Here is a 283,550-nt window from a genome sequence, read left to right as displayed (position 1 = left end):
CCTATAATAATTGCCAATCACGAGTCAATAAGTTGACAAATTAGGTTACATTTTCTATTCTTTTTTACCAAAAATGTGGCAAATTTTGATCCATTTGATCAAACAAAACTTTACCCACTAAATTGATCGTTAGTTCAATAAGCATATCAATGATCGAATGGCCTAGAATTGGAATTAGCATATACTTGCAATCATTCATATAATTAAATATGGGTAGTTGTTCAACAACTATCGTTACAAAATCAAAAAGTTATCTTATATGATGTAAAAGTTTCAAACCTCACCATAGAGATTATCCTCATAAAATATCAATCCAATTAAGAACTTCTAGTCTCATCAAAAGTGATTTATAACATTCTACAATTCTAAATCGCTTTTGACGGGGGTTAGAAATTTTAGATTGGATTGATTTTTTGTGAGGAGAAGAGATTATCCTAATAAAAAATTAGTTCAATTCGAAACTTTTAAGTCACATAAGACAAAGGCATTGGCTCTTTAACATTGATTGTCAGATGCCGCCTCTGACATACACTTCCTCATGTGGCATGGGTTAGAATCATAGATCTTTTCCTTGGGATACACAAATACAAATCCTCATAAATATGTATAGTTGTATATCCCGAGAAAAAAAATGATCTATGAACCTAGTACATACCATGTGTCGGGGCGTTAGAAATTATTATTTATTAAACATGATGCGTCTGTTATAAGTAAAAGTTGTTGTGTTGTGCCAATAGAATCTCTGTAGAGCTCAAATGTAAACACCTCATCAATCATCAAGGCTATTAAAATCATTTCAGCTTCCATTGATCCACACCCAAGTGTTTCTTCTCTCTATATATATTAGGATTCAAATCTCAGCAATCTATATCCGACTCTCTGTTTTTCTATAAATATTTAATTAAAAACATATTGAGAGATAGAGAGACAGAGAGAGACGGAGATCTATAATGGAATTAGATGAAGAAAGAGAAGAATTATTGACAAAAAAGAAGACTTTAAGTCGTAGCACCTCACACGCAACAGATGAATTACAGAGCTTCAGATCATGTCTAAGATGGATGTGTGTAGACCAATCAAATACATGGAGGGCTTGTCTCTCATGGTCTCTGTTCTTTCTTCTAGCAATCGCTGTTCCAATTATCTCTCATTTTGTTTTCTCTTGCCCTGATTGCGAAGCCAAACATCATCGTCCATACGATGGTGTTGTACAATTATCTCTGTCCAGCGTCGCTGCACTCTCGTTTCTCTGTCTCTCTCGTTTTGTTCATAAGTATGGGCTTCGAAGGTTTCTCTTCCTTGATAAACTTTGTGGTGAAAGCGAGAAGGTTCGGATGGGATACACACAACAACTCCATGTATGTTTCTTCTCTCTCTTACATTATTATAGATTTGGAATCCAAATCCAGCAAAAACTGAGACCAACCCAATATGTTAAAATTTGATCTGAGATATGGGTTGTGGAGATTTTTAATATATTTTCATAGATTTTGCTGAATTTTTAGATCTCTTTGGTTTAAAAAACTCCCACCATTGTTAAATTTCTTTTTTTTTTATTCGTTTTAATTCAATGGTTAAGAAGTCCAAATTCAAAAAAATTTGACCAACCCAATACATATAAGTTTCATTAGAGAAATGGGTTGTGGATATTTTTAATATATTTTCATAGATTTTGCTGAATTTTTGGATCTCTTTGGTTTCAAACACTACTACGATTGTTAATTTTTATTTTATTTTTTATAACTGTTTTAATTCAATGGTTAAGGAGTCCTAATTCACAAAATTTTGACCAACCCAATACATATAAGTTTCATTAGAGAAATGGCTTGGGGGTTTTGATTTATTATTGTTCATTTTTTTTTGGGTTAAATTTGTTATTATTATTCTTGTTTTTGTCATTATTTATATTTAACTTTTTTATTTTTGGACATTTGGACTCCAAACATCCAATGGACTAAAACTGTTTTTGTTTGCAAAATTGTTACTTTTTAAGATTTTCATAAATTGAGATTAGTTGTGGGTAAATTTGGGTCTCTTAGATTTCCAAAACTATGGTCCAGGGAGAGGGGGAGAGAGAGAGAGAGAGAGAGAGAGAGAATTGTGTATAATTGAGAACCTCAACCATTGGTTGAGCCTAAAAAAAGGCTTCTCCCTCTTTTAGGTTCCCATAGACACCACTAATAAAGATGGGCCCACTATTAGTGGAATAAATATGTGATGCTTCATAGGAGAATTAAGGATATGATGCTCCTTACTTTTCATGAACTTAAGGGATAAAATCTTGTGTCAAGTCAATGTTCCACGATTGATCGAATCATTTTAAGACATTCCAAAATATTTCCTGAACATGCTTGTAAATATCTACCTAATTTCGACTAAAATTAAAATAACCCCTAGAGGTTGGCTCAATAGCAATTTCGAATCCAATAAGTGGTGAGAGTTCGTAGGTTGTGTATTCAATACCCTATATGAGTAGTGGTTCCTCGAGGCCACTTGTGAGGATGTACTCTCACTTACCTGATGCATGTGATGTGCGGGCGTTACATGTGCCCAGGGGAGGGACCCATATCCCTTAGTCCAGGCCCTGGCTCACCTGATCCCACTAGTTGGACATAAGTTCAGATACCCCCATTAACAAATATATATATATATATCTCACAAAATATATTTCATATTTTGTGACACCACGAAACTTTAAACCATGAATGGACAAAGCTCTTTTTTGTTTTTTTCAAGATCCATATAAAAATGAGTCGTGATGATATGACTCACCAGGTGGAATAATCAATTGACTCCTTGATGTGACAAGTTTGAGAACAGCAGATTGTACGCCTCGAGATACACAATTGCAATTCCCCATAAAATGTATCCCAAGAGAGCCATGTATTTCGAGGCGTACAGATCTACGGTTCCCAAACTTGTCCATGTCAGGGAGTCGATTGAGTATGCCACCTGAAGAGTCATATTATCACGACTCATAAAAAATTGATACTTCTTTGCAAAATTCCTTGTGCCACTCTTATGGCACATTGATCCCATGATATTAGACTGATTTTTTGGTGTTGGATTTGAACATTTTTTTCCCCAAATTGGCCGCCTTTTGGATTCAAAGTAATTGATCTAAATCAATTTGATGAGATATCTAAACAATCCTGATTTTATTCAATGGTGTAGATCGATGTGAAGCATACCCTTTTTATAAGCAGCTCAAATGTCTTACTGTCAAATTCAATATTGCAGAGATCTTTGAAGATTTTGTTCATCTTTGTCCTCCCATGTTTTGCTGCTGAGGGGGCCTACAAAATATGGTGGTACACCTCTGGATCCACTCAAATTCCCTTCTTGGGAAACATTTATCTAAGCGATGCCTTCGCTTGCATCTTGGAACTATGTTCATGGCTGTATCGAACATCAATCTTTTTCCTGGTATGCGTTCTCTTCCGGCTGATCTGTTACCTCCAGATACTAAGGATGCAAGACTTTGCTCAAGTCTTCCAAGATGAAACCGATGTGGGATCAGTATTGAAGGAGCACCTTCGGATCAGGAGACAGCTTCGGATCATAAGCCATCGATATCGTGTGTTCATCATGTTTGCTCTTATCTTTGTCACAGCGAGTCAATTAACTTCGTTGCTCATCACCACCCGTCCCCATGCTGGTGTCAACGTGTTCACAACTGGAGAACTAGCTGTAATAAATAAGTCATATTAGAGTATTATTTATGTTGTAGTTATTAATGTTTATCGAGATGCAGCGAATCATGTTAAAAAGGATTAGATCATGCAGTTTGGATATATAGTTAAATTGTATTGTATTAAGTTGTATCGAGATGCATCAAATCATGTCAATACATTTTAATACAATACAACCTAAGTTCCTTGACTATATGATCAATCCTAATTAACATGATTTGTTGCATCTTGATACACATTAATAACGACAACATAAATAATACTCTAGATATCTCCTTTTCAATTTGTTTGATTTGATGATGGGCCCACCGCCTACGTACTCTTGGGGCGTCTGATCTGTTTGATCATTTTATGCAGCTATGTTCCATGACACTGGTAGCAGGACTCTTTTTACTGCTGCGTAGTGCGACGAAGATCACGCACAAGGTGCAATCTGTTACATGTCTTGCGGCCAAGTGGCATGTGTGTGCGACACTCCATTCTTTTGAGGATACTGATGGTGAGGCTCCAACGACTCAGATTGATCCAGATTTTAGGATTTTCCCAATCAATGGGCATGGAGAATCAGACGATGAAGAACCAGCTGATGGAGATGATGAGCTAGACAATACTAATATCTTGATCCCAGCTTATATCCACACGATCTCTTTTCAGAAGAGACAAGCTCTAGGTGAGACGCACTGAATCAAATCTCTTCCCAACTCTCCATTCTCTCAATAATGATTGTGATTTAAAGATTTAGATGTAACTTTCAATCTAAACATTGGTTTTGTTATTAGAGTCGAGATCCCATACAGTGTCCCGTTTCTATAGATATGAATGGTGTCTACGTGGCACAATTCGATTAGGAAATAAATACATTGCGCTGCGTAAATGTCTTGATCAGGAGCCCAAGGTGTTTTAAACACCAACTAAAGCATGCCACATGGACACCTAACTTATTTTATAGGAGTAGGACACTGTATTAGATCTTTGAGTCTTGGTATTATTATTTATGCATTTTGGATATTTTTTGAAGATCTATTCAGTGGTGAAATCATTGCTTTTGAAAAATGTTGAATTCATTGATTTACAAAGAAGTGAGCTCAATGCTTTAAACAAATAAAGTAATGAGCCCGCAATAAAGTATCAAGTTCGTTGTTTTTTAGTAGTGGCAAGATCCTTTTGATAAATCTTCGTGAAATACCCAAAATGTAATAATAACAAAACAGACAATCAGATAAAAAATTATATTCTAATTAAGATCAGAGTTGCATTTTGTTCATTTTAAACAAAATAGAAAAGAAAAGAAGAGATCACCACTTCGATGAAAAATAATTGGTACTTACCTAGACCCATATTTGTACCATTGAGATACCACACAATCAACCTAACATGGTGGAGAGCACTATTGGATATCCGTATGTTCGGACCCATGTGATTTCTAATGACTCAGCTTAGTTTGATCTTTTTTTTTTTTTTAATTTTTTTAATTTTTTTAATGTTTTAAATTAGCATGTATTGAATTTTAAGTTTATGAAATTTACATAATTATGTGACATTGATAAAGTATCTTATTTGAAAGTTATTTGTTATTTAATAAAAATAATGTGCAGTGACATATTTGGAGAATAATCGAGCGGGCATCACAGTGTTCGGGTTCATGCTGGACAGGACTTGGTTACACACCATTTTTGGGATCGAGCTGTCTCTTGTGCTCTGGTTGTTGGGGAAGACCATTAATTGGATTTCATAATCTGTTTCAGAAATAAAGGAAGAAGCTAGGGTAAGAGAGCTATGTGTTTTTGTGTGTAAATTTTCATCGAGTCTTTTGTTTTGTTTTTTCCTTCATATTTTCAAATTTTCATTCTTTCTTTATTAGACCTTATGTAAAAGTAAAGAATAATGCTGAAGTGACCTCAAGGTTGTACCTCACATGGCACTTTCTTGACATGAAAGTAGGTAGGTAATACACACTTTCATGTCAAGAAAGTGCGATGTGAGGTACAACCTTGAGGTCACTCCATCATGACTCGTAAAGTAAATCCATCTGTTTGGTGTTTGCGTTTAAGAGAGAGAGAGAGAGTGTGTGTTTTTTTCTTCAAGTCCATACTAGGGGACCATTTCGTGGTAACGTGAGTTTGAGCTTGAACAATGGGGCATTTGGTTGAGTAAATTATTTTACTTTTTTTTCTTCTTTTGGTAGGTTGGTAGGAAGGTCAGTGGTTATTATTTGGTATTAAATTGGTAACATTAGTCGATTACAAGTAATTGGAATTTATTATATATAATAATTTTATAACTATATTGAAAAATTAGAGATAAAAAAAGATTTTCTAACCTCAGCAAGATTTTTGGCTATGCGTAAAAAAATTCATAGTATAAATATGGACTCATAGGGAGGGTAAAATTAAATCCAACTCCCAATATTTGGAGTTTTTTATAAAACGTTAATGATTTTTTGACTCGAAAATTTTTACTCGGTTGATTTGGCAAGGGTACAGAACTATAGATCTTTTTCCTTATGTTTCCTGAAGAAAAAGATCTATGGTTTTGTGCCCTTGTCACGTCAGTTGTGTGCGGATTGAGTGAAAATTTTTGAGTTAGAAAATCATAACTCTTTATAAAATTTCATTAATTGATGTTCAATAATAATTTAAAAAGAAAGTGTGTGAAAATATAAGTTATCTATGGACAAGGGATTGATTAGTTTCAACTTTACATCTTTTGTTAATTTTTCTGAACAAATGATGAATCTAAACATTATTCATGCCTTCTCATCACAATCCGAAATTGCTATGATAATTTTTGTAAATCGAAAAAAAAAAAAAAAAAATTATTTCCAATAAGAATTTTCACTCTTTCTTTCGGAGAACCAATTAACACATCTAATTTGAAGTTTTAAAGACTTCTGATCACTAATTAAGCTGTCAAGAAACATAAAATAAGATAAATTTATTTCATTATATATCAAGTCCTTTCTTTTACATAAGCATCAGATCATCACTAGTATAACTAACTCCATATTTATTACATCTATCTATCCACTTCAATCTCGTGTTCTTGTAGGATCCCACCGCTCATTTAATACTGCATATCCCAAGAAAAAAAAAAGATTATAGTCAAAATAAATATTTCTTACCAAAAAATGTGTGTGTATGTGTGTGTGTGTGTGTGATAGAGGGGGAGAGGCTCACTTCTTGCAATCAACATTGGGGCTAATGGGTATGTTGACATTAAGCTTGCAAAGCGAAGGGAGCTGCTTAGCTCTATCAGGCTTCACTCCAAAAGAAGGCGCAGTCTGCTTCAAGCACTCACAAATAGCTTGACGTGCCGCGGTATCAGAGGCCATCTTGTTAAGTTCTTGTGCCCCGGTGCAACACTGTGTGCTAGGCATGGGTCCACTAGTACCCATCAAGTATGACCCACAAGGGATCAAAGCTGACACTGCATCACCACACGATAGTCCGTTCACTGAGCTCATGATGATCAAGCCCAGCATCACAAGACTCATCATCACCCTCATAGACCAACCCATCTTCTTCCCTACATCCATTCTTCAAATTTTGCTTAATTAAACTGATATTTCTTTGAATGTTTGAGTGAAGATACCTTTGTTTGCACCACCTTATAAAGATGTCCTGATTTCTAAGTATGAAACTTAGGTGCTTTTGGTTCATAAATGAATCCAACGCTCAGCTCGACCCTAGTTAAGATTATGTGAATGGGTGGTGAATATAGTGGGGTTGGGGTAGTTGAATAGGGTGGGATGGTACATTTGATATTGTGATAGCCACTAATTACATGGTGGGGTCTTTCATGATATTTCATATATGGAAAATCATTAAGTACCCTTAATTAAGAGGAAGCTATAGTAATATCATCTCAAATTCTAGACTATTAGATAGTCCTCGAGATTCATGTGATGAGAATCATTGTTAGTAACAGCAACCAAGATGTTGCTAAGACTGCAGATGTCTACCTTCCTTTTATGTCCATTTTTAGTATCATACCACAAATATTTATTTTGCTTTTAGGAACAACTATGTATTGGTGATATTAGTGTTGGAAATCAATGCTGGTCACTAAGAAAAAGTGACTTATATAAATGGTTGAGTCGTGAAGGAATGCACCGTCCTAAAGTGAAGATTCGTCCCAGTTACGGTATCACAATCTGCAGGAGTTTGCTCTACAAGATACCACCACCCGGGCCCCCCCCCCGGGCCCCCCCCCCCCCGGGCCCCCCTTCTCCCTCAAAGGGATATGTCGCAACGAATTTAACAAGATTCAGTGCTCTACAAAGAAATATAATAAATAAATAAAATCGATGAAATTGCCAGGATTGAGTCTGCGTGAGATGACATATCAAGAGACTTAAATTGGAGAGGAAGTGGCTATCCAAATGGGGCATTAGACCCAAATCCAACATGGAAACTTTGGGCTTCCTCACGGGCTAACATGTCTGCATGAACGCACCCATAACCTCTCTTAAACTTCTCAACTCTCTTCCTTTACCATGTGGGACTAAATCAAATAAGAGAAATGAGAGATGACAATACATTGGAGCAAAAGTGTTTTATATGTCACTTAAGAAATATATAATCTTCCATGTATCTTTCAAATATATATATAGGGAAATGTTCAGCACCCTAAGTTTTACCACACACTTTAACAAACGTTTTTTGTCCTACATGGGTTAAAAGTTTTGGAATGGGCTGATTTTTGGTGAGGATGATCTCTATGATTAGAAGATCATCCTCCCCAAAAATCAGCTCATTCCGAAATGTTTAGCCCCATGTTTACACGTTGAAAAATCGTGGACCGTCCATTTTTGTAAACCATTTTTGATGGGTTTAGAAGTTTTGGAATGAGCTGATTTTTGGTGAGGATGATCTCCTCACCATAGAGATCATCCTCACCAAAAATCAGCCCATTCCAAAACTTCTAACCCATGTAAGACAAAACACGTTTGTTAAAGTGTGTGGTAAAACTTAGGGTGCTGAACGGGACCCATATATATATATATATATGACAATACATTGGAGCAAAAGTGTTTTATATGTCACTTAAGAAATATATAATCTTCCATGTATCTTTCAAATATATATTTCCAACAATCAATTGGTCATTTTTTGTTGGGAAGAATAGTGATTCAAATTCAATTAAGTTTAGAAAAGATCATAAACTTTAGAAATTGCTTACATGTACCTTCCTTCTCCATCTTCTTATAGAGAATTTGTTGTGGTAGGTTTATTATCAACTTGAAGGTGCCACTTAGTTAAGTGGTGAGAATAATGATAATTAGATGCTCTTTTTTCAGACACCTTTCTTGCGCTCTTTGACCTGGTAGTTACATGATCATAATTTTTTTTCTTGTGTATCATGAAGCAAAGGATCTACGGTTCTATGATGGGGGCATCTGAAAAAAAGAGCGTCAAATTATCACGACTCAGGTGATAAAGGCTTCAGAGAGATGATCCCATGACCTAGGTTCAAATCCTGTTGAACCCACTATCACCCCCTTTAATCACTAACCCCTTAATTGCCTAACCAAAAAAAAAAAAAAAGAGATTTTTTCAACTCTCACTAACTCAATATGGAAGTCACGCATTGACTGTCAATTCTCACTAGTCAAGTTTAGAAGTTCTACTCTCTCTCATTCCAAAAAATATTCCATGGGCATATCTTTGTTAAAATTATGAATCTAAGCTTATGATCCTTCATCAACTGATTTATGACTTTATTATCAGATCAATATGCGCCGACTTGATATTCATCTCTAAATTAATGTACATTTATCTTAATAAAAATAATAGTATAATTTCTTCTTTCTTGACCTTTTTAAGTTGTTTATATGGTTTGTGTAGGAATCAAATTTAACATTCCTTAGGATTAACAAAATAATCTTAGAGTTGGAGAAAATTATTTTAAGATCGTAAAAATATCCAACCCTAAACCAACTCAATCCAAGTTGATTTGAACCAAACTCGTTCAAAGAAGAAGGAGCCAACCCTTTTATCCCTTGGGTAGGAGGCTTGGACCCTTTGAAGTAGTCGACCATCTTCTTTTTCAAGATAGGTGGTTCGGCCACAAGGTAGTAGTTGAACCCCCTATCTCCACGATAGGAGATTCAGCCCTCTTGGGTAACCGTCCTCTTCTCCCACTTCAATGCACAAGGCTCGGCCATTGAGTATCGCGGTCTTCTTCTTTCTCTCTTTCTTGAGCCAAGCTATCTCAATATCCTTCTTCTACAATCGCTAAGGTGACAACTCACTATTATTCTCTCATGAAATTTCTACTAGTTAGACACACAAAGAGAGACATATTCAAATATATCAAGCTATCCAAGAAGCAATGCACCACAGAAGGTGCAACTACCAATTCATCAATCATCATCCCAAGTAAAGCTACTCAAATAATAACATGATAACGAAGGTAATGTTTTTATGCTACCCAAGTAGTAACATAATCAGGCTACTCAAGTAACAACATGATAAATGAGGTACTACTAGTGCACTAACCACTAACAGCCTGACAGAAATCATATTCAAATGAATTACAGATAAATAACTTAACTGAATTAACTCGGAGAATTGAATAGTCATCGAGTTGGAATATTTATACAATAATGATCACTCCTCATACAAATTATAAGAACCATAAAGAATGAATCTTTAAAATTATTAATGCATTATAGATCTTTAAAGATATAAATGTAAGACAACATACGTGGTTACAATTGAGTTTAATGTCTTATATTAATGAATTTACTCTACAAATAATGAATTTACTATTATTTTTTGAATTTGAGTTTTTTAATGAAATTTAGACGGTCATGTTGTGTTGGATTGTTGCTTTGATAGTTGCCAAAAACCAACAAAATTTGAAACCCTCTGTAAGTTATATAATTAAGGAGGTTGGTTATTAAAATTACAAAAACATCTTTCTTTTTTGTTATATAATCGTCCAAATACCCTTTTTGAAGTTTTTTTTATCTGAGTTTTTCAATAAAATTTAGAGGGTCGTGCGTGGTTGGATTGCTAATTTGTTAGTTGTCAAAAACCAATAAAATTTAAATCCATGACTCTATAATCCCTATAACTAAGGTAGTGAGTTATCAAAACTAAAAAAATATCTTTTTGGACAATATAACAATTCAAATTCCATCTTATTAATGTTTTAAATTAGAAATAAACCCTTTTGATAGCGTTTGCACATTCCAACTTCTACTTTAATTATAAAAAATAAAAACAAAAACTAAACAAAGAAAAAAAATAAAGATAGTATTTTTTATATTATTATTTTAATTTAATTAAAAATAATAAAAATAATTTTATTTTAGATTTTTTTAAAAATATTGAAAAATTGCATTTGAATGGTAATTTTTCATGGTAATTTCAAAAATTAGAAGAAAAAAAATGATTACTTTTATTAAAAATAATATTTATTTAAAAAAATTAAATTTTTTTTTCTAATATTAATTAGTACAAATCTCAAGGAATAAGAGACCCGATTTTTTTTTCCTTCACTGTGGATTGACCTTGTTAGATATATTTAATGATGGTTGGAGGTTGGTGATATTTAAAGCAATATCACCAACTTCCAACAACCTGGTTCTCTTAAACTTGTGAGTTCTCATTACTCATGTTATGCCTAGAAGTTCTATACACACACACACACTCTCTCTCTCTCTCTCCTCTCTCTCTCACTCCAAAATTATTTCAACATATAAAATTATAAATAATGTGATCATTCATCAATAAATTCATGGATGAGTAGTGATAAAATGACTCCCCGTCATACTCATGAATCGACACCCCTAATGTGACATGTGCTAAAATCGTAGATCTATACTCCTTGAGATACACAATTGTAGTATAAATCTACAATTCTAGCACATGTCACATCAGGGGGTCGATTGAGTATGCCACGTGGGGGGAGTTATTTAATCATTATTCTTTATGAATTTATTATCAGATGAGCATGTACCGACTTGATATTCATCTCTAATTATATATATCATTTAATCATTATTCTTTATGAATTTATTATCAGATCAGCCTGTACCGACTTGATATTCATCTCTAATTCTCTATATATATATATATATATATATGGGAGCGGTTCAGCAGCCCTAAAGTTTGCCAAACATTGTGTCAAACATTTTTCAAAACATGGGTTAGAAGTTTTGAAATGAGCTGATTTTTTGTGAGGATGATCTCTATGATGAGGAGATCATCCTCACCAAAAATCAGTCTATTCCAAAACTTAACCCCATAAAAGTGATTAATAAAAATTGGATGGTCCACGATTCTCTAACTTGTAAATTAGGATTGGATGTTTCAAAATGAGCTGAGTTTTGGTGATGATGATCTCTTCACCATAGAGATCATCCTCACAAAAAATCAGCTTATTCCAAAACTTCTAACCCATCAAAAGTGATTTACAAAAAAATGTTTGGCAAACTTTAGGGCTGCCGAACTGCTCCCTATATATCTTAATAAAAACAATAGTATATACTTTTTTCTTTCTTGAGCATTTTACGTAGTTCATATGGTTTGATTTCTTCTTCAACATGGATTAACCTTGTTAGAGATATTTAATGATGGTGGGATGTTGGTGAAGATTTAAACCCACTTTCAACAACCCCTTTCACTTGTTAAGATTACTAATAAGTGGAATATAGGTTCATAGGAAGGATAGGCAACAAAATTGCAAATGTTACAGTAGAATATATATATGCCTGCTTTGGTAAAACTCCATAAATTTATGCAACCAAATATATCTATCTATATCATTGTTCATAAATATTAAAGTACATGGCTGGTAATCGGCCACTTTCATAAAACACCATACTAAAAATCATAAAAACTCAGCTAGGCTAGTTTTCACTGCATGATCGGCCATAATACGATTTGTCTTCTCCGTGGGATGGAAGGAATCCCAAAATACGTATTTGTTAGCGTCCATACATGTTAATGGGATAATTCTATTGCACAAATAACTCATCTCGAACCTTCCAGATGCACAACATGCTACTGCTGCCTCCTCGAATCCTGTTACAACCATGAAAAGTATATATGAATTTTGTTCAACTAATAAAAAAATTAGAGAGAAATGAAAATTGCCCGAAGATGATGGAACATCATAGATAAGTAAAATGTTTGGAAAACACAATATGTGTTTTGGAATGAAAATCGAAGTTTGACTTTTATTTTATTTTTCTAAGCAAGCAAACATTGATAAGATATTAGAATTTTAGAATGCTTTAAGCATAAGCCTAATAGAAACATTGCAAGAACTGTAGGAATGATTTGGAGAATAAATTAAGAATTAAAAAAATCAAAATGATTAGATTTAATGTATTCAAACTTAAGTAAAGATGAGGCATTTAAAATGACTCTAACGATTTCTTGAGGCAACTCTTAAACTTCATGCCAGTTGGAAGGTTCAAATGAGACCTTCTTGATCTATTCTTCTTAGACACTGGAGCAAATTTGGCTTCAAATCCCATTCATCTATCTCTTCCCTACAATTGATCTCCATTTACTTGAAACATAAATATACCGTAACCATCCAAAAAAAAAACATAAATATATTGAAATTCATGTGAAACTTGTACTTAAATAATAACTTCCATTGAAAATGAAGGACCTGCAAGTTGAAGGTTCTGTAAGGAAATAAAAAAGAAATCAAAATAATGTAAATTGAACTCTTAAAAGTTGGGATGTGCACATTTGAATTAGCAAAAATATATTAAATATAAATTTATATATTAAATTCCATTATGTACCATCATTTTACTATCGTTATTTTAAAAAATGAACCAATAATATTGTTTAAAATCTTAACTCTAATAACAAAAATGACATTAAATAAATACCATTATTTTTAAAATAATAATAAATAACTACAGTAATTTAAGTTTGTTAAACTTTTTTTTTATACAAAAAATATTGTATAAGATGGGCGCATTCCAACTACAAAGTTTGCTAACTTTGCACTGATATAAGATGGGCATGATACCTATCACAACCCCCTAAAACTACTCCCATCAACCAGGCACTAATCAAACCCCATCTACTAGCTAAACTTTCCATGATGAGTGCAACTAAAAAAGAGGTCCATTAATTTGCTCCTATTTAACAATTTAATTTAAAAATAAAATAAATGTACAAAAGTGATCTTGTAGCGCCAGTTAGTGCAAATTTGGATCCACCACCATAGCTAAAATGATGACACATGTCACCACAACAAGCCACCATGTGGCACTTTATACCATCATAAACTTATTTATGAAAATATGAAGATATGAGCCATGACTTACCATATTTTGATGGATTTTGAATAATATCAAGAAGGATATCATATGGGCTTGCAAACACTAGTTTGATCCCAATGAGCTCTTTGTTCAATTTCGCCACCATGACTTGTAATTTCCCATTAAAATCTCTAGCAACTTTGTTGTACTCCTCCTTACAAACACCCCCATGGAAGATATTTATGGTTCTCTCCAATGGCAAACATCCCATGGGGGGGAGCCCACCTAAAGCTATCTTCCTAGCTCCCAGACCATACAACTCTGTAATGAAATTCCTCGCGATCCCAATAAGAAAATTCTCGTAATTTTCCACGGTGAACTGGGATGACCGCCCGCCGTTGATGAGGTAGTAGTCCTCCAAGAAGTCATTTGTCCCTAAGCTCATCAAATACAATGCTTCACGCAACGTTTCACTAGCCTTCGCGACACCAAGATAGATCTTCAATTTCCTTTGGTAATCCTTATAGTACTCCAGTTCCTTCCATAGAGGTATCACAGACTGCAAATCGAATTTAATGGGAAAAATTAGATGTTGTATATATTGCCACACCAATTACTTTTATTTATAAGAAATCAATTAATAAAATGATACATAATACACAAAAAAATGATCAATGATACTCTCTTTCTGTCTCTAACTGTCTAATATGGATCTCCCCACTTCTTGTTCATCTTAATACCTATAACTATTTTATCTTATTGATTGAGGTGTTATAAATAAAAGTTGGTGTGGCAATATAAGTTTTCATGGTTAGTAGGGCACTTACTAACACATCGGAGGTGGCATTGTCATAGCCAGTTCCGGCAGAGGCGAAGCAAACTCCAGTGGCAAAATCTTTTATACTAGACATTGGATCCAAGTATGCTGGCACCGTAGGCTTACATCCAAAAGCCTCCGAGATGAAATCAGTTGGAATCCGGCCATTGGAAAATCGTCCCGTGGCCTTATGACCATCGAAATCACGTCCATAAGGTGCAAAATTGCTCTTGAGGATGGTTGAGATCTGATTGTTGTTACCAGAATCAACGGAGGAGTCTCCGAAGACAATAATGGCCGGGACTTTTGCTCTAATCTTGATGGCTATTACTAGTACATGAATTAAGAGTAACCATAGAGTGGGGGTCTTGTGTGCCATTTTTTATCTCACTTGCACGTAATGTGATGGGCCCGATATTTATAATATGGGTGGGGACTTTCCGTAAGAAGGAAAATATTCTTTTTTATTTTTGGTTGAGCTTTTAATTAGGGGTGGCCATCTTAACACGTCTAATGAACACGACTTGAAAACGACACGAAATTAGTGGGTTTGGATTAAGTCTAATTGGGTTTGGATGATAATAGTGTCAACCCGTCTAACACGATTATTAAATGGGTCGGGTCCGGGTTAGAGACGTCAACCTACTTAATCTGTTTTGACATGTTTAACTATTGAATTTTGATAATATGAAGTTATTTTTGGCACACGCCCCTAACATTCTTTTCTCTCTCTTGTCCATAGTGAAAAAAAGAAAATTTTCTGATCTGATCACCTCGTGACATTCAAAAGCATGATCCAATGCAATGGAGTTGTAGAGGAAAAAATCATACCAACTTTAAAAAAAAAAAAAAAATAGTTAACTTTCACTGTTGAATTTTATTTTTAAATTTGAGTGCTCGTGGCCATCCATTTTCAACACCTTGATCAAGCACGAAAAACAATATATTTTTAATATTATTATTTTGAATAAGAATATTTTCATGAAATCTAAATGCCTGTGTTGCTCTATTGTCAATGTGATAGACAATGTGGGCGACCCTTTTTAATATTTGAAATCTAAAAAAATAAAGTTGTGGGCAATGGGCGAGAGAGAGAGAGAGGAACTCTCTCTATTTGCTTATGTCATTCGCGCTACATGTCAAACATTTGTTGGGTGTGATCAAACACGTCCAGGACATCAAGGGTGTGCCAAAAACGATGTCATATCAACACTCTTAATTATTCTATATAATATTTAATATATCAATAATTATTTAAGGAATTTTTATACTACCCATTTTTTGTAATAAAACTTAGTGTATATTTTGTGATACTTAATTTATATTGGTAGATATTAGTTAATGATTGTGTGATTTTATTTTTAGTAGTGATATTTTATTTTTTGTGGTGGAAATAAAACTTTTTTTTTTTTCAATAAAGATTGGAATTTTATTAAACAAGTTATAAATGAGTCGGGTCAGATATACTTATTTATAAATTAGTTGGATTTGAGTTTAAGCTTTTGACATGATTATTAAATGGGTTAGGTTTGGGTTTGGTAAATTTTCATAATACCCTTCCCTCAATCCAATCCGATCCGGCCTGACCCATTGCCACCCCTACTTTTAATTGTTCCCAAAGAAGTTATATTTGGTATGGAATCTTTAGTCTCTAAGGAGTTGGTTTTGGTTAGCCACATAACTTGTTTGGCCAACCCATCATTGGACTTTTTTGTACCACATCATAAGCTTCATGAATCACCACTTGGAAGATTATATCTCCTTGATGAAAAATTGATCAAATCAAATGGCTGTAAATTGTCCATCTATTTGAAACTTGGCATGTAAGAGTGAGTCATGTGGTAGTAAATGGTAGTTGGGTTCCCATTTATTTTTAGGTAGCATGAAGGATCATATTTGAAAGGACTAATGATAAAATGATTCACTAAAACGTATGCAGTTGATGTGACAAATGCACAAAATCATATATCTTTTCCCTGTGTATTTCGAAGAAAAAAGATTTATGTTTTGTGCACTTATCACATCAATCTCGTATAGAGCACGTACGTTTTAGCCTGTCTCATTTGAAAAAGAAGAATAGTAAAGTATATTTTATGTTTTTAAAGAATACCAATAGATGGTATATGCCTTTACATGATTTACAAAATCTAGTGTTTCCGAAAGGTACAATTATCTTTGTAATTAATTTAAAAGATAGTCGTAAAATTTTTATATAGAAATTTTAATATTATGATATATGCCATTTCATTTGTAAGGAAATTTTCGTAACTAGAAAAAAAAATCGATACATTGGGTGCTCAATTAATTTTCTCTCAAATTTCAAATCACAATCACTCCCAACTTATTTTAATTGCATATCTAGATAGGATGGATAAGATGGTGAATGTAAATTCTAAATTTAAGTGTATAAAGTTTCTAGGCCGTCTTATATGAATCGAATATCCTTTTAGCACCCAAAAAACATGATCATCACCTGGATGTAGAGCATCAAATTTTAAAAACTTTAAAATAATAATAAATGGAAAATACATTTTATTTTTTCGTCATTGGATTTGAACTTTAAATTAGGAAATTCATTGGTCGTTCATTTTCAAAATTTTAAATCGGTACAATTTTATTTATTTATTTTAAATTATTTTTAAACCTAATGTAGACCACCAACTCTAGGTGGTTGAGGTGTCATTTGGACCCATACGACAATCCATGTGACCCTATTTAATGGGGTTATGATGTTGGTCCAAATGGGATTATGAAGCTTGGTGGGCCAACATTTAGCATATATGTAAAGAGACAATTTGGTAAGTGAAAATCAAAACAGGCATGGGAAAATTTTGTCAAATAAGGGATCAGCCAATTAAATTGACAATACCACGTTTTCAATCTTCATGCTTCTTTTCCATTCAAAATCTTATTAAATAAGAATCTTAATTTTTTCCTAAAACGCATCGCGTTCGACTTATGGGGTAAAATTCGTAACTTTTTACAAATTGTTAGTCCAAATTGCATACACCAATTGTTTGTCACTCGAGTATATGTATGGACAAAGGTTGCACAAACAAAAGGACCATGTAGAGTCTATACGGAGGTCCTTGGTTGGGTGCCACGGGGATTGCCACATTAGTTCAAATGTCAACTGAAACGCCTTCTATTCATTGTCTGGATTTGATTATTTTTGTATGTCATGAACCCCTTGGTGTCCTAGCCAATTCAAGTTAGAAGGTTGTTGAGAACGAGGAGTCGAACTAGAGCCATCTTATATGTTGGATGGAATACTAGGGAGAGTCATGAGTTTAGTCCCATATCGACTACGTACACGTTTGGAGCCTTGAGTTATAAGGACAAGCTTGATATTATTTTATATGACATGTTTTAAAGCTTGACATTGTGCTGGTGTGGATCAGAAACGCTACAACTTTGAAAAAAATTGACATGGCTTAAAACTTAAAAAACGAATGGACCAAAGAACTCGTAAATTTAAAATTCAAATCCAACCATGAAAAAATGCATGTTTTTTACATCTTGGGGAGATGTTGATTTATTCCCACCCTCCCCATCCAGAGTAGGTAAAGCAAAATGATAGTAAGCAAGAACAAAATACCCACTATTTTGCGTCTTGCTTATGGTTTTAAAATTTGGCATCTCCCTATGTCATTGATACCTAGTTGACTCACCAATGTCACCTCATTCTAGAATGAGATGAGCCGTGCATTTATTAACTCAGTCTATAATTATGATTTTGTTTTTATGAAATTAGATGGATTAGAAGATACTTGGTTACATGATCATATATGTAAACACCCAAATTTGACCTAACCCTCAATGCAAAATGTCCAAAATCTATCAAATTTGAAATGCGCTCAAACCTTCACAAAATTCTATTTCTTTTCAAATAAATGGTCCAAGGCCCTTCCCACGTGGCCCATGGGCCAAAGACTACCCACCACTCTACACTTCTCAACCTACCTCAACCCAAATCCAATTCAACTCAATTCATCTACCCAAGCCCAACTTACCACCTAAGTTCATTGGACTCAACCCCTCATCCATTACTATTTAACCCACAACCCATTACTATACCTAAGTCCAATCATTTTACCCAAACCAAAATCCACTAGACTCAACCAAACACTATACTTATTCAACCTACTATCCAACAATCCAACCCAAGCACGATCAATCTACCCAAACCGAATTCTCAACTCATGCCCAATCACTACTAGAAAAGAGACTTATACCGACGGTTAAATCCGCTGCTAAATCCACAAAAGTCCGTCACAGAATATTATACCGACGGATAGGTTTTTTGTCGGAGTTGGTTGCGTCGGTATTTATTTTAATGACGGCATAATAAAATTACCGTCGCTGTATCCCTTATTTTTAGAAAAAAATTTAGTGTAGAAATTTATTTTTCATCAGTTGTTTATATCTTTTTCGACAAGAGTATTTGCCGTCGCTATATGTTTTACTGACAGACTTTGTAAGTCCGTCTGACAGACTTTGTAAGTCCGTCGGTAAATACTATTTTGTGAAAAAAAAAAAAAAAAATTGAAATGCCAGCCCAGCCCTACTCCCACCCCACTATAAATTAAATTCACTCCTCAAATTCAAACGCCTTTAGGAGCTAATGCACTGCTGTCCCCAAACACAGCATTACCCACCAGTGACAAGCACTGTTGTCCCCAAACACAGCATTCCCCAAACATGACAAGTAGTGTTGTTCCAGGAACAGACTATCTCAATATAGAATATAGAAAAGCTGAATTGCAACATTAATGAACTGTAACAGAAGAAAATCATGAATCAAACACTAGCTAACAAGAGATAATATACTATTTCTTTCTATGAAGAGTCTGACCAAGATATTAATCCAAGGCGCCAAAGAATATCACAAAGGAAGACCTCTTTGGTGAGATCACTCCTAGCAGCCATGGGACCAAAAAAAAAAGGCTTAATAAAATAGATAAATTTCTTTCACTACAAAGCCGAGGATTAGGTTATTACAGTCCCCTATTCACCCCCTTACCATTATTGAAATCAATAGAAGGTAATAATTGGTCTAATGACTTTGACCACTATTCAAATCCGAATAGCAAATATAGACAACCTAAATATGGATTATCATGGAACTTAAATAAGCATTAAAACATCTTAGAAGAACAAATTATTATGAAGTTGATACTTTCCAAATAACATACTATTTTTTTTTTAAAGGAAACTTTTTTACAATGATTTTGAAATATTTTCTCATTTGATTCTTTGAAGCGGTGATATTTTGAAAGTTTCAATTCCACTTGGGGTTAAAGTTTCAATATATATTAGTCATAAAAATGGCATAATGATAACAAAACACATTTTTGTATTAAAACTCAAACTAGGAATGCTATTTTGGAACATTTGAAAAAGAAATGTGGAAGAGGATCCTAATAAAAGTTCCACTTTAAGTCTTGAATGTGAGAATTTCCAATGCATATGTGCTCGAGTGCATGCCACAAAATGAATTGAGCAAATACTGGGCTGAGACGCGGATAAGGGAACCCTATCAAAACTTAAATTGTAATGAGAATAGTCTATTAATTATCATAATTAACCTCTCACTACCAAACCCAATTCAACAATCACAATAAATTACCCACCCATGGGTTGCCTAAGTGGTATGAGCGAGCACGTGAAGTGTGGGTTAGGCGCACGTCACGAGTTCGATTCCCCTCTTGGGTTTTTCTCATGAATTAACTAGGGGACCATGGCAGTGGGTTGTTATGGTAGTCCTCCTCGAGATTAGTTGTGGTGCGCGCAAGCTAGCCCGAACACTCGGTTAGCAAAAAAAAAAAACAATCATAATAAATTCTACAGATTCAAGAGCACTAGTTGCCCTTTTCTTCGATAGAAAAATAAATTTCTCTAGAGAGGTACAGAATGAGACGGCATTCAACTTTGACCACAAGTAGGCCTAATCCAAATGAATAATATAAACAACCTAAATATGGTTCCCTCCACTTTCATCATTGATCACCTCATTAAAAGCACTAAGATTTCAAAACTTTTCTCGTCGAAACAATCAATTAATTTACCAATTATGCTTAATCTCATAGGTAATCCCTTCAAATCTATTTAAAGCAATCGATCAGCAATACTAAATTTCAAATTTTTTTCAACAAAATTGAATAAGGATTCATATAAAGCTAGAATTATTTATAATAATAAAATAAATAAATAAATAAAAAAAGCTAAAATAGATTTAGATAAAACTCACATTAACAAAAATCTCAAACCAACAAATAAGAAAAATAAAAAAAAGTGAATAATTAGAGGTAATCGATCTATACCTGAAGATCAAAATAGAAAACCCTTGTTTCGATCTCTTTTTTATTTACCCCAAAATAACCTCCTGATTCAGCTCGATTTCTAATGATTTTGTTGAATGAATCGACTATCACGAACTAATCGATTACAAATATATTCTCCTTTCGATCTACCCTAAAACAAACCTTCTGATTCAACTCGATCTCTTCGGTCTCTAACGATTTTGCTGAATGAATCGACTGCAACGAATTATTCGACTATAACTCTATTCGATCTACCCCAAAACAACCTAGAATTGAAGAAGATCGACTGCAACTCTATGCAATTTGGAGAAAATCTACCCCAAAAAAACTCGATTTATTTCAAAAGAAGAGTTTTCGTTGTCTGGTGAGGTGTCGAAGGAAAGATAAAAATGAGTAAACACGGTGATGGAGAAAAAATAGAAGAGGAGGAAAAAAAAGGGACAAACTAACTCTACATCGATGAAACCCCTTTTTGTCCGTCGCTATAGTGCTCTACTACCGATGGATGAAATTTTTTCGTCACTAAATCTTGTCACTAAATATCAATTTTCCTGTAGTGAATATCACAACCAATCACTAAGATCATCAATGTGGGACACATGTCACCACCTCAACTCACCTCCCTCGTCCAACTACCTACCCCTATTACATTTTCTCTAAAAACAACATTTACACACATCTCAACCCATACCTCTATCTAACCTAACGTCATAATTCCCCACAAATCCATCTTTACAATCTAAACCTGCCCCCTCCTCTCAAATCAAATAATCATTCTCTCCAATCAATTTATCTAAACCTCTAATCTCCACATGTCACCATCTCCCTCACATTCCCAAAACCTAATTAACCACAATCTTACACCCCCATTCTCTTAAATCAAACATTATTCCCCTTCACCTTACTAAACACTTAACCAATCAATCATCCTCTTACACTCCCATTTTCTCAATCAAACACCACCATTCCCATTTTACCTAACATTCAACCCAAATGTGTTGAAAGATCCAACACATCTTTGTTACAAATAAGTTATTTAACTTCCCTTACACAAATACTCTTCTATCACCCTCAATTTACACACCCCATCTCACAAATCCCAAACCATTTTACTCCTTTTTACCATTTCACCCATCCATATCCTTAAAAATAACTCCCAAAACCCTATAAAACTCCCATTATTATCAACTCACACCACCTAATGAAAATTTAAGAAAAAAAATATTTTCTCAATCATCAACTCTTTCTTAACCCTTTACTCATTCTCAATTTCCCTAACTTACCAACTCAACTCAACTCTCAAGAAAATCAAGACAAGTTAAAAAAGAAGTACATCTTTGAAGATAAAAGAAGATTAAGACTAGATCAAGGTAAGTCTTTGGACAAAAAGGAAATAAATAATTCTCATTCTCACCCTTTCAACTTTCCCTTCTTTTACTTCTCCCATTTCTTTACACCTATGCACACACCACAAAAGGTTTGAGTCATCGAATGACCTTTTTTTTTTTAATAAGGGTGTCTCAATGGTTTAAACTAACATTAAAGTCCCCCGCACTCAAGGGCACATATCACATCTTTCTGATTTTCTTTTCTTTTTGTTTTATTTTTAAAACGATTAAATCTAAGGTTACCACCAACGGTGAAGGGAGTAAGGTGCCTAACACCTTTTCTACTCCCTAACATGGACTCTCTTACCTAGATCCAAGGTTGGACCAATGAGCCCTATCCGTACAAGAGTTACTAAATACCAAAAAAATTAATTTTTCAAAATGCAACCCGGGTGACCATTCACAATATTTTCCAAAAAGAATGAGGCGACTCCAAACCCAAAGTGGTAGAGATATTCGAAAACGAAAATCTTATATCCACAATATATATATATATATATATAGGGTTAGGTTCTGTTGACTTAAGATATGATATAAGATCTTGACTTTGTAAACACAAAATCCAATGGTTGAAAATTATTCTTAAGATAGGTATCATCGAGATATTTATTGTTGAAATATGCATAAAATCTTAACTATTGGATTTTGTGTTTACACAGTCAAGATCTTATGTCATAACTTGAGTCAACGAAATCCCTCCTATATATATATATATATATATATAGGGTTCCGTTTAACACCAAACATTTTGGCCAACATTTTAGGCAACCATTTTTGTCCTACATGGGTTAGAAGTTTTGGAAATGGGCTGATTTTGGGTGAGGATGATCATCCTCACCAAAAATCAGCCCATTCCAAAACTTCTAGCCCCATGTTTACAAGTTGAAAAATCGTGGACCGTCCATTTTTTATAAACCATTTTTGATGGGGTTAGAAGTTTTGGAATTGGCTGATTTTTGGTGATGATGATCCCCTCACCATAGAGATCATCCTCACCAAAAATCAGCCCATTCCAAAACTTCTAACCCATGTTTTGAAAAATGTTTGGTGCTGAACATTTCCCATATATATATATAAATATAATTGATAATCGAATTATAAATAATTATGTCTATAAAAACCTAGTTGCCTCAGTTGAAATTTTCAAAGTATTTGATGAATCATATCAGATCTCGGACGAACCAATATGAATGGCGATTCACATTGAAAATCTGCTTGTTTAAGAAAGATACGAGATGACTCCATGATTTTCAAATCGGCCCAGACTACGACGTATCACTCAAGTTGTCTCGATATCACCCAACAACGAAACACGGATGCGTATTTTGGGTTTTGCGAAATCTCGCAAGACAAACGATGCGTCTTAGACATGATATTGAAAATCTCATCCAAGATATCTTAGATGAATAAGATATATTAGTTTTCATCTCCAAACTCTATTATTTTCACTCTCAAATCGATTTTTTCTCATCTTCTCAACTAAGTAAATCAGAGAATAAAGGAGTTTGATAATAAAAAATTCATCTTCCTCCTCAAAATCAAGACGAAATCAAAGAAGATTTTCACAAATTTTAAATGGTCTAAAAACCATAGACGAACGAGACAAGATGACTCGTCCGAGACAACTCGGTATGGGCATGGACAAGATGATACGTGCAACCGAAAGTTTTAAAACCATTGACGGCTCGGGTAAGCACGTGCGTGCTTTCTTCTATTTGTGTTTTAACGTAAGCGTGTGCGTCATGGTTCACTTTAGCAAATCACATTGGGGTAATACTAAAATACACCATTCGCCAATATTCCTCAGTTTTCCCACGCTCTATAAAAGCTCGACCACCAACACAGATTCCTTGTTTCGTACTTTAGTCATATTTCCTTGATCATCATCAACTGAGGTAAGTTTTTCTAATCTCAATTAGGGTTTCTCAAGAAATTTATTTCTCCCCATAATCCTTTTCAATTTCTGTTTGATTTAGTACAATTTTGTTAAATTTGAGATAATCGTTGAATATATCGTATCCTGTTATGGTCAAATTTCAAATAATTCAGGGTTGTAGTTAGGACATTTAAAGCGTGGAAATCAATCGTCTTCTCTAATTGAATTTCGGGCGTGTTATTTCGTTGATCGGATTGTATGTTTGATATTGGGGGTTTAAAGTTTTAATTTTTTTTTTTTGTCTGCGAATTTTGATTAATCGGTTATAATGTTACTCTCTAAAAACCTTATCTTGTTCTAGACATTTGAAAATTGAAGGGGATAAAATTCTGAGGTGGATGCATAAAAATGTTAACCTGTTCGGAGATTAATTGATAAGTAATTAATTAATTGATTGATTCACCAATTTAATCGAATGGTCCCTTATTTGGTGAATTTTACAAGTTTTTGGAAAAATTTGGAGATTGTGCCTGTTTTTGTTTCTTGGACGTTGGATTCTCTTTGTAGAGTTTGTGGGTTCTATCGATTTAATAAAATGTTATGTGTTGAAGAACAAAAAATTGTTGGTTTCATTAGAAAATTTTGGTTGGTGATCAATAAAAGAGGCCAAAGCTGTAATACTATCTGGTAAACTATGTAAGAATGATTAGAGAATTGCATGCCCCATATGTCCGACAATATGTTCAATTTGTAATTAGTATATTTGCGCTTTAATTTATCCATAGAGATTTTATTGTCACACCAACTATTAGTAATGTCACACCAATTCATATGATATCATTAAAGAGTTAGCACACATTTAGGGGTGCTCTTAGTAAAAGTTGGTGTGGCAATAGAAGCTCTCGTTATTTAAGCAAGTGGATAACATATAGTTGATGCTCATGGTTTTAAAACTCGTTTTGACATCTCATCTCGTCCATGAACAAGATCAAGTTGTCTCGGACTAGATATCTGATTTATTAGTGTTGTCTTGGGCGCGATTTAAAAAAAAAAATCCTTAGAATTAGAACAAACCATGTCTTTGAGACAGACTTGTCAACTAATCTCGTTGGTGGATGATACCGAGACAACTCAGTCTTGGAAGAGATTTAAAACCATGCTGACACTTGCTGATAATAATAAAAAAAAACATACGGTTGCCTCTTATAAGCAATTGAAATGGAGTAATGGGTTAGGATCCCTTGACTCCGAAGAATGACTTGTGAAAAAACACATGATCTCAACCCTTTAAACACAAAATCCAATGGTTGAGATTTATGAGTATCTAGATAACACAAATCTCAGAGATACTTATCCTGAGGATAAATCTCAACCATTGGATTTTGCTTTTAAAGGGTTGGGATCATGTATTTTTTTCATGATTCATTCTTAGGAGTCAAGGGATCCTGACCCTAGACTAATATACTGTCAAACTTGTGTTCATTCTCATATTAGGTCTCAGTTTTCTAGTGAGCTCGAAAAAATGATAACTTTTGGTTAACCTTCCGAAAGGTGCTTTTGGGTTTTATATGCTGTCTTTCCTAAAGAAAACTTCCCTTATAGGGTCATAGTTTTGCCGAGTGGGTTTTTATATCAATAAATTCTGTAGTTCAAGCAGAGATGGAAACTCATTTCTCGAACTCCATTCATTACTGTCTTACTGTTACTTGATCACTTTTTGCAGTACAATATGGAGGAAGAACATAACACAATCACTATATTAGTTATATGGAGAGGGAAGAAGTTGAATGTGGAGATTAGTTCAGATGCTACTGTTGGAGAGTTGGGGCACAAACTACAGAATTTAACTAATGTCAAATCTGATACTATGCGGCTATTTGTACCAATATCCTCTGTTAATGGCTCAAAACTGCTAATTCCTTTCTCTGATGAATACTCAAGTTTAAGTTTGCAGAAGACTTCCATTCTTGAGGTATGGATCTATATTCCTTTACCTTGCTTGTCCAGCTTGATCATTTATGTGGGAACCCTTCTCACTGTCCACTGGAATGCAACACAATTGATTTCTCTTTTTATATGTGCCAGGGAAAGTCTATTAGAATGATGGGAGTGTTTGATGAAGAAATTGAAGAGGTTTCACGAAATGGTACAAAAGCAGAACAAAGGATAGCTGGATTTGATGAAGAAGAGAGGAGATCAAGGCAGAGAATGTTGGGTAGGACGCAGACTTCACTGAAACTTCCACAGGGAACCTACATTTTTTGTGATTTCCGCACGCTTCACATTCCGGGAATAGAGGTATAGTTTATATTGATTATGGTTTCGAACACACATGTATCGGAAGGGTTTATTTGTAAGTTAAACTATTAATTAAAGGGTGGTTTGAAGATTACATGTTAAAAAGGATATTTTTGTAATTTTTAAACTAACCAAGGTGATTTTAGGGACGTGCAATGGAGCGATTGCAATTATATTTGTTTTTTACGAAAATGACCTTGATTATATTAAATTTAAATGTCAAGGTGGGGGCATTTTTGGACTCCAAATTTTGGTGTTGAATCACTTCTACTCCACCTTCTCTCATTATAATAGTAAAGATAAGAGGAAACTGTGACCTGAAGTTATGAGGATTGAGTGGCTGATTTTGGAAAATATCACATGATTGAAACAACTAGCATGTTTACTCAAGAATTGCATGATCTCTTAAAGTAAAAAAAATCTTTTAATAATTCTTTTTTTTTTTTTCCATTTCAAAATATCTAATATTGGATAGATTCTAAGTTTCTTACTAATCAATCACTAAGTACGTTAACTTACATGCAAATTATTTGTTTTCTATTCGTATGTATATCCTTAATATTATTTTAGTTAAAACACTCCTATATGCTGCTGCCGTGTTAATTTTTTGAAAATATCCATTCCTGGTCACACGCTTGATACGGTTTTTCTTTGTTCATCGAAGTTCATTACATTAACCAATTAACCAAATAATTAAATAATTTCATTATTGGGCTTGCTATCCAACCTTTTTCTTTCATACAGTTGAACCCTCCAGCTTCAGAGGCTTTAAAAAGAATGCATATGCTTGCTGCTGATCCAGGAATTGTTGCCATAATGAACAAGGTATTACTTGATACTCATTTTTCAGTAGTAACCATTCAACCTTCAGATGCCATTATTTTGCTTAGCTGGAAATTGCTAACAAAGTGTATTTGTTTGTGCTTCTTTGAAGCATCGTTGGCGAGTAGGAATTATGACGGAGATGGCACCTGTGGGATATGTTGGTGTCAGCCCCAAATGTATTCTTGGGTTCAACAAGGTAAGAATCTGGTTACGCTGGTTCATGCTAAATAAAGGAACTGGATGTGTGTCTCATGCAAAAATGAAGAAGAGAACTATGAAAATTGTCTTATGTTTTGATGATCATATGGTACAGAATCATGGAGAGGAGATATCTCTACGCCTTCGGACTGATGACTTGAAGGGCTTCAGGAAATATGAGAGCATCAAGAAAACTCTGTTGCATGAACTTGTAAGCATTATTCTAAAGTTTAGCTTTTATGAGAGATTCTATTGCTACACCAACTTTTGCTAATGCCACCCGATTTCATATGTAAATTAGCTTGAATTAGCATGCATCTTGGGGTGGTGTTGGCAAAAGTTGGTGTAGCAATAGCAATTCTCGCATTTTTATATAGATTTATGGTCACAATAGGTGATTTAGTTCCATGGGTTTGTTGTTATTGGTTAACAAATGGTTATTGAATTCACTTTAATATCATTTTATTCTTTTCAGGCTCACATGGTATATTCCGAACATGATACCAACTTTTACGCTCTAGACAGACAGGTAGATAAAATGCCATAAATTCTTGGTTGAACCTATATAACTTTGGACTTTGTTTCCATGGAGTTGTCTTGATTTATAATGTTGTGTTGCTCAGCTTAACCAAGAAGCTTCTAGTTTAGATTGGACAAGGTCAACAAGCCATACCTTGAGTGGCTTCAGGCATTCCGATAATTATGAAGAGTACTATGTTGGAACAGTTAGCAATAGTTCTCAAAAGCTCGGAGGCAAAACATCAGACCAGCTTGCCACTGCTCGTGCATCTTCTGTTGCTGCGGCTTACCACCGTTTCACAATTGCATCCCTTAGCAGTTCAGAAGGATATGTAGAACCCGATCCTGATGATTCTTTACTGAAAGAAACTATGCAAGTTGAGAATCCAAGGGTTGGCATAGATTCTAATTGCGAGCCCTGTCGTGATTATGAGTTGAGAGATACAAACAAGTTTGAATCAGATTTTAGTGATTCTCAAGGTGGTGTTGAAGACATGGAGGTAGAACCCTATTCAGGAATTAATGGAAATGGAGGGGTTGTTGATCCTAAGACCCGTGATGATTCTGAGGTAAGCAAGGTTGCTCTAAAGAATGGAGTTATGGCTGAACCAGACTCCAATGATTCTTTAGCAATTGAAACCATGCACAATGAAACATGGCCAAGGATGGCAGATCAGGAACCTGATCCCGATGACTCCGAAACAAATGGAGCCATTTTGGAATATAAGAACAATTCTGAACCTGATCCTGATGATTCTCAAGCAATCGAGTCCGGAGAAGATTCAACCAAGGCTGAACCTGATCCTGATGATTCCTTAGCCAATGGAATTATGCACGCTGAGCCTGACCCTGATGAGAATAATGAGGTTCCAATGGGAACTATCGGTAAGCAAGCTGATGAACCTGATCCCGATGATTCCTTAGCCAATGGAATTATGCATGCTGAGCCTGACCCTGATGAGGGTAATGAATTTCCAATGGGAACTAGCGGTAAGCAAACTGATGAACCAGATCCGGATGATCAAGAAATACAGAGAATCCAAGATCCAGTTACCCTTGTTTGCACTCGTCTTCAGAAGGCTATTGAGACGTTGAAATCTGAAGTTAATCCCAAAGAGGCCACTTCTGTCCTTCAGACTCTTTTCAAGATCATCAGGTATATGAGTTTTTTCTTATATTTTCTTCATCTTCTCTTCTATTTTGTGTTATAAGCCATTGTAATGACTTGGTCCTGTTGACTTGTATTTTCCACTAGGAACGTGATTGAACACCCAGATGAGATAAAATTCAGAAAGCTACGGAAGGTATTTGATTTTTATTTTACTTCTATTCTATCCAATCATATAGGTTGATGTCGCCCTCTCAATTATTGCCTTTTTTGAGAAGGTTACTAACTGATTTCGAACGACAGGCTAATGCTCTATTCCAAAGGAATGTGGCAAATTATAAAGGTTCGTTTCTTTTCTTCTTGATTGGTTTTACATTCAAATTTGATGGATTTATCTTTTCGGCTAATTTGAAAATATCGAATTTATTAGTTAAACTTAAAAAATTAAAGAAAAAGGTAGGTAGATATTTCTATTTGGTATGAGTGTGTGATTTATCCGAGAAAGTGATTGACTGAACAACGGTCTAAATCCACATTTATGCTATTATGGGAGTGTTGGTCATACTTGTATTTGATAGAGAGCTATAACTGATGATCCTTTTGTTTTTTGGTTTTTTTTGTGAAAACAGCTGCAATGGAAGTACTACTTCTGGTTGGTTTCTATGAAGAAGTCGTACATGATGAAATCGGGAGGATGGAAACGTATGTGGTGTTGAAGAGGAATGACCCTGGTTTACTGTGGCTTGCTAAGTCCTCTTTGGAGACTTGCATTGCTTATTAGCTTTGCAAGAAGATTGGAAGAGTTAAGCTTGCTTGGATTTGGTTGTGACTTTTGTATTAAGTGAACCTTAATATTCTGTAAATGAAGTGGATTTGATTGTACTTGGTGGGTTAGTAATGTTGTTGTCCATTTGAAGAGAATGTTCGTACTGGAGTCTTGACTGTTTTCAGACTGTTGGAAGATATTCGGGTAACATGAATTTGCATTACTACTTATTTATAGATTGTTCCAGTTCTTGGATGTAAATAGTAGGATCATTCCATTTTTTGGAAATATTTTATTCAATAAATTGGGTACCCGTTTCGTCTGGGTTTGTGTTTGGAAAGTGTTTTTTCTGAGAAGTACTTAAAGTGCTTCTCGCTTTCGTGAGGCACAAAATGGCAAGATCTAAAAAGTGATTTAGCTCCATTTTTTTTTAGTGGTGGAGTTACCTCAAGATTGTACCTCATATTGCACATCTTGACATGAAAATGAATAGGAACCATGAGGTAGTGTGTTAATGCCCTTACTAATTTGAAATTCAGATTTGTTTTTAGCTTTTTTATTGTCTTTTAAAGAATTCTAGCTCTTCCATCCTAGAGTAGTATCTCATTGATCATTTGAGGCCCTTTCGAAGAAGGTCTTCGTTTGCCCGTCACCTGAGCTTCACAGGAAAGGTCCTAAGCCAATTCTAGGGAACAATAAAGCTTTATAGGGTCTTCTTGTTTACGTGCAAGTAGTTTGCAAGTAGGCAATCCTTACGAATGAATTTCAACCCCATCAAGGAGTCCTTCCTACCATGCCATTGAACCCATTTCTTTGGATTCTTCAAGTCATTTTCTCATAACACTCTTCCATTCAAAAAGTAGAGAAGATAAAAAGAGAAGGAATTCAAAATGTAGTGCTCAAAATTTATCTTCTTTTATCACCACATTCAATAAAAGGGGACCTTAATTGGTTCTAGCCCATTAAGATAATCATTGAAGAATTTGTCCATTTTTAAGAGTGAAACATATGATTCAAGTTTTATACTATCTTATCCTCTACCTATATAAAAAGCAAATTGATTTCATTTGTCTTTTTATCGTTTAGTGTTGTCACACCATGTATTGCATCACCTATCTTTTACTTTTACTACTATAACAAGAAAAATCAGGGATAGGATGGTGTCCCGTTGCTATATAATAGAATAAGAATGGTATTTATGTGACACGTTTTAGTAGGAGTTTAAAACACCGGTCACTAATCAAACTGTTTTCTTCATTGCACGTGGTGGATGTGTTTAATCTCTAACAAAAATGTGAGAACGACGAATAGAAGTGGTTGGACACCAAAAATACCTTCACCCTTATGTTTAAACTTTGTTATGTAGTCGTTTTTGTTAATAATCAATAAAATTACAATTTCATTATAAATAAAATATTCGTATATTATCCGTTTTATTTCAAAAATTCGAAAATAAAAAATTCAGCCATATGATGGTGATGTTAATAGCGATGGTGATGATGAAATTAGTGATGGTGAAGGTGATCGTAATGATGATGGTGGTGATAATGAGGACATTGAGGTTATTGTTCTATTGATTTTTAAAAAAAGAACAAAGGCAAGGGACAAATCATCAATTTTAAAAATTTAGGTATAATCTCAAATAAATGCAGAGGGTCATGTCATTATTTTTTTAAAGATAAAATGGATATTTGTCACGTAAAAATGTAGATTCGGCCGCTTCAAAGTTAACTTATGTTACACGTCACAACTTACAAGTTTACACTATGCGACATACAACAAGTTATAATAGTATTTTTTTCCACCAAATTTTATAAAAATTCATAAAAATCGTGATTTATTCTTTTCAAACTTAAAATCCATGAATTATTTAAAATAATTCAATAATCCCAAGAATGATATTTTCATTGAAAAAAAAAAAAAATTCATGAATTTTTTAAGAATAAAACGGGAGATTGCTTAAAGGCTCCCACCCTCGCAAACCTTAGTTATTTCTTCCCCCCTTTTTTTAAGGGAAAAAGAAAACAGAGTTCAATTGGATCGACTTTGAGTTGAGTAATATCATACTAGGATTGGATTCGGTTCAAAGTTTCATTGATCAGATCGAATATGAATCATAGATAATGATTTCAGATCGCAAGGGTAGCAGTTTGGTACTAATCTGGTATCGAACCGATCCATTGCCAGCCCTCAATAAAAATCTAAAGCGTTGTCTTCTTTCTCCAACTCTCTGTGTACTCGTTAACGTTTCTCTTCTAAACTTTTTTTTGTTGTTTTAAGCTATTGAGGCAGTGTTTGTTTGCGTTAATTTTTAGTGCTTATTATTTAAAAAAATTATTTTCAGCACTTTTTAAAATTTAACGTGTTTGTTTATCAGAAAAATTCAGCACGGAGTGCTAAAAATTTGATTGAAATTTTTAGCACAAAAAAGACGCTGAATGCTTATAGTTATTTACGCTCACCCCATTTATTTATTTAGTGGACAAATATACCCTTAAAAATATTTTAAATTACCGCGTATATCGTCTTCTACTTCATCCAAATCGACAGAACGCTCTCTTCTCGTCTCTCTCAATCAGATCTCTCACGTCTCTCTCTGTCTCAGATCTCTCTCGTCTCTCTCTGTCTCTGTCTCTCAGATCTCTGTTGTCTCTCGCCAGATATCTCTCTCGTCTCTCAATCCAACACAGAGGAAGAATATTGAGTTCAGCAGGTATCTCTCTCTCTCTCTCTATCTCTCTCTCTCCGTATCTGTTTCTGTGGTTTAATGGAATGGGGTTTTTTTATTTTAGGGTCTGAAACACCCAAAATTTCGTGGGGATGTTAAGAAATTAAACACTAATTGGTGAAATAGGTTCTTTTAATCAATTTCAGACCATCTGCTAGAGGTTGTAACAATCCGAACGATCCCAATACATCAAGATCCTTTTGATATCGATGAAATATCAAGTAAAAAAATCAAAAGAAGAATTTTTTTTACTAAAAGAGATCGAAAAATTACTACAGCTGGTTTGTGTTGATTGTTTCAGACCTGTTATGGTTCTTGACTGTTACTGCAATTATCTAATTTTATTGCTTAGATTTTGTCTGATTGTTTTGTTTATGTACACTCCCGAATGTCTTCCATTAACTAGTTAAATTGGCTTGCTATTTTCTCGCTGCTCCTACCTGGACTTATGTGTGCCTGCATATACAGCATTGCAGTTTGTGTTTCTTCATATTTTATATTCTTCTGCTTGTGGAATGAACTGTAAATTAAAAAGGAAAAAAGCTCATTTATCTTTTTTGTGCTTTGATAATATTTTCCAACGTTATATTTTTTGTTCAAGTGCCTTAATAAAGAGAACTTCTATTACCATACCAACTTGTACTTATAACACAGCAATATTCCAACTCAATTCCCTATTTTTACAACCACACCTCCATTTCTTTTCCTTCCACTCTCAAAAGATGAGTGCCAAACCCCATTTCCCTTTATATTCTTCTCTAAGAAGATAATCTGACCGAACCCCATTTCTTCTTTTCCAAAGAACTTGTTAGAGAGAGGCAGCCATCAAAGCATCAATGACATGCAAACTCGCCTCCAACGCCATTGCCCTCGCTCATGAGACTGCCCAAGGCTTTGTGAAAAGTGAATACCAATTTTTCCTTCAAATGGAAGTTAGAATCGCTCTCACTGCCTCCCTCTTTGCCATCGCGTTTTCTCCCACAACATCTCCCTCCCTTTTGCTCCATTAGAGATTTCTTCTTTTTTGGGTTTTCTTAGACGAGTTTATGAGATATAGTAGGTGGCTCTTGGTGTGGTACACGTAAAAGTTGGTGGGGGTAATAAACATTCTCTAATAAAACTGATATAACTGTTTGGATTAGATCTAATAATGAAATTCCATCGCATTAAGAGAACAAGACCCTCAATGTTTGTCTAGACTCCAAGCATCAAGGCTTGGGATCCTACAAATTTTGGGTTTCTCCGACTTTGGTTCAAGCAAATATTGTTTCTTATCATCTTTTTGTGTAGAAATATTAAGCTCATCGTTGACACATAGGCTGAAGCAGTAACAAGTTGAGTACTGTAGTCCATTGCAAATGTATATATTTGTCTGATATCTGTGTACCAATTCTAAACTTCTAGACTATGATCTTTTCCTCTTATTGATCTTGGTTCTATCTCCTTATCACTTAAAGTATGCAATGTTCGAATGATCAAGTTGAATTGATCCTCTAATTATTTACATTGTTAACCATTTAATTAGATTATAACACAACCTATCAAAATAATTAGACTGTAACACAGCAAATTTAGTCTCCTTCCAGCATTTTCAGAACTAATTTGAGCAACATTCACTAATCCCCTTGGTATTTAACTTGCCATCAATTTGCTTAAAATTATTTGAACGTTTTTCATTTTTTTCCCCTTGATGTTGAACATACTTCCTATTTCTCAAGTCTATTTTTAAGAGTGCATACTACATGGCCTTATTTTATACAATGTCTATTTTATTTACCATTTTTTATTGCATTAAAAAATTATCAATCTCATAATCTTTCTCCTTTTCCTTGACATCTTGATGGAGAGAACACTTTGTCTGATTAATTTGTTGTTTGAATAGTTCTAGGAGTGGCCTATGCTTAATCAAAATCCATGAATCAAAATTATATGAACTCAAATGTGCATATATTTTTTTTCTTATAATGGCATGTCATTGAATGCCCTTAATTTTACAATCTAAACTTAAGAGGTTGGCTAGATTGGGGACTGTTACAATAGGTTACAAGGACTGCATAGCAAGTTAAGGTTGATCATATGGCGACTTGAAGTGATGTGCCAACCTTTAAACTAAGAAATGATTGACAGTCATTAGATCCTTATTAGAGCAAGTGAGGTCCTTATCAGAATCCCAATCCTTGATTTGTTTAGGTCCTTATAGGATCAGAACGGATCCAATTTGAGGTCTGAATTAATTCACCGACATTCCTAATGAAATTCAATTTGCTAGTAATGAAATTCACAATATGTTATCTTAAGTTTTTGTGCCTTGATATACCATGTTTGGAGAGAAAGGTATAGAATAAATTTTCAAATTCGTGTATGCCAAAAGAAGTAATCTTGAAAGTCATAGCAGAAGATGTCTGAAACCTTTTTGATAGGCTGACTTTTGAAGATAATTCATCTGGTTCTAGTCACCAAATCTTGGATAACCAGGGCTGCTCCTCTATTTCTAATCCCCGCTCTATATCCATTTTTTGGAAGTGCTGAATGAGGACATTATCCAAATAAACACCGATGAGTCCATTGCTTCTTCGGGAAGTGGCTATGGTTTTCTTGGTTGATGCTGCTTACACGCACACACGAGGTTTTATGGCACCATATCGTAATATGCGTTATTGGTTATCTAATTTTCGTCGTGGACATCCTAAATGTAAGGAGGAAATATTCAACCATACACATGCCAGACTGAGAAATGTAATTGAGAGGGCTTTTGAAGTTTTAAAGGCGTGGTTCCCAATTTTAAAAAAGATGGCACCATACTCTTTTCTTACTTAGAGAAATATAGTGATTGCATGCATGGCAATTCACAATTTTCTTCGTAAAATTTCGATAACTGATGAGTTTTTTCATCAATACGATGATGAAGATATTCTTCTCGAAGTAACTAATGGTGGATATACTCATCTTGGCGTGGAAGAGTTGTTTGGACAATCTGAACAAACATTTATGATTACCTTACGAGATCAGATTGCAAATCATCTTAGTAGTGCAAATATATGAAATGATGTTATTTTATTGAGTATGACAATGTTGTATTTCAAGTTTAATGGATTATGTGACAATGCTGATCTCAAAATTTTAATGGATGTGTTGATTTTAAATTTTGGTGACTTGTATGACATTCTTATTTTTTATTTGAAAATTTTGGGATTTTATAAATACAAATTATTATTTAAAAATTGAAAAGTATTAGTTTTTTATTTAAAAATGAATTGCATTTTAATTTTATAATAAATAATATATTTTATTATGTTTAATAAGAAATGGGCATTTGAAACATGCAAACAATGTATATTATGATTGTAAGGGTAAAACAGACAATTTACCAGTTTTCAGCAATATGTAACAAACATGATTCTGCAAATTCAGCGCTTAATTTTAATGAATTCAGCACTATTTTGACATCTAAACAAACGACTTTTTCAACACTTAAATCAGCGCTTATAAGTTTCAGCACTTATTTTTTTCAGTTTAACAAACAACACCTAAGAGAGAAATGTTCGTTTCTGGAATTATTTCTCGGATCTCGAGGAATGCAATGGATCAATGCCGAGTTCTCGTCTCTTCTCGACCACAAAAGTCATCCATTTTCGCTTATTATTTTCAATCTCTGCGTGATACCTCCAACAAGGTAAGCCTCGTTAAAGTTCGACTTTTTTTATTGTTAATTTCGTTGGGTTTAGGTTTTTTGGATTTTAATTTGTAAAATTCAATCATTTTTTTTTTTTTTGTGGGTAAAATTCAATCTTTTTTATATCTACACGGTGTTGTGGTTCAAGGTTTTTGATTATGGAACTTCTAGTATTATTGCTTGAGATTTGATATTTTGTGTGGCTAAGAGATTAGGGTTCGTGGTTTTGGAAATTAAAAATTGTAGAGCTGGTCAAGGGATTCCTGAACTAGGCTCAAATTCTCATTAGTTATCATAAATTCCTAACTATGTTATTGTATAAGATCAAATTTGGGAAATTTATAATCTTTTTGATGATCAGGTTTTGGTTCAAAGATTGGTGTCTTAGTGAGCCTGAAGGATCCGATAGCAGCAAATTAACATTTGATAGATCGAGATCGAGTTCAATAAGTTTTCTTTCCTTTAGTTTTTTTTTTATAAACAAAATTCTCTTTTTTTACTGATTAAGAAAAAAATGCAAGATGAACTTTTCTTTGTGGAGCTGAATGTTGGGTAGTGAATAAATATCACGTTTGTCATCAATAATGAAAATGGGCTTAGACCCATAGCTCATTTGGTTTGACACATTGCAAAGCAACTTCGAGGTCGTGGGTTCAAGTTCAGCTTACCCATAAAGAAAAAAAAAACGTCACGTTTGTTTAATGATTGTAATAAAGATGAGGATGTTGAGATGGCTAGTGGGAGGATTTAGAGTATCCCCAATAGGAGATATACAATAAAGAAAAGCTAAGTAAGATGGTTTTGGACAAGTTCAACAAAGACCAATAAGGGGCAACACACCAATGGAAGGAGTTCTTTGGTTCAAGATGACAGCTCTAAAAAGGTGATAGGAAGATCTAAAATGATGTGGTGCAGATATGGCTCATGACTTTAAATATCAAAATAGGATTCATGTTGCTAACCCAAGATTTTGTTTATGAATAATGATTTTTTGACTCCCCTTCTAACGTATGCCCCCATCACAGAATCGTAGATCCTTTGCCTCGGGATATGCATAACCATAAATCTGTTCTTGTGCATCCCAAGGCAAATGATCTACGGTTCTGTGATGGGGGCGTAGGAGGGCGTCAAATTATCACGACTCTTTGTTTATTAGTAGTAGATGATGATAATGATGACGATTTTAGCGTTGCTTGCTACCATCCACTACTACACTAAATTACATGGGTTATGAAATTGATTTTTGATTTTTGAGTTTTGAGTTGTTAATTGTTTCTCAAGTATTGAACCAAAATTAGTTCTTAAGTTATATATGCATATCTTTTATGCCAATGGGTTCCCTGCCAGATGACTTCTATACATTATTCAATACTCAATGGTTCACAAGGATGTGGGTTTTCATCGTCTGCATCTCCTCGACCTGCTGAGAAGGAAGAGTTTTTGAAGTACGGAGGAATGGAAAATGTTAGGGATAGAATAACACAAGAAGCAGAGAACCCAAAAAAGTTTGCTGTACGGGTGAGTGTAGTACAGACTTACATTCATCTTTAACTACTTATTAGTGACCTTCACATTTCATGTCTAGATTCCTTAATCAAATGTCTGATACCATCTTGATGTGTTACAGGGTAATTTTATTGATGCATTCCTGTTGAGAATGAAGAAGAAAAGAGATCTGATTAATAACAGGAAAATTTGGTCACGTAGATCTTCTATTTCGCCGGAATTCGTTGATTGCTCCGTACGAATTTACAATGGAAAAACTCCTGTTCGTTGTAAGATCACTGAAGGAAAGGTTGGTCTACAATTTGGAGAGTTTGCTTCTACACGGAAACGAAGACCTATGAAAGCTAAAAGTAATACTCCACCGGCGAAAAAGGGGAAAAAGTAATCTTACTGATCAACCGTGATATAGATCAATCCAGCCCTTTAAAGTTTACAAGCCTAAACCTTGATTCGGTAGGATGAAAATGAAGTAGGTTCTACATGGGAGCTTCTTTAGTTGGAGGAGGATCCAAATGGATATTTAGGCATTGCAAATAATAGTGGAAAATGGTGTTACTTGAGAGATCTAACTATTATTTTCTGTTTTATTTGTTCTTTCCTTTTTTATGCATTTGGGCTATAGTTTAGTTATTTCTGCTTTATTACATGACAACAACTAAGATTGGGTTATGGAACAATATTTAAGTCGTATTTTATGTTTTTGGTAGATTTGAGGAATTAAATTTACAGAATTTTGAGTTCTCCTAAGAATGGATGGTGCATAGTAACAATGTATTGCAGGGGACACTAGATACTGAGTAGGAATCTATAGAATGGAGCTTCTGAGTATTGTGCCTAATTGTCAATAGGTGGAAGGTTTTTCTTCCACTAAAGTGCTTAACTACCAATTTTAATCTTTCTAGATCTTGTAGATTTCTATTTGGCTAAGGCGTGGAGTTTTCATAGTGTCAAAATTCGATCACATGACGAGTTTGTTACGAAAGTTCAGCACTTCTCATCAAATTGAGGGATGCATTCAGCTGTAAGAGGAAGTCTTTACTAGGGAAAAAAATTGTGGTGTTTTAACACAGAAAATTGTATTTGCATCTAATGCCTGACCAAGCTAAGAGGACACACTATACAAGCCTGCTCGACAGAACTTTCAACTGATAAAGTTATCTTGGCTGAAAAACAGGCCTGCAAAAAAATAATTTACCTTGGATTAGATCTGATTCCTTATTTTTATTAATAAAAACATATAATTTGTCATCAAGAAGTAGTATAAAAAATTGGGAATTGTTCACCGAATTTCACAATTTGTTAAGAGGATATTGTTGATGACAAAGTATTATAAACTCAATTTCATATCTGTAAAGAGTGATTGTTTTCGGAGGAAGTCAATAAGTGGAATCATATGTTGGATTTTGATCTCAATAAGATACTTGATGACAACGACACATGGATCTTGAGTCCACCTCTACTAATTTATAGGTAGGTATTAAAGTAAACAGTTGATCATGCATTTTTATATTAGAATGCAATTACATGTCTATCAAATAAGTTGCTAAGATGTGGAGTTCAAAAGCTCAAGTTTTTTGGGATTTGGTCATTAGTTCGATTTTTTTTTTTTTCACTAGTGAAGCACAGTTGCAAATAAACCCTCTTGGTCTCTTCTTCTTGTCTCTCTCTCTCTCTCTCTCTTTTGTTGTAATGGAGTCTTGTCCTTTTGTTCCAACTTTCTTCATGTAAATGCCCTCAATTGATGTAGTTATGAGAAGAAGTATAGATCCAAAAAACTGTTCTAGAAGGTGAAACAAGAAACCATTGCAATCACCAAAAGAAATTAATGGTTGGATCTTTCCATGAATAGAATCAGAACAACAATGTCTAGTCAGAGCAGCAATGGTGCATTAACGAATACAAATAACACGGATATAATACTGGAACCACTCTCCTCCAAGGCTAGAGAGTGGAACAGAAAACCAAAGGAACCCAAAACTCTCATCTCTAAATTCAGTTTCTTTTGGTAGTGTTGTCTGCAACTTCCGAGTTCAAGGAACTAGGCTTCGTCTCTATGCCTCAATACAAACTGTGCTCACTCTACTGACCCTCTTTGCTCTGATCTTCTGGTTTGGGATCAGATTTGCGCTCTCCGTCATGGCCTTTCAAGCCCAAACTCAAATCCAAACTCGTTTCATTCAAATCCTGTGGTGCCGATTGATCCTTCTCTGGTGCCTGAAATGAAAATAAACATAAGCCATTCTATGAAAGATCTCATGGCAGATCATAAATTAAACAAGTAAGGGCAAATCATCTCAGGTGCATATCAGATGTAGCATGAATCATTCAATTGGTTTATCTTTGGATTCATGGTCCATACAGTGATGAACCACCAATTGGATGGGACTCCCTAAATGAGCAAATTTTACAATTTTTTTCAATCCAAACAGATTGGATACATTCAAGCCAACCCAAATTTTGGGCTAAGAGTGGATGATGATGAGATTAGGCACTCACCCAATCATTGAAGGTGCTAGTAAATTCTCTTTACATCTGGTTATAATGAAACTACGTCAAACATAAAATAATTGAGGTAGAAAATAAATCCTGCCTGACTGACAGGATTCTCCAATCTTGGAGATAAACAACTGATATCAAAGAGATAATAAAGCAAAATCAAACCAAACCAAGAAAAGCCTGCTTCAATGTGAAGCAGTTACATGGGGAAAGAAAAGGAGGAAAACAAGTTACAGAGAATTTTCCAGACCACCACCAAGAATCATGGTAGGAGAAAACAAACAAATAGAAACAAGTAGAAGCATAGGTGGGATGGGTTTTTTTTAAGTTGAAAAAAGGGTTAATTATTGTCACCTGAGTTTCTTCCATTGGCACGTCATTAATGTCTGGCTTTCCACCATCACTCTTGGGTGTTACTCCTGCAGATGGATCGACGTCACTTAGTTTAGCTTCTTCATCGTCCTTTTCTGCAGCCTCCTTTTTCTGCTCCTCTAGAACCGCAATCTGCATTATAAGAATTATTGATTATTCATTCAATAACAAAGCCTAAAGCAACAACGTCTTATTCACTAGATCTTACTCCTTATTAGCAACTAACAAGAATATAATAAGAAGCATCAACATGCATAACATTTTTATTAGAGATCCTTTTATAAAACTCAAAATAATACTATTACCAGGGCTGGTTTTGTAATTTATAGAATGCCCATTTATAGCAACCCTTTACGTTGCCAAAAAATTACAGTACTGTCAAGCTATTTTATTAAACCAATCATATATACCCACCCATCTCTCTTTTCCTCTCATTCTTAAAAATTATTGTGTTTTTGTTTGGAATTTTTTAGTAACGGGAACCCGGTTTGAGAGAAGATTGTAGTGTTCAACACAACCAACTAGCTTAGTTGGTAAAGTCTATTATTCCACAGACCTGGGTTCAATTCACCATCACCGAGTTACCAAAAGAAGACTTTTGGTAAATTCTAAAAAAAATGTTGAAACAAATCAGAATACAAACATAATCCAAGAAAAGATAATTAAATTTAACATTACTAGTTTCTCCTAGTTATTAGCCCTTTTGTGAATTCTATGGAGAAAAATTGGTGAAATGGTGGGAAAAAAACAAGGCATGATTAAAACATAAAAGAACAACATATGATTAACATTAAGAAGAATACACTAGTATCGAAAAAGAACTCATAGATGTCATTTTTCAAAAGTTAAATCACGTCATTTATGCATAAACACATTCAAATTTCAAAATGCAAAAAACAAAAAAGTATGTATAATATTCCATGACCTATGCTTAGTTCTAGTAGTGTGTCTTGAATAAAATCAGTTTTCTCAATAAAAGCATCCTCAAAAACCAAACATGCACATAAACTTCAACCAAAGAAACCAAACTCATAATTCACAAGCACCAATCCACAATACAACCAGTACACCAATCACCCAAATCTCAAAACTACAATATCATTGTAATTCAGCAACTATTTCAGTCCACTGACACAATGAATGTTTGGCCCACCTTGTGCCCAACACACCAAAAATCAACCTATCGTCTGTTGGGTTCAAGCCTTTTTCATGGGTGATATCTAGCCATAGAAATGATCAATAATCAGATTTTGACGTGTAAATCGACTAAGACGAGGTCAAAACATTTATAAGGTTAGTAGGTCAAAGAAGGTGCTACCTAATAAAGTGGTAAAGTCTGTGGATACCACAGACCTAGGATCAAAATCTCACCTACGCGTTTGAACATGAAAAAAGAATCTAAAACCCATTTCACACATCTAGTTTTCTCAAAAACCAACATTTGAAACCATCACCGTCTTCATCAAAGTAGTCATGATTATCATTGTTTACTCCTTATCCTAGTTATTGGGATTGATAACATGATCCTTTTTCGTCATTCAACTCTATCTTAGTCTAGGCATGTGCTTTAATATCTTTATTTATTTAGTTACTTATTTATAGGTATAGAGTCAGTGATTAGAAAATGAAATTGGGTTCGAGGGGATTTGAATCTAGGACGTGGGAACAACATTGCACGCGTCTTACCACTTAGCTAAGTTGGCACTTCGATCGTTCTTTATTTTTAATACTTGTCCACATCATTTCTCACCTTCCTCTTGGCTTTTTAGAGCCTTCTACTCACACCAAATGTGGTTATTGATCTTATTTGTGAATGCCTAAACAATCTCAAATTCTCAATCAATATGTGAATCCCCAAAAAATCTCAAAGGGCCTTAATTTATTTTCTCTCTTATTGGTGTTGTCCTTAATTCAATCAAGTATATACTCATTTCTAATTTCCACACATGTTGCTTCTTGAGATCCCACACTCAACTCAAGTGTAGCTAATCTTATTGTTTTCTAACAAAAAATATTCTCCTATAGTCTGATTGATACAAATTGATCACCATCACCACCACTTTACCAAGTTGGCACCTTTCACACAATATTGCTTCTTGAGATCCCACATTCAACTCAAGTGTAGCTAATCTTATTGTTTTCTAATAAATTTTTTCCCCTTTAGTCTGATTTATACAAATTGATCACCAATTACTTCCACTTTATCAAGTTGGTACCTTTAAAACTACTTGTTAGGATTTGTAGGATTTACCTTCCATTTGGATTACTACATACTTTCTAAAATAGGACTCTTTGTTAGGTTCTTAATTATTTTCCAATTAGGATTAGTTAGCACTTCATTCCTATTAGTCTAACAAGCCAAGAAGAATTTTGAGAGCTCATATTAACACACCAACTTTTACTTATAATACACCACTCTGCATATAATTAATCATAAATAAAAGTTGGTGTACCAATAGAAACTCTCTTTTAATAAATAAATAAATAAATAAAAAGGTTATTTTGAGGACGACGACTCCACTGTTGAGTGAGTCAACTCGTTTTCTTGATCCTGTCATTATTAAACCCTAAAACCCCAAAATCCTTCCAAAACCCAGAGATCCAAATCAAATAAAACTCGGGAAATCAGAAATACCGGGACGTATCGGATTTTTCTTCGAGGCGGCTCTTCCAGTGCATCCACAGCGTTATCGTCCTTGCTTAAATTTTTCTCACCATTGTTGTTGTTGTTGTTGTTGTTGCTCTGAGAGATGGGCGTCCATTTAAATAGAAGAAGATGAGAGCCGTTATTACCGTTAGATTGAGAAGTATGGTTCGCAGCACTTGATGCCGACACGTGTACCCATTTCTTCTTCCATTTTCTCACTGGACCGCTGAACACGGTCGCCGGTCCGTATCGAGTCGAAGACCGACCGAGCCGGGCCCCTACCCCCTCCATTAACCTCTCCAAATGTGCTGAGTAGGCGGTGGTTCGGTTGTGGATCGGTGGTGACTCGGACCTGAAAAAAAAACGCTTATTTTCTCTCTCAGGGGTCTCCTCTCTCTTTTCGTTTTATGAAGTCAGGGAGAGTTAGTGTAGTTTCAGTAGTAATATACTTAAGTTATTAGGGCCCTGAAAACCATAGATTGGTGTCTGTTATTTTCAATCATGACCGTTAAACAGTCATGTTGGTGAGTTATTTTAGCAGAGCTACTGGCCCCCAACTCTTTCTTATTACACCCCCAATTTCTTAAATTATTTTTCACATCCCAATTTGGCCCGAATCACAATCTCGACATTATTGAACATTATAACACTTATTAAACAATGAATAATGATTTTCTAACGCCCCCACTCCCCTCCCCTCTCTGACGTACATTCCCATATGGCCTTTGATGTGGCCTGTGCTAGAATCATAGATCTTTTCTTTGGGGACGTACAATTGTACAAATGCACATATCGTTTTTCTTAGAATATACATTTGCATGTCCACATGAATATGTAAGGGACTTGGTTTCAAAACTCATGAGAGGCCGAGATGTATTGTCCAAGTCGTTTCAGTATCAGATATGAACGAGACGAATAAACAAGTCAATTTTTAGAATGACATTTAATACCTCATATTCATTTTTGAAAATTTTAGATGAAACAACTTAAACGTATCGAAAAACTCGTTCAAAACAACTCGATATCAAGCATGGACAAGACGAGACACGAAACTGAGTTTTAAAACCATGGTTAGGGAGCATATGTTAGAGGGGGTCGTCAGAAAATCATAATTCTTAAATAAATTTAGTAATTATTTACAATTATGATTAGGCTCATACAAAATCCTAAAAAATAGAAATCTAATATAAAGAGAGAGAGAAGTGCTTCTATTGGCAGTCTAACTTTTACTTATTGTCAATTACTCACTTATAATCTTTATTTTAACAGGGTGTAATAAGTAAAAGCTGGGTTGCTCATAGCATCACTTTTTAGACCATTAAGGAAAAAAAGTATTTTTCCACATGGTCCCAGTAGTAGTGTAATACGAAACAACTGGGACTACAGTATCGTATAGACATTAGAGCTTCTCAAGTTTATTTGTTTCCTCTTCGGTTCTCTCTGAAGCTCGGCATCTTCAGCCTCATCTTTCAAGAAACCTATATCGATTAAAGAAACTCTACTCTCATCAAAGGATTTCATTGTTCTTCGTCTTCTGTTTTTTTCAGAAAAGTTTGCGTCTTTTTTCGTTTTTGTTTTACGCTTCAATGGAAGCTCAAAGCTTGATTTCTGGGTTTTCTTCAAACTCAAAAAACCTATTACTTCAAAAACCTATCAAATCATTTAATCTAAGCTTTGTTCAATTTGATGAATGGGTTTCTATCAAAACACATTATTCTCCGAAGTTTGCTTCACAAAGGGTAGGATTTAAAAAGGTTTTAGAGTGTAGAAACAGTGTTGAAAAAGTGGATGATGTTGTTGGTCTTGGGGAGGATTCTGTAATTGGGATTCGTCGAAAGAAGTTGGCAGTTTTTCTCTCTGGTGGAGGGTCGAACTTTCGATCGATTCATGAGGCCTCTGTTGGTGGATCAGTTCTTGGTGATGTTGCTGTTGTGGTCACTAATAATCCTGGTATGTTATTTCATTTTGTTTTGGTTGAATATTTCTTTGATAATTCTGAATTTTTCAAATTCAAGTTTGTATTTTTAGAGCAATTAGTTATATAATTTGCTTCATAGCATTGGTTTGATTCATGGACCACTATGTTTATTTTATTTTATTTTTTTATTAATGTTTGTAGAGTTATGGATTTGTCTCAATCCCTACTTCTTTTCATTGAAAGATCTTTAAATGGGTGTTTTTGTAATTGTATTATATTGGTTTGAGTGGTTTCTAAATTTGTGAAGAATAGGAACACTAGTTGTTAGAATTGATCACTTAGCTGGGGTTCTGTGAAATGGAATTTTTTTTAATATTTAAAAAAAAAAAAAAAAAAAAAAAAAAAAGTAGTACAAGAGACCTAACCCCCTATTTCACACTCAAAACTATCAAAAAACGACTCACATGATGGTTCTATAATACATATTTTGATCTTTTTTTTATTTTAAGTTTACCGGTTTTCATTGTGTCTGATTTGATGTTCTAATTGGTGGAAAAATGATTATCTTCTATGCCTCTTAGTTAAAACAAATGCAATTTTAGCTGAAAGTCTGGCTTTTCCCTCTAAGATTTGCCAAATTCTATGTTCTTTCAATTTTAGATAGCTTAGTTACCTAGATTCTTAATGTTTTTTTGCATGGATGTAGTTTGGGATAAACATCTTTAAGCTATTTCTAATATTAACTAGCTGAATTTGTTATGATTCTTGATATCTAAACTCTTCGAAAGAATTCTATATTTGCAATATGGCTAATGGTCATAAAGAGGCTAAAGATATCTTCTCCATATATTATCAAGTCCACCAAAATTAAAAAGAGAAAAAGAAGAAGTGAACATTTGATTCTTAGAATGATTGATTCTATTCCATGATAAGTTTTAATTTTATCCTCTTTGCACGGCAGGTTGTGGAGGTGCACTATATGCAAAAAACAAGGGTATCCCAGTTATTTTGTTCCCCCAAACTTCAAAAGTACCTGGAGGATTATGTTCACCAGATCTTGTAACTTCTCTAAGGTGAGGTTATCCTAATAGAATTTCAATTCCTTGTTCACTTTCTGCTCTTGCCCAAGATGATACTCTGATATCGACAACTGAGAAAGAAACTTTAATAGATCAAAACCTGGCAGTATTTACATGTAAACGTACGGTCTAATAATGTCATACCTATGAATGTGGTAGGACTGGCAATGGGTCGGGTAAGGCCTTTACCGACTCTGTAGCCGAATTGAAACACACACCCATACCCGATTTCTAACCCAAATTTTAGGGTAATTCCCAAATCTGAATTTTCACCCAAATTTTTATCCTCTTGCCTGAATTTTTTTACTTTATAATAAAAATTCTAATTATTTACATATATTTATATATAGAATATGAAATTATAATTTTACCCTCGGGTAAACGGGTAATCGGGGTAAAATATGACGTATCTTCATACCCGACCGTACAAAACTTTTGGGTAAACAAGTATCGGGTAATGTTACCCGAATTCTTCATTGGGTAGAATAACCTTGCCCATATCCAATTTATTTGGGTCAGATGAGTTGGGTAGACAGGTCCGACCCATTGCCGGTCCTAGTATATGGTGCCTATGTAAGGAGGACCCCCTATTCATTGTATACCATCAAGGAGATTCTCTAGGAAGTAACTCAAAACCTTATTGGATCTAGTCACTTGTTTTGGGAAGTTAGCAAAAATTCAGAAAAAAGAAAAGGTTTTTACTTAATAAAAATTCAGGGAAGGGGCACTGTGGGGGGGGGGGGGGGGGGGCGCTCTGTAAAAGGGTGTTTTAAGCATCCAGAATTTTTTGGTTTGTTGTTGTAAGCTTGAGAAACATACCCTAAACAAACTCATTCGTATATTCTTTGATGGTAACTAAACAGTTAACCTTGTTTCCAACCTAAACTTTTTTAAATGGTTTCTTATATCTAAACAGGAGATTTGAGGTTGACTTTATTCTCCTAGCTGGCTACTTGAAACTCATACCAGTTGAGTTAATTCGAGCTTATCCCAGATCCATACTTAACATCCATCCATCTCTGCTACCTGCTTTTGGGGGCAAAGGCTATTATGGTATGAAGGTGCATAAGGCAGTTATTGCTTCTGGAGCTCGGTAATGTGGAATTTATGAATTTTCTCTCATTAATGTGCATTTTTTTTCCTATCTGAATCTTTCGTCTGCTTCTCTCCATCTTTGAATGTGTTTTTTTTTTTTTTTTGTGTTGTTATAGAAGAGATCATGTGATGTTGATTCCTGAAAATGGTAATAGTCTTAGTGTCTTCATCACTGTTGAACCTTTCATCCATGGTGTTAGATAAGTGACACTTAAGTTTTTCAAAAACTATTTCAATAATTTCCAAACGATTGAATGTCTTGTTGGAAACACTAAGATAGCTCAACCATTTCTTTTTTTTGCTTTGCTTTATTCCATATTTGTACATCTAGTGTACTTGTTTATTGTAGACGACAAACCTTATTGCTCTCTGAGACAAGTGAGATGTGTTTGGTGATTCCAACACCATCAGGTTCAAAAGTTGCCTGTTTTGGATAAGAAGCACTTTTTTACATCAAGTCATCTCCCTTCCATGGCTGATTTGACATGAAGTTTTAGACTTCCAAAAATATTAGATCGCATCAATTCTTTTTAGCTTCTTCAAAAGAAATTCTTTTTAACTCTGGCGTGAGAAATAATATCCAAAGTGACAACTATGCATGCTTCTTCATTTTGAAAGCATGTACAACAAGAAAACACATCAATTCAATCAATCTTCGACATCATCAAAGCTTTATACCAAAAATTTGGGTCGGTTGAATGAATCCTCGTCTTACATTCATATCTGCCATTATCTTTCTCAGTCATTGTAAATTCATTTCTCAACTACACTTGCCTGTCACCCTTTCCTTAAGCTATATTCTAAAGATACGTACATTCATTTTATCAGGTATTCGGGTCCCACTGTTCACTTTGTGGATGAACATTATGATACCGGTCGTATACTTGCTCAAAGGGTTGTACCTGTGTTGGCAAATGACACGGCAGAGGAGTTGGCTGCAAGGGTCCTTCATGAAGTAATGAGATTTACCTCTACCTATGCTTTAGCCAAACAATTCTAACCATCTGATAAATCACATTCTTCTGGGCAGTCTCAAAATAAAGTTGCCCTGATGATGATGATTAGCATGCAAAACAAGGCTAATTATCAAATGGTTAGGGTCATCTGGTTTAATTTTGGGGCTGAATAAACCAAGAACGGGTTGCCCATGATGAGGCACCCCACCAATTGATTGGATGGTGGATGAGAAATATCGAGTCGTCATAATGTGTGACACAATGAACTATTATCTCTGCTTGATTTTTATTTTTTTATTTTTTATAATTAAATTTTTTTTCTTCTTCTTTTAAACACCTTAAGTTTTCTATTTCAGGAACATCGGCTGTACGTGGAAGTAACTTCTGCTCTATGTGAAGAACGTATAGTTTGGAGGGAAGACGGAGTACCTCTCATCCAAAGCAGAGAAAACCCAAAGCAATACAGCTAGAAGATTGGCCAAATCACTAATCTTAGAGTTATAGAGAGAATTATTTGATTGCCATCATGTGGCAGGCCATGCTTTGGATGTTGCATCTATAGAAGTGTGTCAGATTCTGGCAAAATTTGCCCCTGATGTTTCCTTTAAACAAGTGCTGCCCCATTCGAGATGTATACCCGAGAACAACTTTCATATCATTTTTATCATGTTTTTTTTTTTTTTTTTTCTAATTTAATGAGCTCAGGTAGTTATGATAATTATAACTGATTGTTCTGAATTTTGAGATGTGACATTGAAAGGTGGCTATTGCAGAGTTTTCACTTGATGTTGGATTTGGATTGTTGAGTTGCAGTTGTGATGTAAAATTCCTTAACCAATTTCTCATATGGGAACACTTAATTTCCATAATTTTCATAGATGAATTCATTGTTGAATGAAATAAGTTGCATCTCCATGTAATGGCTTTGGAAAATTCAACCGAGTTAATGCCTTTATAAGCCTAGTTGAATTGCAATGGCGAGTTGTTCACTAATTTTCTCAAAGGAACGCGTTTGGACTCAAATGGGTGTCGTTCATATATTCAAATGAATTGATCTAATAATTAACGTTACCCATTTAATATTTTCGAGTGATAATTATGTAGAATACTCCATGTCAATAACAGAACTAAGAAGAAAATCCTCACAAACTAAGAATTTTACAATAAATTGGCCCAAAAAATGTTCCTTAAGATAAATTGGTAAAAGTTATTTCAAGGAGATTATTTTCACATTTAAGTTGAGGAGGATATAAATCAAACTAAAATGAAAAATTTTACAAGATAATAGTTAGACCAGCCATTTTTTTGGATATTAAATGTTGGATACACTAGGAAAAAAACAATGGGGAAAGCACGAAAACTGTCATGTGAGGCCAAATTTACCAAAAGAGTCATGAACCAATATTGTTACTTTACCTTTTTAGATTTGTTGTGAACCTCAAATAAAAAGATCATTGTTTTGTTACAAAATCTATGTAAAAGATGGAACAATATTTATAGTGTAGGATTATTTCTGTTGAAAAGAAAGGTTAAAAAGGGGAAATTCACTTTAATGTCCATACAGGAAATATCCATTTTGATAAAAGATAAAATACCAAAAAGAGTATACAGTCCTTTTGATAAATACTTCAAAGATGTGACTGAACTAGTTATTTTGGCAAAATACTTCTGTTCTTGTAAACCACCCAAAATAAAAATCAAAGATATTGAGATGGAAAGTAATACAACCACACATCTTATAAATAAATGGACTTGGAGAAATCATGGATAACTACAATAAGAGAATCTAAAATAAGATAAAGGAGAAATCCAAAAATTAGAACATTAGGATAACTCCGGATATAAATAAAAGAAAGTTGACTAATACAATTGGGCATATTCGACAAAGATCAATGATGATAATGGTCATTCTATTTTACGTTAAAGGCTTTGAAAAAAAAAAAAAACAAGAGGACTGGAACAAAGTTCAAAAGTGACATGGCCACCAACAATGTTTGGATGATGATGATGATGATAGAATATAAATTACCATAAAGTAGAACTATTAGGAAAGTATTTTGACCAAGGCACTAAACATCCTCTTATCAAGAGTGGGAGTGGGAGTGTATGTGGATGCATATTTGGGTAATATGAGGGGGTTTTAGAAAATATATAGAAACATAGACATGCAATCACTGAAAAAGATTGATGAAAAAAAAAATCCCCAAAGAGGAAAATTCCATCTAAGAGTACAGGATTTAGCATGAGCCTTTGGTTCAAAATGTATATTTACAAACAAATTGTCAAAGTGAATTTATATGTTATAAGGAACATGGCACATAGCAATAAACCCTTCTGTGTAGTCTTGTAATTTAAACAAAGTTCTTTAAGAATGAAAAGTAACACTCCCAACCTCTGGCTTTAAAATCCATGCATTACATGTGAAAGACTCGAATTTGACACAGACACATGACATGAGGAATCACCACTTCCATCTTTTATGTACAAAATTCACATGTAAACATGTCGAAATTTGGAGCTGTCACTCGTGACCAGTGGTTCATCCTACTACAAAGGCAGCTAAGAATTTCAGCTTTCCATTGGGCTATCGTTCCCATTCAGTGGGCCTACATCAAATTGATTGTCGTGGATCTTCTCGTCCTTGCCTGCTCCAAAAGTAAACTCATGTGGAGGAACATTCAAGGTAGGTCGATCGAAAATGGAGGTTGTAGCCAGGTTGCTGAATGCATGGACAGGAACGGGATCATTACCTTTTGGGAACCCGAACCCAAATGATGGTGGGTCTGACAAAGGGAAGACCGGTAAGATTGGGCTTCGTTCAAATGATCCAAAGATCTTCTGTTCATAATCCTGCAACTGCTGGTAGACCGCTACAATTTGTGCATAGAGAAACAACGAAGTTAGCAAGATTATGTAGAGTAGAAGTGAATATTTCATATGTGTAATAGTCAATGAGAAAAACAAGTTAACAGGTCCTGCCTAGGAGAATGTCAAGCCAAGTATTGACCTGGGCAGATTGACTCAACCATCTGTCTTACAGCATTCTTTTATGTAGTCAGAACTCAGAAGAAAAAAAATTAAGGAACAAAAATTATTACAGACATTCCAGAGAAAATTTAACAAATCAAATGATTATGATCATCCAAGCTGCACAAAGGGAATCCATAAAGGAATGAACCCAGAAGCTTCGAATGAATTGAGAAAATTACTAAACGAGGGTTAAATATTTTAATATTTACACACAAAAAAAAATCTATTTTTAAAAAAATTACCAAAAATGAATCAAGTCGCTGGACTGTCCAATGTTTTAAATGGACGTTAAATGCTGCGTTTTAATTATTAGAAGGGCATTTTTGGTAAAGCAATGTATTCTAACACATTAAAACGCTCGACAGTCCTGCAAGTTACTAAAACGCTGGACTGTCCAGCGAGTTAATTTGTTTTTGGTTATTTTTGAAAAAATACTCTTTTTTTATAAATATTAAAATATTTATCCCTGTTTTAGTAATTTTCCCATGAATTTATATTGATAAGTTTTAATGGAATTTATATTTCTTTTGAATTAAAATCAATGATATTGCTAAAACCTAGATTGTCCAGCTCTTAGAATTCGTTAAACAAATAATAGATACTATTCTCACTTTATGTTCTGCAGATATTTAATTGCATGTTTCAAGATCTACTTCACATTGTAAAACCTACAACAGGTTAATGTGTCAGGACTTGGGATAAGCCAAACCAAGACAAAAGGGATCTCTTTCCCAAGGTGACCCCCCCTTTGCAGGAATACAATCTTAGATCAAATATTTTAGTTGTGGGAAATAGGTAACTTGAGAGAATGCATTTAAAGCATGTTTATAAAAACTAGATTATGGGCATTTTCATGAGAAGAATGCCAAGATTTTCACATGTTACTATAAAGACCTTGAGAGCAAAATTAAAGCATCATTATGCAAAATAAAAAACTCCCAACTCTTTTTTGGATAGACGAGCAGTTTAATGGTTAGTAATTAGCGGGTGAAGGTGAAACCCAAGTTGTGGTATCACACTCCCAGACCTTACCAACTTAGCCAGCTGGCACCTTCAATACTAAAGCTACTCTGGGCCGTTAAGAATCTCAATTGGCGAGAGGTCAACTCATCATGGTAGCAATCATTCTATGGTGAAGACCACAAAAAGAGGTAACCAATCTTCAGAGTTCTGCCTATTCAAAGAGGATCTTGAAAAGTGCACAGACCAGCACACCATGGTGTTGGTGTTGCAGGCACTATAAATTCAAAAAACACGATTGCCTAACAATTACACCTATTTTAGTACTTAGTGGTGATCAAGAAGTATTTTCTTAGTGAATGAGAAATAGGGTTTTTTGCTAGGAAAGTGTTATCCTTTTACTAGCAAACTTTGCAGGGTAATTTTTAGCTTTGATAAGCTTTGGCCAATGTGAATGTGGTGTAACACTCTTCAAATCCTCACCCAGCTTACTCGTAGGAGGTGGTTTGCTTTAAAACATGTGAATGAAAACTAAATTAAATTAAAAAAAGTATCACTTTGCAATGCTCAACGCATAGTAGATGCATGTCAGGGAGTTTACAGACCCGAAGATATGTCAACAGATGGCCTCCGGTCTTTCACCCATTGATAAGTTAGTGCAAGTCTCCATCCTTTGCATCTCATCAAGTATGCCATTACAATAGCTGGAGATCTGTCAAAGATCACACAATGACATGACCAGCAAACATGAATTAAGAAACAGGCCCATATACCATATCACTATTTCAGAAGTAACTAACCTATTTTTTCCTGACATGCAGTGCACAAGAACACGAGCCTTGTCCCTTTCACATTGCTCTGCGCAGACACGAATATGTTAAATTCGCAGTGCTCAGTAAGCAAAACAACACAAACTAACTTCTGCAGCGACCAAGAAAGATTTTTTATTTATTTTGTACAAAATGACATACAATATAATGTGCAAACGTGCCAGAATGCCCCACAATGACTTTAATGATTAATGGAACAGGTAACAAAGCTTACAAATGCCTACTTTCTTTGCATTTATAACAATTTTATAATTTTTAAAGTTTGTCACTTCTAGTTTGTTGCCAAGTCTTGAGCCACAACCCCTTTTTTCTAATGACCTTTAGAACCCCATCATTCCACCAATAAATTCTTTTTGCAAGTGACTTACTCTTTAGATTCCGTAAGAACTTTCAATACTCTCCTAATAGAATTGGATATTCCATACCACGTTACGGTAATTCCGAGGTCTAGATTTCAGTTTCCACTCTTAACCAATATTTCCTTAATTAACACTATGTTTTCTCCTTCTAGGTTCCACGACCTACTCATTGGGTATCTTTATTTTGAATTATTCTAGTTCATCTCTTAATGCAAGCATCCATAACCATTAACCTATATTCCATAGTCACTTAAAATTCTTCCCTTGAGATAAACTCACAATCTTTGCATGTCAAGCACTCTTTCCTTATTAGATGCAAAAAAATCCTGTAAAACTCCTACTTGATCAAATTTACTAGATGTTCATCTCTTTTATTGAACTGAGTATTTGCCAATATCAGATCTATGCCAAGAAAAACTCCAAGTATTGTAACACCCACCTCATTTCTTTTTCCAAGCCCTATTCCTCCACCCACCATTTCATATTCCCCATGGTTTTTTCCTACTTGACCATTTAGGTCTTCTTCTATGCATGCCATTTATCCATCTGAAATTATAAAAAATTATTCATATTTTCCACATTTTGTGGCTTAATACTTTCATCTGATCCTTCTTGGATCATATAAGCACTAATATCATTGCCTATATCATCTCGTAAGAATGGTTTAGCTGACCAAATTCCATCACCCACTCTCATGATACTTCCAACACTATCCACTAATTATTTTCCGACCACTACACCTACCTCATTTCCAACATTTTCACCACACACCCACCCTCGAGAAGCTTCCCCCCACCCTCAACAAAAAAAATAAAAAATCCCAGCTTTACATATTGCACCACATTTGATCACTTTTAGACATCAAAATAAATTCACAAGAACCCATATATATGGTCATAATGACGTATAGTCAATATTCCATCATATTTTTGTCGATCACTCTCAAAATTAAACACCATTTTACCTTTTTCTTAATTGGGTAAGTATTTTAACCATTTGAGTCGACAAAAAATACCACAAATTCCATACCATATAAACAGTTAGTATCGGTCAGCAAGAAAATTAAGGAAAGATGAGTTCATCAACCATCGTAATTTATCAAATAATCATGAGAACCAATAATTATTAGTTCACAAAATAAAGTATCAAAACAAAATGATTACACCCATACCTAAAAATTGGATTGCATCATCAAATGGTAAAGTTTTCTCCTCTTGCAAGCAGTGATAAGTGAATGAGTTCTTGTACAGATTTTGACAAGCAGGTACAGTCTACAATAAATAAATAAATAAATCATTAAAATTTCTTGTTTAATTGGACAAATTGATTTATTTTGTTAATCGAAAAAAAAAATCAAATTTTGATACCAAATAAGAAGATCAATCAAAATAAACAAACAAAGAGGGATTAAAGGAGAAGCTCACATTGAGAACACGAGAGATTCCTTGAGTCTTGAGAAGCTCGGCACGTGAAGCGTTATCGTAGCTCCCCAAGTAGAGAAATTCCGGCAAGATCTCCGACGGAAAAGCGCTCGCCTGAAAGCCCAATTTCTCAGATGAAACCGGAGGACGGTGACCGCAAATCCCACAAACTTCCCCTTCTTCGTACTTGTGATAGTGCCCACAAACCCCACAAGGGTTCTCTCTTTCTCTCTTCCTCATAGTAAAATTCGTGATTCGCCAAAAAAATTTAAAAAAAAAAAAGAAGAAAAAAACCCTTTTTTTAGATCGAAACAATAAAAACCCAATTCAAGAAATCAATCGAAAAGATCGAATTGGTTTTTTTGCGAAACGAATTCTCTGGAAAAAAAAATGGAGAATGGATCTTTGTTTTTGGAGAGTTGGGTTGGGTTTGGGGAAGCTTGAAGGATAGCTGTAACGAATCGCTTGCGTTGTTGATTTGTTTCAGTGGTTTAAAAACTCGTTGGAGACCGAGATGACTCGAGCGAGTCAATATGAATGGTGTGTCACGTTTTATGTTTTTTATTGATTGAAAATCAATCAATAACTCAAAAAATGCCTCTATAACTTGAGCTTAATTCTTCGATATTATAGTGAGAGAAGGGTTAGTGTTTTCTTTTTGGGAACCCATAGAATATCTCAGGAGACTTGTTTTCTTTTCGGGAACCCACAGAGCATCGACTGCAGAGGTCTCTGTTAAGCAGGTTATTCAAAGGTTGCACTCAATTTTGAACTCACAATCAAGAGGAGCATACTTTTGTCGTTGCGCCTTACCAACAAGCCACACCCCTAATGGGTGAAGGATTGGTGTTGATGATATAAATCTACATTTGTTAATTTATTTTAAATTACAAAAATATATGTGAATAAATTTATTAATTCATTGAAGATAATTTATCCAAAATAATATAAATAATGGTAATTTCTTGATAAGTAACAAAATATTAAATGTCAAGAGTACATAGTTTTAAGAAATTGGTCTTGATTAACTAATAAAAGTCGTGTTGCATAAAATAAAATTGTAGCAATCAATGTGTATGATCAACTAAAAAAAAAGAAAATTGTGTAAAACCCAGTCTAGCCATACTTTATGGTGTTAAATGTTAGATTGTCACTGTATGATGTGCTCATAGAATTAGGATAATAGAGTTTGAAGATCTTAAGATAAATTTGTTGTAATAATAGGATAAAAATAAAAAATTATAAATTAATTTGAGAAGATTTATATACAATTAGAGTTTGCTCATTCGTATATGATGATCATCCTCTTGGGGGGTTAAAGGGGGTGAAAGATAAAACATTATAAAGTTGCAAGGGTATTATTGAAAAGGGATAAAAGGCTAAAAACAAAAAAGGTTAGAGGCATTATTGGAAAAAAATAAAAATAAAGAAGAGAAAAAAAAAAAATAACGTTAAAAGGTATTGTTGGAAAGGGGTCAAAGAGAAAATGCAATAAAATTGGAAGAATATTTTTGAAAAAGAAATAAATAAAATAATGAGAATCTCAACCACTCTTTATGAAAAATAAACATTGGAGGAACAGAAGACAACTGTTGTGTTTTATTATATAAATTAGCTTATAAGATTAATGAAAATTGTTGAAATGATTTGAGCATGTGTTACGAGTGGAAATAACAGCATGAGTAAAACCCTTCATTTTGATGCAAGTCTATGACTTTAAAGTGGTTGCTATCGAGAATAATGTGAATGGAAGAAGTTAAAATATATGAACAAGCATGTCTTAATTAGGGGTGCAACTTGGTCTGATTCAAACCGAGAATCGAACCAAACCGATAGCTTTGGGGTGGTTTGGTTTGGTTTGGAACAAGTTGCGGTTCGGTTCCGGGTTACGAAAATGGAGAAGTGATCAATTTGGTTCGGTTCTCCGATCAAGCTTGTATAGAACCGAACCAAACCGAGAACCAACCCTCTATGCAATAAATAAATATATATGTATATAATTATTATTATGAATTATTTTAAGAGTTAGTACATAGATTAGTGATCTTTTATGAAAAAACTAATGGTTTTTTATAGATAGATTTGTGATATATGAAATTTTTTGTTTATTTTTTCATTAAAAAATATTACTTATAATTTATAAAATATTTGCAATCCGTGAAATCGAATCAAACCAAACCGACTTTAATTTGGTTTGGGTAGGTTTGGTTCCAATGGAATTTGATTCAGTTCTGGTTCTTATTTAGTGGAATTGATCTATGTTGGTTCGATTCCAATTTGACCTCAAACCAAACCAAGTTGCACCCCTAGTCTTAATATGACTTAAAATAGGGTCAAATATCATAATAACAATCAATTTGCTGACCCCACTAATTGGGATAAGATATAAAAATGTTGAAGAATTATATAATTTCTAAATTTAGATTTCCTAATATTAGGATTTTTTTAGGGTAATTTAGTACCCTTTAAAATTAAGGTTACCATCCCCACCTAATGCAATATTAGGTTTACCCCTATTACTTTTCTTCAGCATGTTGAATCATATAAGAAGATAAAAGAGTCGTGATTTTCTTACTCCCCCTCTAACAAACTCTCCTCATGTGGTTGTGCATAGAACCATAGATTTTCCTTCCGAATACACAACTGCAATCCCCATAAATATGTGTAGTTGTGTATCCCGATAAAAAAATCTGTGGTTTTATGCACAATTACGTGGGGAGAGTCTGGGTGGAATTTGTTAGAGGGGCAATCAATTTATCATTATTCAAGATAAAATTGTTCTCATCTTTTTTTCTATTTTTTCCCCTTTTTTTTTTTGCTAATCTCTCTCCCATCTGCTTCATCTTCTATGCTCTCTCTTTTTCACTCTTGCATTTATGTATATTCCTCTCTTTATCTTTTTTATTTTTTTATTTTTTTATTTTATTACTTTATGTCGTCTTTCTTACCTCCCATCCTCTCTTCTCTCATCTTTTATCTTCTCTTTCCTCCCAATTTCCCAATCAAATTATCCATATTAAGAAAAATTTACATTACTCCCTAAATTCCTTAAAAAATACAAATAACATTTTAATTAATTCATAAATAACAACAACAAAAAAAGGGCCCCTAATTAACTAATGGATCCTTACCTCCATTTTGGGCTCATTTGCTTAAAATGGTCTTTTTATAGGTTTGGACTTGGATTTTCAGTGATGTAATTCAAAGTTCCTAATTTGTCAAAGTGATAGATATTAGGTCCAGGTCCCACATACCCATAAGTAAAGTTATTTGTGATCAAACCTTGAAAACCTAGCAAATGGGTTGTTCAAATCGCTTAACATCTTGATCTTTTAGTCCAATAATCGGAAAGATTAGACCAAGGCCATTAAGAAATTACTATAATTACCTAAATTAGAAATAAACAATTTTGACTTTTAGACCAATTTACTTACACCATTTAAGTTGGGGGTATAATTGAAAAATCACTTTTACCTGATTCTATAAATACGAAAGTCTAAGCATTCAAAAAAGCTTAGATCATTTCTCCAAAATAAGAGAAATTAAATCATTTTTTTCCAAAGAAAATTAGCAAATCATTTTCTCTAAAAAAGAATTTCCATTTCCAAAGAAGAAGAAGCTCACAAGCTCTCATCTAGAGAAACACTTGGACTCTAACAAACCCAGAGAAGATCTGGTTTGAAGCGTTCTCAAAATACAAGATCATCATCCTCAATTGATAAAGTTCGAAGAGAAGAAAATTTCACATCATCATCTTAAAAAAATCGGAATGTTAATCAAAAGAGAACTCTCTCTAGTGAGTATATTGAGAATTGTACCACCATCATTTTCATCAAAATCAATTAAATCATTTGTCACCTCTTATTTTCACATCTCGAGGAAGGAAAATGAAATTAGCTATCGACAGAGACATCAAATCATATTCAACCCATTTTTTTTTATCCTTTAAGGATCCAAACTTGGTAAATTTGGATTTCACATAAAATTTGACACATTTTATGCCATTAGGATGGAATATTTCCATATCCAATGAATAAGGGAGTAGATTATGTGATTGGCGAAAGGAAATCCACCTATAAATGGGGGTGAAAGATGACAAGGAAGACACCATATTCATTAAGTGAGATACTAACTTGAGTGTCAGAGGATTTTTGATTGATACAACATCGGTGCACAAACTTTGCAGAAGAAGGAGGACCCACCATTAAAGCTACAAGTTGAGGTGCAAGAAGGTTGCTCAGAAAAAAATACCCCTACATGGATCATGCTGGGGTTGAATATGATAGATTGAAATTGAAGTTGAATAAATTGAAATAATGTACATTAGAGGCTGAAGAACTTGAAGAAGACATATTTTTGTGAGAAGAAAATGTAGGATTTTTGGTTGTAGGTTGAAGATGACGATGTTTAGGTCATTTTTATTATAATTGATATTAGAATCACTAGGTGTCATGTCATCAATTTGAATAATGGGGGTGTTTCAAATATTTATCAAAGAGAAATGCTAAATTGCCCCTGCATGCAATGACGTGGGGGGTTTGCACAATACCGTATATGCTTTTCCTCGAGATATAAGTGTTGTACATTCAAGGAAAATCAATGGTTCCATGAGCAAACAGTGCCATAGAAAGTGTTGTAGGATGTCACTGTAGTACCATTCTTTACCAACACATGGAAGGGTATGTCTAAATCATCCTAGAAGAAAAGATATATAAATAGGAAGAACGGAATTGGTGTTATTGAAAGGCAGTGATGCTTCTCCCTTGTGTGGGATTGATGGTAAGTCTATTATTTAATGAGCTTTACTTTGACCATTGGATTTGAGCTTTTTTCAACAGCGTTTTATGATCATGCCCATACATTCCAATTTCCAATCCCAATAATAGCAGTTTAGGCAATATATGAAAGAAGCCCATATTCAACGGCCAAAGACTGTCGTATTTCATAAAATTCGAAAGACGAAGGCGTCAAATTTTTCATTGTTAGGTTTTTTTTTTTTTTTTCGACGGGCCGAAATCATCAAATTAAGGAGGATAGGAGAAATTCAACGGTTCTAAAAATTTTCAATGGCCCTGAGATGTCAAAATCTGATTTCTAAAATTTGTGTGGCTTGGCCTGTTGAATTTAAAGTTTTCACTTGGAGAGGCCCTCCATCAGCATGACTGTAGAGATGTAAGGATTCTAAAAAATGTATCTCTAGGAAAAAAATGTATTATTGAAACTAATAACTAGGAAATCTGCATTTTTCCTCCTATCTTTGTAAAATAACTAATAAAACAAAACAACATGATGCACCTTGTAAATATCCCATACTTGGTTAATTGACTAGCATAACTTCTTCAAGATAATTTCCTCCAATATCTCTTGTTTGTCTGTTACTTAACATAATGTAAAAATGAATCAAACACATTTTGAAGTAGGTGATGAATTTCAACCCCTAAAGCATTATACAACAAATGAAAAAAAAAAGAAAAAAGCCAAGTTTTTTACTCAAACCAAACAATTAGATAAAACTTTACATTCACACTACGCAAATCTTGTCGGGGAAGAAGGATACATGTTTCTTTAGTCTTGAATCAAAACTACAAGTAAGTTTGAACTATTTATGAACAAGAATATATGGAGGTCCATTCAATGGATGACCTCTTAGGAAAAAATGGCATTGTGTATGTTTTTGGTTATACTCAATCAAGTCGGGACATCAAATATATATAAGGTTTCCATTCATGTACCATTACAAAATCTTTACATTGGGTATGTTTTATAACTCCAAAACTTGGATCTTAAAACACTCTATAAAATGCATTAGTTGAACTGAATTACGCTGTTGGTTGAGCCTCTTGGAAGCATTAGTATCTGTTTTGAAATCTCCAGTTTCTTCTCTAGATTTGTTGATAAATGACTACAAGTGACAGTCATCATCTTCAAAACCTTGGCATTCTTCAAGAAGTATTTTAAAGCATAGAACTCGGTTTCCTTCCCACCAAAATGCATAAATTGAACTGTCTTGAGGTGTAACAACAGACATTGAGGCACCTTTTCATATTCCCAACATTCTTTCTGAACCTCAAAATCCTGAATGAAAATCAAAATATAACACTTTAGCTATAATTGCAACAAAAGATCGATCAATGACGCTAAATGGAAATGTTAAGTGGCATAATGACTTACAGCAAGAAGCACAAGAGATTCTAGATTAGGTGAGATATGGAGTAATTCCAACAGAGCTCTTCCATTTGGAAAACGAAGGCCCATATTCACATTTAAATGAGTCAAATTATTAAATGCAGGAAGATGGGTGAAGAGATCTTTCGCATTGGAGAAAATCTTGTCACAAGGCACAATAAAACATTAACATTGAGTCAGATAAAACTTAAGAGAAACAAAACATCAGTATCTGCATATTGAAGTCGAGTTTTTGATAGATGCCTTCAATATTACTAGTAATGATTAACTAAATAAGATCAATAATATAATAAGGAAGCAAGCATACCTCGAAGCTTTCACCCCATATATCTAAAGATTTAATATTAGAGAGGCTTCCAAGAAACTTTCTTGCACGATATCCTAATTCTTCAGAATTCCTTCCCCAACTTTCAGTTGCAAAACCAATACAAGCATTAGTTAATGATGGAAAGTTGCATGGAATAAAATCTTTTGGTAAATAACACAAACAACTCAGATCTACGAGGTTCGGTGCATCGATCTTGATTACACAATCTCTTAAACCAAGATCCTCCCTTTGTATGTATTCTTGAATTGTTAATCTCTTTAGTGCACGCCCTGAAATATTCATATATTCCAAGTTACATTTATCAAATATCAACTCTTCGAGAACTGGGAAGTTGGAAAAAAGTTGTTCGGTTGAATTGAAATACACCCATGAAAGATGAAAGACTTTGAGGTGCGGAAAACAAGTGGAGGTTGGAAGCCTGATAAAACAATTTCTCATTTCTAGTTTCAACTTCACTAGTGATTCGCATTTTATAAGATCCGGGCCAAATACAAAGGGTTGTTTTGCATCCAAAATGAGTGTAAGCTCCTGAACCTTACATCTTATAAGTTTCGAGACCCATCCAATAAAAATGGATTCATCAACTTGGTCTTCAAAATCAAGGCTGAATTTCTGTATGTTCATGTCATGGTGTTGTAAAACTTTATCCACAAAATTTATGAACTTCGTTGGAGATGTTGGGTTGGGATAATATTTGTAATGGAGATCGGGGTTGTGGTCACAAATCATCAAGTTACTCCTATGTAAAAAATCGAGAACAGGCATTGAAGTCCACAAGTATCTCCATCTTGTTGATAAAATACTTGTAGTAACAGCTTGCTCTATTGGAAGTAGAGAGAGGATGTCATGAAGAAGGGAATCAGGTAATTCACTAATGCTATCTACTCCACTCCTCCACTTGCATGCTCTTTTTGGAAGCATTTTCCTTTTCACACCCATTGGTTTCCTAGAAAAAGAAAAATTATTCATCAAAAAATAACTTATATTTATAAAAAAAACACACACACACAACTTTAGAATACAGAATTAAAATATTTAGCAGCCTCTATATTCAAACTGTAACCAAACTAAACCACGTCAGGTTTTGGGTATTTTTGGGGTTCGGATCGGAAAACTTGGATCATGCCAAAAGGAAAAAAAAAAAAAAAAAAAAATTTCCCTTAAATCATATCTAAGCCTTGAAGCATGACCTCTAGAAGGAATTCTTATTCAGCTATCATGAAAGAATGGCCCCTTAAGATAGCCACGCTATCTCACTTATAAAATATAACTTCAAAAATATGAATAAAAAGATTACTCTTAAGAAAATCACAGAAAGAAAGAAAAAAAAATTAAGAAATAAGAAAAAAACTTACAAATTACGAATTCCTTCTGGGATTTTTCGTCCTTACTCTTTAGTGTAAAATACGAATTCTTTCAGGGAATTATGATTTTATAGGGTTTAGGGTTGTATAATTGTATCTTATACAGTTAATAAGCGAAAAAGGATTCCCAGTTTGATTCGACTTGAAACATCGATATTTGTATCTTATACAGTTTATAAGTAAAAAGGATTCCTAGTTTGATTCGATTTCAAACATCGATATTTGTATCTTATACATACAGTTAATAAGTAAAAAAGAATTCCCAGTTTGATTCGACTTCGTACATCAATATTTGATGTTTGCCCTGGCTTTATTTCAGGCGCAGAGCCCCCCTCAACTTTAACAGTAACTTCAAAAATCAAATTTTAGATTCATAATAACTGTTGAGGAACAGGGCATCTATTAAAGATTAAATTACAAGACAGAATTTAAAAAAAGAAAAAAAAAATTTACAAAACAGAAATGAACTTACAAGTAAGTAAGTAATTAGAGATCTTCGATTTGGTTGTGGTAGATTTATCGCAGTGGAAGAAATCGAATATTTTCTATAAAAAAATAATTTCAAGGTCATTTTCGAAACAAAATCCAATTTTCGAAGTGTAGTTGTTGAACATTAATTCCCTAAGACCCCTCATAAAATAATTAAAATGACTTCAAAACCTCTCATCTCCCAAGTCTCTCATGGTTTGAAAACTTGTGCTTTGACGTCTCATCCATGAATGAGATCGAGTTGTTTGATTTTTTCGAATCTTTTGATTCAACAATGAGATAAAATGGAATGACTGACTTTTGAGAAACATCTCGTTCGCGGACGATATCACTCAATCATATAGCTCAGCAGAAGCCCATATGTCAAGATGGATCCATCCCTTTAAGAGCAAGAAAATGGGTTGGCCTATAGATTTTGTGCTAATTGACTTAATCAAAAACTCCTTGTACTTGAGCTTTCTACTTACAATGCTTTTCTGTTATCGAATTTCATATTCATGGAATGGGTAGGACTTGAAATAGATTGAACTTGGGACACACACACACACACACACACAGATATATATATATATATATATGGGTCTCGTTCAGCACCAAACATTTTGGCCAACATTTTAGCCAATCATTTTTGTCCTATATGGGTTAGAAGTTTTGGAATGGGCTGATTTTTGGTGAGGATGATCTCTACGGTGAGGAGATCATCCTCACCAAAAATCAGCCCATTCCAAAACTTCTAGCCCCATGTTTACAAGTTGTAAAATCGTGAACCGTCCATTTTTTTGTAAATCATTTTTGATGGGTTTATAAGTTTTGGAATGGGCTGATATTTGGTGATAAGGATCTCCTCACCGTAGAGATCATCATCACCAAAAATCAGCCCATTCCAAAACTTCTAACCCATGTTTTGAAAAATGTTTTGCCAAAATGTTTGGTGCTGAACATTTCCCTATATATATAAGAGTTCACTCGTGCCATAGCATAGGCATTCTCTTTGAGGGATTAAGGAGTAAAATAATAAAATTGCAAGGATATTATTTAAAATCTTTAGAGTTAAAAAGGTAAAAGAGGAAAAATAATAGTTGAAGGGGTATTATTGAAAAAAAAAAAAAAAAGAAGAGGAAGGAAAAGAGGTGAAGAGATAATATAATATAGTGGGGCCCACACAAAAGATGGATAGGACGTTTGTCCCCCATAACTGTAATAATTATGAGTCCTATAGTTGTGTTTTATTATATAGACCCAAGTTCGTTTGTGCCTATAATACGGCCATCCTCTTTGTTAAAGGGGTACAAAAAGAAAAATAATAAAATTGCAAGGGTATCATTAAAAAATCTTTGAGATTAAAAGAGTAAAAACAATAGCTAGAGGGGTATTACTTTAAATAAAATAAAATAAAAAAGGAGGAAGGAGAGGAAAGACAATAAAATTGAAGGATGAAGATAGAAAGCAATAGACTGGAGCCCACACAAAGGATGGATGGGACGTTCGTCCCATAAAGTATAGTAATGGTGGACCATATAGTTGTGTTTTATTATATAGATAATGAGGTGTCATGTCATCAATTTGAAAAGATATACTGGAGAATGAGGTTGGTGTTATTGAAAGGCAATGACGATTCCCCTTCTTGAGGGATAATGAGCTTTCTTAACCCAATGAAACCCGACAGACGGACTTGTGATTTTTATCCATCAGATTTGAGCTTTATTCAAAACATTTTTATGAGTGCCCATACATTCCAAGTCCAATGCTAGTAGTTGAGACTCTACATCAACATGACCTTTGGATATGAGTGAGAAAGCATCTATGGTTCCCATACACTTCCATGTTAAGAAGTGCAATATGAGATTCTAGCCTGAGGTCACTTCAACATTATTCATTCCCAAAATGTATCTCTAGGGAATTTTTTTATTAATCCCAAATTGTAGTTTTAAAGGTTTTAATAATTTTTTTTCTATCTTTCTTGATGATTAAATACAAAAAAAATCAAAGTAATTTTAAAGAAATGAGATAATTTAAAAAAGAAATCTAAAACCTAATCTCCATTGATTCAACTTATCATGAAACTCGAAAGGAGATGAATAATGAGAAATAGAGAGGTAAATGGTGAAGAAGAAGAAGAAGAAGATCATGAGATGATTCAGACTTCCATTCAGTAGATAGATGGGGAAGATGGTAGGTGTATAAAGTAATTCGATGGGGGAGGGTATATGTGTAATTTCATTTCTAAAAAACAAAATAAAAATTTAAGTGAGTGACTCAAAGGGTAATGACATTCTTCTTCGATCTCTCACTCTAATAAACTAATTAAAATGACTTATAAGTCCTCATCTTTAACTGTAGGCAAAACGAGGAGAGAAACATTTTCCTAGCTATAACTTAGTAGAGATTTGAGCCATCATTTTACTCAAATGGATTATCACCTTAGCAATCCAACACCACAACCCTCTAAGTTGCTTTGAAAAAAGATCCACACAAAAAAAAATAAAAAGATTCAATTTTTCTGGTTTTTTAACTTGATACAAGGTTTTGAAAATGGATGGCTGCCCAACTTCCGTATAACTCCCAAACTTAAAATTGAAATTCAACGTGTTTTTGGGGATTAGTTTTTTTAAAGTTCATAGAATTTTATTCTCTCCAACCTTGAAGCATTAGACCATGTTTTTGGATTCTACAAGTTGAGCCCAATAAACCTTAGTGAGAATGAAATCTTTACTAACTTAGTAAGACTAGTCGGATTCAAAGTATCTGTTTTGAAATCTCCAGTTTCTTCTTTAGATTTTTTGTTAAATGACTACAAGTGACAGTAATCATCTTCAAAACCTTGGCATTCTTCAAGAAGTATTTTAAAGCATAGAACTCGGTTTCCTTCCCACCCAAATGCATAAATTGAACTGTCTTGAGGTGTAACAACAAACATTGAGGCACCTTTTCGTATTCCCAACATTCTTTCTGAACCTCAAAATGCTGAATGAAAATCAAAATATAAAACTTTAGCTATAATTGCAACAAAAGATCGATCAATGACGCAAAATGGAAATGTTAAGCGGCATGATGACTTACAGCAAGAAGCACAAGAGATTCTAGATTAGGTGAGATATGGAGTAATTCCAACAGAGCTCTTCCATTTGGAAAACGAAGGCCCATATTCACATTTAAATGAGTCAAATTATTAAATGCAGGAAGATGGGTGAAGAGATCTTTCGCATTGGAGAAAATCTTGTCACAAGGCACAATAAAACATTAACATTGAGTCAGATAAAACTTGAGAGAAACAAAACATCAGTATCTGCATATTGAAGTCGAGTTTTTGATAGATGCCTTCAATATTACTAGCAGTGATTAACTAAATAAGATCAATAATATAATAACGAAGCAAGCATACCTCGAAGCTTTCTCCCCATATATCTAAAGATTTAATATTAGAGAGGCTTCCAAGAAACTTTCTTGCACAATATCCTAATTCTTCAGAATTCCTTCCCCAACTTTCAGTTGCAAAACCAATACAAGCATTAGTTAATGATGGAAAGTTGCATGGAATAAAATCTTTTGGTAAATAACACAAACAACTCAGATCTACGAGGTTCGGTGCATCGATCTTGATTCCACAATCTCTTAAACCAAGATCCTCCCTTTTTATGTATTCTTGAATTGTTAATCTCTTTAGTGCACGCCCTGAAATATTCATATATTCCCAGTTACATTTATCTAATATCAACTCTTCGAGAACTGGGAAGTTGGAAAAAAGTTGTTCGGTTGAATTGAAATACGCCCATAAAAGATGAAAGACTTTGAGGTGCGGAAAACAAGTGGAGGTTGGAAGCCTGATAACACAATTTCCCATTTCTAGTTTCAACTTCACTAGTGATTCGCACTTTAAAAGATCCGGGCGAAATACAAAGGGTTGTTTTACATCCACAATGAGTGTAAGCTCCCGAACCTTATGTCTTATAAGTTTCGAGACCCATCCAATAAAAATGGATTCATCAACTTGGTCTTCAAAATCGAGGCTGAATTTCTGTATGTTCATGTCATGGTGTTGTAAAACTTTATCCACAAAATTTATGAACTTCGTTGGAGATGTTGGGTTGGGATAATATTTGTAATGGAGATCGGGGTTGTGGTCACAAATCACCAAGTTACTCCTATGTAAAAAATCGAGACCAGGCATTGAAGTCCACAATTATCTCCATCTTGTTGATAAAATACTTGTAGTAACAGCTTGCTTTATTGGAAGTAGAGAGAGGATGTCATGAAGAAGGGAATCAGGTAATTCACTAATGCTATCTACTCCACTCCTCCACTTGCATGCTCTTTTTGGAAGCATTTTCCTTTTCACATCCATTGGTTTCCTAGAAAAAGAAAAATTATTCATCAAAAAACAACTTATATTTAGAAAAAAAACACACACACAACTTTCGAATACAGAATTAAAATATTTAGCAGCCTCTATATTCAATGTTTTGTTATGCCTTTCTAATACATGTGGTAGATGAAAAAAATTTCTCACAAAAAAAAAAAAAAAATTCCAATCTGGGGTTACTATAGAATCTCGGATCAACCGATCACACGAATCCACATGCAGGGGCGGATTTACATTGGGGGCATGTCTAGAATTGTCCATATCAAAGAATTTATGAGTTATTGAGACAGTAATTAGGGTGGATTGCCTTCACAATTGTTTTTTCTACCCTTAGTCCTCTCTTAGTTGAACTCACAAATATTTTTTCACGCTTAATTGCCCCCACATGGGCAAAATCCTTGCTCCGCCCCTGCCCACGTGTATTGAGGGCATTGTCAATTTACAAAATTATTTGGTTGTGAGCAAAAAATTCTTTCTTTGTAGACCTTTAACAAAATATCAAAAAATGATATTCAGAAAAAATCATGTGGATTGTTATAATAGTAAAATAACTTATCAGTCATCTAGTTAGTGTCCTTAATTGCATTTATCAAAAAAATTCAGAAAAAATATATTCTTTTTAGGCTTGATCCAAGGCTATGAAAATGCACAGCCACCTGTCCAACAAACTCCCAAATTTAAAATTAAAATTGAATTTTTTTTTTTTTTTATTGTTAAAATTTTGAGATTTGCATACTTGCAACTAGCTGATCATATTTTAGCTTAGACCTTAATTTGAAAGTGTTTAAACACTTCTTGAAAGGAATATTTCTTGACCCAATTCATGTGAATCCAAAAAGATAATCAGGTATCCCAAGGATGTGGTGTGGAGCACAAAATTTTAAAAGATTAAATAAAAATTGTGCTGTTGGATTTTAATTTTAGATTTGGGGGCTCCTTGATTCAGATCTAATTTCTTTGTTTGGATTCGAATCCAAATCTAGACTGAATTGCTTGATTTGAGTTTAACCAGGTCGAATAATTTCGAATAGTTTTTTTTTTTTTTTCTACTATATTTGTTTGTTAATTTCTATACTATTATATTTTACCATTATAATCATTTTATTTTATAAGTATTTATGTTATATTAAATTAAAGTAGTGGAGAAAAATATTTTGAAAAATCTAAAAATATTATTTCAAAGCAATATATAATTCAAATCATATAGATGGATCCAGATCCGGTTCAGATCTAACTCAAATCATGGGACATCTAACTAGGGGTGTACATTCGAGTACCCAGAACTGAACCCAGCCAGATTTTTCAGGTGCAAGTCAGGTATACACGAAACTAGAATGAATCCATTAATTTTCAAGTATGGGTAAAGATCAAAAGGGTATACGCGTACCCTACCCAAATCTGATTTTTTGGGTATTTTACGGGTACAAGTTTGGGTTTGGGCATCTGTTAAAAATTTAAAAAAAAAATTAACTTAAAATTTGATTTATTTACATAATTTAATTTAACTTTAAAATTTAAATCTAAATTAAAGTTGAAATTTATAAATATATAAATCTTCTTACATTAGAAAAAATTTATAAAAGATAGAGTATATGCAAAATATAAAAGATATTTCTAAATATTTTTAACTTAAAAATCTAAATATTTTACGGGAATCGTTTCATCGATTCTTATATAATCCTTCTTACCCCGAAATTATTTTTCCCATCTCCCGTACTTGTAAATTTTCAAATATTGATCGATTTTAAACTCTTATCTCTATAATCAGGCAAAAGCCATTCCTCATGGAGAAGACATGACATTCCTCATGGAGAAGACATGCCGATGGAGGAGTCAGAAACACAGATATGGGATCACTTCTTCATGCTCCGTCTCGGGAACACTACCGTCACCCCCACCATCATCCCCAACCCCAACCCTTCTACCTCCATCACCACCCCCACCCCCAACCCTTCCACCGATTCTCCAGATGAGGTGACTTTCGCAGATCCACGTTCTGGGTACGGTAACAAGAAGAGAAGTTACCTCGTCAAGAATCAGTTTATAAAATTCTTGTATTTATATTCTTGACTTTTGGTCAAGGGCAAGTCTAAAATTCTTTTAAAAAGTTATGTTTTCTTTCTGTGATTTTCTTAAGAGTGATCTTTTTATTCATATTTTTGAAGTTATATTTTATAATTGTGATAACGTGGCTACCTTATGGGCCATTCTGTTGGTTGAATAAGAATTCCTTCTTGAGGTTCTGCTCCAAGGGGTAGATCTGATTTAAGGGGAAAAAAATTAAAAAAGAATTTTTTTACATAACTTTTTAAAAGAAGGAATGAATTCCCCTTAAATCAGATCTAATTATAAAATATAATTTTATAAGCTGATTCTTGACGAGGTAGCTTTCTCTTCTTGTTACCGTACCCAGAACCACATGGATCTGCGAAAGTCACTTCATCTGGAGAACCGGTGGAAGGGGTGGGGGTGGGGGTGGTGATGGAGGTAGAAGGGTTGGGGTTGGAGATGGGGATGATGGTGGGGGTGATGCTCCCGAGATGGAGCATGAAGAAGTGATCCAGTATCTGTGTTTCTGACTCCTCCATCGGCATGTCTTCTCCATGAGGAATGTCATGTCTTCTCCATGAGGAATGTCTTTTGCCATGACTGATTATAGAGATAAGAGTTTAAAATTGATCGATATTTGGAAATTTACAAGTGCGGGAGATGGGAAAAATGACGAAGAAGTGATCCGGTATCTGTGTTTTTGACTCCTCCATCGGCATGTCTTCTCCATGAGGAATGTCTTTTGCCATAACTGATTATAGAGATCAGAGTTTAAAATCGATCGATATTTGGAAATTTACAAGTGCGGGAGATGGGAAAAATGATGAAGAAGTGATCCGCTATCTGTGTTTTTGACTCCTCCATCGGCATGTCTTCTCCATGACTAATGTCATGTCTTCTCCATGAGGAATGTCTTTTGCCATGACTGATTATAGAGATAAGAGTTAAAATCGATCGATATTTGGAAATTTACAAGTGCAGGAGATGGGAAAAATGATGAAGAAGTGATCCGGTATCTGTGTTTTTGACTCCTCCATCGTCATGTCTTCTCCATGAGGAATGTCATGTCTTCTCCATGAGGAATGTCTTTTGCCATGACTGATTATAGAGATAAGAGTTTAAAATCGATCGATATTTGGAAATTTACAAGTGCGGGAGATGGGAAAAATGATTTCGGGGTAGGATTATATAAGAATCGACGAAACGAAACGATCATTCGCAAGAAATGTACTAGTGAGCTGTTATTGTATAATGGTCAGTCTCAAGAAACGTACTGAGCTGTCATGCCCTAAAATTACTTTAGTAGCCTCGTACAGATGATCATGATAACGATAAGATGAGGATAGGATCAGGATTAGGATTATATTTTATTAGATTAAATTTCCTTTAAGTAGAGTTTGATTCCATTTTATGATGCTCCTTGTTTTCTATATAAGCCGTACCAGGATTCATTGTACTCATCTAACAAAATTAATTGATCTTTGATCTTCTTTAAAGAATAATAAGCATGAGAAACATATATCTCATCAAAAAAGGAAAGTTCAGATGTAAATTTATATATATTAATCTATATCAATTAGGATATATTTTATATTAAGAATTATTGATAATTATAATCTACATATCATGCAACTTTGATGTAATATCTATAAATACTCTATTAGGGATCATGTAACAAGCATCCAAGAATCATCAATAAAGTTTGTCTTCTTCAAAATTAAATCTTGAACATCGCTAAATCACGTACTCTTGAATATTTTTTTTTTCTCAAATAAGCATTGTCTTTCTTTGCGTATTTAATAAGAAAATGAAATATATACATATTTTTTATGTTACGTTCCGGACCCATAGGATAAACTAGTAGGGTGAGACAACTGGCCTCTTGGAACACCATATCTTGCCAAAATCTCCCGTTTTTATGAAATACGTCGCAAACCACACATATCAGGTAAGGGAAACTTTTAACTCAGGAAAATAAAAAATATTAAAGTGAGGGAAATCACACCATAAGAATATCGCACATTCATTAGTCACTTCCAAGAACACATCAAACCTTTTAATAGATGTGACTGTCCAAGTTTATTTTCCCACAAATATCAACACCCAAACCACCATTTTACCGCTTATACTTGAATTCACAAAAGGTAAAGTTGGAGGAGAAAAATAAAAACATGAAAAAATTGTGATAAAGAATCCAAACTCAAGCTAGTAAGTTACATGACCAAGAAAAGTGAGCCAACAAAGGCTCCAAAAGAACCGATGAAACTCAGAAACATCGAAGAGGCTCCATTAGGATAAGGAGGCTCGTCTCCAAAAGGAGATTGATCCGAAGGTGGAGGAGATTCCAAGCTTGTCCCATTTGAGCTGCTTCTACTTGCCATGATTACAATGGTCATCTTCTCATTTTTCTTGCAGTTATCTTCAATCCCACTTTGAAGTAATGAGGGCCAGATTGAACTAACTTAATTGAAGTCTTTCCATCCTAAAAAGATTTCTATATATGATGTTGTATTGCAGTTGGTGTAGCCATCCTTGTTTACTTGAAGTACTGCATCTTTCTCTGGATTGTAGACGAATGTGAAATTTTAAATATGTAGTGCTAGGTGTTAAGAAATATAGGGTTATTTTGTTTTATTGTTTATTAAGGGTGGAATAGTCTTTTCAGTTTCCTTTGATTTAGCCTATATATAGTCTCTTTGTATTTAAGTTATATTATCTTTTGTATTCAATTGTATTACACAGAATCAATGAAACCGTAGCCTCCTCTTTTTCTTTGTTTCTCTGGATTGTTTAACAATAGGTTGTTTCCCCTAGGTAAGTGCGATTAGAATTGGTTGACATTTAATAGGTGAAGGCAAGTTTTGAACTCAAGTCGTGTAATTAACACTCACAAACTTTAACGAACTTATCAAACTGGCACCTCGAACCATAAATTCTGGTGTCCTACCTTACTGATCTACAAGTTATTAAGAAAGAAAATGTCTTTCGGATTGTGTATGGAACTTTAAAAAAAAAAAAAAATCGGTTTTTACGTGAAAAATAATATGTAATGTAAGATTAACAGGGCATCGAATCTAGACCAAAAACAACAAAATCATCGTTCAATCTGTCCAAAATTGACAAAGATGATCTTGAATTCAATTATACCTCGTTGGAGCAGAAAGCTTGTGAGAAAATCAAACAACAAAAAACACCAAAAAAAAAAAAAAATTTAAATGCACAAACACAAAGATTTATGTGGTTCGGTAGTGTGCCTACGTCCACGGATCAATACAAGAACAATCACTATTTTCTCTCAAGTTTTACAATCCTAGAGATCTTTATTGTTTAAGCCAGGAGTTACCGAAACGTGTTTATCTCCCTAAAACATAACCCTTTCCTCTCCCTAAAAATATAAAATTCTTAAGAAAATATTACATGATTGCCCTTGTTATACCCCATAAAAAATTTGAAAAATTTGGACCTGCACCCTTAGTAGGTGGCGTTCCAACATATTGAATTGTAATTAAGTAGAGAAAATGGGCTCAAACCCAACTCAATTGGGATAGGCCTTTTAGGTGGACAGCAAGGTCTGTCGGGTATTATGAGAATCTTTATGGGCTTCCCAAATGCACCATGAAGATAGACCTAAATGGAATGGATCTTTCTGGGTAATTGAGTCCTCCTTTCTGCGAACCTCGCCGGATTGAATATCTTAAATCACATAATTAGGATATAAAAGGACAGAAGTAATTAAATCCATTATTCATAAGAAGAGGGAATGGATGCAATGAACCAAGATATTAAATTCGAAATAATCATCATCATCAAGGCCTTATTCCCAGAATTTCGAGCTGTTTGAACAAATCTTGTTCTTCCATTCAATTCTATCTAAAGCCATATCAATATATTAAATTACAATCAACAAGCGGTGACTGCAAGAAGATAATAATAAATTTCAAATAATTATACAAGGATTTTGGATTTGCATACGGAATCGACCGTCTTAGATTGAACAAAGACAGAGATATCACATGTAGTATGAGCTATTGCATGCATCGTTAACATCTTAAATACGTTCACTTTTCCATGCACGATGGTCAATGATGTGAAGTTCAACATCCCCATGCCAAAATCGGCATGATAATAAGGATTTGGTATCACTGTGTCACCAATTATTTCCACAGAAGTGGTATTGTGTCACCCTTGATTGGCGCTTCTGCTACGACCTCCCCATGGTAGTCAACATAAGCTGTAGTGTCCTTGTACTTGAATTTTTCATAATTAGGGTTGTCAATGGTAAGTGAAGGTGCTAATGTTGCATTTAGCTTTACAACGGGGAAAACTACGAATTCCATTTTCGTAAGATAAATGGGGAGTGAAATGACTTGGGGTTGTTTAGGCCTTAAGATTGTAAGGAAAATGACTATACAACTAAGAAAATAATTAAGCAAAATAAATGTAGTCACCCCACAACAGATTTTGAGGCCTCTATGTGATTTCTTACGACTTTCCATGATCTTGGGCATGAATTAACTAATGGAGTATTTATTTGGCTTGAATCGGAATAGGTGCAACGCCAAGTCTCAGTTCGAGAATTGATTTGAACCCAGGAACATTGATCTTTCTACGTTACTTGGTGTTTATAAACAAGGTAGTGAGGGGGATTGTTTATAGGTGAATTATATGGTTTAATTAAGAATGATTGGTATAACATTGTATCAGTGGAAGGCTGAGATATTATTAGTTTATGGTTCATGGAGATGAAAGCAATGGAGTATTTGTTTGGCTTGAACCATGGGGGTGGTTTAACCAAGGCGGTGTAAGTCTCATATTGTGTTTAGATATATAGTTTGTTATTACTTTGAACAAATTATGTAACATGAAAGACAAGAATTATATATATAACTGAGTACAAAGGATGTTTTACAAAGTAGATTTTGAATTAAGATTTTATTTTGTATCATTTAGAGTTAATTGTTTCAGTGTCTTATACCGCATTGGTTGTTTGCATTCTCTTCTTCTTTAGAAAATGCGATTTCTCTTGAGAAATATTCAATGACTTGCTACCTAAAAGTGACATGGGACGTCCTTTAATTTTTAGGATCGCTAACTCCGTAATGCTTTGCTCATCTATTATGAAGACTATGAAGACTACGACACTTATATAGATATGAACTATTAAGAAAACAGGTGCAATCGAAAAACAAACACAAGATGCATAAAGAAACACATAGATTTAATGTGATTCCTTTAAGATTGAGATGCGGCTAAGGATCAGACCGATTCCACTATGAATAGAAAATTTGTAATTACAGATTACACATTTTCATCAAAATGAAAAATATAAATATCCCAAAAAATTTAACTAGGGTTTTACATAATATTAGTAAAATTACGGCCAACGTGAAGGTGTGGCTTGATTTACAATACCTCATTGTTGATCAGTACTGTTAGGCACCACAAACTACAACATGAACATCTTTCATTGTAAACCAGGATCATGGGTAAAAATCATTAGAAATCGAATCTATTAACAAAAAATATTATAATCCAAAGACTTAGAAATTGTGAAGCATTTTGGGACATGGGTTGCAATGACCTCATGTTGTACTCAATGCCCAATAAACATCATCATTACCAAATTCTTATATATCCTAACGCATCATGAGTATATCAAGTCATGCTCCTCCATTCACTTCAATCTAAGCCATATCCTTCACTAATTCACTAACCCTTCAAATTCTCTCTCTCTCACATGTTTAAAGCCTTTAATTTTCATGTTACGTCATTCTTCTTCAGTATACAAGTCCAAATCATAGGAATTGAGTATTTCTTTGTTTATCACTTAATGGACTACCCTTACAGCAGTTTATCACCTAATGGGCTACCTTTACATTTGCTTTCAATCCAAAAATATAACAGTACTACGTGCTCTTTAAGGTTGCTTAACCCATTTAATGGGCTTAGAGCAACTCCAACAAACTCCTTAAACCTGACATCCTCTTTATTTTATAGAGCCAAGTCACAAAATTTGGATCCAACAGTCTCTTTACCAACAAATATTAAAGTAAAGAATGCAGAAATCGAGACATTGCTCACTAGATGTAGCAAGGAGTTTTGACTTGTTATTATTAAAAATATAATATAAAAATTAAAATAAAATAAAATAAAATAAAATAAAAAAACACTTTCTTTACTAATTTGGTAAGATTTGAAATCTTAGTAAGAGTCTTTGGGCCAACATGGATTATCACATTGACAATCGACCATATCATCTTTTTATATTTTATGGAAAAATTTATATTAAAAAAAATATTTAAATTGTTTTTGATTTTTTAACTTGGTTCAAGATGTTAAAATGGACAGTTACTAAACTCCCAAAATTTAAAATTATAAATTAACGGTGAAAATTAATATATTATTTTTTCAAAATTCATAAAATTTCATTCTCTAGAAGTTTGTGGCATCAGATCATGTTTTTGGATTCCAAAATGTGAGGTCATAACTTTTATTAAGTTTTAAGTCAATTTTCAACAAATAAATTTGTTGAGTCTATTGGATCAGCAAACAAATTTTAAATTAGCTAAACTAATATTTGACAGATTTTGATAAATTATACTCTTTATTATAAGAAGCATTGTTAGAGATACTGTTACAAATCAAAACTAATATCCTTAGTGATATCAAATATTTGAATTTGAGTATTTTTTACAATAAGCCAAATCTCTGATTATAAAGTGAGGGTCTCAAGTCCACAATGAAAGTAAATGTAGGGTTGGTAATGGGTCAGATTTTATCCGTTATCCGATCCAAAAGAATATAATTTGCATATACTAATTGGATTTTTGGATAGAGATGGGATTGGATTTTAAAAATCTGATAAAAATTCAATTTCGGATATAGCTCAACCCAATCCTATAAAAACCCGAACCAATTAATTAAGACAACATCTTTACACAACCAGGTGTATAACCTTTAATCCAACGGTTAGGATAAAAGAAAACAAAAAATTGATTTTTTTTCCCAAAAAACCCATAAGTTGGAGAAAACGTACGAGAAACTTCAAGCAAGAGCAAAGCTCGTCAAACTACCTTTTCGTTGATTTGGGAAGCTGGGTCTGTACTTTCGAGAAGTAAAAGAAAAAATCTGTTGTAGATGCTTTGGGAGATGAAGAAGCTTTAATGGAAGAAGAGAAAGTTATATGAAGAAGGAATGAATAAGAAGAAGAAACTATGACATGTATCAGAGTGCGACAGTTGTATAGGCTGTGGGTTCGAATTTTTCTACCTTTAATGAGTGAGGAGAAGTGTTGAGTGTATATTTTCCTCCACTCTCGGGTTGTGGGACAGATCATGGGACATATGTAAAAACAATGTGATAATAATAAATTTTCAAAAAAATATGGGTTAGAGATTTTGGATTGAGCTGATTTTTTGTGACCATCTATGATGAGAAGATCATCCTAAAAAAAAATCAGTCCAATCTGAAACTTCTAACCCTATCAAAAGTGATTTAAAATGTGAAACATCGATTTTTTATCAATTATTTGTAAATCACTTTTGATGCACTTACAAGTTTCAAATTGAACTGATTTTTTGTGAGGATGATCTTCTCATCATAGAGACCATCCTCACAAAAACTCAGCTCAATCCAAAACCTCTAACTCATATTTTAAAAAATCATTGTTTTTACATGTCCCATGATCCGCCCCCTATGTTTATATATATATAGCTCTCCCCTTCTCTATCAGATCAGTATTTTAGAGTAGTTGGTTGGTTAATAGAGAAGGAGATGACAAACATGAACTTGAAAGGAAAAGATGGATTTTCCATCTCTCCCCCTCACCCAAAAAAAAAAAAAAAAAATTCTTAATCATATCAGTTTTTGTTTGAATCTAATCTTAATCAGATCGGTTTGATTCAAAGATTTATTGATTTTATTGGATAAAATTGAATTTGGATCATGAGGCAAAGGTTTCAGATTGGTATTGATCCGATAACAAACGGATCCATTGGTAACCCTAAGTAAATGCAATACGTGTCCTTTTGATCTCTCTCCCTCTCTCCCTCTCCCTCCCCTCCCCCCCCCCCCCCTACCAAAATCATCTTTCTATCTTTGTCTTCATATCTCCAGATTTTGTAAATACCTAAAATTGATTTGAATTACGACTGCTGAGAAAAATCAACAAAAAATATTAGATTAGAAAGGTGTGAGAGAGTATGAACATAAAAAATTATTTAAAAAAACCCCAAGAAAAATATTGTAAGAGAACTTTAAAGTAGATGATACATATTTTATTCTTACAACAATCAAATAGAAAAGTTATAATAAATTCTCATCTCAAACTTTCGATAGTTGACCTCTCGAAAGCTCAACTCTTAAGATGAATTGTCTATTTTCAAACATATCCTAAATGTGTCGTGTGGACTTTCGATATACTCATAATTTTCCAAGAATGTCATTTCAGGGAAGACCAAAGTCAGAAGTCAAGGAGGATACATCCGTTCAAAAAATCGAGGGTATTTATAATTTTCACCAAAATCTAGGGAGTAAATTAATATTACCCATAAAATTAAAAAACACGAACCTCGAAATCCTAAACCAATGCTAGCGAACAAAGGCGCTCATCACTCTGCCCTAAGTCCCAAACCCTACTCTTTATGGAAAAATAAAATAAAAAGTGCATCTTCTCGGTCTCTCTCATCTGTCCGAGTTGATTGTTTAAGAAATCGTTCGACTTTTGATCGATCTGTAGTCGCGATTCTCATCTTCAAACCTGTTTTTCGATCAAATTCCCATTGAGGAAGGATGAGAGATCTTTCAGCATCACAGGTCGGTACACTAGATTCATGAATCATGATTTTTCTAGAGTTTCTTTACTTATTTCTTGAGGAATATATTAAGAGGAGATCTAAAATCTACTGTTTTAGGGCTTTGTTATGTTCTTTAATGACTAATTGAAATTATGCATAAAGAGATTACTGTAGTGTGTGTGTGTGTGTGGGGGGGGGGGGGGGGGGGCGTGTTTATGTGTGTGTGTGATTGCTCCGATTTGCAGGAATTTTGCATTTATTTCATTTTTTAGATTGGTTTCTAGTGCGTTAGTTGTTGCAGTTTCTTTGGTTTTGGCATTTGATGTGTTAATTGGTGGATCCATAGAGCGGATTCTTTTGTTTCATTTTGATTTCTATTTATTTACCATTTCAATTGGAAAGAACACTTGCATTTTGTTTCGGCTCCGCATTTCATTTAGATTTTTTACTATGTAAAAAAATGGTTTTGAATTTCAGTAAAAGGTAAATGACAGATACAAAGTAAGCTTAACATGGGAATTTTTAAAAAATAAAAATAAATAAGCAAGTGAGAAACTATTGTACTCCACGAGGGGCAATTATTTCTCTCATATGTGAAAAAAAGACTTTGGGGGCACACATCAAAGTGTAATACACTTTAGAAATTGGAATCTGAGGGTATTTGGTAAAAAAATAATTTTTTCAACGTCATTTTTTGTACAAAATTCAATTTTCAAAGTGTATTTATTGCACTTTAATGAGTGCTCTTAGGGCACACGTTAAGAGCATCCACAATGGACATGCTAAAGATTCACTTGTTAAATGTGCCACATTGGCATTTTTTCACTTGTTAGTGCATTTTAACGTGTAAAGTTTTAGTCAACACCTTACATACTCCAATGGACATGTTAACTCACTTGTTAGTGTACATTTTACCCACTCCAATGGACACGTCAACTGTTGCAATTTAAATTTAAATTATTAAAAAAAATTAAAACTAATGTTGCTTTTAAAAAAATAGCCGTTGATTGCAAAAAGTTACTTTTAACATGTTGACTTGGCTAGCCGAACGGCTAGCCACAGTTAACATGTCCGTTGGAGTGGAATGACTTGCTACATTTTAGTTTGTGACACCAACAAGTTACATAACTTGTACATTGTGGATGCTCTAGCAAGACCCAAATTTTTTTTATAAGATCCAGGAGTTGGCCTTATTATTAGCTTAAAGGCATATATGTTAGGATGTATGTTAGGAGATGACAATGATCTTACTCTGGCTCCAACATTATATAATCCTCCTTTATTTGTGCTTGGGAAATGGCAATATAGCGTGAAAGAAACACTATACGGGAGGAGTTCCTTATGATAAAAAGGCAATATATAAGTGATTTCATTTCCTTTTTTATTTCCTCGTTAATGGTACTTATTTTTATAGGGAACCAAATTCTTGATTTTTTGTACCCCTATCATAGAAATGACAATGGAATTTCAAAAGATTGTTCTTAACTTTGTAATCCAAACTTTAGGGAGAGGTGGACTTTTGAACCTTTACACTATATTTGGATTGAGAGAAGTGGAGAGAAGGGAAACTCATTAAAAGAAGAGAAGAGAAACTCAGTTTCTCTCCACCATGTTTGGATTGATAGGAGAGAAATTGGGATAGCTTTGGAATTTCAAAATGTCTTAAAAGAGATCTAGGGGCAGAGTTGGAATTATAAAACATTTTAAAAGGGTTTCTCCCAAGTCTCTCCACTTTTGGAGAGAACTTCTCTTCTCTTCTCTCTAATATTTTCTCCTATCTCCTCTCCTTAACAATCCAAACAAGAGAAATGGAGAGAAACTCATTTATTCTCTCTTCTCTTCTCTCCATTTCTCTCCATCCGAACACAGCATTAGTTCTTGGTGAAGAACATTAACTCTCTTAACTAGACTGTCTTTAAATAATAAATAATTACAGTAATAAATCAAGCAAGATTTCTTATGAATTGAATTTTTTGGACCACAGTAAACATTTCAACGTACTGTGAAAAATACAAAAACTTTCAATTAATTTTTTTGTCAAGTCCTATAGAAATAGAAATATTTTGATGCATTTCATGGAAATATATCATATTTTGATAGTCACTAAACTAGCATTGTAGCCTACTTTCATATACTATTATGACTTTGACTGTTTTACCTAATTCGTTATGCAATCATTAGGTTTTTTATTTGTCAACAGATGGCATTTAGTCTTGTATCCAATATAATGCAGAGATATAGGATATTGGTCCGTTTATTAGTGGACTTGGGAAAAATTGGATATTATGTTTGATCTTGAGGAGCTTTTAGTTCATTACTTTTTGGTTGCATGCTAGGTTCATTCATTATAATGGTTTGGTTCAGTTGCTAAGATACCATCTTCTATTTTGCAGGCACATGGCATTCCATTCTCTTGAATTCAACTACTTTTACTGACATATTGCCCTTGTATTGCACAAAATTTACACCTTGGGCACATATATTGGAGAAATGGCAGATAAAGTATCAAGCTTTTGGGGTCCAGTCACATCCACTACTGAGTGGTGTGAGAAGAATTATGCCTATTCGGCTTATATTGCCGAATTTTACAACACTATATCGAACATCCCATGCATACTTTTGGCATTCATTGGCCTTACAAATGCACTGAGACAACGGTTTGAGAAAAGATTTAGTGTTCTTCACATATCTAATATGATACTTGGCATTGGGAGCATGCTATTTCATGCCACATTACAGCATGTGTAAGTATCCTTCTTGGTGTTTTACTTCCATTGTGTACTTTACCTGTTCAGTTTAATTTTTCTAGTTTAAATTAAACTTATTAGTTGATGGAAATAGTCATAACTGCGTTACTTTCATTATTTTTGCTTGATTTTAAGACAAGTAGAAAACAGAATGAATCGTAGAATGAATTGTGGGAAACTGAAAATAATGGAAGTTCAGTTTTCAATGCTCTTCATAGCTATAGAGGTTTCATTAAAAAAGGTGATATTATAATGTATAATATAGATATATATATATATATATATATATATATATATATATATATATATATATATATATATTTTAATTTGAACCAACACAATCAGTTTATTAGTTTATATATATATATATATATATATATATATATATATATTATTAGTTTTTTATTTTTTTTGCTTGAATATTTTGATCAAGGAATTGGTTTTGACCATATTGTCAGTTTTGCTACCCCACTTTCTCAACAAATCAGTGGGAGTTTGCCCTGGAGTTTTCCCTTTGTTCATTCTTGCATGAGCCTCTAGATAGTTTCGACAATAATGTTGTACGAGGATGATACTGTCATTCTTTAGCCTCTGTTTTAGTATAATGGTATCTTGATTGATCAATTTCCTTACGTCTATCTTTATACAATCCTTGGGGAAAGAAACTACATGAAAAAAATAAAAAAATCTTTATACTCTTGTGCTTTAGATTGTCAGCCCTGGTCTCTTTTTTCTTGTATTTAGGCTATTATAGTTTTTTTTCCCCAAGTGTAAACATTTATTCAGAAAAGAAATGGAGAAGAATGCAAAAAGACCTAACACAGAGTCCTAGAGGCCATAGTCCAATTATTGGGTGATTTTAGATCATCAATCAAGCTAGGTTCAAGTTGAACAGGGAGAGTGGAATGGAGGAATATGATTTGTTTAGTTGATCCCAAATCCTTGGGATAAGGCCTAGATGATGATGTTGAATCAAGCTAGGTTCTAACTTTTAGGGATGTCCGACATAAGAGATAGCCAATCAATTGTGGTGTATGTGCACCATGTTAAAGGTGGGTGGTTGAAGAAGTTTATATTTTCACTTATGTTCATTATCAAATTTGTAGAAGTGGTTTTGGAAATTGATAATTTTTGTAATTTATATCTACACTTGAAGATGACCTTTGGAATCTATTCGCAGACAACAGCAAAGTGATGAAACACCATTGGTATGGGAAAAGCTCCTTTACATCTATATCCTTTACTCACCGGATTGGCACTACCGGAGCACAATGCCCACCTTTCTATTTCTCTATGGTGCTGCCTTTGCCATTGTCCATTCACTCTTGCATTTTGGCGTCGGCTTCAAGCTCCATTATGCGATCCTCTCTCTCCTTTGTATCCCCCGGATGTACAAGTACTATATCCACACGACAGATGTATCTGCAAAGCAGCTTGCCAAGTTCTATGTGTTAACCATATCCCTTGGTAGCCTATGTTGGTTCTGTGATCGTGTGCTCTGCAAGGAGATCTCTGGTTGGTATATTAATCCACAGGGCCACGCATGGTGGCATGTCTTAATGGGTTTCAACTCCTATTTTGCAAACACATTCCTGATGTTTTGCCGTGCTCAGCAACGGGGGTGGGCCCCTAGGGTTGTCTACTTCATGGGATTCTTTCCCTATGTGAAGATCGAGAAGCCAAAGACTCAGTGACGAAAGAAGAGGTGGTGTGACAGACTGAAGGTTCAATTATTCCTACTTTGAAGTTATGTGTTTGGTTTTTGGATGATGAGCAAGCAATCACACTTAATTATTTTTATATGGGATGTAAATGATGATGATGAAATATTGATGCGGTTGGTTGGGGTTTCATTGGAATCTTCAGTGTATAACAATTTCTTTATTGCAGTGTACCATATTTATATGTTTTCATCTCATCATCAGAGGTGAAGCTTGATAGGATATTTTGTTTGAATTTGTTTCTCCATTCCAAAGGAGTAGAATTGTTATTGATGGCCTAGAGTTGTTTTCATTCGGGAAAATGGAAAATTTATGTGTTATTCTGACTATGTTTTTTAGTGAGTGTGGTTGAATGCTCATTAGTTCAGACAGACAGTCAGACATCATGTTGATTTATACGTGGCTTGGCAGTTGTTAATTGATGTGATCATGTGATGTGCATTACCATCACTCCTGTTATTTGTTTCAGATCTCCTAAATGCAAGCTGCACTTCTCATTTCTTATTATACATTTTGTGCTGAAATGAAAGCTTCCACTTCACTTGGGAAGGACAGGGCTGCGCAGGATGGATGGATTCAATCAATGTGAGCTGCGAGGCTTATTGGTTGGTTGGATTCTTTTTTGGTGACAGTGCCATTCTTAGCAAACATTCACGTATGGGTGGGGCATCAGAGACTGCTAGTGCCACCTTAAAGGCTTAAACAACGAACTCTTATCCCAAAGATTTAGTTGTCGTGTATGGGTGGAGCATCAGAGACTGCTAGTGTCACCTCAAAGGCTCAAGCAACGAAGTCTTATCCCAAAGATGTAGGGTGGGCTGGTCAATTACGGATACTAAAATAAACAAATTATTTTTCAAAAAAAAAAACCCAATGATTTGGCCTCATCATGTTACAATCCATTCTTCTCTGGGCAAGTGATCTCTCAAATGAAAGTGATGTTTTTAAATTATGAAGACTTAATTTGCATCATTTTATTTTAAACAATAAATAATCATAATCATCATCCTCCGAGCTGTATCCCTAAAATCTAAGTTATGTATGAATTTTATTTTGGGTTGCTTTATTTGCACCTACCATTTGATGTAAGCACACTCCTTCGAGGAAAGAAATGCCAAAAAGAGAAAATCCCGAATTTCTACCCTACCATTACAATAGACAATAAAAAGTAGAAAATAAGAGGAAAGGAAGAGTGTTAATCTTTCATTAATTGAAGTACTTTCAAAAGCATACTTCGAGGTATAAAACAATAAAACCATCCCATTAACATCACTAATAAATTTGTAGAAAAACTGAACGGGAGTCTTTATTTTGAATTTGGTTTAAACTCTAAAAAGCTACACAATCGCAATAATGCAACTAATTGTGGAACCAAAAATTCATTAAAAAAACTGCAGAAATCCCTCTGCTTTCTCAAATTAGCTGATAATTTCATCGCCGAATTTTATTTAGTAGCCATCATTTGAATCCATACAAGTCCAACATCAAAACTTACACAAATGATGCAGAATGTGATTCGAGAATTTCAAGAGTATAACCTGCTAACTTGAAATCTTGACACAAAAAGATTAACTAATTCCACCATAGACTCCAACCACTCCAATCAAGCACTACTACCAAATAGTTTTGATGTTGATCTCTTCTGAACCACAAACTTCAAGGAGTTCGGTACGTTAAATTCTTAGAGGGGTGTGGTGTCAACAATGGCCTCCAAGATTTTCTTCTCCAAATCAGATTCATTAATCCATAAGGAACTTTGCCGACGAAGGAGCTCATTCTTTTCGCTTTTCTTCTCCTCCCTCAGTTTTTCTTTTAATCTCCAGTTCTCCAGTTTCTCAGCTCGCTCTTCCAACTACATTCACATTGTAACACCTCACTATCAGCAACTTACACAAATTCACAAATGACAACAGAATACACGAATACTGTTACTTGTCAAAGATGAAAAGTGGAAACAAGTTAATATAAACTGGGATGAATGTGCTTTCTGTAAATAGCGCAGATGGTGTAGTTGGTTTACGGACTGAGTTTACACCATACAAGCTTGTAAACAAGACCTTAGTTGCACTAAGAAGGGTGGGTAGGTACTAGAGCAGGGAAGGGACTACGGAAAACCAGTTTTAATTGGATTACTTTTGGAAGCAGAAGCAGGAGTAATGCCAAGGGTGGAAGGACTTGGTCCTGCTAGCCTGCAACCAAAGAAAGGCAACCAAGAAATCAAGAGAACATCCCATCTATTGTTTTGTACAATTGCCTGGGAATGTTTCCTTCCGTCCTTCAAATCATGCCATCTGTTATGTGTATCGTGAAATTAAACGGTAGCCGACTAAAAAATTACAAGCTGCCCATTTTTAACACTCAGCGAGTATCCCCCTCCAACCCACTTCTTGCTATCAAATAAAAAACTTTACTTCGCCAAAAAAAAAAAAAAGACCCACTCAAAGAGAGTAGTTCTCTTGAAGGTGCCAACTAGCTCAGTGGTAAATTCTATAGGTATTGGATACCATAGACCCCACCAAGGATCAAAAACCACCCTCACGAGAATTACCTATCTCCATAAAAAACAGGCTTACCTGATGGCAACACGAAAAATTTAAATTAATCAAAAATAAAATAAAATAAGAGAGTAGTGTTCAACCAAAAGACGGCATGAAGTACTCAACTTTCAGTTTCACCAACTGATTTGAGACAAAACAAGGTAAAGGACTGCATTAGAGTAGTACCTCCCGTAGTGTTTGGCAATTAATTTGCCAAACTATTTGAAAAATTCATGGATTCCTCGATGAAACGAAATAATTCGACCATATTCTTGGAACATTCCGCAAAGTTTTAAGTGTGATGTTAAAAGGGAAATCATATATAATTTAGATGACAACATACACATTATATATCAGCACAAAACATCTAACCTTAAAATATGTAGGAGAATACATAGAAAAACTTAGACAGATAGCATATAGTGGAATGTTCCAAGAAACGGACGAATTATTTTGACAATTGCACAAGTTTGACGATTAGAGTTACATAAGCTTGATGATTTTTAATCTGAATAATCTTCTAAAAGGGATCCACAGATTATGAAGATAAAATTGATAAGAATGTGATCCGTTTGTATAGTATATAATGATGGTAACAGAATAATCCCATATTAAATAAGGTCAAGATCTAGGGTTTCTAAATCTCCACACCCAAAAAGTGCAACAAGTAGATTTGAAAGAATTTCAAATTAAGGTGTGGAAAAATTACTCCTTTTCATGTGCTGCATTTCCTTAATGTTTCTATAATTAAAAAGGGGGGAAAGAAAACTGGCGTTTCTCCAGAAATCAAAGGACAGGAGAGAAAACAAATGGGTTTCATAGGGATTTCAAATTAAAATGTGGAAAAATTACTTCTTTTCATGTGCTGCAATTCCTTAATGTTTCAAATAAAAAAGGGTTTGAAGAAAACTAGGGTTTATCCAGAAATCAAAGAACGATACAGAAGAGAGAGAGAACATGAATTCTATTCAATTCACTTACTATGGTTTCTAGATCTCCGTATTTGAAGTGTAAACAACCAGATTTCATAAGGATTTCAAATTAAGGTGTGGAAAAATTACTTCTTTTTTTTTTTTAAAGGGGTGACTAGGGTTTCTCGAGAAATCAAAGAAAATGGGTTCAATTTACTTACTAGGGTTTGTCGAAACTCATCTTCGACGACCTTCCGCTCTGCGGCTCTTGCCTTCGCCATCGCAGCCTTGGCAGCCTTTCTCTCTTCCTTGGCTATACGAGTGGCCTCTCTCTTGGCTTCTTCTTTCTTTTGCTTCTCTTGCCTCTGTAACTCCATTTCATAGATGTACTCCTTGCGAAGCTCCTTGACTTGCTTCGCGTACTCTCTCCTTAGTTTCCCTAACTTCGCTTCTGCTTCTTTCGGATCCTTCGGAGGGTTCCAGCTCCCTAAGAACTCGGTAGGTTCGGCGAATTCGTGTTGATGATGATGGTGGGGAGAAAGCGTTTTCGATGATGTAGTGTTGAAGCGAAGGGTTTGATTGAGAAGAGATTTGATGATGGGAGATGAAGAAGATGAACACGAAGCAGAGCGTAGTATATGCCGATAGGCCGCCATGGATGTACGGACAGAGAACTCAGAATGACGAGTTGTGATCTTCTGGTTCAAAATAACAAAAAAATGTTAGTGAATCATATATTGCCGCACCAAATTTTTTACTTAGGACACCTCCCAAGATGTTGGGGGTGAAAAAATAATAAAACTGTTATTGCCACACCAAGGATTTGCAATGCTGGGCGGTGTGGGTCGGATCAAACTATTTTCATAATCCATATCCTTATCCAATTCTATAGCTCATTATCTATATCCAATTTTTTTCCCACTTATGCCGATATCCATATCCGATTATTTATCTATTTTTTTAAAGGATATCCATATCTGACTTCTTCCCAAATTTCAAACCGATATGGAAATCAAAAGATTATGAAAAAATTCTTAATTTTGAATAATACATATATTTTATTATGAATTTATCATATTAAACTCGGATAAAAAGATATTCAGGTTAAGCCAAGATGTTTATCTATATCCGACACTTAAAAATATTCGGATTAAAATAATTGTGAATAAATTTATTCGAATTCTTATTCAGATAAAAAATTTGTACCCATACATGAGTAAACATCCTAGCTCGACCTGAATATCCAACCCATTGCCATCCCTAATATCTATGGATCTATGATTTGGCGTCTATGCCACATCAACCAAGAATTGACCCAGTGCCAAGCAGTAGGGCCATAATATACATTTAAAAACTATTTTATTTCGCTATTAAATTTTAATTTGGAACACAATATTTTCTTTTTTTTCCAATCACGAACCTTATACGGTTAAAAGTGTTATTTCGACCAACGTAAAGAGTCAATTATTGAGGATCCAAAAAGTCAGTAAATGTAGAAGATGACTACGTTAGTCAGAATAGCCTAACTCATTCAGCAGGTGTGAAATAGGAACCACCGTTCATCTTTCGAATAATCAGTTTTCTATGTAAAAATAAAGAGTACTCAATCGACTCCATGATGACATGGATAAGTTCAAGAACCAACTGTAATTCTACACACCTCGAGATACACAGCTCCCTCGAGATAGTGCAATCATGTATCTCAAGGCATACAGATCTTCGGCTCCAAACTTGTCCATGTCAGGGGTAGTTGATTGAGTATGCCACCTGATGAGTCATATTATCACGTCTCAAAAATAAATCCATGATGAAACCATTGTTAATAAATACATTAATAACCAAAGAGACTTCAATCCCTGAAATTTGATGTATGATTTTGGTTTTAAAAACAAGAGATTACAAGTTTCAATATATAAAGCAAATGAATACAACTTGGACTAAGAAATCCATTTCTGATTTTATTGAGGCAAACCCTCGAGGTTTTAAATTTCAGGAGTCAATGTTGGTTCCACATTACATTGCCATCTAAAGCCAATGTTGGCCTAAAAATATGTGGCTCAGAAACAGAATTAATACTACAATCAATCTCAATAGTCTACACTACAATCCGCCGTGAAAATAATTTAGCAATAAAAAATATACACCGAATCCCATTTGAAGAAAAACCCACCATGTGTACATGTTCAAATGGGGTTGCACCAAGAAAAGCACACGACGCCATGTACATAAAACATGCTGTATAGAATGTGAAGTTATATTTACACGGAATTGTGTTGCCTCATGGTTGACCGAATTGCCTCTCAAGGAAGATCTGTCCAAGCTTCATGTAAAGGTCCCGTTGCTCATCGAATGTAAGGTTTCTCAATATCTACATCACAAAAATAGGAACAATCCACATGATTATCTCCCCTAAAAAAAAAACACGAATATTAGTTTATGCACTATATGATGTATATGTGATGAAATGCTCACCTGATCCAATATAATCTCGATAGAATAGCTTTGAGGAACAACGAACGATTGATGATAGATATATGCGAAAACAGCCATTACCATCTACAAAAATGTAACACATTAATCACAGCATGAAATTTAAATATTTCTCATAATCCTCTACCGATCCCAATTCAATGACTTGTTTTGTAAGTTGACATAAGTTGGAGGTAACTAATGACCCAACATGTTACTAAAAAGGCCGATTACAGCCCCAATTAGAAGAAATATTGAAATTGAAGGTTCTATAAGTGTGTGAGGAAGACCAAAAAGAACATGGATGGAAACGATGAAAGCAGACACACATACTTTCAATAATAGAATATGCGACTCTGAACTAAGTGGAATGGAAGAAACATGATTCAATTAGCCGACCCCAAACCTTTGGAATAAGGCTATGAGGAGGAGGATGATGGATCAAGATCATAGTGACAAAGTTGGGGTCCGGGAATAATTAGGCAATAGAAAACTTTGGAAAAAGATCAATAAAGTCAAAAAAACATCGGATAAATTAAAAACTAAATATTTTTTTAAGAAAAAAAATATGTATTTCATAGACTAAATAATAAAATGTCTTTTTTTTTTTAATCGTGATTTAATCGCAATTTTAAAAAACATTAGAACCGCAACATTTATTTATACACAACCAATACATGAGCCAATGCAGACAACACAAGCATAAAAACTTCCACATTTTTAGCCAGCTCACCTGGCAATCCATTCTATCAGTAATGCCACCATGTCCAGGAATGCTGTCACCGAAATCCTGTTATTTGAAAAAAAAAATTTGTAACACCAACAACTATGAAACTCATCATTCATTTCTGTATTACTTGAATTTTAGATGAATAATCAATGAAGACGAACCTTGATTTTAAAAGCCCTCTTAAAACCACTTGCAAAGAATCCTCCAAAAGGTGCTATGATCGATGCGAATAAACCAAGACATAAAGCATGCCATTGCACTGGCAAAATTGACACCTCTTTCCAAGGAAACTGCAGTGCAAAGAACAAAATATTGTTACATGAACTTTACAAATAGAGTTTATGAACCAAAAAATTCCTGTTCACAATAAATAAATTGAAATTGGATGGGGGGAAAGGATCTTAAACTTGTCAAATGAGGACGATGGACATCATTGTCATCCAGTTAGTAATTACAGATAAACAACTCTTAACTAGAAGGAAGAAAACCCCCGATACAGTCAAACAAAAGACGTACATTAGGTCCAATTACTCGTAATGGTCAATCAGAACTATAAAATGTAACAAAACAGATGGTATATGGCATAAACTTATTTAATACTGACGGAACTTTATAGAAGAATACTAACAGAGATCTGAAAATAGTACTACTGTTAAGCACAAGTTATACAAAAAATCATTGCACTTTACCAAAAAGTTGATTGTTGAACCAAGGCTTTATTGGGAGTTGATACTACTATTGAATACAGGTTCTACAAATAACGATTGCCCTCTACCAAAGAGTCAATGCTTGATCCAAGGCTTTATTGGGATTTCGAGATTTTCTATTTCCTTGAGTCCATATTAAGTTTCACTTCTAAACTTCTGAAATCTGCATAAGATTCCTAGAAAGTATTCAAACTGAAATTTTTTCCAACTAGATTACTTAAATGTGAAGAAATATGACAATGAGCACCTGAAAGGAACCCCCTAAATTCAGTGACGTCATCCCTGTTAAAATCCTTTTACGAGTGATGTACGCATTAGCCCCTTGTATTTTTTTTTTCTGGAGGAATGTATGTCACCATAGCACACACAGAAATCCCCTAAGTCCAGTGTTCTCATTCTATGTTAAATCCCTTTACAAAGTATCCATGTAATTCAACATTAGACCCTTGTAAATTTTCAGAAAGAATACAGATCAACCCAGTATGGTTGGTCATAACTCATCATGTACCAATGCAAACAAATAAGACGGCTCCAACAGAACATAATTGGAGCAAATCAAATATCCCAGAAAGAAGCTAGTAGATTTTGTAAAGAAGCATGGGAATACAAAAAGAAAGAAGAAATGTGTAGCCATAGAAGAACCAAGGAAATACCAAGCTAATAAATTATAATTTTCTGAGTAGAAACGCAAAATGAAGTTCATACGAATAATATCAGAATTAACAAATTAAAAACAAGTTGTACCTAGTTAATGGAAATTTGTGCAATCAATCAGAGGAATGATCCACTTAACAAAAAAAATCAAAATCAAAATCAGAGAAACAATCTCAAATGGAATATCCATCAGGGTGTAAAAAGGTCAGTTTCTTGGATTAAAAATGCATTCTGCACACAAACATCATATCTAGTTCATTTCCCTCACAACTCTAGCACTTGTATATGAGAAACTGGAGTTACCTAAATGCATAAAAGTCTGTCCCTTCTCAAACTCATTTTAAGAAACAAATGTCAGTAAAGCAGTAAATAATGCTACTTCTAGGGTGGTAAAGTATATTATAGAACATGTCAAAATCTATGGTTATGTGGCAGGTTCACATACAAATTCAATTAACTAATAATACAATGAGATTGTTACTGTTAGCTGGAAAAAAAATCAGTAAGATACTTTCAATTATATATATTTTTTCCTATGGAAATAAATATCCGAACCGTTCACAAGCAGCCAACACAAATCAAAGAGATGGATACAAATAACAAAAGTAGCTAGATACAACTAAGTAAAACCCTCACTCACCCACTGAGGAACCCATCCTGACAAAGAATAATACTCTGGTTTAAAAAGTGGACCAGGATCACAGGAAAGCCAACTGGTTGATAAATCCTGCAAATAAAATTTAATCGATAAAAGGAACATGAGCATTATACATATGCATGTTTCTTCAAATGTAGATGGTTATGTTCTACCAAAAACAAAAATACCTTTCTAGGACATGTAAGCCACTGGAAACGACCCATAATGTTTGCTAGCTGCATAGAACATAAATTTCAGATATCATCTTAGCAGACCTCTAATTTTCCTTTTTTTTTTGAAGTATGTCAAAAAACACAGAATGCCTATAGCTCAACCTAGTATACCTCATGACAATCCAATCAAATATTGACATTCAAGAAAAATCTTGCAAATATGCTATAAAAAATTGCACACTTTTCCATGTTAATAAAAGCATGAATTACAAGGGCTCTTTGGTTAATAAGGAGGCCAGCTAGGAAGATTCAAATTATTGTATCTAAGCAGGAATAGCACCCCTTTTTTATAGGAAGTGAAGGTTGCAATTGAAAGATGGAAAATAGACCATGATCTCAATTACTCAAATAATCATTTACAGTGAAAATACTCAACTTCCAACGTAGAAGCATCTTTCCTTTAGATGACAAAATCCCTTCCTTGCGGAAAACCAAAAATTAGTATTGCCGTAGACAAAAATAAGATCTGAACTCCTTTTATACCCTCTTCATCATCATTCTGACTACCAAAATCCAAATTTTGTCTCACATAAGTCCAATAGCAGGCTAGTTTTGTGATGATAGAAAAACTATTTGTGGTAGGGTACCTTTAAACAATGAACAACTAAATTTGTCTATTTCAATCATAATGGAGTCCTCAATGGTGACAGGATCCAAAATAATCAACTTATTAAAACAAAAAACTCAAGACTGCCACAGGAATAGTGGACTGCCAAAAAGATTGGATCTTCCAATCTTGAGGGCTGAGAACATCACCTCCAACAGGTATTACTTTCCACTCCAAAATTGGATTAGGTAATCCAAGTCTCTATATGAAGATCCTTTTGAGTAAGCATAACTACTGCTATACTTGCGAAATAAGGGAGTTTTCACCACGCCATAGACCTTTCAAGAAAATTATCCTATTGCCACACCCAAAATCATACCAAATAAAAGGGTCAACAATGTGTTTCCAAGGGCCAATACAATCAACCCTGGAGTACCCAACCGATTGAACTCCATGATATCTGAAAACCAAGAAGGTTCTATATAGATGCTAATGTATACAGTAAACTTCCTTGGAGTCACAAGTGGAGTTGCAAAAAAAACAATTATCAGAACTTCATGAAACAGCCAATCTACTATGAAATGCTTCTCAAGACCAATCAGTTGTCAAACAAATTACAGAAGCATGTATATGGCCATTAAATAAAAGAATAGAAATACTCACCACAAATGCAGAGATAATAGTTGTAACAGAAGCCCCAATGAAACCCTCCCAAGTTTTTTTTGGAGATAACTTGATCAAAGGTGTTTTCCCAAAGAAAAAGCCAAAAAAATATGCAGCAATGTCATTGATAACAATAAGAGATGCTGGCAAAAGAAACCTGCATTAAACCCTACTAACTGTCAGGAACTGGGAAAAGAAAACAATTAACAGTTATAGAATTTATTTTTTTTTCCTAGTAATGCATGTGACTCAATGTAATTATTTAGTTTTCCCCTCTCATTCTTACAAGTTTGTATATCTTTCTCAACCCTATTGTGTTTGTACCCAATCAATCATGTAAATCATCTTACACCTTATATCTTTTTCAACTTTTCAGATTGAAAGTTTCCCACACACTTTTATTTTGCTGTCAAGTGTTGAATCATAACCTCCTTTAATGATCCTTTCGATTTCACTCCACAAGCAAGTTTCCTTTTGACTTATTTTGTCTATGGATTCTCTAGAACTTTCCCACTCTTCTAATGCAATTTATCATTGCATCCCACACAAGAAAGAATATGACACATTCCTTATGGATAATTTTTTTATAAGAATTCCTCATGGATAATTTATGCAACAAGAGTAATACTTTTAATACATTTTATCAAATTTCAAAATGATGCACTACAACACATTTTAAAATTGAAATTGAATAAATTCAAAGACTAGATGTGAATAGTGAAGGTTGAAGCATGTCTCAGCGTAGTAATTCCTAAAATGGAAGATGTAACATTAAATAGAACCTAATCATGGCATTAAAAAATTGAAGTTTGGAATTTTGGGTGCATGAGAAAAATAAAGCATAAATTGACGAGTTTCTGAAGGTAACCTCACCAAAAAATTCCTCCAAAAATATTTGCTACGATGAAGGCGGACTGTGTAAACACCACAATTAGAATCATGTGTGTCCAAGCGTACTGGCCAAATTGATACTTGTACATTTTCTTCTTAAGCGTAAGAATGAACCACATAAATCCTGAAGAAATGGCAAATAAAGAACCAATATTTCAGTAGCATACCTTGTGATATTAAGTAGCCATCCAAACAACGATTAATCAATTTACAATGCTATAATATGGAAATCATCCACATTTGAAACATATGTTTATGAAAGAGAAGGCTTCATAGATGTACCAGTGCGGATAGAGGAGTCAAGGCCAAGTTGAAAGAGGAAATGCTGAGTATGAGCCAGGACCCCAATTGATTGCCTAAAAAAAGTCAATGATCGGTTGGTTACCATTGAGAAGGAGGGAAGAGAAGGATTGGAGATGGGGTTAGAAGAGTAAAATGAGGAGTTGCAACTTGGCAAGGGTTTTGTGGAATTCACCCCCCCCCCCGGGTATTTATGGAGTTAGAAAGGTGAAGTGACAGGTGCCTTGATGTCAGGCTTGACTAAGTCATTGGTTGGACAGAGTTGGTACAATGTCCCTCGTTGCCACCATACCACTACTACCATGCCATGTTAGTGGTCAAGCCCATACATGCTTATCATGATGCTTATAGGGAGTGGTATACGTAATCAGCAGTCTCTCACTGATTCACCTACCCACCAAGCGCCCATAGAGCCTTGAGTCGAACTAGGGAAGATAGTGGTTTCCAAATCTATGTGATTTGTATCCCTTTTGGTGGCAGCTTCACCTGATTCTTGCAGTGACACATTATAGACAGCCCACAACAATACTGTTGTGTAAGTACAAACATGTTTAACAAGTTCAGTGGCTTTGTCACTGATGATAAATGGGTGAATCACAGCAAGGTGCATTTAGTGCCACATGACACACGGTGCATTGAATTCTTGTATGTGTCCCCATTTCATTTTGCAACATCTACAATATTAAGATATCTTCACTGTATGTGTAAAAAGATATGAAGAAAGTAATGACCAACCTGCAATGTACAAGAAATAACAAATGACCATCTGATATTTAATGAGTCCGCTCATAAGTTGATAGAAGAATTTATCTGAAGTCACAGTCTTGACGAGTTGTTGACTGAGAATGCGACCATATACAAACAACATTGCCGTGAAGAAAAAATGCCTGTGAACAAATATGGATAATAAAAAATAAAAATAAAAAGTAAAATACCATTTATTATAAAAGGAGTTTGGTGTTAACATCACAGCATTGAAGAGGGCTCTCCATAGAATGTTAAGAAAAAAACCCAAGCGCATATTAAATATAAACTGGTTTTCTTACCAATTTAATAGCCTGAATCCAGGAAGGTGGCTATCTTCACGAGCTTTTCTAAGTAGATTGAATAGCTCCTTTGTCATAAATATTTGGAGAACCACCACCATGGCCCAAATATAGAGATGACCCATGTAGATAACAAATGCGAATCCCCCGATCATCCACACAGATGAATATGCACGGATCAACATCGACCTGTATTTATTTTTATCGTTAACAAGTAAATGACTTCCATTTGCTTTACTTGCCTCGGGAGGAACCTGGAATAAAAGAACAGCGATTAAGCTTCCCAACTACTCCAATGTGCACTTTTATAATGCTCAAGAAACATCAGAACCAACCCCAAGATCATCTACCATTTTATTTATGATAGTCGACCGAGATTACATTAAACTCTACAAATTTGATCCCCATTTACAGAAAAAAAAAATCATTGAATGTGAAAGCAGCTCCTAATAATAACAATTGTAGGAGTCAAGTAACTAACCTCACTTGAGCGTTTACGGTGCCGAATTCGGACAGAAGGAGTTGATGGGGCACTGGTACTGTGATCCTTATGCATGGTTGTTATACTTATTCAGACCAAAATCACAAATATCACAGAGAAAGTGCACCTGCGACCTGTCATGAAATTAGACAGTATATTAGCAATAAAATAAAATAGAAAAATTACTTTTTTTATGCAATGGGGTGTCCACACCCCCTTTGGAAGTTGGACTAAATACCTATACACGCTGCCACCACAAAGACGCATATAGGGTAAAGTCGTGGGTGGGGAGACTGGATCCCACGACCTTGGGGAGAAGACCCAAGTTGTCGAACCACTGCTCCACCACTCAGGTGATATAAAAGAAATTAATAAAAAAACTTGGCATGAAAAGAGGGGTTTATAGTGTTAAATAGCTATCGAGATAATGCCTTCATATACAAAACCAAACATTGTGCCAAACATTTGTCCATATATGGGTTAAAAGTTTCGGAATGAGCTGATTTTTTTTGCAAAGAAGGGTTTCAGCTCATTCTGAAACTTCTAACTAGGGGTGTCAATGGGCCGGTTCCGGTACGATTCCTGAGAAAATTAGAACTATAATCACTATATTTTTCCGGTTTTGGTTCTTGTCGGTTCGGTTCTCAAGAATCACATGGGAAAAAAAATATTTGCAACAACAAACCAATTCGTAAAAATAACATCAAAAGATTCCCAAAATGAATCAAAATCAAGAACCTTAAAACTAACATTCCTAAAGTGGATCAGGTGAAAACCCTAAAAGCAAAGGACATGAGTTAAACTAAATTGGGGTTCTATCTAATTTCAATTTGAAAAGAGAATCAAATTAAGGTTAGAACCTAAACAAACGAAATCAAAAAAATCAAAAATAAATAAATAAAGTGAACTTAAACATAAAAAAATGAGAGAGCTTTCAACCGAATCACAAGTAAATTTCGAAAAACTGAATCCGAAATTCAAAAAATGAAAATACCTCGAAATCTTTTGAGCTACCAAACAAGCCCCGAAATCGCTCGCTAGAACTTCGTAAGATTGGGAAATAGTGACAAAAATGGCGTCGTAGCCGCGAGAGACACTAAATCCTCAAAGAAACCCTAAATTTGTGGAGCTCCCACTTGATGGGCAAATGCTTATGTTGTAGATCGAGTTGGACTGTAAGAAACAAAGAGAAGGAGAAAGAATGCAAGTGCAGACATGCAGGTGGCACGTGCGAGAGAGTACGTAAGAAGAGAGGCACGATATAAGCATGTTACATATTTTAGTTCATTAAATGAACCACCAACTGCACTTTCATAGTACATTTTGGAATGGAGGATAGTAGGGTCCCAACAAATGCTCATCTCTAGGAAATTTATATTTATCTTCCAATCTCAATCGTTCATTTAAAATGGACTTTTCGATGAGGGTTTAGTTAGATCAATTCGGATAAATTTTGTAAGAAAAAAAAAATCCGAAATTTTTGAAAGACTATACAAATGATGTTTTGGGGTTTCTTCCCATAAATCATCATCTTCAACTTTCTTCAAGATCTTATATTGTTCTTAAGATCTGAAAGAAAAGATAAAAATTGATTAGGACTTTGAAAGAGCCTTTCTCGCTATAAGACACATGACGTTTTGAATTTGGAAATTACTTAAGTAACATTGAAATTGACATCATTTCAGACATTGTTGATGTGGATGTATGATGTATCTGTAGAATCATAAATGCTTTTGATCAAGATACGAGTAAGAAGCATCTATGGTTTTGTGCACACCAATGTCTCAAATGATGCCAATTTCAAAATTACTCCGGTACAACTCTTTGAATTTATTTCACATCCCTACATTTTTGACAAATTTGAAAATGCCACATGTATCTAATGGAGAGGGTTCCTTCAAAATTTTGAAACAAATTGCTGGTTTCAAAGTGTTTTTCATACAAATTTGAGGTTGGGAGACATATTCAATGATTAATCATTAAATCATGGGTCAGGTTCAAGAGTAATTAACACAGCCAATAACATAGCCAATGTGTTTTATCCTATATGAGTTAGAAGTTTTCAAAATGAGTTTTTTTTTTTTTTTTTATGATCTCTAGGACGAGGAGATCATCCTCACAAAAAATCATTTTATTCCGAAACTTCTAATCCCATCAAAACCGGTTTACAAATTAACAATGAAAATTGAAAGTCTACAATTATTCAACTTGTAAAGTGGGGTTAAGCGAATTTTTTTCTACCACCAAAACATGGTTTTGAGTATTTAGGAGATTCCGTATTATAGAGAAATCAATCCAAGAACAATAAATATATAAAATAAATCAAGATCCAAACATATACAGAAAAAACATAGATTTTTACATGATTCTCTCAAGATTGAGGTACGTCCACAGATCACACTGACTCAACTATGAAAAGAAAAATCTTAGTTGAAGATTATATCGTTTCACTGAAGAAAGAAATATATAACTTCAGGGAAACATAACTAAACTTTACATAATATCAATGAAATTACTAAAGTACCTTTGTAAACGATGAACAATATTCCTTGTTGAACAATACTATCAAACCCCACAAACTATAACATTTCTATCTCACTAAATTCTTTACGATTGTTCATCTCGTTTTTTGTCGTAACCCGATGAAATAATTCAGTGTTATAATCCATCCATTAACGATATTATCTAGTGTTGTATAAACATCTTATTTTTAATATGATAGTTGCTCATTCCTTTAATTTATTTATTTTCTTAACAGATTCGATATTTTTGAAGACCTGCCCATATGCCTTTTAATTATATTTCCATCTCCTCAAAATATTTATTTTTTCCTTCTTCGAAAGCTTTTTAGATAATCAATCCACTTACCCTAAATAGAGTCAATTATATTCCTACCTCTAGCAACCCATATTATATAGGTTTCAATAATTTTTTTTGTTTTTACTTTTTGGAATTTATAAAAAAAAATTATGAAAAAATAGATTTTCATAGAAAATATTTGTATGTTTGATTGCACCAAGAGAAATGTGAAGAAATATAATTGGTTTATAGTTGGAAGACCCCACGCACTCTCATTCTCAGGCCTTTTACCCTTACAGCTATTAAATTAGATTTTCACATGGATTCCTTTTGGGTTGCATGGGACAGAGACGCATTCGAGTGGTGAGCATCACCTCCATCACATTTTGCCTGGCTACAACCCAAACCATAATGTCCTTCTAACAACCTTTATGTAATCCACGTAATGTGCCTTCCTTTTCCACCAAATTACCAAATTACCAAGCTCCCCCCCAGTCTCCACTCGCCGTGTGTGAATGGGCAAAATTTGAGGGACCCATTCCTTATTGGGTGATATTGGATTTATTGTGATTTTTACATTTTTTACACGAAGGTGAACTGTTTCCTCGAATAAATCCAATGTCACCCCAGCATTTGTGTTTCTTAGTAGCCATGAGTCGTGCTGAAATGACTTCAAGAATGTACCTCACATCGCACATCTTGATGTGATTCCTATACACGTTCACGTCAAGATGTGCGATGCGAGGTACAATCTTGAAGTCACTTCAACATTATTCATTAGCCATTCTTGTTAAAATCGTGCAAGATCCCTAGTTGAAAAATTGAGTCAATGCTTGACTACATCATATAAGAGTGTGATAGAAAAGATTTCGATATGCAATGTTGAATTAGAGGTTTTTTTATTATTTTTTTGTTGGGTATTTGAACTCATAGGCTCTACTAGCGTGGTTGAGGCAACTAACCTCTTAGAGCACTACTTATCCGGCCCAAATCCTATGGGTACATGTAATATCTCACAAATTACACATGCCTAATAAGTCGAGATAAATCCCTACATTTGGATGACTTGCTAGAAAGTAGGTTATCTGTAAGATATTTTCTTCTAGCACTTTATAACATACTTTCACAATCGAGAGATTGTCACACTAAGACAATAAAATCACTTTTATTAAATTTTGGAGAGTTCAGTGGTCATTCATTTTCAAAGTCTTTAATCAAATCATTTGTATTTTTTTTTCCAAGTCTTGTTAGATCATGAATCCTACAACATTGAGCTACCTCGATCGTAAAAAAAAGTGTTACATAATATTATAAGAAAATATCACTATAAAACTAACGAGATTTAGGTGTGTAGTGGTCAAGACCTCCCTCCAAAAAGGAAAAAGATATTGAGATCAAGTTCCCGTGTTGACTACCCGTAAAGATTTATCCCGACTTACTTGATATATTTGATTTGTGGGGTATATTGCATGTACCGAGGGATTTAGATGAGATATGATATTTTAAAGGGTTAATTACCTTGCCCTTGCTAATTGGGCCTACGGGTTTGGACGCCCTCGTTGTAAAAGAAAAAAATAAAAATCGCCACAATGGATTTACTAACTTGATCACCTCCAATTGGACCGAGACTTCTCTCATACGAAAATCAACTCAATTAATTGTCTATATGATCAACAATCATCATAAATCTCTTGGAAAGCATCATCAAGTGGTGGATCCTACATATATACACAAAGACTTAACATAGGTGTTGTAGCGAAGATTCATCCTAAAGTGCTAAAAATGGTAATTTCAAGTGTCCAATCGTGATTTTGTCGTAATTTCCGGTCAAAAAATTCGGAGGCTCGAGAAATCAGGATTCTCAAGAAATAATTCGGTATTTAAAGGGTCCCACTGCGTTACATTAGCTTTTCTCTGTCCTTTGTCCGACAAGAAGAAGCGCTTCGACCATCTCTCTCAACAGTCGACATAAACACTCAAGACGAAACCACTCAGATCCAGAACCAGAATCTCTCAAACTTAGTTCGAAAAAACGATCTAGGTAAGTCTCCATTGTTAGAAGTCCGATCTTTGAACTTGTTTTATTTGAAATCTGTGGATGCAAGAGGTGGTACAGTTAGTACTCTCGTGATCTCTTGTTAAATACTGTTTTTTCACGGAATTGGAGTGATTTTGTTTCGAGAGAGATGGAGATCTTAGGTTTTGAGGTTGAATGTGAGTTTGTTTTGGTTTGATTAGTAGTAATTCGACGAATGTTGGATTTGGAGGGTTTTACTGGTTGACTGTGTCGTGAACTTGTTGTAATTAAAAGAAATGAAGTTGTTATCTGTTTCTGAGTATTCGATTTTGTTCTAGTTACTTTCTTTTGAGTTTTAACTATACAGATGCTTTTGATTAGTTTAAGATTTTGGTGGGTTGAGTTGTTCTGGTTCAAATGAAGTAAGAATTATAGAGCTCAGGAGCTTACAATCGTGCAATGTTGTTTCTAGATGTGTTATTCTCTTTGTTATTACTTCTGATTTGTGAGATCTTGAGTTGAAAGCTCAATTTGGTGTCTAAAGGTGTTTAATTTGAAGATTTAGGGCCTATTTAGGTCTCCATGTCATGCCAAAGAAAGATGTTTTGAAGCTTCTTCAGCCCAAAAATGACAATCGAAACTGGCACAGAACGTTGATGATAAGTTTCTTTTGTGTTTGTTAGACTGTTGAGTTTCACTTTTATTTTAGTGAAAAATTGGCCATTTTTAATTTTCTTTTCTATTGTTTGCTGGTGAGTTTGATTTCTATAATTTAACTTAGATGGATTTTCTGAAAGGTCAGCTGTTATGCTGTAAGCATTGGTGATATTTTGACTTGATAATTGATATTGGCCTATATAGGATTTGGTGTTTAAAATAAAAAAAAGAAGCTTCAGGGGTGTTCTCAGATTATATCACCAAATCTCATATGAAACCACAATTATAAATTACCAAACCCCCATATAAATATCATCCATACATCCACAACACATTCAAGATTTATATTATTCAAAATATAAAAATATTCAATGTCATCCTCATTTGCATCCTCATTATCTAATGCTGCAGCTATAAAATGGTCACCATCATCATCATCAAGGCCATCTTCTCTTATTAGTGCTTCAATTTCATATTTCGTTTTAATTTGATTTAATCAAGAAGTTTGTGATTTAATCCCGAAGTTTTACAAAGACATGATTTATTGTAACAGTTATTAAATCGGTGAAGGAAACAGTAACGATTTAATCATGACTTTTTCAATAAGTGGAGAATTTGTTGACTATGCATTGTGGCCCTTATATGGGATTTCATGTTAAAAAAAAAAAAAAGCTTCAGAGTTAGATACTGTAGAAGATTTGCTTAATATTATAGATCCCCTGAATCATGCCAGTCCATGTTTCCTTTTCTGGGTCTTATTTGTTCTTGATCTTCTTAACTGAATGAGTTTTAAAAAATAAAAAATAAAAAAAATCTATTGAACAATATGAGGATAGGCATGTGTGTTCCACTTGTCTCGTCAAGTCCTACTTTCAGTCTATATATTTAGACCTGCCACTTAGGCCGTAGCTTTCTCTCTTTTCTACTATTTCAGCAAATGTTCTGACTCTCATATAATGCAGCTGATTTGTAATTTGCAAGAAGTTCTAATGGCTGTCACGGATGTTCAAAATCCACTTCTTGGAGAATCCACTTGTGGGTCTTTACTGCTGCAATTACAGGTAAATAGGCCTTTATATCTCACATTGTCATTTTGTTATTTTACAGTATGTATTGATTTTTTATAAAATAAAGGATAGACCGAATATAATTTCTGGCTTTTTATTCAGAAAATATGGGATGAGGTTGGCGAGACTGATGAGGAACGGGACAAAATGCTGCTTCAGTTAGAGCAGGAGTGCTTGGATGTTTACAAGAGAAAAGTCGACCAGGCTGCGAAGTCAAGGGCACACCTTCTCCAGGCCTTGGCTGATGCTAAATCTGAACTGTCTAGTCTTGTCATAGCTCTTGGAGAGAAATCTTTTGTTGTAGTAAGTAAACAATTACACTGTTTAACCCTTTTATGGGTCATACTCTCATAATAAAAAGTTGCAATGTTATTTTGTTTTTTGTTGTTTTACAGCCGGACAAGTCGACAGGGACGATCAAGGAACAACTTGCAGCAATAGCACCAGTACTGGAACAGCTATGGAAGCAGAAAGAAGAGAGAATTAAGGAGTTTACTGATGTACAATCACAGATCCAAAAGATACGTGGAGAAATTGCTGGGAACTTGAAATTTAGTGAACAGGAAGGGACACTTACTGTTGATGAGGCTGACTTATCGCTGAAGAAGTTGGATGAATTTCATTCTCAACTACAAGAACTTCAAAAAGAAAAGGTGGTTTTCTCTTTTCTTTACCAATCCATGATCAATCAGATTGAAATTATTTGAGTCTGACTATCCTTACTAAGTTGGTAAAGATTTCACCCTTACTAAGGGTCCTTGGGCTCACCTTGTGGCATCTGAAAACATGATCCGATTCTTCAGGGTTGTAGAGGACAAAATTCTATGAACTTCAAAAAAAAAAAAAAAAAAAATTCACTGTTGAATTTTAATTTAAAATTTAGGAGTCGCATGGAAGTTCGGCGGCCGTCCATTTTCAAAACCTTGGATGAAGCCCCCCAAAAAAATTGATCTTTTATTTTTTTTTGGATCTGAGTTTTTCCATGTAATCTAGAGGGCTGTGGTGTTGGATTGCCAATGTGGTGATTCAGTTGAGCAAAATGACCCTTAGTAAGGCTTAACATCTTGCTAAGGAAAATGTTTCTCAAATTATTTAGTAGTTTCTATTTGTTCTGTTATTGATGATCCCAATGACTTTTCATTTTGGCAGAGTGACAGATTGCATAAGATCCTTGACTTTGTAAGCACTGTGCATGATCTTTGTGCTGTATTGGGGATGGATTTCTTTACTACAATTACTGAAGTTCACCCAAGCTTAAATGACTCTATTGGTATGCAATCTAAGAGCATTAGCAATGACACTCTATCAAAGCTGGCTAAGACTGTATTAGCACTAAAAGAAGATAAGAAGCAGAGGCTGAGAAAGGTAATTATCTTGTATTTTGTATCTAGGTCTAGGCTCTTAAATCCGTGAAAATTCCTCAGCAATCTTTTCACACTTTGCTTCACAACTTTGTAACCTAAATCTTTACGTATATGTTTTAGGACCTTGTAATCATAGAAAAATGGCATTTGATCAAAGTATAAATATCTAAATTTTACTGAGATGAATTTTTAATTTAGAACTATATAACATATATAAATCATTACTCACAAGAAAAAATAGATACTTAAATGTTTTCTTTTATCCTACCATCCACTTTATATGGTCTGATGACATGGGAGTTTTTCTTCAAATGTTGGTAAATTGACTTACTATTTATTTATTTATTTTTATATGAGTAAATTGCCTTACTAATAACAAGTCAATACTCATAGGTGTAACTTTTAACATATTCACGTTATAGTTGTTATGATATTTTATATGCATGGCTTCAATATGGTATTTTTTGTACTGCAGTGTATCTTTTATCCTATTATATATTCTGTTGTGTATGTGTGTGTGTCTACACAGACACAAATATCCCCATCACCATACTATTCAACCAAAAAATAAAATAAAATAAATCACAATCATCTTCAAAGTATTATCCCAAATATGGTGAGGGAGAAGCTTCTTTTTCATATTGAAACATGTTCTTAATTTTTCAAAATGGATGAGCAATTTAGTGTATGGTTTGATTGTTCCACGTGATCTCCATTGAGCTCCACTAATAGAAGAACACCCTAACAAATAAACTAGCTATATATGTATTTGTATACAAAAACTTGCGTATACATAGGAATTGGTATTTTATCGTCGTGCATTTCCTTTTAAGGCATTGAGTTACAATGATTCTTGTCATTCCTTTTCATAAGACAAGGAGTTTCAGAATGCACTGATTTTTTGTGAGGATGAATCTCCATGGTGGAGAGGTCATTCTCATCCAAAATCAGCTCACTCATCTTGATGTGGTTCCCAAGTACAAACAAACCATGTGAGAATTCAGTTTTCCATATATTTATGAGGGGAGATGTCTCCTTGAGCAATTTTTTTAATGCAAGGGACAATATCACAATAATTCTTGGATTTCCTACATGTATCATAGAAAATCATTGATACTCTTTGTCAAATCACCTCTATATGTTTTGCATTTTCAGATGAAAATACATTTGAATTGTCTAATTAATGCAATAAGAAATAATTATGCTAATCGACATGTTTTCAGCTTCAAGAGCTAGCGGCACAACTAACTGACCTGTGGAACCTTATGGATACCCCCATGGAGGAACGCAGTTTGTTTGACCATGTTACCTGTAACATCTCGGCCTCAGTGGAGGAGGTCACTATCCCTGGAGCCCTTGCCCTTGATCTGATTGAGCAGGTTAGCGAAGTCTACTAGTGGACGTATCTACACACCAATTACTTTAGTTGTACCCTCATTTTTTGTGTTCTTTCTGTGAAGGCGGAGGTGGAAGTTGAAAGGCTTGATCAGCTAAAAGCCAGTCGAATGAAGGAAATTGCTTTTAAGAAACAAACTGAGCTTGAAGACATATATACTCGCGTTCACATAGAAATAGATCCAGAGGCCGCTCGAGAAAAAATAATGGCTCTGATTGATTCTGGGAATGTTGAACCTTCTGAGTTATTAGCTGACATGGACAATCAGATAGAGCATGCAAAAGAAGAGGCACTCAGCAGAAAAGATATATTGGACAAGGTTGAAAAATGGATGTCAACTTGTGAAGAAGAGAGTTGGCTAGAAGACTACAATCTGGTATTTATTCTCTTTTTTTGATACTCCATAATCTTTTATGCTTGAATGGTGATTATGGAATAAATCTGATAAACTATAACGTAGAAAAATTAATTGAGGAATCCTTGTGGACGTCCTACAGCGTATGCTTTTGGGTCATTCAGATTCTCTCTTAAGTAATCTTAGTTGGTTTGACATGTATAGCTTTTGTGAGTAACTCAGCCTATTAGCTATAGCAGCTAATATGTAATCTTTTTCTGTGATTTGTTATCGATCTTTACTCGGTGATCTCTTTTTGCTTATGCAGTCGACGCCAGATAGGTTGGTAATAGGATTTGATGGGTCTCATCTAAGAAATCTCTCGGACCAACAATCAGCCTGATTTGATGATCATAACCATCCGATCTATAGATTTTCCTTTTGGACCTCTACCAAATTTTCTCTCTAGTTGTTCCAAATGGAAGAAATATGGATCTGGTGGCATGTTTATCTGACCTGGATTTATTCTCAGTGGGTCTCAAATGGTGGATCCCGATCCCTAGATATCCCTCTCTTGTACTGCACAGCTAGGTTTTGGACACGTAGCTCAGTGTTGCATGTTTGATCACTTTGACAAAAAACATGAATTCCTTTTCCTTACTAGTTCAGCAGAGAAATCCGTCTATAAGAAAATGTGAATCAAATTGCAAAGCAGACAAGAAGATTTCAGATCTATTCTTCAATGCATGCATTCCTCTCATCCTCTCACCATTGAGAAATTTGAATTAGCTTTTCATGACTGATGTGGGCCTTGCTAAAACAGGATGAGAACAGATATAACTCCAGCAGAGGCGCGCACATAAATCTCAAACGTGCAGAGAAAGCTCGCATTCTGGTGAACAAAATTCCAGGTAATGTTAGAGCTAGTGCATACAATTTAAATGTAATTATTGTTGGTTTTCACCACAACAATCACAAATGGGTTTTGCAAATAATTGTATCTTCAAATAATTTCAGAAATGGAATAAGTATCATTTTCTTTTCTTTCAGTTGTTCTCAAGTTCTGCATCCAATAGTTTTTTTATTATTGTTTTGCTAGGAAAACAGGTTAGTAGACCAAGAAAGTTAAGTCTGAAATGAACTCATTTGTGAAAGAATAATGATTTTCTGACGCCCCCATCATACGCATAACCATAAATCTTTTTCTTGTGTATCCAGAGGAAAATAATCTACTGATCTGTGATGGGGGCATATGTCAGAGGGGGGCGTCAGAATATCACAACTCTTTCTGAAAATGTAGTAGCCCCTATATCAAAAACAGTTTTATAACATGGCTAGGATAGGTCAATCCATTTGATTTTATTTTGTATGAAAATCTTCTTAGTGGGATGTTCGTGTGCGTGTGTTTGGGCCAGAAATTTCCCCATTGTCAGTAACTGATTTTATTGTGTATGCAGCTCTTGTTGACACCTTGGTGTCCAAGACTCGGGCATGGGAGGAGGATCGCGGAATGCAATTTGTGTACGATGGTGTACCTCTCCTTGCCATGTTAGATGAATATGCCATGCTAAGACATGACAGAGAAGAAGAGAAGCGAAGAATGAGGGTTAGTAGTATATGGACATCATCAGTACTCTCTTTCAGTAGTAGAGATTTTTTTCGTTTTGAACATAAGTGATAAATGGTGTATCATGTACAGGATCAGAAAAGGTTCCATGAACAACTAACAACTGAACAAGAATCCTTGTTCGGTTCAAGGCCAAGTCCAATCAGACCGCTTGGTCCAAAGAAGGTGGGCCCACGCCTCAGTGGTGGAGGTGGAACAAATGGTGCTCCTAGTCGACGGTTATCTCTCAACACTCATCAAAGTGGCACCAATGGTGTCAGATCCACTACTAAAGAAGGAAGGAGGGACAATACTCGACCAGTAGCACCCGTGAATTATGTGGCCATATCAAAAGAGGATGCAGCCTCATGTGTTTCAGGTACTGAACCAATTCCATCTACACCATGATAGGAACCGAAGGAGAGTTATTGGTAGCTAATTAGCTGTTATTACGTAGTCTAGTTATCGTGTTAGTCCGGGTGTGTATCTTTAAATAGTGAGGCGTAATTAGAGATTGGTGATCTGTTAGTTAACCTGGCATTTGAAAGCTTTTTTGTGTTCATAAGGTTTGTCACTCTTTAGTTGGATCAAATCTATAATGCACTTGTTCTTCCAAACAGAATTCAACTTACATTATTAGATATTCTTGAATCTTGGTGATCTAATCAGATTACATCATTATCTGTGATAAGGGCAACACCCAATCTACGACAAACAAACCAACACCACCTCCTTCATACTCAACAGCAGTTTATCCTTCTAATGATTTCCGCCAAGCGCTCATCATTTCTTAGATATTTACGATGTTTTTCATCTTAAGATCTCTGAGTCCTTGACATACTACGCACACTAAAATGGATTGGTGTCTTTTGAGATTTTTGATGAACCACTAAAATTTGTTTGTTCTCAAACCTTATGAATTACCGCTCTAGGTTTTTTTTTTTAATAATGGGTGTACGGAATTACGCCCCACTAGGGGACCAGATGTGCTAGGGCTGGAGCCAAGGCATATGGGTCCCTCCCAGGCACATGCAACGCTCGCACATCACACGCACCAGGTAAGCGAGGGAGCTTCCTTGCAGGTGGTCCTGAGGAAATATTGCTGATATTGGGTATTGAACACACAACCTACGGACTCTCACTGCTTACGCTCTAGGTGGTTTGTAGGAATTCGAAAATAGTTTTGAAAGACTGGTAATATTTATTTCTTGGCATTGGTTCTTCTGCCTCTCACATTGAAAGAAAGCTGCTATTGTCACACCAACTTTTACTGATGCCACATCAATTCCTCTGTAAATCACCCAAGACACAGTTGGTGACGTGTTAGTAAAAGTTGGTGTGGCAATAGTAACTCTCCATTAGAACCATGTTTACTGTCAACATCATCACAATCATCAAAGTCTGATACCAAAATTTTAGTGACATAAGAGTACCAGACAACACCAACTATAATTTGGTGACATAAGAGTTGACGACACAAATTCCTCGGTGATGGTTTTGTCTTGTCTCGCCCGAATCTTCTTGTAACCTAGCGAGACACTTCTAAGTGAAAAATTAGTGAGAAACCAAGGAACATCTTTGGCTTTGTCGTCAATTTTGTCAAAATCTTAATAGGAGGTGAAATAATCCAAATATCATGTCTTATATGTAGAATTAAAAATGTTATTTATCTAAAAGTCCACAACTAAAAACCTACTCTTTTTTGTTTAACATCTTTTTAGGTGCAATCAAACACCAAAAACATTTTCTTGGGAAATCCATTTTCTGAGAAATATCATCACTGGAAATTGATTTTCCCTACAAGAGGTTATCCACAAACATAAATGCCTTAAATGATGAGAATTGCTATTGGCACCCCAATTTTTTATACTTATTACACCCCAATTTCATAAGTTATTTATCACACCTCAATTTAAAATTAAAACGCACCATTCAAACATTACGAAGGTTTGGCTCAAATTATCATCTCAACATAAAAAAAACATTAGAACACTCTTCAAACAATTTCAGTAGTTGTTTCAAATTATGATTAGGCTCATATAAAATCTTCAAAGCCAACAAATAGAAATCAAGAGTGCTTCAATTGTTACGAATTTTCTTTATTTTAATTGGTGTGCAATAAATAAAAGTTGGAGTGCCTATAGCAGTTCTCTAAGTTATTCATGCTGGGAAAATATAAATTAGAAATCCTTATGGCCGCCACTGCAAAGAATATTCTTAGTCATTTTCTTAAATCAAGACAAACATGTATGTAAAAGATAATAAAACAAGCAGATTCAAAACCAACATTTTAATACTACCGTTAACAACAAAGCCATTCATTCACCCCAAGAATATCAACCCTCTAGGTCTCTCCGTCCATGTCTCTCCTTATAATCCTTGTTTAAACCACTAACCCAAATCATTTTCGACGTGGTTATTCATCCACTATTCCTTGATTCCATTACAGCGAACTAATGGGAGCGAACTTATGTAGTTTTAGGCGATTGCCTAAAAACGATGTTTCACATGACCAACCTGACTTCTCGTTAACGAAGCCAAGTCGTTCGAAGGTTGTGAAAAAGAAGAGACAATTGCACTATCAAGAGAAGAAATTTACAAAGGTGGGGAAGTTAACTCTAGAAGAGCTCATAGCTTCTCCAGGATTGAAACAAGATTCCATCAATGGAGGTGAACTTCATGTTTTTAGACAATCTTCAAGGGTTTACCCATCAACTCCTCCTCCTATTAGTACTAGAGTTAATGCACTCTTTTCCTTCAACTCAAGAGAGAGTTTTTCTAAGGAGAGGATGTTGAAGTTTGATGAAGTTGAGAAAGAAGAGATGATGATGATTTCTTCACCAAGTAGAAGTCATAGAGAGAAGACCAAGAAGAAGGTCAGCTTTAGAATGCCTGATGAGGCTGATATTATTATATTTTATCCATTTGAGGATGAATTTGGAGAGTGAATAAGGTTGGGAAATTAAGGCTCTTGTAATGTATCTAAATATGGTCTCCACATATATATAGAGGAGATTGTTTGAAAATTCTATGATTTGGGGGTGTGGAGGGTTATGCTTTTGCTTGGTTTCTACCAAATTCTTGTTTTAGTAGTTTTAATTTTTTAAGGGAAGCAAGGCCTAATGAAAACTGATTTCAAGAATCTGAATCTCCTTTTGTTAGACTGTTTCGATAAACTGATTTTGGAATCTAGAAATAGAATCTTGTTTACGGAAAAAATTGCATGTAACAGATTTCAATTACTTCATAGTTGATTTTTGTTTCTGATTATAGGAGAAACATCTTTATAGTTTGGACCAAACGTAACATTGGATTCTGAAATTGGATTATGGGAGAATCGATTGTACCACAACTTGATCACAATCAGATGGTGTTCTTGTAATTCTTTAGGGTTTTTTTTTTTTTTGTATTTTCATGAAAAAATCATTTTTCGAGACATCAGAAATTTTTTTTTACCAAGACAGGAAACTATTTTCCAAATCAACGCCTCAAAAAATGATTTTGTTGTTAGGATTGCAAAGTTATAATTGCATTTACATCATCCTCAAAAACTAAAAACCAATTTTTTATTTGACATTTTCCTATGTACAATCATATATGGAAAAATATTTTCTAGAAAACTAAATTTTTATGAGAAGAATTTTCTTGAGAAATCCTCCATATTTCCGAGTAATAGGTGATCAATATTTGCATCCCCTATTCTCAAAATTCACCCAATTGGTAAGAAATTGCCAAGAAAAATTGAACCTGGTTGGTGATTTCCAGCCGTAGGATTCGACCACGTTTTCATTATGAACTGGTTAGTGGGTAGGGCTGTAAATGGGCCCGATCGGGAATAAATTGATATTCAAATTGGGCCTGGCATGCTCAAGCCATAAGCCTATGACTAGCCGAAAAATTCATGGGCTCATTAATTTCAATGGGCCAATTATGCATGGGACAGATGGCCCAAACACAACATGAAAAAACCCCATATTCGACATCCAAAGGCTGTCGAATATCATGAAATTCGGACCAAGACATAAACTTTTTCATTGTCGAATTCTTTCTTTTTGATGGGCCGAAATCATCAAATTAAGGATGACAGAAATTCGACAGTTCTAAACCATTGAATCTGGGGAACATCAAAATTTCAACTGTCCTACGCCGTTAAAATTTAGTTTCTAAAATCAGCGAGCCTTGATCAGTCAAATTTTTTAATTTACATAGTGAAAGAGTGTTCCACATGTCAACTCAAAGGATATAACAGTTGGGTTATACCCAACACCAAGGAGTACAGGATCACACTCTTCAAGAAATACAAAAAACTAACAAGGTTAATTATCACCCAATTTGGAAAAAAAAAGAAAAAGAAACTTCCTTTACAAAACTAAGTGACCCTCTATAAGATTAGAAGTAAAAAATAGACCTAATAAAGTCTACAACTGAAATAACTGTTACACATGCCATGTACATGTCACACTCCACAATAGAAGTAAAATGGAGGGGAGAGAAAGAGAGAGAGTTAATTTTTTTTTGTTTTTACTAGCTAGTTTGGAGATAAGGAAGCAAGGAGACACAATCCCATTAAGTATAAATAAAGGTAAATAAGTACAGTCAGTAAAAGCACACCATACAAAAGAGAGAGAAAAAAAAAAACATTCATTCATAATCCATTAAAGTTAAAAGAGAGATATTTTTCTTTCTATTTCTCTCTTTTATGTGTGTTTCTCTTTCTTTTCTATGCAAAAGAAAGTGAGGCAACAATGTGAAAGAACTGTAGTTGTTCTAGTAGTTCCTTTGCATGGCTAGTGGCTCGATGCTCGAGCCGAGTGAATAGCTCATCGCTTAGCCGATCACCAATATGGGCATCCACTAGTACTCCACACACACTTCTACAACTGTTTGATAAAGCTCGACCCACCTCGGCTGCATCATCGGGATGATTAACTATGAGCGGGCTACCTCCTCTGAAGATCTCGAGCTTATTGATCGCGAACGAGCCGTCGGCTTCGACTATCTCTTTGAAGTCTTGTAGGCTTGGTGCATAAACTGGAATGTTGAAACTATCACGCTTTTCTCCATGCACTAGTCCCTAATATTATTCAATAGTTTATAAAGTCAAAGGTCAAGGGAGCCAGCAACTCCAATTATTTTTAGTGGGAGAAATTATAATGTACTACATGAGCTAATATAAACATGGAAGCAAATCATGCAATCTCCATCAGAGGTGACATGATCTATGATGGATGGTCTTTGTCTTCACATCACATCATTATCTGATAGATAAGATAGTATACAAATAATAACTCTTCGTCTATTTTGTCTACCAGAACTCAAGAAACGTTTTCTAGCCCTTTAGGAGAAAATGATTAAGTGTTTCACACTCCCACCACATTCAAAGAACCCTAACTCATCAATTCAAGGTGGGGCCTTGTCCCCATTAAACTCTAGTGATGGAAGCCAATTATTAGGTGGACCATGTCATGTAGTAGAGCTTAAACTCATGGGTCATGGGTTCCAGGCCGAATCATGACCCGGTTTTATGACCCAAATTAAATGTTTTCAAGAGAGCTTCCATTAGCACACCAATCCATGGGTAAATAAATTTCAAAAGGATTGGTGTGTTGTAAGTAAAAATTGGTGTGGCTTTTCCAAAGTCTGTATTCTTTTGTACTACCGAAAGCAACAAAGCGTATCATGCATCGTACATGATCATCATGATTACCTCTTGGACAAGGTCGTCCCAAGCATCTTGAAAGTGGGTCCCAAAGAGAAGACCAGCCCCACCTTGGTCTGTGGGGTCCACAGAGGTTCTTCCCAAGCAAACAAGGAACATAGACCCCCTTTCTTCAGCTCACATGACCTTGACCTTAGGAAACCTGCCAAGTCTGTTTGAAATTGCTTCTTGTAGGCCATAGTTGTGCTCACTCCTGCACCGTGGATGAAAACCCTTCCTTTGTTATAAGCCGTTGATCTCTTATCAGTCACGCTTTCTGGCACCTGGGCCCACACAAATGTGATCCCACATGTTAGTGTCGATAGTTTATTATGATGATAAACCCTAGCTATATAGTTTGATGTTCCTGACTTTCAGTGCATTTTGAACTGGCCATTTTAAAAGGCAAAAAAAAAAGAAAGATCTAATGGTTAAAAATTGTCACCATTTTGATCCATTGATTGATCAGAGGACTGTGATTGAATGATCATCTAAGGGTCAACCCAGTAAAGGGTGGGTGATCATGATTCATGACCAGCTTTGTATGTACTATATGATATTATCATAGATCGTCTAACTATATTATTATACTTCACTATATTATATTTACTAATAAGAACAAATCCAATGTGTTTGAGAAAATTAAAACCTGAGAGAGCCAATGCAAGGAGAAAGCCGAGTGGAAAACATCGATCGATTGGGCTGGAAAGAGTCGGCGATAGAATGATCCTGGAACTCCAGCAGCAAAGTAAGCACGGTGACCATTAGCGGCAAGGCACTCTTCCATGCTACCTCCATTAATGGCCAAAGGAGGTAGAAGTTGGAAGAGAGTGTTGAAGTCGTTTGAAGGGAGGTCGGAGAAGAAGGCGGAGAACTCGGGTGGTTCGTACCCTAATGCCTCGTATCTCTTAATAATATGTTTAATGATTACGTCGATGATGTAAATGGTGTTGCCGCCACACGAACAGCCCAAGTCTGCTACCACGAACGGAGCCTCCGGGGACTCAAGTTGCACCTCGTCGAGTGTTGCTTCGAGAAGGTGAAGCATGGATTTAGCATGTCGAGCCTACGAAGAAGACAATACAACATTAATATATAATATCAAATTAATTACTTAAAAATAAAAGTTGATTATTGAAATAATAGTAGTAATAGAGACAATTGTCCTTGTAGTAATTAGTATTATTAGATGTGAGTATTGAAATTGAAATACTTATAACATTATTATATAATGAAATAATTATGGTAATCTCATTCTTAAAGATATGGCATCCGTACATAATAAATAAAATAATACAAATTATACAAACATGATAGAGGTCGATCAGACATAATTAAATGATACCATTAGTGGTAACAATTCGCTTTGTTAATTAACCATAAGTTTTTAATACTTTAAAGTTCACTTTTTCATCATTTTTAATTTGTGTCTTCTTCTTCTTCTTCTGTGAGTATTTACGGATGGCTCATAAATTGCCTTCAACGAGAAATATTTCCTAGTGAAAAGGTGATGGTGGTAACAATTTTGTCTAAATTAAAAACCCATAAACTTAGTAATTAAAAATATTATTCACTAATAGAGGAATAAAGAGAATTTAAGGTAATAAGAAACCTGAGCTTGTGAGTTGTTTGCATAACTAGCCTCTCCTTTGCCTCCTTTCATGCTAAGCATCCTCTCAAGCTTCATCTTAGAAACCACAACATTATCTCCTTGGAGAGCCATAACAAACAGTCTTTGAGTTGGTGGTGAAGGTTAGGTCGATGGGTTTAGGTGTAGAAGAGACCAATAGACCGGGAATATTTATAGAGACTAGAGAGTACTGAGGAGTTTTTTTTTTTTCCTTTTTTTTGGGTTTGGTTTGTAAATAAAAGATGTTCACACTCTCTCTCATTATTAGAATAAAGTGAAAAAGGAGACTAACATATAGACACAAATATTCACATATGGACCTCACATGGAATGACAAAGCAGGCCAAAATTAACGCCTGATTTTCATGTTTCCTTCTCTACTCAACTTGGCAGACTGAGGCCTAATGATATTGCCGGATTTAGGCCAAAAACATAACAAATAAAAATTGGGCCAACAGATGCTCATTCTATATAGCTGGATTTTTAGTGATATTTCTTTTCTACCTTTATTTTTGAGTTCATCCATTAATCAAGTGGATATGAACACAGGGATGTTCAACAAAGATGCTTGTTTTGATGTGTTTTCAAGAAAAGATGTTGTATTTGATGTAAATAAAAGTGTGTCAAACCCAGAAACCCATCAGACTACCAAGACCAAATATTATCCCGATCAATTGGACGATTCTAACTATTCGATACAGTAAAGAAGCTTAGCTTCCAAATTGTACATTGTGATTGAATGGTTACTACATCACTGTAGCTTGTTTGTGCATGATTACAAGAAATATCAAAATTATTTGATGGACTCAATATTAGACTCATATATTTATAGAGAGAATGGGTTTCTTACTTCCTAATTTTTTTTGGTAAAATTAAGAAAAAAGATATAAAACTTTTGAAAATTAATTCAAAATATTTACGACCATGTATATCATATAACACTACGTGAAAACTGGAAAATTTGATTGGCCAAGACCCATGAATTTTAGAAATCAAAATTTTTGATGTTCCTCAGATTTGACTGCTTAGAGCCGTCAAATTTCTCCCATAGTCCATTAATTTGATTGTTTAGGCCTGGTGAAAAAGAAAATTTGTCGCATTTGACGCTTTCATCAAGGCATCATATCTTATGAAATTCGATGGTCTTGGGCCATCGAATATAGGCTTTTTTCACATTGTGATATCCATTTTCATAAACAAATTTTCTAATGAAGAGAGATATAAATAGTTCATAAATAAATTCCATAGGAAAATTGTGCAATACGATATATACTTTTTTGTTATTATAAAATATGTATAATGCACATGATAATCATTGATGTGATCTAGTAGATGTTCTATTGGATGGTTGTGATCATCTCATAGATTCTTTTTTTGTAGCTTTTAGATTAGTTTGGTGGGGCTTATTGGTTTGAAAAGCATGCCCAACCCTTAGCACAAGGAGCATCTCAAACAATTATAACTACAACAATATTGTAATTATGGATGGCAAAGCTGGGTCTTGGCCGGCTGATAATAATTAAAAAAAATGAAGATAAAATATCTACAATCTGTAACATCATCCATGACAATTCCAACAATGACACATCGAATAGCAAGGTAAAAGAAGACAATCATCTTTGTCATATATTAACCCATCATCTAATTTAATTAATTATCACTTAATATGGTTGATGATCTCATAATAATCGAATAAATGTGTTCGTGGGTCAAAAGTTACGATCAAAATGTCACCAAAGACTACGATTATCAAACTACTAGTGTATTATTTTTTTTTTCCCAATATTTTAATTGTATAATTCGTCGGCAGGTAAGAACTTTTAGAGATAATTGAGATTAAGGACATCAATTAAAAGCCAAATGATGATTGATTATACTTTGTAACCACCACCCAAAATTCAAGGTTGCCTTTGTAGTTATGACTTTTAACTACTAGTGTTGGTGGTCAAGAATCATCACTGAGTGTAAAATCTTTTTATCTTTTTTTCTAGAGCCGTGCTGGAGTTACACAAAGGGGGACACAATGATGTGGTGGCGCGCACATAACCATAGATGCTTTTCAGTGAGATACGAATAAAAAAGCATCTACGATTATGTGCACACCCCCACGTCATTTGTGTCGCCCTTGTGTCCCTGTTTGTGTCACTCCAGCATTAGTGTTTTTTTTTCTATTTTTCTCCTCCAGAGACCTGGAAATTTGTTCTCCTTTTTCTCCTGCATGACCCCTTTATGCACGTTTTAGTCTACTCCGCGTGATAGTCGCCATTTCACGTGATACTAGGTCGGACAATTTTCTTCTTCCTTTATCTTTAACACCCCCCCACCCCCACCCCTTATATTATATATTAATAGGGTATTAGGGTTACTGTGGTCTCAAAGGTAATTAAAAAAATATTCCACTAAAGAGTAAGATAACCAACTGGTGAATGGCGATCCTGATGATTCATTCTGTGGGCCATCACATTGATTTGGGTGGCTATTCAAGAGCAAAAGAAAATGAATTCTTGAATGCCTTTTATGCTCATGCATGTCACATTGAGGTACTATAGAAGAAACTTTTCAAGATCTGATAATTTATCCTAACCAAGGACTAGGTTTAATCTAACAGGTAGGATAGTTTATCCTTTTTAAACATATAAATAGCATGTTGGGATTTTTTTCCCCATATAATTAGGGTATTTTCTTTTAGAGTCGTGATAATCGGACTCCCCTGCGTGGCATACTCAATATACTCTCATGATGTGGCATGTGTTAGAATCGTAGATTTTATGCCCCGAGATACACATCTGTACATCCCCATAAATATGTGCAGTCATGTATCCTGAGAAAAAAAATATGGAAAATTCCAGCACAAGCCACATCAGGAGAGTATTTTGAGTGTGCCATGTGGGGTGGTCAAAAACTCATTACTCTTTCTTTTAAGTTGGGAGAGAGATGGGAAGAGGGGTGTACAAGAGTTTTAGGACTCCAGTTTGGGTATAAGACTTGAGTGTTTCTTCTTTGATTATCTTAGTGAATAGCAAATCCACCCATGGATGTAGTCATTGTGTCGTCGAATCATGTAAATCGTGGTATCCCTTGAATTGTTCTTTACTTTCTTCGCTATTTTTTTCTCAATCGTGTTGATCAATACGTTTCTTCAAAATTATAATATTGGTTAGTCCTACTCTTGAATACAAGGAAAAAATTAAAAAATAAAAAATCTTAACTCATCAAATGATCTATCATTGACTTAATAATCAAGGAATTAGTTCACCCTAGAAATGGATGGTGGTGATGGGGGGACGAGTTGTGATCGATGGTATCGACACAATCAAACGGCAAGGGGTCTATGTGTATTGAATTTTGGCTTACTTGGGTCTTGGTGCAATAGATTCCTAACCTTTTGTGGTTGCTATTTGGGTATCTTTACCACATGCATTTCTTAATGACCACCTCTTAAATGCTTCCTTTTGTAACACTTCTAAGGGACGGTAGCTATTCCATTTTTTAAAGATGGCTATGGTTAGGTTTTGGATTTATCAGGCAATAATAAACATAGTTAGGTTCTGGATTTATCAGACATCATCAAACATTTTTGTTTAATTATGAATTAAGAAGAGACCTAGACTAGAACATAGTCTCTAGATTATCTTTTAAAAATTCTTTTGATTAACTTAATGATCTTTCTTGACCACCCGTAAAGAAATATTTGTGTGAGAGAGAGAGAGAGAGAGAGAGAGAGAGAGAGAGAGATTACTTGATGATTTAATTAAACCCATTTCCATCTCAAGTTTAACATAGTAAAATCTTTCTTAGCCACGATTTAGGATAAATTACTATTTCGTGATCAACTTTTGACGAATTTACGATTCTGGCTCACTAATCATTAATTTTAATTATCAAAAAGTAAACGATCAACGAATTTGGAGGTTTTAAAGTGACTATTTCGCAGATTTAAAGTGACAATTTGGTAGGTTAAAAGCAAAACTGTCACGTTAAACCTATGAAATAGTCACTTTGAAACAGCCGAATTTGTTGACCGTTCACGTTATGGTAGTTAAAATGAACAATGAGCCGGAATCGTAAATTCATCAAAAGTTGATCACATTTTCGTAAATATCTCCATGATTTACTTCAACTTCTCTAATCAAATGTGCTTGATCATGATCTTAACGAAGATTGAGGCATCCCAATAATAATCAAATGTGTGGGTTTGATACAAACATAAAATAAACATAAACTAGGAAGAGATGGATCTTGTTTGAAGATTTAGTTCTGCTTATGTTAGATACAAGCAAACCCTAAATGAAATCTAGGGCAAAAAAATGTGGTAGGCAAATACCCAATAGAAAGATACATCTAAAGCAGTTATGTCCACAAGAATCAAAGCTATAACTATAAGAATCTAAGTTCAACTGTCTTGGGAATATTACCATTTGCATGGAATTTAGGGTTTTGTATTATTCAACTGTTGCAGATTGATTGAATCGAGAAAATTATGGAGATTATTTGTATTCTATGTTATAGAAATTATTTAAAATAAGAAAGATAACATTAAAATGTTATTTAATATAAGTTTGGTGAATTTTACTAAAACCTTTATTTCTTAATCTTTAACTGATAAACCGTTGTCTAGGGTTCTTTTATAAGATTAGGTAGCCATGATTTCTTTTCTTTAAAAAAAAAAAGTAAACTTAAAAGATAAGATTTACTTTAAAGGTCTACTATTGACACCTAAAGCTCTAAAACAAAAGCCTATACTCATCAATCCAAAAGTAACATGGACAAGAACAAGTTGAATTAATACTTGTCTGTGTTGTATTCTACATCTGATCATCAGTTGGGCCCACTAAGAGTATGATGAAAACAAAGGTGATTTCTTGAACGGCTGGGCATCTTTGCTGAGAAGTCAGAGAGTGGTTGTGGGGAAAGACACCATGTCTCCACTAATTGAATTTTTGGGAGAAAAAAAAAAAAAAAATTCAACTTTTTGAGAGTGACTTTTGTAATATTGGATTTCATTTGTTGAGTTTGAACATGTTTTGGTTATGTAAAACGTCACATTATTGAATAATGCTGAGGTGACTTTAAGACTATACCTCATATCGCATATCCTGACGTGAAAGTGTGTAGGAATCATAGATTCTTTTATTGAGATAGGATTCCTACACACTTTCACGTCAGGTCACTCGAATGTGACTCTACATTATTTCATGGGCATGATCCTCACAGTAATCAAGTTCAAATTCTGCAAATATTTGATGGAGTTTCAGTTTGTTTAATTCAGATAAATTCATGAAAAGTTTCATAAAAAAATTACAAAAATGATATGAATAATGATTTTCAAATTTCTTCCCAAAATCCATCATCTTCAAACCTCCCTTAAAACCTTAACTTGTTTTTAAGATTTGAATGTGAAGAAAATAAAATATTGAGGATGAATTCTTAAAATGTTTCTTTGACGAGTTAATGTGCAGGTCCCTTGTCTAGAAAATTTTACAAAAAAAATTGGAGAATTTTCTGACTATGATGCTCGTTAAATTATTTTATAGGAATGTGTCAACTTGTTAAGTTGATTGTGTTGATCCCACGACTTAGGTTTAAAACCCACCTTCAGCTACTAAACACTAATCACTAAATTCTCATTTCCTTCACGAAAAAAAAGGAGAAAAAAAAAATTTACATAATAAAAAATATATGTTCTTTGGGTTCGACATTATTGGGTAAGATGAGAGGAAATCTTGAGCAAAGGGAACATCTGGATTCAAAAAATCCAAAGAATGGATAACAACGAATCCCCATGATCATGAAATTAATTTGAGATAAATTAAGCTTAAGGAAAAATAACTTTATAATTAAGAATGGAATTGTTAGTTTAGAGGACTTTTGACTAGTTTTCTAACTTAAGCATCATATATGTGCTCGTCGGCAATATTAAAGTCAACAATAATAGCTTCCTCCAAGAAAGTATTTGTCTTTTTATTGATCTCAAAATGTGATTAATAGAAGCTTGACACACTTAATTGAAGTTGAGAAGTCTATGATTTTAGAGAAACCCTTTCCTTACTATGATAGTGAGGAAAAAAGGCCTTACTAAAACTCATCTACCATCAAAAAGACCTTGAGATGCGTAAAACAAATTCTCGAGATTTATTACTTCCTCACTATCATAGTAAGGCTAGTCTGACTCATGATTTTATTCTACTTAAGAGAGGAGACTTGTTGTCATTCGAGTGATACCTATACTTGGTGGTAAACTACCAAAAATCTGTATGGGTCTGTAAAGGACAATTGGGGGCCCACCAAAAGCTTTGCTTGGTCAAACTTTGACCGTTCAAAGTTTCTTAGCTTCCCTAAATTGTATTTCCTTTTAAAGGCCTGAAAAGTTGAAGGCAGTCATTATTCAAATTACCCCTTGACCAAAAAGTACAAGATACCATGAATGTTTTGCCGACCACATGGTGGACCTCCACACCAAAAGGAGACTGATTGGTGATTTATGATTGTTGAGTTTGAGAGATATTTTTTCTCTGGGCTTGAAATCTTTACCCATAGGCCTTGTTGTTGTTGCCATCTGCCAAGAGGTAGGACCCAATGTTATGGGTGAATGGGCCCTCAAAAGTATGCAATGTTGGTTGCTTGGAATATGGTTTCATTGAGAATTCAATAACCCAAAGATGACAAGAAATCAGTAAGAAGTAGGGGTGCGCACTGGATCGCGTAAATCTGAGAATCGAACCAATTCAAAGCCTTTTGGATTGGATTGATTCAGATTGAGTATGATTTGATTCAGGTACGAATTGTAAAAAAAAACTGATTGATTTGGTTCGGTTATGGATTAGGGGTATAATAGAATTGAACAATCCGAGAACTGAACCAATTTTTATATTTATTATAATATATATTTATTTAAAAATAAAATATAATCTTAAAAGATAAAAGGTAAAAACATTCATAGAATACTAGTCTCAAACCCCTTTCTTAGTTTCTTACATCTATTTTCTCTTCTTCAAGTTCTTGCTTTATTTTCTAATTTTTTCATGATTTTTTTTTAACGTGTTATGCGTGATGCTTTGTTTAATATTTATTTTGCTTAGTTTTAAGTTTTAAGTATTTTAATTTTACTATTGAAAATAATAAGTATGAGAATCGAAAACCGATCCGAACCAAAGTTGGCTTGGATTGGTTTGGTTCCAAATTTGTAAAACCGATCATGTTTGATTAAGTTCCGATTTTACCACAAATCCGGACCAATCCGAACCATGTGCACTAAGAAGGCATAGATGGTTTCCCTTTATCAATGTTCAAATTCAAATCGTTTTTCCGTTACTCGTACTTGTGCCTGTCCAAACGGATCCCATGGCCAGTTCCCCTTGCTATTACTATTAGATCACTTAATAAAAACATAAGAGTTTCCATATTTTGACATATAATTTATAATTCTCTCTGTGATGCTAATGAGATGTTAACCACCTCTAAAATCATGTGCTTTCTTTACAATTCCTAAAAGAGTCATGATTTCTAACTCGAAAATTCACTCGGACTTTACATAGCTGATGTGGCAAGGGCACATAACCATAGATCTTTTTCTTCAAGATACACAAGGAAAAGATCAACGGTTATGTGCCCTTGACATGTCAGTCCAATGAAACTTTTGGAGTCAAAATATCATTAATGGTCCTAAAATCTTTTTATTTTATTTTTTTTAATGTAAAATATCAATAATTTTATTTTCGGCATTTTTGTAAATATCAATAAATTTATATATATATATGGGGCTGTTGAAGGGACATATGTAAAAACAATGATTTTTCAAAATATGAGTTAGAGGTTTTGGATTGAGCTGATTTTTGATGATCACTATGATAAGTAGATCATCCTCACAAAAAATCAGCTCAATCTGAAACTTCTAAATCCATCAAAAGTGATTTACAAATTAATGGTAAAAATTGACAAAAAATCATCCACATTCTAAATCACTTTTAATTGGGTTAGAAGTTTTAGATTGGACTGAATTTTTTTTTCCGGATGATCTTCTCATCATAGAGATCATCGTCACAAAAAATCAGCTCAATCTGAAAATTCTAACCCATATTTTGAAAATTTATTAATGTTACATTGTTTTTACATATGTCCCTTGATCCTGACCTATATATATATATGAATTTCAGCACACAAAATGAATCAGTGAGGCAGTTTCATTCCATATGCTAATATGTTGATTGTTACTTGATAATGATCTAATGTGTAGCTTTTCCCTATACACAAATCCAAGTAACTCCGGAGTCGGAACCCTCTATAGAAACAATTGACATAACACAGTGCAAGCGAACAATAAGGCTGACTGGTTCTGTTTTTTTGCTTTGTTTATCAGCAATAAATGTACAACATAAACAGAAAAGTCGATAACGTATCTAACCATACACCACGAACAACAAAGTCTTGACACAAAGATTTGAGTTGACATATCTAACCAGGCTAGATTGAGAGCGGCTTAGTGTCGTAGGACTCCGTATATACTACATCACTGCAAATCACAATCCTTGAATTGGAGTAGAGTATGTTGGCATCTTGAAGGGTGAAACCACGAATAATGGGCAAAGGGAATCCTTTCCTCAGGTGTGAGTTAGCATATGGCAAAGCAACGGTCTCGAGGACAGTCCATACCACAGACTGCATAAATTTGGGAAACATAGTGAGATAAAAAAGTCTAGGAATGAAATTAAAACCAGTTAGTAGTCCTTTTTTTTAAGGTAATAGGCAACAAAAATACATGTTTCTACTATCTCTGGATAGGTCTCCTTTCATTCTTACTACTCACCAAATTATAAAATATAATTACTTTGTCATATATTTTCTCTCAAGTCAATAAGATGTATTGAGCTTCTATTGCCACACCAACTTTTGCTAATGCCTCCCCAAGATGTGTGCTTAATTGGGGTGGTGTTAGCAAAAGTTGGCGTGGCAATAGAATCTTTCATAATGTATGGTACTAGACTAAAAATTTCCAGATGTATGAGAACAAAATCAGTTGAAGTTGGAATCTGGCATATATCCTACAATGGCACGTCACCCACCACAACATAGCAGGCCAGTCACCTGACTCTGACCTGGTAGGCTTAAACAAATCTGAGTCGCAACTAATTTACTCTCTCTCTAAATAATGGCGTACCCATGGAATTTAAACCTTGTCCTCAAGATTCCCAAACAGTGTTCAAAGTCTACTGTCTACTAGACTCCAAGTGTTCTATAAAGTAATACAATTAGAATAAATACATTCACCATTACACTGATTTAACCTTAAAAACAAAATGAAAATAAATCAACATTCAACATGAATTTGAGCTTAGGAGCTTAGACCCATAGCTCAGTCAGTTTGACGCATTACAAAGCAACTTTGAGGTCTTGGGTTCAAGTCCAGCTTAGCCATAGACTGATAGTTCAGTTGGTCTAACACATTGCAAAGCAAATTTGAGGTCGTGGGTTCAAAACCATAAAAAAAAGCTAATATGAGCATCTGAAGCATACCTGAACCAAAGACATGTGGAATTTACCAATGTTGCTCCATTTTAATGACAGAGTGAAGGCGTCCAATCCAAGACTACCAGTTAGGTTATTCCTTGAGATCTCCACAGAGCCCAAGGCACTAATCACCTGAGGAAGAAACAGCCTCCAATATTCATAATGAATACGATAGTAACCACACAAAACTTCCAAGTTACATAAAACACATGAAAAGGTTCTAACCATATGTACGATTGTACAAAAATAAGTCCAAAAAGAGATAAGAGGACAACTCATACGCTAAGAAGAAACCTTATGTGCCACAAAGTACGTTTCATGTATAGTAATTGGTCATAGTCTCATGGAGCATTTTAAAATATATGACAGGTAATGTCTGCAATCCTAAATATTTATTATCCCAACTGTCATTCACTTGAACCATGCGTATCTCTTCTTTTTCTGTGCCCTAAACCAACCCCAAAGGCCACAATTAAAACTGGCCATGGATCCTAGATAGTACTTCCCCATACATGGAATCCTAGATAGTTCGTCAAGTTTATTATTATTTCTGTGTTTAATATCAAACGAGTTAAAACTAGGATCTCATATTTACGAATATTAGTTTTTTTTTTTTAAAGTTTTGGCTAGTGTTTGAGCCCACGCAACAAAAATAATGCTTTGAGGCCCTTTATAGCTGAATTAGCATCGCATATTACTTTTACATTTAGTATACTGACTTCAAGAAGGTAAAAATAACATCAGGATTCACGAACATCGCAACTATGAAAGAGTATAAAAAAGTGCAAAACTAGGATCCAATAGATGAATAAAGAGAGCTATGTTCTGATAAATTGGCAGCGAAAGTAGGCAATGTGTCATCATAATAAACTATGGATCAAGAACTAATGAAGATGATGTAGTTGTTTTGACCATTGCTGTCCATGAAAGGGGAAGAAAAAAAAGACTAGCTTTTGTGGAACTTTTGAGCAAAAACTTAGACAGGCATTTAGGTCTACATTTATTACGTTTCGAAATGGTAATTACAAGAATACCCAAACATTAAATAAACACATCATGCAGTTTAAGGCTAGAAATGTAAAAAAAATAATATGAGAAATAGTTAATAAGCAAAAATACATTTAAAAATGAAACAGAAACTACAAGGCATATATCTTACTATTAAGCTTACCATAGAGATGCATGCAACTGGTATTATTTCATTGGCATCCAAAACAGCAATTGTCATGTCTGAGTATATGGTAGCAATAATCTTATCTGACAAAATCCTAATAATTGGAGGAGAAGTAAAAGAAATATTGAGCTTCATGTCATCATTCGGATACTTCTTGTAAAGTTGAGGAACTATAAATTTCCAGCTAGCAGTGTTTAAAAGTGACCGATCTGGTATTTTGTCCACATTCCATTGCATATATCCTGCCTGACCACCAAAAACCAATTGGTACAAAAGTTCCATCAGATAATAAAATCTTATGTTCTACTGAGTCAAGTCCTGGATAGATTAGCCTAAAATTTGATCTAAATATCCATATACCTCGGAAGTATTGTTAAGGGGGAATAATAACCTAAAAGGCTTCACAAATTGGGTTTACAATCTTATCTTATATTGGGTGTATATTTTCCTCCACTCTCGGGTGTGTCATACCCTCATATAGGCCTGGTGACCCTCTTATATTTATAGTTCTCCAACAGATAGGTTTTTTGGAGTAGTTGGTTGGTTAACATGGTATCAGAGTGCTAGGTTCGTATAGGTCATGGGTTCAATTCTTTCCACCCTTATGGGTGAGAGGGAGTGTTGAGTGTTTATTTTCCTCCACTCTCGGGTGTGTCATACCCAACTAAGCCCAGTGACCCTCTTATATTCATAGTTCTCCCTCTCTAATAGATCGGTCTTTTGGAGTAGTTGGTTGGTTAACAATAACAAAGGAGTCCTCCATAATTGGAAATATCAAAAAGGCCTTGAGGATAACAAAGGAGTGACGGGTCCCCCAATAAAATCAAATATTGGCCTTGAGGTCCTGCTGGATATTTCCAATAATGGAGGACCTGACCTCTTTGATCATAAGCTCAGGGCATTTCAGGTGATTCCTCTATTCTTAATTCAACACTCAATAAGTAATTAAGCGCTTGTTAGGTACACATGTAGACATACTTAAGATTTTCTGTAATTGTAATTCAGTAAATACTTCTTTTTCTGTTTTTGATAAATAATACTAAAGTAAATACCCAAAGCAACATAAAAATAATAAACTGAGACTAATAGATATGAAAACTTACATTGAAGTATACGGCAGACCCAGAGTTGAATACAGCTTCATCTAATGAAATCACAATCATCTTTGATTGACCCTTGCAAGAAATTGAAAATTGTGAGCCCTTGTGGTAATAGTTGGGAATTGTAACTTTATCTGTTGGTGTGAATAACCCATTAATCTCAAGCCCAATGGACGAATCACCCAATAAAGGGTCATTAACAAATGTGACATTCAAAGAAGCAATCTCATCTATTGCGATTTCTTTAGGAATAGCTTGCAACTTGGGATTAAGCTTCAAAATGCCTTCTTTAATTTTCTTGCTAATTGAATTCTCCACGGCAGATTTTATTTGTCCTTCAAAAGCATCCACCAAACTAGAAATAAGAAAGAACACTAGTTAAATACTTCACAGGATCATCCAATTCCTTGACATAAAGAGATATAATGGCCGTGGTGGTTATTTTTTTTCCACGGACATTATTTTTTTTTCTTATAAAAAAAATAACGGCTGTGGCAAAAAAATGGTAACCACCATTTACCAAATATAAAGAGGATATGCAAGGAAAACCCAGTCCCATATCAGTTAGCTAATCATGGCATAGCAAAACAGATGATTATTTAATTGAAGAAAATATTAAATTCTAAAAATACAGACAAAAAAGAATAAATTAAATTCTAAGAAGAAATACATACCCTTGATAAAACCAAGATGCTCCACCATCCAAATTTATAAATATGTCATCCACATTACATCCACATTCCAAGAGGGACAGATTCAGAGTTCCTCCTTGATTCTCCAAGCCTAGAGTAAGCCCCACTTCCATGCCTTCAACCTTACCCAGAAGCAGCAGTCATCAATTTCCCTTTGTTAAGAGACACGTTGAAGATGAGCACATAACCATATAAGAGAAGAAATAGCCATGCTTCTAGAAGGCAGACAATGTTATTAATGGGTATCACTATTTTAAAAAGCACAAGCTTTATATGAGACTTTCTGCTTCCTTAAGGCAAGGCAGAAGCCTCAAGACGGTGCTAGGCATTCTACACAAAGACTAATGTAGTTGTGTGATTAAATGTATGGCGAGGTAGTGTGAAGTTATACAAGAGAAGTTTTAGTGACATTTTTATTGTATCAAAGTTATGTTATTCCTATTCTGTCTCTTCCTTGGTTTTAAAGTGCTTGGTGTATATGTGTGTGTCTTTGTTATTTTATTTCTTTGTCATACACATGACCACACATATAAGGGATCTTGGTGGTTATTTTAGTTCTTTGTTATACACATGACCACACATGTTAGGTATCTTGTTTTGTAGAACCCAATTTGGTTCTAAAATTGGATTCTGGTTTGATCCTGATTCTCATTTCTAACACCTCGGGAGATTTCGAAACCATAGGCATGTTTGGAATGCCAAGCCCCAATTGAAGTTGCTCCCTCTTCCCCCTCTGCAGAAAAATAAAGTAACTATGGGGGGAAAACCAGTTCTGTCCTTAACAGGCAGGCACTTGTGCATAATCCTCTACCCATACACTTCATAAATTAGTTTATCTTCTCGAATTCCTGGTAAAGCACAAGGTACTCTGAGTTGGGACTTATGAGTTATTACTGAGTAGGACAGACCCATAAACCATAACCCACAACCCACAACCCACAACCTATCAATTGCATCCATTCCATGGTTTAAAATATCGCAACGTATCAAAATGTATTGGTTAATACGTATCGGTATCGGCCAAGACCAATACGAAACATTCACCCCGAAAGATTGAATTTATCGGGTTTGTATCAGAATGTATCGGCCAATACCGTATTGATTTTTTCATTAACCGAAACATTCAATCAATACGATTGACAATCACAATTCCAAAAAACCTTACATACTTAGGCTTAAAATAGTATGGACAGAATGGAACTTAGTTCTTATAAGTAATTCCCAATAACATAAACCCAAATATGTGCATGAAAAACACCCACTAAGTATAAAATTTCACTATCCCCTAAATTAAATAAAAATAAAACCAACAATTATGTTAAATAAAGGAAACAAACAACACAACCATATCTACCGAATCCAATAACAATTGTAGAAATTTAAGCTTAAATACTAATAGAAAAGTTAAGCTCTATACCTGAATCGATGCGAGTCCTTTATCTGAGATTTTAATAGGGACAATAATCGTAGTAGAATAAGAATAATACCAATTCATACTCAAATTCGCAGTGCCACCCGATGCAACAATTGCGATCCCCGTGTCACCGGGCTTAACATACGAAGAAGAAACATCGATTTGATTAATAGTGATATTCGACAAAGACATATGAACACTCCCAATAAGTGGGATTTTTACAGATTTCTGAAATTCGGGCAATTGAAGAGGAGTCAGAGACGAAATTGCCTTTTTTATAAGAATATCTTTAGCAAAATCGAGACCCTTTTGAGAGAGGACTACAGAAATGAACCCTTCTTCATTGGATTGAAAATGGGTATTTGCAGGAATGAAGAACAGAGCTATGAGAATGAAGAAAATAGTGGGTGCCATGGAATTTTGGGGAGAAGCCCAGATGGGAAAACAATTAAATTAAAGAAGAGAAACTAAGGTGAAGAAACTGAACATAAGTTGTTGATGGTGAGATGGGGACTGAAGAATTGAAATCACATGGCTGGAACTTTAAAGAACTAATTTTGTTTGTTTGGGGAGAAACCCAAATGGGGAAACAATCTGGGAAGATGAGGATATGAGAGAAACAAAGGTGAGGAGACTCAACTCTCAAGAGAAGCTGTTGATGATGAGATGGGGATTGGGGACTGAAGAGCTGAAGTTTTGTTTGTTTGTTTGGTTTGAGGTGTGCAGTAAGCAACAGAGTTTTGGTTCTTCTTCATTATCATTGCTTTCAGGGGGAATAAAATTTTAATGTCAATCTCTTTTTTCAACATGGATATGTAGATCCATTCAGAAACGACATCTGTCATTTTATTCTGAAAAAAATTTCGGTTCACCATGATAAATCCTCCAAGTTAGAAATTATTTTGATTAATAATTTTTAGCCACTAGATAGTATTAAAATATTTGAATCTCACTATGAAAATCAAGGGTAAATTACTTAAAGAAGGTAAAATATTTTCATATTTACAAAAAAGTATATATATTTTTTTAATGGGTCTCGTTCAGCAACAAACATTTTGGCAAAACATGGGTTAGAAGTTTTGGAATGGGCTGATTTTTGGTGAGGAATCATCTTCACCAAAAATCAGCCCATTCCAAAACTTCTAGCCCCATGTTTACAAGTTGAAAAGTCGTAGACCGTTCATTTTTTGTAAATCATTTTTTATGGGGTTAGAAGTTTTGGAATGGGCTGATTTTTGGTGATGATGATCTCCTTACTGTAGACATCATCCTCACAAAAAAATCAGTCCATTCAAAAACTTCTAACTCATATTTTGAAAAACATTTTGCCAAAATGTTTGTCAAAATGTTTGTTGCTGAACATTTCCCTTTTTTAATTTATCAAAAATGAATTATGTCATTGGACTATCTAACATTTTAAATGGAGGCTAAATTGTTGGGAGTGTTAAAGGAAGTTATTAAAATGCTTGTTTTAATCATTTAGAGGGTAGTTTTGGTAGATCAATGTATTTTAGCACATTAAATTGCTGGACAGTCCAACGACTTAATTTGTTTTTGGTAATTTAAAAGGAAAATTTCTCTTTGTAAATATTAAAATATTTAATTCTCTTTTGGTAATTTTTCCAAAAATCAAAACTTTTTTTATTTTTTATTTATAAGATTCATAGGTTGTAGTTAGTATGCCTAGCCTTGCCCTCCCCCAAGTCAAGGTTGGCCATTTCAGCCCGACATGAAGCCCAGTTATTATGTGTTTAGCCCAATTAAAGCCCTAGCCCATGCTCATCCAGGGATCTAATTAGAATGAAGGATTCAAGAATAATCTTATAGCTATAGAATTTTTTCCATTTTGATTTTGGCTTGATTCATATACTTCACTCAATCCCAATAAGAGAATCAGATTTGTTTTTGCAAACTTTTTCACTATTCTTCCAACCCATCAATTCTAGAGCATTGGTAGACTTGTTTTGGGCTCCACATGAATAAGAATCCACAAGAACCAAAATCAGAATAATATGATGGTTTCAATTTCAAGTATCTTCTTCAAAATACGAAGGTCAATGCCAACTTTATATACCATCTAATTAGCAAATTCAACGATCATGGGATCATACTTGCGTTCTTTTCTTTCTTGTTCTTTTTATCATTGATGTGTGAAAAAAATCGAAATAGTAAAGATAGCACAATCATATAAAACACAAGGATTTATGTGAATTGACAATGTGCCTACATCCATAGAACAGAACAATAACAATCACTATTTTATCATAAGTTTTATAGTATTAGAGATCTCTATTTATAATACCAAGAGTTACCAAAATATATAAAACTTCTCAAAACAAAATTCCTCAAAAATAGAAAACTCTTAAGAAGATATTACATGATTACCTCCTACATCCTTGTAGCTTTGTGTAGTGCAATAGAATAAAAGACATTTACACAACATGATGATCGTAGAGGGGTACATGCAATTAATCCTTGTTTAATATAGCAGATTGGTAGCTCCAAAGGCTTGTAACCTTGAGGTCATGGGTTCAAGTCATGTCACTGCAATAACATATATATTTTTTTGTTTTAATGTTATTATTTGACAATTTTCATAAGGTTTTAATTAGAAACTTATAATGATATTAAAGTAAGGTTTTACGCGATCATCATTTTGCTATTATACTTGATGATCATTCCATCGTCCTTAATTAGTATATTATAAAACTAATTTCACAAGGACTTACTGTTTGGTCCAAAATATTATTAGGTCAATGTGGTCCTATTAAATGTAGGTACACTTCTATTTTATCTTGCAAAGGTGTAGTCTTCAAATATTTTTTTGTTGTTGATAACAAAGCGACTTGAATGAGTCAATCCTAAAATAGGTATTTATGTGGTTATAGAGAAATAACACATTCAACTGCTCTCCAATATGAAAAGAGGAATTTTCTAGACGAATTGTGATAATCTGACTACCCCACGTGGCACACTAAATCGACTCTCCTGGCCTGATAAGTTTGGGAACAATAGATCTGTATGTCTTGGGATACAAAACAGCACTTCCCCACAAAAGTGTGTATCCCGAGGGAATCATGTATCCCAAATTTGTCACGTCAAGAGAGTCGATTGAGTGTGCCACGAGGGACAGTCAGATTATCACAACTCTTTGTAGATCTAGGATTAATTCCGGTTTCATAGGGATTCATTTTGTAGGAAATCATCTGAAATGTATATCTTGCAATAAAGAAAAGACTTTGATCATTATGGTATCCCGTTCCTATAAAATAAGTTACGTGTCTACGTGGCACACTTTAGTTGGCATTTAAAATACCTTGGACTCCTGATCAAGCCATTGACATGGAAGTAGATCCTCACACTTTCAAAGGATGAGAGAGGGGTATTTCTTTAAAAAAAAATTTACATCTTAGCCTCTTCTGATCATGACTTACATCTGACTGAAAAAAATAAAAGACAAAAATAAATAAAACAAAATTTTTTTTTTTTTTACGCAAATGGTTACTGAACTCTTTATATTTTAAGTGTGAGATCTAATTTTATCGCTGATGTGACACTCTTCAAACTGTTGAAAGTGTGCAACAGACGATATACCTCTTGTTCAAGCTGTACAAGCCCATGGGCCTAACTCATTCTCATTAAAACTGGTTTGTGAGGTGAGGATTGCCCCAGGTTTATATATAGCCCAAGCTCATGATATCTAGGCAATACGGGACTATCGCTCACACACGCAACCCAATGTATTTATTTCCTAATCAAATTGTGTCTCATAGACACCGTTCGTATCTATAGAAACAAGACACCGTTTGGAATCTCGACTCATAAAAAAAAGTCGAGATCCCATATGGTGTCCCATTTCTATATATAAGAACGGTGTCTACATGGCACACTTTGATTAGAAAAAAAAAAAAAAAACACATTGGACTGTGTGAAGGGCTTGATTAGGAGCCCAAAGTGTTTTAAACACCAACTAAAGTGTGCCACGTGGACACCTAGCTAGTTCTTTTAGGAATGGAACATCGCATTGGATCCCAAGTCTAAAAAAAATTAGATGTAATAAAAAAGTCACGATCTAGAACAGTGTCCTATTCCAATAGATAGGAATGATGTCTGCGTGCTAAAGGTTCAATTGGAAAATAAACAAGTTGGGCTGGGCGCATAACTTGGTTAGCAGCCCAAGGTGTTTTAAACACCAACTTAAGCATGCCACGTAGTCACCGGTCCTATTTTATAGGAATGAGACACCGTATTAGATTGTAAGTCATAATAAAACAGAGCGATTGTCTAAGTTTATCCACCCTATGAATCAAGGGAGGAGCTAGGATTTTGCTCATATGGGGGCAGTCAAGAGTGAAAAAACACAGTTGTGGGGGCATTTAAGAGTGGAAATTTTTTTTTGTGGGGGCAATAGTGATAGATTTCTTTATCCGCTGCTAAAACCTATTATAATAGCACATTAATCCATAGAATTTGAAAACTCTTGTAGGGACAAGTACCCCCCACTCTAAATCCACCCTGCTATGAATACTAAAGAAGTGTTGGGATTTAATCTCACTACAAATCTCTAGAATAACATGTTTGATTCTGATTTTACCCCAAACTGAACCAAGTTGCACCCCTACCTACAACACTATCTACAACATTGATTGCGCAGAGAACCATTGATTTTCCTTAAATACACAACACTCATATCTCGAGATTTTGCATCTATGATTCTAGGCGAACAATCCTATCAATTTGATGAGGGGCAGGATTATAGGAAGTCAGCTTATCATTTCTCATCTTACCAAGAGGGCTGTGGGGGCATGGATATCATTTTTCTATTGGTCCACGTGTGTTGAAAGTTTGTCCCTAATTTACAAAACAACCATGATTCAGAACGTTGTTTCGTTGTCTATGTGGCAAGTTTTGATTGGTGTTTAAAATACACCTGGCTATTAAAAAAGTTGTGCATGTAACTCTTATGTATTTTATATTCAACCAAAATGTGCCACGTAGACACCATACGTAGTTATAAGAACGGGACACCGTTTTTGGACCGCATCTCTTTACAAAATTAATCATGTTTAGGTACATAGTAATTCCTTTAATATACTGGACCAATACAAATGTGGGGCCTCAAAAATATATATGTTAAAATTTAGTAGCCTTTGGATGCCTCATCTGATGGTGAAAATATAAAAGATAGCTAAGTTGACTGTAAGAGTCAACGCTCATCAGATACGAAATTTCTCTAGACCTTCACACCTTTTTTCAACGAAAAATTTTTACTTTCCTTGGGTCTTGAGGTTTGACCAAGTTGTTTGATTAATCCTCTAGATTGAAATGCAATGTCTAATTTCTTATTTCGGAATCCAATTTGATGATTTGATATTTGATTTACACAGTGAACACACATAATTAATATTTTCTGATAAACGTAACTATTTATACATAACTAAGCATAATTAGCATGAAAGAATATGCAACTAGCCAATTCGACACTTAACAAAATTATTAATTTAATATAGAGAAATATGAACAAAAAATGAGATAAATATTTGAAAAAAGTGCGGATAAATCAGTGTTTTGAGACACTGATCATACTCTCAAACTTATTTTTTTCTAGTATTTAAAAAATAAAATTGTTACTTTTACTAGCATCTTGACTGTATTAAGTGAATGCAACAAGCCTTTAAACCTCTAAATTATCCATAGTGGACGAGTTTGACTCATAAAAATTTACAGAGAATATACCCACAAAATTTAAAATAATTTTTAAGTAAAAATAGTCAAAATCAAAATTTAGATTGAAAAATACAAGTCAATCAAAACAACTTTTCTTATCTTCCCCAACATGCATGCCAATCTCTACATAAAGACTCTTGCTTCCATTCTATGAAATATTAAAATTAATGTTCCAATAATTAGTGATTGCTTTGTTTAATTTTGTAATACTAAAATTAAAGGAAATCAGTCCTATATATTGAAATGTGATTCCACTTTGTCAAACTCAAATTTTTTGGGATAAGATTTGGATCCCTTTTTCAATATTAAATTAAAATCTAAGTCTAAAAAGGAACCAAACTAATAGAAATTAAAATCGAATCTCTATGTGCCCTTCCACAAGACTATAGTACAGGGTCGTGGTACGGCCCATCAAAGCAAAAAAATAATGTATATATATATATTGCATAAAATTCTTCAAGTTTACAAATGAAGTACATATTCGAGCTTAAAATGAGTCATTTATCCTAAGATTTTATTATGAATAATGATTTTCTAATCCCCCCCCCCCCTCCCTTCTGGCACATGATGTGACATGTGTGAGTCATAAATTCTTTTTCTCGGGATACACAATTGCACATATTTATGGTGATGTATAGTTGTGTATCCGAGGGAAAATATCAATGGTCCTAACCCATGCCATATTAGGGGGTGTATGTTAGATGGGGGGTGTCAGAAAATCATGACTCATTCTTGAAAGTATGTATTTTCTCATATTTTCCTTTTAAAATTTAAATAATAAAAGATTCTACTATCACTCTACAACTTCTGTATCATCCGATTCTTGAGAACCAGTATTATGGGTACCCACATTTATTGGTGGTTCCTCATTACACTTACTTTAGAATTGAAACTAAAATAAATAAATAAAATTGAAAAAAAAATTGATTATTTTGATTCTAAATGTAGTAGGAACTGAATTAGAGAAATTTAAGGAAACATGATGAATTTTTGACGAAATTATGATTTTGGCTTACTGTTCATTTTAAATCCCAAAACGTGAATTATAGCAACAATTTCGCCGTTCACGTTTTGAGAATTAAAATGAACAATCAGCAAGAATGGGAATTTTGTCATATTTGACTCACGAAATGATAATTCACCCACCCAATTAACTATCCCATCAATAGCACTAGTGCCTGGCGAGGTGTGAACATGGTTTTAAAACTCATTTTAGCACCTCATCTCATCCATGAACGAGATTGAGTTGTCTCGGACGAAATTTTAAAAAATACCTTAAAATTAGAACAAACCATATCTTTAAAACGACTTATCAACTATGGGTGTGAACCTAGTTAAGTTTATTCAACCACGCATTTCCCGCGTTCTAACCTGACCAAATGTAGTAGAATATGTAGTTTCCATTCACCTTCAAAGTTACAATTTTAATGAGAAAACAAACACAAAAAATAAGCAAAGGAGTGGGTGGGGAGTAGTGACCAAGTACGGTGTGCCGTACCCAACCAAGGTAAGCTGACACTCCAACTTATGCTACGTGAGTTCATTTGGGATCCACAAACCATATGAATATGCGGGCCACTCCTTGGTGAACCTACGTATCTAAAATCTTAGTGTTTAATAACTTGTATCCATTAGATAGAAGCTTTTGAAAAGGAAAAGCTTATATCTAATGGATACAAGTTATCGAATACTATAATTTTTACAACTTAGGTTCCTCAAGGAGTGGCTCACATTTCCATACAGTTCGTGGGTCTCAAAAGAACCAACGTTGGCATACAATGGGGTGCCAGTTGACCTTATTTTTTATGACGCACTTACTTCACAACCACTCAATTACTTAATTATTTTAATACCCATGGCGTGATTGTGTCCTCCCTTGCTAAATACCTATCCCTTGTTTGTTTTTTTTTTTTTTTTATGAATTACACTTTCATCCCCTATGATTTTTCAACTCTCTTAACATTTTAACAATTACACTTACCTCCGTTATAATTATCTAATGGGTCACTTACTCCCTTTCGTCTACTTGGCACCATCAAACGGTTAAAAAATGATTTTCAGTACCTGTTATAAAAATCATTTTATATATTTTAAAATATTATTAATTTTTATACACGAAATAATTCCCTTAAAAAAATGTGTTTACTTTTGAATGTGTTTATATGCATTTTTATAATTTTATATAAATGAGAGGGTAAAATAGTAAAATAATATTTAAATTTTAACACAGGGGATTATTTCAATTATCAAAATGTTAGGGGTCAACATGAAATTATGCCAAACCACAGGGGGTCAAAGTCTAATTTACTTTTTTTTTTTTTATAATCAAATGATGGTTAGCGAGGACTAAAGAATGGATGGGGTGGAAAAATTAAAAAATGGACAGAGTCTGAGAGTGGGTGCAAAAATAGCTTTAAATGTCATCAGTGAAAATTAAAAATTCCTCTTTTAAGACTTCCCACAATTCATCAATTGGGCGAAGCTTCTTTGGACCTTCAGACCTCTATCATGGAAGCTACCACAATTCATCAATTGGGCGAAGCTGCTTTGGAACTTCACACCTCTATCATGGAAGATACCTATGCGCCATATATATATATATATATATAACACATCTTGAAAAGGTTTTTATCGCAAACTAGGCCTCCCCACTCATACTCAAATAGTTGAATCCAACATGTCAGAGTGATTATTATTTTTTATTACTAAAGGAGGATCGAAATAATGTCTGATCCCAATTGGAGCGAATTCTGTAATCCTAAGGGATCGTTCCATATTAATTCGAAGGAGCTCGAGCTTGAGAGCGAATTCCGTAATCCTAGGGAATGGGACAATTTTTATTGGAAGGAACAGGAGTTCAAGCTTGGGAGCGCATTATGTAATCCTAGGGTATCGTTCAATATTAATCCGGAGGTGTTCAAGATCAAATTCAATCTGTATGGTAAGGCATTTCATTTGCAATGTACAAAAGATTTAATTGCATGCTGATAGATTACTAGGAGACATGTGCTTATCCATAGAAAATCTATATACTTTCTTCCATCTCAGCTTCCATGCTGAGCATCAAACGCGTTTTGAGGTTGAAAAAGTCCTTTCCAAAATAGATTTTTCTAACCTCGAACGATACTAAAAAGATTTGATGTCTGAGAAATTACTGGACGATACTAGCCTATATTTCATGTTTCTTAGTTGAGATGGCAAAATTGACTGGGTATGCTTTCTAGCTCATGACTTCGAATCTCTATATGTCCCTTCATAAAAAGGTGATTATTTAACTATTATACACATGCCGGGTGGGAAATTATGTGCATTGACTAAAACAAAAAAATAAATAAATATATTTTCATGAGTGTGTAGATCCCATGCCTATTATAAGTGGAAGATGAGAAATGATCAACTCAGTTTACGTGCAAAATGTAACTTCCCCTCTCCATGGTTTGTTTTCAGGATTATCATCGGATTGGAAAAGCAGTTTTATTGATTTTCTTCTTAATCCGCTTTCATGTACTGGCATCCCACGTCTCATAGTTCTTGATCATTCTAAATTGGTTAGTATAATTGATGTTAATAGTTACTTGTTTTCAAGTAAGATTTTAAATTAATGTAATTGGATTGTGCAACTCCACAGGGGATGGTAACAGAGTAACCTCATCCTCTCAAACAATCGACGTTTGATGTTGATAGAAAAATATATTGTCATGAATTTCATGTTATTGCTCATTTCAAAAATAATTTGAATAATAATGTTCACCAATTAAACAACCTTGAAAATTAAAAAAAGTACTTACCATGCACACACATTTTATTTGATCTATTTCTGTATCTCCTTATGAATCTTATTCTTCTAACAATAGCGGCATAATTCTCTCAATTCCAATCATCTTGGTCATATATATGTTAAATGTCAAATAGATACAGAAACTAAATCATTTTGGCACTAAAATTATGTGGGTTTAACATATATAGATTACCGGCAAGGGTGAGCATAAGGCATGGGAGGAATTTCAGCAGTGTGAAGGGCAATTGCGGAAGCATCAAAATTATTTCTTTAAGAAAATAGAGAGGGGAGATTGGTATAAAGGTGGAATTGAGAATGAATTCGAGGGCTTGAAGTTGTCATTGCAGTTGTTGGAAATGTTGAAGCATTTGGTGCAATCTGCATTAATAGAACCCATGAGAGATGCAGTGGTTCTTATGACTCTTATGTACATTGTTGTGCTTTCTTATTCATTGGCCCAAGTGAGGAATGATTGGTTGATCCATTTTTTAGTTTTATGTGCCTTCTTTTGCTTGCACATTGGCAGCTATTTCTCCGAAAAAGCGGCTAATTATTTCTACAGAGTTAAAGAGATGGAGAAGAAGTCGACGGAAAGGTGGCCACATGACGTTGTTCTCTATCTGCATTTGGCTTATCCAACTTGCATTCTACTCTCTACATAACTCTTGTGTTGTGGTTTATTTTCTTTTTGTTCGTTTGTCTTTAATTATTTCGCATCCCATATTAAAGGTTTGTATTGTTCAAATTAGTGTTAATATGTCTTCTTTCTACTATTGAAAGACTAGAATCAAGGAAATCTTCCAACCGATCGATCTATTGTCTCATGGACCCATTGAGAAGCCTAACGGGCGTCTATACATGGGAAAATATCTCCTTTCATTTAGCCACTTGACACTGAAGCTCAAACAGAAATACAGAATACAATACATCTTACACAACAAGATAGATTTTTATTTCTCGAATACTAAACAACCTTATTGGAATTTAGGGAAAAGACACATAATTTACTCATTTTGGTACTGAAATAATGTGGGTTTAACATATGTAGATTACATACAAGGGTGACCATAAAGCGTGTGAGGGGCAATTACAATTATTCAAAGCTTATTACAAAATCAAGAAAAAACTTAGCAATTACTATTAAATGTAGAGAGATGAACAAATTCATTGAGAACTACATTTGGTGGAGTGGGCCAGGTTTATATAGGAAATTTTCTTGTAATTTAAGTAATATAATTATGGTAAATTAATTGTAAAAGAATTTGGAAAGAATTCACAACTTGGGGGATATTTTTGTATCAATAATCCATTTTGTTTGTAAAGTACATGGAAGAAAATTGAAGGCAATACAAATATGGGACATTAACTATAAAAGATATGAAAAGGGTCTATAAGAACCGACTCATTCCCACCCGTAATCAAATGTGATTGATTAGTGTAAAAAATTTAACTAGGAGATATGGGTGGGAGCATATTTTTTTGAAGACCAAGAGAGAATATTAATATTGTGATGGGCAATTAATTTATTTCCAAACAAAATTTGCACTGTCAAAGGGGACACTTATGTTTGAGAATATATATATATATATATCAGCTACATTTTTGCAAAGTATTAGCTTTTTTATAATTATTTATAATAATGGGACATTTTTGTTGACAGCCAAATTGTCGAGAAATATCAGCGACATTCTTGGAAAGTACTAGTTAGGTGAAGGAGGTGAGGAATCTTTCAGCTTCTATTACAATTTTACCCCAACATGATCCAAGAAATGACTGAATTGGGTCAGTCAATACGTCAAATGAGTTGACCTTGAAGTGGTCTTAATCGTAGATATTGTAGAACACGATGCAGGGTGTAATGTTACTTCATCGAATTTCACATAAGAAAATATAAACAAAATGTATAACTAATTTTGTTATATGTATAATATCGTTGGTTTAGCAACAACGCCTCTTTTTGTATATAATATCCACTATGTGAAAATAGCCCATATTTGACTGTCTTGGGCCGTCAAATTTCATAAATTCGACGGACAAAGGAGTCAAATTGGTGTCAAAATTTTCATTGTCAAATTTTTTATTTTCGACGGGTTGAAACTATCAAATTAATGAAGGATGGGAGAAATTCGACAATTCTAAGCTGTCAAATCTGGGAGCATTAAGAATTTTGATGGTCTTAAATTGTCAAAATTCAGTTTCTAAAATCTGTGGGCCTTGGCCCGTCAAATTTTTCTGTGGAAATTTTCAGTTTTCACGTAGTGATCGCTGTTAAGTTAGAAATATAAAAATACAAGAAAAAGCCAAGGCCCTTAGCCAAAGTTCAAAAGAGGGGGGGGGGGTCTTTTCTACATTAAAAAGTTCTTAATTTATAAAAATCCTAAGTTTTGGAAGGATCCATTCTTAGTCGTCTTAACTATTACGAATAAGATCACGCGAAACACACTCCCACAATTTTAGAGTGCTCCAATCGAGGTCCACCACGTTGTAATTGGGTTGAAACCTTGGGTCCTGAGGTTTGGCCAAGTTGTTTGATTAATCCTCTAGATTGAAATGCAATGTCTAATTTCTGATTTCAAGGCCAAATTTGATGGTTTGATCTTTGATTTACAAAATGAACACACATAATCAAGATATTCTGACAAACGTAATTATTTATACATAACTAAGCATAATTAGCGTGGAAGAACATGCAACTAGTCAATTTGACACTTAACAAAATTATTGATTTAATATAGAGAATTAGGACAAAAATTGACATAAATGTTTGAAAAAAGTGCAGATAAATCAATGTTTTGAGACATTGATCACATCCCAAAACTTATCTTTTTCTAGTGCTTAAAAAATAAAATTGTTTCTTTCACAAGTATCTCAACTGTATTTAGGGACTGCAACAAGCATTTAAACCTCTAAATTACTCCTAATAGACGAGTTTGACTTATGAAAGTTTGCAAAGAATATACTCACAAAATTCAGAACAACTTTTAAGTAAAAATAGTGAAAATCAAAATTTATATTAAAAAATACAAGTCAATCAAAACAACTTTTCTTTTCTTCCCCAACATGCATGCCAATCTCCACATAAAGACTCTTACTTCCATTCCATGAAATATTAAAATTAAAGTTCCAATAATTAGTGTTTACTTTGTTTATTTTTTGTAATACTAGAATTAAGGGAAATCAGTCCTATATATTGAAATGTGATTCCACTCTGTCAAACTCAAATTTTTGGGATAAGATTTGGATGGCAGTGATGATTTGCTAAGATAGCAATTACATAAACAATTGAGATATTTACAAAAACATGACCAACTTTTGACGAACTTACAATTCCGGCCCACTATTCATTTTAATTGCCAAAACATGAACAGTAATGATAAAAGAGGTTTTAAAGTGACAATTTCACAGGTTTCACTTCTTTTAACGAGATTATCACTTTGGGGGGAAAAAAACTAACGAGTTTGTCACTTTAAACATGCAATCCCGTCACTTGAACGGCAAATTGGCAATTAAAATGAACAGTGAGCCAGAATCGTAAATTCGTTAAAAGTTGGTCACAAAATGGTAACTTACCCTTAACAATTTGCTTGTAATAAAGGGTTAAGTAAATAAAAATTGTTTATTTTTGTATGGAGAAAAGAAAAGCCTCTCTTAAGCGTCATTCCAAATTCACTTTCATAGGAGATCATCTTTCCATCACTTTGAAGATCAATTTAATTACTCTCTTCTAATTAGCAATTATAATTAAATGGGTCTCCACACAACCAGAATTGGAATTGAAAACTCTGATTTTGGATCCCTTTTTCAATATTAAATTAAAATCTAAGTCTAAATTAACCAAACTAATAGCAATTGGAATCGAATCTCTATGTGCCCTTCCACAAGACTACAATATAGGGTCATGGTATGGCCAACCAAAGCAAAAAAATAATATGTATATATATATGGTTGTAGGCTTTCGTAGCTCTTAAAGTTAAGAGATATTGCATGAAGTTCTTCAAGTTTACAAATGAACTACATATTCGAGCTTAAAATGGGTCATTTATCCTAAGATTTTATTATGAATAATGATTTTCTGATGCTCCCCCTCGAAAACATGACATGACATGTGTTAGAGTCATAAATTCTTTTTCTTAGGATACACAACTGCACATATTTATGGGGATGTATAATTATGTATCCGAGGGAAAATATCTATGGTCCTAACCCATGCCATATTAGGGGGCATATGTTAGATGGGGGGTGTCAGAAAATCACGACTCATTCTTAAAAGGTATGTATTTTCTCAATTTTTCCTTTTAAAATTTAAATAACAAAAGATTCTACTATCACTCTATAACTTCTATATCATCTGATTCTTGAGAATCAGAATTATGGGGTACCCACATTTATTTGGTGGTTCCTGATTACACTTATTTTAGAATTGAACCTAAAATAAATAAAAAAAATTTAAAAAAAAAATTGATTGTTCTGATTCTATATGTAATAGAAACTGAATTAGAGAAATTTAAGGAAACATGATTAACTTTTGATGAAATTATGATTTCGGCTCACTGTTCATTTTAAATCGCAAAACATGAATTATAGCAATAATTTCGCACGGTCACGTTTTGGGAATTAAAATGAACAATCAGCCGGAATGAGAATTTTGTCATATTTGACTCACGAAATGCTAATTCACCCACCCAATTAACTGTCCCATCGACAGCGCTAGTGCCTGGTGAGGTGTGAACATGGTTTTAAAACTCTTTTTAGTGTCTCCTCTTATGTATGAACGAGACCGAGTTGTCTCGGTCAAGATTTTAAAAAATGCCTTAAAATTAAAACAAATCATATCTTTGAAACGACTTGTCATACATGAGTGTGAACCTAGTTAAGTTACCTTTGACTAGTAATATTGAACCACGCATTCCCCGCGTTCTAACGTGGCCAAATGTACTACAATATGTAGCTTCCATTCACATTCAAAGTTAAACTAAGATGAGAAAACAAAGATGAAAAAGGTTAGACTGGATTTTCTTCACGTCATGTGTAATAAAGTAAGCAAGTGAGTGGTTGGGGGGTAGCGATCAAGTACGGTGAGCCGTACCCAATTATAGTAAGATGACACTCCAGTCTATGCAATGTTGGTTCATTTGAAACCCATGGACAATATTGATAAACCTAAGTATCAAAAATCATAGTGTTTGATAACTTGTATCCACTAAATATGTAGATACAAGTCATCGCACACTATGCTTTTTTGGCACTTAGGTCATCAAGGCGTGACACACATTTCCATACAGTTCGCGGGTCTCAAAAGAACCAACACGGCATACAATGGGGTGCCAGCTGACCTTGTTGGCTACGACACACTATTTTGGATCCCTACTCCACAACCAATCAATTACTTATTTTAATACCCATGGTGTGAATGTCTCCTCCCTTACTAAATACTAATCCCTTGTATTTTATTATATTTTTAGGTGAATTACACTTTCACTCCCTACAATTTGGCAAATATCTATTTCAACTCTCTAACATTTTGACAATTAAACTTATCTTCATTATAGTTATCTAACAGGTCACTTACCCCCTTTCGTCTGCTTGGCGTCATCAAACGGTTAAAAAATGATTTTTGGTACCTTTTATAAAAATCATTTTATACTTTTTAAAATATTATTAATTTTTATACACGAAATATTTCCCTTAAAAAAATGTGTTTACTTATGAATGCGTCTATATGCATTTTTATAATTTTAAAATAAAATTGAACTTTATAAAACATATAAATGAGACAGTAAAATAGTAAAATAACATCTAAATTTTAACACAGATGATTGTTGCAATTATCAAAATGTTAGGGGTCAACGTGAAATTATGCCAAACCACAGGGGTCAAAGTGTAATTTACTTTAAGAAAAAAAAAATCAAGTGATGGTTGTCGAGGACTAAAGAATGGATGGGGCGGAGTTGGAGAGTCGGTGCAAAAAAGCTGTAAATGTCTTCAATGAAAATTAAAAAAAAGGAAAATGTCTTCAATTAAAAATTCCTCTTTAAGATTTCCCACAATTCATCAATTGGGCGAAGCTTCTTTGGAACTTCAGATCTCTATCATGGAAGATACCTAGGCGCCCCCCCCCATCTCTCTTTCTCTCTCACACACACACAGCACACACTATATAACACATCATGAAGAGGTTTTTATCGCAAACTAGGCCTCTCCACTCATACTCAAATAATTGAAGCCTAACATGTCAGAGTGATTATTAATTTTTATTACTAAGGAGGATTGAAATAATGTCTGATCCCAATTGGAGCGAGTACCCTAGTCCTTCGGAAAGGCTCGATATTCATTTGAAGGAGCTTAAACGTATTTATGGTTTTTGGAAGGAATTTCATTTGCAAGGTACAAAAGATTTAACTGCATACCCATTGATTACTAGGAGACATGGGCTTATGCATAGAAAATTTATATACTTTCTTCCATCTAAGATTCCATGCTGAGCATCAAACGCGTTTTGAGGTTGGAAAAGTCCTTTCCAAAATATATTTTTCTAGCCTCGAACGATATTAACCTGTATTTCATGTTTCTTAGCTGAGATGGCATGATTGATTGGGTATGCTCCCCAGGTCATGACTTCGAATCTCTATATACAAAAAAGGTGGTTATTTAACTACTGTATACATATCGGGTGGGATAGTAGCACATCCCATCAAAGTAAAAAAAATAAAAATAAAAAATATTTTCATGAGTGTGCAGATCCCATGCCTACTATAAGTTGAAGATGAGAAATGATCAACTCAGTTTACGTACAAAATGTAACTTCCCCTCTCCATGGATTGTTTTCAGGATTGAAGTGGAATGCAAAAAAGTACAAACCACCGGTCAAGAAAAGCAGTTTAACTTGTTTTCTTCTTGATCTGCTTTCACGTACTGGCGGCACGTGTCTCATAATTCTTGATCAATCCAAATCGGTTAGTATAATTGATATTAATAGTTAGTTGTCTTCAAGAAGTTTTTAAATTAATGTAATTGGATTGTGCAACTCCACAGGGGATGGTAACAGAGTAACCTCATCTTCTTAAACAATCGACGTTTGACGTTGATAGGAGAAGATATTGTCATGAATTTTGTGTTTTTGCTCATTTCAAACATAATTTGAATAATAATGTTCACCAATTAAACAACCTTGAAAATTAAAAAAGTACTTACCATGGCACACACGTTTTGTTTGATCTATTTCTTTATCTCCTTATAAATCTTATGCTTCTAACAATAGCAGCATAATTCTCTCAATTCCAATTGTCTTGGCTATATGTATATATGTTAAATGTCAAATAGATACAGAAACTAAATCATTTTGGCACTAAAATAATGTGGGTTTAACATATATAGATTACCAGCAAGGGTGACCATAAGGCATGGGAGGAATTGCAGCAGAGTGAGCAGCAATTGCAGAAGCATCAGGAGAATTTCTTTCAGAAAATGAAGTGGGGAGGTTGGTATAATGATGAATTGAGAAAGACTTCGAGGTCTTGAAGTTGTTATTGAAGATGATGGAAATGTTGAAGCATTTGGTTCAATCTACATTAATAGAACCCATGAGAGATGCAGTGGTTCTTATGACTCTTATGTACATTGTTGTCCTTGCTTATTCATTGGCCCAAGTGAGGAATGATTGGTTGATCCATTTTTTAATTTTATGTGCCTTCGTTTGCTTGCACATTGGCAGCTATTTCTCCCAAAAAGCAGCTAATTATTTCTACAGAGTTGAAGAGATGGAGAAGAAGTTGCTACAAAAGTGGCCACATGACGTTGTTCTCTATCTGCATTTGGCTTCTCCAACTTGCATTCTACTCTCTATTTAAATCTTGTGTTGTGGTTGATTTTTCTTGTTTATTTTCTTTCTTGTTCGCTTGTCTTTAATTATTTCGCATCTCATATTAAAGGTTTGTATTGTTCAAATTAGTGTTAATATGTCCTCTTTCTACTATCGAAAGACTATAATCAGGGAAATCTTCCAACCGAATGATATGTGAGTACACTATTTCCCTGAATTTATTTTTGTTTATTGTCTCATGGACCCATTGAGAAGCCTAACTGGGCGTCTATGCATGGGAAAATGTCCCCATTCATTTAGCCACTTGACTCTGAAGCTCAAACAGAAATACAGAATACAATACATCTTACACAACAAGATGGTTTTTAATTTCTCAAACACTAAGCAACCTTATTGGAATTTAGGGAAAAAAATACTTAATCAACTCATTTTGGTACTGACATAATGTGGGCCTAACATATGTAGATTACCAACAAGGGTGACCTTAAAGCGTGTGAGGGGCAATTACAATTATACAAAGCTCATTACAAAATCAAGAAAAAAGTTAACAATTACTATTAAATGAAGAGAGATGAACAAATTCATTGAGAAATACATTTGGTAGAGTGGGATGGGTATATATAGGAAATTTTCTTGTAATTTAAGTAATATAATTATGGCAAATTAATTGTAAAAGAATTTGGAAAGAATTCACAACTTGGGTGATATTTTTGTATCAAAAATCCATTTTGTTTGTAAAATACATGGAAGAAAATTGAAGGCCATACAAATATGGGACATGAACTATAAAAGATATGAAAAGGGTCTATACGAACCGACTCATTCCCAACTGTAATCAAATGTGATTGATTAGTGTTAAAATTTTAACTAGGAGATATGGGTGGGTGCAGACTTTTTTGAAGGCCTAGAGAGAATATTAAAATTATGATGGGCAATTAATTTCTTTCCAAAAAAAATTTGCACCATCAAAGGGGACTGTTATGTTTGAGAATCAAATTGGTCAATATATATATATCAGCTACATTTTTGCAAAGTATTAGCTTTTTTTTTTTTCTTTCTAATAATGGGACATTTTTGTTGACAGCCAAATTGTCAAGAAATATCAGCGACATTCTTGGAAAGTATTAGTTAGGTGAAGGAGGTGAGGAATCTTTCAGCTTCTATTACAATTTTACCCCAACATGATCCAAGAAATGACCGAATTGGGTCAGTCAATACGTCAAATGAGTTGACCTTGAAGTGGTCTTAATCGTAGATATTGTAGAACACGATGCAGGGTGTAATGTTACTTCATCGAATTTCACATAAGAAAATATAAAAAAAATGTATAACTAATTTTGTTATATATATAATATCGTTGGTTTAGCAACAATGCCTCTTTTTGTATATAATATCGCTGTTAAGCTAGAAATATAAAAATACAAGAAAAGGCCAAGGGCCTTAGGTTAAAGGAAGAGGGGCTAAAGGCCAAGAGAGAGGGGGTCTTTTCTATATTGAGAAATGTATTTATAGAAATCCTAGGTTTTGGAAGAATCTATTCTTAATCATCTTAGTTATTATGGACAAGATCACGTGTAAAACACACTCCCATGATTGTAAGGCGCTCCAAATCGAGGTCCATCCTATAGCAATTGGGATGAAAACTTGGATCTTGAGGTTTGGCTAGATTGCTTGATTAATCCTTCAGATTGAAATGCAATGTCTAGTTTTTAATTTCGGAGTCTAATTTGATGGTTTAATATTTAATTTGCATAGTGAACATACATATTTAAGATTTTCTGACAAATATAATTATTTCTGCATAATTAAGCATAATTAGCATGGAAGAACATGCAACGAGACAATTCGAAGCTTAACAAGATTATTTACTCAATATAGAGAAATAGGGAAAAAATCGAGATAAATGTTTGAAAAAAGTGCAGATAAATTAGTGTTTTGAGACACTGATTACACCCCAAACTTTTTTTTTTTTTTTTTTTCTAGTCCTTGAATAATAAAATTATCACTTTCGTAGGCATCTTGATTGTATTTAGAGATAAGCCTTTAAACCTCTAAATTACCCTTTGTGGACGAGTTTGCTCATGAGGGTTTGTAGAGAATATATACCCAAAAAATTCAAAATAACTTTAAAGTAAAAAATACTCAAAATTAAAATTTATATTGAAAAACAAAGATCAATCAAAACAACTTTTCTTGTCTTCCCCAACATGCATGCCAGTCTCCATATAAAGACTCTTGCTTCCATTCCATGAAATATTGAAATTAATGTTCCAATAATTAGTTTTTGCTTTGTTTACTTTTTGTAATACTAGAACAAAGGGAAATCAGTCCAATATATTGAAATGTGATTCCACTTTGTCATAATCAAATTTTTGGGATAAGATTTGAATGGTAGTGATGATTTGCGAAGGTAGCAATTACATAAACAATTAAAATATTTACAAAAACATGATCAACTTTTGACGAACTTACAATTTTGGCTCATTGTTCGTTTTAATTGCCAAAACATGAACAATAATGATAAAAGAGGTTTTAAAGTGACAATCTTGCAAGTTTCACTACTTTGAATGAGATTGTCACTTTGGGGGAAAAAATCAATGAGTTTGTCACTTTAAACCTACGATCTAGTCACTTGAAAACCTATAATTTCACACGAACACATTTTGATAATTAAAATGGCCAGTGAGTTGGAATTGTAAATTCGTTAAAAGTTGGTTACAAAATGGTAACCTTCCCTTAACAATTTGCTTGTAAAAGGGTTAAGTAAATGAAAATTGTTTATTTTTGTACGGAGAAAAGAAAAGCCTCTCTTAAGAGTCACTTCAAATTTACTTGCACAAAAGATCATCTTTTTATCACCTTGAAGATCAATTTAATTACTCTTGTCTAATTAGCAATTATAATTAAATGAGTATCCACACAACTAGAATTGGAACTAAAACTCCGATTCTAGATCCCTTTTTCAATAGTAAATTAAAGTCAAGTCTAAAAGGAATCAAACTAATAGCAATTGGAATCGAATCTCTATATGCCCATCCACAAGACTACAATACAGGATTGTGGGGTCGTGATATGTGCGGCCCGCCAAAGCATATATATATATATATATATATATATATAGATGGTTGTAGGCTTTCGTATCTCTTAAAGTTAAGAGATATTGTATAAAGTTCTTCAAGTTTACAAATGAACAACATATTCTAGCTTAAAATTGGTTATTTATCCCAAGATTTTATTATGAATAATGATTTTCTGATGCCCCTCTAACACATGACATGATTGTGCTAGAACCATAAAATCTTTTTCTCGAGATACACAACTGCACATATTTATGGGGATGTACGATTATGTATCCAAGGAAAAATATGTATGGTCCTTATCCATGCCATATTTATGGGGGTGTCAGAAAATTACAACTCATTTTTAGAAGGTATGTAAGTTTTCATATTTTCCTTTCAAATTTTAAATAATAAAAGATTCTACCATCTCTCTGTCTTTAATATCATACGATTCTTTGAGAACCATAATTATGGGGTACCCACATTTTTTGGTGGTTCCTCATTACACTTAGTTTAGAACTAAAATTAAAATAAATAAATAAAATTGAAAAAAAAAATTGATTGTTGTAAATCTAAATGTAGTTGGAACTGAATTAGAAAAATTTAAGGAAACATGTTCAACTTTAGATGAAACTACGACTCCGGCTCATTAATCATTTTAATTCCTAAAACGTGAATTATAGCAATAATTTCGCTCATTCACGTTTGAGAATTAAAATGAACAGTCAGTCAAAATGGGAATTTTGTCATATTTTTAACTCACGAAATGGAAATTCACCCACCCAATTAACTGTCCCTAGGGACAACTATGGCATGGATTAGGACCATACATATTCTTTCATATTCGTGAGTCCAAGTGAAGGTTAATTGGGTGGGTGAATTGTCAAAGGCCTTTGATAACGCTAGTGCCTAGTGAGATGTGAATATGATTTTAAAACTCGTTTTGGCATCTCATCTCATTCATAAACGAGATCAAATCGTCTCGGACGAGATTTTAAAAAATACCTTAAAATTAGAACAAATCATATCTCTGAACACACTTGTCAACTATAATGTGAACCTAGTTAAGTTACCTTTGACTAGTAATATTGAACCTTGCATTCCCTGCGTTCTAGCCTGACAAAATGTATACAATATGTAGCTTCTATTCACCTTCTTAGATGAGCAAACAACGATGAAAAAGTTTAGGCTGGATTTTCTTCACCTTATGTGTTTTAAAATAAGCGACTAGTTTGGGGAGTAGGGATTAAGTACGGTGTGCCGTACCCAACAAAAGTAAATTGTATGGATATGTGGGTCATTCCCACATTTCCATACAGTTCGTGGGTCTCAAAAAAGCCAACATTGCATACAATAGAGTGCCAGCTGACTTTGTTGGGTATGACACACCGTACTGGATCTCTACTCCACAACCACTCAATTACTTATTTTAATACCCATGGCGTGATTGTGTCCTCCCTTACTAAATACTAATCTCTTTATTTTATTAATTTTTTTGGGTGAATTACGCTTTCACCCTCTAAGATTCGGCAAAAATCTTTCAACTCTTAAACATTTTGACAATTACACTTACCTCTGTTATAGTTATCTAACGGGTCACTTACCCCCTTCGTTTACTTGGCGTCGTCAAATAGTTAAAAAAATGATTTTCAGTACCTTTTATAAAAACCAATTTATCTTTTTTAAAATATTATTATTTTTTATACACGAAATATTTCCTTTTAAAAAATGTGTTTACTTATGAATGCGTCTATATGCATTTTTATAATTTTAAAATAAAAATGAAATATATATATATATGGGTCAGGTTCAAGGGTCATATGAGAAAACATATGAGAAAACTTTCGTTTTTCAAAGTAAGGGTTAGAGATTTTGGATTGAGCTGATTTTTTGCAAGGATGGTCACTATGATGAGAAGATCATCCTTACAAAAAATCAGCTCAATCAGAAACTTCTAAATCCATCAAAAGTGATTTACAAATTTGTGATAAAAATTGGTAAAAAATCGACGGTCCACATTCTAAATCACTTTTAATGGGGTTAGAAGTTTCAGATTGGGCTGAATTTTTTTTTTTTGGATGATCTTTCCATCATAGAGATCATCCTCACAAAAAATCAGCTCAATCCAAAATTTCTAACCCATATTTTAAAATTTTATTTACCGTCGAAAGTTTTCTCATATGTTTTCTCATATGGCCCTTGAACCTAACCCTATATATATATATAGGTCAAGATTCGTGTACTCATAAATCTACTCATATATCTACAACGTGTTTTATCCTATGTGGGTTAAAAGTTTCGGATTGAGCTAATTTTTGGTTAGGATGGTCTCTATGATGAGGAGATCATCTTCACAAAAAAATCAATTAATTCTAAAATTTCTAACCTTATATTTATGAATTGAAGAATTGTGGATCGTTCATTTTTTGTAAATCACTTTTGATAAGGTTAAAAGTTTCAGATTGAGCTGATTTTGGGTGAAGATGATCTCCTCATCATAGAGATAATCCTCACCAAAAATAAGTTCAATCCGAAACTTTTAACCCACATAGGACAAAGCACGTTGTAGATATATGAGTAGATATATGTGTACACGGATCTTGATCCTATATATATAGGGTCCCGTTCAGCAACAAACATTTTGAGAAACATTTTGGCAAAACATTTTTCAAAACATGGGTTAGAGGTTTTGGAATGGGCTGATTTTTAGTGAGGATGATCTCTACGGCGAGGAGATCATCCTTACCAAAAATCAGCCCATTCCAAAACTTCTAACCCTAGTTTAATAGTTGAAGAATCGTGGACCGTCCAATTTTTGTAAATCACTTTTGATAGGGTTAAAAGTTTTGGAATATGCTGATTTTTGGTGAGGATAATCTCCTCATCATAGAGATCATCCTCACAAAAAATCAGCTCATTCCAAAGCTTCTAACCCATATTTTGAAAAATGTTTGGCATCAAACTTGGCAAACTTTATGACTGCTGAACCATCCCCATATATATATATATATATATGGGACCGGTTCGACAGTCCTAAAGTTTGCCAAGTTTGGTGCCAAACATTATTTGTAAATCACTTTTGATGGGGTTAGAAGTTTTGGAATAGGCTGATTTTTTGTGAGGATGATCTCTACAATGAAGAGATCATCCTCACAAAAAATCAGTTCATTTTGAAACTTCTAACCCTAATTTACAAGTTGAAGAATCGTGGACCGTCCAATTTTTATAAATCACTTTTGATGGGGTTAGAAGTTTTGGAATAGGCTGATTTTTAGTGAGGATGATCTCCTCATCATAGAGATCATCCTCACATAAAATCAGCTAATTCCAAAGCTTCTAACCTATATTTTGAAAAATGTTTGGCACCAAACTTGGCAAACTTTAGGACTGTTGAACCGTCCCACATATATATATATATATATATATGTGTGTGTGTGTGTGACAGGATAAAATAGTAAAATAACATCTAAATTTTAACACAGGGAGATTATTGCAATTATCAAAATATTATGGGTCAACATGAAATTATGCCAAACCATAGAAGGTCAAAGTGTAATTTACTTTTTTTTTAATCAAATGATGGTTGGCGAGGACTGAAGAATGGATTGGGCGGAAAAAAGAAAAAAAAAAAAAGAAAATGTTGGAAGGACACAAACGGAGACACAAAGGTGATAAAAATGATGTGGGGGAAGAATGGATGGGGCCGAAAAAAGAAAAAAAAAAAAAAAGAAAATGTTGGAAGGACACAAACAGAGACACAAAGGTGATAAAAATGATGTGGGGGCGCACATATAACTGTAGACGTTTCTGACTCGTATCTCGAGGAAAAGAATCTACGGTAATGTGTGCGAAACCATATCATTTTTATCACCTTTGTGTCACCCCAGCACTACTCATAAAAAAAATGGACGGAGTTGGAGAGGGTGCCAAAAAGCTTTAAATGTCTACAGTGAAAATTAAAAATCCCCCTTTGGGGCGAAGCTTCCTTGGACCTTCAGATCTCTATCATGGAAGTAACTATGCGCCCCCCCTCCCACAATTCATCAATTGGGTGCAGCTTCTTTGGAACTTCAGGCCTCTATCATGGAAGACACCTATGCCCCCTCTCTCTCTCTCTTACACACACACACACTCTATATAACACATCCTGAAGAGGTTTTTATCGCAAACTAGGCCTCTCCACTCATGTCAGAGTGATTATTATCTTTTATTACTAAGGGAGATAGAAATAATGTTTGATCCCAATTGGAGCGAAAACCTTAATGATTCCAAAGGGCCCGATATTTCTTGGAAGGAGATGAAGCCCGCGTTCATTCTGTTAGATAACGTATTTTTCGAAGGTACAAAAGATAAAACTGCATGCATAGAAAATCTATATACTTTCATCCATCTCAGCTTCCATGCTGAGCATCAAACGTGTTTTGAGGTTGAAAAAGTCCTTTTCAAAATAGATGTTTTTTTAGCCTCGAACGATACTAGCCTGTATTTCATGTTTCTTAGCTGATATGGCAAGACTGACCTGGTATGCTCCTCAAGTCATGACTTCGAATCTCTATTCGTTCCTCCATCAAAAAAGTGGTTGTTTAATTGCTGTACACATACCAGGTGGGATGGTATGCGCATCCCATCAAAGCAAAAAATAAAATAAAATAAATTTTCATGAGTGTGCAAATCCCATGCCTATTATAAGTCGAAGATGAGAAAAGATCTACTCCGTTTACGTAAAAAAAATGTAACTTCCCCTCTCCATGGTTTGTTTTCAGATTTGAAGTGGTATGAAAAAAAGTACAAACCAACGGACAAGAAAAGCAGTTTAACTTGTTTTCTTCTTGATCTGCTTTCACGTCCTGGCAACACGCATCTCATAGTTCTTGATCAATCCAAATCGGTCAGTATAATTGATATTAATAGTTGTCTTCAAGCAAGTTTTTAAATTAATGAAATTGGATTGTGCAACTCCACAGGGGGGATGGTAACAAAGTAACCTCATCTTCTCAAACAATCGTTTGACGTTGATAGGAGAAGATATTGTCATGAATTTCGTGTTTTTGCCCATTTCAAACATAATTTGAATAATAATGTTCAGAAATTAAGCAACCTTGAAAATAAAAAATGTATGATTTATTTGATCTTTTTCTTTATCTCCTTATGAATCCTATGCTTCTAACAATAGGGACATAATTCTCTCAATTCCAATTGTCTTGGTTATATACATATATATATATGGGAGCGGTTCGGCAGCCCTAAAGTTTGCCAAATATGGTGCCAAACATTTTTTGTAAATTACTTTTGATGGGGTTAGAAATTTTGAAATGAGCTGATTTTTGGTGAGGATGATCTCTTCACCGAGGAGATCATCCTCACCAAACATCAGCTCATTCCAAAACTTCTAACCACATCAAAATGATTTATAAAAATTGGATGGTCCACGATTTTTCCACTTGTAAACTGAGGCTAGAAGTTTTGGAATGGGCTGATTTTTGGTGAGGATGATCTCCTCACCGTAAAGATCATCCTCACAAAAATCAGCCCATTCCAAAACCTCTAACCCATGTTTTGAAAAATGTTTGCCAAAATGTTTGTTGCTGAACGGGACCATATATATATATATATATATATATATATATATATATATATATATATATATATATATATATATATATCTGTTAAATGTCAAATAGATACAGAAACTAAATTATTTTGGCACTAAAATAATGTGGATTTAACATATATAGATTACCAGCAAGGGTGACCATAAGGCATGGGAGGAATTGCAGCAGAGTGAGCAGCAATTGCAGAAGCTTCAAGAGAATTTCTTTCAGGAAATAGATGGGGGAGTTTGGTATAACAGTGAAATTGAGGAATTCGAGGGTTTGAAGTTGTCATTGAAGATGTTGGAAATGTTGAAGCATTTGGTGCAATCTACATTAATAGAACCCATGAGAGATGCAGTGGTTCTTATGACTCTTATGTACATTGTTGTGCTTTCTTATTCATTGGCCCAAGTGAGGAACGATTGGTTGATCCATTTTTTAGTTTTATGTGCCTTCTTTTGCTTGCACATTGGCAGCTATTTCTCCGAAAAAGCGGCTAATTATTTCTACAGAGTTAAAAGAGATGGAGAAGAAGTTGATGGAAAGGCGGCCACATGACGTTGTTCTCTATCTGCATTTGGCTTCTCCAACTTTCATTCTACTCTATACATAAATCTTGTGTTGTGGTTGATTTTTCTTGTTATTTTCTTTCTTGTTCGCTTGTCTTTAATTATTTTGCATCCCATATTAAAGGTTTGTATTGTTCAAATTAGTGTTAATATGGCCTCTTTCTTCTATCGAAAAGACTAGAATCAGGGAAATCTTCCAACTGATTGATATGTGAGTACACTATATTTCCCTGAATTTATTTTTGTTTATTGTCTCATTAGTTATCGAACAAAAGGGTTCCACATTAATTGGTCCTAAAAGAGGCAAAGTTTCCATCAAGTGTGAATGACTCCTTGATCTAGAAATACCAAATTCCCAAAAGAATATGTATATATATTGGGGCGGTTCAGCAGGCCTAAAGTTTGTCAAGTTTGGTGTCAAACATTTGTCAAAATATGGGTTAGAAGCTTTGGAATGAACTGATTTTTTGTGAGGATGATCTCTATGATGAGGAGATCATCCTCACCAAATATCAGCATATTCCAAAACTTCTAACCCCATCAAATGTGATTTATAAAAATAAGATGGTCCATGATTCTTCAACTTGTAAACTAGGGTTAGAAGTTTCAAAATGAGCTGATTTTTGGTGAACATGATCTCTTCACCGTAGAGATCATCCTCACAAAAAATCAGTCTATTCCAAAACTTCTAACCCCATAAAAAATGATTTACAATATATATATGGGAAATGTTCAGCACCCTAAGTTTTACCCTACACTTTAACAAACGTTTTTTGTCCTACATGGGTTAGAAGTTTTGGAATGGGCTGATTTTTGGTGAGGATGATCTCTATGATTAGAAGATCATCCTCCCCAAAAATCAGCCCATTCCGAAATGTTTAACCCCATGTTTACAAGTTGAAAAATCGTGGACTGTCCATTTTTTGTAAATCATTTTTGATGGGGTTAGAAGTTTCGGAATGGGCTGATTTTTGGTGAGGATGATCTCTATGGTGTAAGACAAAACGCGTTTGTTAAAGTGTGTGGTAAAACTTAGGGTGCCGAACGGGACCCTATATATATATATATATATATATATATATATGGTTCCCGTTCGCTGGCTAACCGTTTGGCAAACGGATTGGCAAACAGTTTCAGATCGTTTGATATAACGCGATCCGACAGACGAGATTAAATCTCGCAGTGATTTCACTTATAGATTTATTGAAGCGCCATCCCTCAATTTATCAATATTTAATGTAACCTCCTTCTTCTCTTTAAACCCAAGAGCAACAGAGAACAGACGTTCTCTTCGACTCAAGAGAAAATCTCGCTGAACAGACCCTCTCTCTCACTCTTTCATTCTCTCTCGTTCTCGCTGACCACCCTTCTCGAACGTCTTTGCAACGACCTCGCTGAAACAACCTCCATCTCGACCTCGTTACAGCCACAAAAGCTTCTCCATCTCTCGCTGCAACTCCCTCTTGACGAAGACAGGTACTCTCTCTCTCTCTCTCTCCTCCCATCACTACAGATGCCTCAATGGATGAATGGTTGCAAGTAAGTAGTTATGCATCATATTGGGCACAACTTCATTAATGTCTTTGGTGGGCATTTCTTGACATCCCCAAGATCCCACTGGGTTCAGTTAGAATCTCATCTTGGATGCAGTAAAGGAAATCAAGTCATCTCTAATACTATCTATTTATTTATTATTATTATTTTTTTTGTACTTGATCAGGGAACTGCATATGCTCAATCGTTGTCCAACAAGTCGAAGAAGAAGTAGTTTTTTTATTTGTTATTTATATGCTTTTAAATTGTTAAGAGGGATTGAGTGTGATCTCATGTAAGTCACGTTATAGGCATTTGGCTCTTTTATAAGAGCCCCAAAGTTGAGGTAGCAGTAGATCAGAAAGGGTTTGTTTGGCTTTTGTAGTATGGGAGATGCTTTTATGTTTTAGTTTTTAGATCTTTTAGTGCCATTGAAGGGCTGTTAGAGCTTCCAAAAACATGAAAAAGAAAAGCTAATCCAAGGATATGGGACAAAAATAAACACAATTTTGGTTAAGTTCCTTATTGGAATTTTTAATTTCCCTTTGTGAAATGATACTTGGTTCATCCATTTTCTATTCCAGTGTGTTCTGTTTGGTCGGTGTTTCTTAGTGCAAAGAAAGTAGAGACCCTACATGTAATCTTGAGCCAATGCTGTATTTGTTGGGCAAAGATCATTTATACCAGGAACAACCAGAGTTTGAGTTGGGCATATCTATCTTTAGCGGTTAAGAGTTTAAACTTTAAATATATTTAGGTGTTATGATTCTTAGTTATGAGATTAGTAATGTTTCTTGTCTTTAATTTTTTAATTTTATTTTAACTAGTGCTGTCCACAATACTATATGTAATGGCATTTGGGAATGAAGGTGGCTATTCATGAGGATCCCACCAAGAAATTCTCATAATCAAATAGGTTGTATTTGTTTAGAAAATATTTTCTTAGGAAAAATCAATGAGAAATTTGTTTTTGTTGGCAAGAGTATATGTGACAACTAAATCATGCACTTTAAAGTGGAGTTTGTCAAAGTGTTAATGTCTCAAATTGGCTGGGATAAGCGAAGTGAGGAAATGTAGGATTTATCTTTGAAGAAAGTTGTTTGAAAACTTTCAAGAGTAACCCAATCAAATATGGTATATTTGGCATATTGCATACATGAAAAACACAAAAGAAACTTCAAAACATCCGAGTATGTTTTTCCAAAAAAGTGTGGATCCTGTCAATGGGTGGGATCAGGCCTGAAATCTGATCCGTTCTGATTCAGGTACTTCGATGTTTTGGAGTCTGATAAGGTTTCAATCTGATATCTTGTTGGATTGGATCTGGATCAATGCTGAACATTTTAATTTTCAAGGTAGTCTAGGTTGTCACTCAAGACTTGATAATGTCTTAAAAGATTTTTATTAGTAAAAAGAGATCCACTGCTCTTTGGTTTTCATAGGATTTGAAATGTTCCTTGAGAGGATCTGTGCGCACATAATCTTGACAGTCTAAACACAAACGAACCTGGAATTTTTTGAATTTCAACAAGTCAGTAGGCATATAAATTATCATCAGCACTTATCTTCAAAGAAAATATCCCTTTATTGAAACCCCCCCTCCTTATACAAATAAAGAAAATATTCGTTTATTAATTGAGTCCTTCCATGATAATCTAATAACAGAGAAAATGAAGCCAATACTTGGTCAAGGATGAATACTATCTTTTCAGTCTTCGCCATTGCTCCAATGTTTCCACCTGTAACATAGTATAGTCAATAGAAGGCATTACTATAGGGGGTGCATGAATTTTTTGTCTATATCAAAAAGAAAATAACCAAACCAGCATAGGTCACTAAATAAAGCTCCTATCAAAAAGAAGTCTTATAATGCTTTGTAGTTTCTGGCGATACTTACAGCAATTTCTTGCATCAAATCAGTAGCTTTAGCAACATGACCTATTCTTCCTTAATCTTTATAAGTTTCTTGATTAGCCGTGCCCTCTCTATTTCAACATATATCTAAAAGTGACAGATAATTCAATACCAACAAGTTCTATAAAAGGATAAGCTAATAGGACACCGTTGGACCCATCAATATCTCTCACCTTTCCAGCAGACACACTGTTTAGTGTTTTGATTAGTTCTACATGAGTTTCAATATCAGGTGTCTTGTCAATATATTACATTGCTTGTTGAACGAGTTTTGATTAGCATTGCCAATGTTGTTTCCAACAATTGAGATAAATTATATTTCATAAATATAAACTCAACTAGGCACAAAATAAAAATGAATCAGGGAAACATGAAGAAACCACCCTCATTCCGGGCTTAGCTTCTAGGCAAAAACAAGGTAAAACCTTAGCAGCTGCTCACCTAGAAAAAGGCGAATTTGATGACTCACCATGATATGAAAAGCTTTGTGCCACAACACTTCAAATGCCTTGTAGCATACTTTTTTGGGCCGAGTGACACCATGAACATTAGGATCGTCTCTTAATGGCCTTCATACTGCAATCAAAAACATAGATTACACGCTCTTCAATCTTCAAAATATCACTTGAAATAGGTACAAAAATAACAAAACTGAATATTTCCATTGAGCACGAGGAGATCATCCATTCAACCAAAGTCCAATTTGTATTAAGGATGACAAAAGAGTAACCACATGTAGTCTTTTAAATATCACTACCAACCGAAAAATTTCTATTGGATAAATTTATACATTATTAACACAAAAAATTTAATCCTTATGCCCCATACACATTGAAACTCCTTACACATTAAAGTTTTAAAAAAAAACAACGAAGTCAAACCACGTTGAAGGTTTCCTCAAAGTGTTAATTTCCAAAACTTTTAAAACACAAATCTCCATCTTTCTATCATGATCTATCATTTTTTATAAACCACTAAAAGAACTAGTAATAGATTGTAATTGATTTGGAGCATCAAACCACAAAAAGGATATTAATTATGCTGAACTCCATGTAGACACAAAAGAAAGAAGAACAATTCTTCTTCAACAGGGATGGTAAAACAACAAGCAAAATCCCATATTTGTAGAGTTGTAGGCAAAATCCTAAAATTTCTCCTTGAACATACAATAAGAACAATTGACAATGAGATTATGTATTTTGGTACAATATTAAAAAAAAAAAAAAAAAGAAGCAAAGGAGCATTAATTACTATTGAGGATTCTCTGCCTTAATCAAAGGCAAATCAAAGGCCTTCCATATGTGCATTCATTGACCCCTAATCTTAGGAGCTGATTTTCTGCTGCTTCTTTCTATTTATTTTGTAATGTCCATTTATATATACAGTCTGTAACAGAATAAATATGAGAAGCTTTCACCACTCCAAGTGTGGTGGTTTTTCAAACACTCTTATGGTATCAGAGCATTGATCCTCAATGGCCTCTAATTCTTTTCCCACCCTCCTTCCCTTCAACACCATGATTCACATGGTTACAATCAAACTTTCATCCTCCAACTATCTCTTATGGAAGAGTCAACTTCTTCCACTTCTTGAGAGCCAACATCTGCTGGGTCATGTGGACGGTACCCTTCTGCCTCCACCTCCATTTCATCCTCCCACCTCTCAGACACCAAATCCCCAACACCTGGAATGGAAAGCAACCGATCAGCGCCTTCTCAATCTTCTCCTCTCCTCTCTCACAGAAGAAGCCATGGCTGAAGCCGTCGGCCTCTCCACATCCCGTGAGGTCTGGACTGCCCTGGAAAACACTTTCAGCCACCGCTCTAAAGCCCGTGAAATTCGTCTCAAAGATGACCTTCAGTTAATGAAGCGTGGCACCCGCCCAGTCACTGCCTATGCTCGTGCCTTCAAGGCCTTATGTGATCAACTTCACGCCATTGGTCGCCCCGTTCATGGAACCGACAAAGTTCACTGGTTTTCTTCGTGGACTAGGGCCTGATTTCTCCAGTTTCTCTACTGCCCAAATGGCACAAACGCCTCTCCCCTGTTTCCCAGATCTGGTATCCAAAGCTGAGAGTTTTGAACTCTTTCAAAACTCTCTAGAAACTCCAGCACCATCAGCTGCAGCATTCACTGCTAACCGGACCTCTTCCCATCGTGGGGGTGGCCTATCTCGCCATGGTCGTGGCCGCACAAATGGCTCCCGCAGCGATATCTTCACTCACAAACAAGGGCGTACCCAATCCACTCACGGTCGCCGTCCACCACGATGCCAGATTTGCCGCTTGGAAGGACACTATGCTGATTGGTGCCGGCAACGATATGATCGCCATCAACATGAACCATCTGCACAACTTGCAGAAGCCTTCAATGCTTCATGCTCCCTGTCTGAAAATGAAGCCTCAGATTGGTTCTTGGACAATGGGGCTTCGGCCCACATGACTCCAGCCCACTCCACTTTGGATCAGTCCAAAAACTACACGGGTAAGGATTGTGTAATTGTAGGGAATGGTGCATCCCTCCCTATTACCCACACCGGTAAAATTTCACCTTCCCCAGATCTTCATTTATTGGATGTTTTGGTGGTCCCTCACCTCACTAAAAATCTTTTGTCCATTAGTAAATTAACTCATGATTTTTTTTTATCTGTTACATTTACTAATAAATTTTTCATCATTCAGAATTGCCAAACGGGAAGGGTGGTGGCAACCGGTAAACGCGATGGAGGCTTATATGTGCTAGAGCGCGGAAATTCCGCTTTTATTTCTGTCCTTAAAAATAAATCTCTTCATGCCTCCTATGATTTATGGCATGCTCGCCTAGGACATGTAAATCATTCTGTTATCTCTTTCTTAAATAAAAAGGACAGCTTTATCTTACCTCTTTATTGCCATCTCCTAAATTATGTGATACATGCCAACTTGCAAAGAATCATCGTCTACCTTATTCACGTAATGAACATAGGTCGTCTAATGTGTTAGATCTTATCCATTGTGATATCTGGGGCCCTTCACCCGTAAAATCCAATTTAGGTTTTGCCTACTATGTTTTATTCATTGATGATTATTCTCGTTTCACTTGGCTTTATCCATTGAAATTAAAATCTGATTTCTATGCTACCTTTATTCAATTTCAAAAATTTGTGGAAAATCAACATTCTTCTTGTATTAAAATTTTTCAAAGTGATGGTGGTACAGAATTTACTAGCAACTGTTTTAAAACCCATCTTCATGCCTCTGGCATTCATCATCAACTTTCTTGTCCATATACTCCTGCCCAAAACGGTCGCGTTGAAAGGAAACACCGTCATGTGACCGAGACTGGGGTTAGAAGTTTTGGAATGAGCTGATTTTTGGTGATGATGATCTCCTCACCATAGAGATCATCCTCACCAAAAATCAGCCCATTCCAAGACCTCTAACCCATGTTTTGAAAAATGTGTTTGCCAAAATGTTTGCCAAACTGTTGGCCATTGAACGCTACCCATATATATATATATATATATATATATATATATATATATATATATATATAGGGTGGGGTTCCCACGACCCCCATTACGACCCCCATCGCGACTCACAAAGACAGCCGTTCGATATTTGCAAGATCCACGGTCTAGATCGCGTCTTCGTTTTAAAACAGCACGTGCTGTTTTAACCACTTAAATCTTACATTATTTAGAAACACCTCCCCGCATCTAATCAAAATAAATAAAAGCAATTTCAAATCAAACTTCTCTCTAACCTCATCGTCATCTCTTCTGCGACTCAAACCCTAACATCTCCATTCAACGACGATGCAGATCAAGCGACGAAGCCAGGCGAGAAAAATCCAATCATTATTTCAGCTTCATCTCCTTAAAGACTTCACCAATTACCTTACGAGTAACTCTTCTTCTCTAAATCATCCCAAATCTATCAATCTTTGATTGTTTCTTGAAGATAGAGGAGGAGAAGCCAAGAACAGAGGGAATGGAAAGTACCCATCTTATGTTCATTTTGAGCAGAATTCGGAGAAAGGATGGACTTCATGGTTTATACCCATGTTTGTGGTGGCCAACGTGGCTGTGTTTGTAACGGCTATGTACATCGATAACTGCCCCAAAAACATAGATAGATATGAAGACAAGTGTGTTTCCAAGTTCCTCCGCAGGCTTTCGTTTCAGCCCCTCAAAGAGAATCCCCTCTTTGGTCCATCTTCTTCCATGTAATGGTTCTTACCCATTTCTCTGTTTCTCTTATTTCTTCTTGTTTTCATTTTTTTTTTAACTTAATTTATTGGTTTGTGTTATTCTGTGTTAATTGGCTCATTGGGTTTTGGTTTTTAGATGTTTGGTGACATGGGTTTGTCTTATTTGGGGATGTTTTTTCTTGTGAAATTGTTTCTATGTGATTTCCTGATGTAATCTGATGTAACTCTTACTGGTTTGATCTTCATTTTTTCGATTGGTGAGCGTGTTTTTTTTTTTTAAATAAGATCAGTAACTCGATGATGGTGGGAATTAGACCCATAGACTTTACCAACTAAGCTAGTTGGCATCTTCTCTGGTTTGATCTTATTTGGTCATGAAAACTGTATTTGATTGATGTTCTAGTTCCTATTAGGCCTATTTCTTTGAAGAAACATTGTGAATTGAGGCTGAATTCATCCAGACCAGCCAAAATCGTCACGTAATTTAAGTTATTGGGACTCAAGTGATGATCTGAGGTTTTGATCTTTCAGTTTTTGAAGGAAAGAAATCTCTTACTTTTATTCTGATTGCATATGAACATAAAAGGCAACTCTAGTGTCTAGACAGCCAAATAGATGGGTTTGAGTTTGTTGTAATGTTTCCTTACAAGATTACTGATAATTTGTAGATACAAGTAAAAGTAACCCAAATAGATAGAAATGAATTCTGCATCGAAGTTTTATGCAAGCACAAACCCATCATATACAAGAGATCAAATGCTTGCAATGGTCTGCATCTTCTGATTTTCCGTTTTATTACCATTATTTTTTTCTTAATGATGAAATAAACTGGCATCCCTTTTCAGGAGAAGCTAATTCTTAAGAAGTTGATGTTCCGATTGAACTCACCAACCCCATATGTGTTCATGCTAAGGTTTCTCAAGGCTGCTCAATCTGACACAAAGGTATATATGCGTAATGCTTTCAAAATGAATAAGATTTCCAATCACTAACAATCTTAATATTTCTTCTCTTTGTGGGATTTTCTACCAGTTTGAACATCTATCTTTCTACCTCATCGAGTTGTGCTTGGTTGAATATGAGGCTTTGAAGTTCAAACCGTCCTTGCTATGTGCATTGGCAATCTATGTTGCGAGAGGTACCCTGAAAATGACTCCAACTTGGACCCCACTGCTTTGCAAACACACACGCTATGAAGAATCTCAACTCAGGCATGTACTTCCTTTCCTTAATTGTTTTTCGATTTATCATCATACCTTATATGTCAACATACTTCAACTAGATTACTAGTAGGACAAACCTGTGATCCTCAACACACCCTAATTTACCTATGGCCTCCTCCAGTCCAGCCACTTAAATCCTGTTAAACTTCTTCAATTGTGAATCCCCACAATGAAGCCATAGTTGTTGATATTGCAATTAGTTTACATTAAGATGTATTTGATCGTTGTTTCAAATGCAGGGCGTGTGCAAATATGATCTTGAGCTTCCAGAAATCTGCCAAAACTGGGCCTTTGAAAGTTAGTTATGAGAAATACTTGCAGCCTGAACTCAGTTGTGTTGCAGAGATAAAAGCCATGAATCAGCTTCCTCACTGATCTAACTTTCTTTAAACAAGCTTGCAATCTCACTGTAAATTTTGTCCTCCATTCGAACCACACACTAGCACTAGTGCTCATGTGGTGGTAAATCTGTGGTATCAACCATTCACGAAGAAAGATCCTGTGTCATTTTGTGCGTATGATATACTTCAAGAAGTCCCTTATATTGTTGTTGATGGTTACTCTTCTCTGTTATAGTTTGGAATTAGGATACTAAGGAAAAGTGATTTTTTTGTAATTCAGTCACTATTACTATTCACTTAATTTCAAATTCAAGCACTCTCCTAAGACTTGTGTAATAAAAAAAATGGTACAGAAATTGGGCTCTGATGTATTGTTGTTGTTGACATTTTGCTTGAAGAAAATGGGTATTTGGAATTATAGGAAAGTTGTGGGGTACTGAGGTGGCACGAAAAGTAGGACCATCTTACCTCGCCTTCCACAATTGAGAAAACATTGCAAAATTCTTAGTTTATCTCTTATTCAGACATGGAAAGATTTACAGGACTTGAAGCAGCAATTTGGCATGGAGAAGTATGAGTATTTGGTGAGAATGAGTGCAGCCATTCAAGCACTCAAACTCAATATGGGAGTATTTGAAGCAATTCCAAGCCTTTTGCTGGACATTACTATAATTCATCCATATGTGGGCGACATCATAATGTATTTTCCATTAACCAATTGGTCTTCTTTAATCTTCCATCCCAACCAACCCAATTGAATGATTGTATCATACCTAATTAGCGGTGTTAGTGGGTATTTTGATCACCCATCGTATCCAAATTGGGTTGTTTCATTTTGGGGTTTATCATTCACTATTCTTTGTTGTTGTTGAAGTTTTTTTTTTTTTTTTTTTGAGAATCACAAAAGTGGATGTATGGACATGCAACTTTCCTCAGATTTACAATAGAGCACACTTGGAATGCAGAGATCCAAGAAATAGTGAGATGGTCAATAGCCACCCCATCTTCATCTAGACAACAATAATTTTTTTTTTATCTCTAATTGGATTTGGTTCAACTCATATCATCACCACAAGTGCAACTCATAAAAAACAGGATGAGCGTATTGAACTCTTTATGAATAGAAATTATGAAACTTGGGAGTAAAAATGAAATAAGCTTTGGCGGTACTAAGGTTCCTAGACCATGAATGTGGTCATACATGAAGATTGGAAATTGATAATCATCTCCAAGCTATTAAAAAGTCATAATGGTAACAAATCATCCTCGACTGTACTATTTAGAAGTGGAATGCATTAGCAAAAGTGGTGAAGTTCCACTCTAAAGTGTATCAGTCTTATCATATATTGTTCAAAATAGAGCTGAAGATAATAAACAATGCATCGTTCCACACAAAATTGGAATTTTACATCAGTAGTTGGAGTTTCCCAAAATAAATTCAAATGGTACAACGATCAAGAGAAAATATCATCCAAGTTAAAGAGGTAATATATCATTTAACCAACGACAATTTGATAAATAAATTACATAACACACAATTATATAATGGAATGAAGGAACGTGATTCATTTAACCATAATTTGGGATCTCATAAGAAAATTATTGAAAATTTTGGTGATATTACAAGATTCCTTAGATGGATCCATACAGAAAATACAAATTACAAATGTCTATCTAGTCCTCAATTTCTAATTTATCTAATTTTTATTTCAAATTATTACAAAGATTCACAATATGTTTGTACAACGGTGAATCCTTCCACCAGTTTGAGCCGCGGCCGTCGATGATACCTTCACCTTGAATTGTAATCCCTCTCAGCTTTGTGAATTCAAGCCATTGAAACAATCCTGAACCCCAAGCTTTGAAGCTTGATGGAGCAATGATGGTACCGTCCAACTGCAAGAGATCCAACACTTCAATACTAAAACACCAAATAAAGATATTGGTACACAATTTAGATGTTATTTGTAATTCAGCATTATCCTATCCTTGCAAAAAATTACCAATTGCATCGTCAATAGCCACAAGCACAGCTTTCATCTTTCCCAAAACTCTCTCTTATAATCACTAATGAACAAACCAATGAGGGAGGAAAACATGAACTATTTTATTTTAGTATTTGATTTGTAACAATATACAAAATTCAGTCACACAAAAACTTGTCAAGCCTTAATATTAAAAAAAAACACAACTATGGTAACAATTGATCACACTAATACAGTTTTCCTAGCTAATCTCCTCTCTTTGTCAATAACAATCTGTTATACTTTAAGAACAAAAATTAGTGGCTTTAGTAAACTTTAGGCTACATCGAGGCCTTATTACCCTGTCTGATTCTCTAGTAACGGACATACAAATTTACCAATACATGCAAACTTAAGAAAATGATAACCGTATAATGATGTTCAATTAACTAAATTCCCTGGTAAATCTTATTGGTGGTGGTGATAATATTGTTACGGGTCAAAAGACCCAACTCCTCAAATCCACACACTTTTTCTCTTACAAGCTACAACATATTTCCATATCTTTTAAGGAATAAACTTCCTCTTCACATGTTTAGGAACAGATGCTTCAAGTAAACCATTTTCCCCTAAATAAAATCCGAATCTCCCAAAAATCCCCACTAAACTCTACAATGAGACATGAATTGAGTGAATTCGATCCAAGAACACAATTTCAACACATACCCAAATAAAAAATATGAACTTTTGATAATTTTAGGGAAATTTTTTCACAAAATACATGCCCATCTAGCAGAATTGAATTATAGTTAAAGTAAAACCAATTTATAAATAACCCTTTTAATTCTCAAATACAGAACTAAAGGGGGTTCCTCAAGAACGATCCCAATTCCATAAATAAAATCAGGAAAAAAAACTCTAAATGAGAGAGAGAACAAACCAAAGGGGGTGTTCCAACTTGAAGGAGCTTTTGGTCGTCATAGAGAGTCTTCTATTGCGACTTTTCTCTGCGATTTTCAAACATCGAAAGAACATATAAGAGATAAACATCACCGACAAAGAATATTGACTCAGAAACAAGAACTTACAGAAACCCTAATGTTGAGAGTAAACGATGGATATAGTTGGATTTTTATCACTTGATTTCTTCGCCTGATCTGCGTCGTCGTCAGTGAACGGAGAGTAAACGATGGAGATGGTTAGGGTTTGAGGAGAAGAGGAAGAGTGAATCGAAGAGGAAGACGCAGATTTGATTTCCTTCCATCTGTTTTACGGGGAGGAACTTCGAGGGCAGAAGACGATGACTCAGATCTGTTTGAGACAAAACGAGATGAGTTCGTTTCGATGGCAGATCGAAGAGTGAAACGAAGAAGAAGACGCAGATCAGATCTGTTTTTTGGCTGGAAGAGGAAGATTTGAGTCGAAGAGGAAGAGAAACGAAGAGGAAGGTCTGTTTTTACGGGGAGGAACTTCGAACGCAGAAAAACAAAGGAAGAAGAAGAACTCAGATTTGGGTTTTTTTTTTACGGGGAGGTAATTGTAAAATCGGAGAAGTTATTTGTTTAAAACGATTGTATTTTCATATTTGATCTGGACCGTGCATCTTGCGAATATCGAACGGCTGTCTTCGTGAGTCGCGATGGGAATCGTAATGGGGGTCGTAGGAACCCCACCCATATATATATATATATATATGGGTCACGTTCCTAAGACTCATATTGAGACTCACATTGCGACACACCGTTTTGTCTTATATGGCAAAAAATGTTTAGAATAAGCTGATTTTTTGTGAGGATGATCTCTGTGATGAGGGGATCATCCTGGCAAAAAATCATCCCATTCCAAAACTTATAACCCCATCAAAATTGATTTACAAAAATTGGACGGTCTATAATTTTTCAACAAAAATTAGACGGTCTAGAAGTTTCATAATGAGCTGATTTTTGGCAAGGATGATCCCCTCACCATAGAGATCATCCTCACAAAAAAATCAGCCCATTCCAAATATTTTTGCCCATATAAGACAAAACGGTGTGTCGCAATGTGAGTCCCAATATGAGTCTTAGGAACGCTGTTCTATATATATATATATATATATATATATATATATATATATAGGGTTGTAGGCTTTCGTAGCTCTTAAAGTTAAGAGATATTGCATAAAGTTCTTCAAGTTTACAAATAAAGTACATATTAGAGCTTAAAATAGGTCATTTATCCTAAGATTTCATTATGAATAATGACTTTTTTGATGTGCCCCCCCCCCCCCCCCCCCAATATATATATATATATATATATATATATATATATATATATATATATATATATATATATATATATATATGGTTGTAAGCTTTCGTAGCTCTTAAAGTTAAGAGATATTGCATAAAGTTCTTTGATTTACAAATTTACTATATATTCGAGCTTAAAATGTTCATTTATCCTAAGATTTCATTATGAATAATGATTTTTTGATGCCCCCCCCCCCCCCCCCTCTGACAAGACTACAATACAAGGTTGTGGTACGGCCAACCAAAGCAATATATATATATATATATATATATATATATATATATATATATATATATATATATATATATATATATAGGGAAATGTTCAGCACCCTAAGTTTTACCACACACTTTAACAAACGTTTTTTGTCCTACATGGGTTAGAAGTTTTGGAATATGCTGATTTTTGGTGAGGATGATCTCTATGATTAGAAGATCATCCTCCCCAAAAATCAGCCCATTCCGAAATGTTTAGCCCCATGTTTACACGTTGAAAAATCGTGGACCGTCCATTTTTTGTAAATCAATTTTGATGGGGTTAGAAGTTTTGGAATGAGCTGATTTTTGGTGAGGATGATCTCCTCACCATAGAGATCATCCTCACCAAAAATCAGCTCATTCCGAAACTTCTAACCCATGTAAGACAAAACGCGTTTGTTAAAGTGTGTGGTAAAACTAAGGGTGGCGAACGGGACCCATATATATATATATATATGGTTGTAGGCTTTCGGAACTCTTAAAGTTAAAACATATTCGAGCTTAAAATGGGTCATTTATCCTAAGATTTCATTATGAATAATGATTTTTTGATGCCCCCCCACCCTCTTTGACACATGACGTGACATGTATTAGTCATAAATTCTTTTTCTCAGGATACACAACTGCACATATTTATGGGGATGCACAATTATGTATCCGAGGGAAAATATCTATGATCCTAACCCATGCCATATTAGGGGGCATATGTTAGATGGGGGGTGTCAGAAAATCACGACTCATTCTTGAATGGTATGTATTTTCTCATATTTTCATTTTAAAATTTAAATAATAAAAGATTCTACTATCACTCTATAACTTCTATATTATCCGATTCTTGAGAACCAGAATTAAGCGGTACCCATATTTATTTGGTGGTTCGTGATTACACTTATTTTAGAATTGAAAGTAAAATAAATAAATAAAATTGAAAAAAAAAATTAATTGTTCTAATTCTAAATGTAATAGGAACTGAATTAGAGAAATTGAAGGAAACATGATTAACTTTTGATGAAATTATGATTTCGGCTCACTGGTCATTTTAAATCCCAAAACGTGAATTATAGCAATAATTTCGCACGTTCACGTTTTGGAAATTAAAATGAACAATCAGCCAGAATGGGAATTTTGTCAAATTTGACTCACGAAATGCTAATTCACCCACCCAATCAACTGTCCCATCGACAGCGCTAGTGCCTGGTGAGGTGTGAACATGGTTTTAAAACTCTTTGTAGTGTCTCGTCTCATCCATGAACGAGACCGAGTTGTCTCGATCAAGATTTTAAAAAACGCCTTAAAATTAAAACAAACCATATCTTTGAAATGACTTGTGATATATGAGTGTGAACCTAGTTAAGTTACCTTTGACTAGTAATATTGAACCACGCATGCCCCGCGTTCTAACCTGGCCAAATGTACTACAATATGTAGCTTCCATTCACCTTCAAAGTTAAACTAAGATGAGAAAACAAAGATGAAAAAGGTTAGACTGGATTTTCTTCACGTCATGTGTAATAAAATAAGCAAGTGAGTGGGGGGGGGGGGGGGGGGGTACGGTGTGCCGCGGACCATATGAATACGTGGGCCACTCCTTGATAAACCTAAGTATCAAAAATCATAGTGTTTGATAACTTGTATCCACTAAATATGTAGATACAAGTCATCACACACTATGATTTTTTGGTACTTAGGTTCATCAAGGAGTGACACACATTTCCATACAGTTCGCGGGGTTTCAAAAGAACCAACAAGGCATACAATGGGGTGCCAGCTGACCTTGTTGGGTACGACACACTATTTTGGATCCCTACTCCACAACCAATCAATTATTTATTTTAATACCCATGGTGTGAATGTCTCCTCCCTTACTAAATACTAATCCCTTGTATTTTATTATATTTTTGGGTGAATTACACTTTCACCCCCTATGATTTGGCAAATATCTATTTCAACTCTCTAACATTTTGACAATTACACTTATCTTCATTATAGTTATCTAACAGGTCACTTACCCCCTTTCGTCTGCTTGACGTCATCAAACGGTTAAAAAATGATTTTTGGTACCTCTTATAAAATTCATTTTATACTTTTTAAAATATTATTAATTTTTATACACGAAATATTTCCCTTAAAAAAATGTGTTTACTTATGAATGCGTCTATATGCATTTTTATAATTTTAAAATAAAATTGAACTTTATAAAATATATAAATGAGAGGGCAAAATAGTAAAATAACATCTAAATTTTAACACAGATGATTGTTGCAATTATCAAAATGTTAGGGGTCAATGTGAAATTATGCCAAATCATAGGGGGTCAAAGTGTAATTTACTTTTTTTTAATCAAATGAAGGTTGGCGAGGACTAAAGAATGGATAGGGTGGAAAAATAAAAAAATGGGCGGAGTTGGAGAGTAGGTGCAAAAAAGTTTTAAATGTCTTCAGTGAAAATTAAAAAATAGGAAAATGTCTTCAATTAAAAATTCCTCTTTAAGATTTCTCACAATTCATCAATTGGGCGAAGCTTCTTTGGAAATTCAGACCTCTATTATGGAAGATACCTATGCGACCCCCCCCCCCCCCCCGCGCCCGCCCCTCCTCTCTCTCTCTCTCTCACACACACACACACACACACACTCTATATTACACATCTGAAGAGGTTTTTATGGCAAATTAGGCCTCTCCACTCATACTCAAATAATTGAATCCTAACATGTTAGAGTGATTATTAATTTTTATTACTAAGGAGGATCGAAATAATGTCTGATCAAAATTGGAGCGAATACCCTAGTCCTTCGGAAAGGCTCGATATTTATTTGAAGGAGCTTAAACGTATTTTTGTTTTTGGGAGGAATTTCATTTGCAAGGTACAAAAGATTTAACTGCATGCCCATTGTTACTAGGAGACTTGTGCTTATGCATAGAAAATCTATATACTTTCTTCTATCTAAGATTCCATGCCGAGCATCAAACGCGTTTTGAGGTTGAAAAAATCCTTTTCAAAATATATTTTTCTAGCCTCGAATGATACTAGCCTGTATTTCAAGTTTCTTAGCTGAGATGGCATGACTGATTGGATATGCTCCCTAGGTCATGACTTCGAATCTCTATATGTCCCTCCACAAAAAAAGTGGTTATTTAACTGCTGTATACATATCTGGTGTGATGGTAGCGCATCCCGTCAAAGTAAAAAAAATAAATATATATATTTTCATGAGTGTGCAGATCCCATTATAAGTTGAAGATGAGAAATGATCAACTCAGTTTAGGTACAAAATGTTACTTCCCCTCTCCACGGTTTGTTTTCAGGATTGAAGTCGAATGCAAAAAAGTACAAACCAACGGTCAAGAAAAGCAGTTTCACTTGTTTTCTTCTGGATTTGCTTTCACGTACTGGCAGCACGCATCTCATAGTTCTTGATCAATCCAAATCGGTTAGTATAATTGATATTAATAGTTAGTTCTCTTCAAGCAAGTTTTTAAATTAATGTAATTGGATTGTTCAACTCCTCAGGGGATGGTAACAGAGTAACCTCATCTTCTCAAACAATCGACGTTTGATGTTGATAGGAGAAGATATTGTCATGAATTTTGTGTTTTTGCTCATTTCAAACATAATTTGAATAATAATGTTCACCAATTAAACAACCTTGAAAATTAAAAAAATACTTACCATGGCACACACATTTTGTTTGATCTATTTCTTTATCTCCTTATAAATCTTATTCTTCCAACAATAGGGACGTAATTCTCTCAATTCCAATCGTCTTGGTTATATATATGTTAAATGTCAAATAGATACAGAAACTAAATCATTTTGGCACTAAAATAATGTGGGTTTAACATATATAGATTACCAGCAAGGGTGACCATAAGGCATGGGAGGAATTGCAGCAGAGTGAGCAGCAATTGCAGAAGCATCAGGAGAATTTCTTTCAGAAAATGAAGTGGGGAGGTTGGTATAATGATGAAATTGAGAAAGACTTCGAGGTCTTGAAGTTGTTATTGAAGATGATGGAAATGTTGAAGCATTTGGTGCAATCTACATTAATAGAACCCATGAGAGATGCAGTGGTTCTTATGACTCTTATGTACATTGTTGTGCTTGCTTATTCATTGGCCCAAGTGAGGAATGATTGGTTGATCCATTTTTTAATTTTATGTGCCTTCGTTTGCTTGCACATTGGCAGCCATTTCTCCGAAAAAGCGGCTAATTATTTCTACAGAGTTGAAGAGATGGAGAAGAAGTTGCTACAAAAGTCGCCACATGACGTTGTTCTCTATCTGCATTTGGCTTCTCCAACTTGCATTCTACTCTCTATTTAAATCTTGTGTTGTGGTTGATTTTTCTTGTTTATTTTCTTTCTTGTTCGCTTGTCTTTAATTATTTCGCATGTCATATTAAAGGTTTGTATTGTTTAAATTAGTGTTAATATGTCCTCTTTCTACTATCGAAAGACTAGAATCAGGGAAATCTTCCAACCGAATGATATGTGAGTACACTATTTCCCTGAATTTATTTTTGTTTATTGTCTCATGGACCCATTGAGAAGCCTAACTGGGCGTCTATGCATGGGAAAATGTCCCCTTTCATTTAGCCACTTGACTCTGAAGCTCAAACAGAAATACAGAATACAATACATCTTACACAACAAGATAGTTTTTAATTTCTCAAACACTAAACAACCTCATTGGAATTTAGGGAAAAAAATACTTAATTAACTCATTTTGGTACTGAAATAATGTGGGTTCAACATATGTAGATTACCAACAAGGGTGACCTTAAAGCGTGTGAGGGGCAATTACAATTATACAAAGCTTATTACAAAATCAAGAAAAAACTTAACAATTACTATTAAATAGAGAGAGATGAACAAATTCATTGAGAACTACATTTGATAGAGTGGGCGAGGTTTATATAGGAAATTTTCTTGTAATTTAAGTAATATAATTATGGCAAATTAATTGTAAAAGAATTTGGAAAGAATTCACAACTTGGGTGATATTTTTGTATCAAAAATCCATTTTGTTTGTAAAATACATGGAAGAAAATTGAAGGCCATACAAATTTGGGACATTAACTATAAAAGATATGAAAAGGGTCTATACAAACCGACTCATTCCCACCTGTAATCAAATGTGATTGATTAGTGTAAAAGATTTAACTAGGAGATATGGGTGGGACCAGATTTTTTTGAAGACCAAGAGAGAATATTAATATTATGATGGGCAATTAATTTCTTTCCAAAAAAAATTTGCACCATCAAAGAGGACTGTTATGTTTGAGAATCAAATTGGTCAATATATACATCAGCTACATTTTTGCAAAGTATTAGTTTTTTTTTTAATAATGGAACATTTTTGGTGACAGCCAAATTGTCAAAAAATATCTGCGACATTCTTGGAAAGTATTAGTCAGGTCAAGGAGGTGAGGAATCTTTCAGCTTCTATTACAATTTTACCCCAACATGATCCAAGAAATGACCGAATTGTGTCGGTCAATATGTCAAATAAGTTGACCTTGAAGTGGTCTTAATCGTAGATATTGTAGAACACAATGCAGGGTATAATGTTACTTGATCGAATTTCACATAAGAAAATATAAAAAATTGTTCAACTATTTTTTTTAATATATAATATTGTTGGTATAGCAATAATGCCTCTTTTTGTATATAATATTGTTGGTAAGCTAGAAGTATAAAAATACAAGAAAAGGCCAAGGGCCTTAGGTTAAAGGAAGAGGGGCTAAAGGTAGGGGTGTCAATGGATAGCCGAAATCCGAATTCGAAATTTCGGATATTATCCAAAAATTTCGGATATTGGATTCGGATTCGGATGTCATTTTAACATCCGAATGAGTTTCGGATACGAATTCGGATATTGAGAAATCCGCTCCGATAATATCCGCTCCGATAACAATATATATATCATGTATTTATGCTTTACAACGAAACTTTTATACATGTATATATATGTGTTATGTATTCGTTTCATACAACGAAATTTTATTTTTTAAACTTCGTCTTCTCTAACAGTCTAACCCACCTTAATGGTTAAAGCCGTAAACAACCAGACGACGTAACGGCGGGTTTCGATCGAACTTTGTAACCAGTATCTTCTCCTGCCGGCGAGCATCAGGTACGTACTCTCTCTCTCTCTCTCTCTCTCTCTCTCTCTCTCCGATCAGATCTGAACCGTTCGAACTGATTTTTCGAAAAAATCTATGGGTTTCGTCATTTCAACTGTGCGAACTCCGACACCTCTTTTCCGGCCGGCGAGCATGCAGGTAATATTCTCTCTCTCTCTCTCTCCAATCCGAACCGAACGAAGTGATTTTTCAGAAAAATATGTGGGTTTCGTTGTTTCGAGTTCGACTGTGCGAACTCCGACTGTTTGAGGATGGTATTTGTAGGATTTTTATCGAATCGGATATTATCGGATATCCGATATATTTTTCGGATTCGAATTCGAATGTTTATTAAGGATATCCGATCGGATTCGAATTCGAATTCGGATAGTATAATTTATTTTCGGATTCGAATTCGGATATAGTACTATCCGATCGGATAGCTATCCGTTGACAGCCCTAGCTAAAGGCCAAGAGAGGGGCCTTTTCTATATTGAGAAATGCATTTATAAAAATCCTAGGTTTTGGAAGGATCTATTCTTAATCATCTTAATTATTACGGATAAAATCACGTGCAAAACACACTCCAACGATTTTAAGGCACTCCAAATTGAGGTTCACCGCGTTGCAGTTGAGTTTGAAACCTTGGATCTTGAGGTTTGGCTAGGTTGCTTGATTAATCCTCCACATTGAAATGCAATGTCTAGTTTTTTTATTTCGAAATCTAATTTGATGGTTTAATCTTTAATTTGCATAGTGAACACACATATTTAAGCTTTTCCGACAAATGTAATTATTTATGCATAATTGAGTATAATTAGCATGGAAGAACATGCAACGAGACAATTCAAGGCTTAACAAGATTATTTACTCAATATAGAGAAATAGGAAAAAAATCGAGATAAATGTTTGAAAAAAGTGCAGATAAATCAGAGTTTTGAGACACTGATCACTCCCCATACTTTTTTTTTTTCTAGTCCTTAAAAAAAAAAACTAGCTTTTTCACAGGCATCTCGACTGTATTTAGAGACAAGCTTTTAAACCTCTAGATTACCCTTTGTGAATGAATTTGCTTCTGAGAGTTTGTAGAGAATATATACCCAAAAAATTCAAAATAATTTTGAAATAAAAATAGTCAAAATTAAAATTTATATTGAAAAACAAAGGTCAATCAAAACAACTTTTCTTGTCTTCCTCAACATGCATGCCGATCTCCACATAAAAACTCTTCCTTCCATTCTATGAAATATTGAAATTAATGTTCCAATAATTAAATTTTGCTTTGTTTACTTTTTGTAATACTAGAACTAAGGAAAATCAATCCAATATATTGAAATGTGAGTCCACTTTGTCATATTCAAATTTTTGGGATAAGATTTGAATGGTAATGATGATTTGTGAAGGTAGCAATTACATAAACAATTGAAATATTTACAAAAACATAACCAACTTTTGACGAACTTACAATTCTGGCTCACTGTTCATTTTAATTGCCAAAACATGAACAATAATGATAAACTTGCAGGTTTCACTACTTAGAATGAGATTGTCACTTTGGGGGGAAAAAATCAATGAGTTTGTCACTTTAAACCTGTGATCTAGTCACTTGAAAACCTATAATTTCATACAAACACGTTTTGGTAATTAAAATGATCAATGAGCTGGAATCGAAAATTTGTTAAAAGCTGGTTACAAAATGGTATCCTTCTCTTTAAGGCTGTCAACGGATAGATATCCGATCGGATAGTGTTATATCCGAATTCGAATTCGAAAAAAAATAATACTATCCGAATTCGAATTCGAATCCGATCGGATATCCTTAACAAACATTCGAATTTGAATCCGAAAAATATATCGGATATCCGATAACATCCGATTCGATAAAAAATCCTAAAAAGTTCGTCTTCCTCAATCTGTCCGACTGATTCAGATCGGAGAGAGAGAGAGAGAGAGAAAGAGAGAGAGAGAGGCTGTACCTGGATGCTCGCCGGCGGAGAAGATGTGTCGAAGTTCGACAGTCGAAACCCCCATTTTCTGCGAATAACCACTCCGATAGGTTCAGATTGAAGAGAGAGAGGTTGTACTTGGATGCTCGCCGGCGGAGAAGATGTGTCGAAGTTCGACAGTCGAAACCCCCATTTTCTGCGAATAACCATTCCGATAGGTTTAGATTGAAGAGAGAGAGAGAGAAAGAGAGAGAGAGAGAGAGAGAGAGAGAGAGAGAGAGAGAGAGAGAGTGAAAGAGGTGGTCGCCGGCCGGAGAAGACGGTGGTTACGGCAATCGAAACCACTGATCTTCTTCACGTTTGAAGCTTTGAGAGAGACTGTTCTTCAGTCTGGTCGACTCTTCGAGAGAAGATAGAGTTTTAAGAAAAAAATTTGTTGTATAACACGAATACATGAGACGATATATATACATATATAAAGTTTTGTTGTAAAACACAAATACATAACATATATATTCTTATCGGAGCGGATATTATCGAATCGGATATCGTAATATCCGAATTCGTATCCGAAATGCATTCGAATGTTAAACTGACATCCGAATCCGAATCCGATATCCGAAAATTCCGGATAATATCCGATTTTTCGAATTCGAATTCGGATTTCGGCTATCCATTGACACCCTTACTTCTCTTAACAATTTGCTTGTAAAAAAGGGTTTAAGTAAATAAAAATTGGTTATTTTTGTACGGAGAAGAGAAAAGCCTCTCTTAAGAGTCACTCCAAATTTACTTGCACAAAAGATCATCTTTTCATCACCTTGAAGATCAATTTAATTACTCTTGTCTACTTAGCAACTATAATTAAATTAGCATCCACACAACCAAAATTGGAACTAAAACTCCGATTCTAGATCCCTTTTTCAATAGTAAATTAAAGTCAAGTTTAAAAGGAATTAAACTAATAACAATTGGAATCAAATCTCTATATGCCTTTCTACAAGACTACAATACAGGATTGTGGGGTCGTGGTATGTGTGGCCCGCCAAAGCAATATATATATATATATATAGATGGTTGTAGATTTTCGTATCTCTTGAAGTTAAGAGATATTGTATAAAGTTCTTCAAGTTTACAAATGAACTACATATTTTAGCTTAAAATGGGTCATTTATCCCAAGATTTTATTATGAATAAGAATTTTCTGATGCCCCCTCTAACTAGAACTATAAATTCTTTTTCTCGAGATACACTACTGTACATATTTATGGGGATGTACGGTTGTGCATCCAAGAAAAAATATGTATGGTCCTCATCCATGCATATTAGAGGCGTATGTCAGATGGGGGTTGTCAGAAAATCACAACTCATTTTTAAAAGGTATGTATGTTCTCATATTTTCCTTTCAAATTTTAAATAATAAAAGATTCTACCATCAGTCTATGTCTTTAATATCATCCGATTCTTGAGAACCATAATTATGGTTACCCACATTTTTTGGTGGTTCCTGATTGCACTTAGTTTAGAACTAAAATTAAAATAAATAAATAAAATTGAACAAAAAAAAAAATTTTTGTTCTAAATTTAAATGTAGTTGGAACTGAATTAGAGAAATTTAAGGAAACATGTTCAACTATTGATGAAACTACAATTCCGGCTCATTGATCATTTTAATTTTCAAAATGTGAATTATAACAACAATTTCGCACATTCACATTTTTAAAATTAAAATGAACAGTTGGCCAGAATGGGAATTTTGTCATATTTGACTCACGAAATGGTAATTCACCCACCCAATTAACTGTCCCTAAGGACAGTTATGGCATGGATTAGGACCATACATATTCTTTCAATATTCGTGAGTCAAAGCGGAAGTTAATATGGTTTTAAAACTCGTTTTGGCGTCTCATCTCATCCATGAACGAGACCGAATTGTCTTGGATGAGATTTTAAAAAATATCTTAAAATTAGAACAAACCATATCTTTGAAACGACTTGTCAACTATAGTATGAACCTAGTAAAGTTACCTTTGACTAGTAATATTGAACCACGCATTCCCTGCGTTCTAGCCTGACAAAATGTTCTACAATATGTAGCTTCCATTCACCTTCAAAGTTAGTACTTAGATGAGGAAACAACGATGAAAAAGTTTAGGCTGTATTTTCTTCACGTTATGTGCATTAAAATAAACGAGTTGTTGGGGAGTAAGGATTAAGTACGGTGTGCCGTACCCAACAAAAGTAAACTCTATGGATAGGTGGGCCACTCCTTGGTGAGCCTAAATTATCAAACATTATGAGTTTTGATAACTTAAGTTTATTAAGGAGTGGCCCACATTTCCATATAGTTCGTGCGTCTCAAAAGAACGAACATTGCATACAATAGGGTGCCAGCTGACTTTGTTGGATATGACACACTTTACTCGATCCCTACTCCACAACCACTCAATTACTTACTTTAATACAAATGGCGTGATTGTATCCTCCCTTACTAAATACTAATCCCTTGTTTTTTATTATGTTTTTTTTTTTTTGGGTGAATTACACTTTCACCCCGTAAGATTTGGCAAAAATCTATTAACTCAAACATTTTGACAATTACACTTACCTCCGTTATAGTTATCTAACGGGTCACTTACCCCCTTTCGTCTACTTGGCATCGTCAAATAGTTAAAAAAATGACTTTTAGTACCTTTTATAAAAACCAATTTATCTTTTTTAAAATATTATTATTTTTTATACACGAAATATTTCCCTTTAAAAAATGTGTTTACTTATGAATGCGTCTATATCCATATTTATAATTTAAAATAAAATTGAAATATATATATATATATATATATATATATATATATATGGGAAATGTTCAGCACCCTAAGTTTTACCACACTTTAACAAACGTTTTTTGTCCTACATGGGTTAGAAGTTTTGGAAAGAGCTGATTTTTGGTGAGGATGATCTCTATGATTAGAAGATCATCCTCCCCAAAAATCAGCCCATTCCGAAATGTTTAGCCCCATGTTTACACGTTGAAAAATCGTGGACCGTTCATTTTTTGTAAATTAATTTTGATGGGGTTAGAAGTTTTGGAATGAGCTGATTTTTGGTGAGGATGATCTCCCCACCATAGAGATCATCCTCACCAAAAATCAGCTCATTCCGAAACTTCTAACCCATGTAAGACAAAACGCGTTTGTTAAAGTGTGTGGTAAAACTAGGGGTGGCGAACGGGACCCTATATATATATATATATATATATATGTATATATGGGTGTACACATAAATCTACTCATATATCTACAATGTGTTTTGTCCTATGTGGGTTAAAAAGTTTTCGGATTGAACTGATTTTTGTTGAGGATGGTCTCTATGATGAGGAGATCATCTTCACAAAAAATCAGTTAATTCTAAAACCTCTAACTCTATATTGTGAATCGTCCATTTTTTATAAACAACTTTTGATGAGGTTAAAAATTTCATATTGAACTGATTTTTGGAGAAGATGATGTCCTCATCATAGAGATAACCCTTACCAAAAATCAGCTCAATCCGAAACTTTTAGCCTACATAGGACAAAGCACATTGTAGATATATGAGTAGATATATGTGTACACGGATCTTGATCATATATATATATATATATATATATATATGGATGGCGTTATTACGACCCCCTTTGCGACACACCATTTTGTCTTATATGGGCAAAAATGTTTGGAATTGGCTGATTTTTTGTGAGGATGATCTCTGTGATGTGGGGATCATCCTGGCAAAAAATCATCTCATTCCAAAACTTCTAACCCCATCAAAATTGATGTACAAAAATTGGACGGTCTAAAATTTTTCAACTTGTAAACATGGGGTTAGAAATTTCATAATGAGCTGATTTTTGACAAGGATGATCTCCTCACCATAGAGATCATCTTCACAAAAAATCAGCCCATTCCAAACATTTTTGCCCATATAAGACAAAATGGTGTGTCACAAAGGGGGTCGTAATGGGGGTCTACGGAACCCCACCCTCTATATATATATATATATAGGGAAATGTTCAGCACCCTAAGTTTTACCACACACTTTAACAAACGTTTTTTGTCCTACATGGGTTAGAAGTTTTGGAATGAGCTGATTTTTGGTGAGGATGATCTCTATGATTAGAAGATCATCCTCCCCAAAAATCAGCCCATTCCGAAATGTTGAGCCCCATGTTTACACGTTGAAAAATCGTGGACCGTCCATTTTTTGTAAATCAATTTTGATGGGGTTAGAAGTTTTGGAATGAGCTGATTTTTGGTGAGGATGATCTCCTCACCATAGAGATCATCCTCACCAAAAATCAGCTCATTCCGAAACTTCTAACCCATGTAAGACAAAACGCGTTTGTTAAAGTGTGTGGTAAAAATTAGGGTGTCGAACGGGACCCATATATATATATATATATATATATATATATATATATATATGGGGGCGGTTCGAGGGCCGTGTTAGAAACAGAATGAGAAACCCATGTTTCTAGGACGTTGGATTAAGGGAAACCGACGGCTAAGAACGGGGGAGACGTCACTTCAAAAGAAACGAGTTTCTTTTAAAACTTTCTATTGAATTCCAATCACCTCCCTCATTTTTTGTTTTTTTTTCAAAAACAAAGGGAAATAAATTGTCATTACAACTCACTGTCTCTCTCACAAGTCCCCTCTCTTATTCTCTCTCTGTCTCATACGAATTTCACACAGAGAGTAGATGATTCTCTTTCTCTCTCTCTCTCTCTCATAGACGAATCGAGCTCTTCCAACCGTTTAAAATGTGTTACAGGATTGCCACAGAAACCGTGTGCTACAGAGGATCCGCTCCCGCTACCTACACAAAATATCATCCTACTTGGTGATTTCTTCTCAAAACACCATTGTCGTTTGCACAAACTAGTTATCTGTTGAGTCAAAACTCAGATTAATCATCCTCTTCTTTAAGATTCCATATTCAAATAGAATAAAATTATAATGGAAGGAAACCTCTTTTTTTCCCTTCTCTTTTTTAACTGAAAGAGATAAGGATGGAAAACCAGTGGTTTAATGGCAACATTGACTAGAAAATAACTAAATAAATCAGTCGTCTTGTTTGCATAAAGAAAGGTATGATAGCTTTCCGAATTGAGACATATTAATAGCAATGGCGAAACCTCACTAGAAAGGTCATTTTATTTCTAAAATTCAACTGTAAGTAACAATCGTTATTTTTGTTTTCTCAAGCCATATACATGTACCAACCATTTTGATCACAAACTCTAGATTGAGAGAGAGAGATCTTGAGATAGATCGAGAGAGAGAATCGTCTACTTTCCGTGTGAAATTCGTATGAGACAGAGAGAATAAGAGAGGGGACTTGTGAGAGAGACAGTGAGTTGTAATGAGAGTTTATTTTTTATTTTTATTTTTTTAACAAAAAACGAGGGAGGTGATTGGAATTCAATAGAAAGTTTTAAAAGAAACTCGTTTCTTTTGAAGTGACGTCTCCCCCGTTCTTAGCCGTCAGTTTCCCTTAATCCAACGTCCTAGAAACATGGGTTTCTCATTCTGTTTCTAACACGGCCCTCGAACCGCCCCCTATATATATATATATATATATATATATATATAGGGTGGCGTTCAATGGCCAACTTTTTGGCAAAACATTTTTCAAAACATGAGTTAGAAGTTTTGGAATGGGCTGATTTTTGGTGAGTATGATCTCTACAGTGAGGAGATCATCCTCACCAAAAATCAGCCCATTCCAAAACTTCTAACCCATGTTTACACGTTGAAAAATCATGGACCGTCCATTTTTTGTAAACTATTTTTGATGGGGTTAGAAGTTTTGGAATGGGCTGATTTTTGGTGATGATGATTTCCTCACCGTAGAGATCATCCTCACCAAAAATCAGCCCATTCCAAAACTTCTAACTCATGTTTTGAAAAATGTTTTGCCAAAAAGTTGGCCATTGAACGCCCCCCATATATATATATGATAGGGTAAAATAGTAAAATAACATCTAAATTTTAACATAGGGGGTTTATTGCAATTATCAAAATATTAGAGGTCAATATGAAATTATGCCAAACCATAGAGGGTCAAAGTGTAATTTACTTTTTTTTTTTAAAATCAAATGATGGTTGACGAGGACTAAAGAATGGATGGGGTGGAAAAATAAAAGAAGGAAAATGCTGGAACGATACAAACGGAGACACAAAAGTTACAAAATTGATGTGGGGGCGGACATATAACTGTAGATGTTTTTTACTCGTATCTGGAGAAAAAGAATCTTCGGTAATGTGTTCAACACCACATCTTTTTTTCACCTATGTGTCACCCCAGTACTCATAAAAAAATGGACGGAGTTGAGAGGGTGCCAAAAAGCTTTAAATGTCTTTAGTGAAAATTAAAAATTCGTCTTTGGGGCGAAGCTTCTTTGAACCTTCAGACCTCTATCATGGAAGATACCACAATTCATCAATTGGGCGAAGCTTCTTTGGAACTTCACACCTCTATCATAGAAGATACCTATGCCTCTCTCTCTCTCTCTCTCACACACACACACACACACACACACACACTCTATATAATACATCCTGAAGAGGTTTTTATCGCAAACTAGGCCTCTCCACTCATGTCAGAGTGATTATTATCTTCTATTACTAAGGAAGATCGAAATAATGTTTGATCTCAATTGGAGCAAAAACCTTAATGATTCCGAAGGGCATGATATTTCTTGGGAGGAGCTCAGGCGCGCGTTCGCTTTCTTTGGTAAGGTATTTCACTTGTGCAAGGTACAAAAGATAAAACTGCATGCCCATAGATTACTAGGAGACATTTGCTTATGCATAGAAAATCTGTATACTTTCTTCCATCTCCAGTTTCCATGCTGAGCATCAAATGCGTTTTGAGGTTGAAAAAGTCATTTTCAAAATAGATTTTTCTAGCCTCAAATGATACTGGCCTGTATTTCATGTTTCTTAGCTGAGATGCCAAGACTGACTTGATATGCTCCCCAGGTTATTTAACTACTAAAAAGTGGTTATTTAACTGTTGTACACATGCCAAGTGAGGTAGGATGGTATGTGCATCCCATCAAAGGAAAAAAATAAATAAATATATTTTCATGAGTGTGCAGACCCCAAGCCTATTATAAGTCGAAGATGAGAAAAGATCAACTTAGTTTACGTACAAAATGTAACTTCCCCTCTCCATGCTTTGTTTTCAGATTTGAAGTCGAATGAAAAAAAGTTCAAACCAACGGTCAACAAAAGCAGTTTAACTTGTTTTCTTCTTGATCTGCTTTCACGTACTGGCAGCACACGTCTCATAGTTCTTGATCATTCCAAATCGGTTAGTATAATAGTTAGTTGTCTTCAAGCAAGTTTTTAAATTAATGTAATTGGATTGTGCAACTCCACGGGCGATGGTAACAGAGTTACCTCATCTTCTCAAACAATCCACGTTTGACGTTGATAGGAGAAGATATTGTCATGAATTTCGTGTTTTTGCTTCTTTCAAACATAATTTGAATAATAATGTTCACCAATTAAGCAACCTTGAAAATTAAAAAAAGTACTTATTTGATCTATTTCTTTATCTCCTTATGAATCTTATGCGTCTAACAGGGACATAATTCTCTCAATACCAATTGTCTTGGTTATATATATAATGTGGATTTTGGCACTAAAATAATGTGGATTTAACATTATATAGATTACCAGCAAAGGTGACCATAAGGCATGGGAGGAATTGCAGCAGAGTGAGCAGCAATTGCAAAAGCATCAAGAGAATTTCTTTCAGGAAATAGATGGGGGAGATTGGTATAAAGGTGAAATTGAGAATGAATTCGAGGGCTTGAAGTTGTCATTGAAGATGTTGGAAATGTTGAAGCATTTGGTGCAATCTACATTAATAGAACCCATCAGAGATGCAGTGGTTCTTATGACTCTTATGTACATTGTTGTGCTTTCTTATTCATTGGCCCAAGTGAGGAACGATTGGTTGATCCATTTTTTAGTTTTATGTGCCTTCGTTTGCTTGCACATTGGCAGCTATTTCTCCGAAAAAGCGGCTAATTATTTCTACAGAGTTAAAAGAGATGGAGAAGAAGTTGATGGAAAGGCGGCCACATGACGTTGTTCTCTATCTGCATTTGGCTTCTCCAGCTTGCATTCTACTCTCTACGTAAATCTTGTGTTGTGGTTGATTTTTCTTGTTTATTTTCTTTCTTGTTCGCTTGTCTTTAATTATTTCGCATCCCATATTAAAGGTTTGTAATGTCAAATTAGTGTTAATATGTCCTCTTCCTACTATCAAAAGACTAGAATCAGGGAAATCTTCCAACCGATTGATATGTGAGTACACTATATTTCCGTGAATTTATTTTTATTTATTGTCTCATTAGTTATTGAAGAAAAAAGGGTTCCACATTAACTGGCCCTAAAAGAGGCAAAGTTTCCGTCAAGTGTGAATGATTCCTTGATCTAGAAATACTAAATTCCCAAAAGAATATGTATAGGGTGGCTTTCAGAGGCCCTAAAGAGAGTCGAACATATTTTCAATGTATGGGTTAGAAGTTTCAAAATGGGCTGATTTTTTGTGAGGAGATCATCCTCACAAAAAATCAGTCCATTCCGAAACTTCTAACTTCATCAAAAGTGGTTTATAAAAATCGAATATTCCACGATTCTTCAACTTGTAAACTTGGGTTAGAAGTTTCGGAATGTATTGATTTTTGGTGAAGATGATCTTTTCAGTATAGAGACCATCCTCACAAAAAATCAGCTCATTCTGAAACCTCTAACACCTATTTTCAAAAATGTTTGGCACAAAGTTCGACTCTCTTAAGGGCCTCCGAATGCTTCCCATATACATGTATATAGATACATACCATGAAAAAAATTCACCTCGGGGGTGCTGCTTGCCCTCAAACCCCCACATGGACCCCTTGAGAAACCTAACAGGGGCGTCAATGCATGCATGGGAAAATGTCCCCTTTCATTTATGTAGAAACCTTTGCCTTAAATTTTTGGTTAATATTTCAAAACAACAAAAATTCTGTAATTAATTCTAAATGATTTATGCACTTATATTGTCCAACAATGTTGGACAAAAAAGGCATTCAACATCTATAATCTTGTTCCACGTGTATTTGAAGAAACCTATAAACTTGAAAACTATTCTACCTGTAGTTCTCATTGCATGTGTCATTAACTGATTCTTGTTGAATGATTTAAGTGTCCAACTTATCAGGAATCTTGAAAAGGCTTTAAGATTTTGGCAAGATTTTACTACTTTGCAAATCTTTCCCTTTTAATAATTTCTATATTTCCTTGAAAAATACATTGAATCAATCATTTTCTGGAGCCAATAAGAAACCTTATCAACCATTCGGGAATTCCGTAATAAGTACTTCTTTAGAAGCACTTCTCTTTGAATCACTTTTATAAGAATCGCTGTTGCAAAATTACCAAGTTCGAATAACGTCTTGAGACTCGAGGTACTGCTTAGAGACACTTTTTTTTTTTTTTTTGTAATGACGTTGGTAATGATACGTAAGGGAAATGCATCCCCTCCACAATGATCCTACGATACCACGTTATACACCACAGCAGACATATCCTGTCTCATAAACATATATGGAAACTAAGTAAACGGATTCTTTCCTATAAGGGATGATTTCCCATGGAGTTGAGGTATTTGGTCTAGGCTCTTAAAATATCAGCGGTTGATTCAGTTCCTTGAGAAAATGAGAGCTCGTCAACAACGGAAATGCTGACAATACCCACAATAAAACAAGCCTGAAAAAAGTTACAAGGAAGTTGGCCTATGTTCCGTAATTGTTTGATCACAATATTTTGTGGAACTATTATGATGCCATGTATGCAATAAACGATCAAGAATTAAGGCCATGATTTGATCCCCAAAGCATGATATCTAAGGTTATAAAGGATATAATTCGAAGGCAAATGTACTTAAATTTTGATTATTTTAAATCAAAACTCTGTTGAATTATCTACTGACTTAATTGTGTTGGATTTCTTTTTCTTTTTTTTTCTTTTTTTATTATGTCCAATGATGTTGACACCAAAGCATAAAATACAATGCCAAGAGTATGTAAAATAACTTGAGAATCTAGGAAATTGCTTCTTTCTGTCCTTTCCTATGTGCATATTTGCAAAATACTTCATATCCTAGGCAACTACTTCCCCTATTCCTTAGGGAGTAAGTTTTTTTCTTCAGTTTCATCTAAGAAACCTTTTTTCTTGAAGAACAATACATAAAGAGAAGCGAAGCTTACACACTCGGGTGAACTATAATTCATAAAATTAATTTTTGTTTATAACTTCATGGTATAATATAATTCATAAAACTAATTTCAATGAAGGACTCATTATTCCTTTAACACATGGATACTTCAATATATTTAATTAGATGATAAAATTAAGGAAAATGCTGAACTGACTTCGTTGGACAGTGTGTTCAACACTGTGCTGATGTGGAAGAGTCCCACTACATTGGAGCCAACAAGAAACCTTATCAACCATGCGATTTGAACAAGTCATTCCGTTGTAAATGAGAGGTATTTGTTGTATTTAACTATAAATACAACGTTGTGAGTGGTGACATAAAATAGATGCCATCATAATCCCATCTTCAGAAGGATCCATTTACTAGGAAATCCTTGGAAATAGCTTCACACATCTAACATGTCAAGATAATAGTCTGCTTTGGAGGCCTAACCAGATGGTGACCGGGTAGTGGATAATTGAATTGCTTTTGTAAGTCCGTAAAAGTGAAAGGAAGCTTCTGTGGAGTGTGAACGATCCTCCGAACTCCATCAGGAGGGATGAAGCTTCTCAATATATATGAATGTGTGTATATATATATATATATGGTCAGGTTCAAGGGCCATATGAGAAAACATATGTAAAAACAATGTAATATTTATAAAATTTTAAAATATGGGTTAGAAATTTCGGATTGAGCTGATTTTTTGTGAGGATGATCTCTATGATGGGAAGATCATCCGAAAAAAAAAAATCAGTCAAATCTGAAACTTCTAACTCCATTAAAAGTGATTTAGAATGTGGATTGTCAATTTTTTGTTAATTTTTGTCAATAATTTGTAAATCACTTTTGATGGATTTAGAAGTTTCTGATTGAACTGATTTTTTGTGAGGATGATCTTCTCATCATAGCGACCATCCTTGCAAAAAATCAGCTCAATCTAAAACCTCTAACCAATATTTTGAAAAACCATTGTTTTTTCATATGTTTTTACATATGGCCCTTGAACCGCCCCCATATATATACATGAGATGGTAAAATGGTAAAAGAAAATCTAAATTTTTAACACGGGATTGTTGCAATTATCAAAATGTTAGGGGTCAACATGAAATTATGCCAAACCACAGGGGGTCAAAGTGTAATTTACTTGTTTTTTTTTTTATATGATCAAATGATGGTCGGCGAGAACTAAAGAATGGATGCGGTGGAAAAATTAAAAAATGGACGGAGTTGGAGAGGGTGCAAAAAAGCTTTAAATGTCTTCGGTGAAAATTAAAATTTTCTCTTTGGGCGAAGCTTCTTTGGACCTTCAGATCTCTATCATGGAAGTACCTCCCCCCCCCCCCCCCCTCCTCTCTCTCTCTCTCTCTCTCTCTCTCTCTCTCTCTATATATATATATATATATATATATATACACACACACACACATCCTGAAGAGGTTTTTATTGCAAACTAGGCCTCTTCACTCATAGTCAAGTTGTTTAATCCTAACATGTCAGAGTGATTATTCTTTTTTATTACAAAGGACGATCAAAATAATGTTTGCTCTCGATTGGTTTGAAATCCTTAATCTCCAGCCCAAGGTACATCCTGAGCTACAGCTCGCTCGGAATGGTAAGGTGTTTCATTTGCAAGGTACAAAAGATTTAACTGCATGCCTATAGATTACTAGGAGACATGTGCTTATGCATAGAAAATCTATATACTTTCTTCCATGTCAGCTTCCATGATGAGCATCAAATGCATTTTGAGGTTGAAAAAGACCTTTCCAAAATAGATTTTTCTAGCCTCGAACCATACTAACTTGTATTTCATGTTTCTTAGCTGAGATGGCAAGACTCACTACGTGAAAACTATAAAATTTTACAGAAAAAATTGATGGGCCAAGGCCCATGAATTTTAGAAACTGAATTTTGATAGTCTAGGACCGTTAAAATTCTTGATGTTCCCAAATTTGACGGCTTAGAGTTGTCAAATTTCTCTCATCCTTCATTAATTTGACAGATTCGGCCCATTGAAAAAAAAGTTGACAATGAAAAATTCGATGCTAATTCGACCTCTTGGTCCATTGAATTTTATGAAATTTGACGGCCCAAAACCGTCAAATTTGGGCTTTTTTTCATGCTCCACAGGTCATGATTTCAAATCTCTATTTGTCCATTCACCAAAAAGGTGATTATTTAACTGCTATACACATATCGGGTGGGATGGTATGCGCATTCCATCAAAGTTATATATATATGGGAAATGGTCAGCAACAAACATTTTGACAAACATTTTGGCAAAACATTTTTCAAAACATGGGTTAGAGATTTTGGAATGGGCTGATTCATCACAAAAAATCAGCCCATTCCAAAACTTCTAACACCATCAAAAATGATTTACAAAAAATAGACGGTTCACGATTTTTCAACTTGTGAACATGGGTTAGAAGTTTTGGAATGGGCTGATTTTTAGTGAGGATGATCTCCTCACCGTAGAGATCATCCTCACCAAAAATCAGCCCATTCCAAAACCTCTAACCCATGTTTTGAAAAATGTTTTGCCAAAATGTTTGTTGTTGAACGGGACCCTATATATATTTATATAGGGTCGGGTTCCTGCGACACACATATAGACAACGTGTTTGTCTTATATAGGCAAAAATGTTTGGAATGGGCTGATTTTTTGTGAGGATGATCTCTGTGATGAGGGGATCATCCTGGCAAAAAATAATCTCATTCCAAACGCGTTTATATAGGGTTCCGTTCGGCACCCTAACTTTTACCACACACTTTAACAAACGCGTTTTGTCCTACATGGGTTAGAAGTTTCGGAATGGGATGATTTTTGGTGAGGATGATCTCTATGGTGAGGAGATCATCCTCACCAAAAATCAGCTCATTCCAAAACTTCTAACCCCATCAAAAATGATTTACAAAAATGGACGGTCCACGATTTTTGAACCTATAAACATGGGGCTAAACATTTCGGAATGGGCTGATTTTTGGGGAGGATGATCTTCTAATCATAGAGATCATCCTCACCAAAAATCAGCTCATTCCAATACTTCTAACCCATGTAGGACAAAAAATGTTTGTTAAAGTGTGTGGTAAAACTTAGGGTGCTGAACATTTCCCATATATATATATATATATATATGGGTCAGGTTCAAGGGCCGTCTGAGAAACCGTCTAAGAAAACTTTCGACGGTAAATAAAATTTTAAAATGTGGGTTAGAAATTTTGGATTGAGCTGATTTTTTGTGAGGATGATCTCTATGATGGGAAGATCATCCAAAAAAAAAAATCAGCTCAATCTGAAACTTCTAACCCCGTTAAAAGTGATTTAGAATGTGGACCGTCGATTTTTTACCACTTTTTATCACTAATTTGTAAATCACTTTTGATGGATTTACAAGTTTCTGATTGAGCTGATTTTTTGTGAGGATGATCTTCTCATCATAGTGACCATCCTTGCAAAAAATCAGCTCAATCCAAAACCTCTAACCCTTATTTTGAAAAACGAAAGTTTTCTTAGACGGTTTCTCAGATGGCCCTTGAACCGCCCCCTATATATATATATATATATATATATATATATATATATATAGGATCCCGTTCAGCACCCTAAGTTTTACCACACACTTTAACAAACGTTTTTTGTCCTACATGGGTTAGAAGTTTTGGAATGGGCTGATTTTTGGTGAGGATGATCTCTATTGTGAGGAGATCATCCTCACCAAAAATCAGCTCATTCCAAAACTTCTAACCCCATCAAAAATGGTTTACAAAAAATGGACGGTCCACGATTTTTCAACGTGTAAACATGGGGCTAAACATTTCGGAATGGGCTGATTTTTAGGGAGGATGATCTTCTAATCATAGAGATCATCCTCACCAAAAATCAGCCCATTCCAAAACTTATAACCCATGTAGGACAAAAAACATTTGTTAAAATGTGTGATAAAACTTAGGGTGCTGAACATTTCCCATATATATATATATATATATATATATATATATATATATATATATGAACAGCGTTCCTAAGACTCATATTGGGACTCACATTGCGACACACCATTTTGTCTTATATGGGCAAAAATATTTGGAATGGGCTGATTTTTTGTGAGGATGATCTCTATGGTGAGGAGATCATCCTTGCCAAAAATCAGCTCATTATGAAACTTCTAGACCGTCCAATTTTTGTTGAAAAATTATAGACCGTCCAATTTTTGTAAATCAATTTTGATGGGGTTAGAAGTTTTGGAATGGGATGATTTTTTGCCAGGATGATCCCCTCATCACAGAGATCATCCTCACAAAAAATCAGCTCATTCTAAACATTTTTACCCATATAAGACAAAACGGTGTGTCGCAATGTGAGTCTCAATATAAGTCTTAGGAACGTGACCTTATATATATATATGGACAGCGTTATTACGACCCCTATTACGACTCACATTGCGACACACCGTTTTGTCTTATATGGGTAAAAATGTTTGGAATAAGCTGATTTTTTGTGAGGATGATCTCTGTGATGAGGGGATCATCCTGGCAAAAATCATCCCATTCCAAAACTTCTGACCCCATCAAAATTGATTTACAAAAATTGGACGGTTTATAATTTTTCAACAAAAATTGGACGCTCTAGAAGTTTCATAATGAGCTGATTTTTGGCAAGGATGATCCCCTCACCACAGAGATCATCCTCACAAAAAATCAGCCCATTCCAAACATTTTTGCTCATATAAGACAAAACGGCGTGTCGCAATGTGAGTCGTAATAGGGGTATACGGAACGTGACCCTATATATATATATATATATAGGGTCACGTTCCTAAGACTCATATTGAGACTCACATTGCGACACATCGTTTTGTCTTATATGGGCAAAAATGTTTGGATTGAGCTGATTTTTGTGAGGATGATCTCTGTGATGAGGGGATCATCCTGGCAAAAAATCATCTCATTCCAAAACTTCTAACCCCATCAAAATTGATTGACAAAAATTGGACGGTCTATAATTTTTCAACAAAAATTGGACGGTCTAGAAGTTTCATAATGAGCTGATTTTTGGCAAGGATGATCTCCTCACCATAGAGATCATCCTCACAAAAAATCAGCCAATTCCAAATATTTTTACCCATATAAGACAAAACGGTGTGTCGCAATGTGAGTCCCAATATGAGTCTTAGGAACGCTGTTCATATATATATATAGGGTCCCGTTCGCCACCCTTAGTTTTACCACACACTTTAACAAACCCGTTTTGTCTTACATGGGTTAGAAGTTTCGGAATGAGCTGATTTTTGGTGAGGATGATCTCTATGGTGAGGAGATCATCCTCACCAAAAATCAGCTCATTCCGAAACTTCTAACCCCATCAAAATTGATTTACAAAAAATGGACGGTCCACGAATTTTCAACGTGTAAACAAGGGGCTAAACATTTCGGAATGGGCTGATTTTTGGGGAGGATGATCTTCTAATCATAGAGATCATCCTCACCAAAAATCAGCTCATTCCAAAACTTCTAACCCATGTAGGACAAAAAACGTTTGTTAAAGTGTGTGGTAAAACTTAGGGTGCTGAACATTTCCCATATATATATATATATATAACTTCCCCTCTCCTTGGTTTGTTTTCAGTATTGAAGTCGTATGAAGAAAGGTACAAATGGAAAAGCAATTTAACTTGTTTTCTTCTTGATCTGCTTTCACGTACTGGCAGCACACATCTCATAGTTCTTGATCATTCCAAATCGGTTAGTATAATTGATATTAATAGTTAGTTGTCTTCAAGCAAGTTTTTAAACTAATGTAATTGGATTGTGCAACTCCACAAGGGATGGTAACAGAGTAACCTCATCTTCTCAAACAATCCACGTTTGACGTTGATAGGAGAAGATATTGTCATGAATGTCGTGTTTTTTGCCCCTTTCAGACATAATTTGAATAATAATGTTCACCAATTAAACAACCTTGAAAATTAAAAAAAGTACTTACCATGGCACACACGTTTTATTTGATCTATTTCTTTATCTCCTTATGAATCTTATGCTTCTAAAAATAGAGATATAATTCTCTCAATTCCAATTGTCTTAGTTATAATATGTTAAATGTCAAATAGATACAGAAACTAAATCATTTTGGCACTAAAATAATGTGGGTTTAGCATATATAGATTACCAGCAAGGGTGAGCATAAGGCATGGGAGGAATTGCAGCAGTGTGAACAGCAATTGTGGATGCATCAAAAGAATTTCTTCCAGAAAATAGAGGGGGGAGATTGGTATAAAGGTGAAATTGAGAATGAATTCGAGGGCTTGAAGTTGTCATTGAAGATGTTGGAAATGTTGAAGCATTTGGTGCAATCTACATTAATAGAACCCATCAGAGATGCAGTGGTTCTTATGACTCTTATGTACATTGTTGTGCTTTCTTATTCATTGGCCCAAGTGAGGAACGATTGGTTGATCCATTTTTTAGTTTTATGTGCCTTCGTTTGCTTGCACATTGGCAGCTATTTCTCCGAAAAAGCGGCTAATTATTTCTACAGAGTTAAAAGAGATGGAGAAGAAGTTGATGGAAAGGCGGCCACATGACGTTGTTCTCTATCTGCATTTGGCTTCTCCAGCTTGCATTCTACTCTCTACGTAAATCTTGTGTTGTGGTTGATTTTTCTTGTTTATTTTCTTTCTTGTTCGCTTGTCTTTAATTATTTCGCATCCCATATTATAGGTTTGTAATGTCAAATTAGTGTTAATATGTCCTCTTCCTACTATCAAAAGACTAGAATCAGGGAAATCTTCCAACCGATTGATATGTGAGTACACTATATTTTCGTGAATTTATTTTTATTTATTGTCTCATTAGTTATTGAAAAAAAAAAAGGGTTCCACATTAACTGGCCCTAAAAGAGGCAAAGTTTCCGTCAAGTGTGAATGATTCCTTGATCTAGAAATATTAAATTCCCAAAAGAATATGTATAGGGTGGCTTTCAGAAGCCCTAAAGAGAGCCAAACATATTTTCAATATATGGGTTAAGGGTTTTAAAATGGGCTGATTTTTTGTGAGGATGATCTCTATGGTGAGGAGATCATCCTCACCAAAAACCAGCTCATTCCAAAACTTCTAACCTCATCAAAAGTGGTTTATAAAAATCGGATAGTCTACGATTCTTCAACTTGTAAACTAGGGTTAGAATTTTCGGAATGAGTTGATTTTTAGTGAAGATGATCTCTTCAACATAAAGACCATCCTCACAAAAAATCAGCTCATTCTGAAACCTCTAACCCTTATTTTTAAAAATGTTTGGCACAAAGTTTGACTCTCTTTAGGGCCTCCGATGGCTTCCCATATATATATATATATATATATATGGGTCACGTTCAATGGCCAACTTTTTGGCAAAACATTTTTCAAAACATGAGTTAGAAGTTTTGGAATGGGCTGATTTTTGGTGAGGATGATCTCTATGGTGAGGAGATCATCCTCACCAAAAATCAGCCCATTCCAAAACTTCTAAACCATGTTTACAAGTTGAAAAATCGTGGACCATCCATTTTTTGTAAACTGTTTTTTATGGGGTTAGAAATTTTGGAATGGGCTGATTTTTGGTGATGATGATCTCCTCACTGTAGAGATCATCCTCACCAAAAATCAACCCATTCCAAAACTTCTAACTCATGTTTTGAAAAATGTTTTTCCAAAACGTTTGCCAAAAAGTTGGCCATTGAACGTTACCCTATATATATATATATATATATATATATATATATATATATATATATATATATATATATATATATATATATATAGAGGGTAGCGTTCAATGGCTAACTTTTTGGCAAAACATTTTTCAAAACATGAGTTAGAAATTTTGGAATGGGCTGATTTTTGGTGAGGATGATCTCTACGGTGAGGAGATCATCCTCACCAAAAATCAGCCCATTCCAAAACTTCTAACCCATGTTTACAAGTTGAAAAATCGTGGACCGTCCATTTTTTGTAAATTGTTTTTGATGGGATTAGAAGTTTTAGAATGAGCTGATTTTTTGGTGATGATGATCTCCTCATCGTATCCTCACCAGAAATTAGCCCATTCCAAAACTTCTAACTCATGTTTTGAAAAATATTTTGTCAAAAAGTTTGCCATTGAACGTGACCCATATATATATACCTAAAAAAAAATTCACCTCGCAGGTGCGGCATGCCTTCAAACCCCGACGTGGACCCATTGAGAAACCTAGCAGGGGCGCCTATGCATGGGAAAATGTCCCCTTTCATTTATGTAGAAACCTTTGCCTTAAATTTGGTTAATATTTTCAAACAACAAAAATTCTGTAATTAATTCTAAAAGATTTATATACTTATATTGTCCAACAATGTTGGACAAAAAAGGCATTCAACATCTATAATCTTGTTCCACGTGTATTTGAAGAAATCTATAAACTTGAAAACTATCCTACCTGTAGTTCTCATTGCATGTGTCATTAACTGATTCGTGTTGAATGATTTAAGTGTCCAACTTGTCAGGAATCTTGAAAAGGCTTAAAGATTTTGGCAAGATTTTACCAATTTGCAAATCTTTCCCTTTTAATAATTTCTATATTTCCTTGAAAAATACATTGAGTCAATCATTTTCTGTATTTTTAGCCTTTAATTTGTTTGCAAAGTTATAGCCAGCCTGCCAAGAATACACATTTATAAACTTCCTATTTTGCATCTTTACATTTTAATTTTACTACAAAAATACATTGAGCCAAACATAAACATTAATTGGATCTGTTTTTCCACTAATCTGTCCCAGCCCAGCCCAACGTAATAAGGTTCAGGGCCTTGATATTGAACATGTGAAGGTAGGAATTAGACTTGGCCCATTAAATTCATGCTGGGCCAGGGCTAAATAGCCCCCAAGGCCACCATGTCATATATATTTACTAGAGTTCACCCGTGCTTACGGCACAAGCATCCTCTCTCAGGTTAAGGGGGTAAAGGATGAAAAAAAAAAGTTGGAGTAGGTGGTAGCACTTTTAACATGATCCACGAACATGACTAGAAATCGACTTGGAATTCTGGGTTTGAGTATTATTGAAATTTTTTAAAATTAAAGGAGTAAAAGATGAACTATAGTTAAGTTATTGTGGGTGAAGTTTAAGATTCTACAAAATTATAACTTAATTGGGGGGGAGAGCTTATTTAAGGGCATTTTCGATAAGCATATAAGGGTATTTTGGTAATACATGCACCTTGGGAACAAGCATCCAAGGGTATTTCGGTAAAAAAATAAGTTTTTTTTAAGGTCATATACCGTACAAAATCAAATTTCAAAGTGTATTTATTGCACTTTAACATTTGCCCTAAAGGCAAACGTTAACAAGACCCATAATTAAATGAGTGCCCAAACAATCACAATTGGAACTCAAAACCCTGATTCTGGATCCCTTTATTTCATACTTAATTAGAGTCGAGTCTAAAAGGAATGTAACTAATGGAAATTGGAATTGATTTGTTTCTATTTGACAGATACTCATAACTGATTTATAAATGGTTGAAGACTTCCCTAAGATTATCTTATTTGTGTAGAGGATGAGTATTAATTTTTAAAAAGAAAAATATTTACTTATGCTAAATGCTTTTGAAGATAGAATAAATTACAATTATTTATATGATGATTTAGAAGATAGTATGTTGTGTTTTTGAAAGGGGAAAAAAAAAAAGAGTCGTACTGGAATGACCTCAAGATTTGATCTCATATCACATAGCTTGACGTGAAAGTTGATAGGAATCATAAATGCTTTTTTACTCTTATCTCAAGGAAAAGCATCTATGATTCCATACAGTACTTTCACGTCGGGATGTGCAATGTGAGGTTCAATCTTGAAGTTACTTCAGCATTATTCAGAAAAACAAAAAACAAAAACTTATTTGCTATGATTCATATAAGGTATGTACTTTCTCATGTTTTCAGTGTAAATAATAAAAAATTTCTACCATTGCTCTATTTTTCTAAGAAAATTATATTTTTTTGGATAATCCTTACCGAACCAACATGCACCCCAAGTGTAATCTCAAATATTCACTAAAACCAGGAGGAGTATGTATTAATGGCACTTCAAATATTAAGGAGAGATTTTATTGTCACACCAACTTTTGCTAATGCTACCCCAATTCATATGTAAATCACTAAAGAATTAGCACACATCCTTTTGGTGGCGTTGGCAAAAGAGAGGCAATAGAAGCTTTCTTAAATAATTGCACGTGAAAGACATTTGGATAGAATGAGAGTCGGTCCTCAATGGGATATAAAAATCCCAAATGAGAGGTTAGAAATCAGACTGACTACAGTTATGGTCTATGGGCCTCCAAAATTAGGGATGGGCTTCAAACATCAATGAAGAAAATCCAAGACTTGTCTCGTCATGGTAATTTCAAAATGACTACTGGCAATATGACGCGTTGACACATATGTGGTCTGTACCTGACTAACATGGCTAAGGCACCAAAGGCATAGATCTTTTTCCTTGTGTATTCCCTAGAAAAAGATCTATGATTTTGTGCCTTTGCCACATCAATCACATGCGCCTACGTTATCATGGCTCTTTTGAAATCTTTCGTCTGAATTGAAAAACTTCTCAAAAATATATTCAATCATGTATGGAATTCATTATAAAGAAGGACCACTTTACTAAGTGGCAGGAGCTTGTGGAGGTTGTTCCCAAAGTCTTAGGTTCAAACCCATTCAACCTCTTCTTATACTAAATGCTAACTCCTAACCATCAAACCCTCACCAAGAAAAAAAAATGCATAGAAATCATTGTTTGATTTAAGATTTGAGTTGACTTGTAGAATTCAAATCATTGATATTTGGATTCAATGGAATGCTTAACATATGATCATATTTCTTGTAAATTTTGAACATTTAGGGTATGTTTGATTGCACATGGAAAATAGGGTGGAAAATGAATTTCCATGAAAAATGACATTTTTCAAGTGTTTGATTGCACATGGAAATGGAAATTCATTTTCCACCCCATTCAAAAATTCTACTAAATCATGGATTTCACTTTCCCACCCATAAATCATGGATTTCATTTTCCCACCCATATAGGTGGGAAAATGAAATCCACACATATTTTCCATCCTCAATTATTTTCTACCACCACCACCATTACATTAACCTCACCGTCGTCGTCATCGCCGTTGTCACCATCGCCGTCGCCGTCATCACCATCGCCGTCGACTCCGTCTCCGACCACCTTCTCTCTCTTTTCTTATTTTTCTTTTTCTCCTTCTTTTTCATCACTTACCTCCTCCGCCACCACCACCACCACGTTCTCCTCCCATCTTCCTCACTTACCTCCGTTTCCGTCGCCGCCATCGCCTCCATCGTCGCCGTCGCCGTCATCGCCACCTTCGTCGCCACATCTTCCCCCCTCCCTCTTCCTCGTCATCTTCTTCTTCCTCTCCCCCTCCTTCTCCACTTCTTCTTTTTTCTCATATTTTTCCATGATTTTATCCAAGTGAAATCAAACAATGAAATTTGATTTTCCAACCCTACCTATTTTCCACAACTAATTTTTCATGGATTTGAAATTCCATGGAGAGTGACTTTCCATGCAATCAAACATACCCTTAAGATCTTGGCTTGTACACAATCGTGTATATCCATAATACTTTGAGTTATAAATCACTCAATTATCATAAAGCAACATTACAAGTCCTAATTAAAATATCATGCAAATTAAACTCTTACAACTGTTCTTATTCACTTGCAAACTCGCATAGGCTATGCGTTTATTTTATACTATCATGTTTAACCAAACAAACACACACACACACACACACACACACACACACACAGACACACACACATCTGTATCTAGTTGTGAGGCTGGGCTACAGTTTCTTCATAGGGAGCCTGGCCAGCGTATTCACAGCAGTCCCTGCAGCCACGACTGTTTCGGTAGCCACGGCAGCAGCCATTCCGGCACCCTCGTCTAGGAGGGTATCCCCCTCGTCCTGGATTCCCGTATCCCGGATTACCATATCCAGGATTTCCGTATCCGGGATTACCATATCCTGGATTCCCATATCTAGGATTTCCATATCCCGGATTCCCATATCCAGGATTACCATATCCTGGACCTCTATACTTGGCATCTTCAATGCCATTTGATTCCTCGCTCTCCTCTGCAACACAAAAAGGATTATTAATAGGTACCTGATAAACCATGAAAATTTTACTTGAACGGTTAGACATTGAGGTTAATTATGTTATTTTCATATTAAATTAAATTAAAAAAAAAAAACAAACGAAAAAGACACTTTCTTTACTAATATTTAGTAAGATTTTAATGGATTATTACCGCATTCGAAATCCAACACCACGACCCTCTAGATTTCATGGTAAAACTCAGACCCAAAATAAATTCAGAAATTTGGGTTTGATCCAAGGTCTTGAAAATGGACGGCCATAAAACACCCACAGAACTCTCAAATTTAAATCTAAAACTCAACAGTGAAAAATAATAAAAATTGAATTTTTTTTTTTTTCTTGTGTGTGTGTGTGGGGGGGGGGGGGGGGGTATTTACAAAAAGTGATCAACTTTTGATGAATTTATTACCAAAATATGAACATAACGAATTCGAAGGTTTTTAAAGTGACTATTTCGAAGGTTTAAATTGACAATTTTGCACTATTTAAACCCGTGAAAATGTCACTTTAAACCTGCGAAATAGGCACTTTAAAACCGTTGAATTCATTAACATTCTGAATATTTTTTTTTACAAAAACATGATCATTCACGTTTCGGTAATTAAAATGAAAAATTAGCCCGAATGGTAAATAACTCATTTTCAGCTCACGAAATGGTACTACAAAGTTCATAGAATTTTGCCTCTACAACCTGTGGCATCAGATCATGTTTTTGGATGCCACAAGTAAGAATTGAAATCTTACTAAGTTACTAAGGTTAGTTTGACTCTTAAATTAATCTATGGTACAACTGAGTAGGGAAAAAATAAAAGTGGTCTGACTCATTTCTATTGGTTATAGTGGTATAAATCTATCCTTGTCAAGGATAAGATTGCACTGGCTGTTTGACTTTAAGTATGAAGTGAACTACTAGTAGTAAAACTGAGAATAAGAGCAATGGAAGAGAAATGACATTGTTTGGGTTCTTAAACTCACTTGTTTCAGATGAATCTATAGCTGACACTTGGAAGGAAATGAGGAGAACCACAGCTAACAGAACACCCAAAAGCAGAAAAGCCTTAGAAGAAGCCATTTTCCTTGCAAGAAGAGAAGCAATAACTAGAAGACTATATAAAAGAAAGTGATAGAGGAGGAGATGTGAGAATTGCAATGTACCCTCTCCTCTATTTATAGGAGAGAGAGAGAGAAGAGATAAGTTGAGTAGCCATTTAAGAGAGCGTCAGATATAACGTGGTTGTCTGAGATATGTTGAGTAGCCATTTAAGAGAGCGTCAGATATAAGGTGGTTGTCTGTTACACTTATCAACTTGAGTGGGTCTCCATTCTGAGCCCTACATAAGAAACAGTGCTTAAAGTCAAAGATGCATGTGATATGTTCATGGGACGAGATGGTTATCTGTACACAGCCACGTCAGCGCATGTCTGAACGCAGTTTCGAAGTCAGTGTAGCACGACTCTTTCCAATAATTTCAGTATAAATCCACTTCGAGATCAGGTTCGCAAAGTTTGGTTTGGCCTGTGGCCAAAGCCGCGCTCAAATTGATAAAAAGAGCTGTCAATGAACAAGTTTGGATGAATCCTAGAGGTAGGTTGTGTCGGAGAAATTTGGAAATCAAATAGAAAAGAAATGAGAAAATTCAGAAAATCCATATGAGGTACAAGAAATCTTTAAATCAATATTTGCCTCTACCACATGAAATGTGATTGATAATACGTTGTTGGCAAAGTCGATTCCAGGATACAATGGATTGAATCTGAATTCTTCTTATTGACTTGTTGAATTTAATCATATTTTTTTGAACACCAAAATCTAAATAACACTTTGATCAAATGAGAGAACTTGTGGAGAAGTATTTAGAACATTAATTTTTAAAGAGTTTGTTTGCTGAAATTTTACTCTATAATAAATGACAATAGCAATCTTTAAATAGATTACCAAGAGATGTGTTAAACACACTTTCAAAGATCAATTAATGGGTGTAAAAGCAACCATTGAATTTAAAATCAATTTTATAAAGATTAAGGAGGTGCAACTTTTAATAAAATAAATTTTAAAAAAAAATTATTTTGAAAAAAGTAATTAAATGGATACAACGGTTACCAATTGCTTTTGAGCTGGACCCCCAAATTTATCAAATCGAGCCTCTTGGAGCCCAACTTATGAAAATTAGAAATCTATAATAGCTTTGATGTTGATGGTAATTACTTTCATTTTTCAAAAATGAAATTTAAAAATTAATGTGTTACTCTACCATTCTCTAATTGTTCTCCATGCATTTTCAAGCATACCCGATGAGTTGGTGCAAACTGAATTTTACTAGTTAATTCAAAATTCAATTGATTCAAGTTGACTCAGTGGATTTTGAAGTGGACTCAACAAATTTTAAAATGTTGTATGTCAAAGAGTCGACACATCCTTCATTTCTCTTCATGACTATTTGACTGTTTGGAGCATGTCACCTACCCCTCTGCTCTAGACGACATTGGTATTTAAGTACTAAGATAGTCAATGAGTAGTGGTAAAAAATGTAAGATATAAGGGTGAAGATCCAGTACTCTAGGGTAAGATATGTTATGTTACATAACTCCCTGGCCTTTAATTTTTTTCCTTTTGGGAAATTTAAGCCTTGAGTGTTTGGCAATCTTGGTATTCTTATCTAACAGCTAAAAATAAAAGTGAAGGATCCCTGAGGCAGGTCTATGACATTGGTTCACGATAAATCTATCACAAGAATATGCTTCTTTTGTAGATTCAAACTTGATAAAATAAACACAACATTGGATCCTACAACCTTTATCCTCCACATAAAGGAGGGGTTGGGATTTCATCTCCTTACTAATCCGTGCAACAACTTTAATGAATATCCCTTCCAATTTTATTGTCTTTTCTCTTTTATTCTTTAACCTTAAAGAGGATACCAACACAAATAAATTCTAATAATTATAATTAGTATAAAAAAGAATAATCAATCTTGACTTACTAATTATTAATTAATAATTCACTTATAAAAATAAAAATAAAAAAAATAAGAAACGAAATAAGAAAAAAAATATAATAATTATTATTAGATTTTTTTTTCTTCAATTGGTAAGTTTATTTTTAACGAGATCAATAATTTAGGATCAAATCTAAATCCATTGTATCATCACACCTATAGATTTTACCGATTAAACTAGCTGGCAATAAGGATTATTTATTTATTTAATTAATTATTTTGTGATTGGTGTTATATACTTATATATATGTCCTTTGAGGTACATCCAATTGTAGTCCCAAAAAGGGGTTGTAGGTTGGACCAACGTATTAATTTTAGAAGGATAAGCTTGAGACTTGAGAAGCTTAAAAGTCAAACATGGACCTAAACTGTTTCAATCTTAATTAGTAGATCCAACTGTTTCAATCCTTTACGTTACCAATTTCTATACTTGGCAAGCACAAAGTTGACTTCTTTTGGTTTGAGTTGTATCAAGTTGACTATTGATCAATGAAGACCTGCTGTCTGTGACAGCTTAGTTCGTGCCAGGCTTGGATGAATCCAAATCCAGTCCAGTCCTGTCTAGGAGGGTTGACCATAGACTAGCCCTAACTCGCATCCAGCACAAATCAACTAATCCCAACACCCCAAGTCCAGTCCAAATGGGTTCCAATCAGAATTGGGTTGATTTTCAGATATCATAAAAACTAGAAGGTGACATGTGCAAACGCACATATGTGTGAAGGGCTTATTTGTAATTTAATATATATTAATTAAAGGTTGGTTTTGTAGATTATGTATTATAAAAAAAAGATAATTTTATAATATTGAAAACTAATGAACCTGATTTTAGGTATGTACGATCACAATTTTCTTGATTTTTTATTATCAAAATGACCTTGATTATATTATGTTTAAATGTCAAGGTATGGACATTTATGAAATCCAGATTTTTGATGTTGAACCACTTCTACTTGGCTGCTTTCTCTCATTATAATAATAAAATAAAGATATAAATTTATATATCTTTTAAAATCATTTAGAATTATTTAATAAACCAGCATCCAAAATGGTGTCCCGTTCCTACGGTGTCATGTGTCTACATGACACCTTTGATAGGAGTTTAATAAACATTGTGCTCCTCATCAAACCATTTTTATATGGCACGCAGTCCAATGTATTTATTCTCCAATAAAAATCTATGTAAACACCAAAATTTGCTATAGGAACAGGACACCATTTTAGATTGCGATTCTTATTTGATGTTGCCCCTTCTCATCAAAATAGGGGATCTAATCTCCATCTTACTTCAAAAATTAGAGTAAACTTATAATTTTATAATATATTTTATTTATGTAAGAGCTCATACATCGACCTATATATTTGTACATGTTCAATTTTTGAAGATTCTTGGAAAATAACTCATATAAACACATGATCCCAATCATGTAAACATCCCAACAAACGGGTTTATGTACATCATCATAATACACTGCATTACGACACGTACCAGTTTTCCAGGGTCAATGAAGCATCAAGCCTTAACCCTAACATGTAACTTCACTAGGAAGAAGCTTCATTTCCCTTTTTTCTTATGATGACTCATGAAAAATATGAAATCCCAACCATTAAAATTCCAAAAATATACTATTAAAGTTAGGTTTGAGCCATTTTTTCTGTCGTATATTTGCTAAATTGGTGCCCCACAAAATGGGGAAATTTTAAGAGACAAAGTGGATTTAATTTGGATGGACATCTAAGGGTGTTCATATTCCTGCCCAACTGAAGACTAAATTGCATAGATAAAAAAAAAATAGTTGTATCTTCAGAAGAATCACTGTTAGAGAATAAGATGCATTGTATTAAAATGCATGAGATACATTGTATCATTGTTATTGTATCTCACACAAGTGGAAGGTTATGATGAAGGATATTGTAGAATATATATTGATATTTAGAATATATCAATTAGGATATTCTAGAATATTTATATTAGGTAGTTTTCATATATCTTGGTTGATGTAATGCTTATAAGTACCCTATTGGGACTTTTGTAATATTCATCCAAGAATTATCAATAAAATTCATATTGTCTACAATCACATTGTTCTCTATATAGCCATTTGTCGAATAATTGTAATTTTGTCCATTTTGGACCTTCTTTTCTATTGGTCGAAGGTTTCCAAGGGTTTTAGGGGAGTTTTCTTCGACAACTTCGTAAGCAATTGGGATAGGGTGTGTAGTTTAGTAATTGAGTAGTTCTCTTTGTTTCGGTTTTTCTTGGTTGGTCATCTCAGCTGGCCATGCTATTTTAATGAAATTCATCCTCTTCAAAAGAAATAAAAAAAATCAATCATATTGAACGGATCATCAAACAACCCTAACTATATATATTTTTAATCGGACCATTTGGAGTGAATAGGATGTCCATCTGATCATGATGTTTATTTTTACAATAATGATCTCTCCTATGTACGATAATCCAACCATTGCATGTATATAGTAATCACCATTTATGATACGTATATAGCTGGTAACCAAGTTCAGAATCAACAATAAATCACTGAATAACTCATCGTTAATTGGATGGAGAATTTAAAATTTGTGGAAAAATTAAGAGAATTTTGGGACTTTGCATGATTTCTAATTTAACTTTTACTTTGTTTAAGTAAAGCAAACAACACTAGTACGTAGGTGATTTTTATACATGGAAAGGAACCATTACAAGGGAGCAGTAGTACTCAACATTGCAAGAGCTCATACTCAGAAGACTAATGTTGCTCATAACAACTATTATTCTAATTAAGTGCAACAAACTCGCATATAATAGGCTATATGCGTTTATTTATACACAAAAAGTCGCCATCACACAGACATAGTTTGGTGTCTAGTTGTGAGTGCCAGCTTCAGGGTTCACTTCACCGCTTGCCTCCGTGCCCTCCACCACTGCAATCAAAAACACCAGAGCTGTTAATACAAATAGAAAGCACTATGGCCTCGTTTAGGAACTCTGTAATATGTACTTCTTTAGAAGCACTTCTCTTTGAATCACTTTTATAAGAATCGCTGTTGCAAAATTACTAAGTTCGATAATAACATCTCGAGACTTTAGGTACTGCTTTGGGACCTTTTTTTTTTTTAATGACATATTGGTAGTCATATTAAAAGTTTGAATTTTTCAGTCAGTAGTAATTTTGGCAAAAGAATGGTCCGTTTTGGTAAAATCACCCATCAAGAAAAAATAATAATATGGTATTTACGGTTGTGGTCTACCATGGGTTCATGCCAAGGTGTAATATATGGGTTCTGATGTAGTATGTGGTTCATATTGAGTGGAACACATACCCAGAGAAAGCAGGCAGATGCCGGAGTGGAGAGAGGGAAGTGTTGCGTTTTGAGCGAAGCGAACGACGGCATCTGTTTTTTGGGATTGTTGGGGATAATTAATAGGTTTGGGATGTAGGGACAACGCCCTTGTGGTACAGTACAGGGGTATTATTGAAATTTTCTAATACCTATTGTACGGCTGGGGTTTATTATAAATTCATCTAATGTAATCCTAATTTTTCATATAGTGAAAATTCAGCTTCTTGCTCTTATGGATGTAGGCATACTGCCGAACCACATTAAATCTGTGTGTTTTAATTTTCTTTCTTGTTTTTCCTCTTTTCGTATTATTCATAATAATTGCCACACGTGACAAAACAGGTTCATGCCAATAGATTTTCAGAAGCGATTTTCACCACTTTAATTAATAGGAATATAGATTTGAAAACTCACTTTCTTCTGCATTTGTGCAACAGCGCCTTGCGCACCCAAATCTGCCCCATTGGCAGCATCTGCATCGACCCCCACCACCTCCTTGTTCAGGGTATACTTCACTGCTCTCCTCCTCCTCTGCAACCAAAAACACCGGAGTCCATTACACAAAATGAAATCGGTATGGCCTCGTTGGGGAACAATATCTCCTGCAAAAGCGCTTCTGTAGAAGCACTTCTCTTTGAATCACTTTTATAAAAACAGTGATTGCTTAAGGTCTCTTTTTGACAAAATAGAAAAGGAAAAGTACCAAAACGGTCATATACAAGGTCAAAATTAGTAGTCCAACCATGTTTTTTAGAATATTTATATATCAAAAAAGTTGTATACCCGTCTTGGTATTTATTTTTATTAAAACGGATACCTTGCAATTTTCCTTCTCTGAGCCTTCTAGTGAACCTCAAAAAAAAAAGAGCATGTTGTTTTACAAAATTATTTAAAAAATCCAGATTTATATATAGGGTTATTAGAATTTATTTTAGGTTGAAAACCAGGGTACTAAGGTAAATTCAGCAAAATAACCTGCTTGGGAAAAATATCAGTTCGTTTATATGAATTTTAAACAAAAAAAAGAAGTATATAAGTAGATTCAGTTCCATTCATTACCCACTAGAAGATACGAATTTTGATAAAATAAATTAATAAACACCAAAACGGCTATATGGCCCTCTTGATAAATCTTTGTAAAATGTGATTGGGCCAGTATTTTTGACAAAATACTTGACTGTTTTGGTAAAACACCCCATCAAAAAATAGTACCATTGTATTTGGTAATCAGATGGTTAGAAGTATTCCATGGTGCATATATAGGGTAGTGTTCGGCAGAACGTTAGGGAACCAATGTTGGGAGTAAAAATTTGTCTTATATGGCTTAAAATTTTTGGATTGAGTTGATTTTTTTTTTAAAAAAATTTATTTATTTATTATTATTATTTTTTTTTTTTTTTTTTGTGAGGGTGATCACTATGGTGAGGAGATCATCCTCACAAAAAATTAGCCCAATTTGAAACTTTTAACCCTGTCAAAAGTGGTTTAGAATTGTAAACCGTCAATTTTTTACTATTAATGTGTAAACCACTTTTTAGGTGGATTTAGAAGTTTTAGTTTGGGCTGATTTTTTAGAGGATGATCTCCTCATCATAGAAACCATCATCACAAAAAATCAGCCAAATCTACAACTTTAAGCTATATAGGAAAATTTTTGTTTCCTAACATTGTCTGTCTAACGGGACCTAAATATATATTTTAGAAGTCATTTTCACTACTTGATGGAAATATAGATTTGAAAACTCACTTTCTTCCGCATCTGTGCAACATCGTTTCACACACCCTGATTTGCCTCGTCGACAGCATTTGCATGGATGCCCACCATGTCTTTGTTCTGGGACTACTTCACTGCTCTCCTCTGCCACCAAAAACACCAATCGTTATATCAGACGATAACTCGTTACAATCTCATTTGAGATGACAATATGTCCAAATAGAATAACTTCTATAAAAAGCATGATTACAAAATTGGTCATTTTGGGGATACATATATGTGGGAAATGCATCCTACTATTTGCCTTATGTGTTTTTTCCTACATTAGTTAGAAGTTTTGAAAGCTTATTTTTTGTGAGGAAGATCTCCATGATGAGTAGATTATCCTCACCAAAAATCAGTTTATTCCAAAACTTCTAACCCCATATTTAAAAGTTAAAGAATTGTGGATTGTTCATTTTTTCTAAATCACTTTTGACAAGGTTAGAAGTTTCGGTATGGGCTGATTTTTTGTGAGGATGATCTCCTCACTAAAAAAATCAGCCCATTCCAAAACTCCTAATCCGTGTAGGAAAAAATACATAAGGCAAATAGTAGGGTGTCAAACATAACCCATGACCCTATATATATATGTATATATATATATATATATATATATATATATAGCCTTAGGGTCTATCTTTCTTTTTATCTAAGGTATCAGCTTCTCAAAGAATCCAACTAATCCTCAGGGAACATGCAGTCCCCTCCCACCTTACACATCAGGTAATTTCTAGGATAAATGTCTGAGGATGAATTCTAAGTGGGGGGTTCAAACTCAAGTCCTCCACTTTTCTAAGGAAATTACTAAAAAGGTCATTTACAAAGTCAAAATTACTGTGTGAGCCGTGTTTATACAATATTTATATATCAAAAGAGTTATACCCATTTTGGTATTTATTTTTACTAAAACAAATACTTTCCGCATGGGCACATTTTCAATTTTCCTTCTTTTAGCCTTCTCGTGAACCTCAAATAAAAGAGCATGTTCCTTTACAAAATTATGAAAAGGCCAGAATTATATTTAGAGTTTAGAATTTATTTTAGGTTGAAAATAAGGGTACAAAAGTACATTCATTTACTAGGTACCTGTTTGGAAGAAAAAAAATCAGTTCATTTATATGAATTTCAAAAGAAAAATGCTACTTGACATCCTACAACACTGCCACTGACGTGGAGGTGTGCTCAAACAGAAACCCAGTGTTGTAGGAAGTCAGTATAGAACGTCTCTTGAATAATAGAAGAATAATACTAAGACTAATGATAAAATGACGAAGAAAAAGATCTACGGCATGTCAACCGCGTCATCACCACATACGTTTTAGTGCTTCAATTTAACATGACTCTAATTAGGGGTGGAGTAGTAAGGAGACATTGGGGGCAATTGCCCCACTCAACTTTTTTGGGCATTTTAGATATCCTTAAATTTATGCTTAAATTCGAGGTATCCTTGTATTTTGAACTATTGATATGCCCCGTTTGACCCTGTTACCCACACTCCCTCATCTCTCTCCAATTTTTGCCTCCTCCCTTTCCAATTAATTATAAGTTTGCCCCCACTAAAAGAAAATCCTGGCTCCGCCCCTGACTTTAATATTAGCGTGACTCAAAAAAATAGATACTCAAATAAACTGTAGTGAAATGTGCACAAAATCTATGGTTGTGTGCACATACCACTTCAGTTGAGTGTATTTGAGCATTTTTTCAGTCAGTTTAGCGGCTCAAAATAAAATAAAATAAAAAGTATACAAGCAAAGTCAATTCCAATGCATGTTCCTATAGAAGATGCCAGTTTTGATTTTTAAAAAACATGAACATGGGTATATGTCCCTCTTGATAAATATTTCAAAAATGTGGTTGGACCAGTATTTTTGACAACATAGAGCATGGTATTTGGTACTATGTTGATCGTCAAGAAGAAGAAGAAACTAATCAGATGGTTGGCAATATCCCAAGGTGCAACATGTGGGTTCATGCCAACAGATTTTCAGAAGCGATTTTCACAACTTGATGGAAATATAATTTTGAAAACTCACTTTCTTCGGCATCTGTGCAACAGCGCCTCACGCACCCGAACCTGCCCCATTGGCAGCATCGGCACTGACCCCCACCATGTCCTTGTTCAGGGTATACTCCTTCATTGCTCACCTCCTCTGCAACCAAAAACACCAGAGTTCGTCATACAAAATGAAATCACTATGTCCTCATTGGTGAACACGATGTCTTGCAAAAGCAAAAGTGCTTCTTTTGAAGCACTTCTCTTTGAATAACTTCTATAAGAATTATGATTGCAAAATTGATTATTTTGGGGATATATAGTATCATAAGGTCTTTTTTTGGGAAAATAGGTACTTCTTCGTTTGACATTATGGTAACTAGAAGGTGGCATGTGCAAAGGCATATGTATTAGAAGGGATTATTTGTAATAAAAAAGCTTTTTATACAAAATGAACTCTTTAGAAGCACTTCTCTTTGAATCACTTACATAAGAATCGCGGTTGCAAGATTAATAAGTTTGATAATAATGTCTCGAGGTGCTGTTTTAGGATACAGATTTTTTATCTTTTTTGTTAATGACATATTGGTAGTCATATTAAAAGTCCGATTATTTCCGTCATTATTAATTTTAGCAAAACAATCATCCGTTTCCATTAAAACACCCATCAAGAAAAAAAAATATGGTATTTAGTGTTATGGTCTACCATGGGTTCATGCCAACAGATTTTCAGAAGCCATTTTCACCACTTGATGGAAATATAGATTCGAAAACTCACTTCCTTCCGGATCTTTGCAACAACGCCTCGAGCACCCGTTCCTGCCCCAGTGGCAGCATCTGCAATGACCCCCACCACCTCCTTGTTCAGGATATACTGCTTCATTGCTCACCTCCTCTGGAACCAAAAACACCAGAGTACAAAATGAAATCACCATGGCCTCATTGGGGAACTCGATAGGTCTTGCAAAAGCAAAAGTGCTTCTTTTGAAGCACTTCTCTTTGAATAACTTATGTAAGAATTATGATGCAAATTGATTATTTTGGTAACTAGAAGGTGGCATGTGCAAACGCACATGTATTAGAAGGGCTTATTTGGAATAAAAAACATCAGAGCTATTACTACAAGATGAAATCAGCATGGCCTTGTTCGTGAACTCCGTAATATGTACTTCTTTAGAAGCACTTCTCTTTGAATCATTTATAGTGCCGTAAGGTCTCTTTTTAGGAAAATAGAATACTATTTCATTGACATGTTGGTAATTATATTAAAACTTCGATTGTTTATTGGGTCATTGATTTAGTATCCTAAAAGCATTATGGAGGGTATATTAGTCATTAACTAAACAAATAGGTATGGTTTCTATGTGTCACGTTTTGGTTGGGCTTTAAAAAGGTACATCGGGATCCTAAACAAGCCCTTTTTTTACGTAGCACGCACCCTAATGTGTTTAATCTCCAACTAAAAAATGCCACGTAGACACTGTTTGTTACTATAGGAACGGGACACTACTCTGGATTGTGACTCAAACAAATAAGGGAATTACCATCCTCAAAATAAAACTTCAAGGGTATAAATAGTTTTGCAAGGAAATATTTTCAAGTTAAAGTAGATTCTTTCTAAAATTCCAATGTTTAGTTCTAGCCAAGAAAATATGATTTTTTATTTTGGGGATGGGGGTAGTTATGATACAAGATTCCAGATCTTATACACCCGGGGGGATTGAAACCCTCCTCCCACGCCTCCACACACATACCACGTAAGTCACAATTCAAGGATTTAATACTTAGAATATCTCCTTTTTAAAATTTTCTTGAATTGTGGTTTATGGGGCATGTCTTAAGGGGAAGCGGATCCTCTGCAGCACACGGTTCTTGTAGCAATCATGTAGCACACTTTCAAAAGATGAGAGAGAGAGAGAGGTATTTTTTTAAAAAAAATTAACATCTCAGCCTCTTGATCATGACTTAAATCTGATTAAAAAAATAAAAATAAAAAAAAATAAGTTTTTTTTTGTGCAGATTCATCTCTTTAAAAATGAACGGCTAGCTACTGAACTCCCCATATTTTAAGCTGTAAAATCTAATTTTATCGCTAATGTGGTGCTCTTTCAATGGTTGAAAATATGCTACAAGAACCTTGTGCTACAAAAGATCTGCTTCCATATTGTGGTGTGGGATGGGTGCATACGATCTGGACTCCACCCACATTTCAAATATGGCCACATGGATACTACTTCGACTATTATTCCGAGTCATTGTAGCAAGCCTCTTATTAGATATTTCATGGGGTTGGATTGTAATTTTCATAAAATACGGGACCATTTTGATAGAACACCCATCAAGAATATTGGAGCATGATATTTAATACAAAGGGAGTGGATCCTCTGTATCACGCTCTTTTGGACGATTAAGATAGGGCCATGTCAGCAAGACAATAGAAACACACCGTTGAAATTGTAGATCATGTAAAAAAAAAGTTTTTTTTTTTTTTTGGTTAAATTAATCAAATCTAACCCATTTACACTAGAGGACTGTGGTGTTTTTCTGTCTTGATGGGTACTCACCTATAGACAAAGCTCTACGTGTGCATGGAACTTCAAAAGACTATGACCTTCCAAAATAGTAATAATAATTACCAAGACCACACCTCAAGAGGTGGAGGTTTTGAGTTCGAATCCCCCTTTAGTTACCACCCTCAGGGATTTATCCCAGAAATTATGGAGCAAATTTGGAGAGGGAATTACACGTATCCCGAGGATTTGTCGGGTGCTTTAAGAGGCCCAAATACCTCAGCTTCCAATAATAATAACAATAATCTCATGGTTAGTAATGTCCCAAGGTGCTACATATGGGGAAGAGATTTGCACCATAATATCATCCCTCGCATGATGGAAATAAAAGCTTAATTAGCTTAACCCATGCACTATTTTTTTTTTTTTAATAACCGAGTGTCCGGGCCAACTTGCGTGCACCACAACTAATCTCGGGGAGGACTACCACAGCAACCCACCGTCATGGTCCCCCAGTTAAATCATGAGAAAAACCCAAGAGGAAAATCGAACCCGTGACGTGCGCCTAACCCACAGTTCAACCTATGGGTGGGTTAACCCATGCACTATTTACTAGTAATAAAACCTAGATTTAAGAAAAAATGATATATGGATTCCTAAACTCACCTCCTTTAGAAGTCTCAGCTACATCCCTAGCTGCCACTTCAGAGGAGATGAAGAGAACAACAGCTAAGAGAACACCAAGAAGAAGAAAAACCTTAGAAGAAGCCATTTCCTTACAAGAAGAAGTATTAACTACGTACAACACTATATATAAAAGTAAGTATTTGTTGATAAAGAGATGGGATGCATGGGAAGTGCAATGTACTCTCTTCCCCTATTTATAGATAAAGTGAGGGAGAGAGTGGCCATTTTAGAGTGCGTCAGATATGACACACGAGTTTATGTCCTCTCTTCACAAGAATGCATTGGTATCAAGATTTGCTGTCAAGGATTGAGGCTGCAAGCTGTTAAATGAACAACAGATGTCTTCACCTTTCATATACATCTTTTTTTTTCTTTTTTATCAAGTACTAATGTAAATTCTATGAATCTGTAGAAGCTCTTTTTTTTTTCCTTAAGGGAGAAAACTAGCTTCTGAATCTTATATACCGTCTCTTGAGAAATATTAATCTCACTAATATCTAATACAATTTATTGCATTTTGGTTTGTAGTTTTGGAATTATAAAGATTTTGAATTCTGCTTTTTAATCTTTTGAAATAGTTAATTTCCTTGCTTCTTGTAGTAAAATCTAGTATAGTTTTAAGAGAGAGAGAGAATGTGATACATGAGCATGACTATAGGCGGTGGGCTCATGAGTATGGCTCTCAACAACATTGTAACATAGAAAAAATTAATTAGTAACTGAAATTATAAAACTCATTAAGATCTTTAAAATACATTTTGAAAGATCTTAAATGAATAATTTTTTTTTCATAAATGGAGAAAAGTGTTCAAAGGATTCCAAGACTTGGGTTTGGGACTAAAACTTGTGTATCTCAAAGTGAAGAAGAAGATCGAATCTATTCATAGACTATGAATTATTGCCAATCACATAAATATGTGTTTTTTTATTTGTTCTTTATTTTCTTTATATTCTCCTTTTGATGAATTAAGATTCAGACTCACTGTTCATTTTAATTACCAAAATATGAACAGTAATGATATCAGAGGTTACAATTACACAGGTTTAAAGTGATAATTTCGTAGGTACAACAAAAAAACTAGTGAGTTGTCATTTTAAACCTGCTATCTCATTACTTGAAAAACCTGCAATTTCGCACGTTCACGTTTCGATAATTAAAATGAACAGTTTGCTAGAATCGTAATTAAATTCAGCTAACGAAATGGTAATTTACCCTATTATTAGTCTTTGATTTACGTGAAAACCAAATCTCAAAGGAAAATGCTTGTACACACATCTATATCAGCAATGTGTGAAATGATGTCAATTTGAATGTCACTCCAACACGACTCAATCTCAAAATATTAAAGGAGTAAAATACAGAAAAGCCACCATGTATTATCCTATGTCCTATGGTAGGTCCAAAAGATGAGGGTTGTAGGTGGGCCCAAGATACTGGCTTTTTGAAGGATAAGTTTGAGAATGGACAAGTTGAAAGTCAAGGGTAGGAAGAAAACTGTTTTGATCTTGATAGTAGATCCAATGGTGGTGATGTCATAGCTATCTCGAGAACGAAGTGAAAGACAAAATAGCCCTCTAATATCATGCTTTTGAATCTCAATTTTTCTTTGATCCTGTATAGAGTGGGGACTGATTGACGTCTAGAATTCAATGGACAAAGACTTACCTTCAACTACAAATGACATTATCCATTATAAGTGTTGCATAAGACGCATCACGAGGTATATAATACCATTGTTCCATATATCTATTTTTTCCTAATGAATTCCAGTATCGATAAGAATTTGAGCTCTTATTGTTCCTATGTTATGGTATGAATATAACATACCATTTGTTATGTATGGATGATGAGATTCTATTGAGACAGAGTCAATTCCGGTAAGACTTATTGAACGTTCTAATTGGCGTGCATCCATCAGGAAGTTTATCATAAATTAATAATTTGACCCACTTTAAGTCTCTATGTTTTTTTGGTTGAGTTTTTAAAAAGTAGTCGTGATAATCTGACGTTATTTTTTTGTACGTTCCCTTTCACAGAATCGTACAAAACCATAAACATTTGTCCTTGTGTATCCTAAAGCAATGGATCTACTGTGCTGTGAAAGGACCGTACAAAGAGTCTCATATTATCACGATTCATTTTTAAATAACTAGTGAAGTTCTTTTTGTATTGTCTTTAAACTTAGTAAAGAAATCTATATTACCTTATTTAGCTAGGACAAACAAAGGTCGAACCCAATGGAAGGCATGTAAGTTGATGAAATCAAGAAAATATTCTACTTATTTTTCAAAATCAAACTATAAATTAAAATCAAAATTAAAAGGGATTGGTAAATCTTTTTTAGAGATTAAAAATAACTTAGAAAAGAAAGATTGAAAAACAAAATAATTAAAGCATTAGAGATGATGATTCTACCTTTCACAAGAGATATTATAATCAAGACACCAATTTAATTCCTAATTTTGTCTTGATCCAATTAGCAACTAAATGCACATAGATTGGAAAATAGAACTTTTAAAATCTATGATTATTTGACTCTTGAAGCAATATTTTACAAAGTAAAGAAACCCTAATAATCATCTACCCATGTCATGCATAATCCATCTTGAACTTATCTAAGTATGAATTATCATTGTTAGGGTTAGTTAATTACAAAATTTTATTTTTTGGTGAAATAATTAATAAGTAGAGCCAAGTACTGGAAAAAATAGATGCAATGATAACAACATCATCTTTCTCTTCGGATTCATCATCCTCTCTAATGGAGGGATTAAGTACGAGTCATCGCAAATTCATAGGAATGTAAAAAATAAAAGAAGGTAAGTGAAAATAATAGGAACTTAGAAATAACTGTAAAAGAAACGATCTTTCTTGAATCTTTATTCATTTTGTACAAAGCCTTTATCTAATTATAGAAAATAAAATAAAACTAAAGAAAATAAAATCTAATTCTTTGACTTACAATTTTCTCCCAAAAGTACCTTGAAACAAAGGGTCTAGGCCCTTTAAATAAAACAAAATTAGGGTTTCTTTGTTCTCAAAAAGTCCTAACCCTAATTACATAACTTCTAACGAGAGGGTCAAGTCAGCGCCACTCAAACATGTAATTCCATGAGAATCTAGCGCCGTTGGTAAGCCTACCAGCGTTGTTGCCTTATTGGAGCTTTTGATTTTCAACTTTGGGCTAGAGCAATGTCTTGGTCTCTAAAGTATTTTCCACCTGCTGACTAATATTGATTCTTCTATCATGATCTTGAGAATATTTAGACTTAAAAATAATTAACAAATTAGTTTCACTAGGCCCGCAATTTAATTGAAATCAAATAAACTAATTATTATATGGGCCTAAGCAATAAATTAGGTTAAAATGGTGATTTAATTAGATAAAATGTGCTAAGGTCTTGTATAATTGAGCCTTAAAATCGTACTTTTAGGTCATGATCAATGACCTATTAAGTGTATATTCTAAATCATACTCGAGTTAATTTGTTGTACAATGAACTACTAATCATGGGCAGTCCTTTGAAGTACACGATCTAAATTATTGATAATATTAGGGAGTTATTAGTTGTTGATCATCTAAAATCAACTCCACCTCATCAAGTAAACCCCCCCCCCCCCCATGCACCTGATTGGTACGAATGCACTCCACACACACACATACAAAACTAATTTTTTTCACTTGTCTTTTAGAGAGAGGAGTGTTGACAATAAATTTTACAGATAACCTCGGGATTCGTGAAATAAGATTACAAATGATTTTATTGATTTTAATCAAAAGGAGATACAGATCTCAATGTTTTTCTCTGATTAACAGTCAAGTATAAAAATAGTGGTGACATGTATGTAGTTTTATTCTCTCTGGACTTCGCGCATGATCAGTTGAGAATGTTGCTTTGATGGTGACTTTACTTATGTTTGATTTTCTATAGAAACTTCTATGGATTTTCTTCTCTTTGGACTACGCACTTTATCAGTTGAGAATGATTTTTTGACTTTTGAATAAAGACTTTTGAGTTTGATCTTCTATAGAAGTTTATGTAGATTTTCTTCTCTCCGGATTTCACATTTTATCGGTTGAGATTGATTTTGTGACTTTTGAAGAAGGGCTTTTGTACTTAATCTTTTGTAGAGATTTATGTAGATTTTCTTCTTTTCGGACTTCACATGTTATCAATTGAAAATAATTTCTTAATTTCTGAAGGACTTTTGAGCTTGATCTTCTCTTGAATCAAAATCCAAGTCTCTTGAAAAACTTTGCTTCATCTCTTAAGGAGAGCTTGAGAGGTTCTTCTTCTCTAAAAAGAGAGTTTCTGTCTTTTGAGAGAAAATTATCCATTTCATCTTCAAATAAAGAAGACTTTGGTATTTATAGACTTAAGTCAGAATACCTTTCCAACTATTCTCTTGACTTAAAAGATCGAATTGATTAATTTAAAAGTTAAATTTGTCCAAATCCAATTTTAAGAATTCTATGGATTATTAGTGGGTCAACCTCATTTGTTTAGGTATAGGGCCCAATACTTAATATATGGATCACTTGATTTTGTTTAAATCATGAACTTTATTTGTGAAAACCCAAACCCCTAACTTTAGAAGATATATCCCAATTAACAGGCCCCTTTTGGATTTGTAAGCCTATATATGACTTTTAAGAATTTATTTTGATTTATAAATTTGTAAGCGTCTTCTTAAAATTTTGATGCCCACAAAGAGGTTTCTTCTTTATGAAAAAGAGAGAGAACCTTCTTAACTTTCTTGTTTAGTAATAGGGATGTCCAAACCCATAGGTTCAACCTCGCACACCATCCTCTTAAAGCATCATATCTCACCCAAATCCCCCGGTTAATCCAGCCCACAAACCACATGGTCACATATACCACGTAAGTCAGGATAAATCCTTGTGAGTGACCAACAAGAGAGCTTAAACCCAAGATCTCTCACTTTTCAGTGGGAGGCCCGGGCAATTATGCTCAATACTCATTGAACGGCTCCTTTAACCAAGAGATGCATATATTAGAAACTGAAAAGTGATTAGAATTGTGCCTCACCCGTTGATTTTTAAACGGTAATTTGTAAACCACTTTTGATGGACTTAGACGTTTTAGATTACGTTGATCTTTTCCTCACAAAAAATCAGCCCAATCTGAAACTTTTAAGCCATATATATTAAGATTATGACGCAAGAGGCAACTGATAAAAAAACACCCAATCAGGGCATCAACACCATCCACTCTTATCATATATAAGAATTATCTGATCAAGTCAGATTTTAAATTATTAATACTTAACCAGGGCAGGACACATCAATGGTGGCCCATTCCCCTGATTTATAAAAATAAAAAAGCTCAATGCAAAGACAACTAGACCCAGCATAGGAGATCTATTTTAATTGCTAAACAGATCCTCCATTTCAATTCTTTATTTCATGAAATTTCAAGTATCCTTGTATCGAGGAAGCAGAAACCATAAACACAAATGTTTTGTGCTCAAACATTGTCGATGTCTTAAAACATTTGAAATGTGACTAATACACTTTCGAAAATGTTTCAACCCTCTTTTGCCAAGGCTTCTTGCCACCTTTCAAGTAGAATAAAGGAATTGGGGCCGAGGAGGGGGAGTGCATTCCCGATCGATTACTTGATAGAATGCACATTCATCATTGAACTTTCAGTTCGTGGGAAAAAAATTAAACAATGAAGATCTCAAGGAGAAAAGGTACAACTTGTGTAAGGCAAGCTCAGTTTTACCAAAATCAGAATCTGAAGATGGGATCGACATCCATTGCCCAAGCAAACTTCGCTAGAAGAGACTTATTGAATATCTGCCAAAGAATTAAAAATAAATAAATATATAAACACCACCACCCAAAGTGAGGCTATTCGGGTTGAGTTATTCGACCAATGTATAGTTTATACGTGTCAATTGCAACATTTAAAAAAAAAAAAGGGTTCACCTTCTCGATGGGAACTTCATGGCGTTTGCACCAAGCAACTGATATCCTAGGATCGAGATAGTTGATTTTCGATGTGCCCAATGCCACAGTCTTCAGATCCTCTTTGGTTTTCATATCCCGTTCCATCTTCTCAATCTTCACATTGGTTTGAGCAATCTTTCTCTCTAACCTGTTAATTAAATGGGAGTTGGTGAGAATAAGGCAGCAAATACATGAGATGTATAATGGGCTCAGGAAAAAAACAAATCCTATTACGCTTCAGGGGTCAAGTTCTTCTTAGGCTTCCCATCAGCGTCGTTTAACGGGGGCTTCCCTTTCTTTGCTCTCACCAGGTCAGTTTTCAGTTCATCCAACACAGCCTATGCACACCATGAAGATATGTCAGTTTCAATAACATGAAACTGTAGGCCCTTTCTTCATATGGTCTCTTACCCATGAATACCTTCGGAGTCCTACGTATATAAAGGGTAGAATGGTAATTACCTTCAACTCATCCATCTTCTCACTCAACCTTGACATTTGTGCACTGTGGGACTTCGAGACACTACGTTGATGATTGCATATAATTGCAACCTATAAAATAACAATGGTTCATGAGTGGAAGCTAAACCAAAATTGATTCAAGATCACATTCTAACAACCAAGAAACCATAATTACCTCCTTGTTTGCATGCTGATAAATAACAATTTTCTCAGCAACTTCACCGTCCTTGGTTTCTCTATTCAACTGCCATACATCAAGTCAAAACTCTGAGAAAGAAGGTGTAAACAATTAAGTTCAATATTTAATTTCCCAGGCCAAGAAATGAGAATTATATAGAATAACTATGTACGTTCAACATAATTTCCCTCTGAGATGCTTGACCCTAAATTATAAACATTTTTCTGTTTTGACGAATTAAATCTAATCAAATAATGCAATAGTTGTGCACTTTTCTTGTGTCAACACCAATTTCCAGACACATTTGACAGTAATAATACTGTCCCCCTCTAATGATTTCGTATAAAAAAATTTGATTTCTAAAGAGTGATGTGCTCTATCCTTCATACATTGTGAAGTTGTTAAACACTTCTCCGGATGCATATTATAAATTATTTAAAACTTTAATTTATTGCATAACTCAATTTGTATGGGAAGTCTTTTTTACTTATTATAATATATTTCTTTCATTTTACAATACAGAAATAGGAGCAGACATGCTTTATTGAGCTGAACATTTGTTTGTTAAGAAAGAATAGCATAGATGACGATGTTGAGATGGATGAGTGGTAATACTAGGAAATATAAAAAAAAATAAAAAATAAAAATCCCCAATTTGTGTCATACCATCTCATCCAAAGTGATAGATGCATTGTATGTACGGAAAACTTTTGCTGTGAGGCCAGGCATAAGTTCCTTCAGATGAGCATTCAGTTTACTAGTATCCAGCTTGTCAAAAAGATCATCTCCTTCACTTTTTCCTGAAAAAATAAAGAGGAAGATATCATGGGCCCTTCTCTCGTGTCAAAAGACAGAAAGATTCCATTAGAAACACCTAGGAGCTGTATACTCACCACTTTTGAATTGTCCAATTGCTTTATACACGGGAAGCTCAACCTCAACGGTGTTGAAGTATCTAATGGAATCTTTACCAAGGAAATCAAACTGGATGATAAAGAAAAATAGGAGCTCAAACATTGTTGCCTAAAAAAGATAACCAAGAAGGGTGATGAATTAACTGAAAATAGACTCTGATATACCTGTAATTTATTTGGAAGGACTAACTCAACATTTTCCACTTTCAGCGTGCAACATCCAACTGTATCAGCCTCATCATCATCCTGCAAAATACAATTAGCTAAACTAAACACGTTTGATTACATGTTAGCTAAGTGGGGAATTTATTATACTTACAACATATATTATAGTAAAAATAAAACAAATATTATAGTAGATCATAGCAACTGTATCTAGAATGTCTAAATTTTATGAGAATACATACAGTTTCCATAAGAATTGGTGACCAAAGGCAAGAGAGTAATTAGAATTTAGATATACCTTCCAATTCTCCCAAGGAACCCATGTTGACATAGGTGTGTGAACTACATCAGATAGGCTCAACAGAACCAAATATTTTTAAAATTTGAGCTTCCATGAACACAAGCTGTAACTAAGTTTACCTCTAGGTATTAATTCAATATGGCTTCAAGTACTTTATAATATTATTATACAGGCAATTTCAATGGCTTTCTGCATATAATATTTCAGGACATTCTAAAATGTGATTAATTCGAATAAATAGTGAACCATAACTAGCTCACTTTAGCATAGACTTGTCACATGCCAGCATTCTCATGAACATGACCATAGAGTACGTAAGACGTTGAAACTCAAATCACAAAAAGGTCAATAAATATATCTAAATAATTGAATTAACAAATAAGCCAGATAATGTTTAAAAAAATGAATTGGAATCGAAAATTCCCACAATTAATTAGTTGAAGCACGCCCAAATATAGGTTACCTTCTCATTGCCTGCTCTAAGGGCTAACTTATCAATAAGGTATGTTGCGACTGCTATTTGCCGCTTTGTAATATCTTTACTTGCAAAATCCTTTGTGTACGTTGCTCTAATATCATGTATGTAATCCTGCATAAAAATTGGGTGACAGCTATTAGATGTCTGGAAAAATACGATGTTTATATGGATTACGCTACTCAAAATTTATAATAAGCAGATAAATGGAACTACATAGTTTACCTTCAGCATCCTCGCTTTCTCGTATTTCTCTCTGTCACTTTGCCCTTTCAATGAACTGCTGGCTGCCAAGAAAACATACTTGAATTCTTTTGGATTGATTGGATCATTCCAAAATGCTAACCATGTAACGGTATTGTCATGCTTTACTTCTTTCCACCTGAAGAAAGCCCACAAAAGTTTCAAAACACATAAGACAACTACTAGCACTTAATCCTTATTTAACATCTCAAACACATCTGGGATGCACTCTCTGAGGTTAGAATTAAAGAACCTTTGTCCAGGGATTGGACATTCTGGAATTGGAGCATCCTTTCCTATATTTATTGTAATATCACTTGGACGAATGCGTCTTTTCAGCTTCCCCATCTGACACCAAAAAACCCAACCACCCATAAATACGTAACCTCTGAAGCATAGAAAAGGTTTCCAGGATACCAACTCTAGCAATCACATTTCTAAGAATTTATCCAACTTTCTAAATTATTTATAATCTAAGAGAACCTTGGGATGTTCTCCACGACCGCGGAACAGCCCAGGTGGCTCAACTCTGAAGTTCCCAACCTGAGATTGACATAGTTATTAAAAAGTAAGCACAAATGATTTGAGATTAATGAGAAAATACAGAACTTATACGAACAAGAATGACAATACACAAAGCGTTTATGTCACTAATAACTGAATTGATATATGCTGGGATATTATGAAACACCAAATTTGATACTTTAAATGACATGCTCATTGGGCCCATGTGAAGATGAAACAAAGGCCCATTTTTTGTGAAGATGATCTTCTCATCATGGAGACCCTCACAAAAAATCAGCTTTTCCTGAATCTTCTTTTTTCTAGTCAGACTCTAGCTACCTATTTTGGGCTGTTGTCTTGTATCTTTGGGCAGTGACCTTTCTCTAATAAAATTCATCTTTACCTATCAAACAAAATGATAAAAAAAAAATAGAAAAGACAACAGGGCTATGCAGCTTTGAGATTAAGTGATAAATAATTTTTGACAAGAACATTTGTCAAAAGCCTATGCAACAAACCATAGCTCTCACATAGCATACACAAAGGAAAAAAAAAAAACAGATTACTTTTATAGCTTGTCTATAGAGCATTAAAAAAATTGAAGATATTCATAGAATCAAATCTAATATTTAAGATCATCATAAGTGTATCCAAGAAAAAAATATCAACCTCAAATTTATGTCATACTAAGTATAATAGAGAACACATAGTGCCAGACCAACAGTAACAAACCAAAACCCTGAAATCCACAAAACTTTATATAGAAAAGCCATGTAAGTGGTAACCTTCTCTTTAACACCATCAACAATAGCCCACATGTACTTTTCCTCCTGTTTCAACTTCTCATCTTTCAGAGCCTTCTTCTCCTGCGTGAACCATAACTACTTGGTTAAGATATTCTAAAATCTAAATAGCATTTTATCAAGAACTAAAGTAATTGAACTAACTTCTGTACTCATTTGTTTTTTCTTCTCCTTCTCATTTAGATGCCATTCGTAGATTGGAGTAAAATCGCATAGCTCAAATTTCTTAATTATATGGTTTTTCCCAAGTATCAGCCTCCAATCATTCATGAAGTTCTCTATAAATCTTGGCTTGGTTGCGTACTCTGTGTCTTTCATCACAGCAAACATAGTTGCAACCTGCATCAAAGAAATTGGAACAAATAATTAATCATGAATTTTTGGTTAAGAGTTTGGGGCTCACACCGCCACTCCAATCACATGAACAAAGAGATGCAAAATGATATATTATAATTAATCAACAACCATATAAAAATCCTGAGCACCACCTCCTCTTGTTCAGGAGTTAAATCAACCGGCTGCCCATTGTAGAGCATCTTCACTCCATGGGACTTATATGGAGGAGGGAAAATGACACCATTGTGCTCCAAGGTACTCCATTTCTTCCCTTCACCGAAGCTAGGTGGCACTTTTGAAGACTTAGAGTATTTGGAATTCTTCATCATTTTCTTCGACTTCATGGTTGTTTTTTTGAATGAAGAGGAAACAACTTTTGTTGTCTTCTGCTTATCAAAAAAAACTTTCGTTGTCTTCTTTGTAGATTGAGATTTACTATCTGATGTGACTGACTTCATTCTCTGGGAAAGAGGGACATCATCATCATCATCATTTCTATCTTTGGTTCTGCTTTCACATGGGCTTGCCCAATTTTGCCTTGGACAGGTATATCTGAAAGTTTTTGCTTTTTTATTGGAAACTGAACAGAAGGATTGGCATTGCTTAGAGTTCTCTTGTTCAAAACTTTAGGGGACTTCACCAGTTCGTTACCCCCCTTGATGGAACCATTTTGCTGAATCTTAGAAGCAAGCGGTTTCTCTTCATTAGAGTCATAGAACTTCCCAGAAGATGACCCGGCACCAGATTTGAACTTGAATCTTAATGAAAAAGGAATCTCGTCTTCTGAATCTTCAGATGATTTCTTAACACTGAGACCCTCTGAAACATGGGTAGAGTTGTTCCTTGGCAATGATGTAGAAGCTGCAAAAATTCTAGCACTCAGTGGTTTATCATCGTCAGAATCAGCATTTGGTTCAATGGGAGACTTATTCAAAGGCTTCTTCTCTCTATCATTAACGGCCAAATTTTTTTCTGAAGAATGTTTTGACTTGTCAGTTACTGAAGTTGATGCATTTGAATTCACTACACTTGACTTCACCTCTGATGTCTTTGTAGATAGAACCGTCTTACCCTTTTCTAAACTTGACTTTTGATTCTTGGGAGAAAATGAGTTGGCAACATGCTTCCCTGATGATCCATCATGCCTTTGAAATGATGGCTTCTTTATTTCCAAGTTCAACTGTTTTTGCTTAGATGTTATGTTACTCCTTTTGAAAACAATGGGTTCGTCATCGTCATCGCTATCATCAAAATGTCTTGTTGTAATATGAGTATCAACAGCCATTATCTCACTTTGCAGTATGTTGGCATGTACATCAGTGTATCATTTCATTCTCTGCAAATAAGATCACAAACAACAAAGAACTTTAAATCATATGTAAGTTAAGAAGCCAAGCTGCTCTAAATCCATGCAGTTAAAATAAGGAAAAAAAAAATATTAGAGTTATAATCACTCAGCCCGCAACATGAATAACAATAAAAGAAACCAAAAAAAAAAAAAAAAGTGCAGCAATGTCGTAAATAATTAAGAAAAAATATCAAGCGTTTACACAAATAATGCCCCCTGAAAGGAATCAAATAGAAAAACATCATTTATATAGCAAACCCAAAAGGTTGGGAAAAGGTTGAACGATTATGATGATCAAGAACTATTTTTTCACAGAGAGTATACTTAGGTACAGGAAGAAAGAAAGTTGGAGATGTGAGATTCATCCCTTCATATCTAATTTCCAAAATGGTCTAAGAAAGAAAGTGTCTTTATTTATTGGAAATCTACCATCTCTCCCTGCACAATAATCTCTAAAGATCAACACTTCCAACTTTCTTCCAAACATAAATTAAAATACAAGATAATTTCCAAGGTCTATGCCTAGAATAAATAAAATGTGTCACACATATAAGTTATAATTAGTAGAAAAACTATATCTGCAACATGTGAACATAATTCAAACATGATTTAAAGTTCCGTTCCATTCCAGAATGTTTTTGCAGAACATTCCAGTTTCGGCCGAGACTACAACGAAATATTGAATTTATTCGAGAATGTTTTTTATTGTCTAGGCCAAAATCCACACATAAGGCTAAGTGTGTGTCTGGTAACACTTCTGAAGTCTTGATGGAGGTGGTCCACCTTTAACATCCCAATCAATCCATAAACCAAATGAAAAAGAAAAATAAACAAAATTGAATTTGAAACCCACTAAAGCACCCAAAACCCCACTTGACAAACCAATAAAAATGCAAAATTTAGCAACTAAAGTAAGAAGATTCGTAATTTGGACGCATTACCAATCAATAAGAGAATGGCATGAAACAATTGGTTCAGATTATCAACAGAGAATAAGAGATACCTGAAAATTGAAAAACAGATATCAAAATTAGCCAAAAAATGGTGAAATATTTGATAAACAAAATCAACATCTATAAAACAACAAAAATAAAAAAGAAAGAAAGATAGATAATCCAATAACAAGCTATACCCAGAACCCTAAATCATCAAAATACACAAATTTGAGATTAATAAACAAAACCCATTACCAGAAATAATTACAGAAACTTAAAAAACAAAATCTAATAATAATAATCTCTCTTTATACACACATACTTGGAAAAGATTTGAAACAGAGCTGAATTGAGATCTTTGTTTTTGTATAGTTTAGGGTTTGGTTCTTGTTCTCAGAAACTATAAGAATCTATAAAAATAACCGAGACAAAACCGAAGCGAGAATGTAGGAAAGAATTTAAAGCTCTTTTACCTTCTGTTTTGGTTTTCAGCTTTGGTTTTGGTTTTCTCCTGTCTCTCTCTTCTCTGTCTCTTTCTCTCTCTTCTTATTTCTTCTCTGAGGAAACATGGAAAATATGCATGTTAAGGTAAATAGACATAAATATCCTTATTGTTTACTTAAATTTACAAAGGAGGTATTGTTTTAGATTAAGTACGTATGGTAGGTGTTTGGTAACAAAGTTTGAGTTGTACCTAGACTTTTGATTGATCTAAAATCGATTATGGATTGATTTGTTTCGAGCAACGTAAGAATCGTGATTTCATAAGCTTTTCGATCTGAATTTAGACCGAGGACCATTTGGATCTGGGGTGGATGTAGGGCTGCAACTCGGGCGGGTTGGGTTGGGTTGGGTTGGGTTGGATTGGGTTGGGGATCAACTCATGCCCAACTCACACTTGACAAACACTAATATGTGCCCGTGCCCAACCGGACCTCGGGCAGTAAATGCTCAACCCAAGTCGAGTTGGCTTATTCCTCACTAATATTGGATAATTTATTTAGTAATAATAATGATTTATAAATACTTTGAACAAGGATCACAATTTGGGACAGTACTAGGGACATAGTTTTCGCTATCAAATCATTCTATAAATTTCTCTTTTAAATTTGGAGTCAATGGATATTTTTAATAGTCGTGGTCCAGAGTAAGAAAATTCCATCAAAATTTGTCTTTTTCATTTGACACAGTCTTGAATAAAATCCCAATCGTATACTGGTTAACTTTTGTTCCAGGTTCAAATCTTCTAGGAAGTTGATTTATCATCTTTTATGCCATCATGGTGTGACGTGAATCGTATGATCTCATTTCTTTTCTTATTTCATTCTGTTTTCTTTTCATTCTCAAATTCACCCCTTATTTGAGAATTCATAATCATGGACTTTATGAGGGATGAGGGAAAGGATTATTTGATTTTTGTTTTATTTTGCCGAGTGTTGGTGGTGGTGGTGAAATGAGATTAGCAGACAAATCTATGAGAAAAAGTCGAATTCACTCACTTAGTTTTAAATCTCTCCAAGACTAAGACAATTCGTCTTGCCATGCTCAAAAGTCTGTCTATTGTCTCATTGTTGAACGAGATGACTCAGTCTTGTTCATGGACAACACGTCAAATGATTTGAGAACTAAAGATTAGAGACGTAAGAAAACGGATTAAATGGAGTGTGTTTGGAAAATCCTTATATATGTACAAAAATGAAATTGTTTGGTCGAATATAAGGCAGACTATCTTGGTTTGGTCTAGGAAGATGATTTATTTGACTGAGATGGAAGAAATTTTTGCAAGATTGAACAAGTCTCTCACATTTTTAGAGAAGAAAGTACATTTGTTGATGCTTTTAGCCTTCTTTGCTTCCAGAAATAGATGCCATAGTCTTTCAATCCTTATCATCTCTTCCTATTAATCTGAGAAGAGCTCTTATGGGCATGGTTTTAAATCTCATCCGAGATCAATTGGCAAGTCATCTCAAAGACATGGTTTGTTCTAATTCTAAGGCATTGTTTTTTAAATCTCATGCAAGATAATTATTCAAATAAATTGAATATCTCATCCAAGAGGACTCGGTCTCATTCATGGATGAGACGTCAAAACGAGTTTTAAAACCAGGCTTATGGGAGATGCATGCTATGGGTCTACTTCGGATTCCATACTTCGTGATAAGTAGTAATATACTCCAAAATTCATGAACACTATTTTTTTTTAATAGAAGAAAACATTAGTTGAGGCTTTCCATCAATCAGACGATTGAGATACTTGTAATAAAAATGTATACCTAGAAAAACTGAACTGATCTCTAGAAGACTAATATTGATCTTTAGGAGTTTTGTGATTTTCCTCTTAATCCAACCGTCTGTTTGTTCAAGAGCCTCAACTGTGGGTTGGGGTAAAAATATCCTTTAATTTAAACCTCCTGCTTGCTTATTCAAAATAGAAAAACTAAGGATTTTATCACATGGAGCTCAACGGTTCTACAACAATATCCAAATATTGAGAAAATATATATATATTTTATAGGGTAACGTTCTTTTGACAATATTCTAGACAAAGCATTTTATCTTATATGGGTTAAAATTGTTGAAATATGTTGATTTTTTATGAGTGATAGTCTCACATCGCCTAGGTATCATGACTTTGTAAGGTGATGATACTCAGACAATATGAGAATTGCCCTAGGTTTATATATACCTAGGCAATGTGGGACTATCGCTCACATTAATATCTGCCATGATGGTCTATCACAAAATCGGCTTGTAAGATGAGGATTACCTTAGGTTTACATATAGCCCAAGATCATGATACCCAAACGATGTTGAACTATCGCTCACATTAATATCAGCCATGGTGGTCTATCACAAAACCAGCTTAACTCATTCTCACAAAATCAGTGTGTAAGGTGAGAATTGCCCTAGGCTTATATATAGCCCAAAGTCACATTAAAATGCATATATGTTAGGTATACTTCTCATATAAGGTGCCTGCTAAGTTCAGTCAAATTCTATGCAGACTGATATCACGACCTAGGTTCAAAACCCACCTTCACCCACTAACTACTACCATTATCCTCACTTACCTAGAGAAAGAAAAAAAAAACACACACACACTTAGTATTGGTTGGTACTTGGTCCAGAAACTCTTATTGATCTTAAGTATTCATTGAAGGTCTTAGGAACCTTTTGTATTAGAGTCCATCAGTGTTGAACTATATAATGTATTCTTAAGGGACCTTTCAAGCATGACCAATCAAATGGGTTCCTAACTTCATCAAATCATGATTGTGTTGATAATGAGCATGATAATTAATATATGATCTAAACCAATGCAATTGATATTATAGATGGTCATTAGATGGATTGGATCAATTTGTACAATACATTTAGAAGTGGTGAACCAAGGGTTTCTTTCTTACATTATATTGTACTATTCAATAATCCCACCAATCTTGTGTACATCTTATAAATATAATGAGGCTTTTCTGCTTAAATTGGTCAGGTCATCTTCAATTTAAACTATACATCCAAATGAATTAATTCAATTTTTGTGAAGATGGCCTTCAAGGCTCGTACAATTCAGTTAAACTTACACTTTGTTTGGGTTGAGAGAAATGAAGAGAACAGAAATCCATTAAGAGGTGAGAAGAGAAGAGAAACTTAATTTCTCTTCACCATGTTTGGATAGACAAAAGAGAAATTAGGACAACTTTGAAATTTTAAAATATCTTTAAAAAGTTTGAGAGGCAGAGTTGAAATTATAAAATATTTTTAAAGGGCTTCTCTCCTCTTCTATCCACTTTTGAATAGAAGGAAGACGCAACGTTTTTTCTCTTCTCTTCTCTCCCAACTTAACAATCTAAACAAGAGAAATGAAAAAAAAAAAAAAAAACTCATTTAGTTTCTCCTAGCTTCTCTCCATGTCTCTCAATCCAAGCAAAGTGTAAATATTGGCCACATGACCCCATAGGCGGGGGAATTACAAGGAGTGTCTTTATACTAATTTGTTATATGATGGAACACATTATCTTACTAACATTTGACTTATATTCATCAAAATAAATAAAAAATTATCAAATAGTTAAAATCACTCATTGTGTTAAATTATTGATCAAGTAGTCCAAGTTCACAAAACTATTATCCATTTGTGAGATATAAAATAGGTACTTATATAGTTAAACACAATATGGTGGATCCCACTCTCTTTATCCCCTTTTATATATATAAAAATAAAGAGGGGATGAGATTTAACATTAGAAAATTTCTAAAGTGACTACACACTGCATTCGACACTGAGTTAATGTGGAGATGCACACAGAACCATAGATGCAATGTCCCACGCAGTCACCCTAGGACAACTCTTAATATTACTATGAATCTTGAGGGTAACTTTTAATTGTATAGTCTTTCCTCTTTTCTACCTTTTAAGAAGAGAGATTTATCGAGCAAACCCATATGTTGTAATTTTATTACAAGAACTCCCTTTCTTTGTCAAATTTGTTGTCAAGCAAACCTAATTTTATGAATCAAGCTAGCACGACTAACTTAGTAATATTTCAAACTTTACTAAGGGTCGTTGGGCCTATGTGGATTATCAAATTGGAAATCCAACGCCACAGCCTTCTAGATTTCATGGAAAAATCCACATAAAAAGAAAAAAAAAATCATGTTTAAAGTTGATCAAAGATTTTTAAAATGGAAGACTACCAAATTCCAAAATCTAAAACTAAAATTCAACAATGAAAATTAACTTCTTTTTTTTTCTTTAAATTTCTTCAAAGTTCTTAGAATTTTTCCTTTTATAACCCTATGTAATCAAGTCATGTTTTTTGATACAATAAATTAATGTGGCAAGGATCCACTCCAAGAAATGTTAGGTAACAAATTAAACTCCTTTATTTAAATTTATGACATGTTGGGTAAATATCTCTTTTAGGAATACCCTTCCTATTTTATTATCTTTCTTCTTCTACCCATTAATCCCAAAGAGAATGTCCGTACTTTGTACCAGCAGGCACCAACAAACTCTACTATGTATAACAATAATAATGTACATTAAATTATGATAAATATATCAATTAAAAATATTTTTAGAAAAAGTTAGGATTGAGAATGGTGTCCCATTCCTATAATAAAGGTAAGGTGTTTACGTGGCATGTTTTTGTTAGAGTTTAAAACACCTAGGACTCTTAACTCAGCCTTGCACAAGAACGGATCCTCTGTAGTGGGTGTTTTCTCTGTAGTTCCCTATTGTAGTATTTGACAGTTGAGGGAGAGTCACATCATCAATCCACAAATATCTCCTTTGTTAAAAAATTGGAGGTCATGAGCCGTCCATTTTAAAAGCCTTCATCAGACCTCAAAATTTGTCTTTTTTTTCTTTTCAATTTTTTTTAATCTGATCTAAACCATGATCCCTACAAAGCTGAGGTATTAGATTTTGTTTTTAAGATGTAAAATCTCTACTACTTAAATGCACTGCTAGGGAACTATAGAGGATTAGCTCCCACCGTGCAGGCAGCCCAATGTATTTGAACTCCAAGCAAAATATACTACATAGACACCTAACATTGTTATAGGAACAGGACATCATTTTGGATCGCAACTCTTTTAGAAATTCAAATTTTTATGATTTGCGTTGCAGGGTGATCCATGTCTAACTCACAACTCATATTTTTCAATCTTTGATTTTTGCAACAAATGTCATAAAGTGATGCTCATCACACATTTGATAGCTGATCACCAATAATATAGTGCCACATTTCACATCAGAATATGATTTTAAAACTCGATTTCGCATCTCATCTTGTCCAGGCCTGGTATCAAGTCGTCTCAGACACATTTTCCGATACATTTGAAACGTCTCGTTCAAAAAATCAAAAAATTGAATGTGAGGTATTAAATCTCAATCAAAAAAGTGACTTATAAGTTGGTCTCATTCAACTACCAAGTCCAGTCGGGCAACACATCTTTAAAACCACGAATCAGAATGGGTCAAGAGCTGTGTAAAAATGGTTGTTTTTTAGATCATTATATATTTTAAAAATAAAATAAACACCTACCACCACTCAAACGCTTATGTCGTTGTTTTGTTTGAAAAAAAAAGAAAATTTGAAAGATAGCCATGTCGAGGAACGTGGCCCGCAGAAACTAATTACTTGGCCTCCTTAAGTAACGGATCTTCTAACATCAAACTATCTACATGATCTGATGTTTTCTACCATCTGATCTATTTTAGAAAATACATGTTTAGATCAGACGGTTGCGTTTCATCTACTCCTACTCTTATCAAGGTGGGTCTTTATCATGATTCCAAACACTTCTATCATAGCTTTGTCCCACTAGGGCCCACTTAGAAGTTAGAAATACTTCACATGAAAAGCATTCGCACGTGAAATTACCTGCGTAGTAGGTTCCTTACAAGGAAAGGATGGTCAATAGTTTGACTATCTTAGATCTAAAGCCACCATATCATGAATATGGAAAATGATTGGAATCTCTAAGGAATTTGAAATACGGCAAAAAATTAATTCGTGAAAAATTCGAGTTCTATTCGATTTCTGATTGTAAAAATCTGATATAAAATTCAGTCAAAAATTCGATAAATAAAAAATAAACGACATATTCTTTATGCGTGTATTATTTGTTTCATTTCAAAAATTCAAAAATCATATGATAGTGATAGTGATGTTAATGGTGATGGTAATAATGATGGTGGTGATAATGAGGACATAGAGGTTATTGTTCTATTGATTTTTAAAAAAAAGATCAAAGTCAATGAACAAATTATTAATTTGAAAAATTAAGATGTAATCTCAAATAAATGTAGAGGGTCATGACATTATTTATTATGTAAAAATGTGGATTCGTCCAAAATTGCGTTACATGTTAAACTTACAAATTTACACTTTGCAACATACAATATGCTATAAAAGTTTTTTTTTTCCCCACCGAATTTTATAAAAAAATTATAAAAATTGCATTTTAATCTTTTCAAACTTAAAATTCATGAATTATTCAGAATAGGCCAATAATTTGGAGAATAATACTTTTATTGAAAAAAAATAATAAATAATTCATAAAATTTTCAAGAATGAAGGTCATGACGTACAGTCGTCTTATGTTCATCTCTTTATAGTTAAAACTTACTTCAATATCTTAGGCCTGAAAACAGATCCTCTGTATCCCAGAAATGATGTAGCTTTTGTTCTACAATCCATGATACATCACATTTAATAGAAATAACCCCACAAGCCTCTTCTACTCATGTTTTAGATTAAATCAAATTCAGAAAAAAATAAATAAATAAATAAAAATAAAAATAAAAAATTACTTCTTCTTCTTTTTTTCTAATCAAGTGTTTGAAAATTGACGGTCAATGAACTCCTAAATTTAAACGATTAGATGTAACTGTCTTGATGATGTGGCGCGAAAATCCCTACAAAGAACGATGGATGTTTATTAACAACAAATCCTTGTTCATAGTCGTTTAGTTGTTGTCTATGATCATCTCAAGAGAACAAATTGGGCCGGGCCGGGCCGGGCCGGCTTATATCATAAATATCTTAGCTTAAAGCCGGTCCACATGTCTTGTAGTAACACGTGTCAACCGGCCAAGGTGTTCAAGTGATTAAATTTTCTCGAATATTCAGTCGAGTCGGCTTGAAGAGAAACATACATGTAAAGCCTGCATTGGGTCCCTTCGATACAGACATCTTTGTAATAAAAGGACTATCTTCAATTATAGCCGTTCGATACAACAATGATCTCGTGACATATCCTCTATTCGCACGTATTAATTCACACGTGTCGCTTCTTTGCTCGCCCACTCTTTTTGGCTTGGTCTCCGTACCGTTGTCCAGAAGATGACAATAATTCGCTTACGGTAAAATACCCTTATTAGTTCACTTAATTACTATGGTACCCTTACTCATATAACAACTTTTATACGCGTACCATCATAATTATTTGACTAAAATACCCTTGAATCATTTAGAATAAGTCAGTCCAAGGATGGAACACGTGCCCTATTGTCAAGATAGAATGTCAACAAGTGACCTATAAACTTTGGGCCTGTTTGGATACCAGGAGCAGAATTACTGTTTCAAAGAACAGGAGCTGAAATACTCTGTGGAGGAGCTGGAAAAGTAATTCTGTGCAGAAAGGGCATTTGGCAATCAACTCTATGAAGTACTGGCAGAAGTACTTTTGTGCTAGAAATCTGTTTGGGAATCATACTGACTTCTCATGATTTCTAGAAAAAAGACCAGAATACCCTTATATTATACCAGTTACTGTTTTTTGTCTTTTAGTATCATAATATGCCTTCAAACTATATTGTTTTTGACATTTTATCTATAAATATTAATATAATATAATATAATAAATATTAATATAATATGTTTAAATCCATTATACTCAAAATTTTAAAAAAATTTGACAGACTGTTTTTGACATAATATTAAAAAAAATTGACAGACTGTCTTTTAGTGTCATAATATGCCTTCAAACTATATTGTTTTTGACATTTTAACTATAAATATTAATATAATATAATATAATATTTTAAATATTAAATATTAATATAATGTGTTTAAATCCATTATACTAAAAAAAAAATTTTAAAATTGACAAATTATTTTTGACATAATATGACATAATATTATAAAAAAAAAATTGACAGACTGTTTTTTAGTGTCATAATATGCCTTCAAACTATATTTTTTTGACATTTTAACTATAAATATTAATATAATATAATATAATATTAAATATTAATATAATGTGTTTAATTATAAATATTAATATAATATAATATAATATTTTAAATATTAAATATTAATATAATGTGTTTAAATCCATTATACTCAAAATTTTTATAAAAAAAATTAATATTAATAAAGGTTTCTTTCGTTTGATTTAAGGGCAAATGAATTAGGAATATTTTCATAGAAAATTAATAAAGTTAAGGGTATTTTGGTAAAACAAACCATTAGATTTTGACTCCCCGCAAGATGAGTTTTGAGAAATAGATTTTCTTGACTTCTTTACAAAGAGTAATTTCTTGCTCTTGCGCGGAGTAACTCTTCGAAAGAGTTGTTCATCCAAACGCATTCAAACGACTTCTAACTCCCCGCAAGAGTCAGAAGTAGACAAGGAGTCCTATCCAAACGCCTACTTTATTTCAATAAAAGTCCATGTTCTTAAATCCATTTCATCGTTGGCTGAGAATTTGATTTTCTCATGACCTTAAGAAAATTACTAACTTATCCTCTATAGAAAAAAAAAAACCAATTTATTAATGAAGAGGGAAAATTTGATTTTTGACTCTCTTACATTTCTTGTCATCCAATGTCCATGCACAACAAAAACTTGGATATTTGATTTTTTTATTTCATGGATTTCCTATTCCTTCTCTTTATCGAGTCTTCCATTTGAATTGTATATTTCAGATGCTAAATAATTACATAATGAGTCGTGCTGGAGTGACCTTAGGCTGAAACTTTGTATCGCACTTCTTAGTGTGAAAGTGAATAGGAATCATAAATGTTTTTTCACTCGTATCTCGATGAAAAGCATCTATGATTTTTTCATACACTTTCACTTCAAAAAGTGCAATATGAGATTTCAACCTGAGGTCACTTCAGCATTGTTCTTACATAATAAAATAATTCACTTATTTTATTATTAATCAATAACTTCTTATACAGTTAGAATGACCATCACAAACCTCAAGGGGGTGGCTCAATGACAACTTCGGATCCAATAAACAATGAGAGTCTATAGGTTGTAAGTTCAATACCCAGTATGAGTAATATTTCATCAAGGCCACCCGCGAGGGTAAACCTTTACTTATCCAGTGTGTGTGATGTACGGGCATTACACTTACCCAGGAGAGGAACTCATATGCCTTGACTCTAGCCCTGGATCTTTTTATCCCCCTAGTTAGATGTAAGTTCGGACACCCCATGTCATATAAGAAGAAGAAAAAAAAGAATGACCCTTACAAATTCGAATACCAATGTATTAAGAATGAATCGAACAGTTCCTTTTTTATTCATATTAACATTGTGTAAAAAAATTATTATTATGTCGGCAATAATCATACCTTTTATTTTAAACCCTCAATGGTGAAAAGGACATTTGAGTCAATTAAATTATCAGAGTCATTTTTGGCCTCAATGGTGAAAAAGGGTATTTGGTTAATTGTCTACAGAGGTTAAGGACTATTTGGTAATTGTATCCTAGATTTCTACTTTGCAACATCATTTGTCCAAGATTAACCTACTCCGCTCCCTTCATCATGTCCACTCATTCATCATCATCGACACCATTAACGTTTCTCTTCTTCTCTCTGTGACGCAAAAATGGAAAATCTCAGTTAGTCTCCAATTTTCGTACTCTTCTTTTTCTCCTTCTCCATGGAAATTATTACACCGTAGATCTCCGTTTTTTTAGGTCTCTCTCCATTACAAGCTAAAATTGCAACAAAAAAACATAAAAAATAAATTTTTTTTTTTTTCTTTCTTTGGAGATATCTTCTCCACCCATCTCTCAATCTTTCAAGGTTCCAAAAATGCAATTTTATCTTAAATTATTGTTGTTTTTGTGACCAAACCCATCTCAAGAAACAAGTTTCAGCTTCGAATCACAGAAAAAGGGGTTGTTATCTGTATAAATTAGGAGCATCAGGATTTGTTTATCTTAAAAAAAAAAAAACTGATTTTTTTTCTTTTTGGAGTTGTTTTGCACATAAATCCACATTTTTTGAGACGCCCATTTCAAAAAACCACCTTTTTTTTTTCTTTCTTTAATCTCCTTAATTTCAAGGTTTGAACCTTCAAATAGGACCTTTGATGGATTCAACAATGTGGGTTTCTTCCAGTTTTCCATGTTAGCAATCCCAACACCTTCTTCCATTTGAAGAACCCTTCAGAATTCTCCCCCCTTTATAGCTTTCTTCACCTCGATCGATGATGTTTGGAACCGAAGCGAGACGAGATATCTCCCATGATTTCCAATCTCAAGTTCCATATTGGAAGACTAGCATTCAAACTAGAAGGGCAAACATCGTTGTTAAATTCCAAGACCTTTATGGGTTTACAGTCCAAGGCAATGTGGATGATGTAAACATATTGAATGAAGTCAGAGAGAAGGTGAGGCAACAAGGGCGTGTTTGGTGGGCATTGGAAGCGAGCAAAGGCGCAAATTGGTATTTGCAGCCTCAGATTTCATCGATTTCTGAAGGAATTGCTGTTGCTTCTTTAAAATTATCAGCTCTGGCCAATACAATTACTTTGAAGAAGCTGATCAGGAAGGGAATCCCACCTGTTTTAAGGCCTAAGGTTTGGTTTTCGGTTTCGGGTGCGGCGAAGAAGCGGTCTACGGTGCCCGAGAGCTATTACAACGATTTGATCAAGGCGGTTGATGGGAAGGTCACGCCTGCAACAAGGCAGATTGATCATGTAAGTTGTTGGATTTTTGTTTTATTGAGATCTTTATGAAAATTGGAGAATTGGGTTCTCATTGATTGATCTTGTGAATGTTGATTTATTACGCTGTTTGATCTTTCGGAAATTTGTTTGGTTTCCTTTTGAGACATTTGATGGTACATACTTGCATTATCATCTTGTATGGATTGCGAACTTGATGAAGCAACATCGAGGACCATGAAACTTATAATTGAAAGATATAGTCTTATAGGGAATGTTGGAAATTCACTATTAATGAAAAGGAATTTGGTGTAATCGTACTCATTGGAATGAAATGGTCAAACTGTTTTTTCACAAACAATTTGTATGGTGGTTGGATTTAAAAGAAAATGATGAACATGGACATGGATTGATTAAGATCATGGTTTTAAAACTTGGTTTCGCGTCTCGTCTCGTCCAGGCCTGATATCGAGTCGTCTCGGATGAGTTTTCTGATATGTTTGAGACGTCTTGTGAGACAAATCAAAAAATTGAATGTGAGTCCTAAATCTCAGTCAAAAAAGTGACTTTGTGAATTGGTCTCATTCAGCTGCGATACCGAGTTAACTCGGGCAATACGTCTCAGTCTCAGATGAGTTTTAAAACCATGATTAAGATGGATTTTATGGATCCTGCTTTAAATAGCTTTAGATTTGTCCAAAGAAAATATCTTAATGGAACTTGGATAGCTGAGATATCCTTCCATGAAAATAGGAAGAGCGTGCGTGCCCCTCCAAGGCACGATTGTGAGAATCAACCGGACATATCTAGAGTGCCTTGCATGGATGTTTTGAAGGTTTATTGGTTTTCATTTCTGTCACCTGTTCTTGTTGTATTGCCTTGAATATTTGCATGACCTTAGCTTGGAAATTTAGCAGTAAAGCCGATCCCAAATCCCAAAGATTTGGGGTTGGGTAAATGAATCTTGTTCCTCCGTTCCACTTTGTCCAACGCTAGGTCTTCTATTATTAGAAGTATTCATATCTACCTTCACTATCTCTATCCATGTTCTTAACTTTCATTAGAAAGGTAAATTTTTAAGAAGGTACATATGTCCCCTAACCTAAGTTACAAGGGTCGAATATTTGTATGAACATGACTTCAATAGTTGAGGAACTAGTATCCATATATTTTGGCAAATATTTATTAAATAGTTCTAAATATTATTTCCCATACAAGCAATAATTCATTTAGGACTAATTATGGGATATATATGCTATAATAACATTTGTTTGTATATAATAATAATGGTTGTAATCTGGAGTTACACATTCCTTGACAGATGATATAGTTGCAGATAGAGTTGAATGGAGAAATGGTATCCAAGCTAATGATCCCAATATTTATATTTATTAAAAAAAGATAAGACAGAGAATATGGTGCATGTTGGGCTTCCACAAATGCAAGACTTTTTCCATTCACCATTAGTTTATTCTAGCCTGGGTAGTGGGTGAAAACAACCATGCAACTTGATTGTCCCTATGAATCGGACAGGGATGGCTTAAAAAGAATTATATAGAAGTTTCTACTGTGAAATGTGTTACTCTTACTGAACAAGACAGTATACTTTCTCTTTTTGAAGAAGCAAGTAAACAATACCAAATGGAAACTGAATTAAAATAAAATTCAAAAACACTTACAGTGATGTATACGAAAAAATAGAAAAAAAAAACGAATGACACTGAGATTGGAGTTTGATTTTATGTCCTCAAGACAATATTCGCCCTGCACTGGTTCTCACAGTCTTTAGAGACTATCTCTTAGGATATAATAATCTCCTTCTTGTGATAATAGCACTTCAAACCACAAGAACAATGAAACAACTATGATTTGCACACTCTCTCTCTATGAAACTAGTATGAATATGAAGAATGATCAAGAAAAATTCTGTAAAAAATACAATGAAGGATGGACTATAAATAGAAGAAACAAGACAATTAAACTCCTATTCATGGAGGGATATGGCTGTTGGAAAGGTACATAACTCTTTGAAAAGGTTTTGCAACTATTACCACTTAATACACCTCTTTGAAGAGGTACATAACTTTTGGAAAATGTACATTTAATTCACCTCTTTGAAGAGGTACGTAATTCTTGGAAAAGGTATTGCAACTCTTAACAATTTTCTCTACACATGACCATTATTAGATAGGTTTTGTAACTACCAATGTGACTGTTGGTATGAACCCAGATTTTGAGACAAATCCAAACTTTAATTTATCATTCATTATTCCAACAAAATATTTCATTTGATGTCTAATAAAGTTGCCAATATGGAGGTTCACAGACAAATTATGGTTGCATATCTTTAACTCCCTTCCACTTGCTTTGATTCTTCTCTGAATATATATGCAGGATTTACAGCGCACTTTCCCTGGTCACCCATGGTTGGACACTCCAGAAGGTCACGCAGCTCTCCGACGTGTCCTTGTTGGGTATTCTTTTCGGGATTCCGATGTTGGGTATTGTCAGGTTGGTTCATATCTTTGTATTCCAATATTCACCTCCTAAGATATTTAAATTTTGTATCATTGTGATTGTGGCATAATTTTGCTCTATAATGGTGTAGGGCTTAAATTATGTGGCGGCACTGTTGTTGCTAGTGATGAAAACGGAGGAAGATGCATTTTGGATGCTTGCTGTTCTCTTGGAAAATGTCTTGGTTAATGATTGCTACACTGATAACTTGTCCGGATGCCATGTCGAACAAAGGGTGTTCAAAGATTTGCTTGCTAAGAAGTGCCCGAGGTACACCTCTAACGTCTCGTGCTCTTTTTTATTTTTCTGTTTTCCACTTTTATTATGGGTTAATTGAATATTCCATTTCTTTCCTTTACATGGTCCATAGTATTTTCTTTTAATCCGAGAATAAAATGCAGGATCTCTGCCCATTTGGAGGCTATGGAGTTTGATGTATCTCTCGTAGCCACGGAGTGGTTCTTATGCCTCTTCTCGAAGAGTTTGCCATCAGAGGTTAGAAGAACAATTCTGCTCCTATTTTTTTCTCTTATTTCTTACTCTCTTCGACACATTGAACTCTTATAAGCTATGAATTGTCAATTTTCAAATAAAGAAGCTGCGAATTGGTGACATTGTTTTCCTTTTTCCATGTTTAATTGTTTATTTCTGTCCGACTCTCCTTTCAGACAACTATGCGGGTGTGGGATGTTCTTTTCAACGAAGGGGCAAAGGTTTTGTTTCATGTAGCCTTGGCTATCTTCAAGGTAATAGTCTTTACTCATTGATGCATTTGTTGTGCTCGATTCTTAGTATTTTTTATTTATTTTTCAATGAAAATTAAAAGTGAAACTTTTATTGTATATTGAGATAGACTTAATCATTACCAATGATTGCAGATGAAAGAAGAGGAGTTGTTATTGGCCAATCAGATTGGTGACGTGCTCAGTGTCTTGCAGAGAACAACCCATCATCTCTTTGATCCCGATGAATTGTTGACAGTAAGCCAATATCGTGAAACCCTTGTTCCTTCTTTATCTCGGTGCATCAAGAACACCTTGATGCAAGATTGACTAGCTTACCCAATTCAAATTTTTTTCCGAATCATGAATTAATATCTAAATATATCTTCTTAATCGTTTTATCGCAGGTGGCTTTTGACAAGATTGGCTCTATGACAACTAACACTATAACAAAGCAAAGAAAAAAGCAGGAACCAGCCGTAATGGCAGAGCTTGATCAGAGGTTTAGACGGCTAAATTCGATAAAATTGGAAGAAAAAGAGCCAGATTCTGCAAGAGATTGATATGCTGTGTTTTTTCTTTTTTTGAACCTTTGCAACTATTATCTAACGCCCCGCTTGAGAGACGTTTGAGTGGAAAGACGAGGTGATGACTTCGAGAAGTGAAGAAAGAATCCATCGTTTTAGGCTCTTATAGATATAGATATAAGTTTTGAATTATGACAATCGATATAATTACATTGCGTTCCAATCATGGCTTTGGAAGATCTATGTGCATTGTAATTTTCGTTGTAAGTTATATACATAATGGTTGAATCCGTTTATATCAACTTGTTCTATTATCGTGACATTTGATTCTTTGCTATATGGGCAACGATGAGTCACAATGCTGAAGATTTGGGCTAAGAATACACCAATCTGATCTTTTGCAAGTTAGATTCATTCAATCAATCAATCAATGCTACTGTTCTTATATTTGCATTTAAGTCTCAGAGAGGGGAACCCGTATGAAGGAGAGTTTCTGCCACATGAGATTTCAAGGTTGAAGGACATGGAATGTGCCGATTGAAAATGAGAGCAAAAAACATTTCCTGTCAAAGATGAAAATGGATTTTATTGAGAAAAAAAAAATTGAGGATTTTCAACAAAAGGTTTTAAGTGGAAGGCTTATTTATAAGTCATTTCATGTTTATACTCTTGCCGGGTATGTCACCAGCTTGAGCAATGGGGGTATTACCTATGATGTTTTAGTATATTCACCAAAACATCCAGTCAGTAAGAGATTTTAAACCTTGATTATGAGATAAATTAGATAACAAACTATCGGTTCTAAGACAACTCGAGCCACGAGTATAGAAACAGAAAACAGTTTCTTTGCGAAAAAAAAAAAACGCGTCTTGCATAACTGACAATTAAAATATACGACTTTTTCATTTGTAACAAAAAACATTGTGTTTATTCCTTTTTTCATTTTTTTTTTCACGAGAAAAAAAATTAAACCCTATTTTTTTTTTTTTTTTTATGTGGGATTTTATGATAAAAACTTGATTTTATGAATTTTCATTAGATATCTTTTATTTTCATTGTCAATGTTTTTTCTGAAGTTTTCCCTTGCCAATTTAAACCCATACTCCGGCTTTGTGACTATGCACCCAGACGAAGTGTTCTTTTGTGTATTCTTCATGAAAGAAGGCCCCTACAGAATATGCTCACCTCTCAAACTCCATGATCATCATATCCCAAATATTACTGGTCGAATGAAAACAAAAAAGTCTGTATCATCATCATCTATAAACTGTTAAGGATCTACATAATCATTTTTAGACATTCAACACAATATTAGATCTGTATTTTACTTAAGGAAGCATCTTTCTACAGTAAAACTAAATCGAATACCAATCAGCTTCAACAAATTTGATCAAAATGGGGAACAATTGACAGTGTTTTCCAAATTAATGAAGCCTTAATGGCATGCTATTGTATATGCAAAAACACTCATATGTTAACATACAAGTGACTTAATCATTAAGCCAGCCAGATGAGTTATGGTGAGAGAACGAGTGTGGTGGGCCAGGAGCAAAGCCTGATCGTGGTCCACCAGGAATGTGCGGCAATCCAGGACTATCAAACATGCCACTTCTGCCTATCAATGGTGTTTCAGGTCCAAAACTAGTCCTCCTTGAATTGTTCAACTCATCGAGACGTGGAGCATACCGCTGCATTGCAGATGAGTTCATCCCACCATAGGATGGCTCAGCTGGTGAACACGGAAGCCCGTAAGTAGTAGACCGGTTACCCACATTAGCAAATCCAGTATCTTGATTAGCGAGATAGCTAGTTCTTTGAGATAGAGAATCGATTTCTTGCCGACCATAAAGCCGAAGCAGTTGCCGCACATCAGTGTCCCTTCTGTACCTCTCATCCAACTCAGTTGGATAAGGAGTCCGACCAAAACTGTTCACACTGTCTTTCATGTACCCTGGTAATTGTTCCTCCAAATGTCGGCTCCCATACTCCTGACCAAGATTTGTGCCGGTTGACCATCGATGGGTTCCACTTGTAAATGGGCCTCCATCATTCAAACCGTACCTCTTTGTTATGTCAAGCAGATCATCGTTGGGAACACTGGTTCTGCTCCCTCTATATCCCGTTCCGTACTCCAAACCTGAACTCGAAACACCAGGTTGGAAGTGCGGCATACCTTCTTCAAAGGGGGCCTCAAAGGCTTCAGATGGACGCCCTTCCACTGACCTTGGATTTGTCCGGTTAAATGGGGAACTACTGCTACGAGGTGTTCCCGTGCGTATATTGGTGCCTTGAAGCCTGTCACAGTCGTTTCTGCCCTCTGGAGGTATCTCAACCTTGCCCCTTGATTCCTTTCCTTTATCTGGTCTCACCTGATTCTCACTAGATCGTTTTCTCCTATGACTTTGGTTGTTTTGCCCTCTATTGCCATTGTATTCATGCCTGCTTTGGTCAACTCTAGTATCATTCTTGGGCGAGGATCTTTCATTTCGGTCTTTGGGGAGAGTTGCCATAGCTTCTTCAAGTTTTGCTTCATTGTTTCGATCAGGCAAATCATTTATTTGGCGGGAGATATCACCAAGCTCATTTAACTTTGACATCTCATCATAGCAATTGTGATCAGGAGATATGTCCATTGGATGATCTGATAACTGTGGTTCATGGTGATTTTCTTCCACATGTGGCTCTCTTTGCACTTCGGATATGATGTGGCCCTGATTTTGAGCTATGACTTTGTGCCTAGCAGACCAATCGGGGCGACTCCAAAGATAAAGGAGTGGCGGTTTCAAGTTCCATTGCTCCATTTGCTTGTCGTTCACATCGACAGATCCAGGTAAGTAAAAAGACTGCAAATAAGTTGCATATGTTAATCAGTACCAAAGCCATCTTGGCAGTAATAACATCAATTTAACTCAAATAAAAGAAAATTGCTTCGCCCCTAATGATACCTTGCCTGAAAGCTTACGATTGTCCTCCCACACCAGATCATATGCAGCCTTTTTTCTATCCAGCCTGGCAAAAAGCAAATTAGAACTTATGCACGTGTGTGTGTGTGTGTGTGTGTGAGAGAGAGAGAGAGAGAGAGAGGGACTGCAATGCACTACCTTTCTGTTTCTTGAGGAACAATAAGGATGAGAAGCTTTGGCTTGAACTCAAGAGCCTTGTCAATGAACTTGTTTGCAAGAGCTGCTTTAACCCCAAAAGGAGGATTAAGCCCCATGATCTATCAAGAAGCAAGAACAAAACAATAGTGAAGCCATCCTTGAGCATGATATCCAAAAATCTTAATTAGGGTACGATATAGCTAATAAAAAATAAGGGACATAAAAGTAAATCTTCTACTTTCTTACCAATTTTGACCCAGTAGGCAATTCATTCGGCTCGACAGTCATCCAGTCTCTCTTCTCAAAATTAAAGTCATTCTGCATTGAGGAATTCACAAGTATCCAGAATACTAGAGCCCAGTTGGAAAATAAATAAAAATTATACAATACACTGAAGTTAGAAAGTGATGTATACCTTAGGTTGAATAACATCAAAGTTTTTGAAAGAGCACTTTTTCCCAGTTTCATCAAGCTTTTCTTTCATTAGGCAGCTGAAATCGTTAGCGCCACAGCAGAAATCAACTATCTGTTGAAAGGAACAATCAGTCTCTTTCATTAAAGTGAAGAAATTTTCAGAATGAAGAAACTTCAATAAACCCTCACCCCAACATAAATCCCTTCAACAATGGCCAAACTACATCTCAAAATAAAAGTGCTAGCTAGCTAAATTGGCTGAATACTGAGCGTAATGATACCGCAATTTGGGTTCAAAACAAGCCTTCACCTACTAATTACTAACATTAACTTGCTAGCTAATATAAAAAAAAACAAAAATAAATAATTCCCATTCTTCAGATCTAGATTTGCACTGTATGCTCTCCCATATCTGATGATTCTAGATTTATTCTACTATGTTCGTATGTAGGTGAAAGTGCCTTCCACCTCAAGAAATCAAAGAATAACAATTAAAATGCATATAGAGCTAAAATAACAAAATTTCTAACTTATTCAAAGAAGCTCAAAAGAAGGAAGAACAAGCATGAGTTCTTACCATGTCACCATTTTGTACGTAACAATGGAGCTTATCAACAATCTGTGCATCAGAAATTTTACTATTAGCACTTGTATTTTTAGAAACTCGCACCACATTGATAAAGTTTGGAACAAATTGCAATAAAATAACAATAACAGCAACAGAAAAAATAAAAATAGGAAAATAGACAGGATGATTGCTCTCAGTGGTTAGAAGTAGGAGATTCTGACTCTTCACTTTTTGGTTTTCTCCTAGGCAAAAAGCCAAAGTTGGCCACCAACACAAACTTAAAACAATAACACTCGTAAAAGAAGAATTCCCCAGTAAAATTTAGGAAACTTTCAATTGAAGAACAAAACATCATATTCTTCTCATATAACCTTCAATCAAAATTTTAGTTTCCTTCAATTTTTCTCCACTAACCTATTGTTGCTACAAATCTAAAACTGATTCAGAAAGAAGCAAAAACAACATTGAAATGGTTTTTCATTGCAGAATTGAATTCAAAATTCCTCTATAATCAATGACTTTGCTTTTGGGATTTTAGAACTTGGAAGAGGGGGCTTATGATAGTCAAAAGACTTTAAAGAAGGAAATTGAATTTTTTTTTTTTTTTCTTTCTTTCTAGATTTCTAGTACATAAGGATAGAGGTGTGCTCCGGGAATACTATGGGACAGACACATACCAATCAAATCAAAAGACAAGTTTCATAACACAGTTGTAAATAGGGTTGGCAATGGATTGGATTTTACCTGGAAACAAATTACTACTAGATTGAATTGATAACATAATAAAAAAAGATAGATAATATTTTTTTTTCACTTAGCAAACACTTCAATATTTCAATATTATTGAATATAAAGATGACTCACGTACCTCCTTAAGCTTGTCCACTTTTGTAAAATGGCGTCCGAAAGATGTATAGCGCATGCCATGGAGAAAAGGTGCAAGATAGACTTTCAGCTTGTTCTATAACAGGGCAAACAACAATCAGCACAATTAATAAATGATGCTCTATATTCATTTTATTTAACAGTTATAATTATATGTTTCTTTCCAGAGTTTGAGACATAATAAAGCATTAAAAACCAAGTAATTCATCAAAGCCCTATCCCAAGGATTTGGAGTTGGATGAATCTTGTTCCTCCATTCCACCCTGCCCAGAACCACAACTTTTGTTTTGAAAAAACATATACATGTTACATTTATAAAAACTAACAAACTAAATATCAAATTCCGTCTTTCATAACTAATTTCCATATCATATATAAGGAAATGATTAACTCAAAAGAGCTGGACAATGAAGAAAGGTTTTATTTACAACCCCTCTAAATGACATATGGCCCGTAATATATTAGGAACTAATTAAACCCAATCATCTTAGGTAAATCATTTGTCCCTTCCAGGGTTTAAAATATCGTAATATGCAATGTTTTGGTCAAGAGAAATACTAGAACAGTCTTGACCGAAACATTCAATGTTTAAGGGCGAATGTTTTGGTTATGTCTCGGGTGAAACCGGAATGTTCCGCCAAAACACATTCCGATATGGCACAGAGCATTGAACCATGGTGATGGGATCTTTTACCATTTGAAAGTACAAATATTGCTAAAACCAAAGATGAAAAATTGATTTCATTACACTTGTTTAGATGTAGATGAAATTGATTGCATGGGTAATTTTGTGCATGCAATTAACATTTTGGAAGCATTAGTACACAAGATTGCACCCTGTGGTTTTATTCCAGGTACTATTTGTTTGTGCCGAGCAAGATATGGCTGAAAAGTCATATCTTACAGGGTCAAATACAAAAATGCTTAAATGCCCTGGGTTTGAATGACGGTAGAGCAGAACGTTTTTGGAAGGAAATGGTTGGAGAGTTTCAAGATGTAGATCCATTGAGTGGTTCTAGACTTCTATTCTAGCTTTTAAGCGGGAGGGCACTAAGTTCGCTGGTTCAAAATTTCTCGAACACAAAATGTTGTCCATAATACATAGTGGTACTTCTCCTTTCTGTCTTGTACTCTGGGTTGGGCATCTCAGCCTCCTTTTATCTTTTTAAATAAAAAAACCTCCGCTTATTAAAAGAAAAATTACCAACTACTCAACATCCGTCAAACTTACTAGCATGCAGTAGGGTGAATCCTTTCAGTGAAAGCACATCTGTGCACACTTTCATAAATCTTAGCCACTGTCCATCATCCTTAACATCAAAGATAATATCTTTCCATGTAACTCCTCACTTCATAACATAAACAAGAGGAACTAATGAATGTTACCTATATCGTCAAAAACTTGAGTGAGATTATAAGGTCTTTAAGTGGGTAGGGATAAAAGTCCACTAGTGAAGAGAGAAAAAACAATTACCAATGAGTGAGTTTCCATTACATTCACAAAATGCACTAGTAACCATATAAGTTATAGTGTCCTCATCGTCAAGATCATTTGAATGGCTATAAGAGTTTTTCTAGGATACGTGTGTGACTTTGGCTTTTTTTTTTTTATGGGTAAGCTGGACTTGAACCCACGACCTCAAAGTTGCTTTGCAATGTGTCAATCCAACTGCATTATGCATCTAAGCCCTACTTTGGCATTCTATTTCCTAAAGGAAGAGTCTCTGTCACACTGCCAATAATAGAATATGCTGGAGAGGAAACAAAATGCCATATTTTCCCATGTTCTTCAAACTAAACCATGATATAAGGCTAAAACATCGAAGAAATCCAAAAGAAATACAAATCATACCAAGAAGACAATCGGTTTCACTTGTTATGAAGCAAAAAAAAAAAAAACGGAAACATGCAAGTGGCGGTATAGCAGATTCAACTACATACCACCAAGTAGCACTCAATAGTATGAAATTGAATAACTCACAACCATTAAACATCTACTTCCATACTGCATTATGATTAATATCAACAAAATTGACAAATGCACTTTAAAGTTTTAGTATGATTTTAGACATTGCTAGAGACAATAACATGCATCTATCAAAGAAAAATCAAGCTGTTTACAGAAAAGTACAACTGTACAAATAATAAGGGAGATACTTATAGACCTTAGCCCTCGGGCAATTTGAGTTAAAAGAGGAACGGCTTGAAAATAGTCAGTTACCTTCCACTTGAGTATCTGTCTGACTATTTCAGGACCACAAACAGCTTTAGCATCTGCAACACTGCCACCTCCTTCTAACTTCTGTAAAGCTATTCGAACAGCCTGCATGCATACATAAATTTAAAAGTAAAACTACAAGAGAAAATGTCCTGATCTGCAGAAGTTAGATTTCATAATTGCAATTGATAAGATATACCTCAACAAAACCTTCCACTTTCCCATGTGTAATGGTCTTGTCCACTATATTTTTTGAGGAGTAAGTATGTGTAGATGGCACCTTGTGATGTTTTATGACCTCTTCCAAGGTTATTGAAGATGCCTTTTTTTCCATTAAAGCCACAATTCTGCATTGCAAGAATTAATATTTGAATATAACCAGCAAAGTCAAATTGTATGAACTTAAGATCTAAATCTAACCATACTTACCTACCAAAGGAAAGATCATATAAATCCCATAAAAACATGAGCACTGTAACTGTAAACATATGGACAAGTCAGGCAAGTTTGTTACCTCTTTCTTGTTTCGGCATCCACTAAGGATGAACTACTTTGTTTCTTCATGAGAGGAGAAGTTTTGATGGTCTTTTCAAGTTTACTGCCACGTATTTCCTGCTGATTAGACTTATTCAATACTAAATTCAACTTTTCCACTCCCAAGGATACCCTTCTTTCATCTGCTGGGGAGGATCTGTCCACTTTCATCGAAACAGACTTGATGCCCTCCTTCAAAGACATTCTGGAGGCATCTGCTATTCTGGGTTTCTCTGAAGAATCAAATCCTTGTCCTGACAAATGCTTCTCTTTTTTCTTGGTAGAACCAATGTCTTTAACGTCATAGAGCACTCTATCGGCATGTTTAGGTGCCTTTACAAGAGCTCTTGCACTTGGGAAGTCTTCAGAATCCAAAGCTCTCTTCTTTCCCAAAACCTTTCCTTTGCTTGATTGCAGACCCAAAGGAAATGATTTCTTCTTTTCTTCAAAATGTGGAAAAATAATGTGGTTTCTTATTGGTGTCTTTAGTTTTTCATCGATCTTATGCTTCCTGGTCAAAGTGATTGATGATACATCATGAAGAAAGTTTGCAAACCAAATTAGCAATAAAAGCATTAAAAAGAAGAAAATGAAAACATACAAGCAATATATTAAGACACGATTATTTGGCAGCAGATCCTCCCAAGCTCTTGCCATCGTCTCTTCATCCTCTGAATCTTGAAAAGCAATCTTCCTGATCAAAGTAACCCAAGTGTTAGAAACCAAGACACTAAAACTTCTCTAGTTTTTCCATGAAATAAACACCCGGTAAGTACCTAGGCAAGCATTTCCTGTGATATGCCTTGGGACAACGTCTGCAAACTGCAAACTGCAATTTTTCAATCCCCGGATCTTCTCTTTGTTTACAGACGACGCATTCATGGACAGGACAAGTAAATGATTCTCCAGCAGCAATTTTTTTCTGCAACTCTTCTGCATCAGGTTCATTTCCCGGATGGAGTAGCTTTGAAACACACTCTGGATGATAAAAATAACCACAAGTTGCAGAAACACATGGGAAGACCTGAAATACAATTTGCAAAATATCATACAGGGATTCAAATACATATAAAGTTTGATAGATAGATCCCGAGCAATATGTAAAGATGGAAGAGACCACAGTGGGAATAATAAAAGGACGAGTTTATTTGCCAGTGCAGAAATGATAATGGAAATGCACCAGAAGTGCATCATTTTCCAAATGATGACTTAGTGATAGTCGACTTCAATCAAAGAAGTCTCAAAATGGTAATATAACACATTGAAGATGTAGGAGGAATACTATAAAAGGTTGTACCTGTCAAACCACCCCCCCCCCCAAAAAAAAAGAAGGAAAGAGAGAGAGAGAGAGAGAGAGAGGGTTATAATAAAAGGACCGTGCAAATTCACCAAGATGCTTGAGCTTCCTAAAGGATTAGATACCTTAAGAACCAAAGCCTGGCCCTAGAATTCGATAAATAAAGTTCAAAACTTGCATCATATTTCTGATAATATATATATACATACCTCGGCACCAGAAGATTTATCAGAAGAACCCAACTTTCCACAAGCAAAGCATTGGTGCTGTTTGTGTTGACAATTCAAACACAAATAATTCTGAATCTCCTGCACAAAGTCAAACAATGCCATAATTTGAAACATGATATTTATCATCATCTTCTACACCTTATCCCAAATATTGGGGTCAGAAATGGAAAGGTGGATATCCAAAAAAAGGTGCATGGCGGACCATACCTTTACACGAGCCTTGGAAAGGCCAAGGGATTTACAATCTGAGTCAACACCAGCCTCTACAGTTGCGTGAAAAGACCTCAAGCACCTCCCCTCACAACTGAATTAAAGCAACAAAAAATGTACGCGTCATACACAGACAGAAAAGATGAACATATTAATGTTAGTAATGCAAATCTCCCAGCTAATAAACTTTTCAGATTTTAATATCTTCAACGTCAAGAATACCAAAGATTGATTGTTGGGTAGTAATAACAAAAGAGGTACATGGTAGTATTTGTATACAACTTTAAAGCCAGCACATGCCAAACTCAAAAGCCAAAAGCATTGAAAATTTCCAAGAAAAAAATTTACTTGGGTTATCAATAAGGAATATATTACTTGTCACCCATGGACAGCTGGTAACACAAAATTAAGGAGATCACGTTTTTCTTATTTTATTAAAATACCAAAATTCAGTCATTTCTAAACATCTAAAAATCTATTTCAGATTGAGATACGCGACACACACAACAACACCAAAACAAAATTTCATAGCTAAAATTTTGTAAACTAAGTATGGTCAGATATTTAAACTGCACAGCATTCTTAATAAGTTCAGGAGATGTCAGTTGGTGAACCACTACAAGCATCAAGAAAAGAGGCCGATGGAGTGTAATACGATGGACATAGAAATAATCTGAAGGATTTGGGTTGATAAACAAATAGGCCAAATTATTAAAGCACTGCAGTTGGGTGCACCAGAAATGAGTTACTTGCACCCAATGTTCAAACCAACCCCTAGGGTCAACACCCTAACCACCAATATCAATCACAAACACAAGATAGTAACAATTAAGATAAAAATGAACAAAAGTTGTATAACTGCCTTTTCTATGATAAGTTTATTTCATGTTAGGGTTTGGCTTGGGTGTGATAGTCTTCCTCCATATGTCTCCTTTAACTACAATAATTTGTTTTTAAAAAAAATGAGAAGAATCATAGGAATCTTAACACTACAAATCCCTTCCTAGAATATAGTGTCAAAGCCCTTCCTAGACCGAGGATGATGGCCCACTACAAATCAGCACAAAAAAATGCAGCACACAGACGAACCATGAAGAATGGAAGAGAGTGAAAAATAACAAAAGAAAGAACAAATACTAAAAGCATGCAGCATACCATAGAAGGTCACCACCATTATCACAAAAGGCACAAACAGAATCAAACAGATCTGACTCTTCATCAGACTCGTCTCCGTCTGCATCCCCCATGTCATCCTCCAACTCTTCATCATCATCAACTATGAATTTACTTTTCCTAGCATCTGATCCATTGTGAACATCCTGCTAGACCAACCTCTTTAATAGAGTTGATGAAGAAAAGAAGAAACAAAGACAGCGAATTGAGGAAAACATACAAGCAGGAGAATAGAACGGCAGCACTAACCTCATCAAATGCACTCTTCTTCTTGGGATTCCCAAGAAATGTGCGAAGAAACTGTTTCAAGAAAACTATCAGGACATCGAAGTATGTATTTGAAGAAAAAATAGAGTATGCGCTATCTAAAGCTTTTTTTTATAAGTATATAACTATCTAAAGCTATATTTTAGATAAAATGCATATACACTAAGTTATTGACCCTTCATCAAAACAAGAAAACAAGAGCTTGACGAAGTTTCTAACATAAAAATTTGAGATTAAGGACTTGGGAGATCTCAACTACTTCATGGGTATTGAGGTTGCTCGGTCAAAAAAGGGTATATTTATTTCCCTAAAGGTACCTGAAGGTAATTCCTAGAAAGGAAATTCTGCTTGCAAATCAATATCATCTTAAGATAGAAGCCTTTACTGATGCAATTAGGCTGGCTGGACTAAGGATGATTGTAGATCTACAACTGATTACTGCAGGTTTGTTGGGTGCAACCTTGTTACGTGGAGGAGCAAGAAATAAATTATTGTTGCTTTATAAAGAACAAAAGCAAAGTATCAAGCAATGGCTTGTGGTGCCACGAATATCTGTGTATCTTAATGGGTGAACTTGGTGTTATAGTAGAGGAGTCCATGAGATTGTATTGTGAAAACAAACCTACTATTAATGTAGCTCTTCATCCTATTAAACATGACAGGATTAAGCACAATGAGATAGATAGGCACTTCGTTAGTGAAAATGTGGAATCCCAAGTCATATGCTTACCATATGTGGAGTCAGATAAGCAGCTAGCAAATATCTTGACTAAATGAATTACCAAGAACCTACTAGATAATGTTCTAAGAAAGTTGGGCATGATTAATATCTATGGCCCACTTGAGGGGGAGTATAGGAATAAGTAATAATTTATTCATGCAGTGGAGGTTGACTTATTTTATTAAGGTATTGAGGAGGCTATTTGTAATTAATATACATAAAAATATGAGATAGAGAGAAGGGCCGATCAACCGTAATCTCATCACTTTTCTTCTTTATTTTCTCTTCTCTTCTTCCTTCTTCTTCTGATACATAACTGCTTGGATATAATCCAACTAATAATTGAAAATAAAATGTGAAAAGATACATCTAATTATATTATTTTGGATTTTCCCACTGATTTACAACATGAAAAATGAATAAAACAAGTTCCAAGTTGAAACATTATATTATAGTAGTACAAAGAAGTAACACAACCTTGGATTTTGATAATGTTTCATCGTGATCAACAGCAGCATTAATCAAAGGTAGGTGATCCAATAAATCCTTTTCAGAAGGTCTAACCTCAAATGAGCTGCACATTATACAAAAGTCGTTAAGATTTAATCCAACAATTATGAAATAACATAAGGTAGCATTCGGTTCACGGAGAAAATGAATTTGGTATACTTTCTCTGGCATAAGAATTATTTTCGGTTCAGCGTGAAGGTGGAAGCAGTGGCCATGGTGGTGACGGAATGGAAGAAGATAATATGGAAAAGGAGATAAAGAGAGTTTCACATCCAAAAAATCAAGACACCGAATTTAAATCTTTCCCCGAAGTCTACCTTATTTGGGTTTATTGGGAAACACACCAAATGAAATATTACAAAATTTGGGGGAAAATCCAAAAAAATAATAATAATATTAATAAACAAACCTGAAAACTTTCCGTAAGTGTTCCCACAGAGATTTTTCGAGCGTTTCGGGATTCTGTTTCAAAAAGTGAAGGTAGTGCAATGTTATCAAGATTGTTCTAATTGTATCCTCGAAGACCTTCCTCGGCTTCTGAAGCTCTATCCAATTCTTGTCCTTGGAAAGCACTGAAATCTCAGGCTGTTCATCAGAAAGTTCAAACTTCCACGCTACAACTTGCATATAGATCTTATGAAGCCCACTATCGGCATGCCCATGCAAGAATACCTGCTTTTTCGCAGAATCTAAGCCTCACCCTCATGCCATTGAATAGGCAAAACTGCAAATGAAATGAATTCGTCCTTTTCGTCTACAAAGTTGTAGTTCGTGACACACTGTGCCACAGCCACACCCTCGTCGTCTGAAGATGCCATAAGTAAACCAAACTTGGATTGAGAAAAGATGGGTTTGATGCTTTTTATACCTTCTTCCCTAATTTCACAACCTAAAAAATATTGAAAGAGGGAAACAATAACAAGTAAGGAAGTTAATCAAATTATCAAAGTATACGCCGAACTAATTTCAATAATGCAGATTACATACCATATAAACAACCTATTCACAAAGATGACGACTAATGGCCTATCTGGAAAGAAATTAAATAAAATATAAAATAAAGAAATGTTACAGATGTCTGTCTTCCTTCTAAAGAGCTTCTTAAAAATCAAATGGCCTAGTCAAAATTCAAAATTCAATCAATTCTCAAAACCTCTCCCACCACAAACACCTTTTTTTTTTTTTTTAAATGAAAGGATCCCACTAAAAATTCCCAACTTCCTTCAGATTAGTCCCAAAAAATAAAATAAAATGGAACTCCACCAATAAGTAAAAAAAATCATTTCAGATATAGAAATCTAAAATAAACTACAACTGATAATAAATTAAAACTGTAATCCAAAAACTCCATCAACCCCTAACTCAGATTTAGAACTCTAAAATAAACTAAAATCTGAACAAATTAACTTCAGAACCAATAAAATATAATGGATTATAACACACAAGCAAACAGTAAAAATTAACCCTAGAATACAAATGATTATACTTTGTGTCTCCATAATCATTTCGCACTAATAAATAAGCCTGTAATCCAAAAACTACACCAAACCCTAATTCAGACTTAGATATCTAAAACAAACTACAGTTTGAACAAAATTAGCAAATCCCTAAAACTAGAAACCCTATTTGAAATGGGTAAATGCGAATCGAACCTCTAAAAAAACAAGAAAAATAAAAATTGGGTGTCGAGTGTCGAAAGTAGAAACTAAATCCTTAATGGATGAAAGATTGCGCACCTGTTCATCTCTGTGTGAAGGAGAGAGAGAGAGAGAGAGCGAGAGAGAGAGCGAGAGAGAGAGAGAGATTAACAGAGGCGTCATAGCTTTGTAGGATTATAGCGGGAGAGGAAATGGAGCTTACAGTATCCTACACCACCCCACACCATGCGCAAGATAAAAAAAGCATATAGTTTAGTTTTAAAAACTGGAGTACTGAACCCATGGTCGAACCGGTATTTTGCCTAATTGGCCGGTCCGACCCAATCTCTAATAGACCTAACCGATTTATATTTCAACGAAAACTTTAAAATATATAATTAAAAAAATCAATAAATTTTTTTAAAAATAATTTTACTATAACAAAATGAATGAAACAATTACATATGAAAACTAAATAAAATATTAAAAAAAATAAATTAAATTCCACCAATATTAAAAATTATTATTCAAATTCAAATTCGATAAACTTATCAGAAATTCAATAGTATCGATTGAATTAGGATTTTTCTATATTTGATTTTCAAGTTTTGGACAAAGAAAATAAAAGTTCATTAATGATGGGAAAATATCAAAATTTGAAGTTTAGAATTTTTCAATCAAAATAAAATAAATATATATATCTAAAGTCGAATCCTATATTCAAATTTCGACAATTCATTGACGAAACTACCCACAATCAAGGTCAGCCACTCGAAGATTTTTTTTTTCTCTCTGAAGGAATAAGTACAAATAATATCTCATTTGGAAAATAAAATCTTTAAAAAAGACACTTTTGCAATTATTTAATATCTTACGAGAGAACGTAAAATCAAATATGTTAATAATAGTTTTTTGAATCCTATTTTCTTTTTCTTCAAATAGTCAAGAATTCCTTTCCTTTCATAGATCTCAACAAATGATAAATGCAATGAAATCCTTAGTTATCCTTGAAATGTCCAATATCCAACTCTCAAAATAGTAAAACTATCTATGATGGAAAATAGCCCCATCAATGAATTAAGGGATTGACTAGTTGCACACCACCCATTATAAATTGCATTCTATCACTTAAAAATTCTTCTTTGCACACCATTTGGATTATTACACTCCAAAAATAATGGAAAAAATAGGGACCAACTAGTTGCACACCAACCTTAAAAAAAATCTTTTTTTTTTCTTTTCTTATAACCGCTTTTTTAATCTACTAATTGCACTCTAATACCTAACCTTTTAGGGTTTAAAGTTTATTCATCTTTCCACAACACTTAACTGGAGTGCAATTGGTAATGTGTGGTGTACAACGAGTCGAACCCAAAAAAATATTGCATTCCTTTTCTTCTTCTTCTAACTCAACCATGCCCACATAAATTATTGCTGGTTCAATCATTTTTGTATAGTTTAATCTGTGTTAAAACATCATAAATCATTTGTAATCACTATGTATCCAGAATGATCAATCAAGGAAGGACTGATTTTGACGATTTTAAAATCATTGCGTGGCTTAAGAAACTCGCTGGAATTCATGTCGACACTTTGGGTTGATCAATGATCATAGAATCCCAAAAGATAAGATCCAAGCATAGATTTTTATCAATTTCTAAACAAAGTCTACATAGAGATTGGAAAACTAATACCTTCAATTGGTCTCAAAGAGAATACGAGCAAAATCAATTACAAGAAAAATAGAGCATGAACACAAAAGACACCATTAGAAGATGAATAAGCCCTGAATTCATAAAATAGCATAATGAAGTGCAATTAGTAGAAAAAAATCGAAGTTTAAAAAATAAAAAACATTTTATAATGTTAGAATGCAACTTACAACTAGTGGTGTGCAACAAGTCGGTCCCATGAATTAATGACCAATCAATAATATCACTTGAAATAAACAACGATGATCTAGATTGGGATCGTCTTAACCAAGAATTATCCATTGTATATCCTCGAAGATAAGGATGTACTCTTTCCAAAAATGTCTATAGGGATTCTAATTTTTCATCAGACATTGAAAGAATAAAAATTAGGAAAATGCCAAAGAAACATTAAAATGGATATTGATTCTCACACTGCTGACATGGATGTATGTACGAAATCATAAATGCTTTCATCGAGATACATGTGAAAAGCATTTTTATGACTATGTGTGCACCTCCACATCAGCAATGTGAGAATCGATTATCCATTTCAATGTTACTCTAGCATGACTCTTAAAATTAATATCTAAATTAAGAAAGAAGAATGAATTTAAGAAATTTTTTTTTTCCATAAAGTCGATGCACTTCAAACTTAATCATAAAAATCAACTCAACAAGTAAGCCAATCCCTTGATGCGGGGAAAAAACTTTGAAGTGGACAGCCCGCTTCAAAATTTTGAAGGAACCCTCTCTTTTGGATTACACATGACATTTCCAAGGAGGTCTTTCAAGTTTTGGGGGAAATGTATGGGCGTGGAATAAATTCAAAACGCCACATTTATTGTAACGAGGAGGGTTCCTTCAAATTTTGAAGTGGGCAGCAGCTTCAAAGTCGGACTTGACGGGGAGATCATCATTTTAAAAAAATTGAAAAAAAATAACTTAAAAATTATGCACTTCCATGGAAAATTATTTGAATTTTCTTTTAAAAAGGGGATTCTTGGTGCACTAGGAAGAACAAAGCAAAACTTTAAAAAGAGGATTTGGTAGGCTGTTGTCTAGAATCACAAAAGTTTAAGCTCTTTAAAAATAAAAAAGAAAAAAGAAAAGAAAACATAGAATCTGTTTGTTTTTATAGAGTGATTTAAACATACCCCTAAGTTTCAGTGAAAATTTGAGATTCCCTTTGTATTTTAAAACTGTTGACATATCCCTTGACCTTGTTCTACTTTGGAATATTAATAGAAAATGACCTTAAAATCCCTCTTCTTCAAACTTCAGATTCTAACTCCTCCAACTTTCAAACATCAAGAATAAGACAGTGTATTTGGAAATAATAATAGTAATAACATAGGATTTTTGGGTACAAAATCAAAGGTTTTCTAAAAGAGGTTGAAGATGAGGCAAAAAAATGCCAAAAATTAATTGAGTCGTGCTGGAGTGACTTCAAGATTGTACCTCATATCGCACATTCTGACGTGAAAGTGTGTAGGAACCATAAATGCTTTTTGACTCTTATCTCAATTAAAAGTGTCTACGGTTCCTACACACTTTCACGTCAATATGTGTGATATGAGGTACAATCTTGAGGTCACTTCAGCATTAATCAAAATAATTTATCCAATAGGCTCAAGAGCCTTGAGATGCCACAGCTTAGGCAGTTAGGTTATATTCAGCTAGTCTTCAATTTAGACCAAGGTCAAGAGACTTATGTGATCATTTTGAAGATGCAGGGGTAACTTTGAAATTATGCAAAATATGTAGAGGAATGTCTAAAACAGATTTTATAAGATGACGGTCTACTAGGACTGGACTGACGGTCTATAGGTTGAACCATCGATCCAGACAAATTATTCATCAGTTCTTAATGAATTATTTTTTGAAAATCACCATCAAATCACACCATTAATCAATCGGTTGGAGTGTGGATTGTGCGGGTCCTCTCATAATGTCCTATTTTATTGGTGTGACGAAATATTAAACCCTAGATATTGAATGTTTTAGATTGTCTCGGAAATGTTTTGATGGAAATCGTCTCTATTTTTCTCCCAACCGAAACATTGCCTCAAGATAAGATTTTTAATAATGTATGCATGTTCAATTTTATATGTAATTTACAGTACTCACACTTCTAATTGAATTTTCCTTATATTGAAATTCATGATTAGAGAGATGTCCTCACATAAAAATCACCAAAAATGTCAATTTTTGGTAGGTGTTGACAAAACAAAGCAAGAAGGCCATTGCTTGGAATTGATGTTGTCCTTGGTGTCATTCAATATGTATTATTTGTCCAAAAGAATACATCAGAAGAATAGCAACCTCTAATTACAAAATTCCCAAAAAAATAAAAATCGAACCTACATATATTTTTTCAAGTGAAAGAAGGCTAGATTTTACAAGACTATAGCAAGTGTCATCCATGGATGGGCTTGTCTGCGAGCGTATTTTCATTTCTTTTCCAGACCTGAAAAGAGAAAATAAAATAAAATAAAATGATCCTGCTTGGGATTCTTCGGTCATTCTTGGATTGGTGTATTCTCATTTCCGGTCAATGAGGAGGGTGTGATGTCTAAAGCAACATTGTCAATGGTCAAACTTGAGACCTCGCCCGAGAGACTTGCATCTCTATTTAAAGTTGGTGGTGGCGATGTGTCGGGTGTTGCGGGGGATGACTCTACCTCTTGTGCCGGTTGTTGCAGGCTCCAATACATGATGCTAGCTGTTAGAGTGAGGATCATCTTTTGGTTTACCTGCCAAATTATTATAGAAAGTAAGTTTCAAGCCTAGACCTTAAGATAAGAAGTCATCATAATAGTCGAAAAAAGTTGGAAAAGATGGGGAGAAGATTTGATAGTCATGTTGTTCTATTAGACAAAATTGTTTCTAGCATTTTTCCGCATCGTCTGAGAGATAAATAAACAAACTAATATGAGAGTCCCTTAACTATATTCTTACCTCCATGATGTCCTCGGGCAACAAAAAAATAGAGCATCCAAGCTTTCGTGCAACACTGATTATATATGTAGCATTTAACTTCTTTTCCTCATCTGTCGTGACCATAATAGAAACAACAATAAGATGGGCAACTCCACCTCACCATATATAACGAAAAGCCTATAATAGTGAATGTTCATGCATTCCTCATTTACTTGTCTAAATGAAATATAAGATTTCAGTTTTGAAAACCAAATCCCAAGATAAGGACAGCAACCACAGTATTGAAACTCGTGATGGAGTTAAATTCTACCCGATCAGAAGGAAACCTACCGCTTTCACCTTTCGTAACAAGGTTCCAGTTAACAACCCTTGGCTCCACAGCACTAAGAAGCTCAAGGAAGAAAATCCCATTCGATAGTTTTTTATCCTAAAAAAGATTTTGCAGTAAAATCAAAACCTTAACCGTGTTTATATTTTTTTGATAATTAATGAAAGTTTGGTTTATTTACCTTGAAGCTTTCCATTTGAGAAGTCCTGCCGGTGCTATTCACTTTATTGTTTGCCCAACTTAGGATATTGGCATCAGTCATCTCCTTTCCTTGGGAATGGAATCTCAAGTTTTTCAAGAGTTGAAGCATATTGAACCTCATCAGCTGCCATAAAAAAGCTGAAAACAGAACTAAAAATTTCAGTGAAATTTTGACCAAAGATCTTTCTTCATGCACCTTTATCTCTTGTAGACATGCTATGTCAATTCTACCCATTTTCAATGTATCAACCAACTTTCACTCCTTATCCTTAAATGTTCCTAAATAACAAATTGCCAAACTAATCCTATTTTGCTGAATCTTTGCCTACAATTCACCGCAATTGAGCATTCTTGCAGCACATCCTTTCAAGAATGCACCTTCATGTGGTTTTGGAGAACATCCTAATATGAGTCAAAGTTTTCTATGGAATCATTTAATGCTAGTTGTCAACCTAGCCGAGCCCTAACCCTTCTACAAGTGTTTGTGACCAGCAATGCAAGCCTAATGGATCTGATAAATGAGTGCAAATATTACATACCATAATATTGTACTATTTTTGTTACATACAATCTCTACCAAGCAATAGATCATAAAAGGGTAATCTATATAATAAAACACAAGTGTGAGTCCCACTCCAACTACAATTGTGGGGGTATAAACGTCCCACTGGAGTAAGGTCCACACTACCCCACTCTATAGCCTTTCCTCTTCACCCACTTTAACTTTATTGTCCTTCCTCTCCTCCCCCTCCCCCTCCCCCCACCTTTTCAATAATATCGGCCCAATTTTACTATCTTTCCTCTTTTAACCCCCTTTTCAATAATACCCCTCTAACTTTACAATCTTTCCTCTTCTACCCCTTTGACCACAAAAAGGATGCCCGTGCCATAGGCACAAGCAAACTCTAGTATGTACTATATCATACAGCTTTCTGTGAACTAAAATATGAAACTTGTTCATGTATGGATGACAAATGATGGGTTAAATAAGATGTTTATATGGATAAGACAGACATGAACTAATTAGGAACATTTTAGGATCCTCATACTAAGTCGAGATGTGCATACTTACCAAGTATGAGCTTCTTATTTCCTTGTACAACATCATTTCCAGCTACATTGACTAAGGAGAATTTCAATTGCTTCCCAATTCTCACAACTTGGTTGCAATTTTCTACTTTTCTAAATGGCATCTTAATGGGAGGTTTTGTTGCCTGCTTCCAGTTAACTGAACCTGGAGATACCTTATCAAGCACTTCTAACAGAACCCATCTGCAAGCATGACAGATAAACATCAAGTAAGATAGATGGAAGTTTGATACTGTTAATGCTTGGAACTTAAAGCTCACCCATTTCTGACATCTTCGAACACGTTATTTACATATGTAACAATTCCAAGACTATTGATCCACAATCGAAAGCATCTCTCCTCTCTTGACACCTGTACATCATCTGGCATCATCTCTGCATAAGAGACTTTTCTGTTGTCCATCGACAGGCCATTCCTGCAAAGCAAGCAAACTCCATCAATATAAACAATCACAATATTTTCTAGAACAAGAATTTCTTCATGAAATGCTCCATATGACTGAATAATGGATTTTCTATTATGCAGTAATTTAGAGGATCTTTACTAGACTTGGGTTTCAAAAATAATTCTCAAGTTCCACATCTTGACTCAGCACTGACGTGGTTAAGGATGGTGTGTGTGTATAGCAAGTAATAAGGATATAACAACAACTTATATGATTTAATTTCATTAAAAATATCAATCAGGAAAAAGGGAACAAAAACATGATTTGTAAAAGCGGGAGGGCATTTAAAGATATGTGCATTCACACCTGTGATGGAATATATGTGCAACGAATGCGAGATTCAGATTTGGTGATCCCTCAACAATGTCCTCGGGAGTTAGGTATCTTTTGCAATTCATTCTCTCAGAATGCTCAAGTATCAATTTTGCTCTTTCAGTAGGATCCTTGGTATTCAACGTGGTTGGACTACAGTGTTCTGGTGCAAGAACATTAAGCAAGTAAGCATAAGCCTCTCCATCCTGCAATTACATAGCTTATGTTATTACACAAAGATGATGCTATATGCGAATATATTCAAGAAGCATGTTGAACTAAATATGTTATATTAAACATGATTGGATAATAATTTTATTACTAATCCATGCCCACAAAAAGTTTTCCTTCGATATTAACTAACATGGAAAGTGCCTTGGTCCATTGTCATAGAATGTTGGATATTTCTCTCACCTTCACGTCGGAAGAAAAATTCGTAATGGTTTTCTTGTAGCCTGCTTTATTAAGATGGAAATTCATCCATCGTAGCAAGATCTTTTCTGGAGCTAAGCTCATTAGCTCCTCCACATCCTGCAAAAGTTGACATAAACATTGAACAAATGGTAAGTCCTTTTCTTCCCTAACATGATAACAAAAGCTAAACATTTCCAAAATCTTAAAAATTCATAAGAAGCTGTAACCAATCAACCTTACTGTCATCCAACAATTCCACCAATTGAGGTGTCTTCTTTAGGTTGAGGTCCGCTAACAATTGAATCTGATATTGTCACCAGGGCAGGCAAGTATATAAATGCAACAATAGTAGATAAAAATTAGTTTAGGTGTGAAGTTTCAGTTTATACAACCTGAATCTTCGTTGTGTCTCTTTTTGGTTTCCGTGTCCAAAAGAAGCTTAGATGCAAAATAACAAGAAAGAACTCCAAGCTCTCACCTTTATAATTTGAGATATCAATCCAAGTACTAGATGATGCTACATAAAAAAAAATTTAAGACATTTCAGCAACAACGAGTACTTCCTTTTAAAATACTAACAAAAAAGCTCAAATGGGTAGCTAAGCTAACTTTGACTCACCCTTGCTTCAATCAAGTCCTGTGTTCCTATGTTAACCACGGTGCACCCAATAGCCTTTGCAGAGTTGAGGCAAAGTGTATGATTCTCGTTCCTCTCCCATGGGTTGAGTACCCGTTTGGTGTTAATGGCTCGTTCATCGATTGTCCCAGGCACAGCAACATTGATTAGCTTACTACATAAAGACATGGAAGGCATCAACAATCACAAAATATTACCTACATTGACAATTGAGTATAAAAAAATGTCACGTGGAGCTGGTTTGTTTACCAAAGAAGAACGCCATCTTTCACAAGGTCAAAAAGAGCATTCGTGAATGGATCTAAAGGAAGATATTTCTTCAAGAAGGGGTCTTCTCCAAGGTAGCTGTTGATGTGGGCAACATAAGAAGATTTCTCTGACTCGTCAATGGTGTGAAGAAGGGTGGTTGTGGTGGCCTTAAGAAATGTCGAGGATGTCTTCGAACCACCCCTTTTGGCTGTTGCCCGAGCTTGCAAATTTAAATATGCCTGCCCATTCAATATGGTTCATCGATTCATTTTCTCTCTATCAATAAAAATGGGAACCCATACAATCTCTAAGTTGGGTAGACTCACCCGAAGGAAGGCTTCAAAGTCAATCTCATCACTCATGTTGGGACTTGACTCACTCAATATCCTTGTTATCTCCTCTTCGTTGAACTGCTCATTCAAAGCCTTTAATTTCACCATTATGGGAGGCAAATCTCCTACGGTGACTTTACCGGATTGACTCTTGAGTGAAAGAAACTAAAAGAGAAATCCACAAATCATCCAAGAATCACATATACAAACCAAATAACATTATGGATGATCAAATTCATCTAAAACCGCTACATAATTCAAAACAAATGCATCTCAAAAATGCAAAAAATACCCAACGATTGTGAAGATCAATGGATAACAAAATTTAACAGAACGGCACCAAATTCATACAAAAGGATTAAATGAGCTGTAAGGGGTGTAAAATACTTACTTTGGATTTGAGGCTACGAAGCTCGACCTGAGTGAATTGGCTCTGAAGCCATGGATCAGAAACAAGAACACCCATGAAGCTGGACATCTTGGTCGATGTTTAATGAATCGGGAATGTGGCAAAGAATACTAATTGCCCACTAAAGATTCCTCATAAGTTCAGCAAACAAACAAAATTAAGAACCTCCAAACACAAAATTCAATAACCAACAACAGAATCAAAACCAGAATTCAGATCCATATTTTTGCAGGTAAAGAGGAACCCAATTAAGGAAACATGCATATGGGTGATTTAACGTGTATGAGTCTCTTACTTGTTCTAAATTCTCGACAAACGGATTCAAGTAACCCCAAAGAAAAACAAAGAAAAAAAAAAACATACACAGAAACAGAATAGAATTGAAACCCATTACGTGAAATGGATAATTAAAGAGAACCCAGAATCACAGACAGACCTGTTGAAATCAAAGTTTCATGTTGGCATTAATGAACTTTCTTCCTTAATTGTTGCAGGTTTGATTGTTTTTCAGATATTCAAGTATTGTAATTCGAAAGGAGACAAATGTAGACAGAGAGAGAGACAGAGAGAGAGAGAGAAGAATCAAAATTTGCTTCCATGGGAGGCAACGAGAGAAAAAAAAAACCGTTTTGCTTTCAGACCCGCGAAGACCGATGGACCAGCCAAAGAGATTGCTGTATTCGAAAGGCTTCTCGTAGTATTTAGGAGAAGAGTGTGGTTGACACTCGACAGTTGAGCTATTTTTGAGATTCTAAACGTTGATATTATGACACGTGTTAAAGTTTTGAAGGTTTTGGGTCCCACCAAAGATGGTTTTTGATTGATCCTCATCTGAAGTAACACATTACTTTAGAAATGGAATGGTTGCTTTCATATGAGTCAATCACAATGGTGGGACCAAGGTGTACAACAAGGGGTATGATGCAATGTGTGTCTTATGTTCCTGGTAATTTGTGGAGTCTGATCATTAGCGATCATTTTAATCATGATTAATGATAAAATGATGTGCTGACACATACGTGATTTGTACGCGGCTGACATGGCAAAGACATAAAATCATCGATCTTTTCTTCGAAATACATAATGAAAAGATTTACGGTTTTATGCCCTTGTCACGTCAGCTGCTTATGTGTCAGTGCCTCATTTTATCATCAGTCATGATTAAAATGATCACCATTGATGAGACTCCACCAATTACCAAGCGCTAACACATACACGATATGTACGTGGATGATGTGTCAAGGGCACAAATTGTAGATCTTTTTCATTGTGTATCCTGAAGAAAAAATCACGTTCAAACTGCGTATGTGCCAACGCGTACGTTTATCACGACTCTTTAACCATATATGAGTGATAGTGGGTTCTTCATCAAATAGCACAAGTAGAATCATGATGTGTTCCTTGATAATGTTAAGATTTAAAATTTCACCTCGAGACGAGTAATATGAGATTATCTTGTTCGAAAATTTTCAATATAAATCAGAACATTCAGTATTTTGTGGTCAATATTTTTATTTTGATCTTGCTCGAAATCAAATTAAATATTTTGGATAAACATCTTGGGACGATACAAAACTTTAAATCATATACATAGGTTTGAGTATCAATGAAGAGTTAATTGGAGGAGGATGTTAAAAATTTGACAGTCGAAGAATGACCCCTGGGATCTTTTTGGAGCTGAATTGTTCCAATTCAATTCCTAGTTGATTCATTCAAATCTCAAATCAATTGTATTTGATCCTAAAGCATGAGTCACGTCCAAATTGATTGTAGGTATTATACAAGATACCTATATAAGTCTAGTTAAATCCGACATAGGGCAAGACAATTTGAGCAAAGAGGACTGTACTAAATCCAATTTAGATTTTGTAGGACCTAATCCAAGGTGGATTGATCCCTTGAACCATGGTGGAGAGACACACTTCAAGAGTGGTGTCAATGAGATTCGCAAGAGGGAGGGTTAAAAAGTAAAGGGTTGGGCTATGGTGACTCATGAAGAATGACATATGAAAGAGCACATGATCTGACTACTACGAAGCACAAAATGCAACTATTAGGATTTATACATATCTCAATCTAGAGTGAAGCCAAAACTTTTTTGTAATGGGGGCAAACTATAGTTGATGTTACAGTTGAAGAGCTTGAAAGATGAATGGTTTTGGGGACAAATTTAGAGGTTTTTGATTGAAAATTGAAGAAAATTATATTTAGGTTATTTCCAATTAGTCTATAAGAAAAGGTCTGGTCAAATTCCAAAAATAAAAAAGAAGGTGAGGGAAGGGGGGTAAATAGGACATATAATTAGTTGAAAATACATAGGTATCCCCATAACATATATCATAGGATAAATCTTGACCATTTGATTTTGTATTTACATGATCAAGATAATTAGTTGAAAATACATAGGTATCCCATAACATATATCAAGATATTTATTCCTATGATAAATCTTGATCATTTGATTTTGTATTCACATGATTAAGATAATGTGTTTTTTTCTTTCATGAGTTATGGGAATTTGACCCAAAAGTAAAATAGAAATTGTAACCCTATGTTAGGTATCGATTTTGATTAAAAATAAATAAATATCAAAATGGGTATATGATGTTCTTGATAAATATTTTGGATACATGGTTGGGCTAGTGGTTTTAACATCATGCATGATTATTTTTATATTTTTCCCCAAAAAATATCAATACATGTCAATCCTCGTCTTTCAAAAGCTGATCCTCTGTAACATACTTTAAACGGTTGAAGGAGAGGTATTTAAAAAGAAAAAAAAATCTCAACCTCTTGTGATCATGACATAGATCTGATTAAAAAAAAAAAAAAAAATTCAAAAAACAAGTTTTTTGATACAGATCCATGTCTTTAAAAATGAACGGCTACTGAACTTTCCCAAATTTTAAGTGTGAGATCTAATTTTATCATTGATGTGGTGCTCTTCCAACCATTTAAAGTGTGCTACAGGTTGCTGCAAGAACTGTGTGCTACCAAGTATCCGCTTCCTTGTCTTCCATTGCATTGTGACACTATTACTTCTTCTTTTTTTTTTTACTAGAATTCTCCATAAGTGCAAATCCATTTTTTGAGACAGACTAGCACTACACATGTCGTTACCCAAATTTGAACCTCTAGGAAATATAATTAATTGATACTAGAACTAAGAAGCTGAAATCTTTTTATTTTCCTTTTAATATTTTCAAAAAAAAAAAAATACATGGCAAGGGAACAAGATTAATTATTTTAATTGTTTTGCAATCAAACACCGTTAAAATTTAATTTTCCAAGGCAAACTATTTTCCTTAGAGTTTGCCATCCAATCAAACACGCCCTTAGTGTTGGCAAAATAAATTATAAGAACCCGAATTGGTGAATTGGGGACATGGGAGCTGATCCAATTGGAAATTGAGATATACATAGATCATAATTCTCAAAAGAAAAAGAAACATAAAGCTTCTATAAAACAAACACGGACCCATTAATACAAATCCCCCCATTTATCAACAAGAGGAAGGGAAAAAAATAGCTTCAAAGTGATATTAACATGGGTAATTATTGTAACAGAAGAACTCACATCCTCAAACTTTAATTTCAATAACATGTATGTTCTTAAATAAAATGGAAATGAAATCAAAGAAATTGAGAGAAAGATGATGAACACCCTCTCTAGTCTAAATTAAGCAACACTCCATATATTGAAGAATTCTCTCTCCTATAAGAAGAATAAAACCAAAACCAAGTAATTTATGATACCCCAATTGATAATCCTGTAAGAAGATGAAGGAAGTGAAGATTTGTTAGGTGACCCATCTCCACTTAGGCTATTGGGAGAGTCCGCTGTCGGCGCAATGTCAGGAGATGGTGCCGGGGCTGGGGACGGAGGCGGTGGAGTACCGAATATGGCTTCGGGAAGAAGGACCTTATCGATCTGATACAACGCAACGGGATCTGTGGAATGTACGCTACTACTGACCTTGGTGTTCGTCCATCCCGAACCCATGTGAACGGTACCCGACACATCGGTGAAATTCAATTCATATTTTCCACCAGCAAATGTACTAACTGGGCTCGATTGGCTAAGATTGGTGAAGTCTGATAGAGTGTAGTAATGTGGCAAGGCATGGAAGAGTAGTAGTGATTTTAATTGTTCTTGAGTGAGATTAGAGAGGGAAGGCTTTTTAAGAGATGAGAAGGCTTGATCTTTTGGTACAAAGATGGTTATGCCTTCATCAGTGTTGTTTGCTTGGTTTTGGAAAGTTTGGATGACTTTGGTTGATTCAAGATAGTTGAGGAATGTGTGAAATGGACCAGCAACTGTGAGTAAATTGGCGAGGTTGACGAAATCAGGTGCAGGCGCGGGTGCTGGTGTTGGTGATAGTAATGGAGATCCAACAATTTGAGCATTGATAGATGAAGAACTCAACAAGATCACTAAAGTACTAATCATGCAAATCATGGTAACTTCCATTTTATTTTCACTCCCCAAATTCCTGCAAGAACCAAAACATAATTATATTGCAATCTACATTGAAATTAGATTAAACATATGTAGGTAGAGATCACTACTTGAACAAAAAAGAAAAGATGTAAATGTGATTCAAATTATATATTTTTTGGAGATCTTAAACTATGCCAACTCTCAAATCTCTCCATTATCAAGACCCCATTATCAAAACTAGATAAAAGAAAAAAAATCCTTAAATATGCAAACACAAAGGGATCCAAATGCAAATGAGGTTCAATTTTTCTATATTTTGGAGTTTTTAAAAGATACCCAACTCCTCAAATCTCTCCTAGATCAAAAACCCATTGTCAAAACTAGATCAAAATCCTAGTTAATGAGTCTTCATAGACCATGATCAACTCCTCAAAATAGAACATCAATTGAGAAAAACCCATTCACATAAATGAGAAAAAAGGCATTAAAAAGATTAAAGTGGATCTAATAAGGAGAGATTATGAAACCTTAGGCAAGAAATGAGAGAAGAGTTTGAAGAACAATAACCTGACCAACAGGAATTCAGAGAGAAGTAGTGAACAAAAATGCAATTGAAATGGGAAGGTTGAGATTATATAAAGATTGGTTTGAAGAAAAGATGGTATGAATATAAGGTGGTGGTGGCAGCTGGTGAGAGAGAGAGATGACAAGTAGCTTCTAAGGGTGAGTGGTGTTTTCCTGGTGAAACAACTCCAGGGATTTACACACCCCTCCAAATTTTGGTGAGTATTTGAGATACCCACACTGTTTTCAAAATGGTTACATGACCCTTGGACTCAGTGTGCTCTGAAAGACAAAAGAAAATGACTAAAATACCCTCATTTGCAACCTCTATCCAAAAACCCTTTAGTTTTCTCCGCAAAAGTCTTATATTTCCGAGCTCTTCAAATTCAAGTTAAATAATTTTTATCCCATTCAACTTCAGCTTCAAGCCATCATCTTTGATCTCATCTTCAACCTCTTATATGAAACCCTTTATTTTTCTATCCAAAAATCAATTGACTTTACCTGAAAGGATTGGCGAGATGATCAAGATCATAACTTAAGACGTGGGGGTCTTGAGTCCATGATTTTTAAACTCGGTATTTCATCTCGTCTTGTCCAAGCCTAATACCGAGTCATCTCGGATGAGTTTTCTGATACATTTAAGACATCTCGTGAGTCAAATAAAAAAAATGAATGTGAATCATAAATCTCGGTCAAAAAATGACTTTGTGAGTTGGTCTCATTCAGCTCCGATACTGAGTTAACTCGGATAATATGTCTCGGTCTCGGATGAGTTTAAAAACCATACTTGAGTCACCCCTTAGGGACCACCCTTAGGATTTATCATAGAAAGTATCTAGTGGGGGGGACTGCACGTGTCTTATAAAATGTTCTATCTTATTCTTGAGCTTTAAAATTTTAAAAGTGATAAAATATTAACGCTGATGGTATGAAAAAAATATGAATTTTTTTTGGGTTTTGAGAAGAAAAATGAGTTTTTTTTTTTTTTTTGCTAGAGGTTGAAGAGGAGGGCATTTTGTTCATTTTCTATTTATCTTTTAGAAAAGACTAAGGTCAAAGGGTATGACATCAATTTGAAAATAGGTGGTTATCTCAAATATATACCAAAACGTGGAGGGTATGTCTAAATCACCAATAACTTCATTGGGAATACTTCAAAAAAGCCTATGTAGCTTTAGGGTAAGCTTTCTAAATCAACTTCCAACTAATTACTTCTTTATTTTTATTTTCATGGCCAACCTTACACTCTACCCTACCATTATAAGAATATAACCTCTCATCGATTTCTCATCTCATGAGAAATTGCACGAGTTCTATTAGGAAATCAAGGGCTTTTTTGGGTGGGTGATTTCCACATACCCTCCATTTTTTATTGAATATTTGAGATACCCCAATGTTTTCAAACTAATGAAATACATCCCTTGATCTTGACCAGCAATGAAAGATGATTTGAAAATAATCTAAATGCTCTCGTCCTCTACCTCCAGCCAACAATCCTTTATCGTGCTCCCAAAATTTTTGTAATCTTCAAACTCTTGAACCTCTACAATAGATTATTTTTAATTTATTTAAATTTGTCTTCAACTTACTTGTAAGAAAATCCTAATTTTTCTACCTTAAAAATCTAAATGGCAATTTCGAATCTAATAAGCAGTGAGAATCCGTAGGTTGTGTGTTTGATACCCAGTATGAGCAATATTTCCTCGGGACCACCTGCGAGAGCATTCCCTCATTTACCTGGTGTGTGTGATGTCTGTGAGTTGCACATGCTTGGGGGAGGATCCCATGTGCCTGGGTTCCGGCCCTGGCTCATCTTATTCTCCTAGTTGGACGTAAGTCTAGACACTCCTGTTATATATATATAATCCATCACTTTTGCTTTCCTAAAAGCCTATTTATTCTTGACATTCAAGCATTAAAGAATCTCGTGATTGAAGATGAAAGAAAACAAATTTACCATAGAGATTGTAGATGAATGATTGAGAGAAGAAAAATCAAAGGATTTTCGAATAGAGATTGACGACGAGTAATTTAGCTTAAGAGGTAGAAGATGATAGATTTTGAAAAGGAAAATCAAAAGGTGCTTGGCCACAAGGTGTTTATTAGGTCATTTTATTGTTCATTTTTTGGTGTACGATAAATTTGAAAACATATGAGTATCTCAAATATCCATTCATAATTATATTGCTCAAGGTTGATTCACCTCTAAAAGATGTTCTTGGCATTAGTTTTGATCTTAGTTAAATAGGGGATTGGTGTTTATTTGAAAAGTGAATCTACACACTTGAAAACCGGTATCTTTGTAGATAGTAGACCAGGCCAATATCTAAGTTTTGCCTAGTCCATAGGCCATGGTCTTGTCCTGTAAATCACACGCACCAAGTAAGTGAGGGTGTGCCCTCGAGAGTGGCCCCTAAGGAATTAATGCTCAACCCCTAGGGTCCAACTACTTCAATATGAAATTTTTTTTTTTTTTTTGCAAACTTGAAATCAAATGTTTTATAAGACATGGGTCTCTCCAATGATGCAAAAATTCTGAAATCAAAAGATTATAAATCACTCATCAAGGTGATTGATTGGGTCTACAAAGAGTGGACATAAAGGCATAAATTTAGCAGACCAAAAGAGTGTTCCCCTTGGATTTGTTTAATTATTAGAGTATTCCATTGTCCTGGAATCACAATATCATTCTCCCACAACCAAAATATTGGGATAGTTAAGGATCTAAAAATTCATATCGCGATAAAATGGCGAAATGACATTTACAAACCTACTATGACCCTACCAAATAATTCGCTCCAACCAGCCTTAGCTGTTGCTCCTTCTCCATCAATCTCTGGGCCTACACCTTTAAACGTGTGAGTTGTGTTCATCAGATGAATCTCTATGACAATATTGTCCTGAAGCCCGGTTCATCTATTTCCCTTATTTTAATTCTTAATTATTCTATTTTTTTTCTTTTGGGTAAATTTTCAAATAATTACTTAAGTTTTCGTATTTATTCCAAAATTTTGTTAATATTTACACAACTATCACGTAATTTTAGCAAAATGTTATCAAATTATTAACATTACATGATGACTTTGTCAGTATTAACAAGATTTCGAAAATATCAAATTTTTTTGTAATTATTTGAGAATTTACCCATTTTTTCACCTTAGGCAGGGAAATCAAAATTATGTTTGTATTGGTGAATAAACATGTCTTCGTAACTGATCTCTGTGGTTGGATGAGATTATATTTCTATAGTGATTATAAGGAAAACAAAATCAAATTTATGATCCAATCAAGGTTGAGCAGATTTTTTAATTAAGTTGGTTTCGTGTTTGAATGTGACCGAAAACTTAAAAAAAGAATCATCTACTTTTGTACTTAGTTTTAAAATCCAAAAATTTATTGTTTAGAGATCTTGGCATTACGTCTATCAAATGTCGAACACTATCTGTGATAATCTTGGGGCTACTTATTTAATAGCTAACACAATTTTTGACATTAGAATACGTCATATATTGAAGTTGATGCTCACCTATGTTAGGGAGTAAGTTAAAAAAAAATCATGAACAACAAATTTTGTTTACTAATTACACCCATTGATGGATACAAAACTGGTATCATTGTAAAGGTCCCCAGTCCAAAAGGTTTGGGTTTTTACGCAACAAGTTGATTGTTCAACCATATTATGGTCATTCCACTTGAGGGGAGTCACAAGCACATGCACACTGAGCTGGAAAAGAACATCTTGATTCAAAAGTGTTGATTTGGGTCCAAGCGTGCACGCACGCACGCACGGACACATGAAACTGGTGGAACCTTTTGATCATGCATAGGGAGTTGTTGAGTCCATCCTACACAATGGACTCAAATCAACTCTTTATGAGTAATGAATCCTATATAATAGTGACAGCCTTGAGAGCTATGAGACTAACAAGTCATCTAACAACATACTGTGGTGCCCCATTGGCACCTTCTGTTATGGTTTGTGGAGCCTAATAGTACTGGTTAACAAGGAGGTATTGTAAATCAAGCCACACGTTCACATCAGTCTAAAATTGTCATAATTTCATTAATATTATGTAAAATCATAGTTAAGTTTTCTAGGGTATTTATTTCTCATTTTTGGTGAAAGATTGTAATTTGTAGTTGCGAGTTTTCTCTTCGTAGTAGAATTGATGTGATCCGTGGATGTACCTCAATCTTGAGGGAACTATGTAATATGTGTTCCTTTGTGTGATTGCATCTTGTTTTTGTTTATTTCGATTGTACCTTTTTTTCTTAACACCTCCATGGTGCTTGATTGGCACGATTGTGGTGCCGCATAACATCTGTGTATACGTATGGTGTCCTTTCACTACCTTAAATTCTAATTTCAGATGGTATTAATTGGTTGCATGAAAAAAAATTGTCGATTACATTTGGAAATTTCTTCGGCTCTCTTGTACATTATAAAGATTTACATCGTGTTTTGGCTATAACTTAAATTAAAACACAACTAAATCTCTCTGACCTAATATGGTTAGAAGTCATTTGAAGAGATTGAACTTGTACATGATGGGGGTATGGTTGAATTTTTTTTTCCCATCTAAATATATATGTCACAATGTGAAAAAATGCCCAAATTTGACGATTCGGAACAGTCAAATTTCATAAAATTCGATGGATAAAGGGGTTGAATTGGCGTCGAATTTGTCATTGTCAAACTTTTTTTTGATGAGCTGAAATTGTTAAATTAATGAAGGATGAGAGAAATTCGACAGCTTTAAGCCGTCAAATCTGGAAATATCTAGAATTTTGACTGTTCTAGACCGTCAAAATTTAGTTTCTAAAATTCATGGTTCTTGGCCCGTTAATTTTTTCTGTCGAATTTTCCAGTTTTCGCGTAGTGTGTATCGATCTCATTTGAGATAGAAAGAATATAAAATGTTACGGCGTTATCTTGTTTAGACAATCTTGATTTTTCTCTTGACCAATACGATAGTGCGAGATGATGAGAGTTTAAATCTTGACTAGAAGGACCACCATTCAATTATATTTATGTGTTGTTTTGCATCCTTGTCGTGTGGTAGTCAAGTGGATCTCTTGCAAGCGTATGTCTGCAATTTACAAGTTGCATATCTAGTATGAATCCATTGACCATCATATTTTTTATGAGTCGTGTTGGAGTGACCTCAAGATTATACCTCACATCGCACATCTTGACATGAGTGTGTAGGAGCCATAGATGCTTTTTATAGATGGATGAGTCAATAAGCATCTATGATTCCTACACACTTTCATGACAAGATGTGTGATGTGAGGTACAGTGTTGAGGTCACTTCAACATTAGTCGTATTTTATGGTGATCATTCTTATTTTTAAGTGCATTATATAGGATTTTATTCGTGTGTCTTACAAAATGGCCGATGCTAAAACTCTGTGCGATACATATTTTAAAATATTTAGCATATAGTGTAACCATTTTTATGAATTTCAAATAAATGATCATAGTACGGAATTCAAAGAAGGGTTAAAAATAAAATTCATAAAAAAAATGCGAGTATGATATTCTTTTTATTTTATTTTATGAAAAAACAATAATTCAATATTAAAATGGGCTTACATACTATATGCTAAATATTTTAAAAATAGGTATAACGCCATAATTTTAACATCTTGAGTACTCTTTTTTGTTTTTTTTTTTTTTTCATTCTCCCTTTATTCTTTGTTACCTTTATTTTAACATATAGATAGCTAAAATAGACCACATGAGACTCAAAAGAAACCGAAATTTAACAAGAACAACAAGGCAATGATGATGGCCAGAATAAGCAAAAAATAAGTGGCCCTCTTTTCTTTCCCCTTGATTATATTATGGTACCCAATTTTATCTAAGACATGCATCACAGATCTCATCATTTTCTGAAAAAAAAAAGGGAAAAAAAAAACATTAACCCGTTAGTTGTAAGAACTTATTGAGAGAGAGAGAGAGAGAGAGAGAGAGAGAGTACCAGTTTAAGGGGTTCAATATGCAGAAGTGGTTCTATAAACATCTCCATGTTCCTGATTTTGTTAAAGTAATTATTAGACATTGGCTTTAAAAAAGAGATTCTATTTTTAATTTTATAGCCAACATGTTCACATTCATCCGATCACTTGAGGGGTTAAGCAAATTAATTAGGAAACTTCTTTGTTACATAGCAATAATCCAGACCAAATTCTTAGATACTAAGACACAGCATTAATATTGGTCCTGTTTGGTATGCTGTAAAATATTGTAAATTGCAAAGTTTTGCAATTATGGTGTATTGCTTCTCGAGTGCTTTGTGGCAATTATAACAAAATCTCCCCAAAAAATATACAAATATATTAAACATAGAATCCCCCCAATATATATATATATAAAGGTCGGGAACCTATACACATGTTGTTGAGTTATGTCTTCTATTCTTGATTGGTGACTTCAGACTATGTCTTTTATATATATATATATATTGTTTTTCGTGTCGCACAAGAACAAAAACCCTAGCATCATTATTAGAGAGAAACAAGAGGCATAGGAAGATTGTAACTTTGTTCTTCGATTGGTTAATATAGTGAAATTGTCGCTTTCGCCCATGGATGTAAGTCAATTCTGACTTAACCACATATATCTCGTGTCTTATGTGATTGTTTTACGTGTTCTTATTGATTTTATACTTCAATCTGTGGTTTTGCTCTAACACGTGTTTTTGTATAAGATACACACTAGACTTCACCAAACTTTAAATTTTTGAAACATCTCTCACCTTATTACTACCTTCCCTTGGTAAGTATGGCAAGTGTAGAAGCTGAAACCCTTCCCTAGAGGCACAAGTGTCTTGTCCCATACTGCAAGCAAAAGAGGAAAAAGAAAAGAAAAAGAGAAAGGTTACACATCTCACAACTAACATTCAATTGAGTTTTGAATAAAGTGTGGGCCCAAACCTAGTCTCCATGAAACACCAACATTCATTCCATCATGCACTGTGGGTTGCACTACAAATTCTATGTGCTTTCCCATACATCTCATTAGAAAAGAGAACAATTCCAGTACTTGCTACAACAAAACCACCACTCTTAGCATTCATAATTGAAACAAGATAATCTCTGATCACAATGTGAAAAAAGCTCAAATTTGACTGCCTTGGGCCGTCAAATTTCATAAAATTTAACAGACTAAGAGGTCGAATTGGCGTTGAATTTTTCATTGTCAATTTTTTTTTTCCGATGGTCCAAACTGTCAAATTAATGAAGGATGAGAGAAATTCGAGAGCTTTAAGTCGTCAAATCTGGGAACATCAAGAATTTCGACGATCTAGACCGTAATTCAATTTCTAAAATTCGTAGGCCTTGGCCCGTCAAATTTTTATGTCGAATTTTCCAGTTTTCACGTAGTAAATGGTAATTGAATCAAGCCTTGTGGCCCAAAAATTTATATTTATGTCAAATGGAGGGAGAGTTACGATTAAGCTTTAAATTTGATCGGTATATATAGTACTATTCAATCTTTATAAGTAAATCAAACGTACCTTCTTGCCATGAAATGGATGGAAACAAGACTTGAAATTACAAACACATCTGCATTCGTCTCCGATCACATTGGACAATTCTCTAAGATTTCGATCCTTAATTGCAGTATAAAGCTTGAGGACTGTTTCGAGAGCCTTATGATCTTCCTCCCCTTCTCCTGAGCTTTTAGTGCAAGATGGGACCAACAAGAAGTCATTGTTCTTGGTATAGATGCTTATCTTGCTTGGGAGAGTTGAATGAAATTCAAAGGACACGTGGGCTGTTTGTGCCAATTTAATAGGATTTAGAGTTAGAGAAGGAAGATGTGAATATCTTGATCTATAGATGATTAGAGGGGTAAATAGTGTTTTTGATGATGAATTTGGAACAAGTTTTGGGCAAAACTTATGGGTGAGGGAGGAGGCAAATCCCATTGTGAGGTTAGGTTGAGCGAATGAAAAAAGAGATTGGATTCCAAACAAGAGAGAAATCTCTACCATACAACATAGACTTCATATTAAGGGTGGAAGATAAAATCATATAAGAAAGATACAAAGTAAACATGGACAAGTTAAGGATCTTTAAAGTTGTTCTACCATTTGCACGTGGTTGAAATTAAAAAAAAAAAAAAAAAAAGAAAAAGAAAAAAAGAAAAAAGAAAAAGATTGGGATTCACTTTCAATGACTTGAAAACATGGTTTTTAAACTTGGTTTCATGTCTCGTCTCATTCAGTCCCGATACCGAGTTAACTCGGATAATAAATCTCGTCTCGTTCAGCATTGAGACAATGGTTTTTAACCATTTAAAAAATCTGAAATAATTCCTATAAAAAATGAAAAAAAAAAAACATAAAAATTAAAAGAAATCATAATATACCTATCAAAATAAATAAATTAAATATTTACATTGTTACGTAAGTTTTATTTTCATTGTTACATATGTTTCATCTTTTTTATCCGATTTCATTTTGAATCGGATGAAGAAGATGAAGTTTTCTCCCAAAACCTTTTTTTTTTTTTATTCACTTGGTTGAGAAGATGAAAAAAATCGATTTGGATGAAAGAATATAGGGTTGAGAACGTTTAACTTGTTTGTCTTGTTTAACTCAGACGAAATTTTGAAAATCTCATTCATGACGTCTCTCTTATCTCACGATACGTGGAAGTCTCAAATAGGTTTGTGAGTTGGTATTGCTCAATCTTGATACTAAATTAACTCGGGCGATACGTTTTGATCTCGGACGAGTTTTAAAACCATGTTTGAAAATCTCAATCTAATTAAACAATGGCAACCATTGGATTTGATCTGTTTTTTTTTTTCCATTGTCAATTCGATTCTTTTTTGGGTCTCATGTTTCACTCTACATGTATAAAATTTTGAATTTTGTTTATAAACCATATTTAATTTTAATATCATTGGTCATTGTTTGCTTACAATGATATTTCTAAGTTGACAACTATTATCTTATTGGAGTGATTTGTTTATTATGTCCTTTCCAATAGCTATGAATTTTCAAACATTAATGTGATTTTATTTAAATGAAATTTTGACCCTTATGTTATCATATTCGAGTCTATTATGCCAAACCATGAATCAATACATTTTTGGTCAATATTAAAGATATAACCGTGTTTTGAAACTATGATATGCCTCCTTGACCTAGGTCATATTTTCTGAAACTAACCTAAGTAGCCTCAACGAAGAAATTATCTCACGAATCTGATTCATCTTAAAAATCCCATTCATTTTAGAGTGGCAAATCACAAACCATGAACCAGAATTTGAACCAAGCTAACAAAACCACCTAAGTAACATAAAGGTGCAACTTGGTTCAATTTGGGTCCAAATCGAACAAATATAAGTCAGTTCCACTAAATAATAACTAGAACCTAATCAAATTGCCCATAGAACCAAATGGAACTAAGTTCAATTCCATTCCATGGTTTCCAATATGCTATGAACCTCCTTGCAAGCATCATGATTTTAATAATAAAAAGTTCATTAATCTATATCCATCTCTGAAAAAGTGATAAGTCATTAAGGGTCTGGATTGATTTTGTTTTGTACTGACTCTTGAAATGAAAATCGAATCAAAATGACCCATTCTCCATTTTCTAAACTCCAAAATCGAACTGCAACTTATTCCAAACCAATCCAAAGTTATCGGTTTGATTCGGTTCTTTATTTGAATTGGACTAAGTTACACATCTAGTAACATAGATTTGAAGCTTGAAGCTCGAACCGCAGGTAAAACTAGACCGGATCTAACTGGTTGACGACCTGATGGGCTGCCATCACCCTCTTAATTCTAACGTGCGCCGTGTGGCACAGCTTAAGCACCACAAAGTTAAAGATATTCTATTGCCACACCAACTTTTACTAAAAGCAATCCAATTCGTATGAGTTAGCACATATATTGGGTGCTTTTAGCAAAAGTTAGTGTGGCACTAGAATCTCACTAAATTCCTCTTCTGATTTTCTCCTAATTCCTTGACATCTCCTTCGGCTTGACGCCTCGTCCAGATATTCGAGTAGAAAAGAAAAACAAAAATCGCACAGAAGGGTTTTGTTTCTAGTTAGAGAGGAGCTTTAATGGCGGAAGATCTGGTCTTAGATACAGCGATTAGAGATTGGGTTCTGATCCCTCTCTCAGTCGTCATGGTTTTGATTGGAATCCTTCGTTACTTTGTATCAAAACTCATGCGATCTTCTCAATTACCCGATGCGAAGATCGTTAAAGAGGGGTTCGTATTCTATCAAGACCAAACACTGACTCTATTGTCTTAAATTTCTGATTTTGATTCTGGGTTTTGCTTTGATTGTTTCAGACAGGTTGTCATTAGGGCTAGAAATTTACGAGCTGGAGCGAATTTAATTCCACTGAAGTCCTTTCGTGCTCGAAAGGCCTATTTCAATAATGAGGTTCGATTATTTAAACCTTTTTTTTTTTCGATTTTTTGGATGAAAACTACTCAGGTTTCATGAATCAGAACTGTAGAGGAATTTCAAATATTTAAGGATTTGATTTTTGAGATTAATTTGTATTCTGTTTGCTGTTTGTTATGCTTAAGTTTATTTGTTTAATCTAATCTTTTAGTATTTTGTTAATCAAATATTAAAACTAGAACTTTTTTTTTCTTAAAAGGGAATTTCTGCTGTTTTGAAAAATAGTTTAAAATTCCCACACAGTAGAAATTTTCATTCCAGGCCTTACTGTAATTGTGTTATGGAGAACTTGGTTGCATCGAAGAAGTACATCTCTTCTCAGATTATTACCAGATAAGGAACTTCAATCATTATATAGTAATGTAGATACATCGTCCGACTAGGTTTTCTTATGCCAACAATTTCATAATTTAAATTTAGGAGAACCTTACTCGTGTCAAGGCTTAAATATTTATGAAGATGGGTAATTTGGGTATGAATTTGCCCGAGCATATTTGTGCCTCGTAAAAGGAATGACGAACAATGAGTTGACCACATGCATATGTTTCAACTGTCTTAAGTTTTAGATCAAGACAGATATTAACATCATCGAATTGATATGATTTCATGGGCTATGACTCGTCTAAGTGATGGTATACCTTTCATTGGACTTGTTGATGCATGGGTGAACATTATATGGTATAGGGAACAGGATCCAAAAGTTTCACTCATGTATGTTACAGGAAAAATCTTCGCCAAAGCACAAAGTTTATGTAGACTTATCAATACCATAGGAACACAAAGGAATTTTATAAACGGTATTCTAAATTTTGGGAATAAGGCTTTGATGATGATAATAATGGTGATGTATACATCATCCTTAGAAAAATTATTTACGTTGTCATGGCAGGAGAATGGGTTGTTGCATGTTCCCAAGGGGCAGGCTCAAAATCCGCAGGCACAGATGTTCTCTGATCCAAACATGGCTATGGATATGATGAAGAAAAACCTTTCCATGATCATACCCCAGGTATTACAATTTATGTAATCTATTACTATAATATGGCATAATTTTTTGTTTTTTTGAAATGGGATTATTTACAATCTAGTACATCTTTGTGCTTTATTGTTTCAGACTCTTACTTTTGCATGGGTCAACTTTTTCTTCTCTGGATTTGTTGCTGGTTAGTTTCTATACCTCAATGTTAAATTTAAGGGTCATGGGATGTATATGTATGGTCTTCCATTTGAAGATATGTGTCTCGAGTTTTCTTGAGATGCAACCTCTTTGTTTTCATCTGTTGTTATTTTTTTATCAGACCCATTAGGATGAGAACATCTTTAAAGTTTAATATCAGCATAGTTTCCAAGTTTCTTGTTCTTCACTAAAGCATTTTTGGTCCTATTTTTTTTTCCTTCCCTCTTTTTCTCCACTTAGGAAATTTGCTTATTAACACATCTTTCTATGTATCGATCTTACATTTTTCCTATTTAATCCTCCTTACAATAAGAGTCTGATTGTGTCACTTTTCATTTCAGCCAAGATACCCTTTCCACTGACTCAGAGGTTTAGATCTATGTTACAAAATGGAATTGACTTGAGCACAGTTGATGTTAGCTATGTTAGCAGCCGCTCATGGTATTTTTCCTTTTTATGTACAAGAAAAGAGTTCGACTTTAATTTGTGTATACAAAGCCTTTCTGATGATTCTCCATTAATTTTATCAGGTATTTCCTCAATCTGTTTGGATTAAGGGGTCTATTCAGTCTCATTTTGGGTGAAGAAAATGGTAAGTACCAGATGTGTAAAAGCTTAAAATGTGATACTTTATGTCACGTAAATCTGGATTTTTTTTTTCACAAACTATAAGACATGAGCATAAATGTGTGAACTAGGCTTTTTCAATTCTGTTATATAGCATCTCTTGATTGTTATTTTTTTAATCACTATCTTTGGATGTTATGGAGTCTCATATGCATTTGCTGATGCAGCCACTGATGACACACAGCGGATGATGCAAATGAGTGGATTTGGCTTTGATCCTTCAAAGGTATGTCTGTTTGGTGGCTTTTTTTCTAATTGTCCTTGTATATTTGATCTAAGAAGTTCCTATTCTATCAGTGCTAGATATCAAAGCAGATGAATTGATAAATCTATTTCACTTTGTACTTAGCGTTCTAGTAACAGATATCATAGATTATGTACTTCACATGTCCTATAGCAAGTTAAAGGCAAGTGCTTGATTGAACAACTGCCCATCCTGGTCTGCCCTTTTAATCTTCCACAAACCTGTAGTTCTTGGGAAATACTGTATAAACCAGAAAAGAATTCTCTCTATAATCTCTGATATGGTATCAATAGCACTTCACATAAGTACGGTTCTCTGCACAGAGATATCCTCAATCATAAACACCTTGAGATCATCAATGGATATGAACTCCTTTGCTGATGCAGTTTCTTCCTCCTTGAACGACACAGTGTGGTACTTGCTAAAGAGTTTTCGATGCTTAAGTAAGTAATTATTTAAGATAGAGAATCAAATCAAAAGTCATGAACCTAGGCTCCTTTTGCCTCTTTATAGAGTTATCTTCTTTGCACCCTAATTTAACAATTTCCTTCCTTTAGTTCCTTCCTAGGTTAATCTCATGATCTCTAGGATCCATGATTATCCAATCTCTCAATTTTATGCATCATTTACACCTAACCCTTTTTTTATTACCGAGCCTAAGAAGTGATACTCGGGAATTCCATGTCTTGTCTTGTGAAACTCAGGTGGGTTAGAAATGCCTCGTTCTGGACCATTTCTCATCCTGAAGCCCCATTATTCCCTAGTCTCACTGAGTTACCTAGCATGAGATTCTGATCCTCTCGCACAATGGGAATCTCAAGGTAATCATGTGTATGGTTGTGATTCAGCTGCATATTTTTACCTATATATAATATATTTTTCTACATAAACCTCTGGTTTTAAGAGTTTGATGTATAAGAGAGTAATGGAAGCTCACTTGCAAATCATTTTTCCACTTAGGCTGATAGGAAAAGTCATTCGTCGCCATCATAAGCCTTTTCCCAACTGGTCAGTACCATGAATCTCAATTCAATTCTTTTTGGATCCAAGTCTTTGTTAAGAAAATTGTCAAAATTTTTCCTCTCAACCCCATAGCACAAGCTTGGGACAAAAGATCGGGATACACAAAAAAATTTGGCAAAACTTTTACAGCCTTCTAACCTGACAACCTCATCCATCCAAGCTTGGGATAGGGCAGTGCAAATGTCTGCAATCGAGTAAATAGCTCTACAAACGAATGGATCGGATCAAATTGTAAAATGGAAAGATTTTTACAATTTATACATTGTCACCTTGTGGAAAATTGTTAGGTATGAATATGATAGATACCTGTTACTTGATTGGTGAAATAGTATCTATCTCCAAAAAAACATGTTTGGCAATAAATAAATAAAAATTCAAATAAAAAGAACCCACTGAGGACGACCATGTTAATATAAGGTCCATTTGTTGCTCCTTTTCTTTCTCTTTGTTTAATTTTTTTTGGGGAGGGGTGTGGTGGAAGTCTGAATATAGACTATGGCATGTTATTTATTTGGTGAGTGGTTATGGATAGACACCTGAAATATTGCAGTTTTTTTTTTTTTTTCAAACCTTAATTTTGTTGGTAAAATAAATGTGATCCTGTGATTTGTTTCATTGTTTTACTAGAGCTTGAGCGCAGAAAAAGACAGTCTTGACATAGTTCAGCATGAATGGGCTCTACCCAAATTCGAAAAGCGTGCTGAAGAAGTCTTGAGGAAACTTGTCAACTGAAAAACGGTTGAGGAAACACAAAATTGCTAGCTCAACAGGAAAAATGACCACTGGGAGTCTCAATTTTTTCACTTTTTGTTCTACCATTACTGACAACGTATTTTCTACGAATCTTCATGTGAACTACTAGGCTAAATTCTCAGCATTAATGTATAATGCTTGGGCTCTTCGTGATCATTGACAAATTTCACTACTGGGCTTAATACATTTTATTTTTAAGTTTTGCAGGGATTGGGACATAATTTTAAAGACATCTTCATCTTTTTATGTGTGTTTAATCAAGTGTCTCTACCTTGAAGTGTTGTGGATTGCTTTGTAATTCTGTTTCAATGAATGGGAACACCTATAGACCAGACCAGTAAGTTTATCAGAGTAGTGAGTTGAACTCATGGTTTTAAAACTTGTTTTGACGTCTCGTCTCGTCCATAAACGAGACCGAATTGTCTCGGATGAGTTTTTCGATACGTTCGAGTCATCTCATTTAACAATGAGAAAAATGAATTGTGATTTTAATCTCATCTGATACGTTTGACTTGTCTATCCGTGGACGATACTGAGACCTATTGTATGAGTCATCTTGGTCTCCGATGAGATTTAAAACCATGGTTGAACTGCACCCTTAACCCATCCTCAGCTTAGATTGCCCACCTTAGAAATCAGGCAGGAATGCAGACTCCAATGAAACATAGTTTTTTGTTTCTTCACATGGTTGTTTCCTTCTTGAGCAGTGGTGCCACTATATCAATCTTATAATTTTCAATCAACTACATACAAATTGGGTTTTTATCAATATTATTACATTTTAGTAATAAATGTTTAATTTGTTTTGAATAATTGATTTTTTTATTTTTCAGGTTTCTGATGAATTTTACTTCTATAATCTTTTAGATTTTTTTGTTCTATTACAACCATTTTTTGCATCTTAATCACGACAATGACAAAACTTTTTGTTACAATCATTGCTTTTGAGCATATAAATGAACAGAGCTGCTATTGCCACACCAACTTTTACTAATCTAACACCAAAGAATAGCACGCAGTTGGTGTGGCAATAGTAACTCTCTAAATGAATCAAGATCCGTTTAAGATGAGGAATTTTTTCTTTTAACA

At 34.5% G+C, this 283,550-nt stretch overlaps 30 protein-coding genes and 3 long non-coding RNA genes across 44 annotated transcripts; 14 read left to right on the top strand and 19 right to left on the bottom strand.

Moving 5' to 3' along the window:
* The first annotated feature begins 810 nt into the window (after positions 1-810).
* Positions 811-5,552, top strand: LOC147387173 (extracellular ligand-gated ion channel protein (DUF3537)). Its single transcript, XM_086421268.1, has 4 exons — positions 811-1,358; positions 3,241-3,690; positions 4,050-4,362; positions 5,288-5,552. The coding sequence occupies exons 1-4, from the start codon at positions 951-953 to the stop codon at positions 5,425-5,427; spliced, it is 1,311 nt and encodes a 436-aa protein (XP_086277394.1). The 5' UTR covers positions 811-950; the 3' UTR covers positions 5,428-5,552.
* A 1,059-nt stretch (positions 5,553-6,611) lies between these two features.
* On the bottom strand, positions 6,612-7,294 carry LOC147387172 (non-specific lipid-transfer protein 1-like). The gene is made up of 2 exons (XM_086421269.1): positions 6,869-7,294; positions 6,612-6,761 (listed from the first exon to the last, which is right to left on the bottom strand). The coding sequence occupies exons 1-2, from the start codon at positions 7,225-7,227 to the stop codon at positions 6,752-6,754; spliced, it is 369 nt and encodes a 122-aa protein (XP_086277395.1). The 5' UTR covers positions 7,228-7,294; the 3' UTR covers positions 6,612-6,751.
* A 5,034-nt stretch (positions 7,295-12,328) lies between these two features.
* On the bottom strand, positions 12,329-15,157 carry LOC147387171 (GDSL esterase/lipase At4g26790-like). Its single transcript, XM_086421869.1, has 3 exons — positions 14,760-15,157; positions 13,999-14,491; positions 12,329-12,727 (listed from the first exon to the last, which is right to left on the bottom strand). Exons 1-3 carry the CDS (start codon positions 15,126-15,128, stop codon positions 12,534-12,536), a joined length of 1,056 nt encoding a protein of 351 aa, XP_086277995.1. The 5' UTR covers positions 15,129-15,157; the 3' UTR covers positions 12,329-12,533.
* Positions 15,158-24,206: 9,049 nt separating this feature from the next.
* LOC147387170 (zinc metalloproteinase-like protein) lies at positions 24,207-30,372 on the top strand. Its single transcript, XM_086420806.1, has 11 exons — positions 24,207-24,355; positions 26,060-26,308; positions 26,422-26,634; positions 27,379-27,459; positions 27,569-27,655; positions 27,773-27,868; positions 28,133-28,186; positions 28,281-29,332; positions 29,432-29,480; positions 29,588-29,627; positions 29,914-30,372. Exons 2-11 carry the CDS (start codon positions 26,066-26,068, stop codon positions 30,063-30,065), a joined length of 2,067 nt encoding a protein of 688 aa, XP_086276932.1. The 5' UTR covers positions 24,207-24,355; positions 26,060-26,065; the 3' UTR covers positions 30,066-30,372.
* Positions 30,373-32,482: 2,110 nt separating this feature from the next.
* On the top strand, positions 32,483-38,663 carry LOC147387169 (small ribosomal subunit protein uS19m-like). Its single transcript, XM_086420497.1, has 4 exons — positions 32,483-32,763; positions 36,291-36,451; positions 37,799-37,969; positions 38,079-38,663. The coding sequence occupies exons 2-4, from the start codon at positions 36,317-36,319 to the stop codon at positions 38,340-38,342; spliced, it is 570 nt and encodes a 189-aa protein (XP_086276623.1). The 5' UTR covers positions 32,483-32,763; positions 36,291-36,316; the 3' UTR covers positions 38,343-38,663.
* A 1,112-nt stretch (positions 38,664-39,775) lies between these two features.
* On the bottom strand, positions 39,776-43,863 carry LOC147387168 (golgin family A protein). The gene is made up of 3 exons (XM_086420496.1): positions 43,461-43,863; positions 40,808-40,957; positions 39,776-40,171 (listed from the first exon to the last, which is right to left on the bottom strand). Exons 1-3 carry the CDS (start codon positions 43,761-43,763, stop codon positions 40,037-40,039), a joined length of 588 nt encoding a protein of 195 aa, XP_086276622.1. The 5' UTR covers positions 43,764-43,863; the 3' UTR covers positions 39,776-40,036.
* A 1,009-nt stretch (positions 43,864-44,872) lies between these two features.
* LOC147387167 (Formyl transferase) lies at positions 44,873-49,306 on the top strand. Its single transcript, XM_086420751.1, has 5 exons — positions 44,873-45,422; positions 46,352-46,463; positions 47,386-47,562; positions 48,393-48,519; positions 48,877-49,306. The coding sequence occupies exons 1-5, from the start codon at positions 45,059-45,061 to the stop codon at positions 48,988-48,990; spliced, it is 894 nt and encodes a 297-aa protein (XP_086276877.1). The 5' UTR covers positions 44,873-45,058; the 3' UTR covers positions 48,991-49,306.
* Positions 49,307-50,799: 1,493 nt separating this feature from the next.
* Positions 50,800-55,702, bottom strand: IBR5 (indole-3-butyric acid response 5). 3 transcript variants are annotated; one of them, XM_086420748.1, is made up of 6 exons: positions 55,124-55,702; positions 54,871-54,970; positions 53,311-53,368; positions 53,116-53,222; positions 51,271-51,390; positions 50,800-51,165 (listed from the first exon to the last, which is right to left on the bottom strand). In XM_086420748.1, exons 1-6 carry the CDS (start codon positions 55,358-55,360, stop codon positions 51,089-51,091), a joined length of 699 nt encoding a protein of 232 aa, XP_086276874.1. In that variant the 5' UTR covers positions 55,361-55,702; the 3' UTR covers positions 50,800-51,088. The 3 variants fall into 3 exon arrangements, with proteins under 3 accessions (XP_086276874.1, XP_086276873.1, XP_086276876.1); XM_086420747.1 differs by having other exon boundaries at positions 50,800-51,390; positions 55,124-55,602; XM_086420750.1 differs by lacking the exons at positions 53,116-53,222; positions 53,311-53,368 and having other exon boundaries at positions 50,800-51,390; positions 55,124-55,606.
* Positions 55,703-60,655: 4,953 nt separating this feature from the next.
* On the bottom strand, positions 60,656-63,574 carry LOC147387165 (F-box/LRR-repeat protein At4g14103-like). 3 transcript variants are annotated; one of them, XM_086421132.1, is made up of 5 exons: positions 62,990-63,229; positions 62,174-62,580; positions 61,614-61,903; positions 61,292-61,447; positions 60,656-61,195 (listed from the first exon to the last, which is right to left on the bottom strand). In XM_086421132.1, the coding sequence occupies exons 2-5, from the start codon at positions 62,571-62,573 to the stop codon at positions 60,926-60,928; spliced, it is 1,116 nt and encodes a 371-aa protein (XP_086277258.1). In that variant the 5' UTR covers positions 62,574-62,580; positions 62,990-63,229; the 3' UTR covers positions 60,656-60,925. The 3 variants fall into 3 exon arrangements, with proteins under 3 accessions (XP_086277258.1, XP_086277257.1, XP_086277256.1); XM_086421131.1 differs by lacking the exon at positions 62,990-63,229 and adding an exon at positions 63,471-63,574 and having other exon boundaries at positions 61,614-62,580; XM_086421130.1 differs by having other exon boundaries at positions 61,614-62,580; positions 62,990-63,226.
* A 2,649-nt stretch (positions 63,575-66,223) lies between these two features.
* On the bottom strand, positions 66,224-70,494 carry LOC147387164 (F-box/LRR-repeat protein At4g14096-like). Its single transcript, XM_086421504.1, has 5 exons — positions 70,286-70,494; positions 67,704-67,836; positions 66,870-67,502; positions 66,548-66,703; positions 66,224-66,451 (listed from the first exon to the last, which is right to left on the bottom strand). Exons 1-5 carry the CDS (start codon positions 70,492-70,494, stop codon positions 66,224-66,226), a joined length of 1,359 nt encoding a protein of 452 aa, XP_086277630.1.
* A 7,982-nt stretch (positions 70,495-78,476) lies between these two features.
* LOC147387163 (alkaline ceramidase-like) lies at positions 78,477-83,394 on the top strand. Its single transcript, XM_086420752.1, has 3 exons — positions 78,477-78,710; positions 81,085-81,435; positions 82,619-83,394. The coding sequence occupies exons 2-3, from the start codon at positions 81,182-81,184 to the stop codon at positions 83,130-83,132; spliced, it is 768 nt and encodes a 255-aa protein (XP_086276878.1). The 5' UTR covers positions 78,477-78,710; positions 81,085-81,181; the 3' UTR covers positions 83,133-83,394.
* A 1,183-nt stretch (positions 83,395-84,577) lies between these two features.
* On the bottom strand, positions 84,578-87,332 carry LOC147387162 (stress response NST1-like protein). The gene is made up of 2 exons (XM_086420753.1): positions 86,829-87,332; positions 84,578-85,011 (listed from the first exon to the last, which is right to left on the bottom strand). Exons 1-2 carry the CDS (start codon positions 87,261-87,263, stop codon positions 84,841-84,843), a joined length of 606 nt encoding a protein of 201 aa, XP_086276879.1. The 5' UTR covers positions 87,264-87,332; the 3' UTR covers positions 84,578-84,840.
* A 1,213-nt stretch (positions 87,333-88,545) lies between these two features.
* Positions 88,546-97,229, bottom strand: LOC147387161 (phosphatidate cytidylyltransferase 1-like). The gene is made up of 12 exons (XM_086421302.1): positions 96,960-97,229; positions 95,966-96,099; positions 95,485-95,738; positions 95,174-95,325; positions 94,121-94,262; positions 93,248-93,404; positions 91,993-92,040; positions 91,808-91,894; positions 89,968-90,096; positions 89,810-89,866; positions 89,080-89,163; positions 88,546-88,975 (listed from the first exon to the last, which is right to left on the bottom strand). The coding sequence occupies exons 2-12, from the start codon at positions 96,038-96,040 to the stop codon at positions 88,886-88,888; spliced, it is 1,275 nt and encodes a 424-aa protein (XP_086277428.1). The 5' UTR covers positions 96,041-96,099; positions 96,960-97,229; the 3' UTR covers positions 88,546-88,885.
* Positions 97,230-100,649: 3,420 nt separating this feature from the next.
* On the top strand, positions 100,650-107,856 carry LOC147387160 (65-kDa microtubule-associated protein 1-like). Its single transcript, XM_086421168.1, has 10 exons — positions 100,650-100,805; positions 102,401-102,499; positions 102,608-102,808; positions 102,901-103,158; positions 103,655-103,870; positions 105,093-105,248; positions 105,330-105,641; positions 106,423-106,510; positions 107,057-107,205; positions 107,299-107,856. Exons 2-10 carry the CDS (start codon positions 102,428-102,430, stop codon positions 107,611-107,613), a joined length of 1,767 nt encoding a protein of 588 aa, XP_086277294.1. The 5' UTR covers positions 100,650-100,805; positions 102,401-102,427; the 3' UTR covers positions 107,614-107,856.
* A 3,977-nt stretch (positions 107,857-111,833) lies between these two features.
* Positions 111,834-114,717, bottom strand: LOC147387159 (indole-3-acetate O-methyltransferase 1-like). Its single transcript, XM_086421901.1, is given in 5 exon segments — positions 111,834-112,279; positions 112,913-113,025; positions 113,028-113,187; positions 113,553-113,969; positions 114,516-114,717. Coding segments are annotated over 5 exon segments (1,155 nt in total). The 5' UTR covers positions 114,627-114,717; the 3' UTR covers positions 111,834-111,925.
* Positions 114,718-122,784: 8,067 nt separating this feature from the next.
* On the bottom strand, positions 122,785-129,150 carry LOC147387158 (putative BPI/LBP family protein At1g04970). 2 transcript variants are annotated; one of them, XM_086420845.1, is made up of 6 exons: positions 128,421-129,150; positions 126,986-127,125; positions 126,315-126,666; positions 125,209-125,457; positions 124,044-124,169; positions 122,785-123,188 (listed from the first exon to the last, which is right to left on the bottom strand). In XM_086420845.1, exons 1-6 carry the CDS (start codon positions 128,829-128,831, stop codon positions 122,994-122,996), a joined length of 1,473 nt encoding a protein of 490 aa, XP_086276971.1. In that variant the 5' UTR covers positions 128,832-129,150; the 3' UTR covers positions 122,785-122,993. The 2 variants fall into 2 exon arrangements, with proteins under 2 accessions (XP_086276971.1, XP_086276972.1); XM_086420846.1 differs by having other exon boundaries at positions 126,986-127,155; positions 128,421-128,559.
* Positions 129,151-136,762: 7,612 nt separating this feature from the next.
* LOC147387157 (uncharacterized) lies at positions 136,763-138,736 on the top strand. The gene is made up of 3 exons (XM_086421202.1): positions 136,763-137,085; positions 137,592-137,692; positions 138,111-138,736. The coding sequence occupies exons 1-3, from the start codon at positions 136,869-136,871 to the stop codon at positions 138,582-138,584; spliced, it is 792 nt and encodes a 263-aa protein (XP_086277328.1). The 5' UTR covers positions 136,763-136,868; the 3' UTR covers positions 138,585-138,736.
* A 5,352-nt stretch (positions 138,737-144,088) lies between these two features.
* LOC147387156 (uncharacterized) lies at positions 144,089-146,051 on the top strand. The gene is made up of 3 exons (XM_086421375.1): positions 144,089-144,306; positions 144,751-144,875; positions 145,297-146,051. Exons 1-3 carry the CDS (start codon positions 144,198-144,200, stop codon positions 145,438-145,440), a joined length of 378 nt encoding a protein of 125 aa, XP_086277501.1. The 5' UTR covers positions 144,089-144,197; the 3' UTR covers positions 145,441-146,051.
* A 6,932-nt stretch (positions 146,052-152,983) lies between these two features.
* Positions 152,984-155,238, top strand: LOC147387155 (uncharacterized). Its single transcript, XM_086421245.1, has 3 exons — positions 152,984-153,140; positions 153,564-153,688; positions 154,536-155,238. The coding sequence occupies exons 1-3, from the start codon at positions 153,032-153,034 to the stop codon at positions 154,950-154,952; spliced, it is 651 nt and encodes a 216-aa protein (XP_086277371.1). The 5' UTR covers positions 152,984-153,031; the 3' UTR covers positions 154,953-155,238.
* A 1,231-nt stretch (positions 155,239-156,469) lies between these two features.
* LOC147387154 (uncharacterized) lies at positions 156,470-157,074 on the top strand. The gene is made up of 2 exons (XR_015171088.1): positions 156,470-156,502; positions 156,684-157,074. It is a non-coding gene; the product is annotated as an uncharacterized LOC147387154 (long non-coding RNA).
* Positions 157,075-157,201: 127 nt separating this feature from the next.
* LOC147387153 (uncharacterized) lies at positions 157,202-159,607 on the bottom strand. The gene is made up of 3 exons (XR_015171087.1): positions 158,584-159,607; positions 158,394-158,497; positions 157,202-158,235 (listed from the first exon to the last, which is right to left on the bottom strand). It is a non-coding gene; the product is annotated as an uncharacterized LOC147387153 (long non-coding RNA).
* Positions 159,608-162,131: 2,524 nt separating this feature from the next.
* On the top strand, positions 162,132-164,656 carry LOC147387152 (putative cyclin-B3-1). Of its 2 annotated transcripts, none has more exons than XM_086421166.1 (4): positions 162,132-162,616; positions 163,447-163,545; positions 163,634-163,812; positions 164,064-164,650. In XM_086421166.1, the coding sequence occupies exons 2-4, from the start codon at positions 163,471-163,473 to the stop codon at positions 164,197-164,199; spliced, it is 390 nt and encodes a 129-aa protein (XP_086277292.1). In that variant the 5' UTR covers positions 162,132-162,616; positions 163,447-163,470; the 3' UTR covers positions 164,200-164,650. The 2 variants fall into 2 exon arrangements, with proteins under 2 accessions (XP_086277292.1, XP_086277291.1); XM_086421165.1 differs by lacking the exon at positions 162,132-162,616 and adding an exon at positions 162,765-163,369 and having other exon boundaries at positions 164,064-164,656.
* Positions 164,657-165,846: 1,190 nt separating this feature from the next.
* Positions 165,847-167,652, bottom strand: LOC147387151 (uncharacterized). The gene is made up of 3 exons (XR_015171366.1): positions 167,218-167,652; positions 167,070-167,136; positions 165,847-166,061 (listed from the first exon to the last, which is right to left on the bottom strand). It is a non-coding gene; the product is annotated as an uncharacterized LOC147387151 (long non-coding RNA).
* A 15,722-nt stretch (positions 167,653-183,374) lies between these two features.
* LOC147387150 (uncharacterized) lies at positions 183,375-185,156 on the top strand. The gene is made up of 3 exons (XM_086421142.1): positions 183,375-183,524; positions 183,982-184,106; positions 184,470-185,156. The coding sequence occupies exons 1-3, from the start codon at positions 183,434-183,436 to the stop codon at positions 184,887-184,889; spliced, it is 636 nt and encodes a 211-aa protein (XP_086277268.1). The 5' UTR covers positions 183,375-183,433; the 3' UTR covers positions 184,890-185,156.
* A 13,588-nt stretch (positions 185,157-198,744) lies between these two features.
* LOC147387149 (uncharacterized) lies at positions 198,745-200,440 on the bottom strand. The gene is made up of 2 exons (XM_086421310.1): positions 200,224-200,440; positions 198,745-199,223 (listed from the first exon to the last, which is right to left on the bottom strand). The coding sequence occupies exons 1-2, from the start codon at positions 200,318-200,320 to the stop codon at positions 198,913-198,915; spliced, it is 408 nt and encodes a 135-aa protein (XP_086277436.1). The 5' UTR covers positions 200,321-200,440; the 3' UTR covers positions 198,745-198,912.
* A 4,420-nt stretch (positions 200,441-204,860) lies between these two features.
* On the bottom strand, positions 204,861-212,716 carry LOC147387148 (uncharacterized). Its single transcript, XM_086421428.1, has 6 exons — positions 212,515-212,716; positions 210,117-210,233; positions 209,379-209,495; positions 207,337-207,447; positions 206,004-206,120; positions 204,861-205,169 (listed from the first exon to the last, which is right to left on the bottom strand). Exons 1-6 carry the CDS (start codon positions 212,618-212,620, stop codon positions 205,111-205,113), a joined length of 627 nt encoding a protein of 208 aa, XP_086277554.1. The 5' UTR covers positions 212,621-212,716; the 3' UTR covers positions 204,861-205,110.
* A 5,204-nt stretch (positions 212,717-217,920) lies between these two features.
* LOC147387147 (DNA topoisomerase 1 beta-like) lies at positions 217,921-225,747 on the bottom strand. Of its 3 annotated transcripts, none has more exons than XM_086420842.1 (17): positions 225,651-225,747; positions 225,184-225,245; positions 223,047-224,230; positions 222,703-222,897; positions 222,541-222,621; positions 221,735-221,794; positions 221,505-221,599; positions 221,234-221,390; positions 220,997-221,122; positions 220,233-220,313; positions 220,047-220,137; positions 219,820-219,953; positions 219,151-219,219; positions 218,976-219,065; positions 218,748-218,851; positions 218,493-218,661; positions 217,921-218,360 (listed from the first exon to the last, which is right to left on the bottom strand). In XM_086420842.1, the coding sequence occupies exons 3-17, from the start codon at positions 223,350-223,352 to the stop codon at positions 218,292-218,294; spliced, it is 1,827 nt and encodes a 608-aa protein (XP_086276968.1). In that variant the 5' UTR covers positions 223,353-224,230; positions 225,184-225,245; positions 225,651-225,747; the 3' UTR covers positions 217,921-218,291. The 3 variants fall into 3 exon arrangements, with proteins under 3 accessions (XP_086276968.1, XP_086276969.1, XP_086276970.1); XM_086420843.1 differs by lacking the exon at positions 225,651-225,747 and adding an exon at positions 225,500-225,627; XM_086420844.1 differs by lacking the exon at positions 225,184-225,245 and having other exon boundaries at positions 225,651-225,732.
* A 9,709-nt stretch (positions 225,748-235,456) lies between these two features.
* On the top strand, positions 235,457-240,685 carry LOC147387146 (Ypt/Rab-GAP domain of gyp1p superfamily protein). Its single transcript, XM_086421296.1, has 7 exons — positions 235,457-236,630; positions 238,992-239,108; positions 239,206-239,384; positions 239,516-239,609; positions 239,783-239,860; positions 239,993-240,094; positions 240,244-240,685. The coding sequence occupies exons 1-7, from the start codon at positions 236,139-236,141 to the stop codon at positions 240,397-240,399; spliced, it is 1,218 nt and encodes a 405-aa protein (XP_086277422.1). The 5' UTR covers positions 235,457-236,138; the 3' UTR covers positions 240,400-240,685.
* A 1,019-nt stretch (positions 240,686-241,704) lies between these two features.
* EDM2 (ENHANCED DOWNY MILDEW 2) lies at positions 241,705-254,373 on the bottom strand. Of its 2 annotated transcripts, none has more exons than XM_086420349.1 (20): positions 254,296-254,373; positions 254,228-254,265; positions 252,901-253,380; positions 252,459-252,555; positions 251,243-251,293; positions 250,976-251,139; positions 249,818-249,914; positions 249,590-249,688; positions 248,860-249,107; positions 248,685-248,777; positions 248,064-248,594; positions 247,749-247,896; positions 247,553-247,654; positions 245,315-245,407; positions 244,456-244,497; positions 243,880-243,990; positions 243,711-243,782; positions 243,465-243,583; positions 243,309-243,372; positions 241,705-243,206 (listed from the first exon to the last, which is right to left on the bottom strand). In XM_086420349.1, exons 3-20 carry the CDS (start codon positions 253,116-253,118, stop codon positions 241,854-241,856), a joined length of 3,702 nt encoding a protein of 1,233 aa, XP_086276475.1. In that variant the 5' UTR covers positions 253,119-253,380; positions 254,228-254,265; positions 254,296-254,373; the 3' UTR covers positions 241,705-241,853. The 2 variants fall into 2 exon arrangements, with proteins under 2 accessions (XP_086276475.1, XP_086276474.1); XM_086420348.1 differs by having other exon boundaries at positions 254,228-254,259.
* A 3,683-nt stretch (positions 254,374-258,056) lies between these two features.
* LOC147387144 (fimbrin-5-like) lies at positions 258,057-263,845 on the bottom strand. 2 transcript variants are annotated; one of them, XM_086421430.1, is made up of 15 exons: positions 263,616-263,845; positions 263,162-263,300; positions 262,765-262,935; positions 262,439-262,677; positions 262,172-262,343; positions 262,031-262,069; positions 261,788-261,856; positions 261,553-261,669; positions 261,133-261,344; positions 260,641-260,796; positions 260,364-260,563; positions 259,272-259,429; positions 259,093-259,189; positions 258,781-258,872; positions 258,057-258,575 (listed from the first exon to the last, which is right to left on the bottom strand). In XM_086421430.1, exons 2-15 carry the CDS (start codon positions 263,246-263,248, stop codon positions 258,342-258,344), a joined length of 2,043 nt encoding a protein of 680 aa, XP_086277556.1. In that variant the 5' UTR covers positions 263,249-263,300; positions 263,616-263,845; the 3' UTR covers positions 258,057-258,341. The 2 variants fall into 2 exon arrangements, with proteins under 2 accessions (XP_086277556.1, XP_086277558.1); XM_086421432.1 differs by lacking the exon at positions 263,616-263,845 and having other exon boundaries at positions 263,162-263,597.
* Positions 263,846-266,619: 2,774 nt separating this feature from the next.
* On the bottom strand, positions 266,620-268,341 carry LOC147387143 (fasciclin-like arabinogalactan protein 7). 2 transcript variants are annotated; one of them, XM_086421903.1, is made up of 2 exons: positions 268,188-268,341; positions 266,620-267,672 (listed from the first exon to the last, which is right to left on the bottom strand). In XM_086421903.1, exon 2 carries the CDS (start codon positions 267,648-267,650, stop codon positions 266,895-266,897), a length of 756 nt encoding a protein of 251 aa, XP_086278029.1. In that variant the 5' UTR covers positions 267,651-267,672; positions 268,188-268,341; the 3' UTR covers positions 266,620-266,894. The 2 variants fall into 2 exon arrangements, with proteins under 2 accessions (XP_086278029.1, XP_086278030.1); XM_086421904.1 differs by having other exon boundaries at positions 268,148-268,301.
* Positions 268,342-273,831: 5,490 nt separating this feature from the next.
* Positions 273,832-276,219, bottom strand: LOC147387142 (uncharacterized). Its single transcript, XM_086421373.1, has 5 exons — positions 275,711-276,219; positions 275,127-275,238; positions 274,949-275,030; positions 274,172-274,223; positions 273,832-274,082 (listed from the first exon to the last, which is right to left on the bottom strand). Exons 1-5 carry the CDS (start codon positions 276,188-276,190, stop codon positions 273,936-273,938), a joined length of 873 nt encoding a protein of 290 aa, XP_086277499.1. The 5' UTR covers positions 276,191-276,219; the 3' UTR covers positions 273,832-273,935.
* Positions 276,220-278,174: 1,955 nt separating this feature from the next.
* On the top strand, positions 278,175-282,718 carry LOC147387141 (ER membrane protein complex subunit-like protein (Protein of unknown function DUF106, transmembrane)). Its single transcript, XM_086421219.1, has 8 exons — positions 278,175-278,435; positions 278,520-278,613; positions 279,527-279,646; positions 279,752-279,800; positions 280,156-280,255; positions 280,345-280,406; positions 280,609-280,667; positions 282,336-282,718. The coding sequence occupies exons 1-8, from the start codon at positions 278,284-278,286 to the stop codon at positions 282,438-282,440; spliced, it is 741 nt and encodes a 246-aa protein (XP_086277345.1). The 5' UTR covers positions 278,175-278,283; the 3' UTR covers positions 282,441-282,718.
* The last annotated feature ends 832 nt before the right edge of the window (positions 282,719-283,550 follow it).

This window comes from Akebia trifoliata, chromosome 13, assembly GCF_017979445.1.
Source record: "Akebia trifoliata isolate Shusen 1 chromosome 13, ASM1797944v1, whole genome shotgun sequence".
NCBI lineage: Eukaryota > Viridiplantae > Streptophyta > Magnoliopsida > Ranunculales > Lardizabalaceae > Akebia > Akebia trifoliata.
The sequence above is the reverse complement of the archived record's forward strand: the minus strand, read 5'-3'. Positions and strand labels throughout refer to the sequence as shown.

Bases quoted from the DNA above. Each gene is read 5' to 3' on its own strand.
- LOC147387173 (XM_086421268.1), top strand. From the start codon at position 951: ATGGAATTAGATGAAGAAAGAGAAGAATTATTGACAAAAAAGAAGACT. The intron at 3,691-4,049 runs GTAATAAATAAG...CATTTTATGCAG, and splicing joins TCACAACTGGAGAACTAGCT to CTATGTTCCATGACACTGGT. The intron at 4,363-5,287 runs GTGAGACGCACT...AATAATGTGCAG, and splicing joins TCAGAAGAGACAAGCTCTAG to TGACATATTTGGAGAATAAT.
- LOC147387172 (XM_086421269.1), bottom strand. From the start codon at position 7,227: ATGGATGTAGGGAAGAAGATGGGTTGGTCTATGAGGGTGATGATGAGT.
- LOC147387171 (XM_086421869.1), bottom strand. From the start codon at position 15,128: ATGGCACACAAGACCCCCACTCTATGGTTACTCTTAATTCATGTACTA. The intron at 14,492-14,759 runs GTAAGTGCCCTA...TTCGATTTGCAG, and splicing joins ATGCCACCTCCGATGTGTTA to TCTGTGATACCTCTATGGAA. The intron at 12,728-13,998 runs GTAAGTCATGGC...TGGTTGTAACAG, and splicing joins TCAAAATCCATCAAAATATG to GATTCGAGGAGGCAGCAGTA.
- LOC147387170 (XM_086420806.1), top strand. From the start codon at position 26,066: ATGGAGGAAGAACATAACACAATCACTATATTAGTTATATGGAGAGGG. The intron at 27,656-27,772 runs GTAAGAATCTGG...CATATGGTACAG, and splicing joins GTATTCTTGGGTTCAACAAG to AATCATGGAGAGGAGATATC. The intron at 28,187-28,280 runs GTAGATAAAATG...TGTGTTGCTCAG, and splicing joins TTTACGCTCTAGACAGACAG to CTTAACCAAGAAGCTTCTAG.
- LOC147387169 (XM_086420497.1), top strand. From the start codon at position 36,317: ATGTTCGTTTCTGGAATTATTTCTCGGATCTCGAGGAATGCAATGGAT. The intron at 36,452-37,798 runs GTAAGCCTCGTT...GTTCCCTGCCAG, and splicing joins TGCGTGATACCTCCAACAAG to ATGACTTCTATACATTATTC. The intron at 37,970-38,078 runs GTGAGTGTAGTA...GATGTGTTACAG, and splicing joins CAAAAAAGTTTGCTGTACGG to GGTAATTTTATTGATGCATT.
- LOC147387168 (XM_086420496.1), bottom strand. From the start codon at position 43,763: ATGGAGGGGGTAGGGGCCCGGCTCGGTCGGTCTTCGACTCGATACGGA. The intron at 40,958-43,460 runs GTATTTCTGATT...CTTATAATGCAG, and splicing joins GAAAAATCCGATACGTCCCG to ATTGCGGTTCTAGAGGAGCA. The intron at 40,172-40,807 runs GTGACAATAATT...TTTTCATTTCAG, and splicing joins TGCCAATGGAAGAAACTCAG to GCACCAGAGAAGGATCAATC.
- LOC147387167 (XM_086420751.1), top strand. From the start codon at position 45,059: ATGGAAGCTCAAAGCTTGATTTCTGGGTTTTCTTCAAACTCAAAAAAC. The intron at 45,423-46,351 runs GTATGTTATTTC...TTTGCACGGCAG, and splicing joins TGTGGTCACTAATAATCCTG to GTTGTGGAGGTGCACTATAT. The intron at 46,464-47,385 runs GTGAGGTTATCC...ATATCTAAACAG, and splicing joins GATCTTGTAACTTCTCTAAG to GAGATTTGAGGTTGACTTTA.
- IBR5 (XM_086420747.1), bottom strand. From the start codon at position 55,360: ATGAGGAAGAGAGAAAGAGAGAACCCTTGTGGGGTTTGTGGGCACTAT. The intron at 53,369-54,870 runs GTATGGGTGTAA...GTGTCTGCGCAG, and splicing joins TGATGCAATCCAATTTTTAG to AGCAATGTGAAAGGGACAAG. The intron at 53,223-53,310 runs GTTAGTTACTTC...GATCTTTGACAG, and splicing joins TGCATGTCAGGAAAAAATAG to ATCTCCAGCTATTGTAATGG.
- LOC147387165 (XM_086421131.1), bottom strand. From the start codon at position 62,573: ATGGGTGTGAAAAGGAAAATGCTTCCAAAAAGAGCATGCAAGTGGAGG. The intron at 61,448-61,613 runs GTATGCTTGCTT...CCTTGTGACAAG, and splicing joins TATGGGGTGAAAGCTTCGAG to ATTTTCTCCAATGCGAAAGA. The intron at 61,196-61,291 runs GTAAGTCATTAT...ATTTTCATTCAG, and splicing joins AATCTCTTGTGCTTCTTGCT to GATTTTGAGGTTCAGAAAGA.
- LOC147387164 (XM_086421504.1), bottom strand. From the start codon at position 70,494: ATGGCAAAAGACATTCCTCATGGAGAAGACATGACATTCCTCATGGAG. The intron at 67,837-70,285 runs GTGACTTTCGCA...TTCTTTTTCTAG, and splicing joins CCACCGGTTCTCCAGATGAA to GAAACCAATGGATGTGAAAA. The intron at 66,452-66,547 runs GTAAGTCATCAT...ATTTTCATTCAG, and splicing joins AATCTCTTGTGCTTCTTGCT to CATTTTGAGGTTCAGAAAGA.
- LOC147387163 (XM_086420752.1), top strand. From the start codon at position 81,182: ATGGCAGATAAAGTATCAAGCTTTTGGGGTCCAGTCACATCCACTACT. The intron at 81,436-82,618 runs GTAAGTATCCTT...ATCTATTCGCAG, and splicing joins CATGCCACATTACAGCATGT to ACAACAGCAAAGTGATGAAA.
- LOC147387162 (XM_086420753.1), bottom strand. From the start codon at position 87,263: ATGGCGGCCTATCGGCATATACTACGCTCTGCTTCGTGTTCATCTTCT. The intron at 85,012-86,828 runs GTAAGTAAATTG...ATGTGAATGTAG, and splicing joins ATGAGTTTCGACAAACCCTA to TTGGAAGAGCGAGCTGAGAA.
- LOC147387161 (XM_086421302.1), bottom strand. From the start codon at position 96,040: ATGCATAAGGATCACAGTACCAGTGCCCCATCAACTCCTTCTGTCCGA. The intron at 94,263-95,173 runs GTTGGTCATTAC...CCATTTCTTCAG, and splicing joins TTATTTCTTGTACATTGCAG to GATTTATGTGGTTCATTCTT. The intron at 91,895-91,992 runs GTATTTTTGTTT...TTTTATTTGCAG, and splicing joins GGCTTACATGTCCTAGAAAG to GATTTATCAACCAGTTGGCT.
- LOC147387160 (XM_086421168.1), top strand. From the start codon at position 102,428: ATGGCTGTCACGGATGTTCAAAATCCACTTCTTGGAGAATCCACTTGT. The intron at 105,249-105,329 runs GTTAGCGAAGTC...CTTTCTGTGAAG, and splicing joins CCCTTGATCTGATTGAGCAG to GCGGAGGTGGAAGTTGAAAG. The intron at 107,206-107,298 runs GTTAGTAGTATA...TATCATGTACAG, and splicing joins AAGAGAAGCGAAGAATGAGG to GATCAGAAAAGGTTCCATGA.
- LOC147387158 (XM_086420845.1), bottom strand. From the start codon at position 128,831: ATGGCACCCACTATTTTCTTCATTCTCATAGCTCTGTTCTTCATTCCT. The intron at 127,126-128,420 runs GTATAGAGCTTA...CTTCTGGGTAAG, and splicing joins AAGGACTCGCATCGATTCAG to GTTGAAGGCATGGAAGTGGG. The intron at 126,667-126,985 runs GTATGTATTTCT...TCTTATTTCTAG, and splicing joins GCATCTTGGTTTTATCAAGG to TTTGGTGGATGCTTTTGAAG.
- LOC147387157 (XM_086421202.1), top strand. From the start codon at position 136,869: ATGTCTGATCCCAATTGGAGCGAATTCTGTAATCCTAAGGGATCGTTC. The intron at 137,086-137,591 runs GTAAGGCATTTC...GTTTGTTTTCAG, and splicing joins GATCAAATTCAATCTGTATG to GATTATCATCGGATTGGAAA. The intron at 137,693-138,110 runs GTTAGTATAATT...TAACATATATAG, and splicing joins TTCTTGATCATTCTAAATTG to ATTACCGGCAAGGGTGAGCA.
- LOC147387156 (XM_086421375.1), top strand. From the start codon at position 144,198: ATGTCTGATCCCAATTGGAGCGAGTACCCTAGTCCTTCGGAAAGGCTC. The intron at 144,307-144,750 runs GTACAAAAGATT...GATTGTTTTCAG, and splicing joins GAAGGAATTTCATTTGCAAG to GATTGAAGTGGAATGCAAAA. The intron at 144,876-145,296 runs GTTAGTATAATT...TAACATATATAG, and splicing joins TTCTTGATCAATCCAAATCG to ATTACCAGCAAGGGTGACCA.
- LOC147387155 (XM_086421245.1), top strand. From the start codon at position 153,032: ATGTTTGATCCCAATTGGAGCGAAAACCTTAATGATTCCAAAGGGCCC. The intron at 153,141-153,563 runs GTACAAAAGATA...GTTTGTTTTCAG, and splicing joins AGATAACGTATTTTTCGAAG to ATTTGAAGTGGTATGAAAAA. The intron at 153,689-154,535 runs GTCAGTATAATT...TAACATATATAG, and splicing joins TTCTTGATCAATCCAAATCG to ATTACCAGCAAGGGTGACCA.
- LOC147387152 (XM_086421165.1), top strand. From the start codon at position 163,301: ATGAATTCTGCATCGAAGTTTTATGCAAGCACAAACCCATCATATACA. The intron at 163,546-163,633 runs GTATATATGCGT...ATTTTCTACCAG, and splicing joins CTGCTCAATCTGACACAAAG to TTTGAACATCTATCTTTCTA. The intron at 163,813-164,063 runs GCATGTACTTCC...TTTCAAATGCAG, and splicing joins TATGAAGAATCTCAACTCAG to GGCGTGTGCAAATATGATCT.
- LOC147387150 (XM_086421142.1), top strand. From the start codon at position 183,434: ATGTTTGATCTCAATTGGAGCAAAAACCTTAATGATTCCGAAGGGCAT. The intron at 183,525-183,981 runs GTAAGGTATTTC...CTTTGTTTTCAG, and splicing joins GCGCGCGTTCGCTTTCTTTG to ATTTGAAGTCGAATGAAAAA. The intron at 184,107-184,469 runs GTTAGTATAATA...AACATTATATAG, and splicing joins TTCTTGATCATTCCAAATCG to ATTACCAGCAAAGGTGACCA.
- LOC147387149 (XM_086421310.1), bottom strand. From the start codon at position 200,320: ATGGCTTCTTCTAAGGCTTTTCTGCTTTTGGGTGTTCTGTTAGCTGTG. The intron at 199,224-200,223 runs GTGAGTTTAAGA...TTTGTGTTGCAG, and splicing joins TATAGATTCATCTGAAACAA to AGGAGAGCGAGGAATCAAAT.
- LOC147387148 (XM_086421428.1), bottom strand. From the start codon at position 212,620: ATGGCTTCTTCTAAGGTTTTTCTTCTTCTTGGTGTTCTCTTAGCTGTT. The intron at 206,121-207,336 runs GTGAGTTTTCAA...TTTTGGTTGCAG, and splicing joins TTGCACAGATGCGGAAGAAA to AGGAGGAGGAGAGCAGTGAA. The intron at 205,170-206,003 runs GTGAGTTTTCAA...TTTTGATTGCAG, and splicing joins TTGCACAAATGCAGAAGAAA to TGGTGGAGGGCACGGAGGCA.
- LOC147387147 (XM_086420842.1), bottom strand. From the start codon at position 223,352: ATGAAGTCAGTCACATCAGATAGTAAATCTCAATCTACAAAGAAGACA. The intron at 221,123-221,233 runs GTAAACTATGTA...ATTTTTATGCAG, and splicing joins AGAAAGCGAGGATGCTGAAG to GATTACATACATGATATTAG. The intron at 219,066-219,150 runs GTAATTATGGTT...GTTATTTTATAG, and splicing joins ATCAGCATGCAAACAAGGAG to GTTGCAATTATATGCAATCA.
- LOC147387146 (XM_086421296.1), top strand. From the start codon at position 236,139: ATGATGTTTGGAACCGAAGCGAGACGAGATATCTCCCATGATTTCCAA. The intron at 239,109-239,205 runs GTTGGTTCATAT...ATAATGGTGTAG, and splicing joins CCGATGTTGGGTATTGTCAG to GGCTTAAATTATGTGGCGGC. The intron at 240,095-240,243 runs GTAAGCCAATAT...GTTTTATCGCAG, and splicing joins ATCCCGATGAATTGTTGACA to GTGGCTTTTGACAAGATTGG.
- EDM2 (XM_086420349.1), bottom strand. From the start codon at position 253,118: ATGCAAGTTGTAGCGTGGAAGTTTGAACTTTCTGATGAACAGCCTGAG. The intron at 249,689-249,817 runs GTATGGTCCGCC...GACTTTGTGCAG, and splicing joins TTTCCAAGGCTCGTGTAAAG to GAGATTCAGAATTATTTGTG. The intron at 243,207-243,308 runs GTATCATTAGGG...ACTTATTTGCAG, and splicing joins ATCGTAAGCTTTCAGGCAAG to TCTTTTTACTTACCTGGATC.
- LOC147387144 (XM_086421430.1), bottom strand. From the start codon at position 263,248: ATGTCCAGCTTCATGGGTGTTCTTGTTTCTGATCCATGGCTTCAGAGC. The intron at 262,070-262,171 runs GTGAGTCAAAGT...TTTTTTATGTAG, and splicing joins AGGACTTGATTGAAGCAAGG to CATCATCTAGTACTTGGATT. The intron at 261,857-262,030 runs GTGAGAGCTTGG...TGACAATATCAG, and splicing joins TGATATCTCAAATTATAAAG to ATTCAATTGTTAGCGGACCT.
- LOC147387143 (XM_086421903.1), bottom strand. From the start codon at position 267,650: ATGGAAGTTACCATGATTTGCATGATTAGTACTTTAGTGATCTTGTTG.
- LOC147387142 (XM_086421373.1), bottom strand. From the start codon at position 276,190: ATGGTAGAGATTTCTCTCTTGTTTGGAATCCAATCTCTTTTTTCATTC. The intron at 275,239-275,710 runs GTACGTTTGATT...GTTTTGTTGTAG, and splicing joins ATCCATTTCATGGCAAGAAG to CAAGTACTGGAATTGTTCTC. The intron at 274,083-274,171 runs GTACTCTCTCTC...TTTTTTTTTCAG, and splicing joins ATATTGAACCCCTTAAACTG to AAAATGATGAGATCTGTGAT.
- LOC147387141 (XM_086421219.1), top strand. From the start codon at position 278,284: ATGGCGGAAGATCTGGTCTTAGATACAGCGATTAGAGATTGGGTTCTG. The intron at 278,436-278,519 runs GTTCGTATTCTA...TGATTGTTTCAG, and splicing joins GCGAAGATCGTTAAAGAGGG to ACAGGTTGTCATTAGGGCTA. The intron at 279,647-279,751 runs GTATTACAATTT...TTATTGTTTCAG, and splicing joins TTTCCATGATCATACCCCAG to ACTCTTACTTTTGCATGGGT.